We start from the raw sequence: 288,358 nt of genomic DNA on the forward strand, positions 1-288,358 counted from the left end.
TGGGGCGGAACAAGGGGAGGTGGACTCCCCCACTGTTCTGTCCCTCCCCCCAGGCTGCCTCGAGGATCCTGTTTCCCAGGTGGTTGCCATGCCTACAGAACAAGTCTGACCACAGCACTCAGCTTAGACCTTGCAGTTTGTGTGCCCCTCAGTGAAAGCCAAAGTCCTAAATGTTGGGTGTGGACTGTGTTCTCTCCGGCCTCCTGCTGTTCTGCACTTGCCCTAAATGCACTTCCCCCAGCAATCACTGTGGTTAAGTCGGGTTCTTGCCCTGCCCCTTTCTCGCTTCTTGGGGATGAACTGCTCTACACACCCACTGTTCATATGCTAAGCTTCCTCAAGCAGGAAGGCCCAGGACACTGAGTGGGTGACTATCCCAGGGGGTGTAGCGGGGCAGGGCCCAGAAAGCTCTGGCCTCCCTTTACTCCGTCCCTCCCCTTTGCTAACCCCTCAGGACCCACGCTGACTCCTGGGGCATTCTTAGGGCTTTTGCTGCCATCAGTTTGTCACCAGGCCTGATCCGGAGTCCTCCAGCCCTGCACATAGCAGTCGCCGTTTCCCATCCAGTCTGCTTGCTCAGCCCACCTCGTCTCTCCAGCCAACCCTCAGCTGTAATGGCTGCACAGCTGCACCCTCCCTCAGCTCCCGGCACCCACGATCCATTCTCTACACAGTAACCAAAGGAGACTTGTGAAGACAGTTCCGAAGAAGCCCTGAGTGAAATCCTGTCCGGGATGCGCGCCGCTCTCCTGACACGCTAGCAGCCTGTGGAGTGTGGTGCTGTGGCCCTGCCTTCTGCACCCCCTCGGACTCCTAGAGATCATTAATCAAAAGCCCCTGGACCCCGCCCCTACCCCAACCCATCACTTCCTTGTCCCATCACCTTTGCCTTCTCCTCCCAACCTACCTTCTTTCTGTTTAGTCTCACCTCTTCCTGAGCAATACCTGTGAAATGATGTTTCATGTGCTAATTATAAGTTTTCTAATACAAGTTAAAATAACATTTTAATAAGTGATTGTTCATCTATCACCTAAAATCATACCTTTTCCACAATGGGCCGCGTGGCATGTGGTATCACAGCGCCAGCCCTCACCAGTCAGACCCATGTTCCTTCTGGGAACAGAGTTGGTCTTGTTCTCCTGATCATCCCACCAAGGGCCTGGCACGTGCTTGAGAAATAGTTGTCAAGCCATTTGAACCATACATTGATTTAAACCAATCTACCAAAAGACACTGGAAGGCAAAAAGCAGGCCATTCAGGAGGTACCAGAGTCCCTGCCCAGAACTCCTGAAATCTTCCTCCGCCCTCCTGAGACCATGCCCCAAAGCTGCCATCTGGGCTGAGCACTAGGGAGACTTGCCTTCACCATGGGCTTGGGTGTTCACTCCTGCCCGTCAGTGATGGTGACAGCTCCCTGGGTGATAACTCCCTGGGAAAGGCCTGGGGGCCCTCATGATCTCCCCGATGAAACCTCTGAAGTCTGGCACCAGGCGTGGTCACACGCCCACACACAGCGACGACTAGGGAGCCCAGCTTTATCCCAAGGTCTCTGGGCAGACACCTCAAAGGCCCCACCTCCAGCCTCAATCCTCACAGCTTCCAGCCCCAACCTGTTGCACCTTCAGCGTAGCCAACCAGACTCACCTCCCCACTGAAGAGAAGGATCTGCTCTGTACCTGGTACTACTGGAGCCCAGACCAGGCCTTTTCCACATCTGCCCATTTCATCTTCATGACCTGGGAGGTGTCACATCTGCAAGCTATTCCAGATGAAGGCACTGGCTCAGAGAGGGAAAGTCCCTGAGCCCAGCCACACAGCTGGCCAGCAGCCCAGCCCGAGCTTCACAATCCAGTTCCTCTAAAGTCCCAGGTTCTACCATCCCATCTGGGCCCCCAGAGGGTAGGCAGAGGCTAGAGCTCACCAGCCTTCTTCCCTGGAGCTTGACTTGAGGCTCCCACTCACCCCAGTGGCTGTTCCTGCTCCTGGTCCTCAGGACCCTGCCTCTTAGGATGCAGGGATTCTCCAGACTTATGGCTAAGGCCACCCCTGGCTAGTCTCTGGGTCCTGGCTCACTCTAGGATGTTACCCAACCCCCCCCCCCCCTTTCTTTCCGTCTCCTGCCTTTTCAAGATTTTCTTCCTCTTGGTTTTTCTCATCAGCAGAGAAGAGCCTCTAATTATAAAAACAATGCGAGCAGCTTCCCAGAGTCCTCGCCTCCCCTCCCTTTATAGAGACCCTCTGTCTCACCCCTTCCTCCTCATCCCGCCTCACACCATCTGTCCCTTCTAGAGCATGGGATGCCCACAGCCACTGGCTCCCTCTCACGCCCTCTCTAGTTCACGGCCCACACCCTCCACTGAGCCCTGCTCCTCCACTACCAGCTCATTCTTGTCTTGACAGCTAGTGTTGAGGTACCGGCCCTAACCTCAGTCTTCTCCCCTTCTCTCTTATGATTCCTACGTGGAGGTCAAGAGTAAATGCCTACCAGCCAGAGTGGGTGTGGAGGGGGGTGCAAATACATACATATGTGTGACTTACAAAGGGGTTATATCCTGATACACCCGCTGTAAATTGAAAATAGCGTTAAGTTAAAAATGCATTCAAGGGCCTCCCCGGTGGCGCAGCGGTTGAGCGCTGGGTTGCGAAGCTGCCCGCGGCCTCTGCGGCGCCAGTTCGATCCCCGGCTGCTCCCCGGCCACCAGAGGAGGATCCCACATGGCGCGCAGACCTCTCCTGCCACCCGCTGCTCCCCTCAGCAGTGTACTTCGGTCCTTCTGCCTGCTCTGCTCCCCACTCTGGCTCTGGTGAATTCTCTCACCCTCCCGCGCTTCTGACTGTACCCAGTGCATGTATAAACAAAACAAACAAACAAATGTAATAAATAAATAAATAAACATGCCTCTATTTAAAAAAAAAAAAAAAATGCATTCAATACACCTCATCTACTGGGCGTCGTCACCTTGCCCGGCCTACCATAACTTGCTCAGAATGCTCGCGTTAGCCTACGATTAGGCAAACTCATCTAACACAAAACCTGTTTTATAACTGAGCTTTAAGTATCTTCAACACAGGTAAGGTAACACAAGCCACAATATCCAAACACGCTGGCAACACGGTACCCTGGAGAGTGTTGCTGCTTTACCTGTGTGACTGCGTGGCCGACGGGGCAGCTCAAGCCTTACCCTGTCACCATCGTGTTGTCCGGCCGACAGCGCTGCACATCCTTGTGAGCCACATGTGACAAGCCTGGAAAAGATCAAAATTCAAAGTATGATTTCTACTGAATGCTTGTAACTTTCAAAGCCTCATTAGTCAAAAAACTAGGTTGAACAACCGTAAGCCGGAGACCACCTAGATACATACATTCACTCGCTGTATTTTTTACTCCAATAAAGAAATTGTAGCACAAAATCCACAAATAACAATAAAATATGCAAATACTCTTTACTGTAAATTCCACATGGTCCACCGATTCTCACCGAAGACCTTCACTAGTTTTGCTTGAAATACTGCACCCACAGCCAGCCTATGAAAGCAAAGCAACAGAAACACATTGGGGTTTCATTTGTCCATGAATGACTTCTCTGCTGGATCAGGTAACAGCTGTAAGACGATTTTCTCAATTTTTGGTGCAAAGATGAAACACTTTTGGTCCTCCCTGGTGGCGCAGCGGTTGAGCGCTGGGTTGTGAAGCCTCTCGCAGCCTCTGCAGCGCCGGTTCGGTCCCCAGCTGCTCCCCGGCCACCAGAGGAGGGTCCCGCATGGCGCGCAGACCTCTCCTGCTGCCCGCTGCTCCCCTCAGCAGTGTACTTCGGTCCTTCTGCCTGCTCTGCTCCCCGCTCTAGCTCTGGTGAATTCTCTCACCCTCCCACGCTTCTGACTGTACCCAGTGCATGTATAAATAATAAATAAATCTTAAAAAAAAAAAAAAGATGAAACACTTTTAAGTTTTATAAGCATGAGCACTTTCTTCATCCCCTTCTTAAGACTAAACAAGACAATAAATTAAGTCTTAATTTATGGCATTTTCCAATTTCTTCTGTGGAAATCCTCCCACCACATCAATTTGCAGCCACCAGCACGTCCTGAAGGTGCGGGCGGGCAGCAGGGCAGGAGCCGGCGAGGAAACGTTTCCCCCACCCGATGTGGCTGATGTGGGTGAAATCAAGAGCACAGATGACAGTTAAATGCCAACTAAGAAAGGATGAGTTTCGAGTATTACATTTTAAGCTTTTTAGTTTTGTTGTTTTTTTTTTTTTTGCTTCAATTTTTTCTAATAAGTATCACAGGTACAACTTAAACCACCATGATATCCCTTTCTCAAACACATTTCTCTTCAGGCAGATAATTATTTGTTGAATAAATGAATAGTGAAAAAGTATGCTTGCAATAATATCTACCCAAGTTTGCAACTTTGCAACAAAACTCCCATCCTCTACTTTCCTAAACACTAAACCGAACACACCCTGCAGATATGTGTGAAGTCATGGGAGATGGAAGCACTAATCTACCCAGCATGCTGGTGAACGTCACTGGAAGATACATCCCCTCATGCTACTCCAATGTAGAGGAGACAGCCCCTATTCTAAGTCTGTCAAAACCCTTTCCCTGTAGCTTTGCCTTTCCAGAAAGTCAGAGAAATGAGCAACAGCACGCGGCCGGCCTCTTGATCTCAAAGCATCTGAGAAGCACACGTTGCTGTGCGCAGCGACAGCTCACTCCTGCCCACTGCTCAGTGGTTTTCCAGAGTGAGGCTGTGCCAGTTTCTTTCCATCCCCCAGGTTGAAGGACACTGGCATTGTTTCTACTTGTTTTGAACATATAAAACTGATATAAACATTTATTATATGTTTCTGTGTGAACCCAGATTTTTGTTAATCTCCGGTAAATAGCTAGGAGTGAGGTTGCTCTATTACAGGGTTAAATATATGTGACTTTATAGGAATCTAGAACGATGCTGCTGTGGCTTCGTCATTCTGTCATTCCCAGCAGCAGGACAGAAGTCCCGTCTCGCTCTGCGTTCTCATCAATACATGGTATCACCAGGTTTTTAGTTTACGTTTTAACATTTTTTCAGTTACTTGAATTGGTGTCTAGTGGTGCCTTCTATGGTTTTACTTTGCTTTTTCTAACAACTCATGATATGGAGTATCTTTTCACATCCTTGTCTGTCCTCTATCTCTTTGTATTTTCAAATATTTTGCCTACTTTTTAGATTAGGTTATTTTCTTATTGATGAGTTTTGAGGATTCTTTATATATTCTGGATATAAAGCCTTTGTCAGATATGTGACTTCCACCCCCATATGTGGGTTTTTAGCTTCCTAACAATTTCAGTTCCAGAACAAGTCTTTAATTTTGATAAAGTCTAACTCATCAATTTTTTTACTTTATAAATTGTGTCTAGTTTTGCATCTAAGAACTTTGTCTAGACTCAAGATCATAAATATTTTTCTTCTGCTTTCTTCGAGAAGTACTGTAATTTTTCTGTTAGCTCTATGGTTGGCTTTGAATTAAATTTTGTATAAGATGTCAGGAATAGGTCAAGGTTCATTTTTTAAAATATGGCTTTCGACTGGTTGCAGCACTAATTACTTTCTCCACTGCGGTGTCTTTGCACCTTTGTCAAAAATCAATTAACTATATTTGTGAGGGTGTTTCTCAGCTCCCTATTGATCCATGAGTCTATCCTCTGGCTGATGCCACACTGTCTTGATTAGCATGCTGTGGGGTAAGTCTATCAGCTCCTGCGACACCTCCAACTTTCTTCTTTTTCAAGATTTTAGCCATTTCATTTCCATATAAACTCTCAAAACAAACCTTACTGGCTAAAAAAATCCCAGCTGGGGGGCCTCCCCGGTGGCGCAGCGGTTGAGCGCTGGGTTGAGAAGCTGCCCGCAGCCTCTGCAGCGCCGGTTCGATCCCCGGCTGCTCCCCGGCCACCGGAGGAGAATCCCACATGGCGCGCAGACCTCTCCTGCCGCCCGCTGCTCCCCTCAGCAGTGTACTTCGGTCCTTCTGCCTGCTCTGCTCCCCGCTCTGGCTCTGGTGAATTCTCTCACCCTCCCGCGCTTCTGACTGTACCCAGTGCTTGTGTAAATAAATCTTTAAAAAGAAAAGAAAAGAAAAATTACCGCAAATTAAAAAAAAAAAAAAATCCCAGCTGGGATTCCACTGAATTTGTAAGTTGAATTCGGGGGGTGGGACTGGCATATTAACAGTATTGAGTCTTCCAGCCCATGAACTGAGTCCCTTCATTTGTACAGATCTTTTTGACTTCTGTAATCATTTTATAGTCTTCAGCATAAAAATCCTGCATATATTTTGTTAAATTTACACACATTTCATCTGTTGCGATGGTATTGTAAATGCTACTGTTTTTTAAATTTTTCAGCTATTCATTGCCAGTATATACAAATATAACTGAATTTTATACAATGACCTTATGTCTCAAGACCCTGCTAAATTCATGTTAGTTCTAGATTTTTTGGTACATTCCATGGGATTTTCTACATTGACAATCATGTCACCTATGAATACAGACAGTTTTATTTTTTCAATCTGTGTGCCTTTTATTTCATTTTCTTGACTTTTTTACTTCACTGCTCAGGACTTCAGGTACACTATTAAAACAGGGGAGGGGACAGTAAGCATTCTTGCCTGGCCCTCAATCTTAGGGAGGAACAGTCGGTCTTTGATCATTAAGTTTGATGTTTGTTGTATGAGGTTTTTTTTTTTTTTAAGATTTATTTATTTATACAAGCACTGGGTACAGTCAGAAGTGCGGGAGGGTGAGAGAATTCACCAGAGCCAGAGCAGGGAGCAGAGCAGGCAGAAGGACCGAAGTACACTGCTGAGGGGAGCAGCGGGCGGCAGGAGTGGTCTGCACGCCATGTGGGACCCTCGCCGGTGGCCGGGGATCGAACCGGCGCTGCAGAGGCTGCAGGCAGCTTTGCAGCCCAGCGCTCAACCACTGCGCCACCAGGGGAGGCCCTGTTGTATGAGTTTTGTTGACAATATTTTTTAAGGAACCGGTCCGATATTTCTTCTAAGTTGTCAAATGAATGGACTTAGAGTTGTTTGTGGCCACTTATTATCCTTTTAATGCTTGTAGGGTCTATACTAATATCCCTTCTTTAATTCCTGATGTTGGTCTCATTTGTGTTTTCTTCTTTTAAATAACCATATTTTCATTCCAGTGATTTTCTCTAGCTTTTCTTTTTCTCTTCTTACTTTCTTTGGATTTAATTTGCTCTTTCATTAGTGGGTTTTTTAAAAAAATAATCTTTGCTTTATTAATGCTATTTAATTCTAAGTTTAAATAATTTGATTTTTAATAATGGCTTCGCTGACCAACCAACTCTCCAAGTTTCTAAAACCCACCCACATGGCTGCACGTGGCTCTGAGCCAGCTCTGCACACACCACATCCAAATGTCTCTTTTCATATGACCCCTCCCCTATATGCCACACTGTCTCCAGCTCCCTATTCAACATCACCACTTGGATGTCCAATTGTGGTCTCAATGGAAACATGTCCAAAACAATACCTACCACAAAGTCTCAATCTGCTCGGACAAACTGACAGTGCTATTGCTCACTGCTTCCATATGTCGTGTGCCCAAGTCCCAAGTGTGGCATCATCCTTAATTCTTCTTCCTCTTTAATGAAGGAAGGAGGAAGCACCAGGTTCAAGCACCAACTTGCACCAGATTCCACACCAGACCCCACCCTCACTCCCATGTCCCCTGGTCTCACCATAATAACAAGAGGGATCCTGTAAAATGTCAATGACATTGGGTCTTTCCTCATCCCTAACTCTCCAATGCTTCCGTCACAATGTACTCCCACATGTTACTCCCACAGCCAAGATGTGTCCTCCCCTAGTTGCTGCTGTTTCTTCTTCCCACTGACTCCTATTTCTCTTCAATCACCCCAGCCATCTTGCTGCCCCAAGACCTTTGCCTCTGTTATTCCCTGGTGTCTCCTCAGACCGCACGTGGCTCACTGCCTCACTTCGGTCTAGTCACACTCCAGCTCATCAGAGGGGCCCTCTCCAACAACCTTTATCTCCTATCATGGTTTGTTCTCCTTTATAGCTGTTAGCCTTTACTGTCCAGCATCACATTAAATACTTATTTGGGATGTCAGCCCTTCCCTGCCGCTGTTCTATTTACCACTTCATGACCTAGAACAGTGTCTGCCTCTTAGAACCAGATCAGATGTCTTTTGTGAATGAATCAGTGCGGGAGTGAGCAGCAGCTAGGGTTCTGCCTAGAACCCAACCGTAGGTTCCAGCTCCATCAGGATGAGGACATGCTCCTTAGCAAGGCTAACAAGGCACTGGAGAATATAATCTCCTGGACCCTTGTAGCCATACCTGGACCTCCACCACTTCCTTCAGCTATACTGAACTTGGAGTTTCCGCAAACGAACCCCCACCCCCGCCATCTTCCTGGGACTGAAACCCTCTCCCCATTTCACCTGGTTTATTTTTCAAGCATCCTTCAGGTATCTACTTGGCTAGCACTGGCTCCAGGAGGACTTCCCTGACTTCAGAGACCTCTCCTATCATACACCATCCATCTTGCTTACAGACTATGAGCTGTAAGTTACAGGGCCTTGCTTACTACTCAGAACTCCAGGGCCTAACACAGACTAACTGCTCAATAAAAGCAGTGAATGAATATGTCAATTAGTAAGACCAAGCCTGCCGAAGGATGGGAGGGGACCCAGGTCAGGGGATTTAGAGAAGGCCCAGCCAAGGAACAAGGGTCCAACAACCAGCCAGGGTGCTACAGGAGCCTACAAGGCCTACGGAGCCTGTCACAGTGCTCAGGCTAGGCCACCAGGCCACCGGCCCAACTAAGTGACAGGGGTGAGAGAAGAATGCAGCATGCAGGTCCTGACAGGAGTAAGTCACATCACCCCAAGTTCTATGGTTCTGGTCCGGCGTTACCATGTCTTGCCTAATGTTGAGCCCAGGTCACATTCCTTGGCCTCGGTTCCCAGGATGGCCCCCAAAGGGCAGCCGAGAAGACCTCCTTCTACACCTGCAGACAGTAATCAGTGATGAATCGAGAGGTGGAGCCAGAACCTGTAAACAGGCAGTGCAAGCCCAAGCCCTGGACCTCACTGTGGCTTTTCTTTTCCTCCAGTGCCCAGCATCAGAGCTCCGGGGCGGGGATCTCCCTGGCGGCCTAGGGGTTAAGTCTAAGCGCTATCACCGCTACGGCTTGAGTTTGATCTCTAGCCAGGGAGCTACCCACATGGCGCAGCAGACCTCTCCTGACTTGCCTGCTGCTCCCCTCAGCAGTGCATTTCAGTCTGCCTGTTCTGCTCCCCACTCTGTCTCTGGTGAATCTTTTCACCCCCGCACCTATGGCCTGAACCCCAGTTCTTATATGCAAAAATTAAAAAAAAAAGGGGGGGGGGCAGGACAAACCCAGACGAGGCCAGTGAGGAGAGAGACTGCATAGCAAACTTCATCCTCTGCAGTGCATTTGTTTGTGTGCATGCACGTAGAATGGGGAAAGGGGGGGAGGCAGTATTTTCACCTGGCCTGTGGCCTGGCTCCCCTCACAGTAGTCCCAGATGCTTTTTCCTCAGCCCCAGAGCCTATGGCTCAAAGTCCCCTTTCTATTTTACAGAGATACTATTCTGTATGGCACACCTGAGGGTAGAAGAGATACTTCTTCTTCCTGGGTTCCTCAGGCCTCTGGAAGTGGCACTCCTTCCACAAGGACCTCTTCCCATATCCTTGATCAGATCCTGTTAGTTACAGAGGCCTCAAGGGCTCTGGAGATCTCCAGTCAGACCCTACCCCAGGGGCCAGCTCTCATACAGTGTGTGCACCTGCCTCAGTGCCCAGGAAGAGGCCCAGACCAGACTGCATCTAACACCATGCCCTCCTCCCTCCCAGCATGAGCCAGGGCAACCCCATCCCCTCACACCTCCCCTTGCCTTGTCACATCCACATGCAGAGTGTGACGCCATGTTGAAAGTGACTGCTGACCTTGGCCTAAGCCAGAACCCCCCACACCTCCCTTCTGCACCCTGCCCTGCGCTGCTGTCTCCCCTGGTCTTTACCACTGCCTTTCAAGTTAAACACTCCCCTTCTGAGACCCACACTCCAGCTTTCCATACGTGGTCAGTCAGCAAATTCCAGTTCTGCCACCTACAAACTGTATGACCTCAGGCAGATCATTTAACCTCTCTGAACCAAAATTTCCTCATCTGTCCAATGTTCTGCAAGGCAGTTGAGATGTTTTTGAGGCAGTGAGGAGGTAGATGCCCAACACTTGGTGGCCTTCGCTTCTGAGCCCTGGGGTTCCCTCCCCTGATCCAACAGGCTCCTGACCTCCCAGGAGGACTCTGCTGGCTCTCTACCCAGCTTCATGTGCTGTAGCCTGAGGTGGGCAGGAAAGGGTCTAAGGCTGAGCAAAGGGAAGGAATCACCCACTTGCTCCATGTCTCTCTGGGTCTCAGTTACCCCTAATCTCAGGGACGCTGAGATTTCTCCATGCAAGGACAGGCTGCGGTGATTTCTACATGGGGGCTGGGAGGGGCTCCCGAGCAGCAGGAGGGAGCCTCTGGTGCATTGGAAAGGCTGAAAAACAAGCTCACCAGAATCCAAATCAGGAAAGCCCAGAGCCCGGGTTGCCGTGGCAACCTGCATCAGGTTCCCAGCCTGGCGCTCAGCCTCTCCAGGGTGGGGGCCAGGACTTGTCAGGCTCAGCTGCTCCCGCCTCCAAGGCCTCTCCCGTCTCAGCCTGTCTTGCAGACACAGGACCAGGGGCACAGAGCGGCATCTCTGGTCAGGTGGGCCAGGCAGGCCTGAGCGCCCATTAGCAGTTTTAGTGAGATAACGCTCTCCCTGAAGCCGACACTCAGGGCCTGCAGGGTACAGCAACATTTCCCCAGTGTCCTTCGACCCAGGTCCCAACCAGGGCCAGCAGTTGCCTGCATGTGGAGGTGCCCTCAGGCTCCTGCCAGTGCCAATGGCCTCAAAGTTATGACTTGAGCTCAGAGCAGGGTGGGTAGTGAGCCGATCCCAGACCTCCCCTCAGAGCCAGCTATGGTAGGGACAAGCACAGTTCCAGGAGCCACAGGTCCAGGCGCTGGTGTAGATCCCCTTTTGACTTTCCAAGGTCACGGTTACTATGTGAGAAGTGTGGAGCCTGAGGCAGGGTTTTCCTGGACCCAGACCCTTCCCCTCGCTCCTGTTACATGCCTGTCCTGACCTTCCAGCATGTTAGCAGGTGCTCTCAGGATCTTTCACCCAACAAGCTACCCAAGTACCTTGGGGGCTCCCAGACATAGTCTCCCAACCACAGGGCTGTGCCCAGTCTGCACAGACACACGGTAGATAGACAATGGCCTTTATGCCTCCATTTAATGCCAAGCCAGCACTACCTAGGTGATGCCCATGCCCCACTAGGGAAGTCCTCGTTCCTGCTTGGTGTCCCTAAGCCCACCCAAGCAGGCACCCCTCAGCCTCACTAGCAGCATCCCAGTCCAGGCCGGGTGGCGGGGGGAGAACCTCATCTCAGTTCCTTCATCAAGCTGTTGATGGAGTTCAGCAGTTCCCGGAAGTAGCCCTCATCCTCTCCATCTTGGAGCTCCAGGGCGGCCAGCGCCTGGTACTCAGCCTGCAGACTGGCCAGCATCCTGGTCAGCTGGGGTTCCTGCTGGTAGCGGTCACGACAGGTGACCAGAAGGGCGCCCAGCGTCTGCAGCACCTTTTCTCGAGCATCATGCTCAGGCAGGGCCAGGAGGTGGGCAGTGATCTCACACCAGCCCTGTTCCCGCAGGCCCGGCAGGAGGTGCACCTGGCGATACTGCTGCAGCTTCTCTGGGGATGTGTCCCGGGTCAACTCGGCCTCCTCCTCGGCAAACATCTGCCGTCCACACAGCCAGGCACCAGCGGTGGGAAGGGAGAGAGAACACACAGAGGCGTCAGCTCCCAAGGAACAGGGCTGACCAATGAGCCCACATCTGCTCCCCTCATCCCCTTGGGCTCACGACCATTCATGGGAGAAGGCCAGCTGGACTCATTCTGGTGCCTGTCACGTAAATCGGTACAGCAGCCATTTAACCAACTCCAGTTACCTGACGCACCTCTGGTCTCAGCTTCACCCTGACTGCCCAGAAGAGGTTAGGGCCCTGATCATAAGCCTCTGCAGCCTATGTACCCTGGGTGAGTCTCTAATAAATTCTGCTGGAAAAGGCCGAGAGGGCAGGTACCTCAGACCTGGCACAGCAGCAAGCAGGGCTGACACCACTCAATACTGTCAGGAGCCAGCGGGCAGATCAAGCCTGTGGTGGCACGAGAGGCTGTGGGCGCCCAACCACAGGCATCATTCCCAGCTCTGCAGAGGCGAGAATCAGACACAGGTCCCACACTCCATACTCTCCCTGAGAATCCTGAGGCTTGGCTGCTACCTCCTTACACGAACAATGCCCTCAAGGCTTGTGGTGCCCCAGCTGCAAGCATACATACCTTCCCACAGGAACCTCTGGACCTGACACTAATTTGGCAGTTCTTCACTCTTTCTGTTGAACCACAAGAACAGAGAATTCCTGAAGCACAGGGGATGGCTGATGTCTATCCTAAAGCTCTTGAGCTCAAACTCCTCCACTGCCCTCCCTTGCTGAAGGAGGAAAGCTGTCTCTGTACTGTTAGCAGAGAGATGCCAGTGGCTCCCCGATCTTCATAGTACCCCAAAGCCTCAAAAGTGGCTCCTAGAGCCAGCTGCCCAGGGCAGTCTTGGTGAGTGTGCCTCCTGGTAACTCTGGCAATGAGCCGTTGTCACAGTGCCTGCCAGGGCTGGGGCGGCAGAGACACTGGACACCAGAAGAAGATCAGTTTCCCCTGGGAAATGCCAAGCCAGGCTTGCTGCCCCTTTCCCATGATGTCAACTGTGCCCAGGCCTTATTAATTGGATGTGAGCACCACATACCTGCCTGCTGATCTGAGAAACTAGGTTTCTGCAGCTTGGAGAAGAGTGGGGGAGGATAGACAGAGGAAAGAGACAGAGAGTGGGGGTGAACAGAGAGCGGTGGGGAGAAAAAGAAAAAGAGGGGACAGGTAGAGAGATAAAGAGAATGAGACAGCTGGTACCTGTACACAAAAGCACACAGCTGACTGCAAAGTGGCAAAAGACAACTCTGACCCCCAACCCAAAGCCTGGGCGGGGTGGGGAAGAGGGTCTGGGTCTCTCAGCCTCTAACATCCCCCACACCCCTCCCCACCTCACCCGCAGGCAAGCACGCAGCGTTGCCCAGCTCTGCTCCACCAATCTGCAGTCAGCTGTTCAGGGAGCGTGTGGCCGAGGCAGGCAGCTGAGAGGCCCTGCCAATGCTCTGCAGCAGCTGAATTAAGAATCCAGGCCTGGCTGGCTTCACTCCCCTTAATTAAGACACTTTTCAGGCTCAGAAAGACTGAAGTGGGCCCAGCACCAAGCCTCCTCCCAGGCAGCAGGCAACTAGAGTCCCTGGGGCCCCTGAGGGCAGTCACTCTGAGCCCTGCCCAAAGACAAAGCTCCCCAAGGAGACACCCCAGGTTTCTGGAATCTTATGATTCAGTGTCATTCTGCTTCCGGTCTCCTGGCTCCCAAGATGCCTCCAGGGTGCAGCTGCTCCATCCTACCTAGTCCTCAACACACCTTAAGCTTCTGACCTGTTACTCACAAAGGGCTGTCCTGGTTATTTCCACCCTCCCACCATGCCGACCCCTCTGCGGGCACATTGCCCAGACGGCTCCCAGCGCGCCTTCCCTGCCAGTCCTCAGGTTACAGCCTAGCTGTCACTCCTCACAGGGTATCTTCTCTGATAGCTCAGAAATCCTGGGTTCAGGGCCCAAGGAAGCGCTCCCACAGCATCACTGCCTAGCACAGGGCTGGCTCATGTGCCGAGTGCTCACAGACATGAGATGGAGGGAAGAGAGCAGGCAGGGGTGCGGGCCTGTGCCAGAGCTGGAGGCCAGCACAAAGCACAGTGAGGGGGAGGCCTGTGCACTCACCTTCTCTGTGACCAGGTCATAAAGCAGGGTGACCACACGCACGGCCAGCACCTCTGTGCCCTTCTCGTGTACCAGACTCCTTAGGACCTGCAGCCCCCCCAGCTTCAGAAATTGCTGCTGGGCATAGGGAAAGTGTCGTAGCAGGGAGCACAGTGCAAACAGGACCTGGCGAGTCACAGATTCACATAGGTGATGATGAGGGGCTACACAGCTGGCCCTGCACCACGACCAAGGAAAGACAGACAGCGATGCCCCACCTACCCCTCTGCTCCCCTTTCAGGCACTATACCTGAAGCCCAGGTCTGGAGAGTCAGAGATGTCAGGCACCTTTAACATTAACTAGTAGATAAATGGAGGCCCAGGGTAGGATGCACTGTAGGAGCTAAACCCAGACTTCCAGAACTCTTGGCTTGCTACCATGCTGCTTTAGTTGAGTGGGACCTCTCCCCCTGTGCCACCCAGCAAGGATGACTCATGTCCCCAAAGTGACATACGCAGGCTGGAAAGGGTCGCTCTCCTTTCAGACTACACAGGGGTGCTGGGGCTGGGCAGGAAGAGCCAGCAAACAAACCTTCTTCTTTGCCGTGAGAGGTTGCTCCGTAGCCAGGATGACCAGCAGCTTCTGCAGTGCTCCCCCCTCGATGGCCTCCACCTGGACCTTAGGGTTGCTGTGGGGAGAAACAAAAGAAAGCATGGCTTTGTACCTGCCACCAACTCAGAGGCGTTCCCTTGTGCCCAGGGGTTCTGGGTGGCTAGGGAGCTGACACCACCCCAGTCATTCTGGGAGAAACAAGGCGCACAAGGGGAGGCCCCACTCCAGACAAGCCAGAACAGAGCTGGGGAGCAGGTACCAGCCCGCGTGGAAACACCTTGGACAAGGGTCGATAGTGTAGAGGACAAAGCTAAGGACTCCCAGGTCAGTCTCCCACTCCCCAAAGGCCAACAAGTTGGGGTGATCAGGAAAGGAAATCATCTCCACCATTCGAAGATCCTACTTGAAGTCCTCTCCTGGAGAAAGCCTTTCCTACACCCCCAAGCCCGTGCTGAGTGCTCCTCCTTTCCCGACCCCACACCCGTCACACACTAGAGTACGCCGCTCCTCGGGGGGCCGTTCTTCCCCTCGCCTGGGGAGGCACACAGACAGCCCGCTGCGCCAGGCAGGAGGAAGGCAGGGGGAACAAGATCCAGGGAGCCTCTGAATCCCTGAGAAGATCCTAAACTAGCCCCAACGCAGCTGCCACCCCATCAACTCTCCACTCTATTTGAACAGCTACCGTGGTTTTCCTCTGTCCCTGTGTTCTCTGCACTCAGCACAAAACCCACCACGCCCTCGGGTCCCGGCCGACAGGGAATGAAAGAACGAACAACGAACATGTCTACCTCCGTGCCCACGCTATCCAGCCGACGGGCGACAGTCACACCCCAGAGCTGTCCCGGGACCTCTCTCCCCGCTCTGGGCAGGAAAGAGCAACGAGATTCACTCGCTGAATGTACAGGCCCCCTGGCTCCATCTTTTCCCAGATGGAGGGCCTCAGGCAGGGAACATGGCTTTCTAAGATCAACCTAGTAATCAATTAAAGAGCGAGTGCCAAACACAGGGATCTGTAATTAGGCCCGTCAGGAAGGTCAAGGTTCCCTCACCAGCTCACTCACACCGCCTCAGAGAAGAAAGACAGCAGGAACAGAAAAAGCTGAAAGCAAGCAGCAAGGGGAGGGACGAGGCCAGAAGTCAGCGGCCTCACGGATCAGCAGAGTCCACGACGATGACCAAATCTCTGCCTGACTTCAGCTGCCTCATCTTATCCGGGTCTCCTGCTCCCTGGACCACAAAGGCCTGTTTCCTTCTAACCTCAATGCTGGAAGGGGACCTGCATGGGAAGCAAAGGCACATCAGAGGGAGGAAGTTCTTGGTGGGGAGGAACCCAGAGATAGGGGGAAGCAGGTGGCAAGCGAGCACGCTGCTGCTGGTGGGAGCGGCCGAGCACACACATACAAGCTGGCTGCCTGCAATGGTGATGGTCCAGCCCTCTGCTCCTACTGTGCATGCTTCAAGGTTCAAGCAGGCTTACACACGCTGAGTCGGGGTTTCCTGCTGTAAAATGGGATCTGCATCAACCTGCATCTTCTCAGCCAGAAGGGAAGTGCAAGCAACGTGGCAGTCCCTCTGCAACCCCAGCGCCTGCTGAGCAGGCTGGAGACTAGCTGGAGCCCACTTAGGTCTCTGGGGAAGGGAGGCCGACAGCTTCTCTTCAGACAGGGGGGTGGGTGCCTATGCAGGGGGCCTGGGAGCTCAGTCTCTCCCCTGCCCCCTGCTCCCTCCCAACTTGAGAAAGGCAGCTGCTTCATCAAAGCGTGAGCTAATTAGGGCTGTCTCTGCCATCATGTGCCTGAGGAACGCTCACCCGCGACAGGCAGGGTCTAAGAAAAGACGACCATGCTGAAAAATTCACACAAACATCAAATGCTGCCTCCCAAAGAAGGGGGGCTGCGAGACCCGACACCTCAGCAAACTCAGGGAGCACCAAGGAGCCCCATCCGCAGGGTCCTGCAGAGAGATGGAGACAAGGCCTCACAAAGACAGTGCTTGAGACTGTCCTTGTCTACTGATCTGCTGAGCCAATCACCCACCAACCCTAGAAGGCAAGGCCAGGCTCAGCATACAGGGGCCACCCACAGTGATGGGCCTGAGCTGGCCAAGAACCCAACTGCCCGGCACCTCCCAGGGTTACAGCCCTGTCACCAACACCAGTATTGGTGGGGAAATAGGGTGGCAGTATGCCAAAGACTCAAACCCCTAAGGAACCAGAGCACAAATAAGCAAACTATTAGGGTCACAGGGAAGGGCACACACTGTGTAGGCAAATCCTGGGATCCCCAGAGAAAGAACCAGCTTATTGGGAGTGAAGATGACAAAAGTCACTAAGCTTCCCTGGTACCTCTTGCACAAGGGAGCCCCAATGTGAGTTAGAGAAAGTCAGACAACACTCTTCTAAGAAGGATCTAGAGGCAAGCCACTGCCAGGCAGCTACTAAAAAAACAAATAAACAAACAAACAAAAACACACAACCCTGTGTGCAAGAGAGACCTTGGAGAAGCTCAGTGGGCTCTCTGCACGCAACACCTAACATGGCAGGATCCATAAACAGGAAAGAGTCTATACTACCTGATTCGACTTTCCAGTTTAAGGGTGAACCAATGACTGTGTAACCTTTGGCCAGATCAGGTGGCGCAGAACCTGCGATCTGTGGGGGGTTCAAAGAAAGGACAGGAAAGCCAGGAGAGGCTGGGAATACAGGTGAGGAAGATGGCCTGGGGACAGGGGAAAGGGCAGGTGCTTGGAGGCCAGCATGAGCGTGTGCAGACAGGGAAGAAGACCAGTGGAAGGCTGCCTGGGAGAGTCATGGAAAATGAGGCTGAGAGGAACAGCTGACACTGACACCAGGGCAGGAAGACAGCAGGTCACAGCCAAGGAGTGACAATGCAGGACCTACCCAGCACTAGGCAAATGTGGCGTTAGAAACAAGTCCCTGCAGGGCTCAGAAACACCAGAGAGGGCCAGGAACAAGGCCTGTGTCAGCATAATAACCCTGGCAATAGGCAGTAAGCAAAAGGCATAGCCCAGGGCCAGTTGGTTCTGGCTATGTGGTGTGTGCCTGTATCTGCCTGTATCCTCTCCTGCCCTGACATCCTTTTCCTTCCCTGGAAGCAATGCCGCCTCTCCTACCCCATGTAGTCCTGGTGGGGCAGGGCCCAACCCCCCAGGTCACAGGAGATGGCTATGGCCCAACGCTGGCACATAGCCCCCACCCCTCCCCAGAGCGTCAGTGGATCAACTGACGCCGAGCAGTCAGAGCCCTTCCGTCATCTGCACTGGTGTCAGGACATAGTAAAGTTCTTTTTCCCACAAGGTAGGCTGCTATAGCCAGGAACACCTACAGCCACAGCAGCAGCAGAAACTCACCCCATCCCTAAGGAGAGGCATTTAGAGGACACAAAAGAGCTCAAACAGGCAAACTAAGAGAGAGAAAGCGAAAGTCTGAGCCATCTGTAACTTACAGAAATCACTTCCACAAGGCAGTGAAAGCCACTCCTTCGTCTGCAGCAGATACCTGAAGGATCTGGTGAGTAGGGCAGGACTGTGGGCCAAGTATGGGCCTGTGGCAGAGGGCAGCCTCAGCAGCTTGGGACTCATTCTCTGACTAGTGTTTTTTCCTGACCAGTTTAAACGAGGACACTCATACTAACTCTGGGCCCCAGACCAGGCTTTGGGGGCCATGTGAACACTTCCGGGGTTCCACACAATACCCTCTAAAGTGATCCTTTCAGGGATGCCCAGTCAGGGCCGAGAAAACACAGCCACACAGCAGAGGAAGAGCAGGAGACAAGGTACACATTTGCAAATAGCAATCAGTCCATCCAGACGGGTATTTTTTGAGCCATCTGCCCCAGAGAAGTAGAAACCAGCATGCTCTTAGAACATTTCTCCCCCTTAAGTAGCTTAGCCTTGAGCTCAAAGTGCTCACTGTTGTGTGTTTTAAGGGAGGAAATGCCTGAAATAGCTCAGAGTGAGGGGTAGGGGATCCAGAGGTACAAGGGCCACAGCCTGGGGAATACTTGGTGAGAATCCTGGGAATAATGATTGATGACCTCACTTTAGTTTCCTCACTTGGGAAGCACAGCTAAAACTAGCTCCTGTTATAAACACATAACTAAAGAGTGCCAAAATGCTAGCCAGTGCATTGGGATGGAGAGACTAAAATGACCGCCACTCAAGAGGTCAGATGGCATCCCAAGAACACAGCTTGACTGATCCCAGAGGTCTCACCTCCTCCTGCCTGCAGATTAAGCCCAAGCCTGGGGGTAGGGATGGAGGTGGGGTGGAGTCAGTCTTGGCTGGAATGTGGGTGTCCTGACAGTGTGGGATTTGAACTGGTTAAAAGGGCAGTGACCTGGCATGTCACTCAGTGACTTCAATGGCACTGGTGTACTCAAAGTCAACAGAAGGATATTAAGGATGCAGGCTAGTCTCTGACGAGATAAATGAAAATAAACCTTGTTCAGGGCTAAGCCGGCTGGACTGAATAAATACCATTAGCACTTGGATTACTGGGATGTTCACAATCAGCAGGCAAGTCAGCTGTCTGTGTGCTGAGGGACAGCAGCAGCTGCTACTCTGTAAATCTTATGGCACTGGGAGCGTGGGGGCAGGATTTTGCAAAAATGGAAGTGACTGCATTTGCAGAAACCAAAGACTTTTGAGTCAGGGTGACAGCAATATGGGCCATCTGCCAAGGGTCAGAGGTCATATCTTAGTTAACCAAAGCCAAGAAAGTGGGGGATTGGGGAGTAGTGGGGAGGTGGTGGAGCTGATCTCAGGATGCCCAGTCAGGTCCCACCAGGCACCTATGAGAATGCTGCCTTCAACCATCTAGGAGCTGTCCATCTCCAGTCTAAGCATGCAGGGCTGGTTATAAACTTTTTAAGCACCAGTGCAAAGTTGAACTGAGGGGGTCTTTGTTCAAATTCTATTAGGAATTTCAAGACAGCACAGGCAGAACATTAAACCAAGCACAGACCCTTTAAAGAGGGGTGCTATGCAATTGTACAGGTAGCAGCTCACAAAGCTGCTGGGCCCAGGGTGTGTGCAAGAATCAGAAAACAGAAACTGAGGTCAGAGGTGAATCAGAACAAGGACTAATAAAGACTCTGAATCACTGAAAAGGAGAAAAACTGGGCAAGGCAGAGTTCTGGCATGGGAAATAAGGATTAGGTTGACCGGTTAGATAAGGGTTGAGGAAACAACACTAAGGTGAAGCCCCTGAAGCAGAGCCTGTGTCATCTAGAGTCCCTGACATTAGGCTTGTCCACAGGACACAGAATAGAGGTATGAGTTCTTTCATGAATCCTCACAATATTTTAATTAGTATAATTATTGTTTCTTTTCATTGTTTTAAAAAGGAGGCAAAACTGCCTTTGTTTTGAAAAGCTCCCTGAGAAGATGTTGTGCAGGTGGGGCACATCCCAAGGGCTCACGTATTTAGACGTACTCTTTTACTCTCTTATGATCCTTCCTGACGAAGTTGTGAAAACTCACTAACTTGCCTAAAGAAAGAAATTCCTTCTCTGGGTGTCTCACCTGATCTGTGACCTTGATCATCTGTGAAATAACAGTTTGCAAGGTATGTAATCCTGAAATAGGACAATTAGTCACCTAAATAAAAACAGAATAACTTCACCAAAAAAAAAAAAATCCACAATTTCACATACAACTCTTCCACAGCAAAGTGAAGCCCCCAGGAGGAAAGTATCTGGCCTGTAAAATGAGCCTCATATCTCTAAGTGTGGAGGAACCACACTAGACCCATCCAGAAGTTCCCTGGACATGGGGAAAGATAGGAGTATCAGCTAACACTTTCATATACAGTTCCTGACCAGAAGCCAGTCATAAAAGCAAATGGGGAAAATAGACACCCATAACTCACCACAGCAGTAATGCTCACGGAGTATCTAGCCCTCACAATGGCATCTTTAGGCTCTCTTTTCAGACACTCAGAGAGACACACACACAGACACACACACACACACACACACCCCACCACCCCCCAAACTCTGGAGAGATAAGGGGACCTAAGCAGGAAGAAACTTACTGAGGGATAGCTGGTAGTTCTACATCACAACCACCTGCGGCATATTTTTTTTTTTTTATGAACTCATTTCAGACTGGCATTTAAAAATATATGAAAAGTAACAAATAAAAATAATGCGCAGAAAAGTTGCAAAATAAAGGACTCCCTTTGAGATTTGCCATTAACATTTAACCATATTTGCTCTTTTTTTGTTTTGTTTTTATTTATTTTTTTTTATGTTTTAAAATTGACTTTTATTTATTTTTTCTTGTTTTTTTTTTTATAAATTTTATTGTTATATTCCCCATACAATTGCAGCCCCCCATTCTGACCCCAATCCCTCCCCTCCCGCCCCCGCCCCCCTAAAAGTGTCTCTGGTTCATAGTTTTCTGTTGATTTTGATTTTCACTTTCTTATAGTTATTCATTTTCCTGGTCCCTTATTTAAGTTTTCTAGATTCCTGCTATGAGTGAGACCATCCGGTATTTTTCTTTTTCTTTTTGGCTTATTTCGCTGAGCATGATCCCTTCCAGCGCCATCCATGTTGCAGCAAATTGCATGTGTTTATCTTTTTTGAATGCTGAGTAATATTCCATGGTATATATGTACTACATCTTCTTGATCCAGTCATCTATTTTTGGGCATTTGGGTTGTTTCCAAAGCTTAGCTATTGTAAACAGTGCTGCTATAAACATAGGGGTGCAGGTGTTCTTTGGAATTGATGTTTCTGTGTCCTTTGGGTAAATACCTAGGAGTGGAATTGCTGGATCATATGGAAGCTCTATGTTTAGTAGGTCCAGAAATCTCCACACAGCTTTCCACAGTGGTTGGACCAGTTTGCACTCCCACCAACAGTGCAGAAGAGTTCCTTTTTCTCCACACCCTCGCCAACATTTGTTGTTGCTAGTTTTTTTAATATGTGCCATTCTCACTGCTGTAAGATGGTATCTCATGTTAGTTTTGATTTGCATTTCCCTGATGACAAGTGATGTTGAACATTTTTTCATATGCCTGTTGGCCATTTGCATTTCCTCTTCAGAGAAGTTTCTTTTAAGCTCTTCTGCCCATTTTTTGACTGGATTCTTTTCTTTGTTGTTGTTGAGTCTCATCAGCTCTTTGCAGATTTTTGTGATCAGTCCTTTATCATTAGTGTTGGGTGCAAAAATGTTCTCCCAGTTGGTGGGGTTTCTCTTTGTTTTTGTTATTGTCTCTTTTGCTGTGCAAAAGCTCTTTAATTTGATGTAGTCCCAGCTGTTTATCTTTGCCTTCACTATCACTGCTTTGGGTGATGTGTCTGTAAAGAGGTCTTTGATGTGCAAATCACGTAGTGTTTCGCCTATATTTCCTTCTATATATTTTATGGTTTCAGGTCTTATGTCTAGTTCTTTAATCCATTTTGAGTTGATTTTTGTGTATGGTGTGAGGTGGTGGTCAAGCTTCATTCTTTTGCATGTAGCGACCCAGTTTTCCCAGCACCATTTATTGAACAAATTTTCTTTGCTCCAATGCATATTCTTTGCTCCTTTGTCAAAGATTAGTTGACCATAAATCTGTGGGTTTATTTCTGGATTTTCTATTCGATTCCATTGGTCTGTATGTCTGTTCTTGTTCCAATACCATGCAGTTTTGATGATTATGGCTTTGTAGTATAGTTTGAAGTCTGGGAGTCTGATGCCTCCATTCCCTTCTTTTTTTTTCAGGAGAGCTTTGGCTATTCGGGGTTTTTTGTGATTCCATATGAATTTCATCAATAATTGTTCTATTTCTTTGAAGAATGACATTGAAATTTTGATTGGAATAGCATTGAATCTGTATATTGCTTTTGGAAGGATGGCCATTTTAATAATGTTTATTCTTCCAATCCATGAGCAGGGGATGTCTCTCCATTTCTTTGTGTCTTCTTCTATTTCTTTTAACAGTGTTTTATAGTTTTCTTTGTATAGGTCCTTTACCTCTTTTGTTAGATTTATTCCCAAATATTTGATTTTTTTTGTTTCAATAACAAAAGGGATGGTCTTTTTGATTTCTTCTTCTTCAGATTTATTGTTTGTGTATAGGAAGGCTACTGACTTTTGCGTGTTGATTTTGTATCCTGCCACTTTACTGAACTGATTGATGAGTTGAATTAGCTTTTCTGTGGAGTTTTTGGGGTTCTCTATGTATAATATCATATCGTCTACAAATAATGATAGTTTGACTTCTTCTTTTCCTATTTGGATTCCTTGGATGTCTTTCTCTTGTCTTATTGCCCTGGCTAGGACTTCCAGTATTATATTGAAAAGCAATGGTGAGAGTGGACATCCTTGTCTTGTTCCAGATCTTAATGGAATTGCTTTCAGCTTTTCACCATTGAGAATGATACTGGCTGTTGGCTTGTCATAGATGGCCTTTATGATGTTGAGGTATGTTCCTTGTATCCCAAGAATTTCAAGGGCTTTTATCATGAATGGGTGTTGCACTTTGTCGAAAGCTTTCTCAGCATCTATTGATATTATCATATGGTTTTTATATTTCTTTTTGTTGATGTGTTGGATAACGTTGATTGATTTTCGGATGTTAAACCATCCTTGTGCCCCTGGAATGAATCCAACTTGGTCGTGGTGAATTATCTTATGGATACATTGTTGGATTCTGATAGCTAAAATTTTATTGAGGATTTTTGCATCAGTGTTCATTAGGGAGATTGGCCTGTAGTTTTCCTTTTTTGTGTTGTCCTTGTTCGGTTTTGGTATTAGTGTAATGTTGGCTTCATAAAACGTGTTTGGTATTGTCCCTTCCTTCTCAATTTTTTGGAAGAGTTTGTGAAGGATAGGCACTAATTCGTCTCTGAATGTTTGGTAGAATTCATTTGTAAATCCATCAGGTCCTGGGCTTTTGTTTTTGGGGAGGTTTTTGATTACCATTTCAATTTCGCTAATTGTAATTGGTCTGTTTAGGTGTTCTATTTCTTCTTTATCTAGCTTTGGGTGATTGTAGAGTTGTAGGAATTTGTCCATCTCCTCTAGATTGTTAAACTTGTTTCCATATAACTGTTCATAGTAGTTACTGATTATTCTTTTGATTTCTGCTGTGTCCGTTGTGATTTCTCCTCTTTCATTGATGATCCTGTTTATTTGTGCTTTCTCCCTTTTTTCCTTTGTGAGCCTGGCTAGGGGTTTGTCTATTTTATTGATTTTTTCAAAGAACCAGCTCTTGGTTTCATTGATCTTTTGGATTGTTTTTTTAGTTTCAATTTCATTTATTTCTGCTTTGGTTTTTATTATTTCTTTTCTTCTACTGGTTTTGGGGTTTTTTTGTTGTTCTTTTTCTAGATCTTTGAGCTTCAAGATTAGGTTGTTTCTTTGCGTTCTTTCTTGTTTCTTGATGTGAGCTTCTATTGCTATATATTTTCCTCTTATTACTGCTTTTGCTGCATCCCATACATTTAGGATATTGGTGTCCTCCTTGTCGTTCAATTCAAAAAATTTTTTAATTTCTTCTTTGATCTCCTCATTAGTCCAATGGTCTTCCAGTAGTGTGGTTTTTAATCTCCATGAGGTAGGAAAGTTCCTTGCCTTCTTTTTATGATTTATTTCTAGTTTGATGCCTTCATGGTCAGAAAAGATGGTTGATATGATTTCAATCTTGGTGTATCTGTTGATGTTTGTCTTGTGCCCCAGTATGTGATCGATCCTGGAGAATGATCCGTGTGCGCTTGAGAAAAATGTGTACTCCGTTTTTTTGGGGTTTAGTGTTCTATAGATGTCTGTTAAGCCCAATTGCTCTAGGTCTTTATTTAGAGCTTTGGTTTCTTTACTTATTTTTTGTCTTGTTGATCTATCCATTGTTGATAGTGGTGTGTTCAAGTCTCCCACTACGTATGTGTTTTCTCTGATGTCTGTTTTCAGAGAGGACAACAGTTTTCTGATATATTTTGGTGCTCCTTCGTTTGGTGAGTATATGTTAATGAGTGTTATTTCTTCTTGAAGTATTGTCCCCTTGATCATAATGTAGTGACCATTGGGGTCTCTTTTTATCTTTTTGAGTTTGAAATCTGTTTTATCTGATATAAGTATAGCTGTTCCTGCTTTCTTTTTTGGTCCATTTGCTTGTAGGATTGTTTTCCATCCTTTAACTTTGAGCCTATTTTTATCTTTTGTAGCTAAATGTGTTTCCTGGAGACAGCAAAAGGTTGGGTTTTGTTTCTTAATCCAGGCTGCAACTCTGTGTCTTTTTATTGAAGAGTTTAGTCCATTTACATTTAGAGTTAATATTGATATGTTAACATCTGTATTTGCCATTGTGTTTGTCTTTCCTTTGATTTATTTATTCTTTTAATAACTTTTTTTTTTTTTTGGCCTTCTTTCATTGTTATTCGTCGCTCTGAGGTTCTGGCTTTAGGACTCCTTGTAGTATTTTTTGGAGTGGGGGTTTAGTTGCAATGAAATTCCGGAGTTTCTGTTTGTCTGGGAAGGTCCATATTCTTTCTTCAAAGAGGAAGGAGAGCTTTGCGGGATAGAGTATTCTTGGTTGGCATCTGTTTTCTTGGAGTCTGTTGACTATGTCCCTCCACTCTCTCCTTGCCCGTAGTGTTTCTTCGGAGAAGTCTGATGTCAGCCTGATTGGCTTTCCTTTGAATGTTATCTGTTTCTTCCCTCTTGCCAGCTTCATTATTTTTTCCTTGTCCTGGATTCTTGGGAGCTTTACTATTATGTGTCTTGCTGTATTTTTTCTTTCGTCGTGGAAGTTTGGTGTTCTTCTTGCTTCTTGTATATCAATTTTCAGCTCCTTCACATTTGGGAAGTTCTCTTCAATTATCTCTTTGAATATTTTCTCTGTTCCTACATCTCTCTCCTCTCCTTCTGGTATTCCTATAACTCTTATATTTCCTTTCCTCATGGAGTCAGATAGTTCCCGAAGTCTTTCTTCGTTCTTTTTCCTTCGTACTTCTCTTTCCTTTTCTGTTTTGGTTCTTTTTATTTCTGTGTCTTCAAGATTACTTATTCGTTCTTCCATTTCATCTATTCTGCTTTCATTGCTTTTCCCAGAATTCTTTAGTTCTTCCATTAATTCTTTGATCTCCTGCATTTCTTTTACTTCCCTCTTTAGGGACTCAATTTCTTTCTTCTGACCATTGTTTTCCCTCTCTAGGGACTCAATTGCATTCTTCTGATCGTTGATTATTTTTCCCTTATCATTGTTTTCCTTTATGACTTCTGTCAGTTTTTTAATCATGGCAATTTTAAATTCTCTTTCTGGAAGGCTCAGAAATTCTTCCAAGTTATTGTTGCAATCTGGGGGCTGGCTTTCTTTTTGTGGTGTGCTTTTTCTCTGGAGAGTTGCTAGGTTGCGTGTGGTTCTTCTCCTCCCTACTGTCTGTTTTCTAATTTGCCGTATGCGTTGGGACACTGTGTTGTTGGGACTGGCCGGCATCTTGGGTGGGCTTCTCTGTTCCCCTCTGGTTCTTCCAGGAGTCATCTGTCAGTTTCGAGCAGCCTTTACTGGAGAAAGGTCCCTGTTCTAAAATGCCGATGTGGGGACACACTCCCCTGTGCGCCTGGTCTGCCCCGGCGGTGGGTTCCTGCTCCCCTCTGGGCTTGGACTGCAGGCCAGAGGGGGTCTGGCGTGGGCGAACTTCCCCCGCTCACCTCTGGCTCCTGAGGAAGCCTTCTGCAGGTAGTCTTTACTGAAGAAATGTCCCTCTTCTAAAATGGTGATGTGGGACACACTCCCTGCGCTTCTGGTCTCAGGCACACTCTTCTGCGCGCCTGGTCTGCCCCGGCCGTGGGTGCTCGCTCTCCCTGTGGGCTCAGACTACTTGTTCGGAAGGGGCCCGGTGTGGGCTAACTCCCCAGCTGGCCACTAGCTCCTTCAGTAGCCTGTGCTGGGGTCAAGTCGCTAGGTGGCGCCAGAGATCTCTCCTAGAGCCCTTGGGGAGCTGATTTTCCACCCCGTGGGACAGGGAGCAGAGCGGGGATGGTAGGGTACACCTCAACGGCTTTGGGGTGCTGTGTCTGCCTTGTGCCCCACCGTCGTGGGGAACCCACGCCCCTAATTTCGTGCCCCGGGTCTCAGTTCCAAAGCCCTCAGTTCCAGGACGCGGGCTGTAGCCCAGATCAGTGGCGCGGGAATGGCGCCTTTTGAATCCCGCTCCCCTGCCTGGGCGCCTTGTTCCTGCTCACTCAGGGAGGGCCTCCGCCGTCTCCCCGCAAGCCTAGGTCGCAGGCGCGGGGACCTGGGCAGCTGCAATCCGAGCGCCGCTTTCGCGCAAGCTTACCGGGCGGCCGGGGCTGTGTGCTGGTGCTGGTCTCCTCCTGGGGGGCGGGGCTCTCTTTAATGGCGCCTGGAGCTCACCTCCGCGGCGGATCCTGCAGGGTTCACCTCAGCTCCCGTTCACGGGGTGTGGTGGCTGAAATAGTTCCTTTCCACTCACAGTCTCACTTGCTGCGTCCGTTTTTCTTGTTGGGCGTTTTGGTTTGTTGTTTCCCTCCTCTCTGCCGGTCGGAGAGTGCCACCTCTGTGGGCGGGGGAGGGGAGAAGGGTTCTGCGCTTCCCTCCCTTCTCGTCCTCTTTTATGGCAACTTTCTTCTTTGGGCAGTTTGCTGGAGTCGTCCGTTTATCTTCCGTGTCCCAGTTCTCACTGGGACCTGCCGCTTTTCCTCCCTATTAACTTTTTTTAATGGGAGATCTTACTCGCAGCGTCTCCTCGCCGCCATGTTGCTCCGCCCCCCCCCATATTTGCTCTTTTTTTCCTACATATATTTCATTTTCTGAAACATCTGAAAGTAAGATGCTAATGTGGTACTCCTATACCACAAAGTATGTGTTTTGTGAGCACATAACCACAGTACAATATCAAAATTAGAAAATTAACGATACATAATCCATACGTAATGATCCATAGATAAAACATGATCCAACTGTCTCAAAAATATCCTTCTTATAAAAATAATTTTGGTCCAATATAGGACTTACACAATGCATCCAGTAGTATCTCTCTTTTGTCTCATCACATCTGACCCTTCCATAGCCTGTCCTTGTATTTCATGCCTTTGAGAGTTTTGAAGAGCACAGGACAGCTATACAATGTCTCGCAGTCTGAATTTGCTGAGTTTTCCATGATTAGACTGAGGTTATACATGCTGACAGGAATGCCACACAATGCAGTCTTCCCCAGTGCATTGTATCAAGTTATGATGTGAGGCCCTGAACATGGTCATTTTGATTATTGCTTCACCATAAAGATACTACCTCTCCCTTCAAAGTTAATATTTTGTGGGCTGACACAGAAATATGAAAACAGCCTGTCCCTTAATTTCACCCACTAGTTTTGGCATTGACTGATAATTCTTATAAAACTAGCTATTACTATGATGTTTGGCAGATCATGATATAAGATCATCACTGTGTTCAGCAGACCAGGGCATTGCTCTATCTTAGGGACACATAGCAACCCCCAGGTAAGCCTCCCTGACTCCAGGTCCAGCCACCAGTTTTTTGGGAGCAGACAGAGGCCTGAGTTGCCACCTTGCAGGCCCTAGCTACTCACCATGGGGCCTGGGCCTCACCAGGAAGTGCATCCCACTCAGCACTCAGCCACATAGAGTCTCCAACTATATCAGGAATCTTCAGGAATCCTCTGCCCTCCTAGCCACCAGAAACATGCCCTGAGCCACCATTCCTGGGCAAGGTGAGGTCCCAGCAACTCAGCCTCTTGATCCAGCATTGCCTAGCCCTCCCAGCCATGAAAACAAGGCCCAGAAGAGCTTTGACCGAGGCTCTAGCACTACCCCAGATCCTAAAGATCCAAGTAAATGCCAAGAACAGTGGGGGAGATGGATTCATACACAATAAAAGCCCCAACTACATCGAAGCAAACCCAAAACAAACAATGGGGAGAAGGAAAAATACAAATGGCCAAGCCAGCCACCAAGGGAACAATATACCACAAAGAGAAAATCAAATTCCAAAACCCAACAACTCTGACATTAAATAATTTTTATTCCTGAATTTTGAAGAATTCAAAATTGCCGTAATTAAGAAAGTCAAAGAACTTAAACAACACAAACAAAACTCAGAAAAAAACAAATCTGAGGTATATGAGAAGACACAGAAAAAGAAAAGAATGTTATGGGAAACATAATCAACAAACAGGAGATCAAAATTGAAACTTAAAAAAATAAAGGAACTATAAAATGTAAAAAAGATCAATAGAAGAGATAAAAAAAATTCTGGAAAAAGCCATGGAAAGAGAATAGACCTAGTGGAAGAACAACTCCATAATCTTGAAGATAAAGATATGAAAAGAATCAAGAATGAGAGCCTCCCCTGGTGGCACAGCGGTTGAGTGCTGGGCTGCGAAGCTGCCCGCAGCCTCTACAGCGCCGGTTGGATCCCCAGCTGCCGGCAAGGGTCCCACATGGCACACAGACCTCTCCTGCTGCCCACTGCTCCCCTCAGCAGTGTATTTCGTCAGTCTGCCTGTTCTGCTCCCCGCTCTGGCTCTGGTGAATTCTCTCACCCTCCCGTGACTCTGACTGTATCCAGTACTTATATAAATAAATAAATAAATCTTAAAAAAAAAAGGAATCAAGAATGAAAAGGAAAGAAAGATAGAAAGGAAAAAGAATGAAAAATCACTTTAAAAATTGTTTGTCACCATGAGGAAAGGAAATATAAGAGTAATAGGAATCTCAGAAGGAGAAGAGAGAGACGAGGGAAATGAAAAGTTATTCAAGGAAGTAACTGAAGAAAACTTCCCAAACTTGAAGAAGGAAATGAAAATATACATACAGGAAGCTAGAAGGATGCAAAACTATCATAATGAAAGGAAAACTAGAGCAATACACAGATTAGTAAAGCTTCCAAGACAAAGGGAAAATAATGAAAATGGTGAGGGGGAAGAAACAAATAACTATAAAGGAAAAACAATTAGACTAATATCAGACACCTCTGAAGAAACATTACAGTTAAGAAGAGAATGGAGAGACATATTCAAAAAACTCCAAGACAAAAAATAAAAGCAAAGAACACTTTATCCTGTAAAACTCTCCTTCCTTTATAAAGAAAAAAATAAGGACCTTCTCAGACAAACAATATGTTCAGAAATTCACGACTAATCCCCCACACCAAGAAACATTACAAGAAGCCATACAATCTGAAGCCAACACAAAGATCTGAAAAAGGAATTGAACAGAATCACAAAACAATGAACAAAATGACAGTAACAGACTTCCAGGTTCATCTTAAACATTAGTGGACTAAACTCACAAATAAAAAGACACAGAATAGTACATTGAATTAGAAAACAGCTGTTTTTCTGCTGTGTTTTCTGCTGCCTCCAAGAAATACACCTAAATTCTAAAGATAAACACAGATTCAAAGTAAAGGGTTGGAAAACAATTCTATGAGCAAATGTTAACCAAAAGAAGGCAGGGGCAGCCATACTTATATCAGATAAAATAGACTTCAAGCTGAAAATGGTAACATGAAACACATTGGGTTGCTGGAAAAATGATGATGTAATTTTGCTTAAAAAACAGAAAAAATATGTCATGACTTTCCCAACCACCCAATAGATGGACACGATGTAATGATCAAGGGGTAATACACCAGGAAGACATAACACTCATCAATATATACACACCAAATGACAGAGCAGCAAAATACTTTAGACAATTACTATCATCTCTGAAAACAGACACTGGAAAAATACATGTGGTAGGACACTTCAACACCCCATTCTCACCAGTGGACAGATTAATGAGACAGGAAATAAACAAGGACACAATAGACCTAAACAAAGATCCAAACCACATGGGCCCAATAGATATCTACAGGACACTGCACCTCCACCCCCCCCCCAAAAAAAAACCCAAATACACATTTTTCTCCAGTGCACAAGGATCATTCTCCGTGATCAACCACACACTGGGTCATAAGATAAACATCAACAAGTATATGAGGGTCAAAATCATACCAAGTATCTTTTCAGACAACACAGGTATCAAACTAGAAATCAACCATAAAAAAAAGGAGATCCCCCAAAATGTGGAGACTGAACAACATGCTTTTGAAAGACCACTGGGTTAATGAGGAAAACAAAGAAGAAAAAACACCTTGAGACAAATGATAATGAGGACACAAGGAAAGCAATATTGAGAGGAAAGTATATAATAATCAAGAAACAAGAAAGCACCTAAAGAAACAATGTAATTTCCCATCTCAAGGAACAAGAAAAAGAAGAAAAAAAAAAACAAAAACCCAAAAGCCAGCAGAAAAGAAGGAAATAATAAAAGTTAAAGCAGAAGTAAATGAAATAGAAATAAAAAAGACAGACCAAAAGACTAATGTAACCAAGGGCCTCCCCGGTGGCGCAGCGGTTGAGCGCTGGGTTGCGAAGCTGCCTGCAGCCTCTGCAGCCGGTTCGATCCCCGGCTGCTCCCCGGCCACCGGAGGAGGGTCCCACATGGCGAGCAGACCTCTCCTGCCGCCCGCTGCTCCCCTCAGCAGTGTACTTCGGTCCTTCTGCCTGCTCTGCTCCCCGCTCTGGTGAATTCTCTCACCCTCCCGCGCTTCTGACTGTACCCAGTGCATGTATAAACCAAACAAACAAACAAACAAATAATAAATAAATAAATAAATAAGACATGCCTCTAGGGAAAAAAAAAAAAAAAAGACTAATGTAACCAAAAGCTGGTTCTCTGAAAAACTAAACAACATGCACAAACTTCTAGCTAGGATCACAAAGAAAAAGAGGGAGAAAACGGGATCATAAATGAAAAAGAGAAATTACAACAGACATAACAGAAATTCAGAGGATAATTAGAGATTATTACTATGAACATTGATATGCAAACAAGTTCAACAATCTAGATGAGATTGACAAATTCTTAGAATTATACACTCACCCAAGGCTGAATAAAAAAAAAAACAGAAAACTTGAACAAACCAATTACAAGCAACAAAATTGAAACAGTAATCAAAACCCTCTAAAAAAACCAAAAGCCCACAACCAGATGGTTTCACAAGTGAGTTCTACCAAACATTCAAAGACAAACTAATGCCTATCCTGCAAACGCTTTCAAAAAAAGGAGAAAGAATACATTTTATGAGGCCAACATCTAATACTAAAATCAAATGAAGACAACACACAAAAAAGAAAACTACAGACAAATCTCCCTAATGAACACAGATGCTAAAATCATCAATAAAACCTTAGCTAATTGTATCCAACAAGGCATCAAAAGGATAATACAACTATGAAGTCAGATTTATCCCAGGGACACAAGGATGGTTCAACATCCAAAAATTAATATAATTCACCACATCAACAAAAAGAAAAAGAAAAACCATATGATCATATCAGTAGATGCTAAAAAAGCAGGTGACAAAGTTTAACATCCATTTATGATGAAAGCCCTCGAAAAAGCTGGACTAAAAGGAACATAACATAATAAGCCACATATGACAAACCCACAGCTAACATCATTCTCAATGGTAAAAAAGCTGAAAGCCTTCCCACTAAGATGTGAAAAAAGACAAAGATGTCCACTCTCACCAGTGCTTTTCAATATAATACTGGAAGCCCAGCAAGAGCAATTAGGTAAAAGAAAGTCATAAAAGCAATCCAAGTTGGGAAAGAGGAAGTAAAATTATCAGTATTTGCAGTTGATATAATAGAAAACCCTAAAAAAATCCATGAAAAACTAAAACAATAAATCAGTTTAGTAAAGTAGCAGGTTACAAAATCAACACACAAAAATCAGTAGCCTTCTTATATACAATCAGTCTGAAGACGAAGAAATTAGGAAAACCATCCTGTTTACAACTGTACCAAAAAAAAAAAAAAATACATACCTGGGAATAAACCTAACAAAGGAGGGGAAAGACTTATACAGGGAAGACTACAAAACAATGTTAGAAGAAATAGAAGACACAAAAGTCCCGAATAGCCAAAGCTCCCCTCACTAAAATGTGAAAGAACACAATCCCAGGTATCACAATCCCAGACTTCAAACTATATTACAAGCTATATCACAAAATAATAAAAACAGCATGCCACTGGAACAAAAACAGACACAGAGACTGACAGAATCAAATTGAAAGTCCAGAAATAAAACCATAGAGATAAAGTCAACTAACCTATGACAAAGGAGCAAGGAACATACACTTAACAGTATCTTCAATAAATGGTGCTGGGAAAACTGGACTGCCACATGCAAAAGAATGAAACTAAACTACTATCTCACACAAAATGTGTATAGTAAATTACTATATGCAAAAAATCAACTCAAAATAGATAAAAGACCTGGATATAAGATCCGAAACCATAAAAAATATAGAAGAAAATACAGGCAAAACACTCCATGACATAAACCTCAGAAACATCTTTGAGGACTCATTCCAGAAGCAAGGAAAATAAAGATGAACAGCTGGGATTTTATCAAAATAAAAAGCTCCGTAGAGCAAATAGACAGTAACCAACATGAAGAAACTTCCTACTCAATGGGAGAAAATACAAAAATACATGCATATGATCCAACTGATACGGGACAGATATCAAAGATCCACAAACAGCTTACATAACTCAACAAAAAGCAAACAATCCAATCAACAAATAGGCAGGAGAGCTAAAAAAGACACTTCCCCAAAGAAGAAATGTAAATGGCCAATAAGTATATGAAAAAAGGTTCAGTATCACTTATAATCAAATAAATACAAATCAAAACCACAATGAAAAAGGAACCCTCTTACACAGAATGTTAACAGGTCCAGCCACCTTAGAAAGCTAAGGGGAGGTTCCTCAAAATACTGAAAATGGATCTCCCAAATGATCCAGATGCAGGGGTTAAAATCTCAGTGCTAATAAGCTATCACCAGCCACTCTGGCATGAGTTCAATACTTGGCCAGGGAGCTAACCCACATGCCACAGCAGATTTCTCCTGTCTCGCCTGCTGCTCCCCTCAGCAGTGTATTTCACTAGATTCACCTGTTCTGCTCCCCACTCTGTCTCTGGTGAATCCTCTCACCCCCTGCACCTCTAGCCTACACCCCAGTTCTTCTATGCATAAATAAATCAAAATAAATGCTCACAGATGAATGGATCAATAAGATGTAGTATATTCACACAATGGAATACTACTCAGTAATCAAAAAAAGATAAACTCATGCCATTTGTGGCAACATGGATGAAGCTGGAAGTGATTACACTAAATGAAACAAGTCAGAAGGAAAAAGATAAGTACTGGATGGTTTCACTTAAATGTGGATTACAGAAAATCTGAATAAAGGATTAGGAAAAAGACAAAACTTGCAAGCTGACTATAGAGCTGAGGAATACAGCAGAGGAGGCAGAGGGGTCAAAACAGGGGAGGGAAGAACACAAGGGACTGTGGTGATGGATCGTGGCTGCTACAATGATGGGAGAACTATAATGACTACACTTGAGGGAAGAAATCAAATACTGTGCAAAAATGAACAACAATGTAAGACAATAAATTTATTTTAAAAACTCCATCATTATAAATAAATCTTAAAAAAAAAAAAACTCCATCATTGCCTCTATATTTCTATGTATTCAGGCACTCTGCCTGAAATAAAAAGCATTTCTTCCTTATTCACTCATTCACTCTCCCATTCATTCATTTATATCAAGATATATTCTTAATTTATGGGTTATAATCCATTTATCATTATTTATTTTGATACTTAAATTATTCATGATTTAGTCACTGTTCTTTTCATCTGGCTTCTGTGTCTCGTTTGACATGTTTCCATCACTCTTTGAACATTTCCTTACTTTCTGGCACAGTATGTTCTCACATAAGATTCTGTACTATTCCTGCAACAGCCGTTTCTCCAATAAGCACTTAGGGCACTTTTTGAAAATCTGAAAAGATTCTACTAACTCTTAACCTACACACATTGAAACATAATCTCACAAATGGAGCTCAAAACCTGTTTTTTTCATAAATGCTGCACATGATTCTTATCAGTAGGCATGGCACTTGGGATTACTAGATGCAATTATCAATCTTTAATCCAGCATACCTCTCTGATAACTGGGTACTCACTATTTGAAAACTACAGTATAAGGAGTTCACCATCACATGAGGCATCTTTCTAGTAGGATTTTTTTTTTAAAGATTTATTTATTTATCCATACAAGTACAGTCAGAAGCGCGGGAGGGTGACAGAATTCACCAGAGCCAGAGCGGGTAGCAGAGCAGGCAGAAGGACCGAAGTACACTGCTGAGGGGAGCAGCAGGCGGCAGGAGAGGTCTGCGAGCCATGTGGGACCCTCCTCTGGTGGCCGGGGAGCAGTCAGGGATCGAACCGGCGCTGCAGAGGCTGCGGGCAGCTTCGCAACCCAGCGCTCAACCACTGCGCCACCGGGGAGGCCCCGGTTTTTTGTTGTTTTTTTTTTTTTTTTTGACTCTTTCAATTGTTTTCAACTCTGCCTCAATGTCTTCTGATATTGAGCTGAAATCTGCTGTCACTAAGTTCATAATCACTCTACTTAGACCCCCTCAAAATAGAGAGGGTTACCTGACCCTGCCCTGACAAGCCAAGCCTTCTAAAGCTCAGGAGCAGACAACCCTCCAGAGAAAGTTCTCCTCTTACAATCTAGCATCATGGGATTCTACAGTCATTCCCTGTATGACTCCTGAAATCCTCTGCCTTCTAAGCTACAGTGTTCTATGGAAACTGCTCCATGTACCCACAAATCTCTACAAAGGTGGCACCAAATCTTCCTGCAGGACTCCGGCCTAGGCTCAATGGGAACATTAGGAAAGTGGTTACAGAACTGACTCACCCTGAGTCTGCACAAGTCAAATCCCTAAAGATTGTTCACTCGATCCACTGATGAGCCAAGGGTTATCCAACATGGTCCTGATCCAAGTACGGAGCTTCATAATTATTCTTATTAAAGAAAAAATATGAAGTATCAGCAAGCAAAATGCAAGTTATAAATGGTCTGGACAATATGACACTATATATTTCTGGGTGGTAAGATTTATTTTTTAAAAATAATCCACATGGGTTAAAAAAATTCAATGTAATAACACAATTTAAAATGTTACTTCAGTACCTGGGCCCTTCATTCCCGCCTGTCCACTATTCTTTTCGATCTTCATTCTTCATGTGTCCAACATGTCAGCCATCCCTTTCTGATCTGTGCCATCTTCCCCATTTCTTTACATGAGAATGTGAGTGTAGGTTGCACAGAACAGAGATTGGCATAAACACTTTGACACTCACTATAGTAAAGCCTCCAATGACACTGAACCATTTATAAATATTTATTACGATTGATTGTTTTGAGTAGTTACAAATCCATATGGCTTTATCATTATTTTTCCATCTGACCCATGAAATTATGATATTCTACCAAATGCTTTCCTAAAATGCAGACTCCTTCTGTGTTTGTACAATTAGTCTCATCCCCCTGGCTGGCAACTCTTTCTGAAAAAAGGAAATTAGAATTGGGAGGGATCATGGGTGTGTTCACTTTTAACAAGACATCAAATGATATGAGATTGATGTATTTTTCTATGGGAGAAAGAAAGAAAGGAAAGGAGGAGGGAAGGAGTTGTAAGAGGAACCCTCTGGCTCCTGGTAAGAGATGCAGTGAAGCTTGTGCCTGGCTCTGCCCTGGGGTCCACCTCAGCAGCTGGGTGCAGCAAGAGCGGCTGGCCTGCTGAAACCCTGCGCCCATGTCCATGCCCAGCATAAGACTGCAGATCTGGCACAGGGCGGGTAACCTGTCAGTGGTGCATGGTTTTCTTTTTTGTTTTTTTTTCCCTTTGTCTCCCCTTCTTCTGGGGAATGGGTTTTAAAACCTGTATGGTTTTGGAAATGGAATCAGGCTGAGCTTGCACGAATGCTAATCAAGTCTTAGAAAGGGTGCTGGTTTTGTAAATGGACCAATCATGTTTGAATAAGCAGGCATCCTGAAGGGGATATAAGCAAGGGCTTCCGACAGTTCCACACACAATTGCCCAGACTCTTGTCTCAGAAGAGCTTTGATACAACCCTTCAAAACCTTCACGTTAAGGTCACAGACCTGAGGCTCCTTGAGACCCTTCAGTTGACCTCTGACTCTCATCCAACATACTCATTCAGACCTTTACATCTGATCTCTGCTTCGAACTGCTGCCAGACCACAGCCTCTGCCTTTGGCCCTGCCTCTGACATCACCTGCTGACTGGCACCACTGGTCTGTGCCCAGTGCCTCTGAAAGAGCTATACACTGGTGCCTGGTCCTCTGGCACCACCTTTAAATGAGCTGACTGCCACTAGCCTGTGCCCCACATCTCTAAAAACTGTAATACTGGTGACTGACATATCACCACCTGCTGACCAGTGCTGAGTGGCATTGCTGACATGTGATTATACCGCTGACCTGTGTCTGGCCATCTGTAAGAGCTGTCCACCACTTCTGATCCTCTGTCACCACCACCTAATGGCAACCCCTGCTTCCAGTACTGCCCATCCTGGTCTTTGAATTGCTGCCACACAACTGCGGTGCTGCCTCAGCAGCACCACCTGTGACTACCTCCATCTGGCACTGTGACTTGGATGCTGTTCACCACTCATCAGAGTGGCATCAACTCCAGGCTCTCATCGAAGGGATACCATCTTGCACGAGCAGCTTCTGGTTTGAACAACTAGACACTGTGGTCAGTATCTGGAGTAGGACAGCCAGCAATCTGTGACCTTAGAAACTCTTTCCTTTTTCCCAATTTCCCTCTGCTAGTAAACCCTGTTGTTGTTGCACTCCGTGCTGGAGTTGTGTCTTGCAGTTCTAAACACAAGGGTGAGGACCCACAAACCATGACATACCCCAGGTTTCCATGGTTTAGGGAAGAAAGGCAAAGAGGGAGGAATTAAACTAGTTTGGCAAGACAGGTTTTTACAAAACACACATTAGCTCCAAGAAATTATTATGTCTCTGTAAAAACTGCTCATAAATCACATCTCAAAAACTTGCCCGCTATTTTGAAAAAAGTTACCCTCTCAATCCCTATAATGACATAAAGATCAACATAAACACGAGTCTCATAATTATGTTCATAAATTTTCATTTGATATTTCAGATGTCAACTAATCTGGAGAAGCCAGTGGTTCTTTCTCTCCTCCCTCATGTTCTTGGGTTCAAGATTTTTTTTTTTTTTAATACAAGAACTGGGGTACAGGCCAGAGATGCAGAGGGTGAGAGGATTCACCAGAGACAGAGCAGGGAACGGGACAGGCAGACAGACAGACTGAAGTACGCTGCTGAGGGGAGCAGCGGGCGAGACAGGAGAGGTCTGTCCCGCCATGTGGGTTTCTCCCTAGCCAGCCAGCAATCGAACTCATGCTGCAGTGGCTGCAGATTGCTTCTTCATAGGTTGCGTCTTAACCCCTGCACCACCAGGGAGGCCCGGGTTCAAGATGTTCTTAACCATGTTTGTTTTACTTTTTCTGGTAGGAAGGCCCGTCCCCTCCCACCTTTTTTTTTTCTAGGAAGGCCATTCTTAATAGACAGAGGCAACGCAGAAATATAAGAGAGGACAGAGATGCCCCCTCTGACATATGATTAACAAAATCATTTAAAGGAAGCAGGTGGTCTCCCCCTTCCTGCTATTCCCCTCACCCTGGGCACTACTTGCTCAATTGGGTGATTTTATTCTTAGCATCCAGGTCTCACCCACCTAGCATTCCTGATAGTGTTCTCAGAAGTTCACACCTTTCCTCTGTATTTGTTCTTGACTAATGGCCTCTTCATTTCTTAGACAAAGCCTCACCTCTAACTCTTCCCTACACAGCCATGTTGTTTTCTTTAGATGTGCCACTTCTTGTTCCCTATAGTAAACAGTTGTGACCCCAGTCAACACATTTATTTCTCAGACTATGAGTCATTCTTCCTTTCGACCTTCTTACCCCAACATTCTACCTCCCTTTTCCTAGACCATCTAAAATGCCTTCCCCCAAATTCAGGGTTCTACATTTCCCTTGGCTTCTCCAATTATGTTCCTGACATTTTCACTTCAGCAGCTAAATCCTCCCATTGCTCAGAATACGTCTGGGAGGCCCTTTTCCCTATGGCTTCCTTCAACTTTTGAGAGATAAAACTGTTAGGAAAGTAGACTAAGAATTAGAGTAAATCAAGATTTATCAGCATCTTGTTTTGGGGGGAAGGAGATTTCTAGCTATTCGGATATCGTAAAGACCCACTGAACCACACCTGCGAGCTTCTGCACCAGCTTTACCATCTCAATTCAGAAAGCCTCTTCTACACTAAGGAAAAATAGCTGATATCTTATCCCACAGATAGTTTGTTTCTTGATGGGCTAACTAATGATCTGGACTTTTCTTTCACCAAAAAGCCCAAACTCCGTCATTAAACTGGTGAATAACTGCTCAGGAGTCAAGTTCAAGTCCTAATTCCAGAAGTTTTAAGCTGTGTGAGTGGGGTAAGTTACTAAACCTGTTTGAATCTCAGTTTCATCTGTAAAATGGGGATGAATAATAGTAATGTTTATGTCATGGGATTGTTTTAAGAATGAATATGATAATATATAAAGAGATCAGTACAATTCCTGGTAAATACCAACTAACGAAATAATACCTGTTTTATCATAATATACTACTTAATGGAAATTACAATTTTTATGTTTCTGCTAAGACATAGCGCCTGTTTTCAGGCTGCTCAGAAGCAGAAGGGGCTACCTGTAGTGGAGGGGACAAAGAAGAACATACCACCTCCCACTGAGTGGCTCTGGATTCTCAATCTCAGTTTCTCAGGTTAGACAGACAAAGAAAGTAGAGAAGAATTCATAGGGGAGAAATGTAATTAACAAGCTAGAGGGAGAGATGAGAAGGAAGGATCAAAGAAGCTAATTAGAACTGGCTAAAGGGAGACCACAGATGGAAAAGAAAGGCTAAAGAGAAATTATCTGTGGTCTATAATTCTTCAAATAATATCTCCCAATAATTGTCTCAGGCAGTCTGAGGGAGACAAGCTAGGATTAACAAAGTTAAGCAGAAGACAATTTAGGCTAAAACATATGGGAGATTTTTCACTCTGTGAGAGTTATCAAGTCTATTAGAGAACAGAGAACGAGTGTCACGTTAGGTCATCTCTCCCAGCTGGTGGTATAACCATCCCCCTAGGTGCTGGGGGCTAAGAGGGAGCAGAGCAGGCAATCTCCACAAGTAAAACACCTCAAAGGAAATCACTTAACCTATGCCTGTGCCATGCTACAGGCAATGCACCTTCACAACAGGCCCTGTGCAGCTCAAGAGGGAACTTCCTTACTCCCCAGATGTTGCTCTCAAGAGTTCTGTGATGTGTGTCTGGAAATCAATCCCCTTTCTCTCCAACCTCCTACCATCAATCAAAGCCAATGGAATCAAGCAGGGCCTATTTTGCTTTTGTCACACAACAGCAGAAATGTTTATGAATGAGCCATCTCTTAACAGTGAAAGAAAAGGCAACAATCGTGGGATGGTCTATAGCTGAAAATGACAACATTGAAAGGCTTCGTTTACAGGATTTGGAAGTCGTATAGACTACAAATCTTTCTGCTGTGCAACATACATAACAAGTCCCCAAAAATATCCTTTGTTTGCTGAGGTTTTGCTCAGATATTTAAGGTTTCTGACAGTTTAAATATGGTGAACAATATGGTGAACCATCCAAATATTTTGCATCATTGGTATTTGGAAAGATCTTTATGAACAATTAGTTCTAGCTCTGAGTGCAGCACCCAGGTTCCTAGTGTTACATGGAACTGGATAAGCATGGCCTCCACTTCATGTGGCCAGTCGGTCTTACAGCTTAAGCAAGCAGTTTTTTTTTTTTTTTTTTTCCCCAGCCACATCTCTCATATTGTAACAGAGGAGAAAAACTGTGGACTGGGTCTGCTAACTCCCCAGGCCACACTCAGTGCATTTAACTTAAGGAGGACACATATCTTCCCCCAGGAAGGAACAAAACCTTACCTGAGGGCCTTAGACCTGAATCACTGGATTCAGGGCCTAAAAGGAAAGTGAAGGCTTCCCACTGTTTGGAGATCTTTAAGAATTGGAGGAAAGGCCCAATTACTCACAGCTTCTGGAGACAGAATGATGGATGGCTTTGTTTGCAAGCATGCTATTTGTCTGAGGCTCTTTGTCCAGTCAGCTGGTCGACAAATCCTGATTGGACCCAGAGTGCACAGGGTCCTCAGCTAAGCCATCTTGGGGCCAGAGCAAAGAATGAAAATAGTTCCTGCTCCTATTAGACAAAATTAGCAGCCAACAGAGACATGCAGAGAGGCACTCTATTAGACTAGTCACTGGGCAAGGAGGGATTCTGAATGCAGTGTTAGGTGTCATCTGAAAAATGGAGAGCTTGAACAGGAAGGTGCGACCTTGGCAAGACCAATAGTTATTAAAGAGGAGGAGAAAGGCTAAGCCTGCGTGTATTACCCAACTAAGTCAGATAAAAATCTACCTTTTTTTTTAAAATCAAAGCAAATGTTAAGAATCACCTTCCACAGACCTTTTAAACTCTTTTTCTAATAAATCATTAAAATGCCTTCTGCTGGAATCATTCTAATACCAATGACAAAGTTATACTCATAAAGTAGTTAATGTCAAAATGTAAATGGTCTAAGATTCACAATTGTTGCTGAATCAAACACAAAATCTCTATGGTCTGAATAGCAAGGGCAACAAAAGGCTTGACAATTTAGTGCTTGCTAAAATAAAGCCTGTCTGGCTGAATTTTAGATTGCAACTTAGAGAAACAACATTAAACCAGTTCAAGTGAGAACTGACATGTGCACAGCAGTTTTCAGCTGCCTACAAGTGGGGCCAGGACACAGTCCAGAATGTGATTTGCATACACCAAAGCAGAGAATGGATGTGGCCCAGGACCAGGGCTCAGGGGTGGAGTCTAAGGCAAGCAGAAGCCCAGATTAAAAAATCCCTGGGATGCTGAGCCCAGGCTTCCAGCGGGGCTAGAGATCAGCACTGTGGAAGAGGGTCAAGTCCACTTAATGTTTTCCTGCAGGAGGGATGGGGGATCCAGACAGTCACATGCTAGGCAGGGCCTTCTCCCTGGAAAGTAAGTGTTTTGCAATCCCTGTTTTTCTGGTTGTGCTTATCAGATGCCTCCATGAAGCCACAATGGGAATCCTGTTCCAGTAAATCTGAGACAGGCCTGATGGCCCTCGAGGACTCAACTCTGGTCTAAGAAATAGTCCTAGATTTGTGGGGTAATGAGTAAAACCTCTGTCTAAATCCTCTTTAAAAAAAAAAAAATGCTTAAAACTTCACTGGGATTTAATTCTTTGAATCTTAAAGATAATTCTGTCTTTCAGGGTCCCCTATTAAAATGCTATTGCCCCTAGGTTGGGAGGACCAGTCATATATGTAAGAAGGGTGACCACATAATTTATTGTCCAAACTGGGACTCTTAGGAGTAAATTGAGGCCCTATTCATTGCTGCACTGGGACAAGAGGCATAACTGGAACACATGGCTATAGTCTATAGAGTTTTGTTAGGTTCTATGAGATATAACTGAATATAGCACTTTCACAATTCTAGACACCAGATGCTGAGCAGAGGAATCAAGAATCCTGGGCAAAGGCCTAAGCTAGGAAGACAGGGGAAGAAAGTGGCAAGGAGTGGGTGGGTGACAGCCCCCCAGAAGGAAATGTGGCAGAGTGCAAGGAGGCAGCTTAATGGTGGTAAAGACCAAGGGCTCCAGAACCAGAGAGACCGTGCTTAAATCTTATACTCCCTTTCTACCTTACCTTAATCAGTCTGTTCTTTGCCCAACCTTTCTCATCTGCAAAATGAAGAGTACTTCATAAAGTCGTGGGAGGATTAAATGAGATACTGAATGTAACAGTGCCTGGCACATAATGTTCAATAATTTCAATATTATTAGCATTATCAGGCCCAGGCTTTTATTTAAAACCCCAGTTCTTCTATAAATGCCCTTAAGTCAGAAGGTGGAGAAGAGGCATGAAAAGAGAAAAACAGCTTAGCTACTCCTCCCTCCAATCTAACCCTGAAGGGTCACTCCAAGCTGAGTGCTGGAGGGCTTTCATTGCAGCACCTCACAAAGGGTGCACCAGATAACCTGGGTTGCCTTGCTCTCCTGGTGGTGCTGTTCATGATCTTGAACCTCAAACACTGCCCAGTCAATCAGCTGCAGCTCTATCTTCAACTCCTGGCGACAAATGCCATCCATCTGGCTTCCTCAGTGTGAACCACAGGTGGGGAAAAGTGTTCTTCCAGAGTGACTTAGGCCAGCCTTGATAGCCCAGAATAATGCAGCCTAGTGAGTAGTGGCTGATACATTTTCCTGGGTCTTTTGTGACAACAGTAATGCAAAAATAAAGTTACTTCATCATAGTAAGAGAATGGATTCTAGAGTGCCATCATTTAATAGCTCCTAAGAGCTTTTCAAATGTTAAGTAGTGTAACTCTATGACAACTCTATGAGGTAGATACTATTATTAACCCCATTTGCTAAGCAAGGTCGCAGAAAGTTAGGTAATTTTTCTCAAGGTCACATATGTAATAAGTGGCAAAGACTTGAAAGTTCTAGCATAGGCATTAAGGACCCTGTATTCCACTGGGGCTACATTATAAACAACTAGCTGAATGGCCAGGAAAGAGTCCTTAAAGCTTATCTAAACTTTACTGCTATTGTATTGTCAAGAAGCTGTGCTACTTAACCATAAGAGCACCTGTGAGTATCAAATGATATAGGGAAGTGACATCACTATAAAAATGTTTAAAAAGTAAGATGTCATGGTTAATGTCTGTCATTGTTTAGTTGTGAAGAGTTAGAGCCAGAAAGGAGAAGAGGGAGTCTCGCCCCTGTTCTCCCCTCCCCAGCTGGGAGGGGAGACACTCTGGCTGAGGGAGAGGAATTGCACTAAAGCAATGGTTTTCAAGGTGTGGTACCAGCATCGCCTAAGGACAAGTTTGAACTAAAAACTCCAGGGCCCCAAACCAGACATACTGAATCAGTAACTTGAGTGGAGAGGCCTGGTAATCTGTATTTTATCAAGCTCTCCAGGTGCTTCTGAGGCATGCTGAAGTTTGAGAACTGCTAGGCTAGAGTGTCCCTGAACAGATGGCAGGCTGCGTTGTCTCTAGCCTTGGCCAGGAAAGGCCTGCTTCAGGGGCCTGAGGCAGAGCCCAGGTTTTTGCAAGAAGCTCTAGGCTCTGAGGGTCACTGCCAAGAAGATGAAAAGCTCTCAATAAAACCCAGACCTACATGGCCACACTGATCAAAATACAATAAAGAAGAAAGTGAGAAATCTGACAAAAGGAAAACGCAGCTTCGATGGGGGACAAAATACAACAATCTTCTGTGGGAGATGAGAAGCATAAAAGGGATGTTAGATGTTCAAAGAACCAAATGTCGAAACGACAAAAAAAAAAAAAAAAAAAAACCAGAATAAAGACAAAGTGTGGACATCAATGCCACACAGGCCTCAGTCTAATGATGGCAGTAGCAGGAAACAGCAGCCCCCCCCCCCAAGACTAAAGCCTGCTCTCCCCCACCGCCAACAAGATAGTCTATATAAATAGTCTTGAGGAAAAAAATACCAGCAATTAGTCATTGAATCTTGCTTGCTGGAATGAGGAAAAGCTTGTGAAAAGTCACCAGAGGCTCTGGTGGGAAAAGCTCAACTAAGAAAGCCATGCAGACTGAGGGTGGGAGCGAGATCATTAAGGGAGACGGCCTGTGGGGTGTTCCTGGCAGTCTTTGAAGCCTGCCAAGGCTTAACCTGGAAGTGAAAACGGAGGGCCCAGACACAAGGCTATAATGAGCTCCAGCCTGGGCCCACATCCAAGTCAGGAGGCCTTTAATGTAGGCTTGGGCCAGAGGCAAGGTGGAAGTGGTAGTGGTGGTAAGGGTGGCAGGGAGGAGAAAGATAGGGCAGGGGAAAGGGGTTGAGGGCCCCTAGACTAGAGCAGCAGACCTTGCCAAGAGCTGGGGGGGCGGGGCATGAGGGACTGGTGGGGGATAGAGAGGCTGTAGCATACAGAGCCACTAGTCACAGGGCCTCCACCACAGGTCCTTATCAGGGTCACACCCAGGTCCTCCCCGGCCCCCAGGAGTATATGCTTTGGAAGCACTAACAGTAGCACTTGCTGCTTCCATTCAGGAATCAGGTGAAAATGACCCCATGTCAAAAGTGGACCTCCCCTCCCCCAATGTCTTTGTCAACTCAGATGTGCTCTGGTCTACTTTGCCAGCCCTCCCCCACCCCAGCCCCATCTTTATCTTGCCAGTTCCTACCCTGCCGAGTCTCACTCCAAGTATTCCTCAGAAAATCCTTAGCTGACAACCGGTCCTGATAAGGACACCTTCACGTATTCTGGTCCCCCTGTCATTCTACTGATGAAGAGAATTGGTCAGAGTCTGTTTCCCTCCAGGACACGAAATGTGCCCTGTTACCTGCTCCCCTGTAACCTCACTCTCTAGATGGTCTAGTCCAATGCCAGATACTCAATTAGCAGAACTGCCTGCAGGGCCAAGGCTAGCTCCCTGTGGCTCCCCTGTTGGAACTCAGGAGCCCTAGATAGCCTAGTCCCGTAACTAGGTGTGTGGGTGGGGTGGACATATGACCTGCCTCCTTTCTGAGCACCTTCCCTCTCCAGGAGCTCCTGCAGGGCAAACCTCACTCAATGATCTAAATTTTGCCTTCTCTTGCCTCCCCTTCTAGTCTGATTCACTTACCCAGCTCCATGTGGGGACACTACACACATCCCCTGCTGCTTGAGAAAAGGAATACAACAAAGGCTTTCAATGACCCCAAGGGTGAGCCTCCAGGGAGTAGCTGCATTTGCCCACGAGGGAAGTAATAGATGTATTAAAAAATAAGAAATAAATTCCCAATGATATTAATGGACTTTTAGGCAGCATAAGAAGAAAAATAAGATTTAGGGGCTAAGGACCTCTACATGGTTCCAGAAGTCAACCTCTAGCTGCTAACTTCTTCCTTGGCTATATCTAAGATCAGCTCTGACTCAATCCTAGTTTTAGGCATCACTTGCCACCCAAGCCTGGGCAGTAACAGACAAGTCCACAGGTGGCCACTGTCATCTCCTTTCAGTCTGACCTTGCTGTGCTGCCCTCCTTGACAACTGCCCTCTGGCTAGAAACCCGAAACTCAAGGCTAGAATTTCTGCTTTCTTTTCTGGCACTCTAACACCAATCCAACTTTCTAGACCTATGTCAGGCTAGCGAGGCATGAGAAATGGATCCTAGGCCATTTTCCTCCTTCTGCAATAATCCAAGCTCCAGCAACCTCTGCTCTTTCGAAAAGCCACTCACAATCAGCTCTGTCTGGGAGACCTCAGTGACAGATATGCTGGGGATCTCGTGAGGAGGTGGCACAGAGCCACACACAGGAGCATGAATACTGGAAGAGGGCAAGGTCAAGTTGACAAAATATCATACAATGAAAAAGAACTGCAAGAACTGCAGTGGCATAATGTAGCATAACAGATGGATAATTAGATTTATTCTAAGAGCTGTAAAAGTAATTAAATAAAAATATGGAACAATGAATCTGCCACAGAGAGACACCTAACAGCCTCATGAGGGCCCTGCAGCTGGCACAAACAGCCTGGGAAAGAAGCAGTGGGCAAGGAACCTTTAACATTGCCCTGATGTTTCAGGCACAATAAACGGAGCACCAGCTCATGCTGGGCACCAGGAAACAGCTCCGTATCAGAGGGATAATCAGACCTGAGGCTGCAAACAGTGTTGTGCCACGAGGTCCCTGTCTATATCTGGAGGACAGTGGCCTGGGGTATACCAATAAACTCCCCACCACTGGCATGGCTGGCATGAAAGACTGTATTTATCTCTGCAGAAACAGGAGGTAAAAAATGCATGCATGGAAAATAAGATTCACTGACTCCAACAGGCAGGCTGGGATACCCAGGTGCAGGCCTCCCTCTTCTCCCAAAGGCTGGTGGCAGACGGTGAGGGTGTAAGTTACCCACACAAGAAACATGAAGCAGCACCCAATGTGTGTGATGCACAGAGTAGGATCAGGGTTCCACCAAGGAAGCAGCTTCCCTGGACATAACATCAGCTACTTGGAAGTAAACAGTTCAGCTGAAAATTATTTTGCATTTGTCAGTTCTCTAATTTTGTGGGGCCGAAACTGAATTCATACTCATCTAAAGGAAAAAGAAAGAATGAGGACAAAATTTAAAGCACAGCTGGATCCAGAGGCTCAAGCAAAGTGCCAGGGCCCTCTCTTAGGCTGCATCTCTTGGCTTTGTTTCCTTCTCTAGATGATGAGGCTGCTCTCTCCAGGCAGTTATATTAAGTGATGGCCACTGACAGGTCCCAAATACACCAACCCCAGCATAAAGAGCTTCTCCCTCCCAAATGGTATGGAATCCCAGGGCAGGCATTGGCCTCGCTTGTGTCCCATGACCTCCCCGCAGGGAGAAGGAGGCCTAGGAATGATTGGCTGAGGTCACATGACCTCTCCTAACTGGAAAGGAATAGGCAGGGCACAAAAATTAACAGCCTCAGCTAACCACATGGTTCTAATGAAGAGAAGGTATTGTTTTCCAAAGGAGGAGGACAGAAGAATGAGTTGAGAGACGTAAATCAGGAGTCTTCACAGCTTGCCACACTGATGATGCTGGACAGTTGGCTCTTTGGGAGACATTTGAGAGCCAAGCCAGGCATTAACAGTCTAGCTGGGGCTCTGCTTACAGAGATACAGTTTGACCCTACTTTGAATGTTCCAGAGGTCCTGTTGCTTGTCCCTTTAACACCCACCCCATAGACCTGTCCAAGCACTGAACCATATGGACACCAAACAGTCCCATCATTAGTAAGGCCACACAGTGAAAGTATTAAAAAAACCCAAGCAGCCAACTCCTTGGAAGCTTTCCAAACCCACTCCTTGGGAATGGTCCTATGGCCACAGGGCCAACCACAGAGAATAAACTCTCCACAGCCTAGACTCCTCTGAGAAGGAGCAAGAGATGGGGATGAGGCTCAAGCCCAGAGTCACTCCCATTCACACCAAAGGTATTTTAGGAACAGAAAATCTACTACATCCCCACTGCCACAGCGGCCACCACTCTGCTCGGCACCTAGCACCAAGGGCTGGCAGAGCAGGGCTTTACCCCCTAACCTGGCTTGAAAAAGAGAGGAAGCTCACCTCCAGGACCCATTGCATCCTCCTCTGACTCCCTCATCAAGCTGCAGTCAACAGCTTCAGCTGTCTTTGCCCAATTAATCAGAACACTTTTTCTTTTCAAGGGACTCTAGGTACCCAGACTTCCCTCAGGCTGCACAAATCATACTCTTCCTCCAAAAGCTGAGCAAAAGTTCTGTCAGGAGCCTGGAAAGAACTGAGACATAGTCAGGCCTCTTTGTTCCAAGGCCAGCTGGAGATGGGGAATTGTGGGGTCCTCAGTAGTGAGACCCATCAGAGGTATCTCTAGGCTTCAGCTCCCAAATTCTGCATATTCTGAAGTGGTTTTGTCAACTTCACCATTGACCTGGGACCTGCACTAAGCACAGCTGGTGGCCTACATGTGGCCACCAAGTTCCCGCTGCCCTAAGGTCATCTCTAAAAATGCATAAAAATGAAGTTTGGCTCCCATGTGGAGCAGCTAAATGCTCTGGCTATGCCTGGTACTCTGCAGCCATGTTTGATGGTCTGGTTCAGCACAGCCCTGCTGGGCCCAGATGTAAGAACTTCTAGCCAGCCTGAAAAGCAGCTTGCCCACTGATGGGCCCTCTGGCCTAGAGCTCTTTGAGCTGCCTCTGCTCCTGCTCCACACACACCACAATTTATTGCTGCTGTTTAGACCTCCAGAGACAAGAAAGCTCCTGCCTCCCACTATGCCTCTGCTCTTCCTGAGCACGTGCTGGAACCAATCACCATCCAAAGCCTGGCATGAACCTCAGTAACTATGAACTCCAAGCTGAGCTCAAACAACTTTTCTTGAGCTACAAAGAAAATGAAAGTTTTTTTTTTTTTTTAATCCAGAGAAACAGTTCAAAAAGCAACTACTCCTTTTTTCTCCTTTAAAACTACCGAACTTGGACAAACCACATACATCGAAATAGTATCTAAATCAAGAGTTTAATCCTCCTCCCCAGAGGCACACAGGAGACTATGCTGATAACTTCAGGATAACTCTGGGACCAGCAAATTCAGGGTACGGTTCCAGGGTCCTCGGGGAGAAGGAGTAAGAGCAGTAGGGACAACAGTTAAGGTACTTTTAACAAGGGGCAGACAAGCCCTTTCTTAGGTCCCAAGGGGACAATATGATGGTTAAGAGCCTGGGCCATGGTATTCATAACAAGGCCTCATGGGCCACCTGGCTGAAGAGATCTGGACAAACCTGAGTGCACACCAAAACTGAAGCCAATTAAAGGTTATGTACCATGAGGGTTCAAAGGGTTTGGCACCATAAAATCTAACTAACTTCTCTTACATGTCTTACTTTTATTATATTTTTCATTAGAAAATAATGTAAGCTCATGTTTTAAAATTCAAACAATATAGAAAGTGTAAGATAAATAGGAAAAGTCTCTCAAGCTCATTCCTCATACTCTCAGAGGTAGGAGCGGATGTTTATTTATTTTAAAAATACACATATATCTACCCATAAATCTTCATTTACTTTTAATATGAATGGGTCATTATTAGTCATGCTATTTTCAATATAGAGGTCCTACTTTACAAAAAAGAATAGTACCCTGATGCCAAACAGAGCAGCAAATAGAAAGTAACAGGGATGTTCAATTACATTTTAAAAGAATCCAGAGGTTTTTTTTAACATTCCAGAGTCAAATTGAAATCCAAAGAGTTCCTCAGGGAAGCCTGACTGACACTTGGCTCCAACAAGGCCTCTCTCTCTGGTCCCGGGGAGAGAGAAGGCAGCCTTTGTAAACCATTACTCCCTAGCGCTCCTGCCCTGCAGCTGGCAGTTTCCCCTCCCCTGAAAGTCATTCCAGGGCTCTCACCCTTCACCCTCATGCCTGTCATCACATCTATCCTTTCCCCTAGGGCTTTGCTCTATAGTCTCCATGATCTTCTGAAACATCACCACTGGCAGGGCTGAGCAACCGGGAACAACAGGAGATGACCTCACAGCCTTTATATTCCAATGCCAGCTCCCAATTACTTGTACTGTTGAATAATTGAAAGACTAGAATAATCCACTCAGCTGATCTGGAAGCTAGCCAGGCATACAGATTATCTCAGAGTGAATTATGCACACTAGGGATAATTGGGAGTTGCCCAAACTTCTATTTGTGGTCCAGGCATCACATGGAAGAACATTCAAGATGGAAAGTATGAATGCTAGAAGAGGGAAGATGATCTTGCTCCCAGGCCTACATTCCCTTTGATAAGGATCACAAGGTTGACATTAGCAGAACTTTCGGTCAGAGCTCTTGCATATTTCCTTACCATGTGCTGTGCTCTGTGCAAAACTTGCTTGATTATTTATCTATGTAAATTTATCTTCAGATATGATGACATTTAATCTCACAGTGAGTATGTGAAGCACCACTGTCCTCCATTTCTCAGCTGAGGAAACTGAGGCTTAGGTTGCTTGTGTAACGTGCGCAAGAACATACAGTGTCAAGCTGTCTGTCTACGCAGAGCCCAACCTCTCTTGCCACCAAATTCCCACCTCTCCCACTCTGTAAGGGAGATTCTTTCTTATATAACACATGAAAACTGTGAGGAATAAAAAGAATCCCATTTTAATACCATCTCCCCTTATCTTGAAACAACTGGATTTCAAGGTGCCAAAGATGGCCCTCTACCCTGAAAGAAATACAGGAAGATGCTGGTCAAACGGTCCATTCACTTCAAGAAATAGAGTCTGGATGCACAGTTATTGGGAGACTTGTAAGAGAGTAGAATCTTCTATCACTCACTTCATTTCTGTCATCACAATCAAAGACTCAAAAGTGAAGCTGTCCTCCCCTAATATTCTTCCACTTCAGCCAAAAGGCAGTTTTTGAGCTGCACAGTTCAGCATAGCGAGTTTAGAGCTTGGGGGAGGGGTGCAGGCTCTGCAAGCTACAGTGAGCACTGTCCACCTTGTACCTACCAGGCGAGTGGGTCAGGCACTGGGTGTTTCAGGGTCCCCCCTACTGTGCCTAGGACAGGGCCCCTGGATGTTAGGTATGACAGCCAATCTCCAAAAGGGCTACCAATGATCCTTGCCTTCCAGTATATATGTAGTTCCCTCCACAATGAATTATGGCTGATGTGCATGACCAAAAGAATACAGAGAAAGTAATGTTGTTGACTTCTGAGGCTATGTCTTAAAAAGAACTAAAGCTCTGCCTTGCTCTCTTATGTTGCTCCCACTGGAGGGAATCAAGAGGATGCCTTAGTAGCCTGTGGAGAGGCACTGAGGTCTCTCACCAGCAGTCAGCACCAAGTCTTCAGGCATGTGACTTGAAAGCAAGCCTGCAGCCTGCCCTGTCCCAGCCTCATCTTAAATTACACTTCCAGCTTCCTGACCCACAGAAACCGTGAGAAATGATAATGATCACTTTTGTTTTAACCCACTAAGTTTGTAAGTAATCTGTTAAACAGCAATTAAAACCCTAAGAAATATCTAGAAGAAGAAAAGGAGAGGTATTTCACAGCATTCTGTTTCCTGCAAGAGACACATCAATGGAAGAACTGGGGCATGGTGTCAGGAAGACAGGCCACCAAAAGCCCTGACTAAGCTCCTGAGGTCCAGAATACTCTGCAAGAGAAGACAATGACCTGAACGGCCTAGACATTCAAGCTCGCCAGTCAAGAAAATGCCTGAAGAAAATACTCACCATGCCCACCCCCCTGCTGCCAGAAGGAAGACAGTTAGCAGCAGAGGAAGCTCCCAGCACTGCATGCTGACTGGGTGCCCGTGGCATGCACGGTGTGCTCTTCTTACTTTATCTCCCTTACTCTTCACAATAATCCTCTGGGGATGAACGTTATGGGCACTCAATAAATATTTTTTGCTTGAGTGAATAAACCATCAGGCAGTTCTCTGCACCTCAATGACATCCTTTGGATGTAATTTCAACTTTCTATAGTACATATTACTTTAATGTTTGGAAAGTATACCCTGAGCATGTATTTTGCTTTTAGAGTCAGAGGAAACAATACATATGAAATTTTAAAAATATATCTGCAGAATAAGTAAAACTCTAATATCTTTCGCTACAGAAGTACACCTTTGTCCTGATCTGACTCTTTAAGACACTTTGGGTGAAAAAGAGAAAATAATAAAAGCAGTTAACATTTTCTGAGCACTATTTTGCCAGGCTTTACATGTATTAACACAAGGCTTCTAAGTGCTTTATGATTATTATCACATTATCATTCCCATTCACCGATAAGGAAGAGAGGACTGCCCAAGACTAGATAGCTAATGAGTAGTGAGGTTCACGTTCAAGGCCAGGCCATATAGCCCTTATCTTATGTTCTAATTCGCCATATCACAGTCTCTCAAGAGCTACTACCCAGAGTCATAAAAAGTTTATTTCAGCCAGGCCACTGGATTGTGAGACTTCAACAGAGCACCCTGAGTGGCTTTCCCTCCAGATTGGCCTCAAGCTCTGGGATAGAAGTGGGTATACCACTGCTAGCTGGCGGGGGTAGAACTGCCTGAATTCTTATGGCCAGGTTACTAAAGTCAGAGCCAGTCCCAGCAACGTCAAATCATGCTGACGCTATGATCCTGAGCCTGGAAAGCCACCACCTCAGAATGAAAGCAGCTACATCCATATAAAGACATGGATTCACGTCCTAATCTGGAGAACAATAATTGTCCAGGTGATCCTGAAGGGCAATATGGACATCAGAGCTACCATCCAGAATCCTAATGAGAAGGGACGCCTTGAACAAGACACCAAGAATTCCCTATAATAAGATGACAAGATAGGAGGCTCTACCTTTTCAAAATATCAAGAGTCATTTCCACAATGTAAGAGAGGAATCGTTCAACAACTGTAAATCAGAGCTTGCTACTCCCATAATTAAAAGCTACCAGTGGCTTCCCATTAGTCGCAGAGTAAAATCCCAATGTATCTTACTTTGATCTCTTGGTGTTCTATCAACTTCCCCAGCCTCACTGCTTCTCAGTCTCTCTCTGGCTCACCCCACTTGAGCACCAGAGACTTTCTGGCAGTTTCAGCAACTGGCCAAGCCAGTCTCTGCCTTGGGGCCCTTGCACTGGCTATTTCCTCTGCCTGGAAAACTCTCAGCCTACTGTGTTCACGACTGACTCCATCCTGACATTTGAGTTGAGGCACAATAACATCTCTACAAACACCTCTGTAGCTTACCCATCTAAAAAATCCCTACATCTTCCCATTTTATTTTCTTCATAACATTTTATCACTGATTTTTAAAAACAGCTTTGAGAGGTAATTCACATACCATACAATCTCACCATTTAAAGCTGATAATCCAATGGCTTTTAGCATATCCAAGGAGTTGTGCAAGCATCACCATAATCAATTTTAAAACGTCATCACTCACTCTCCCCAAAACATCCCATAACTTTGTCATCACTCCCTATTATTCCCCAACCTCTCCGATTCCCTGGATTAGGAAACCACCAAATTATTTTCTAGCTCTACAAATTTGCTTAGTTTGGACACTTCATTATATGAAATGTACAGAATCATACAACATGTGGTCCTTTGTGATTTTTTTTCACTTAGCATGCTTTAAAGATTCATGAACGTGTAGCATGTGTCAGTACTTCATTTCTTTTTATTGCTGAATAATATTCCACTGAATGGATAAACCACACTGTATTTATCCATTTAATAGTTGGTGAACATCTGGTTTGTTCCTGTTTTTTGACTATGATGAATAATGATGCTATACACATTCATGTGTAAATTTTTATGTGGACACAGGTTTTCATTTGTCTCGGGTATACCTTGGACTGAAATTGCTGGGTTATATGATAACTCTATGTAATCATTTGAGAAACTGACAGACTCTTTTCCAAAGCAGCTGGATCATTTTATAGTTCCACTAGTGAAGTATGAGGGTTCCAATTTGTCCACACTCTCACCAGTCCTAGTTATTATCTTTTTTATAATAGTCACCCTAGTGAGTGTCCACTCTTTCTCACTGTGCTTTTGATTTGCATTTCCCTGGTAGCTAATGATGCTAACTATCTTTTCATGTGAGTGTTTGTCTTTGGAAAGTTATCTATTCACATTCTCTGCCTAATTTTTTACTGGGTGGTCTTTTTTTATTATGGAATTGATGACTTCTTTATGTTTTTTAGATGGAAGCACTTTACAGATATGATTTGCAAACTTTTCCTCCATTCTGTGGTTTGTCTTTTTACTTTCTTAATAGTATCCTTTGAAGCACAAAGTTTAAATTTTGATAATTTATAAATGATTTTTTTAAATTTCTGAATTAAAGGTAAACTATATAAGAAGCAAAACCTATCTGTCCTGTTCACTGCTATATCCCCAGTACAGCAGTATACTCAATACATACTTTTTAATAAATGAGTTTTAAGGCCAGATGAGTGATTAGGACAGCTTTCTTGCCAGGAGATGGGTGAATAAAATGACATTTGTAATCATTTCAGGCCTAGAGAAGCTATTAGGAGGAAGAGAATGCACCTTCTGCTGGAGAATAGGGAAAGAACATCAAGGAGTGCTTGACACATCCCTGAGAAGTGTCCATCTTCAATGATAAGTTCTCTCACTTAAATGCGTAGGTAGTTGTCCTATCTTTCCAGTCACTCAAAAGCATCAAACACAGAACAATGGCTCAGGATTGGGGAATGCCCATAGAGAGGGGCACAGTCATAAAGGGGAAATTCTTTCTAGAGAGCTCAGCTCAGCACAACATCGCTGAGGCTGGCCAGCTTCAGGGCCTTCTGTTGTTCAGAAGAGCTAGTACTTGTGCGTCAGTGTAATCGATAAGCAGAGGTTTCACTGGGGGAAAAAGCAGTGAAAGCTGGTTCCCTACTCCTCTCATGTAGCCTGTGCCAAGAACCGAAAACAAATCTGAAGAGCTGGAAGTCCAAGCCAGGGTACTAATCAAAGCACCTCAGGGATCCTGGATGCAACTCCCAAGGAAAGGCATTTCACCTACCAGGCAGACAGGTGGAGGTATGGTATTGGACTTCAAGATTGGCTGAGTTCTGAAAAAAGTAAAGATCTCAGTCAAACAGGGAAGGTGCAGAAATAACATCACAGACAAGCAAGAGAATGGAACAGAGGTGTGAAAACTTGTCAGTTAGTGTATCAAAGAAAGGGGTCCAAAGATAAGGGCTCCTGCCCTTCCACTGCTTGCCTTCCACTATATCACCTCTTGTGACAGGAGAGGCAGGAGGGGCAGAACGAGCAGGAGAGGCACGTGTGCGTGCACATACACATACATATGTGGAGTTGCCTCTGGGAGTGTAAATAAATATTCATGAACAGTTCAGAGTGTGAAAAACAAGGAAAGAAGATGACAAATGGTGCCAATTAGAAAGAAAGGGTGATATCTATTTTTAAAGTGGCTGACTAAACAATAAGGATTGCTTGCTGAAAATAATGTGCTTGACCCGCTCCTAGGGAGGGGTCCCTTCTCCTGTGCTTGGTGACAACAGGTGAACTCTCCTCTCAGTGTGCTGGGTCCAAAACTCCCATGGAAGCCTCATGTTTGCATCAGTCAGCCACCCGGGATGTCTGTCTCCAGCAGAAAAATTTCTTCTGAGAATCACTCTGGACCCAAGGCCACAATCTGACATGTGGACTCACACTCAGTGATTCCAAAAGAAGCCCTTGAGGAGGGGTCAAGTGAGTGGAGAACTCTGCTGGGTAAGTCAACTACAAAGGCAACAGAACTCAATTGATGCAACAAGAAGGGAAGAAATCCCAAACTACGTTCTCAGGGAGCATTTACCAAGGGTCATTTCATGGGACTGATAAGTCACCAAAATCAAGTTTCCTATAACCCACTCCTGCCTGACACATATCCCAGTTTTCCTCGTGGACTGGAACTACCTGCGCGTGGTGAAAGAGAAGCAAATGATATGTCTGATTATCACTCATGGGCAGAGAAAACAATAGGAACCCAGATACCTAGCTGGCTATATCTCCCCCTCTCCTGGCCCTTTCACCTTCTTCCCCTTTCTCTCCCTGTCTCTTTCTCTGCTGTCTGTTTTTCTCAGCATTTACTATGTGACATGGAGCTTCACTTTCAAGTCACACTGCCTGGGTTCATGTCTTAGCTCTAACACAGTCTAGAAGGTATTAGAAGTAGTACTTGACCTCCCTAAGCCTCAATTTCTTCAGGTATAAAATGGAAATAATAATTTCATTTACACAGATTCAATGAGAAAATGTATGGAAACATCTTAGCTCACAGTCTGAATATTGTAGATACACTGGCTATTTCTAAACACTCTTTATGCCTAGAGTCTAAACATTCTGAAGTCAATAAATATGCCAAATGCATCTTTCTATCCTCTTAGAACACAACACAGTTGAATTTCAGTAAATATCTGTGAAAGAAGCTGGCCTCTCTGAGCCCATTTGCCACGGGCAACAGCAAGCTCAGCCGCCAAATGCATGTGTCCAGTTCACGGATTCTGCTGTGCTCATTACTTCCTGGTTAATCCGCCCACCCACCAGTGAGGTGTACAGAGAGGGCAGCATCTGCCCTTCCTATCATTAGGAAAAGGTGAGAATAAATGTGAAAACAAACAGGCGTGGGCAGTGTTTGCAGAGCCTCAGAGTGATGCCCTATCGATTTTCAAGTGTCACTATTTATAACAACAACAACTGGCAGAGATACAGCATTTTTCTTCCAAGACTATCAAAGCATTTACAGGGATAATCTCATCTCTCTCCATGACCCCCAGGAGGTATAGGAGAATATTTCTCACTTCCAGGTAAGTGTATAGAGAGGTCAAGGACTTTGGTCAAGGTTACTATGGAAGTCAGTGGGACCCTGAGGCTCCTGGCCTCTCAGTCCCTCTATATCCCTGGATGCCATCTCTTCATCCTGTAAGAAATCCTCAGCATGCTTCTTTTGGGCTGTTTAGCAAAACAGTTACCTCTTCACAACACATCTATAGGAGGAAGTACCATCAGCCACTATTTCCAAAGGCAGCCCTTGGTGCTAAGCTCTCAGCCATGACCGCTACCTAGCTTAATCCACCACCACCCCTTCCATCCTGTCATCAAGAATCACAATGAGGGCCTCCCCTGGTGGTGCAGCGGTTGAGCTCTGGGCTGCAAAGCTGCCTGCAGCCTCTGCAGCGCCAGTTCAATCCCCGGCCACCAGCGAGGGTCCCACATGGCGCGCAGACCTCTCCTGCCGTGCCTGCTGCTCCCCTCAGCAGTGTACTACGGTCCGTCTGCCTATGCTGTTCCCCGTTCTGGCTCAGGTGAATTCTCTCACCCTCCCGCGCTTCTGACTGTACCCAGTGCTTGTATAAATAAATAAATAAAATCTTAAAAAAGAATCACAATGAGACTGGAGAATCCCACAGAGAGAAGAGCTGGGCAAGGAGCCATCCTTTCACACTCCATGGCACACAGAGGAACTATGTGTCCATGCAGGTATCTATCCTACCACCACCAACCCCATCTTTTTTTTTTTTAATTTAAATTTTATTTTTATATTCCCCATACAATTACAACCCCCTTATTTTGACCCCAAGCCCTCCTTTCCCCGACCCCCACCCCCATAGAGTGTCTCTTGTTCATAGTTGTTTGTTGATTTTGATATTTTCTTTCTTATAGTTACTCTTTTTCCTGGTCCCTTATTTAAGTTTTCTAGATTCCTGCTATGAGTGAGACCATCTGGCATTTTTCTTTTTCTTCTGGCTTATTTCACTGAGCATGATCCCTTCCAGCGCCATCCATGTTGCTGCAAATTGCATGTGTTTATCTTTTTTGAATGCTGAATAATATTCCATGGTGTATATGCACCACATCTTCTTGATCCAGTCATCTATTTTTGGGCATTTGGGTTGTTTCCAAAGCTTAGCTGTTGTAAATAGTGCTGCTATAAACATAGGGGTGCAGGTGCTCTTTGGAATTGATGTTTCTGTGTCCTTTGGGTAAATACCTAGGAGTGGAATTGCTGGATCATATGGAAGCTCTATGTTTAGTAGGTCAAGAAATCTCCACACAGCTCTCCATAGTGGTTGGACCAGTTTGCACTCCCACCAACAGTACAGGAGAGTTCCTTTTTCTCCACAACCTCGCCAACATTTGTTGTTGCTAGTTTTTTTAATATGTGCCATTCTCACTGGTGTAAGATGGTATCTCATGGTAGTTTTGATTTGCATTTCCCTGATTACAAGTGATGTTGAACATTTTTTCATATGCCTGTAGGCCATTTGCATTTCCTCTTCAGAGAAGTTTCTTTTTAGCTCTTCTGCCCATTTTTTGACTGGATTATTTTTTTTGTTTATGTTGAGTCTCATCAGCTCTTTGTAGATTTTGTGATCAGTCCTTTACCATTAGTGTTGTGTGCAAAAATGTTCTCCCAGTTGGTGGGGTTTCTCTTTGTTTTTGTTATTGTCTCTTTTGCTGTGCAGAAGCTCTTTAATTTGATGTAGTCCCAGCTGTTGATCTTTGCCTTCATTATCACTGCTTTGGGTGATGTGTCTGTAAAGATGTCTTTGAAGTGCATATCATGTAGTGTTTCGCCTATATTTCCTTCTATGTATTTTATGGTTTCAGGTCTTATGTCTAGTTCTTTAATCCATTTTGAGTTGGTTTTTGTGCATGGTGTTAGGTAGTAGTCAAGCTTCATTACCAACCCCATCTTAATGGGACCCCCGTGTTCCAGTCCTTCCTAACAGAGCTTGTCTATTTGCCCACCAATGATAGAGGATGTCACAATAGAAAGCGCTGGGCTCAAGAGAAGAAGGATGGGAGGGCTGGCAGGAACTGTGAACAATGTTTATGTCCAGCAGAAAAAGACAGTCTATGTGAGTCAGAAGCCTCATTGGCATCCCACCTCCCAGGGAAGGTCATAACCACCCTTGGACCAGAGCTTCCTCTGCTATCAAGTTCATTCAGCCCTGATATACAACCTTGCCCACAGCACTGGGTACTGGACAGATAGGTGGAATGGCATATTCACAAATAGCATGTCATCCTGGAAGCTCAAGAGCACCCTGTGGCTTCAGGCTATGTTGAGGGGCTAGCAAAGGTGTCTAGAATTTTCCCCTTCCCCAGAAGATGTGTTCCAATCAGTTTAGAGAAATGAAGGCTAAAGAAAACACTGCAGTGTTTCTCCTCTACCTTATATAACCAGCAGGGTTAAGTATCTAGCATGTCCTCTTGTCACTGAATAGAGCAGCTGCATTTCAAGGACTCCAGAAGAAATATCACTCTAGGAAGATGGGAGCTCAGAGCTAGGCTCAAGAACACAAAGGAGGAGCAACTTAGACTCTGAATGCTAAGAATTACCCCAGGCAAGACTGACCCCAGGAAAGACTGACACTGTACCCATAATCTCTCTCTTTCCCATACGTGTTTGAAGCCTTTTAGCGCCAGGGGATAAGGCATGGTCCCCCTGAGTAGGGTTGCCATCCACTCCACCTCCCATGCCAACATCTCGTGTGGGCATAAGAGCAGGAAGGAAAATCTGCTGAGGACTGCTTGCTCTAGGGTCCAGGCTAGGATGGGGCAAAGGGCCTGGCAGAGGCGGAGCTGGACAAGGAAAGATGACTCTGATTAGAACAAAGGCTGTATGAGACATAGGGAATCAGACACTGCTCTGTTGCTATTCTTCACACAGGGGACACCAACAAAATAGGCAAATTAAACTCCTTTATGCCTGACACAATGGCAGCAGTGGAAGCTACAGCCGGAGCAGCTAGCAGGACTGAGGTAATGGCAGGACATGGCAGTGGGAAAATTGGGAGATATGAAGCAGGACTCAGTTCTTAGTTCCACAGTGGTCCTGGCGTGTGGCGTGGGCCGTGGTGTCCCCTTTTCTGATGTGGGACCAAGAAATCTCACTTCCTTCCCTTGGGAATAGGCTCTTTTAAGTAAATCCAATTTAGAGAATGCCAGAGTTGAGAAGTGTCATCAGGGAAGAATTTTTTTCATCCCTTTCTGAGGTGTTTTGCTGTACTTGCTTCTATCTAGGGATGAGTGAGATCCCTTGATTCCCTCTGACCTGCCTGGTTAGCAATTCAACAGGAAGACACCTCCCACAGCAAAATGAAAGTAGACATCAAGTCATTTTCCTTCTGGCTGGCTCCCATGTAAATGAGCTGCCTGCAGCCTGACTCACAAGAGTTCAAAATGGAAAAATGAAAAGATTTAAAAAAAAAAAAAAAAAAAGCACAGTTGGAAGGTAAGGCCAAGGGGCTTGACTATCAGATGGGACTTTCAGGGGCTTAAATCCAGCATGCTGCCAGATACTTGGCACAGGCACCAGCATCAAGAATAGAACTCAGGAAGGAAAGGGACAGTGGTATACTCTCCACATATCTAGTCCTTTCATTCTTACAAAGAGGGACGTAAAGTCTCATAGAAGTAAAATGATTACTCTAATACCACTGAGCTGGCTGTCAACCTGAAACAGTGATCTCTGACTGCAGACTTCTGAGGTCAGGATTAGATGAGAATAATTCTCAGGATCAGGACCGCCTGCCTCACATGCTAGCCCATGGCTAGAGCAGGTAGTGACCGAGAGCTAGGAGAGAACATGGGCTTTTCCCCTCTCAGCCTCTGGCCCAGAAGAACAGCCTGCCCATAACGGCAACCACAAGCTCTCTGGCTCCAAACATAATGTCTGCACTAACAAGCCCCTTGGCAAGGCACAGGGGCAACCACTGTCCTGACGGGCTTGGTGATTAATATCCCATACAACATCAGGCCTTCTCTCTTCCCACTCTCTGGGCTGCAGGGTCCCCACAGGCAGCAGCTGCCCTAGGTGACCATTTGATCCAAACATTAAAAAAGAACATATCCATTTATTCACTGTGGAGAAGAGGCAGTCATTTCAAACCTATATATTATGCATCTCCATTGGAAAGAAAAAAGAGCCAAATTAAATTAAATCTTTCTCTGAAAGATTTCTGTCCAAAAAGACAGTTGAACCTAGTTCCCATCCTCAAGCAGTTCTTGCCCCCCACCCACTTCCTTCCCCTTTCACCTTCTGCCTGGACAGCTCAGGTGTGTCTTAGAGTTTCAGTGATTCAGACTAATGATAACACACCCTCAGAAAAAAATCACGGACTCTGATTTAGGAGGCAACTTGCACAAATACCTGCAATCTAGTTCTAATCTTGTTTGTTTCCATTCCAATTATCCTGCATCAATAGTTAAAAAATGGGAACGGTCTGATGAACACATCCAATCCATTTTAATAGAGGATAAATCTGGGTTATTGTGACCCCTTCCTCTCCCAGGCTCAGGACAGCACCAGCCGTCTCAAGGCACTGATTGGGCCAAATCAGCTTTAACTCCATTCAACTCTTCAAGGATTCAATTAATCATAAAGCCAATTCCATTCTGGGCTCCATCTGTCTTGCCTCCTTCGGGGACTAATAATCACTCACTGTGTGTTTTTACACACTAGTTGAACTGAAATTAAGACTGATTTCATCATGGAGCACTCAAGAATAAAATGCATTTCTTGGAGGAAAATTTCAGAGCTATTTAATGTTCAGTTTGGGCAAAGATATATCAAATAAACAAAAGAACATTCTTAAAAACTTCAAAGCTCTTGACATTGTAAAATAATTCCTGCCACCCAAATCCTCAGAGGGCAGTTCCTTAGGAAAACTAGAAACTCTCAGTGTTGGATCATACAACATTCAATTTGTCCTTGGGCATAAGAAAGTTTGGGTGCCAAAAATAAAAAAATGTAAAGGGAAAAAAATGGAGTCAATTTGATATTTTATTCTTTCATGCATTATTTAAAAAAAAATCTAATTAGTCATCCATCCTGGACTAGTGTACTTAATTTACAACTTAGAATCATTTCCATTTTGGATTACCTATCCATGGGGAGGGGACAGTATGGGCATCATATTCTTTTGATTGTTGAGGATCTCTAGATGTCTTAAGCTGGCCCTGAAGAAACCAAGCCCTTACATCCCTTGAAAAGGCAAGATATGTGGCTTTAGTCTTTTGTAAATAGTGTGGCTCTCCCAGAAGCGTTAAAGTAACTGCCCTGGCAAAGACTCAAGATGGAGTTCTCTCATCCACCCACACACTTTCCCACCCACCCTCTGGGGATCATCTCTTTACCAGGAATATGAGGGCCACAGCCTAACCAGTCAGCCACCTTGGTCTGGAGGCAGTCCCAATTTGTTAGCATGTTTCAGTGGGGAAAATGCAAATAGTCAAGCTTTTTTAACTTTCCACAGTTGCAAAGACAAAGCATCTGGGTATCTCTAGAGACCAAAGTGCCTAGCACAGTCCACACTGCCTGGTTGTTACACCATGATCCTAATACAATGGAGAGAAGGCCCAGTGTGTTGCTTCTTTATTGCCTTCCTTAACAGGTTTTTAACTAAAATTTTGAACAGCACAAAATCCCAATCATAACTAATGATACAGTCATTTCAAACATCATCAAAGATGCTTTGTGAGTCATACTGGCTCTAAAAAGCCATCAGTAATCACTTCTTAGACACAATAGTCAAATACATCCTTCATCCAAACAATAAATGTTGCCTAGTAATAAGTCTAATTTATCGAAGCACATAATCAACGCACACATTTTCCCAAAAGTTTCCACCTCACTCATTCTATGTTTATTAAAAACAGAAGCCATCGCCTAAAAAGAAGCTCTTTATATACTGATAAAGAATAATGTTGAAGATGTTAAATGGAAAAAGCATATTGTAGAGCCATGTATATATAGCAACACGCCTTTGGGTAAAAACACTATATGGGTATATTTGCTTAAATATGCATAAGTAGCTCTAGAATAAACTGGAGACACTGGGTTCCCTTGAGAAAGGGACACTGAGTAGCACACAAACAGGGTAAGAGGACATTTTCACTGTGCCCTTTTGTGTCTCTTGAATTTCAATCCATGTGAATTCTACCAAATCAGAGTTCAAGACATAAAATTTAAGTTACTTCATAGATACACCTGGACATTTACCAAAGTAGCATAGGGAAGTATGATCATGTTCCAAGGAGGAAACAAATGTCTTATTTTCTCAGCCAGGTACTATTTAGTGAACCTTCCAGTACAGACTCCAAGAACAAAGAGTCAAGAGAGATGAGGGACCCCAAATGGTCACCATGAATATCTAAAGATGGGCTGTGGCAACAAAGGGGGGAGAGGAGGTGGGCAGGCTCGACAACTCTGTATTAAGATACCGAATACCCCATGAAGAGCTATCTAGTTTGATAAGCCTCCAACAGCTTCTTGCCTTTGCAAAATGGAAAACAGTAGACCACTTGAGGCACAGTGAGTTATAGGGCTGGAGAGGGGTATATATCTGAATCTTGCAGGAACACTTTGTTTCAGATCCTGAGAATTTTCTCACTGGGCAAAAAATGCTACCTGGAGGCCCTAACTTAGCCTGAAAAAGCAGAGCTTCTGACTCATCTTATTCTGGTTGCCAGCTGGCTCTGTGACCTTGAACAAATCACTTCAAAAGAGTCAATGAGTGGGATTGGAGGATCCTTCATTCAGTCACTGATCACTGTCCATAGATATTTGGGAAGCACATCTGTGCAACAGGAACTTCATGTTAAATGCCACAGATATGAATCAGGACTGCCTATTCCTGTCTGCTCTTCCTGAAAAACTCCCAAGAGGTTTATTCCTGGGTCCACTGTCTGTTTGGCCTTCGTTTCTCTTTGAATTTTGTCACCTACCCCAAAGTGGACATACACTTACCCAAAACAGTTTTCCGCCATGACAATGAGGGTTATGAAAAGGCACATGCTCACAGTGAAGATACTAGAGCGATCACTCTGAACAAAGTCCCCTCAGGTTGCACCCAGAAATCCTAGTCTAATGCCCCACAGATATACTACAGGTGCAGCTTCTAGCTGCAACTCTCTGCCATGAGAGTATGAGGACCTAAATGAACTAACCACAAAAAGAAACTTGGGGAGGATTCCTGGGAATTGGGCAGCTGGGTTGCATTTTATTTTTAATAGACTTTGTTTTTTCAAAAGAGCCTTCCCAGTTTTTCTGCAAAGGGAAGCCTACAGTACCCTGTGCTTGCCAATGAGAGAAAACAGGACGCCTCTGAGACAGTCTACATTCTAGCATGTTGGCCAGATGCTTTGGATGAGGCTGGGGCACCAGGGCCCAGCTATAATCCTTTCCCGGCAGCCTGGCCGAAGTGGCAGAAGAACCAAAGCAAACTGATTAAATGCAGTATAAAGGCTGGGAGAAAATGAGATAGAAATAAATTAACTTTAAACCTCAAGGTTGTATACGCAAATGAAATGCAGTGGGGGTTGGGTGGCAGCCTGGAAAGTCAGTCTTTAAGATTTCCCAGAAACAAAGGGATTATGGATTGTCCAATACAAGGAAATCCTTCTGTTCCTCAGCCACATGACAGCCTTGTGCCCAGTGCTGTTCATTAAACACTTTGTACACATTCCAAGATATCAGGATACAGCCTGATAAAGTCCTGAAAAAGTCCAGAAACTCCAGTCTCCTACCCAGGTAGCAAAGGCTGCTGAACATGGCTGTCATTAGTAGGGGACAGGGATTTGATATTTCCTGCTCTCTTTCAGTTATTGACCTCCCTCCATCCTTTATGGAGGCAGAACAAAGGCCAGGAGAGAAATCTTCTAACTAAACAAAATTCAATAACCAAAACACTCAGAAGTGCTTGACTGGAAAAAGAAATGAAAGGAAGCACACAATGGGCGAGAAGGTTCCCCATCAAAGACCTTGTGACTTAAACCTCATAGAGAAACCACTCAGAAGGGCCTTGATTATTCTGGAAAAAAAAAAAAAATGAACCAGAGCAGCAGGGTTCAAACATGCTTGCCTCAGTCTGACCAAGCCTATTTCTGGAAAGGTCGATCAGAACTGTTCTTAGTGTTCAGTTTGTTGCCAAGGACAGAAGTGTGTGGAATGAAATTTCCAAAGAGACACAATCCAGTCAGGGCCCACTGAATACCTCCTAATGTACAATCAGATTGTGGAAGGAATGAAAGAAACAGAACAGACTTTTATCAAGTCATATACTAACAACCACTTGTATCATATATAACCCCTAATGCTTCCTCACCTTATTTCCTGCTGCCTCAAAATAGCAAGTAAAGAGCTTATGTGATAGAGAAGAAAAGACTAGGATTCCCAGTCAACACCCTTAGAGGGATGGTCCTTTCTACAGGACATGTTAACTCTTTAAAACTATAGAATGAACAAAGACATTGACACCAAGGTTCTGGGTTTGAAGTGCAGCCCTCAGAGTTCGTAAGATTGTAGAACAGAGAAGACAATGACTCACCTTGCCCCCACATACACAACAAAACAGTACAGGAAGATAAAGGAGCCTGAAAAAGACCTGAGAATTGGAGGATCAGGCTTTCACAGGAAAGCATCCCCAGAGAGGAGGAAAAATTGTAACAATTTCACCTGGAACATCATAGGGGCAGTACAGAGCAGAGAGGGCAAAACAGTTACATTATGTAACCCTTTTTTTCCTTCGTTTTTCACTGAAAAGTTCCATGGCTATATTGGGCACCTTAGTACTTGGGGATTATCTATAAAGAAATCCAGAAAAAAATTCAGATGAACTATTAGTAATAACTCAAATTTGTAAAATCATCTACCAGCAACAATAAATTAGAAAATGAAGCTTTAAAAAATGATCTTATTTACAATAGCAAATACTGTAAGGCACTTAGGATAACAAAAGAGATTCAATACCTATATGGGATAAGTTGTGAAGCTTTATTAAAAGACATATAAACATCTAGTTGGAAAGATGTATGTACTAATGCGAATACATTATAAATATTTAATTCCTACACATTAATCTATACATTTATATCACTCTAACTGAAATATCAAGTCTGTTAACCCTCACAAAGTATGTCTCAAATCCATATGAGAAAGGGTAAAATAATATCCAAAGCAATTTTAAAGAAAAAAGAGGATCTGTTTTACCTGATATTTATAAAAGCTTTAGTAATTGAAATTAGAAGAGACTGGCACAATAGAAAAAGAGAACAATGAATCAGAGTACAAACCTGGTCAAACAAAGGAAGTGGTTATATGGTAGCACCATTATAATCCACTGGGGAAAAGACAGACTACTTAATAGAAGATGCCAGACAACTAGTTTCCTGCATAGCAAAAACTAAAATACATAAATGATATTAAATTTATATATTGCAGCATAAAAAATTAAACTAAAATCTAAGTGTCAAACCTTTATATACTTAGAAGATAATATAGGAAAATATTTTTAATACCCTAAAGATAGTTTCTTAAAACATCAAGAGTACAAACTATAAACAAATAGATTAATAATGATTTTAATTTTATGAAACACTTTACAGTATCTATGACAAGAGGCAACATAAGCAATGTTAAATTGTAACAAAATGACCAGCAACATACCAAAAGACATGTATCCAGATTAAAAATAATATATATGGTAAAATATATTATTTATGTATCTTAGTTACAAATATATATAAATTTTAAGGATACTTAATAAGCAATAATCAAAAGACTCAATGGAAAAATGGGCCAAAGATAATTTTTGTGTGCTTTGTGATATTTTGATTGTGACCTCATGATCATTTGAATGTTCTTCTTTGTGCAGGCCTGGTTTTTTTTGTTGTTGTTGTTAAGATTTTATTTATTTATTTATACAAGCACTGGGTACAGTCAGAAGCGTGGGAGGGTGAGAGAATTTACCAGAGCCAGAGCGGGGAACAGAACAGGCAGACTGACGAAATACACTGCCGAGGGAAGCAGCAGGAAAGGTCTGTGCGCCATGTGGGACCCTCACCAGTGGCTGGGGATCGAACCGGTGCTGCAGAGGCTGCGGGCAGCTTCACAGCCCAGAGCTCAACTGCTGCGCCACCAGGGGAGCCCTGATTTTAAGGTGTGTTCCTTCAAAGACGATTATATATATTTCTACCAGTAAGCTAGAAAATCTGCCATTATGACTGTTTCAGAAAAATTTTGTCTTATGTAATTTTTCATCTACAGATTAAAGTAGGAAGAACGGTGCACAGACACATCACTGGCCTGTCCTGTTTCATCTCTACTTGCACCTTACCCTGAGTGCTTTACCCAAGATCCTCATAGTCTTTGAGAGCTTCCTTGCTTTCAAGGCAAAATATACTGCATGTATTTTACTCTTGATTTGAAATCAGACATTTCTCCAAGAAACCACAGTTCTTTTTGATGCAAATGTTATTACAAGGGGAAATGGTACTTAGAAAACAAAATCTGGAAGTCAGAGTTGGTCATTACCATTGTGTTTATCTCTTTCTTGATCTTTCCAGTGGACAGAACTAAAAATACATTTTTAAATATAAAATGAATCATAAGGTCCTACTAATACTTCCAGTTCAACATCAAGACTAAAGAGGGATTTTATCCAATCTGTAACTTGACATTAGTATCTCCCTTTGCAGGCTGAAAATCCTGGTTCTTAGAGAAATCAACAGTTATTCATTTGCGTTATCCCATAATACTTACAAAAGACTAAGAACACCATCACCACCAGTTCATCAACAATATGACTTCTGAAAAGTTTTGAAGGTTTTTTGTTTTGGGGATCGATCCAAACAGGGATGTACAGCCAAATTATTGGGTTGTAAAATTGCATGAGACAGTTTCTCACTGTGTGATTATGCCAATTCTATAAACAATTACATCCTACTGTTTCCCTTTGCTCTCAATTTTTATGGATCTTTATATTACATTATAATTGAATTTTTTAATTATGTAAAATATTTGCCATAATTGTGAAGTTCCACTTCTATAGTAACCTTTATTCTTCACTTTTAAAAACTATAACCACATACATATAATTAATAGCAGTTATTCAAACTTTACCTGGAATATATAATAACTGAAATAGTATATGTTATACAAAAGTATGTCAATCTTCTCGACAATGTATAGTGCTACACAGAAAAAAAATCACACAATTCACTCAATCAGTTCTCTACTGATGGACATTTGGGCTATTGCCTGTCCTGTTATTATAAATAGTGCTGCAGTGAATAACCCTCAGCAGACATATGTCTTGCCATACTTTTACCAATGTGGCTTAGAGGTAAAAATTCTGGAAGTAGCAATACTATTTCAAAGGGTAAATTATAGATGTACTTTTGCGAAATATTGTCAAATTTCCCACTGTAAAGACTGTACTACTCTAGAGTTTCACTACCAATATTTGAGAGCCTGTTTCCCCACAACCTCACAGTAGAACACAGTAGAATACACTATCAATTTTGGGACTTCTGCCAATCTGATAGCTGAGAAATAGTAGTTCAGCATAGGTTTAATTGGCCTCTCTCTTATGAGTGAGGTTGAACATTTGTCATATGGTTAACACATCTACATTTCTTTTTGCAAACTGTATATCTAGCCCATTTTTCTATAAGGTTATATCAGTATGTTCAGTCTTTATTTCTAAGTGCTCTTTTATAACTACATTAGGGAATATTAATGATACATCTGTGATAAAAGTTATAAACCTTTTTTTTCCAGTTTATTATCTATTGTGACCATTTCAGACTAAATTTTCAGCTTTGAGATTTTTAGGCCACAAATAGCAATGTGATTGTCAACCCAAATGCACTCTAGAGCTGGCTTGGACAAAGAATTTTCTGGGCATTTTTTCCCCTTCCATTCGAAGCCAAATTGCCTTAATATCTCCTGTGAAGTCTATGATTTTCATTTTTCTACTTCTCCCTTTCATGGGCTATGTCTTGTCTCCTGCCCCCAACTTACAAAGTGGTGAGAGTAAAAACTCTCACCACTAAGGAGTGGCATGTGTTCTCAGGACAGCTGTTAAGTTTCAATGCTCCCTATCTCGTTGTATTTGTGCTTTCCACTGTATTTGTCTTTAGAACTCCTCTCACTTTCTTTCAGGGCTATCAAATAAGGAATATGATGTTACTGATGTCCCCTTTAATTATGCAGAGCAGTGCCCCTTTCATGGCTTAATTATCTAGAAAGTGTTTTTTTTTTTTTTTTAAGATTTATTTATACAAGAACGGGGTACAGGCCCGATGTGCGGGAGGGTGAGAGGACCCACCAGAGACAAAGTGGGGCAGAACAGGCAGCCTGACGAAATACACTGCTGAGGGGAGGAAGGGAGCAGTGGGCATGACAGGAGAGGTCTGCCGCGCCATGTGGGACCCTCGCAGGCCGGCTGGGATCGAACCGGCGTGCTGCAGAGGCTGCGGACAGCTTCACAGCACTGCGCTCAACTGCCTGCGCCGCCAGGGGAGGCCCTAGCAAATGTTTAAATATTTAGTTCAAAATCTTCAGGTATTCTGAACCAAGAATGCTGCTTGGGAAATGTAAACCACCATTTGCTCATATACAAAGTCTCACAGTTCTGTTTTCTTTTGTTAACTTATTGTTATAATTTAATTGCAAGTATAATACATCTCATTGGAAGGAAAATCAAACAAAATGGAGAAAATAAATCTCTCCTGCTCTTAATCGCTTCATTCTTCCTGCCAATTTTCAGTAATTGCCATTTTTTGTGAGAGACTATTTAGTTTATACCATGAAATACTCTAAGCAGCCATATAAAAGTTACCCTCTAGAAGTGTTTGAGCACCATAAACTTGGGTGCCAGTTTCTACTCTCAAGCAGCTTTCAATTTTATTGGGGAAACAAAAGGGAAAACTGGCATACAGAAAGAACTAGATATATTAAAGGGTCAGTTTAGGAGTCCTCACAACAAACACTAATAAAATTGAAAGAAGATTCTGAGTTGGAGTGATGCAGGGAAGAAATTAACAAGGAGGTAGTCAATAAGGAAAAAAATCTGAAGGCACTCACATAAAATGGAGAAGGCAGGGACACATCACAAAGACAGATTTAAAAAAAAATGCTGAAGGGCCTCCCCGGTGGCGCAGCTGTTGAGCGCTGGGTTGCAAAGCTGCCCGCAGTCTCTGCAGCGCCAGTTCGATCCCCGGCTGCTCCCAGGCCACCGGAGGAGGGTCCCACATGGCGCACAGACCTCTCCTGCCGCCCGCTGCTCCCCTCAGCAGTGTACTTTGGTCCTTCTACCTGTTCTGCTCCCTGCTCTGGCTCTAGTGAATTCTCTCACCCTCCCGCGCTTCTGACTGTACCCAGTGCTTGTATAAATAAATAAATAAATCTTAAAAAAAAAAAAAAAATGCTGAAGGGGCAAATTCATTAAAGCACAATGATACCTCCTTTCCCAGAATGAAGTCTTAGATTCTGCAGTGCTGGGATGGAGAAGGGCAGGGGTATGGGGAGGGGCCACATCAAGCATATTGCTCATTTTCCAATTGTCATCAATTGCCACTTCAAAAAGAAATCAGTCTTTGAATGAAGCTTTACGAGTTACAGTTATCCAATTGCCTGGGTCAAATGTGGTTAATACAATAATCAATTTATCAGATATGAAATGGTTTGAGCACTTCCCCTGATACTACTGAAGTGTGAAAAAATTAGTTTCTAGAGTCAAGAGGTCAGAAGTAGCCCTACGGGTCACATTAAAACTTTTATTCAAATGCTATATCTCCAACACCTGACCTCATCCAAACTCTAACATATATTTTCTGGGCCTTCAGCCAGGGGGCTACATACTCATTTCCATGACCTCAGATTTGAAAGGGTAAAGGTGTGATATATGAATCATTCACTAGTACATCATTAATAATAAAGACAGCATTCTCTACCCACTCAACTCCCATGTACTAACTAGAAAAACATTTCATTTCCTAAGCATCAGTTAATTCTTTTATTTCTTCATCTATCCACTCAATAATTATTTCCTAGCACCCAATACTAGTGTTGTGCTGTATATAAGGCAGACAGAAGACTAAGATAGAAAATGAATCTTCTACTAGTAAACAGGTAACAAAGTATACAATTACAAATTGAGATGAGTGCTATGGAGAAGCAAGAAGAATTTAAAAGATGCAAAAAGATTGGGGGAATTTTATTAATATGAGTATGTTAAGTTGCAAGAAACAAAATAATGACTGATACTGGTTTTTAAAAAACAAAGACATTATCTCTCACAACAAAAGTGTAGAAGTAGATGGTTCCAAATTCAGTAGAGTGGATAAATTACATTAAAAGACCCACTTCCTTTCTGCCTCTTCCCTTCATTAAATATTAAATAAATTCCCTTTATTTCCCTTTTCCTCCCAGCATATTGCTTTTTTGTACCTGTGCTTCTCACCACATGGTCCAATGCAATAGCTGTAACTCTCACATAATCAAGGCACAGAGAAGTGGGCAGAGTTTTCTTACTACCTTTCTACAAGAGAATAAACTGCTTCCCAGAAGCCTTCCCAGAAAACACCTATTTATGTCTCATTGGCCAGAACTGGCTCACATGCCCATTTCTAAATCAATGTACATCCACAGAGAATGAAATTTTTATGCTTGGTTTAGACTATTCATGGCTCATCTCCTTACACTACAAGAGGGAATTCCCTTTCTGAACATGTTGCTTCCCTCACAATATCAAGATTCTTTAAAAGAAATAGAAAGTATGAAACAGTTATTTAGCAGACAACAATAATGGAAATAAAAATCCATGGAACTCATTCACAAACTGAATTGGGAGGAAAAAAGACTCAAATATCACTCAAAAGTTTCAAGCTTGGGTAAGTACGACAATCATACTGCCAAAAATAGATTAAAAAAATAACGTGGGAGGAAAAACCTCATTTATGAGAGACAAAAACGAATTCCACTTTCTTCTTGAGTTTGAGGTATAATCAGACAGTCTGACATATGTGGTGGATGTGACCTGAGGAAAGCCTGGGCTTAAACACAGAGGTGGAGTAACCCATAATAAGGTAGGAGTTAAAATCGTGGAACAGATAGGGCCAATGGTGGAGAAAATGGAGAAGGGAAACTGGGTGAAAAACCATAATTAGGAGATAATAAAGAGATGATGCTTCCATAAAGAAAAGGGAGCAGGACCCCGGTGGCGCAGCGGTTGAGCGCTGGGTTGCGAAGCTGCCCGTGGCCTCTGCGACGCCGGTTCGATCCCCAGCTGCTCCCCGGCCACCGGAGGAGGGTCCCACATGGCGCGCAGACCTCTCCTGCCGCCCGCTGCTCCCCTCAGCAGTGTACTTCGGTCCTTCTGCCTGCTCTGCTCCCCGCTCTGGCTCTGGTGAATTCTCTCACCCTCCCGCGCTTCTGACTGTACCCAGTGCATGTATAAACAAAAAACAAACAAACAAATAAAAACATGCCTCTATAAAAAAAAAAATTAAAAAAAAAAAGAAAAAAAAAAAAGAAAAGAAAAGGAGCAGGAGGGATTTCAGATATTCAAGAACACACTGACTAAAATCATGTGGCAGACAAGTAGTAGTATTTCCAAAGGAAAGTAGTGGTTAACATTGTTGACTGCTACAGAGATGTCAATGATTACAAACACTCTTGAAAAATTCCAGGGATGGTAAGAACATCAGGTTCATGTGTACTTACTTGTATTCCTTTTGTCTTACAAGAAGTTTGGAAGAGAGGGCCTCCCTGGCGGCGCAAGGAGTTAAAACGCAAACCTATGAAGCTATCCGCAGCCACTGCAGCACGAGTTTGATCCCCGGCCAGGGAACTACCCACATGGCGCAGCAGACCTCTCCTGACTTGCCCACTGCTCCCCTCAGCAGTGTATTTCAATTGATCAGCCTGTTCTGTTCCCCACTCTGTATCTGGTAAATCCTCTCACTCTTCCCCTGCCCCCCCCACCCGACACCTCTGACCTATACCCTGGTTCTTGTATGCATAAATAAACCTTTTTTTTTTTAAAAGAGGTTTAGAAGAGAAAGAAAATATGTATAGCAGGTAGAAGGTAATGACAAGTTGGTAGATGGTACCGGAGTCAGTGGATAGGTTAATGTGAGAATATTTCCAGATTAAGAAGAAGCAACCTTGAGAGAGGAGGGTGGGCAGCACTGACAATGATGGGGAAAACAGGAGGGATGTGCACAAGGCTGGAGGTCACAGTAAAGATAAAAAGCATGTTCAACGGAAGAGATGAAGCCATGAAAGATCATGAAGGTGATCAAAGAATATGAGCTACTGGCAAAAATGGGAAATGAGTTTTGAGAAATCTAGAGATATCCAGTAGATGACAGAAATCTGTTGACCTTTTATTGAGTTGTTTAAGTTGTGACTTAATACCCAACAAGCTCACGTTATTCATCAGTAAAGAGAGGAGAGAAGATGCAGGTAAGTAAGAAATCCACTGAGGATGGCAGGGAAGAAATCTAGGACTTGGAGGCCAACAGATGAATATGAGACCCGGTATTATGACAATGGCCATATGGTTAAAATGGATTGGTGAGACCGCAATCAGAAGAGTACAAGTGGGGAAGCAAGAGAGCCAATAAAGCATGGAATAAGTGGGTGCCGGGGAAGGGGTGGGGGGAGATACTCATTTTAAAAACACAATTAACTACCCAAAAATATGCCAAGGAGGGTTCAAGGAAGATGCCAAGGATAGAGAAGGTGGAACAGAATTCTATTCTAGGGATCCATCATTAATAAAACATAATCATATTATGAATGATGGCACATGTACATTTCTATACTGAACATGGACAGTTTAAATCAAAGTACTACATACAATGAGCACTTACAAATCTAAGTAATTGCAAAATAATTCACATATATGCAGATAGGAATGTGACTTAATAAAAAGATGACTACAGGTCACCAAAAGTGACTGACATAGGGGCATGAGAACAGCAAAAGAAAGTGCTCCTTGGGGTACACATGTCAGTTTCTTGATAGTTTAATTCTTGACAGTTGAAAGAAAGCCTTCACCTTTCCCCAGACCCAAAAGCAGGGAGTCAGCTTGCTGAGAAATAATACCAAAATCAGATTACATAAGGCTCTAATCCCTGAATTTCTCATTGCCTTCCTGAGACTTCTCTTATACAAAAACACAAATCACTTGTCTGGGACTCCAGATATTCCTACCAGGTCAGACTGCAGACAAACATACACGCATGCCATTGTGAGATGAAATCAGGTCACAGAGAGGCCACCGAAAACAAGTGACTTGCAGAAGAGAAGAGGATTTAAAAAAAAAAAAAAAAAACAAGGATCAGGAATCAGGACAGGGGTGGGAAGAACACAAGGGACTATAGTGATGGTGCATGGGGGAATTGGTGGGAATTTCATGGGGAAATAATACATTGTACAAAAATGAAGGCTGATGTAATAAAAATATATATAAAAAAACAAAGGAAAAAAACAACAACAAAGAAACCATGAAAAGATAAAGCTGCCAAAGACATCAGCACCCCTATCTCCACATATCTTCTTAGGCAACAAATGCCAGAAAGTCAGTGTGTGTGGTTCATAAATAAGGATAATATTTTAAGTAAGGCAACAAACTATTACAGTGGCCATGTAACATTTACTGGCCATGTCAACTACATTTAAATCAACTCTCTTCTTGATTTTTGAATAACTGCTTCATGTTTAACAAGAGGGAAGTGCTTCATCCATACAAATGTGGAGGGTTTATTAAACAATTAACCCAGGTAAGCAAATAAACACACTCATGAAGCAGCAGGATTAGCACCAAAAGACATTTGGTAGAACATAAGCACCTCAACAGAAGTGAAAAGAAGGAAGATAAAGATTTGTACTATTGGGAACAATGGAAGATTTTCCTCATAGGAAAAACTCCTAGTAAAAAATACCCATGATGAGCTTGATGAATTTACACCACCTTGTCACTAACAGGTGCTTTATAAACATTTTCACAGGACTCATTGTATATTATGTTACTTCACACTTGACCTTGTGAAATGCAGAGAACACCTATTATTGTTCCTATTTAAGAAATGAAAAAAGGCTTAGAAAGGTGTAATTATGTATCCATAAGAAAACAACCAGGAAATGGTGGAGAGCAGATCTGGACATAGACCTCTGATGCGGCCTGAACTGACTGAGCACTATCCTTGTCCATCAACAGCTAGAAGGAATGGCATCTAAATAACACCCCCAAGGGCTAGGACTCCAAGATCCAATGTGCTTACTGTGCCTTGAATGCCCTCGAGGAAAAGCAAGCTCCTTCAATCACTCTGTCTGTGTGTGTGCGCGCATGTTTGTGCACGTAGGTATGTTACGTGAACACACACCAGTGTGCTGCCAGCAAATAAGGAGCTACAGAACCAATACTTACATCAAAATAAAATATTACTAAAACAATAAAACTTGCCTCTCTGCATAGAAATATTCTTGATTTGCATCATGTTTCTCTTTGCATAAAACACTGACATTTTCATGATGTTCTGGAACCTGCTGCTTGCTTCTAAAAGCACTGGTGCCATACCATGCTGTCACTGTAACTGCCCTCTAGTGAGCCATCAAAAGCCCAGCTAGGACTATTTGAATACAGCAGTTTGCCTGCCACCACAATACTAAATTGCAATATTTTATATTTATCTCTATTTAAATTTTAGTGATGCTGCATAAATGTTTAACATGGTCTTACATTAATACAATCAGGGAAAAGTCTTAATAACACCCATATTGGCATAATCTCTGGGTGAATTATGGTTTGCTAAGCAGGTTCAAAGCTTATGAAATACATCTTAAGTCACTTAGCCCCCTTCAACTAGTATGTGACAACAAATGTTACACAGTTTACCTGAAGAAATGTTTCTAGAAGCAATAGCAAAGGACATATAGGCTACTATGTTCATATTCAAAGTGGAATAAAATACTTGGGATTATGGGAAATATTTCCAAAAATAGCCTGGGAACTAATAGCATTTGATTTAGTTCTTAGGGGTTATTTTTTGTTTTTTTGTTTTGCATAGAAGAACTGGGATGCAAGTCAAAGGCACGGGGGTGGGGTGGGGTAAGAAGTTTCACCAGACACAAAGTGGGGAGCAGAACAGGCAGATTTACTGAAATACACTGCTAAGGGGAGAAGCAGGCAAGACAGGAGTGGTCTGCTGCACCATACGTGGGTTAGCTCCCTGGCCGGGATCAAATTCAGGCCACTGCGGTGATAGTGCTGAAATGTAACCCCTAGGCCACTAGTGAGGCCCCTGATTTATTTCTTAGTTTTATGGCTTGAGAAACAAAAAGTGAACCTCAGTAAGTTCTCCAGTCTCTGAAGCTTTATGAGGATAAGACACTGGATTTCTCCAGAGCTGAAATCAGAGCTACCCATGGCAAACTCACAGGTTCTCCACCTTGGACACACAGGCTGAGATTTCCCTGGGCTTCCAGGGAGACTCTTGCTCTGACAGATGGAACCCAGGAAGGTCTGGAGAGCCTGTAAGCCGCAGTCTTGACTGTCAACAGCACAATCACAGGACACCCAGGACTTAGAGATCAAGGTAGGTCAATGATAAGGGGAATAAAGGCCTGCAGTTTTCTCAGCATCTACCCATGCAACAACTCTTCCAGTCTTCCCAGCTCTCCCCTCAATTTAATAAAAAAGATGCTGAAGCATTTCAGAATGACAGGGCACCAGCCAGACACTAATTAAAAGGTGAGAATGGATGCAAGGCAATGGCAAACTTTTTAAAACAAAGTTTCGGTGTGTCAGGATGGTGGCAGTCTAAGGCCCCTGACTCTAAACAAAATTTCCAGCGGTAAAGATGCTGAGAATAGTCTTTCTCCTGCAATATTACCATCCCTGAAACCAAGCATGGCTACCCGTAAGAGCCACTGCCCACACCCTTACTGTAAGAATCTGAATGCTGGATCCTAATGCAGCGACATGAATTGTCCTAGGGACAGATTTTTAGAAATTGGGAAACTATAGGTCCAATGGACCACCTGCAGAATAAAGATATGTTGTGTGTTTTTTTCTATGAGTATAATGATGAGGTGCTCACATATCTTTCTGCATTCACTCTTTAAAGATGCCCCCTCCTCAGTTCCTCTTGCCTTATCAGTCTTCTAGCCACATTAACTGAAATTCTTAACAATTCCCAATCCAGAGAGTACAAGAACCTGACAGCATGTCAACTGATTCAAGACAGCTAAGGGAAGACAAGTTACCCTCAAGATCAGATTCATCATTCCTTCATCACCAGAGGTAGTTTTAAAGCCCAAAAGATCAACACTTGTAGTTGTACTTTCAACTACTGATGGTTAGCCTAACTTTTCATGAGTTTAAATAGAGAATATGACTTAACATATTATTAAATGTATGTGTGCATACACACACACACACACACATATATTAAAAAAAAAAGATGTGGGTCAACAGAGTCACACGTAGATGACAACATGGCTGTAAATTTTATGTACAGGGTAGAATCAAATTCTAACTCTTGTTTCATTAGGAGTATACTGAAATATGGATAGGAATGTGTGTGATAAGGATGTGCATGAGTTCAGATGTAAAATTCTTCCAGGCCAATCAGGTCAAGAGTAAAACTAGATTTTACCAAATGATCCTGGGCCAGTGGGGCATCCCTCCTTCCTACTCCTACTCACCTGGAAAAGGCAGCCCCCAACACAAAGGCAGCATACTCCTTCACCAGGGGCTCTGTGCTGTTCAGCCCATTGATCACCACCTGAAGACCACCGAAGGAAAGCAGGTCCTGCGCATTATCCATCTGCAACAAGAGCAGTGCTTAGTGCAGCCCAGCCATCAAAGGAAAAAAAACTTTTATAGTCTTTCTTTGGTGACTACTCAAAAGCAATAGGAAGCACAATTGCAACGTAAAAAATCAATGGTGGCCTTCATGACTACCAGGACAGGGTTGAAAAAACAAACTGAATTTTTAAATAATCTTAAATTTGACAACTCCCGATTCACCTAACAATTTATGAACATCTGCTTGGAAACTGATGGAAATGGCACCTAGTTGTTGCTTCTGCCAACCATATCCTGGAAAATTCTAATACCAGAGGGCCTCCCTGGTGGCGCAAGGGGTTAAGCACCGCCCTATGAAGCAATCCACAGCCTCTGCAGCACGAGTTCGATCCCCGGCCAGCCAGAGAGCAGCCCACATGGCATAGATCACCTCTCCTGACTCGCCCGCTGCTCCCCTCAGCAGTGTATTTCACTCGATCTGCCTGTTCTGTTCCTTACTCTGTCTCTGGTGAATCCTCTTACCTCCCGCATCTCTGGCCTGTACCCCAGCTTTTGTATGCATAAATAAATAAATCTTTTAAAAAAACTTCTAATACCGTAACAAGCCACAAAGCTTATTCCTGATGTTCAGGTTGTTAACACAAATACCCGGTGTCAACAGCACCATGCTTTTTGTTCATGTCCAGCTCCAGTCAGCAAAGGGACAATGGATGCAGCAGATACTGTGGAGGGGAACTCATTTTTAATTACAAGTCAGAGATTATAAAAGGAACTCTGTTGCATGGAGAGGGAAGCTGGAAGAGTGTTAGGAGAGGAGTAACAATAGCACCCCTTCTCTCTTTCTCACTTCATAAGGTCTAACTGAATCTTTGGACATTCATGACAAAATTTGCACAAAAGTTTCTTTCTCAAAGACTTTAATCTAGGCCAATGCTACTGGTTAGCAGCTATAATTTGACAGTACAGAACATTTCCATCATCTCATAAAGTTCTATCAGACAGTCCTAGCCTAGTCAGGTCCAAAGTCCCAAGTTCAGAATCCCTCTTTCATTCCACTCATTCCCCAATGAGAATCTCATTCCCAAGCGTCATTGCTACCCTAGAACAAGACAACTTAGTCCAGGGCCCTTTTTCCCCTATGTAGTAACTAAGTCTCTCTAGAAAATTTCTTTGTTGCCACAAAGGTTGGCAGAAAACTCAGGAAGCTTCAGTCCAACAACATGATTGCTACCTCCTACTTCTTCCATATGACAGAGCCCTTTCCTGCCTGTGTCCTCCGAACTGGATGAGGGCTCAAACAGAGAAAGTAACTTTGAAGGATAGCTGTGTTTGACTCTGACAATATTTTAGGTGAACCTAGCCTGTTTTTTTTTTTTTAACACTTGGAAGATCATTCTTTTTTTTTAAAGATTTATTTATTTATTTATTTATACAAGCACTGGGTACAGTCAGAAGCGTGGAAGGGTGAGAGAATTCACCAGAGCCAGAGCAGGGAGCAGAGCAGGCAGAAGGACCGAAGTACACTGCTGAGGGGAGCAGCGGGCGGCAGGAGAGGTCTGCGCGCCATGAGGGACCCTCCTCTGGTGGCCGGGGAGCAGCAGGGGATCAAACCAGCGCTGCAGAGGCTGCGGGGCTGCTTTGCAACCCAGCACTCAACAGCGGCACCACAGGGGAGGCCCTGGAAGATCATTCTTACACATTTTTATATAATCACTACAAGAGTTGGCATAGTGGTTTTGTTTTGTTTTTTTTATCTGTCCACTATTGTAGGTCTATCTACAAATGATTGTAGAACAGCACTGAGCATATAGTTAGGAGTTTAATAAATAATCTTTAAACCAACAAATGAATCTTATTTTTTAAAATGTTACTGAAATAAACCCCACAGTGAGTAAAAAAAGGCAGTCTGGGTTTTTGTGCTAACAGAATAGATAGACCTGAAAAGGTGGCCAGACCAGGGCTGTCATGTATGGAATCTGCTCCAGCCTGGAATTTTTTTCTGCCTTGGTATGTCCTTCAAAAGAAGAATGATTTGTAGCTAACAACCCAAAAAAATGCAGAGCTGGGTGCTTTGCAGACGAAGTACAAAGAAAGCTTATACTGGGCCTTCCTCACATACTATCGATTTTATAATCCAGGAATTCACTACCTCTCCTTTGATCCTTCTTTCTCCAGGCTTACTGGATACGAAAACTGTTCATGTGCTTGGACAGACACTTATCAAAGCTGATATGATTTCCTAGCAGGGCAAGTACCAGTCTGACAATACCAAAACAACACAGCCCAGATTCACAGAGGTTCTATACTCAATCCGGTTTATCTTTATTACTGACATAGTAAGTCAGGGTGTTACAAATGCTGACATTTAGATATGCACCTCAGCCTCTTCAAGATGTTTTCTCATTTGTTATTCACTGGAGATGAGCAAGAAGAGAGTCATTGTGCCCACTGCACACCTGGAAGATCAAGCTCCAAAAGGTGAGGCCTGCCTGAAATCACACAGAAGTATGACCAGGGCCCAGATCTGCAGCTCCCCCTCTGGGTCTGGGGCCATAACTTTTCCCAGGCTGCCCACAGAATGGGGTAGAACAGGCAGAGGAGTTCCAGGTAGAGGAAAAGAGCAGGAAGAAGAGGACAGAAGGGAACTGTGCCAGCACTTAGATGAAAAGAGAGCATCACAGTACTGACAAGACAATGAGAAAACAGGAAATAGAGAAAGGGAGAAATGATTGTAAATAGTTGAGGAATCATGTTAGGAAAGGCAGACAGACAGCTCCAGGGTGGATGGGGCAGACAGAGGCAGGTCCTCATAAATAATTCACAAAGTCTTACCCACACGCAGCTTTGCTTTTTCACAAATCCCATTTAATAATTCAAATGTGGCTGTGAGGAATCCTTGGGCAGATCCAGTTTGGGTCCTTGAAGCCCATGGCTTCTCAAAACTGCCAATCAGTGGGTCTAGAATAGGAATGGACTGGTAACATTCCTGGCAAAAAAAAAGTCCTATCTTCCTCAAAGTTAGTACACATTGCCCTAAATCCCCACAGCAACTGGAACTTGAGGCTAAGCTGTGTCTTTTTTTTTTTTAGTTTATTTATGCATCAAGAACTGGGGGTGTAGGCAAGAGATGTGGGGGGGTGAGGGGATTCATCAGAGACAGAGTGGGGAGCAGAACAGGCAGATCTACTGAAATACACTGCTGAGGGGAGCAGTAGGTAAGACAGGAGAGGTCTGCTGTGCCATGTGGGTTAGCTCCCTGACTGGGGATTGAACTCAGGCCACAGAGGCTGATGATAGCTTGAAAGCTCTGAGACTTTAACCCCTGCACCACCAGGAAGGCCCCCTAAGCTGTGTCTTTTTTAATATTGTTGTGAAATCACAATGAAGCCTGCCACTTGGCAGCGTGACATACCAGCCCAAAGCAAGGCCCTATATTTTCAATTAAGGGGCCAATGACCAGGAATATTCATGAGTCTTCCATTAACAGGGCAAGCTTGACCTCTGTCAGGAGACTGGTTCCTGGACTGACTCCAGGCTGAGATTGGTGATGTCCCAGAAATCGCCCTATCTAGTCAAAGGAGAATGGGATGTCACCAGGTGACTCATAGATTTTTAGGGGGGGGGGAAATCTTGCTGGGGTGCTATCAGTACCTGTGCACTCATTCCCTCGCAGGTATATGATAAACTCTCAAGACATTGTGGCCTTTTATGCTACAAGTAAAGGAAGAGCCTACAGAAACCTGACACCTAAAGATCTACCCACACTAAGACGGGAAAAAATAAAAGCTGTCAAGATCAGAATAGGACTTAGTTGGCCAGTAACCTCTAAGATCCTTAATCCTTTAAATATTTGTAATGAAAAAACTGTTGGAATTTTTTTTGTTGTCCCAGAAAGATGGGAAAAAGAGAACAAGAACCCAGGTCTATTCTGTCTCAAAGAGGCTTAGAAACCTAATATTTGAGGTCTGAGAAAGAATTATGAGCAGAGAGAAAACATAAAGAGGCCACCCCATCATTCCTGCAGATACAGTACATACTCATCTCTTTCACCACAAAGGCTGGCAAAATCCTAAAGAAAAAAAGAATGTCTTTTAGCCAAGTTTATAAAGAACAAGGACAGTGTCATGCGTGGGAGGATGCTGAAGATCTGTCTTGATGAGACTCTCAAACAAGGCTTTGATTACACAGACTTCCTGGGTCACCATCGCCCTAGGCTGGATTACTGCAATAGCTTCCTCTCTGCTTTCCCTACTTCTACTCATGCCCCTGCCTTTAATGTTCCACACAGCAGCCAGAGGAATCCTTTAAAATTAAGTCAGATCATTTCATTCTTCTGCTCAACTTCCTTCAATAACATCCAATTTCATTCTTTTCATGGCCTACAGGGCCCCTTCCATGATCTTCCTCCCAAACTCTAAGTTTCATGTACTCAATTCTCTCAGCTCCAGAAGCACTAAACTTGTGGTTCCTCAAACACACTAGACACACTCTTCCACTTCTGGGTTTCAGCACTTGCTGTTTCTCCTGTCTGAGATGCTCTTTCCCACCACTGTCAATCCTTAGCCTGTTCTATTTTTCATTTTTCCATAATATTTGTCACCTTTAAACAGCTCATTTGTAATTTACTTATTAGCTATGTTTATTGTCTAGCTACCTCCACTAGAAAATAAGCTCTGATTTTACTCATAGATGTATCTTAAGTGCCTGGCATAGCACCTGGGACTTAGCAGACACCCAATCAATTTATGTATTGAATAAATGAATGGTTTCACCGGTTCCTTTTTCTTAGATCCACCTATTTCCTTTGAATATCATTCACATGATTGATATTAGTATTCTGTGAAATAGAGTAGAGGTCAAAAGGTTAACAGGACTGTTTAAGGTCAAATTCTAGTTCTACATTCACTAGCTGGGCGACCGCAGGCAGTCACCTGCTCTCTCTGTGCCTTGTTTTTCACAGTACTAATGTAAGATTAGTAGTAGTGCCTTCTTGGAAGGCAGTTGTGGAGGTCACAAATAAATGTGTACAAAGTACCTGAACATGAGCCTAGTATATGATAACACTCAACAAATATTATCTATCATAATTATGACATAAGTCTGATCAGTCATTTCCATGTTTCAAACTCTCTAGTAGTTGTTAGGATCAAGGATAAAATCATGAAGAACATGCCGTTACCAAACTCTCTGACTACCTAACCTTTCTACTTCATCTATGACAACTCACCCCCAGTCACTGTGCTCCAGTCACTCTCATCTTTTGAAGTCCTTAGTCTCACCAAGTTCTCTGCCTCAGAATCTGCTTGGAATGCTTTAATCCAAAGCTTGGCAAACTTTTTCTGAAGGGTCTAGTAGTAAATATTTTAGGCTTCTTGAGCCATATGCTTCTATCATAACTACTCAACTCTGTCATTGTAGAATGAAAACAAACAGAACATAAACAAATTGATATGGCTGTCCTAATATAACTTTATTTACAAAAGCAGGTAGTGGGTCAGATTTTGTCTACAGGCCATAATTTGTCATTCCCTGCTCTAATCTTCTCTCTTTGCCTAGCCAATCCCTAATCATCCTTTAACAAAACTCAGTCCAAAAGTCACATCCTCAGAGAAGTCTTCCCCAATGCCACTGACTAGGCTAAGTTCCTGTTACACTCTCCTACATTACTCTATGAGCCCTGATCACAATCTTAAATTTTCTCATTATTATATCATTAATTTATTCATTGTTCATTAATCTCTTCCAGACCATAAACTACACAGAACAGTGACCCTATCTATTTTACCTCTGCTGTAACCTCAGTATTGAAAAAATAAGGAGGTAGCACTCCAAATAAAAAAGAGGTTGGCTCTGGTCTCTACAAATATATTTCATTACTATAGACATTACCCTAGATTTAAAATACTGTGTGCCCTCGGAAAAAATTAAAGATGCTAAAGTAATTTTCTTAGGACTAAAGGCAGAGGGATTTATATTTGGAGCTATTTGTTAAAAGCCAGGCTTATGGACAAAGAAATACAATACCTGATGGACATAATATTCAAGATCAAAGAGTGCTGCAATCTTTTCTTCCAGGCTGGAGCTGGAACTATTGAACTTGTTGATCAGCCGCACCATGATCTGCATATCAGTCTCAATGACAACATTCAGCTCTGCAAAATCCTTCTTCAGCTCCTCAATGGGACGGAATAGCCTTTTAACCTTGGCCTGCCGTGCCTAAGGAAAGCAGCAAAAATATAATTAAATCAATTGAACACATTACCTCGAGAGTCCCATGGTCTGCATGGATGCTCACCCTCAAGACACTGTTGCTCCAGGACTCAAAATTTTCTTTAGTTTGTGCTTTCAAAAATCCTGAAACCTTCTAAGAAGCCCAGATAAGCAAGTCCTCAGAATCTCTGCTCCAAAAATACACTCAAGATTTCCCAGGGTTCGCTTATTCTAGTCCAATGCTCAGGAAGAATGGAAAATCTTCTTGTTTCAATCACTGATATCTGGTGAAATGAGCTCGTCTTCAAGCCCTAACTTCACACGGAAAGACTAAGGTCTAGGGGGGAATAATGCATGCATGCCCTGGTTCTGGGTCTTCTACAGTTACGGAGTATCTTGGTTTTGCACTGATCATTCTAGCAACATTTTAGGGAAACCTGGAAGTAGGAGACTGAGGGTAAAGAGTTGTCAGAGTGGGAGCAATTTGCTGATGAAAACTGAATCACCATCATTATTGTCAGTCTAACTACAGGTGTACAATTTGTTCAAGTGGCTAGATTACTGTATGTTCTACACTCAAGTTTCATACAACTTTCTCTCAATCCCTCCCCACCCAACACATAAGGATTTTTAAAATGAAATTACGATGGAGGTGAATAAAAGACTTTAATTAGTTATTTTAAACATATGACACTCCCTGTTTTCTTTCCAATTTTAGAAGACAGTGCTTATAAAGACAATCTGAAAGATCACAGTGGTTTGTGTTACTATCTGCCAAGGAAAAATTAAAAGGCAGAGATATTTATAAAATGCAAGATGACGAGCAGCTGTCAGCTCAAAATTGACTATCTATTACCTACGGGTTTTCTCCCCTGTTACAAGTACTCCATCGAAACATCAGCCAAAGAAATGAATCAGCCTCTCTTTAAAAAGACCAGGCTCCTAGAAGAGCAATCACATCTATGGGAAGCCATGTCCTGTTTCTTTGGGCTAAAAACAACAATGAAATACACTTCCTACACCCAGCTAGAAGACTGACTGTGGATGGCTGCCCAAGGCCAGGCAAAGAGGTCTGTGAACACTAAGTCACTGCTTAGAGCTGTGGAATGATAGGCAAGCAGGGTAAAAAAACTAATCACCTCTGCCTCACAAAAATGATGTGAGCCTGGCCCTCAAGAAGGTCTTAATAATATTTTTTTCAATTTTGCAATAATTAAAAACTTACAGGAAGTTACAAAAATAGTACAAAGAGTATCATGTGACCTTCATTCAGCTTCCCCCAATGGTAACATCTTGCCTATGAAATTTATCAGAACCAAGAAAATGGCATAGGTAGTACAATAGTGTTAACAGACTACTGAACTTACATAGATTTCACCAGCTTTTACATGTACTCATCTGTATCCATGTATCATTCTATACAATTTTATTCAATATACAGATTTATGTAACCATCAGAGCCATTAAGCTAAAGCACTGTTCCATCACCACCAAACAACTCCACTTTGCAACCCCTTTATAGCTACGCCTCATCCTTCTATCTCCCTCTCACTCCTACTGATCTGTTCTCCAGCTCTATTATTTTGGCATTTGGAGAATGTTATATTGATTGAACTATACAATTTGTAACTTTTTGAGATTTAGGTTTTTTACTGAGCACAATGCTCTTCAGATCCTTTCAAGTGACTGCACATATCAATAGTTCCTGATATATATACACTGAATAATATTCCTCTGTATAGTTTAACCATTCCCCTATTAAAGAACATTTGAGTTATTCCCAAGTTTTGGCCACTAGGAATAAAACAGCATGAACATTTGTATACAGGTTTTTATATAAACATAAATTCTTATTTCTCTGGGATAAATGCCCCAACAGGGTAACCGGTAGGACATAGGATAAGTGTACGTTTGGTTGTATGAGAAACTGCCAAACTGTTTTCTAGAATGCTGTACCATTGTATACTCCCACCAAAAGCATATGAAATACCCCATTTCTCCACATCCTCACTTGTATTTAGTATTATGACCATTTTAATGTTTGCTACCTAACAAATGTAGTGACATCTTGTTGTAGATTTAATTTATAGCTCTTTAATAGCTAATGACATTAAACACCTTTTCATGGGTTTATCTGCAGTTCATATGTCCTCTTTGGTGAAATGCAGATTTGTGTCCATCGCCCATTTTTCCAAATAGATTGTTGATGTTTACTGTTGAGGTTTGAGAGCATTTTTTTTTTGGGGGGGGGGGGAGTTGGTTTTTTTTGAGGTTTGAGAGTTCTTTATATTTGCTAGATAGAAATCTTTTGTCAGGGCCTCCCTGGTGGCGCAGTGGTTGAGCGCTGGGTTGCGAAGCTGCCCGCGGCCTCTGCGGTGCCGGTTCGATCCCCGGCTGCTCCCCGGCCACCAGAGGAGGGTCCCACATGGTGTGCAGACCTCTCCTGCCACCCGCTGCTCCCCTCAGCAGTGTACTTCGGTCCTTCTGCCTGCTCTGCTCCCCGCTCTGGCTCTGGTGAATTCTCTCACCCTCCCACGCTTCTGACTGTACCCAGTGCATGTATAAACAAACAAACAAATAAATAAATAAATAAAACATGCCTCTATAAAAAAAAAAAAAAAAAGAAAGAAAGAAATCTTTTGTCAGATATAGACAGTCCTTGCTTTACAGATCTGACACAGCCTAATTTCAAATACCACAGTTTAAGTAACACCAGTCTCCCAAGACAACTCAAATTTCAGTTGTCAGGACATATTAACTGTAATTGCATAAAGTACCAACTTTGCTGTCAGCTGTTAAGTCTACAAATCACTACATAAATAACAAATGCCCGTCATCATCAGTAACTGATCACATCACTTCTTTCAATGTCGGTCAGCTATTGGTCATTGTGCATCTGTTATTCAGTTCATACAGTGATATCAAGGTGTAGTTTTGTGATTTTTTTGTCCCCATTGACAAACCCATGTAACATTTCATTAAAATGGATAATCTAAAAAGATAATTACCCAACAAAGATAAAAGTGCAGCAAAGAAACAAAAAGTGGTTGTAACTCTGGCAATGAAATTCATATTGAACATATATGGAGTTGCTGATAATTTTTGATTCTGCTATCAAACATGACTTCAAAAACTGAAGAAAGGGGTAGTACATTCTTTTATCCCCTTTGATTTCATTTTGTTCTTTCTTCCATCATCAATTTCCATATTTTTCTCTGTCATTATTTCCTTTCCATTTGGACAACATTCTTTAGTCATTCTTCTATGTAGGTCTGCTAGTGACAAATTCTTCTAATTTTCTTTTGTGTGAGAATGTCTTGATTTCCTCCTTACTCCTAAAGTATATTTTCATTGCGATAGAATTCTGAGGAGACTATTTCTTTGTCAGCACTTGAAAATGTTGTTCCACATACTTTTGCTCTCTGTGGTGTCAAACGGAAAGTCCACTGTCAATCATTGTTCCCTACAGATAATGCACTGTTTCTGTCTAACTGCATTCAAGATTTTCCTGTTTTCAGATATCTGATTGTAATATGTTGATGTGTTGATTTCTTTGGATTAATTCTATATGCAGTACATTTGCTTTCATGAATCTGTTGGGTTTATGCCTTTGACCAAATTTGGGGATTTTTCCACCTTTATCTCTTTATTTTTTCAGCCCCATATTCTTTCTCCTCTCCTGAGACTCAATGATACAAGCATTAGATCTTCTGTTATAGTTGTACAGGTTCCCCGAGTCTCTTTAATTTTTAAATCTATTTTATTTAGATTAATTTTTGTCTTTAAGCTCACTAATTCTTTTCTCTCATCTGTATTCTGACATAGAGTTTGCCCGTTGCTTTTTATTTTTTCAATGGTTGTATTTTTTAGTCCTAAAGCTCCATTTGGTAGTTTTTATATCTCCTATTTTTTTGCTGAGGTTTTCAGTTATTTTAAGTGTTATTAATTGCTCACCAGAACATTTTTATGATAGCTGCTTTAAAACCCTTGTTAATAATTCCAACTGAGTCATCTCACAGTTGACATCTACTGTCTTTCCCAATTCAAGTTGTAATTTTTTGGTTCTTGTTTTGCTGAGTGAATTTTTTTATTGTACCTAGTTATTTTGTGTATTAAAGAATAAGTGACTCTGAATCCTACATTGCACTTCCCTTTTTAGTAGGCAGTCAGACTGTTTAGGTCTAATGTACTCGGTTCTAGCATTTTTGTGTGGCCGTGACTCCAATGACACTTTAGTTTTCAGAGTCTTTGTAGTGTTATTTTGATATATTTTCTTTGTTTTTTTAAGATTACCCAGAGGCTAATCTAAAAATCTGGGCATATTCCAGCAGAGAGCAGTTCTCAGATTCCCTCCTTTTTCTTTGCTGATACTACTTCAACAAGAGAAACAGTCTGCCTTCTCTTTCTAACACCATATGGGTGGTAGAAAAACAGACTATACAATTGGTCTTTGCTGCTACTAAACCAGCAGAAGAAGTAGAGAAAAGTCTCCCACCATTGAGCAGAGGGTAGAAATTCAGGCTCTCTGTTCAGCTCCTGCTGACACCATCATGGTCAAGGTACATTAGCTGTATGTTCAAAAGAGGACAAGGACCCGGGCCTCTCTATCCTTTAAGAACACATTGGTGTCTAATCAAAGTGTAAGTGAGGATTTCAGAATTTTATTCTCTATTCTCCTCACTCACATCTGTGATAATGGAAAGTATGGGCATCTTTGCTTTGTGTTGCAGTTTACCCAAACATAGAATAGGAAATTCAGTCCTAACCGAAGGATGACAGATATGCTCCAGGTATTTTCTTTTAATGGTTTATAATGGGCCACTTATTTGGCATCAATTGCTGTTTAAATTATTTTACAACAATACTGCTATTATTATCCCATGTTTATTGCAAAAGTTTCAGGAAAAAGTGATTCCCTTCAAGGCCATTTAGCAGATATATACTAACCCCTAGAAAGACTATCACAAACCTTGTCTTCCTTTGAGCTGTCCATCTCTGCCCCCTCCTTGAATTTTGCCAGTGCACTCTTGAGATCCTGAGATGTGTAGGTATTGGTGTTGATGTCTAGCCTGTTCAAAAAGAAGTTGAGAGTCAGGAGGGAAATACCATCTTCCCCAAAAAATAAACACCCCCTGCCCAGGTGACCGGCACTTCAAGGCAAGCAAAACAAGGCCAGTTCGAGCCCAAACACCACTATTCTATCTTTCTTCTAGATACCCAAAAGCCCAATAAGGTGACCTTCTTATCTGAAGCATGAGGAGGAAAGACATAGCTATAAATAAGACACTTCATGAAAAAGGAGGAAATGGATGGGTCACACAGAGGCTGACCAGGATTACACAGGTAGAAACAAGCCTGGAAAATCTGTGCAATGTTGCTCTCTCAGCATGTGCCACAGCAGAACCTGCTGAAAGACATTGGGCACATGCACATAACATGTGCTGTATTCATATTCTTCTAGGAAAGGGACCAGCAGGGAACTGAGCTTCCCAAGCATGTCCCTGACTTGACAAGCCAGCCTGGCTTCACAAAAACAGTTTATAAACCTTCACATCTGTATGACCAATCCCTGGTCAGAGAAGATGAAGGAAACTTGACAAAGTTCCCTTTGATGTGTCAACTTGACAAAGACATGAGTTTGAGATACCAAGGATTAGAATCAAGGCCAGCTACCTTTCACAGATAGCCTCCAAGAAAAGGGAGGAAAGAAACCCAACATGGATGTTATCTCAGGAACCTAGCAAAGACTATAGAGTGATATTTTCCAGAAACTTCCCAAATAGTCCATGCTATTCCTCCTGACTGGAGAGAAAGCATTCATGGGGGTAGTGGGGATGGTAAAAGCCACTAGCATTCATTTTGGTTCAATGAAATGAGTAAGAGGAAGAATTTTTATTCTTATTCAGTATGAAAAATTGTGATATAGACAAAGAGAAGTGTGGACTGTGGACTGCATCTGACAAGAGTGTCCAGCTGCAGGTGGGTAAAGGATTACCTAAGAGATATCAGAGGTGGGTTGAGGGAGGGGATATTCAATTGCCCTGCTCCAGGTGAGATGAGCACATAAGAAAGTCTCATAGCCCAAGATCCTAGCAGACCTTGGCTCTCATGAAAGGGATATGCTCGCAGAGCTTTGCTTATTCAGTCTTTGATTTAACCTACAGACCCTTGAGGGCCCTGAGAAAAAAGCACTTGTCTTCTTTAAACTTCAGTCTCAAATGAATTAATAACTAATCACTCCCATTTATTGGGCACTTAACCCTGATTTGGGCACTGTGTTAATCCCTTAAAAGTATCATTTCATTCAAATCATAACAAGCCTAAAAAGTAGAAGAATCCTTCTCAACACAGCATTATCCACTGCCAACTGCATGGGGATGCCATGGCCCTCCACTTCCTCCTAACAGGGAATGCTAAGGACAGATATTTCTTGACTTATGATGGAGTTATAGCCCCATCTTAAGCTGAAAAAAATTCATCTAAGTAAAAATCCATTCATTGCACCTAATCTACCAAACATCATGGCTCAGCCTTACCTACCTTAAATGTGCTCATAAACTTACATCAGCCTACAGTTGGGCAAAGCCATCTAACACAAAGCCTATTTCATAATAAAGTGCTTAATATTGCATGTAATTTAGTAAATATGTGCTGAAAGCGAAAAATAGATATAGTGGGATATAAAAACACAAAGCACAGTATCAAAAAAAAAAAAAAAGCTAGTAATACAGCACACTGTAGAGAACCAATTGTGCACCCTTGTGCTAGCATGGCTGACTGGGAGTTGGGGCTAGTTGATCTTACCCTGCATCATAAAAGTATCATACCATGTATCACCAGGCCAGGAAAAGTCAAAATTCTAAACTCTAAGTATGGTTTTTATTGAATACGTGTTGCTTTCACACTATCATAAAATTAAAATATCTTAAGTCAAACCATGATAAGTCAGGAACCATTTCTATTTAGGGCATAGTGTAAACAGATTATCTACTTCCTCTTCTAAGACTTGGTCAGCACTAACCCCAATATGTGTTACTATCTATTTACTGTCATAAGTCCCATTCTCCCAGGTCATCCATCATTGCCCACTCTCAGACCCAACTACACACACACACACACACACACGCAGATGTGTGCACCTGCACACACTCACACAAACCATCTTCAGTTGGTATTCTCAATTGATTCTTCACTGACAAAATTAGACATCACCAAGAATCCCCTTGTCCTGCCATCACCAGCTCTATAAACCAACCTTCACCTCAGGAGATGACAGTATCCTTTTCCCTAGTTAAACTAATACTCCATATCCTACTTGCCTTTCAAAAGCTTTAATACTCATAATTTTATCACTCCCACCCTGCCTGCATCATTAATTTCTCCCTTTGATCAAATTAAAACCATTACCACACCAATACTCCTTTAACCTCATGGTTTCTATTTATTATGCCTCTTCTCTGCTCCCATTCAGACTAACACTTTATGAATACACTGTCTTCACTATCTATTCTTACCTTCTGACTGCTATTTACAAGGCTGTTTGCTCTAATCTGGATTCTGTTCTCACAACTCTTCTAAAACTGCTCTTCAGTCAATAATAATTGATGGCCAATTTCAACGGACTTTTCACTCACGTCATGTTCCTCTACCTGTAGCATTTACCCTGTTTACTCTCCCTCCTTGGAGGTGCTGGCACTGATGCCCACCTGTCCAAAGCTTTCCTGGACTCTTGTTAGCACACCCTCCTGGTTCTTTCCTGTCCTCACTCCTTCTTGTTCTCTTTTGCTGGTTCCTCATTTCCTACCTTAATTCTATATGTTATAACGCCTAAGAATTAATCCTAGACAATCTTCTCTAATGCTACTCTCCCCACTGCTTCCTTTTAAATATCTATGTAGCAATGATGGCCAGGTTTACATCTTCATCCCAGACTTCTCCCCTGAGTACCAAATAGATTCTCGTACAACTCCATCTTATTGCATCCAAAGCATAGGTATTGATTATTCTCTCCATAAATTTGTCCCATTGCCAATCTTTTCTATTTCAATAAATAGCACCTTCAAGTACATCCAACAGGACTAGTGGATAGGCTGCTAGGGATTAGGCTTAATGGACTATCTCCATCTTTCAGAATCTCTTAAATCTGTGGGATCACCAACTTCTTTGACAATCTGATGGAAAGCTGTGGGTCTTATCCCCCCAAATAAGCAGATAGGTAAATTACGGTAACAATTCTGGATATAAGCGCTGCCCATTAGCACGGGTTCCCATTCCAGTACTAAAGAGTCAGGAAAACACTGTGAAGAAGAAATGGAAGAGCATAAGATAAGGTACAACCCAGGAGGAGGAAAGGAAGTCACCAGCAAAGGCAGCCAGAGGCTCACTGAGCTCATCACCCCGAACCCCCATACTACCTTGTCATTACCTTTGAGTTTCTGTTCACACAGGTTTGCCATTGAGTATGGATGTGGAGAAGGAAGAGGACATGTCCAGCAAGGCCTGGAAGCCATTCTAAGGCAGAGGCTCAGAAATACCCCAAAGGAGACAAGTGAAAAAGCAAGAGTGGGGACAAATATTTCTCTTATGTCTTCCACAGACCACATGGAGGGCCCTGCTATCTATTCTAAAAAGACAAAATAATAATTTCTTTGACCAATGATCTACTATCAAGTATTAGAAAAATAACTTCTTATAGTATATAAACCAAATTACAAAATTCCAAATTAATGAAGTTCCTACTTCAATATTCTTAGGAAAAAAAAAAAAAACCCACAGGCTTTTATCTAGAAAATAAGACTTGGTTCTGATGAGAAAAAAAGACAAAGTATTTTGAGACAATGAAATATGTGTGTATGTGTGTGTTGTAGCAGGTGGATGGGCTGGCAGGTGCTACAAAATGAGATGTGACTCTTTCTTAGATGGTTGTGAGAAAGAAATCATTATATGATCTGGACCATGTAGGTACATCTGGAGAAATGGGGTAAGATAAAGTTTCCCTCCCAATTTGGGGTGACAGTAAGGAGACCAAGTATCTTTCTATCTTTTGTCTTATCAATAACAATACAAGGCTTGAGCAATGAAAACTGCTCATATCTGAACATGTTCCTTCTGTCAAGTAAACGACAGGTAAGAACTGGGTCATTTTCTGACTCATATCCAACTGCAATATATTATTAAAATAAAAAAAATCAAAGTATTAAGTAATTTTAGTACAAAGTACAAAGTAACACTAACTCCACTCAATCCATAATTGATTCCCAATACTAACAAGTATTAAAACAGGGGCAGCAACTGTAAGAATAATGTAATATTTTAGGCTTTGCAGGGCTTATGGCTATAGTCCCAACTGCCACTGTAGCAAGAAAGCAGCTACAGACAATATACAGATGAATAAGGATGGCTATATTGCAATGAAACTTTATTTATGGAGACCACAGGCACATGAAAGTGTGCTTCCGACTCGCCATTTTAGAATAGGGATCTTTGCTTCAACAAAGACTGCTCGAAACTGGGAGAGGGCTGGCTCCACAGCCTAAGGTGGGCTGGGAAGCCCCCTCATGCCAGGCCCCATCTGGCCAGCAGTCGGAACCCTGACGGGGATCTGGCAGCTACCACCAGGGCAGACCATGGGCGCAGAAAATGCGCTTCCAACTCGCCGTTTTAGAATAGGGACCTTTGCATCAACCAAGACCGCATGGAACTGGGAGAGGGCTGCCCCTGCAGCCAGAGGTGAGCTGAAGGCCCTCAAAAGCCAGGCCCCGACTGGCAGGGAGTTGGAGCCCAGAGGGGGATCCAGCAATTTGGAGCCCAGGGAGCAATCCAGCCACCTCTCCTCGAGAGCAGTCTGTGGGACTTCAAGACACACCTTTGGAATCAAACAAATACAGAAGGAGGAGATATTCTGTGACAGCGACCACTAACATATTCATAGTTCCACTGCCCTACTGGACTTCTGGTCTAACAGTATTTGACTTGATTGGACCACCAGATTCTGATATCTCAGAAAGAGCACACCAAAAAGATGCTGGCCAGTACCAGCAACACAGTGTCCCAACACATAGGATAAGTTAGAAAGCAAGCAGCAGGGAGAAGAAAAACTACAAGCAACCAAGCAAGTCCTCAGGGAAAAGACACACCACAAAAAGAAAATCACCCACCAGATTGCAACAACAGTGACTTGGAAGAACTTCTGAGCCTTCCAGAAAGAGAATTTAATATTGCCATGATTAAAAAACTGACAGAAGTCATTAAGGAAAACAACAATAAGGGAAAAATAATCAATGATCAGAAGAACGAAATTGAGTCCCTAAAGAGGGAAGTGAAAGAAATACAGGAGATCAAAGGATTAATGGAGGAGCTAAAGAACTCTGGGAAAAGCAGTGATAGCAGAATAGATGAAATGGAAGAAGGAATAAGTACGCTCGAAGACAGAAATAAAAAGAACCAAAACAGAAAAGGAAAGAGAAGTATGAATGAAGAAGAATGAAGAAAGACTTTGGGAACTATCTGACTCCATGAGGAAAGGAAATATAAAAGTTATAGGAATCCCAGAAGGAGAGCAGAGAGACATAGAAACAGAGAAAATATTCAAGGAAATGACTGAAGAGATCATCCCAGACATAAAGAAGGAGCTGAAAATAGACATACAAGAAGCAAGAAGAACACCAAATTTCCATGATGAACGGAAAAATACAGCAAGACACATAATAGTAAAGCTCCCAAGAATCCAAGACAAGGAAAAAATAATGAAGATGACAAGAGAGAAGAAACAGATAACCTACAGAGGAAAACCAACCAGGCTGACATCAGACTTCTCCGAAGAAACACTACAGGCAAGGAGAGAGTGGAGGGACATAGTCAACAGACTCCATGACAACAAATGCCAACCAAGAATAATCTATCCCGCAAAGCTTTCCTTCCTCTATGAAGAAAGAATAAGGACCTTCCCAGACAAACAAACTCCAGAGTTTCATTACAACTAAACCCCCACTCCAAAAAATACAAGGAGTCCTAAAGCCAGAAACAACTGAGGGATGAATAAGAATGAAACAAGACAAATAAATAAATAAACAAATAAATAAAACAAAACTAGAGAAAGGACAAAAAAATGGCAAATACAGACGCTAACATATCAATATTAACCCTAAATGTAAACGGACTAAACTCTTCAATAAAAAGACACAGAGTTGCAGGCTGGATTAAGAAGCAAAATCCAACCTTTGGCTGTCTCCAGGAAACTCACTTAACTACAAAAGATAAAAATAGACTGAAAGTAAAAGGATGGAAAACAATCCTACAAGCAAATGGACCAAAAAAGAAGGTAGGAACAGCTATACTTATATCAGATAAAACAGATTTTCAAACTCAAAAAAAATAAAAAGAGACCCAGATGGTCACTACATTATGATCAAGGGGACAATACTTCAAGAAGAAACAACACTCATTAACATTAACATATACTCACCAAATGAAGGGGCACCAAAATACATCAGACAACTATTATCATCTCTGAAAACAGACATCAGAGAAAACACATATGTTGTAGGAGACTTCAACACACCACTATCAACAATGGATAGATCAACGAGACAAAAAATAACTAAGGACACTAAAGCTCTAAATAAAGATCTAGAGCTCATGGGCTTAACAGACATCTATAGAACATTAAACCCAAAAAAATCTGAGTATACATTTTTCTCAAGTGCACATGGATCATTCTCCAGGATCGATCACATACTGGGACATAAGACAAACATCAACAGATACACCAAGATTAAAATCATACCAACCATCTTCTCTGATCATGAAGGCATCAAACTAGAAATAAACCATAAAAGAAGGCAAGGAACTCTCCTACCTCATGGAGATTGAAACCCACAGTACAGGAAGACCAATGGACTAATGAGGAGATCAAAGAAGAAATTAAAAAATACTTTGAGATGAACAACAAGGAGGACACCAATTTCCTAAATGTATGGGATGCAGCAAAAACAATAATAAGAGGAAAATATATAGCAATACAGGCTCACATCAAGAAACAAGAAAGAACTCAAAGAAACAACCTAATCTCAAAGCTCAAAGAACTAGAAAAAGCACAAGGAAAAAACCCCAAAACCAGGAGAAGAAAAGAAATAATACAAATCAAAGCAGAAATAAATGAAATAGAAACTAAAAAAACAATCCAAAAGATCAACAAAACGAAAAGGTGGTTCTTTGAAAAAATAAATAAAATACACAAACCCTTAGCCAGGCTCACAAAGGAAAAATGGGAGAAATCACAAATAAATAGGATCACAAATGAAAGAGGAGAAATCACAACAGACACAGCAAAAATCAAAAGAATAACCAGAAACTACTATGAATAGCTATATGGAAACAAGCTCAACTATCTAGAAGAGATGAACAAATCCCTACAACTCTACAATTACCCAAAGCTAGATAAAGACATAGAACACCTTAAGAGATCAATTAGAAGCAGCGAAATTGAAATGGTAATCAAAACCCTTCCCAAAAACAAAAGCCCAGGACCTGATGGATTTACAAATGAATTCTACCAAACATTCAGAAGCAAATTAGTGTTTATCCTTCACAAACTCTTTCAAAAAACTGAGAAGGAAGGGATAATACCAACAATGTTCTATGAAGCCAACATTACACTAACACCAAAACCAAACAAGGACAACACACACACACACAAAAAAAAAAAACCTATAGGCCAATCTCTCCAATGAACATTGATGCAAAAATCATCAGTAAAATTTTAGCTATTAGAATCCAACAATGTATCCATAAAATAATTCACCATGACCAAGTAGGATTTATTCAGGGACACAAGGATGATTCAGCATCCGAAAATCAATCAATGTAATCCAATACAACAAAAAGAAATATAAAAACCATATGATAATATCAATAGATGCTGAGAAAGCTTTCGACAAAGTACAGCACCCATGTATGATTAGGCCCTTGAAATTCTTGGGATACAAGGAACATACCTCAACATCATAAAGGCCATCTATGACAAACCCACAGCCAATATCATTCTCAATGGCGAAAAGCTGAAAGCATTTCCATTAAGATCTGGAACAAGACAAGGATGTCCACTCTCACCAGTGCTTTTCAATATAATACTGGACGTCCTAGCTAGAGCAATAAGACAAGAGAAAGACATACAAGGAATCCAAATAGGAAAGGAAGAAGTCAAGCTATCAATATTTGCAGATGATATGATAATATACAGAGAACCCCAAAAACGCCACAGAAAAGCTAATTAAACTAATCAATCGGTTTAGTAAAGGGGCAAGATACAAAAATAACACGCAAAAATCAGTAGCCTTCCTATACACAAACAATAAATCTGAAGAAGAAGAAATCAAGAAAACCATCCCTTTTATTATTGAAACAAAAAAATCAAATACTTGGGAATAAACCTAACAAAAGAGGTAAAGGACCTATACAAAGAAAACTATAAAACACTGTTAAAAGAAATAGAAGACACAAAGAAATGGAAAGACATCCCCTGATCATGGATTGGAAGAACTAACGTTATCAAAATGGCCATCCTACCAAAAGCAATTTACAGATTCAGTGCTATTCCAATAAAAATTTCAATGACACATTCTTCAAAGAAATAGAACAATTATTGATGAAATTCATATGGAGCCACCAAAAACCCCGAATAGCCAAAGCCCTGCTGAAAAAAAAAAAAAGAAGGGAGGTATCACACTCCCAGATTTCAAACTATACTACAAAGCCGTAAGAATCAGAACTGCATGCTATTGGAACAAGAACAGACACACGAACAATGGGCCCAAATAGAAAATCCAGAAATAAACCCACAGATTTACGGTCAACTAATCTTTGACAAAGGAGCAAAGACTATGCAATGGAGCAAAGAAAGTTTGTTCAATAAATGGTGCTGGGAAAACTGGGTCGCTACATGCAAAAGAATGAAGCTTGACTACTACCTCACACCATGCACAAAAACCAACTCAAAATGGATTAAAGAACTAGACTTAAGATCTGAAACCATAAAATACATAAAAGGAAATATAGGCGAAACACTACATGACATGCACATCTTTACAGAAACATCACCCAAAGCAGTGACAGTGAAGGCAAAGATCAACAGCTGGGACTACATCAAATTAAAACACTTCTGCACAGCAAAAGAGACAATAACCAAAACAAAGAGAAACCCCACCAACTGGGAAAAAATTTTTGGGCATAATACTAATGATAAAGGACTGATCACAAAAATCTACAAACAGCTGATGAGACTCAACAAAAACAAATAATCCAGTCAAAAAATGAGCAGAAGAGCTAAAAAGAAACTTTCCAAAGAGGCAATGCAAGTGGCCAACAGGCATATGAAAAAAATGGTCAACATCACTTGCAATCAGGGAAAAGCAAATCAAAACGACAATGAGATACCATCTCACACCAGTGAGAATGGCACATATTTAAAAAACTAACAACAATAAATGTTGGTGAAGATGTGGAGAAAAAGGAGCTCTCCTGCACTGCTGGGTGGGAGTGCAAACTGGTCCAACCACTATGGAAAGCTATGTGGCGATTCCTCAACCTACTAAAGATAGAGCTTCCATATGATCTAGCAATTCCACTCCTAGGTATTTACCCAAATGACACAGAAACATTAATTCAAAAGGGCACCTGCACTCCTATGATTATAGCAGCACTATTTACAATAACTAAGCTATGGAAACAACCCAAATGCCCAAAGATAGATGACTGGATCAAGAAGATGTGGTATATATACACAATGGAATATTACTTAGCAATCAAAAAAGATAAACTCATGCAATTTGCAGCAACATGGATGGAGCTGGAAGGGATCATGCTCAGCGAAATAAACCAGAAAGAAAAAGAAAAATACCAATGGTCTCACTCATAGCAGGAATTTAGAAAACCTAAATAAGGGACCAGGAAAAAGACTAACTATAATAAAGAAAAAAATCAAAATCAACAAGCAACTATAAACCAGAGACACACTACAGGGGGCAAGGAGGAGAGGAATGATTAGGGTCAAAATAAGGGAGTGCAATTGCATGGGGAATATAACCAAAATGAAAATGCATACATTGTGCAAAAATGAAAATTGATGTTAAGAATTATATAAAATAAAATATTAAAAAAACTTAATGGGCACTGAAATTTTATTTTCATGTAATTTTCAAAAGTCATGAAATATTATTTTTTGCTTTGTTTCCAACCATTAAAAAAAAGTTAACTTTTGTAGGTCATTCAAAAACAGGCAGCAGTCCCAGGATGACCCACAGACCCTAATTTGTTGGTGCCTGTGTTAGAAACTTTGTGGCTGGTATTTATACTGACCATTCAAACTGCACAACTCTAACAGACCCTGCAAACTCACACCTCAAACTCCTCCTTCATGCAGGCAATAGCAGAAATATTTGTAATTCAAAGCAAAGGACAGAAATATAGGGACTATAAATTGTCCAAAATCAAATAAACTGAACTGGTCATTAAAAAAATAAGGCAACCTCTAACCAATGAAGGACTTTTACACTAGAATAAATATGGACTAACAAGAGGAAAAGTTACTCTGAATTAAAGACTTTAAAATGCAATTTTATTGTTCACTAAGGAAGTATTACTGCAAAGCAGAAGGCCTAACAGGCCTGTTTTAATGAATAGATGACTCATCTGTAATCAGTGCATTAATTGTTGGGATTCAAATGGGTGCTCTTAAAGTACTGGGGAAAAGAGCTTCATTTTTAAAGCAGGTTAAGCATCCCCCCTACAGCCTTTTTTTAAAGTATCAGTTTGCTTTGCAAACTATTTCTTTCCAAAGACTACAGAAGTAAACTTCCATAAAACCCTGACAGATTTATTACAAATTCTAGGCTATTCACTTTCAAATTTTTTAAAAAGGCATGTGAATTGGGATAAGAAACACTACACTGTCATTATTTTAGAATTAAAAAATATTAAAGCTGTCACTTAGCCTCCTGGTCCCCAGGGTTGATACTGTACCTTCTTCCTTTTCTTGAGCCTTTCAAATTGTTTTGGAACTTGTCTTCATATTGGAGTTTCACTTCTCTTGCCCCAGTCTGGAGATTTAGCCGCACATGAGATCCTGCAGGGACAGCCTGACCTAAAGCAGAGAAGACAGAGGTGTAAGGTATAAGAGATAAGATCAAGGTATACACTCATGAGGTATAAGGTCCTCCTTGGGACACTACAATAGAATGGTTGGTAACAAGTCAACAGAACTTATTAGTTCATGAAGGCCAGTTCATGAAGTCTGCTGTGTTCAGTTACCTGAATCCATCCCTCTCTCTTACACACTCACCACTCACGTATACTCCATTTCTAAATCATATCAAATAAGGGAATGGGAGAAGGTATACAAAGGTACATGCACTTCATTCTAGAGTCCAGAGTTCCTTAGTTCGAAGCTGCATATTTAAGTTCTTTTGTTTAAATTAAGCTACAATAAACCTTTTGGTGTGTGCAGATGAATGGTGACTATCTACTCACCCTTCAGGACATGATCACATTACTGCCTCCACTATGACACTTTTCCATCCCCTCCCCTGAAATCCACAGAACTCCAAATTGTTATTCCAGTAAGTTTATACTCTAAAACCCTTAGCTAGTTAATCAAACTCTTTCTATGAGGCTCTACCCTCTCTCAGTACAGGTGCTGTATCACCTCTTTCTTGTTACCCCAGTCATATGCCATCCCTTAACATATAAAATTTGTGGCATTTAACATTTATGAGATGGGACCAGGAAAAAGGAAGAGGCTGGAAGGCAGGAAAACATAGCAAATGAAGGAAGCAGGGAATCAGAACCAGAGAGAAACCAAAACCTATTCCTAGCTAACTCAGAAGAGCTGATCACATGCTACAATGGAATGTTACATTCATTCATTCATGCAATTGATATTTACTAAGCAACTACTATATACAAGGCCAGTGTGGTATGTACTAGGAATACAAAGAGGAATACTCATGGCAACGGGGATAGAGAATTTCAGGAAAGAGCTCTTCAGGAGATTGATAATTTAAAGCAGAGAAGCTGCTCTGACATCTCAACTCTGACTCTGCTTTCTCCTGCCAGAGGATGGCAACACCTTGCTGATACTGAGGAGCTTGATTCAAGAACCAAGAAAGGATGACAATCTGAAAAAAAAAAAAAATTCCTTTTAGGGTAGCACACAGCACAAGTGCTTTCAGACAATCAGACAAATCTCGAGCATGAAACAGTAATTACGGTGTAAGAACTCAGATTTTCTCAATTGTGGAAGGACCATTGTGAATTCCACCTTCCACCAACCACTGTACCTCCACCAGAGAATCAAGCTGCCAGGGGAAGTCCATGCCAAGACATGCCATTCTATTCCTGCCAGCCCGCTTTGACAGGGCGTTTCTGTATCTGGCTAAAAAAATAAATGAGAAGTGGGCCTCCCCAGTGGCGCAGCGGTTGAGCGCTGGGTTCTGGGGCTGCCCGAAGCCTCTGCGATGTCGGTTCGATCCCCGGCTGCTCCCCGGCCACCGGAGGAGGGTCCCGCATGGCGCACAGACCTCTCCTGCCGCCTGCTGCTCCCCTCAGCAGTGTACTTCGGTCCTTCTGCCTGCTCTGCTCCCCACTCTGGTGAATTCTCCCACCCTCCCGTGCTTCTGACTGTGCCCAGTGCTTGTATAAATAAATAAATACTTATAAATAAATAAACACAAATGTTTCAGGCTCCAAATTTTAAAAAATAAATAAATAAATAAATGAGAAGTACACCAGAGTGTATGTGCATAATGATCCACTTTCTAGCCCCAAGCTCATTCCAAATGCTCCTATGATTTAAAAATATATATATATGTCCAGAGCAGAGTGAGGAAACCTTGGGGGTGGGGAGCAGTTCCTGAATAAGATTGAGGGTTAAATGAGGCAGAAAACTGAAGAACCTGATTGAGAAGAAAGGGAGTCCTAAATAGATGAGCCTGGCATGGGTAGGATCAGACACAGAAACTGACAGGCTGCTGCTGGAGAAGCAAAGTCAGAAGGACTAGATGGGTTGTGGAGGTTGTTAGCTTAGCGCATCATCAGAAGCCCAAGATGGAATAAGAAAAGAGAGCTGGTGACTGAGAAATTTGATTTTGGGAGGAAATGAGGCCAAATATTGGCAAGAATGACAAAGAACTAGCAACATCTATTCCTATGATCATGAAGCAAAGAGGTAAGTTTTTTAGCAGAAATTTTATATCTAACCGTATGAATCAGGGGAAAGGCTGTTTTACCTGGAGAAATAATAATAACAAAACAATACAGTAGCTTCTTGGCTGAATGCTAAGAGCTGGTCATCCTTGATATTTTCCTCTACATGGCTGGCCCATACCCAATCTGTCTCTAAAAGCTTTTGATTTCCACTGTTACATTTCTCCTGAATTCATACTCTTCCCTCTCTCCTCCTCAACACGGCTCTTGTCTGAACCATCACCATCTCTCTCTGGACAGTGCCACAACCTTCCAAACTGGCCTCCTCATCTATTCTTATCCACCAGTTCAACTGTTCTTTACAATGAATTCCCCGCTCCCCCAAATATAAATCTGACTATGTCATTCCTCGTGCTTCAAACCTTTTAATGGCTTCATATTGTGATTAGAATCAAAATGAAAATCCTCACACTGGCCAATGAGGCTCATTAGAATTTAGACCCTGTTTATCTCTTCAGTGTTGTCCATTCTTCAATCCCATGCTCTAAACCACACTGGCATTTTCCACTCCATGAAAGAACTGTGTGCCTTCCTACCAAAAAGTCATTCCACCTGCTATTCCCCTTGCCCAGAATGTTCTTTCCAACCTCAGCCTCCCTCTCCACATCCTTCCAATCCTAACTAAGGGTTACTTCTGCTAATTCCTCACTTGAGATCTGGTTGCCCATAAAGGTTTTTACAACACCAAAAACCTTTTCTTTACAGCACTTACAATAATTAGTAAGTATATTTTAATATTCTTACTTTTCTGGCTAACAATAATGCTAGCTTATCCCCAAGATCTATCACATGACTTATCATAGAGTAAATGCCCAACAATTATTTGCTAAGTGAAAATAAAATTGAAATAAAATCCGAATTGATCTAGAGAGGTGTAGAAAGGCCAACAAGGATATTTATTAGAGCAAGCAGATTCATAATTAGCAGTCATGTTACTATCTATCTTTAGAAGTAATACTACTACTAGCAATAATAATAGTATCTTGACCAAAGTTAAGACTTCATAACTTTCAGAACACAACAGGTTGTACCATGCTAAGCTAGCCAAGGAAGAGACTGGGATCGTTTGTGAATCAACTTATTTTATTTGGGGAAAATTCCAAAATTACTCCCTTCACATAAGCCACCACAGGGTGCAAGAGCAACCACAATAGCATTAACTTAAAATACAGGTTACGCTCATTTAAAATACACGAAACCACCATGGCAGGAGCAGCAGCAGAGGCAGCAGAAAATACAGTATTTCAAAGGTTTCCACCCCATTGGAAAAAGGCCAAGTTAGAGTGTGTGCTCTGACCTGCATCCTTCTAAGGCTTCTGTGAGGAGGAGAAGGAACCAAAACATTGTGGAAGAATAGAGCAGAGGCAAAAAAACCAAAGACACAAGCAGGTGAAGAGTTATAAATTAGGGGAAGGGCAAGGAGACAGGCAGAAAATGAGACAGAGATCCAGAAAGGCAAACAGCACTGTGAAGCCTATAGTGTTTGTTTCCTTACCATTAGTTCCCTGAGGACAGTCTCCAGCCTGAGGAAACTCTGTCCATATTAAGTATAAATCCTGTTCAAATTAGTCAAGGCCACTTCATACTTGAGTTTTGACTGCCACTGGGTCTCTCTGTCACTGACTTCAATTACAGACCAAGTCCTAGGAAACAACTTCTACTTTTCCCAGGATGGAAATAATCTGTGGTAGATTGTTTTATTTTGACCAATTTTCTTCCCTCCTGCCTGTATCTACAGCCTTTGCTGCTTATTGCTGCCTGTTGCTGCTGCTGCTACCACCACTACTGCTGCTGGAGGAGGGTATTTGCCCACCCCTTGAACTTGGCTTAAGATGTGCTCTGACTAGTAGGAATTTAGCAAACGTGCCACAGAGATTCAAAATGTGCTTGCATGTTTTGCTCATCTCCTGGAATTCTGCCATTATCATGAGAAGTACGCTAGTCTTGTGGTCCAAAAAGAATGAGACACCCATGGAACTGGACCCAAAGTGCAGATTGGTACAGAGCCCAGCCATGGTAAGCCAAGTCTGGCTGATCTACAGACATGTGAGTGCGATAAAATACGAGACTATTTTTAACTTTTTACTACTTTTAACTTTGAGCTACCTTTAAATTTACATAAAAGTTACAAGAAAACTACCGAGAAAGATTCTACATGTCCCTCACACAGACTTTCCCAATCCTTCATAGTCATAGGCAATTATTAGAACTGGGAAATTAACAATACCATTAACCAAAGATCCTTTCCAAACCCAACCAGTGTTTCAACTAATGTCCTTTTATGTTCCATATGGCCATGGGTTGTTATTTCTCCCTAGTCTCCTGTAGTCTGCAAAGTTCTACAGTTTTCCCTTATCTCTCATGACCCTGATACCCTCCAAGAATACTGATTATTCCTTAGTCCTTCAGGACTGCCTGGTGTCTTTCATGTTTAAACTGAGGTGAGGAAGCCTTGAGATAAGCACCACAGAAATGATCTGTGTTCTCATTTAGTTTGTGATGTTACTATAGCTTACCACTGGTGTTATCAGCCTTGATCTCCTAAGGAAAGTAATCGCTACTGAACTTTTCACATTGTAGTAAACAAAAATCATGGAAAACTACCAACCTAGGGAAAAGAGTTTGAGTTTCTCAAAAAGATAGTTACCAGATGAACCCACCAATTCTGTACCTAGCTGTATACCCAAAAGAACTAAAACATATGTTCACACAATAACTTGTTCATGAATATTCATTGTAGCATTAGTTTTAATAATCAAACTGAACAATCTAAATGTCCATTCACTGATGAAAGAATAAGCAAAGTGTGGTATATTCACACACTGGAATACTAAGCCATTAAAAGGAATTAAATACTGATATATATAACATGAATGAACCTTGAATACACTACACTAAGTAAAAGAAGACAGAAACAGAAGGTCACATACCATATGGTTCCTTTTTATGTGAAATATCCAAATAGGCAAATCAAAAGACACAGTAGACTAATGGTTGTCAGGAGCTGAGGGAAGGGAGGATTGTGGAATGACTACTAGTGGATATGGGGTTTCATTTGGGTAGTGATAAATATGTTCTGGAATTAAACAGTGGTGATGGTTGTACAATATTGTGCATATACTAAAAACAAGTGAATAGTTTTAAAAATAATCATGGGGGAATACTTTGAGATTATACAAATCCTTTTTCTCCTCAAACCTTCACTCACCATTAGGAGAATCAGTTCCCAACAAACAGCACAGTGATGAGAGTCGAATGGCAACTTTCTAATTCCCTCTTTCCTTACATTTCTATTAATTGAAAACTCACTTCAAGGAAAAGCTATCACTCCTCCATCAATTTAATTATTCACCAGTATGTACTCATGAATATTTTATTCTATGAGTTATATCCAATATTATCATTATTTATTTTGTGGTTCAAATCATTTCAGTATCATGGCCTCCCCAGTGGCACAGTGAGTTGAGCGCAACACTGTGAAGCTGTCCACAGACTCTGCAGTGTGGGTTTGATCCCGGCCAGTGGGTAAGAATCCCAAATGGTGCAGCGGACCTCTCCTGTCGCGCCCACTGCTCCCCTCAGCAGTGTATTTCTGTCGGCTGCCTGTTCTGCTCCCTGCTCTGTCTCTGGTGAATCCTCTCATCACCCTCCCATGCCTCTGGCCTGTACCCCAGCTCTTGTATAAAAATAAATAAATCTTGAAAAAAAAATTGTTTCAGTATCAGCAAGTAAGAGTGCTTTCAGTTGGTGCTTCAGTTCCTTTGACAAGTCCCTTCCTCCATGATTTCCTTTTTTCAAATATTTCCTTACTTTCTGGCCCTATAATGTATTCCAAGTTCATCTTGCATTTTCCTTCCCTCAGCCTTGGAATCAACCATTATTCATATTGAAGAAAACCAAGATTTGGGTGCTAGGTATGTTCGTTACTATCAGAACTATCAGGGTGTCATTGTTGCTAGGGAGGAGATAAGAACTTCACATATCTGTATACATATACATATATACACATCTTTATTTGTATCTTGTCTGTATAGCTACTAAAAACTACAAGTTTATACTAACATCTCAGACTCTAATGTAATACCACAGGGCATACTTGTCATCGCCCTTTCCTTATTTATACTGATAACTTCTTTCTCCAACAGTGAGAAACCTAACTCTTAATATCTGCAATATACTTATTGCTCTATTCCAAAATACATATTAAGTAGCTTCAGAATTGCTAACCCAGGGGCCTCCCTGGTGGCACAAGGGGTTAAGCACAGCACTGTGAAGCTATCAGTGGCCTCTGCAGCATGAGTTCGACCCCTGGCTGGCCAGGAAGCTACCCACATGGTGCAGCAGTCCTCTCCTGTCTCACCCACTGCTCCCGTCAACAGTGTATTTCAGTCAGTCTGCCTGTTCTGTTTCCCACTTTGTCTCTGGTGAATCTTCTCACCCCCCCCCCCCCGCACCTCTGGCCTGTACTCCAGTTCTTGTAAGCATAAAAAAATAAATCTTTTTAAAAAACTGCTAACCCATACCCCTCTGAGTAATAAATAAGGCTACAGCATTTATGTTTCGTTCTTTTGTCTTCAGTTTTACAATATTCACTCAAGTTATGTTTCACAAAGTAATTAGGTTAGTTTTCTTCCCTACCCCCTCCAGTATGATTATGTTATTAATTTGTACTGCTTGGTTCATTTTGTGGCTCCTACTCCTCCACACCCTGGTTGGTTTGTTTATCTGAAGGGTATGTGAACTATTACTAAGGTTCTAACAGAGCTATACAAAAAGAAATTACTGTTGTTTTAAGCCTGTTTTGAGTTGGTTTGTTTACTGTGGCAATTTATTCCAGTGGTTTGAAAACAAGTAAAAGTGTCCAATGTAAAGAGCCATTCTTTTTTCTGGAATTATATAGTTTCTCTCTTTTTAGTGTTAAAATGTCCTTCTATAAAATGGGATAATGATGATGATGGATGACCATGAATTGTTTCTATATTAAACTAACTCAGCAAAGTAAAAAAATGGCCTTTGGTCCTCCAAATTTTCTGTTAGTTTTTCTGGTCCACAAAGCACCATAGTCTGGAAACCACCCATCTATTCTGCCAACCTTCTCTTGGACATTTGAAAATTATTCCCACGGTACACTTTAAATGAGTGGATTTTATGGTATATACGTTTTATTTCAATAAAGGTGTTTCAAAATTTCATTTCTTTGGGTAAAGAAGTACCTTCTTCTTTTGATTCCCAGAACAGCAATTAGTCTACCAGATGCAACTTAATGTGACAGCAAGTATCTAGGGATCAGGATACAGAGTTAAGCTCCACACCTAAATACAATCCCAGAAAGACAGGTCAGGTCTGGGTGGGGAAAGGAGAAAATGGGCCTAGAAAGCCTGAGGCCAAGAAGCAAGTGAGCAGCTCAAGAGGAACCCTAGTTGAAGGGTAGGTAAAGAATAGTGGTCTAGAAGATAAGAGCCAATTTAAGAGAGGCAGGCAGGTTAGAGATATGAGTGAGGAAGGTCATATGTAACATAACAGGGAGTGGTAAGAGCTCAGAAAAATGTCCCCTCTAAAAGCATTCAAAATTTAAAATATAAAAGCCAGACAAATTATATCTACAAATGAAATTCAGTCCACAATCACTATGAGACTGCTTGGAAAAGACAAGTTTCAGCTAACAACAAATTTTGCCTGACTAAGTCTTTGTCTCAACTCATTCCAGTAACCAGCAATGAGAAACTTGTCCCTCCTGAATGCACACAGTGACAGGGACCTTCTCAGATAGTAGCTGCAGGGGTAGTGTGCAGGCTGGCTGCCCTGCTTCAGCAGAGATGGGGCCAAGTGAGATGCATTCAGGGTCCTCTTTTTTGCATTGACATCAGATGCGTTGGTATTTATATGGCTTTAGGAGGGGTGAGAGGTCTCCCATGTAGGCTCCTGCCTGGAAACCTCCCCCTCCAAAGACTTCTAGCCTCTTTCAGGTCAAACCTAGATGTAACAGCAGAAAATTAAGAGCTGACCTAGCATGGCTCACTAAGATGAGAGTTGGTTAAATCACCATGAGCCCTGGAACTCTGCTACCCACTCAGCTACGACTTTGAGAGCTGGGTGAATTTAACCAAATTCCTTTATTTTTCTAAATCTTTATGCCCTTGTGTGTCAAAAGATAAGAATCTATGGTGCTCACTTTCCCTAACATGTTAGAGACTGTTATGAAGAACAAGTGAAAAAACAACTGTTTCAATGCCCATAGAAAGTTAAAAGTGCTCCAGGAAACAAAGACCCAAAATGACAAATGTCAACCAGGATGTAACAAAGACATTTTATTTCTCAAGTCCTGTAGGTATGTGCTAACAAGAGCAAAAACTCCTATTAACAGACCTTCTGAAGAGCAGGGACCAATTACTTGTGCCCACAGCTCAAGCCCAGCTCTAGGCACACAGCAGGACTCCAGAAAGAGCAGCACAAATGCTTGCCCCCTATTCTAGACCCCCCAGATCAGAAGGACTAGGAGGAGAATGGAACATGAAGCAAAGCCACTTGGGGTTTCCAAGTTTCTACCCAGGACTGGTCAGAGCTGACACGTCACAGGCCTGGTTGCCATGACTACCACAGCCCTCTCCTCCTCCTTTTTTATTCAAAACCCCCCAAACAAGTCCTGGCAAGATCCCTGCATCACACAAATGAACATCCACCCTGTCTATAAGGCAGGACTTGAACTGAACCAGTGACAAAAAAATGTGCACAAACCTCTTCAGGGTGCTGAACCCTGAACCGATACTTAATGTTGTTATTTTTTAAAGGGAAACACAAATGGAAACCTTTAAAAAAAAAAAAAAAAAACCAGCAAAGCATGTAGTGAACCAGTCTGGGTTGTAGTTATATTTATGCATTTTATAAAAGGACTGAACAATGACAAAATGAGAAAAGATAAAAATACCTCCAAACTGATTTTTCACTTTGAATCACAGAACCTAGAATCTGGGCAGAGCCTCAGAAGAGCTCTCTGGCATGGCTTCTAATTAAGGGCAGAAATCCCTATCTGTACTACAAGTCCCTTAGAAGGAAACTCCAGAGTTTCCTTCAGGGAATAGCTACTGTGATAGCTCCTACCTACACCCACACTCCCAAATTACCCTCTAAACTCTCATCTGCTAACCAATGTCTCTTCTCCAGTCCTCAAGGAAGACAACACTGGTCACAAGCTTCTATACACATAATTCACAGAGCCGTGCATTTTAAGGACGAGAACTAGTAATGCTGCTTAGAAGATGTCCTGTGTTACATCTGGAGAGGTTCTCTGAACAGCCATCAGGACAAAGACTCATATCTAGACACAGTGAGTCTCTTTCCACAACTGGCTGGTCAAGGAGCCAAGGTACTCCTAGAAAAGAGCTTACTATGTACCTAATGAGGTCCACTTGCTGTGCTGGCCACTGGTAAGGCTATCACATGGATAAGAGCAATTCCTGCAATTGAAGAGTATGAAGTCAGTGAGGGAGAGGGCCTAAAACATTTAGAGTTCCAAGTTCAGAAGCAGACATATTCAGGGGGCAATGAGTAGCTCCATTTGAAGCATTTGGAACTCAGTATATAAAATGGGGAGATACCCCTGGTGGCGTAGTGGTTGAACACTGGGCTGCGAAGCTGCCCACAGCCTCTGCAGCACCAGTTTGATCCCAGGCTGCCAGCGAGGGTCCCACTTGGCGCGCAGACCTCTCCTGCCGTGCCCTCTGCTCCCCTCAGCAGTGTATTTCATCGGTTTGCCTGTTCTGTTCCCCGCTCTAGCTCTGGTGAATTCTCTCACCCTCCCGTGCTTCTGCCTGTACCCAGTGCTTGTATAACTAAATTAATTTAAAAAAAAAAAAGTTCTCTGGAATTATATAGAAATGGAATCATAAACTCACACTTTTAAAAAAAATGGGGAGATAAAAAACAGGGAGATCAGTTAGAAAGTTATTGTATCTGTCCTAACCAGTCATAACCAAGCCTGAACAGGGGAATAGGTAGGGGATGGGAAGAATGATACAGTAGTATGTGGTCATACTTTTTTGGTCAGAAAAACTAGGCATCCTGTCATGGCCCTCAGTGTCCTCCTCCTGCCAGTCTGGGGACCTGTCAGAGTCCAAAGCCAGTGATAAAATAAAGGAGAATCAGGCAGAGGAACAGAAGGGTTACTTTCACCCACAGACCCATGATGGGGGTCCTGTGCCTGTTTTCTAGCCTGTCCATCACCTCTTTTCCCCTTCAATGTCTACCTTCAAAGTCCCAAGTTCCTCTTCAGCTGAGAAGATCCAGAAAGTGAGGCTACTAGGTACAGCACAGTGCTTTCATCAGAGCACTTGGCTTCTGCATCTCTGCTGGGAATCTGGTTTTCAATAACCCTGTTGACTGCAGTCATCTACTGGTTTCTGCCATTTCTCACTCTCTTTTTTTATAATAAATTTTATTTTTATATTCCCCATACAATTGCAACCCCCCCATTCTGACCCCAATCCCTCCCCTCCCGCCCCTCACCCCCCAAAAAGTGTCTCTGGTTCATAGTTTTTTGTTGATTTTGATTTTCACTTTCTTATAGTAATTCATTTTCCTGGTCCCTTATTTAAGTTTTCTAGATTCCTGCTATGAGTGAGACCATCCGGTATTTTTCTTTTTCTTTTTGGCTTATTTTGCTGAGCATGATTCCTTCCAGTGCCATCCATGTTGCTGCAAATTGCATGTGTTTATCTTTTTTGAACGCTGAGTAATATTCCATGGTATATATGTACCACATCTTCTTGATCCAGTCATCTATTTTTGGGCATTTGGGTTGTTTCCAAAGCTTAGCTATTGTAAACAGTGCTGCTATAAACATAGATGTGCAGATGCTCTTTGGAATTGATGTTTCTGTGTCCTTTGGGTAAATACCTAGGAGTGGAATTGCTGGATCATATTGGAAGCTCTATGTTTAGTAGGTCAAGAAATCTCCACACAGCTCTCCATAGTGGTTGGACCAGTTTGCACTTCCACCAACAGTGCAGAAGAGTTCCTTTTTCTCCACACCCTCGCCAACATTTGTTGTTGCTAGTTTTTTTAATCTGTGCCATTCTCACTGGTGTAAGATGGTATCTCATGGTAGTTTTGATTTGCATTTCCCTGATTACAAGTGATGTTGAACATTTTTTCATATGCCTGTTGGCCATTTGCATTTCCTCTTCAGAGAAGTTACTTTTTAGCTCTTCTGCCCATTTTTTGACTGGGTTATTATCTTTGTTGTTGTTGAGTCTCATCAGCTCTTTGCAGATTTTTGTGATCAGTCCTTTATCATTAGTGTTGGGTGCAAAAATGTTCTCCCAGTCGGTGGGGTTTCTCTTTGTTTTTGTTATTGTCTCTTTTGCTGTGCAGAAGCTCTTTAATTTGATGTAGTCCCAGCTGTTTATCTTTGCCTTCACTATCACTGCTTTGGGTGATGTATCTGTAAAGATGTCTTTGATGTGCAAATCCCGTAGTGTTTCGCCTATATTTCCTTCTATGTATTTTATGGTTTCAGGTCTTATGTCTAGTTCTTTAATCCATTTTGAGTTGATTTTTGTGTATGGTGTGAGGTAGTGGTCAAGCTTCATTCTTTTGCATGTAGCAACCCAGTTTTCCCAGCACCATTTATTGAACAAACTTTCTTTGCTCCAATGCATAGTCTTTGCTCCTTTGTCAAAGATTCGTTGACCATAAATCTGTGGGTTTATTTCTGGATTTTCTATTCGATTCCATTGGTCTGTGTGTCTGTTCTTGTTCCAATACCATGCAGTTTTGATGATTATGGCTTTGTAGTAGAGTTTGAAGTCTGGGAGTGTGATGCCTCCATTCCCTTCTTTCTTTTTCAGGAGAGCTTTGGCAATTCGGGGTTTTTTGTGATTCCATATGAATTTCATCAATAATTGTTCTATTTCTTTGAAGAATGACATTGAAATTTTGATTGGAATAGCATTGAATCTGTATATTGCTTTTGGTAGGATGGCCATTTTAATAATGTTTATTCTTCCAATCCATGAGCAGGGGACGTCTCTCCATTTCTTTGTGTCTTCTTCTATTTCTTTTAACAGTGTTTTATAGTTTTCTTTGTATAGGTCCTTTACCTCTTTTGTTAGATTTATTCCCACATATTTGATTTTTTTTGTTTCAATAATAAAAGGGATGGTTTTTTTTATTTCTTCTTCTTCTTCAGATTTATTGTTTGTGTATAGGAAGGCTACTGACTTTTGTGTGTTGATTTTGTATCCTGCCACTTTACTGAACTGATTGATGAGTTGAATTAGTTTTTCTGTGGAGTTTTTGGGGTTCTCTATGTATATTATCATATCATCTGCAAATAGTGATAGTTTGACTTCTTCTTTTCCTATTTGGATTCCTTGGGTGTCTTTCTCTTGTCTTATTGCTCTGGCTAGGACTTCCAGTATTATATTGAAAAGCAGTGGTGAGTCTCACTCTCTTTTTTTAAAGATTTATTTGCTTATGCATACAAGAGCTGGAGTACAGGCCAGAGGCGTGGGGGGTGAAAGGATTCACCAAAGACAGAGTGGAGACAGAACAGGCAGACTGACTAAAATACACTGCTGAGGGGAGCAGCAGGTGAGTCAGGTGAGGTCTGCTGTGCCATGTGGGTTCCTCCCTGGCTGGGGGATCGAACCCGTGCTGCAGTGGCTGCGAATAACTTCATAGGTGCATCTTAACCCCTTGTGCCACCCGGGAGGCCCCATTTCTCTTTCTTTTTAAGATGTACTTCCCACCCACCACCTACTCGCTCATCCCTACAAAATTCTGAATATAATCAGATTTCAATCTATTTTCAATTGTGCATGTACATATGTGTAAGTGTTGGGGTGAGGAGACTGAGAAAAGGCTCAAGAAAATTAGAAGAGGAAGGGAATCACCAAGAGAATTTCAGGTCAGGCAGCTGTCAATAAACTGCAGCACAGCTCCACTTCCAGCTCTAAATCCACACAGGAATTATTGTATAAAATAAAACTATATTTTAAAAAAGTCTCATCATAATTGAATTAATCATTAAATACTGGCAATAAACCACTTAATAACGAGAGGGTGCAAATTGGGAATGAAGGAGTTAAATGTGTCCTTTTCTCAGGGGTCAGGGGTCTTAGCTCCGCCACTGCTCATTTTCTAGAGAAGACTCTTGAGGATTTCAGAATAACTGTATTTCCCACCCAGGCACAATTTCATTAGCAGCTCATTAGCAAGAGTGGCAACCATTTCTGACTCTTGTTTTTCATAATATTTATTGGTTAATTGACACTTTGAATACAGGTTGACTGGGAACCAAATGAAAGTGCTAAAACCACTCATTAGTGAAATTTAAAACATAAAGATTGTATTCTAAACATAGTCTTTGTTCTCAGTTATTTTCCTCAAACAGAAGTCATAATTTAATAAGGGGGGTTAAAAAGAAAAGTGCCAAGATAATTTTGTTTTAATATTTTTTTTATTTATTTGTTTGTTTGTTTGTTTGTTTTGTTTTGTTTATACATGCACTGGGTACAGTCAGAAGCGCGGGAGGGTGAGAGAATTCACCAGAGCCAGAGCCAGAGAGGGGAGCAGAGCAGGCAGAAGGACCGAAGTACACTGCTGAGGGGAGCAGCTGGCGGCAGGAGAGGTCTGCACGCCATGTGGGACCCTCCTCCGGTGGCCGGGGAGCAGCCGGGGATCGAACCGGCGCCGCAGAGGCCGTGGGCAGCTTCGCAACCCAGCGCTCAACCACTGCGCCACCAGGGAGGCCCTATTGTGTTTTAATATTTAATCCTCCCCCCACCCCACCCCATCAGTCCCCAGGGATGCTGACATTGTAATAGGCTCTACTTGTTCTTTTACAGCACCTGTTACCTCCATGGCCAAACATGGTTCTAAAAATGATTTCAAAACAGATTCAGCTAATTTTGACCTCTACAATTTTTCCAGCATCTGCTGCAAAGTTCCTCAGCTTGGATGCTGCCTGCAGGGGAAAGAATTGGGAAGTCCATAGGCATGACTAGAGCAAAATCGCTAAAGCAGAATTTCTCTCGAGCTCAGCTCTAAGGTATGGAACTCTTGAGTCTCTATTTTTGATAGCAGTCGTGTCAGGAACCAAATGCAAATCAGAATGGGAAAAGAGGCAGATGGAACAACAATGTAGAGAAGTCAGTCAAGAACACAACTGACTCCATCATCCTGCCATTTCCTCTCCCACCCTCATCCCCAGTTGTTGGGGGGAGGGAGGAAGGCCCCTAAGAAAAGGACACATTTAACTCCTTCATTCCCAATTTGCACCTCCCCATTATTAAGTGGTTTATTGCCAGTATCTTTCTATTAGAAGAAAGATGACACCTAATCTTTAACTGTAGGAATTTGAACAATAAAACAAGGTCAGTCTACTGGGCAGTCTTTCAGTTATCAAAACGTACTGACAATTTCAATTTGTTGCCACTTGGCTTCAACTTTTAGATCATCAGCTGTAAGATACCTAAGTAGTGCTGGGCTTTGTTCACCTGCTTTACTAACCTCACCTGAAAGAGCTACAGCCTCTAGCATCTGGGGGACCAGGGCAGCTGTCCAGTCCAGCGTGAAGGGCATAGGCTAAGTTCCAGGTCCAGTTCCACCACTTAATAGCTCTAAGACCTCAGGAAAATAAACTTTGTGATCCAAGTACAGAATGGTGCCCACTTCACAGAGTTCACAGAATTCACTGTGAGAATTAAGATATAATGCACACAGAGTACTTAGGGTTGACAATAATGGTGTTTTTCTGGATCTTGCCTCTCTGACTTCTTCAGTTTTCTCAGCCATAAGAGACAGAGTGAGTGTTACTAGTCTTTCAGTACAGACCTGACTGAGTTGCATAGCGGAGAGGAAAGTAAATGATTTTTATAGAATTTTCAAGTCAGTCTATGTGGTTAATCCTGCAGACAGTTCAACAACAGTAAAGGCTTCAGGGCATCCAAATTGACCCAGGGCAGCAAGAAAGTCAGTTAATCCAGGTCTGAAGTCAGTTATAACCTTCTTTGGCTGAGGCCACCAGGAAGCCAAGCAAACCCATTTAAGATGTGTTGTCCACCCCTCTCCTCTAGAACTCAAAAAAGTTGCATCTAATAGTCTAATTTAGGCAAATGTGGGGAGGATTTAAATGAGAACAACCAGCCAGCAACAAGGGAGAAGGGCTTCGGGTTTCCTGATAAACTTTACTCAATCACAGCCTTAAGTCAGTTTCGCAACAATGCACCAGAAAGGTTATAAATGCAGTTGCCTGCTCTGGCTCCCTGCTCCTCAGGGGACCCAGCTGGCAGGTACCCATTCAAGCATGGGCAAGAAGGCCTGGATGTTCCGGGCCGCTGAGCACAAGTTTAGCGTGCCAGCAAACCTTCTGATGTGTAAGCTTCCAACAAGCAGCATGTTCCATACCTCCACTCACAGTCAAACAGCTGGTGCTGCCCCAGCTGCGCCATCTCCCAATGGTCTCAATCCTGAGCACCTCGTGTGAACAGCAACTCTCACTTGGTTATATATACACTATCCCCACTGCACACTCTCAGGTATCCTACTGGGATTCAGACAGTGTTTGCAAGTTCTGGTCTTGGTGTTCACTTCCACTTATGGGACGATTCAGTGCCAGTTGGGTACTTCAAGTCTGAATCCCTTTTGAGAGAAGTCACCCCCCCAAAAAAAAAAAGAGCTGTCTTCAAGATACCTTCTTTCCATCTCCTCCCATTTCAAAGTTATAAAAGACAAGGCAAATTTCTCAGAGTGCCAGGGGTGCCAGCATCTTGAGCTAAAGGAACCTTAGAAGAAAGATCATGAGGGGCCACCCCGGTAGTGCACAGGGTTGAGCACAGCACTGTGAAGCTGTCCGCAGACTCTACAGCGCAGGTTCGATTCCTGGCCAGCCAGGGAGATTGCCACATGGCATGGCAGACCTCTCCTGTCGTGCCCGCTGCTCCCCTCAGCAGTGTATTTCGGTCAGTCTGTCTGTACTGCTCCCCGCTCTGTCTCTGGTAAATCCTCTCACCCTCCTGTGCCTCTGGCCTGTACCCCAGCTCTTGTATAAAAATAAATAAATCTTTGGGAAAAAAAAAAAAGATCATGAGACCTAATCTTTACTAAAAAGAGAAATGGTTCCTTCATGTGCCATTTTTCCTGCTATTGTAGCCAGGCAAAGCATCCCCAAGGACAAGTCTGTTAGCACTCTTCTTAAAAGCCTTCAGTGATTCTCTGCTGCCCTTCAAAGTACCAACAACCCTGCTGCTGTTCAAGGCCCACCTAGTCAAAAAAGGTCCCTACCTTATCAGGCAGCTCTTGATATCCTGTCATCTACAAGTACACCATGCTCCAACCAAACTCACCCCATGCATCTCTACTGTAAAGGAGCTCACTGGTGTGGCGAGATAAACAAATCCATAAAAATATGATACATGTCAAAATTTCCCCAATAGGGCCTCCCCGGTGGCGCAGCGGTTGAGCACTGGGTTGCGAAGCTGCCCGCAGCCTCTGCAGCACCGGTTCGATCCCCAGCCACCGGGCGAGGGTCCCACATGGCATACAGACCTCTCCTGCCGGCCACTGCTCCCCTCAACAGTGCACTTCGGTCCTTCTGCCTGTTCTGCTCCCTGCTCTGGCTCTGGTGAATTCTCTCACCCTCCTGCGCTTCTGACTGTGCCCAGTGCTTGTATAAATAAATAAATAAATCTTTAAAAAAAAATTCCCCAATAGGTTACGTTCCTCTTTAAGTCAAGATAGCTTTACATTCCTTACATTGCTAAACAGAGTGTTTGGTATACAGTAATTGTCCACTGTGTGTACATTCCAAAACAAAGATAAGTGAGCTTTACAGGAAGAAAAGCAAACATTTACCTCTTTCTGAAATGTGGGGCAGAAGGATGTATTGTTGCAAAGACAGTCTTTAACTAGGGATCAGGGGAAAATAAAACTTAATAAATGCAATACATATTTTTAATGTGTTTTAATTCTACAGTATCACCCACTATCCCACAAGGAAAAAGAGAGAGTGGTACAAAGACTTAAGAATTACACAGACAGAAAACAGAGAGCAAGACATCAAAACAGAAAGGGAGAGAAGAGCAGTTTAATTTTTAACTGATAGTAACCACACACATCAAACTTCACTGAGGACCTCAGAGTATTACCATCTTTGATCACTAGCATTGGTGGATGAATTACTGCTCATACCTCCACAACTGCTCTTTATTAAACTTTCAAGTGTTCCTAAATCCGCCAAGCATAACTAACAGAGACATGGTGGTTGGGAGGCAAAAACAAAAACAATGTCAATTGAGACCAACTGGTAACGATTCTGAAATTATATGTGAAATATTTAAGTATACAATTACATTGTTCTGAGAAGGTTCATAGCTTTTACCAGTTTCTTAGAGTGGCCTGTAAATCACTCTTCAAACACACATCTAAACATGCATACCTTGGAGAGCCTTCAGGCCAATAATGGCACAACCGCACAGCTGCGGGCATGCAAATTACATTGTAGATAAGGAAATAAATTAGTGCAATGCTTATGGGCACCTGGTAACACCTACTCAAACTGTAACTGTTCATTCCATTTGACCTAGCAGATTCCACTTCTAGGAATTTATCCAATAGAGACATTCACAGAGATACCCAGAACGTTTACTACAACATTTTAATAACTGTAAACAATGAGAAACAATATAAGTGTCCATCAGTAGGGTATCTGTGCATAATACAGCAAATCCCTTCATGGAATACAGTCTTCAATAAAGGAGATTTATACTGATATAAAAATATGATCAAGACTAAGCAAAAAGAACAAGTGGCAAACATATGATTTCATCTCTTTTTTTAAAGAGCATATATGTTAATGTGGCAGAAGCATAGTTTTTAATCTATCTAAATCCCTACCCACTCAAAAAAGACTAAGTGATTAGATAGTAAAACCAAAACCTTATGCAACATTTATATCAAAAGTAAGAAAAGGTATCTATGGATCCCTAAACATAAGCAGGGAAAACAAGCTAAGTAAATGACGTTATCTACAAAGTATCAGTCTTTATGCTGGAGGACACAGGAAGCAACAAGGTGTCTGACAGACTTGAGAAAGTAAAATCCCAAAGTAGGCAACATGTATTCACTAAAAACACAGTTACAAATGGAAGAATAGCAGTTGAACCTAGAAGGAAGCTTTCCACAGTCCAACAGTGGTCAAGTGTAAGAGCCCTGTGGTTAAGTTCTCAAAGGGCTAGAGGAGTCCACTTCCATACCCACCAAACTCTCAAAATGATCAACCAGTGTTCCCTGTCAGGACAAGACTCCCCAGTGAGAAGACTCATCTGGAAGTAGGACCAAAACTGAACAGACCTGGAACAAAAACATAGGATGGAGAAGGTCCAAATAAAAGTGGGAGAAGGAAACAGAGCCAGGAAACCATATAAAGCAGACTGCCATGTTTTTTAATACTGCATGAGAACAAAAGAGGGAGTGCGCTATGAATTTAGAAAAGGTAATTAAAGCCATGCTTCTTTCTGCAAGTTCAAGAAATCTAATTTCACATGAAAATAATCAACAAAAGTACTGAAGTCAATCCTATAAAATAAAATTATTTTAAGAAAAAAAAGAATTAAGAAGAACAGCCCCACAGATAATGAAAGCAAGCCAGGAAGACATGACCACAGAGAATAACTGTAATTTCCTATTTCAAAATGAGAAAAAACATTTTTTAATGATATAAGATATTCAAAAACAAAAATAAGAAATGAAGCATCAGAACTCAAGGAAGAATAAGAACTAAAAGAACAATAACCACAATAGAAAAAGTCTTAAGAAAAGAGATGATGAAAGGAGGAAAATATGAAAAACCTAAAGGAAATAATAATGAAACATTTCTCAGAAACTGCTGAACAATGAAGAATGATGACAAACCAACATTAGATAAATAGGAAAGCCCAAACAAGGGAAAAAGAACAAATGCCAAAACTATAAGTTTCCTAAAATTAAAAAAAAAAAATTATATATACAGAAAGAACATACTGTATACCCATTAATATTGACCAAAATATCCAATAATGATGTATATACTATAAAAACTATTGACTCTTAAGGGAAAAGATCATTTGGGCACTAAAGGGAAAATAGCAAATGAGTTATAAAGAAAAATAGATTGTCAACAGTGTTTTTGACAGCAAAGCCTACTGCCAGAAGATAAATATTTAAGATCCTCAAAGCAAACAGGAGGCAAGGATTTTATATCTGCGAAAGTGACTTTTGGGTATAAAGACCACAGACAAACTTAACAACACATAAGAACTCGGAGACTATTGTTTCAACGAGCCCCTCCTGAAGAATCTCCTAGAAAATAGATTTCAGACAAAAAAAAAAAAAAAAAAAAAAAAACTAAAGACAGCATCATTAAGAACTGATCAAATATATGGGCCTCCCCTGGTGGCGCAGCGGTTGAGCACTGGGTTGCGAAGCTGCCCGCAGCCTCTGCAGCGCCAGTTCAATCCCTGGCCCTCGGGGAGGGCCCCACACAGCATGATAGACCTCTCCTGCTGTGCCCGCTGCTCCCCTCAGCAGTGTATTTTGTCACTCTGCCTGTTCTGCTCCCTGCTCTGGCTCTGGTGAATTCTCTCACCCTCCCGTGTTTCTGACTGTACCCTGTGCTTGTATAAATAAATAAATCTTTAAAAAAAAAAAAAGAACTGATCAAATATATAGTTATTTATAGACTATAAAACTAAATGATGATTAAAAGGGAAAAAGTAAATAATGGCTATAAGATCCGACAATTTAGACATAGCTATTTAAGAACTTGGGTAACAAACACATATAGTTTTCAATAGTAGTAGTACCAGGGGTAGTAGCTTTACCATCCTCAAACTGTTATATGACACAGAGAAAATGAGTAATTATTAGATATCCTAATTGTATACTCCCCTCTGTCCTAGAACCAGGGTTATTAGTGCAAAAGAAATGAGAAATAGACAGAATAAAAAGGAAACAGGATATAAAAATCCTGAATATGAACAGCCATTTTAAAGGCCGAGGTACGTTATCACATATATTTCCCAGCACTTGTCAGCAGTAAAGACCTAGAAACAATGATCAAAACAGAAGCAATGAGCAACCCCAATGGCCAGAATGCAGTCTTATCATTTCTTATCACAAAAAATAAGGGCCTCCTAAAGTAACAGCTGAGTCTAGTCCTGAGCAGGAAATAAACAAGATTACCCTAGAAATATCTTGTCACACCAGATAACAAGAAAGTTGTCAATAATTATACTAGAGTAACATCAAATGAGCTTACTTGGAAACTTAAAACTGATCAAAAGTGGGACAATTTTTCTGTTTCAGTAAAAGCAATAATTGCAATGGATTAAAACCTACCAAATATGCTTGAATCCAGGAGTTCACAAAAGGAAGAATATTTTAATTTCTTTTCCACCTTAAAAGGATGACTGGCAAGCAACTCATTATCTTGAAAATAAGAAATAAGAACGAAACAACCCAATCAAAAAATGGGCAGAAAAGCTAAATAGGCACTTCTCCAAAGAAGACATGCAGATAGCCAATAGGCACATGAAAAAATGTTCATCATCACTAATCATCAGAAAAATGCAAATCAAAACCACAATGAGATACCACCTCACACCTTTTGAGGATAGCTAATTAAAAAAAAAAAAAAAAAAACACGGAAACAAATGCTGATGCAGGTATGGAAATAAAGGAACCCTCGGACACTGTAGGAATGAAGACTGGTCCAGCCTTGGAAGCACTGTGGAGATTTCTCAAAGGACTAAAAATGGATCTGCTATATGACCAAGCAATGCCACTCCTAGGAATCTACCCAAAGAATACAAAAACAACTGACTCAAAAGGAAACCAGCACTCCTACATTTACTGTAGCAATATTTACAATAGCCAAGATATGAAACAATGTAAATGCCCCAAAACAGATGAATGGATCAAGAAGATGGAATATTACTCAGAGATCAAAGAAGATAGACTCATGCCATTTGTAGCAATATTGATGGAGCTGGAAGGGATTAGCTAATCAAGACAAGCCAGAAGGAGAAAGGTGAATACTGAATGGTTTCACTTATATGTAGAATATAGAGAAACCAAACAAAGGGTGAGACAAAGACAAACTTTAAAAGCAAACCTTGAAAGCTGACTGCAGATCTGAGGCATCCAGGAGGGTGGGATGAAGAGTAAGGGGATATGGAGGGGTAGAAACTGGGAGAGGTAGAGGGTGCACACAGGGTGCTTTGGTGTGGTGGGAGAGCAATGGTGGCCACACCTGAAAGTGGGGAAATGCCATACTGTCAAAAAAAATCAAAAAAGATGTAAAATAATGGTACTTCATTAAAAAAATAAAGAAAATAATAAAAAAAACAAGACTCTATCCAGTCTTTTTTTTTTTTTAAATGATCTGTACCACTAAGTAACCAAACAACACGTAAGCGGAAATGACTCTTTGTAAAAATAATTTAGCTAACAGATAAAAAGGATGTGATAGATAGATTTGACTATCACTGTCTTGTAACCTCATAAAACAGGCAATCAGATATTACATACTTCTTAATTTAAAACCAAACACAAAACTATTTATAGTCTAGCCATAAGGGTAGAACCTGCACCCAATTGAGCCTCAGTTTGAGCTGACAATCTATAATAAACACTGAGGTCTTAGGAACCTGCAGAATACATCATGAGTATGAAATCACTAAGCTTTAATCTGGAAAATGGTCTGAGTTTTTCAACAGACAAATTATATGGAAAAGAGATGAGGAAATAAAATAGATTCTAAGAAACTTAGAATTTTTGAAATAGGAAACACTAAAGAATATGGGATACACATTTGAATAATATACAATTTTAAAATGCAAAGATTCCATTAATGTCGAAGTCAGGGTAACAGTTACACTTGGTGGGAGGGAGATGTAGTTGGGATGGGGCATAGTAGGCACTTCTGAGGTGCCTGATAAAGTTCTATTTCTTGACTTGAGTAGGAATTAAAGAATAATCACTTTATAATATTTCATGAAGCTATACATTTTTGTTTCATTTTCTGTATCTCTAGTTTTATAATGAAAATAGTTTAATAAAGAATATACATTCAGGGCCTCCCCGGTGGCACAGCGGTTGAGCGCTGGGTTGCGAAGCTGCCCGTGGCCTCTGCGACGCCGGTTCGATCCCCGGCTGCTCCCTGGCCACCGGAGGAGGGTCCTGCATGGCGCGCAGACCTCTCCTGCCGTCTGCTGCTCCCCTCAGCAGTGTACTTCGGTCCTTCTGCCTGCTCTGCTTCCCGCTCTGGCTCTGGTGAATTCTCTCACCCTCCCACTCTTCTGACTGTACCCAGTGCATGTATAAACAAAAAACAAAAACAAACAAACAAATAAATAAAACATGCCTCTATAAAAAAAAAATATATATATATACATTCATATGTTATCTTTGATAAAGAAACTCAGCTTAGAAATTTTATTTCCCATGTCATACAGTTCTGTAATTATGACCTTTTAATAACAAGCATGTATTACTTTTACTTCTATTTAACAAAAAGGGTAAGGGGGAGTAAGCTGAAAAGCAACCAACCATTTGGTGCCTCTTACAACGGATGACTTCATTTGGCCTCTTTTGAAATACACGGTTGTAACTGGGATCTAGATTATATATTTACAACACACATACACATTCAAAAAAGAGAAATAATCATTCAATATCATATATTCATAATCAACATATATTATGCAGATACACTATAACAGACATGATCAAATTTACACTGCATATTTGCAAAGAAGTACCTAACAGGCACTTTGCTAGGGTTATGGCTTTCCAGGAGAGAAGTTCAGAAAGCTGGGAATAGGAGACTTGCTCCAACACAAACTGGCAAGATGCTGGGTTCAAACTCAGTGCGTTTATTCTCAAACATCCTTGAGCCTTTCTCCAATCAGCCAATCTGCCCCCCAAGGCTTAAGCAGGGAAGCCAAAGATCAGCAGACGACGGACACTTCAGGAGGACCTGTACTCACACTGGCAGCGGTGGGTAAGGTGGAAGCGGAGAAAATTAGAGTTTCAAAAACAGGAAGAGCCTTTCTTTGTTCTCTCTTGCCTTCAGAGCTAAGCATCCCTATACTACGAATTGAATGTTTGTGTCTCCCTCCCCCAAAACTCATATATTGAAGTCTAATTCCTAATATGATGGCATCTGGAGGTGGGACCTTCAGGTGGTGACTAGGTCACAAGAGTAGAACCCTCATAAAGGACTAAAGCCCTATAAAAGGGAAATAGAGAGCTCCCTCATCCCTTCTGCCAACACAGGCCACAGTGAGAAGACCCACTAATAAACCAGGAAATGAACTGAGCAAATACCAAACCCTCTGGTATCTTGATGGACTTCAGAGTCTCCAGAATTGTGAGAAATAAATTTGTTGTTTGTAATCCACCAAAACCATATAATCTTGTTTTAGAAACCAAAAAGGACTAAGATAATGCTAAATGTCCATAATGACTAAAAAAGTACAAATCGCAACCAGTTTGTCAGCATTATAAACAGAAACCTCTGAAAAGGCCGTGCCCTCACCAAACTAAACAGGGCTCAGTGCAAGACTTTTTAAAAATTTCCATCCCCTTTAAACTTCATTTTTCCTGGGCCTCCCTAGTGTTAAAGACACTGTGCTATCAAGCTATCGCCAGCCACTGCAGCATAAGTTCGATCCCCGGCCAGGGAGCTGAGCCACATGGCGCAGCAGACCTCTCCTGTCTCACCTGCTGCTCCCCTCAGCAGTGTATTTCAGTGAATCTGCCTGTTCTGCTCCCCACTCAGTCTCTGGTGAATCCTCTCACCCATCCAGCACCTCTGGCCTATACCCCAGTTCTTGTATGCATAAATAAATTTAATCTTTACAAAAATTAAATATTTTTCCTTTTCCACATAATATGTCTCAAGACAAGAACATCAATCTAATCTAAACATCAATCTAAAAGCAATACTTCAAGAAGTTTTAAAGTGTGTGGTAGCCACAGAAAGGGATGAAAATGTTATGTGTGCTTAGTTTTTATGCCCACTCCTACTGACCATGCAAAATTTAAACTAGTTCTCTAAAAACTAAGTACTCTTGGACGCCCCAAGCCATCCCCACCACTTCTCCTGCCTCTGCAGACCTCAATTACAGAGTGCATTACAGGGAATAAAATATGATCATAAGATAATGCTATATAAACACTAGTGCATTTATGTAGAATAAATGTCAAGGTAAAACAGGAATATTTATTTTCCATGAGGGAAATGGCTCTCTCTTGTGTCAATGCCCCAATATGCTGAATTGATTGTAGTTTCTACAAATCACTAAAATATTTCACAATCATCATTTCAGATGACTATGTTGTCATAATAGCAGAACCTATTATTGACCTTTCACACGGTCCAGTTTTCAGACATCCAGACTGCACAATCTCTTTCTTTAAAGGTTCTCGTTTCCCAGGACAGAGGCATAGCGGGGCATGGACAAGAGGCAAGTTGTGATTCCCAACAGAACATGCCATAGCAGACACACCCATTCGCTTGGCCTCCTGTCATTCCAGAGAAGCTAGACCCCAGATCTTTCCAAGGACCCTAATGTCCTGTCATTCAGTCCTTTCTGAAAGTTGCTTAAAGTGACATAAAGGAAGCTGTTAATTTACAGTCCAGTTCTTTTAATCTTGGTCAGCCAGATTTCTACAGACATCAGTTTATTTCACTTCATAATATATTAGACAAAACAACAGTATTGGAGTCAGCTCCAAGGCAGCAACTCACTCTCAGGGGTTCTGCTGACATTTATAAACTGATCCTATTTCTCTCTTGTGTTTTATGTTATCAGCTAAACCTGTCAACTTAAATTATTGCCTTATAACCAAATCAGAGTTATCTATTACTCTGGTATGTGTACATTTCTGAAGCTTTGCACCTATATCAAGTTTTGCAAGGGTAGAAAACAAGACCATAAATAAACAAATGGAAAACAGAATATGTTACCATTACTTTAGCAACAGAAGCTAAAAGTTAAATGCCTTACATGGAAAGCCACTAAAATGGCTGAATATATAGACCTTGCATACAGCAAAAGCTTGATACCAATACAGTCATTTGCACATTACCCCATCCTACAATCATTCTCTGGGCTCTGGTACCTCAGTGCACCTCTGTTTAAGAAAGTAAATTATTATTCCCAGGGTCTGTGACAGGTGGGTGGACGTTTGAAAAACTGGGGACATGATGTCAAATAGATCAGATTTACATCCACCCCATTATTTCACCAGCACAATGACTAAGAAACCAATTTCCCTTCAAGTGGTATGGTTAATGGTTACTCTTATCCAAAGACCACTGTGACCCAAACTGTGCAATAAAATATCCTCAAGAAATAAAAATGTTATTCATCTCTCAGGGCTAAGTTTGGCTCTTTAACCATCCCTTCCCTCACAATCTAAAAACAGGTTTTTCCCAATTTTTTTCTGCAATTTCATGTTACTAAATATATGCTACCGTTACGAACAAACCAACCACAGAATTCCTTTTTTCATTCCACGATATAGTCACATGCCACATAATCACATTTCCATTGCCCACAGACAGCAATGACAAGTCATCCCAGAACTCCAATTGCCTTGCGATGACGTAGCACACACTGCCAGTAAATTACAGGAGTAAAAAGAAGTCATGGATGACCCAGTTCCTCTTCCAAGATGCACTCCTGAATTCCAAGATGCCTTCCTATCCTAATCTTCTATGCTTGGAGAATAACATACTCCAAGTGTATGACGTTCACCCAACAACAAAATTACCTAACAACGCATTTTTCAGAACATAATCCCCATCAAGCAATGAATGACTGCACTTCAAAACGTAAGATGTGTAAAATCATGACATATATTTCAATTACCCTAAATTTCTATTATCTGATACCAAGATGTCCTCATTTTTTCACTTTTAGATACTTTATATATCTGATCATGGGCATCAATTAAATGTTTTCCATGACTTTCGATTAAAGTTCACAGTAGCGAAGACAGTGATTATAATTTGAATTTCTGTACCATTCCCAGTATGACAGCATACCCCCAGAGAGAATGCTGCTGATTGCAGGCTCAATGGAATGGAGGGGACACTTTGTGTTCTACAGAGATGCTGAGGCTTAGAAAAAAAATTATCACATGAGAGAACAGTCATCAAGTGGGACTGGTGTTTCTCTCATCAGCTTTCATAACTGAAATTCTAACAGGCCCAATTCCAGGAAAAGATCAGAGTCCCAATCTACAACAAAACTCCATCCAAACTGTTCTCATCTAGATTATGATTCAACCTTTTTCATTCTCTATAGGAATTTATTGACCTCACTTAGCTTTTCCTAACACCATATCCCTTAAGCCCAGAAACTGAGTCCTGACCACATTATCAAGGGAACTTTTGCCAAAGCCTTTTCTCTGAATAAACCTGCAATTATCCTGAAAAGACAGAGCAGTAGTGCTATGTGCTACGCAGGGGAACCAGAACAGTCATGTATGTGCTGGGATTTGAGAGCAATCAAAGAAAACAGAGGCCTTCCTGATGGTGCAAGGGGTCAAGACTCAGCATTATGAAGCTACTTGCAGCTACTGAAGCACAAGTTCGATCCTCAGCCAAGAAGGCGACCCATGTGGCAAAGGAGACTCTCCTGTCTGATCTATTGCTCCCCTCAGCAGTGTATTTCAGTCAGTCTGCTTATTCTACTCCCCTCTCTGTCTCTGGTGAATCCTCTAAACCCCCCCCCAATCTCTGGCCTGTACCCCAGTTCTTGTATGCATAAATAAATAAATAAATATATATATATATATATATATATAAAGACACTTCAATCCCAGTACCCACTCCCTTCACTCCCCAAAACTCTACTAGTTAAATTGCACTGTTAGAAAGTCATGTCTTTGGGCCTCCCTGGTGGTGCAGAGGGTTGAGCGCCGCACTGTGAAGCTGTCTGCAGCCTCTGCAGCATGGGTTTGGTCCCAGCCAGCCAGCCGGTGAGAATCCCACATGGCACGGCTGACCTCTCCTGTCTCGCCCGCTGCTCCCCTCAGCAGTGTATTTCGTCAGTCTGCCTGTTCTGTTCCCTGTTCTGTCTCTGGTGAATCTTCGCACCCTCCCGTGCATCTGGCCTGTACCCCGGTTCTTGTATAAATAAATAAATCTTTTAAAAATTTTTTGAAAAAAAAAAGAAAGTCATGTTTTTGGGTCAAATATTCAGCTTATTGCAGGTGAAATCACAAAATTTAGTACACATTAGGAGGAGGGGATGGCTGGGTGGGAGAAGTGGTATATATGTGTGTTTTTTTCCCATTGTCCTCATTCCCTCTAACATACCCCAAAAACCCTAAAGCACTGAACAAGTAGACACATATCTAGCTCAGGGATTTCGAAAGATTTTGTATGGGCCCAAGGCTACTTATACAATGAGGCTATATGTAAAATCTCACATTCACATTTCTGGGTACACACAAACAATATTTGGTTACTTACCATACACTCTCTTGTCTCTAATAGTTGACTAACCTGACCTTGTCTGAAAAAATTACAAAAAATTACAGTGGATATAATTGTAATTGACAAAAAAAATCCTGCCAATCTATATTGAGGTTTCTAGGGAATAAAAAAAAAAAAATCTTCACTTCTGGAATCAACTTAATTCTCCTGGAGCCCTATGGACTTGATTTTTACAATACAGGTCCTCAAGAAGCATCCTCTCACCTGAGCCTCCAGATTTCACCAGATCTGCCTCCTCTGTGCTTCTCTGCTGGAGAGATTCACAGCAGCAAGAGAAGGCATAACCCAAACTGAAGCAGCCATCTGATCAGGTACAGTTTCTCTGCTGAGAAGCTTAGCATCACAAACTGTATGCCAACAACTCATTATTCACAGTGCATGCAAAACCACAACCACATGGCAAACATACAATGCACAAATAAAATGTTGGGTAAGAAGTAATGGACAATCTGAGATCCAGGGCTTTAAGCTGGCAATGCCTGCAATTTTCACTTCTTAATTTTAAATTAGTGCAGCAGCAAAATATTGATCACCATGCAGCTATTTAAGAGACAGTGTAGGAGAGGAGGCTCTATTTCCCCATCAGCAATCAACTAAGGTAGACTAGCATCAGCCATCCACTTTTTGTCCCAGTGCTGTCTGATAAAACATTCCATATTGACAGAAATAGTCTACATCTGTGCTATCCATTACAGTAGCCCCTGGTCACACATGGTTATTGAGCACTTGAAAGGTGACTAATGAAACTAAGTAATTAATTTTTAAATTTTATTTAATTTTAATTAATCTAAATGTAAATGGTCACAAATGGCTAGGGACTACCACATTAAACAACACAGAAGCAGAGTTTCATTTCACAAGTGGCACATCCCCAGAGCGCTGTGAGGGACCAGTCAAATAAATAGTGGATAGAAAAGGGCTCAAATTTGAGAGGCACAAAAGGTAACCCAAAAACATACTGGAATCCTGTGGCGTTGTAGCAGAGGACCCTCAAGAGGACTCCAATCTGGTTTACAACACTGAGTACCTCCTGCCAGTTCTAATTCAAGAGACTCTGAGCCAAGGAGTAAACAAGAGCAGTGGCTCTCCAGAGGAATCAGATAGGAGACCAGGGATCCATTAGTACCACCTCTCTTCTGAGGACAGGAATTATGGGTAATTCTCCTCTCTCCAAAGCTAATTGTTACAATAGATACTTACTCCCTGAAATAAAAACGCTCAAGGGCCATCTCTATAATTGAAAGGAAGGCTGAGTATAATTGAATGCAAACATAAATAGTGGATAAAACAAGTACAGAATACACTTCCTCCTAAATAATCCAGATAACCCATTCAGAGATGGAGAGGGATGCAGTGGAAAATATACTAATGAGGGGCAAAAGGATAATGGTGGTGGCAAGAAGAATTAATGGAAAATTAAACTCTACTGAAAAGCTTCTTAAGAGACTGAAATCAAAAGGTTCACCAAAGAAAATCTCTTCATAATCACTTTATTCATAAACAGCCTGTGGTTTCTGAAGTCTGATGAAGTCTGATGAGGAGTCATCTCCATTACAAAATATACACTGATTATACTACCATTTTCCTATGCCAACTTCAAAGTCTTCAGAAAATAAAGAAAAAAGGGGACAGGAAAATCTGAGATGTCTACTTTCTCTCCAGAGCCACAAGTAACATCTCTCAGCAAGTTTTCCTAGGCTTATATTTACACTTTGGATCTCAAACAAACAAACAAAAAAATTCTTACATAACTGAAGGCTACCATCTTCAGTGGGAGGTCAATGCATGTTATTGCACTTGGCAATAGGTTGTGAATGATATATTTGTCTCCAAATAAAGTTACACAAAAACACAAAACTTTCTGGATACAGATTTTACCATCCATTGGACACATTAATGAAAACAGTTAAACAATGGAGGCCTCCTGGTGGCACAGGGGTTAAGAACCCAACCCATGAAGCTCAAAGCTCATGGCAGCCACTGCAGCACGAGTTCGATCCCCGGTGGAGCTACTCACATGGTGCAGCAGACCTCTGCTCTCCTCAGCAGTGTATTTCAGTCGATCTGCCTATTCTGTTCCCTATTCTGTCTCTGATGAATCCCCTCACCACCCCAAAAAAACTCAGGCCTGTACCCATTCTTATACCCCATCTTAAAAAAAAGAAAATAGTTAAACAATGTATTAGGCTTTTATTAAAAAGTCAACATATATCCATTCATTTTCTCATTGCCACAACACATACACTGTGAACACAAACTGGTTGTACCAGATAAAAAGCTGTGGGCTAAGGTTGCTAGTTGGATTATGCCAAATCCTAGTCAGAGTTTTTGACCTTAATCTGACTCCCATTTTGTAACTGCCTAGAGCCAACCCAACAGAAAAGATACTTGAGGAAGGCAATCTAAAAAAGGGGTCCTTTCTCCAGCCTACAATGGGTATTCTATATCATTCCTAGATAAAACAAAAAATGCTCACTAGATATGCCCCCTAGAAGACAAACTTTTTTGTTTGTTGAATGCTGTTTTCTTGTATGCCCTCAGATTGTGTTCAGGGCCTATATAAGAAACAGACTAAAAAAGATTATTTCTGAAAAAATCTTAAAGACATTATGCAGAAGATGGTTTAATGTCTATAATAAAAATGCCTTTAGATCAGTTCTTACTTGTACCAGGAAAAAGTTTCTTTCTCAACAGACAACCAATATAATTATTGGCTATTTTATTAGATGATAAATACATGATTCATATTTCTCTTTTTCTCTTGGCTGCCAAGATGTTCAGAATTACATTTAATATTTAGATGCTGTAATCCAAGTAGTCAAGGTGGTTACTATATTTGTTTCCCCCAATCCCACTCCCAAAGAGTTTAAATTAATTTTAATCACTATTTAAGCACTTTTTACACACACACACTTTCCTAAGAGCTACTTGAAGTCCTTTTAATTAGTGGGGAGCCTTATAAAAATACTACCACACTATGAGCACAGCATTAACCACTGTTATCTCAATACAGTGTCACTGACACAGTTCACTGATAAATTTCTGTCCTAAGACAAATATTCAAGAGAGCCTGAGCAAAATGAGTGTAGGCAGGCAGCGGGAAAGGAGGCAAGCAACAGGACACATCATCATCCCTCAGGAATAACATGGCTAGGGGAATGCCCGCTCAGAAAGTAGTAGATTGGGATTACAATATAAATTCTAGACAGGGCAAATATTACCTTTCTCAGATAAGAAAACACATGACAAAGAGCTCAATTAACCTGCCCCAGACCCTGGCTTTCTCCACTGTATCACACTGCTATGCCATGAACCACTGCTGTGAAGATAAACCTAGATGGGGAGGGTGGGCACACCTATTAAAAAAAGAATACCCCCCCCCACCCAAATCATTGTCACTGCAGACTAGTTAACATGATTTCTAACCTTTAAGGGTCTAAGGAGGATAGGGACAGGAAAGAGGAAACTACCAGTTACCAATTACCTATTAGAGCTAGGTACTAGAATAAATGCTATACATATCTTATTTCCTTTTCACCACAATCAACTAGTCCAACACAACAAATATTCACTAAACATCAAATTACCAGCTATTTTGGATCCTGGACCTATAATGGTTCCTTCCTGAAGTAACAGACTGGTGGCAGAACTGGGTCTCCAATCCAGGTCTGTCTGACTTCAAAAACTTCTTCCACCACCTGACACTTTCTCTGTCTCTGACCCAGGATGAGGATATGCTGAGCCTGACAGCACTTCAGAAACAACTAAATCCTGTCAACACCTCTACTGCCTACCCCCCAAAAAGCCAATGGAGGCCAAACAAAAAAGTCTGACTTAATGCCCTTTGACATAAAGACCAAAGTTCAACAGAGCTATTGGTGAGCTGGTAGAATAACTGATTCCCTAGGAGCTGAACAGCTCAATCCCTTTAGCCAAAAACTCTTCCATCATTTCCTCCTGCCATTCTTAGCAGGCCTGGCACTAGTGCACACTTCAATTACTGAACTGAATTTATCTAATGTTAGGTTAAATGTTAGTATCCATTCCTTGCTATGCAGGAATGGATTCCTCTGGGGATCAGTGGGAACACAGATTAGATTTCCAACCACATCTTTATCAATCATGCTCATCAGGATCCTAGTCAGAAAGCTGGTAATAAATTAAAGGTCAATTGACCAGCCCCATCAGGCAAAGAGCTCCTGCTAAGTAAAAATCAGAGCCTTTACTGCCTCCCAAACCACAAGAACACTAAGGACGAGGATTCCCAGACAATGTAGTATGGCAACCCAGTTGAATAGACACTGATAAAGTATTCACTGAGTATAGGCACTGAGTCAGGCTGACAGGGGTTCAAGGATTCAAACAACAGACACCAACTACTTCTGCACCAACTACAACGAGGGGTATGTAAGGCAAACCCATAAATTATTATGAGACTTCATGTGAGTTATGTGAGAGGCTGGGGGGAGAGAGGATATGAGTATGAATACCTGCCACTGGGAGAAAGTAGAGAGAAGAAAATGCAAATGAACCTTTAAGGTTGGGGACAACTTTCTGTCCACCTTTTTCTTGCTTCAGGTTTTATGTTTTCTGATTACTACAGAAATATATATTCTATTTTAAAAATCAAATTTACAAGCATATATAATCATCCTATAATTCCTATAATCATCACTTCTCTTCAAGAGTAATCATTAACATGGCACGGTTTTCCAACTTTTTATCTCATACATTCATAAGCATTTATTACTAATAATTTTCTCCAAAATGGAAACCACACACACACACATATATAGTTGTACAACATTTCCTTTTGTCATCTAGCAGTATGACTTCAGTATCATTCCGTTTCAGCATATGTACACTACCTCATTTCTCAAGTCTCACAGCATCCCACTGCAATGGATATATGTCACTACTATTTTAACTGGTAGAAATTATGCAGGATAGGAGGCGTGGCAAAGAAGCAACAGAGAAATGGAAAAGAAGCTTCACAACAAAAGGCAAGAACACAAGCAGGGAAGAAGGAAAGTCCAGGGCACAACTAGTATCAAAAAATGAGGTGAGTGTATATAGAATAATAGTAGGAGACAAAAGGTAAAGAAAGAGGTTGTAGGGTCTCACAGTGTCGGTTGGGAAGTTGGCCCTTAACTCTCTAGGTAGTAGGGAAGTATTTCAGTTTCTTTGGGAAAATAATGTGCTAGTAAAATCATGTTATGTTATAAAACAGTGGCTTAGACAGACTGAAGCAGTAACTTAAGACAGTGGCTGGAGTGAGAGACACCTAAAATTGGGGAAATTAGGCAAGGAATCATAATTCACTAAGAAGTTGAGGGATACCAGTAAGAGGGAGCAGTGGGAATGAAAACAAGTGATGGGACATGGTAAACTAGGTGGGGGTTAGGGGACGAGAATAAGGGAAAAGAAGCAGCCAAAATTTCAAGGTGAGGTAAGAGGGAGAATGATGATACCACGATTAAACAGGAAGAATGAATTCTGGATGAAATTATCATGAATTTTGTTTAAATGAGTGTGTAGCACCAATGGAACAGGTGGATATGTATTACAAACAGCTGAAAATACTAAATGGGAGATCAGGGGGTGAGGCTTAGGCTGAAACACAGGCTTAGGAGTCATCTGCATGGCAATGAGGGTTGAAGGCAGAAATCTGAGGCAGAAAGAAGAAAATGGATTATTTATGAAAGCCTTGATAAACAGCTACATCTGAAAAGTAGGAGGAAGAAAAGGAATCAGGAAAGAGGTAAGAAATGACTCCAGTGAAATAACAGATGCAGAAACAATTTGCCAATTTATCTACATAAATGAATTATTAAAATAATAATAAATTAATATATGTACAGACTTTCTTCCTTCCCCTCTCTTCCAACTCCAATTCCCAGGCCTAGCAATGAGGCAGCACCAGCCCATAGCCATCTCTTCACTCCTAAATCCTAACAGTCCATGTCTTTCCCTATATGACAAAAAAGAAGTGGGAACCAAGGGAACTGACAACAAGTGTCTTGGAAATGACAGGCACCATGAGGTCCATGTTGTGTGGGGAAAAGTAAGATTATAAGGACACTGAGAGACTCCAAGAACCAAGATAGGACTGAAGGGCCATCAACTTGGCTCCCTGAGGTGAAACAATAGGCTTATGGGAATTGGGGAGCAGGGGATGGACCAGAGTGAGGGACAGTCAGATAATTTTAAGTCCTGGAGGAAGAGAGAATTTTAAGAGTGAGTGGAAATGTAAGACAATGGAAGAGAGCTGCCAGAAATAGGGGAAGGCAACAGAAGTGGATATGAACCCTGAAGTTTCTCAAGACACACAAGGAACTGGACTAAAGAGAAAACCCTTCCCTTCTATACTAAGCTCTCAAACAATGGAAATGGGGAAATCCTCTTCAAGGAAAAGGTTACAGACTATCACCTCTGTGCCCCATGAGTCTCCCTCCAGCAACATCCAGCCACCCATCCACTTCCAGGCACCCACTCTCTTCCTACACGCCAGCTGAGATAACAGGCATCCATGTCTACCACAACTTGGGACCTCCCTACTGCACCACTGTACCTCTGTCTATTCTTTACCATCTCCATGTTGAGTGATTATTAAGCCTGCCAAGCAGCTCTCTAGAGCTCAGACTCCTCTGAAAAGATGACACAGAATTCTGACCCTCTGCTTCCTGCCGCTGCTCTGCCTATAATGGTTCTTTCATTCACCTGTAGAGCAAACATTTGCTGACTGCTGACTAGGTGCCCTTTCCTTTTGTCATTTCTCCAACAAAGAATAGTGAAGTGAAAAACATGGAACATTTTCAAAATCCAAACCACTCCTTGTAAGTTGATTGGCTGAGAATAAAGCCTTTCTAATAAGTTGAGATTTCACTCCCCATGGGAACACAAATGCCAGCTCATTCTACCTAAGAACCAGAGTGTAACTGCTGGTATCAGTCCACCAGCCCATCCAGCTCCTGTTCATCAGTTCAGTCTCCTGAACAATTTCCTGGACAATAACAGAAAGGGTTGTCCTGAAGAAATCTGTCTCCAGGCTGTTCTAGCTGGGCTTTCTGTGACGGGTAAGTCCAGATGCCCCTCCAAGGGAAGACTTGCTTCAGTTAGTAGGCACCCTGACTGCAGTGTCAGCTCCTTTAGGGTCTGTCTCACCTGCAGAGAACTACTTTGGTCAAATGATAACCTTCTGTAGACACATGTAATAGGCAATTATGCCAGGCACAGTAACCCTAACCATTTGGGATTAATGTGGGATAATCAAAAGGACTATATCCCAGGAACTCCCCTCTGGGATGGCCACAGCATCACCGGTTTGACTTCTTTCTCTCTCAAGCTCTGCTTCCTCCCTCTTCCTTCAAAGAGTTGATCCCTAATAAATATACCACACTCCAGCCTCAATGCAGTGTTTGCTTCATGAGAACATAACCTACAATTCTTACCAAAAACTTTTCAAACTTGTGCATCTGCTGTAAGTTCTGTTTGTGGTCAGACTCCAAGCTCTGGGAATGGAAGTTCTGACTCCCCACTCTCAGAGGAGGCCTGTGTTTCCACATCATAGTATACACAGACGTTATCAGATGGGGTGTCCCTAACTTCTCTCACTTCTAAATGGATGGAATTTACCTTTTCAGGAACCTTAGCGCTTACCTACTATCTGCTAAATCTTCCACCTGTTCCTTTGTCCCTTGTACCATTAACATTTATACATAGTCTCTAGTTTGAGGTGGATGAACTTTGAAAACATTGTGCTAAGTCAAAGAAACCAGACATAAAAAGTCATCTATTGTATGACTCCATTTGTATGAAATATTCAGAACAGGTAAACCCATAAAGATAGAAAAGAGCTTGGTGGTTGCCAAAGGCTAGGAACAGGGGAAATAGAGAGTAACTGTTTAATGGGTATGGGGTTGCCCTTTAGGGTGATGAAATGTTTTTGGAACTAGAGATGGTGATTGTGACTATATATTAAATGTCACTGAACTACTCACTTTTAAATGGTTAACTTTATATTACATGAATTTCATCTCAATTTTTTAAAAAGATGGAGAAAAGAAAAACCTCCCTACACTCCTTCTAGGTACTACCTTTTCTCATTTCATTCCCTTATGTTGAGAAATTTCTCAAGGATTATCTACACTTGCATATATAGCAGGTCCTTGAACAACATGGGTTTGAACTGGCCCAAGTCCACCCATACGTGGTTTTTGCCCTATCTGTGGGTTTCACATTCATAAATCCAACCAACCACAGATGGACGAAAGACCATACGGAATTCCAGCTGCACAGGAGTGTCAGCACCCCTAACTTCCACATTGTTTGTGGGTCAACGGTACCTCCTTACCTCCCATTCATTCTTCAGCCCATTCCATTCTACTCCCACCCAGTGACAACCACTAATGCTTCTTATACCTCATGTCAAGAGACTTCATGGCAGCACCTGACACAGGAGACCAGTATCTCGGGCTTAAATTACTCTGCTCTGTCTGTCTTGAGATTCCACAACTCTGATTCCTTTGTACCTATGGAGTCTTTCCTCCAGATTTTTTTGCCAGCTTACCCTTCCATTAAGCATTGAAATTTCTCAGGAGTCAGTCCTTAGCTCTCTTCTGGGACCGGCCTCTCTCTCTCCGCTCTCCTCTCTCTCCCTTTCTCTCTCTCTCTCACAAATGTATAGAAATAAAACTAGAAGAATCTAATGGATAATAAAATATAGTGCAAAGCCTATAAAATTAAACCGGCTTGGTAACTGGCACATGAGCAGACAGAATTAGCAATGGGATAGGAAAGAAAATTCAAATATAGACCCAACTGCATATGGAAATTTAGTACCCAGTAAGGATAGCATCTCAAATCTGTGGGGAAAAGACAGACTTTTTAATAATTGTCGTTGTGATAATTTAACAGACATATGGAAAAAGAAAATTAATTCCATTCCTTATAGCTACATATCAAGATAATTCCAAACAAATCAAATATTTAAATGTGAAAATTTAAACTATATAAGTACCAAGAGAAAACAGAGGGGAATTCTTATTATAACCTGGGAATATTCAATAACTTTTCTAATTATGATTCAAAATCCAGAAGCAGTAACAAAATATCAATATAAGTATACAAAAATAAAATAAGCTATAAAAATTTTAAATAGATTGGAAATATTGTAAGAGAATGACAAACCGGAAAAAAATTTGTGACTTACTTATTATAAACAAAGTGCTAATATCCTTAATATATAAAGCACTTTTAAAAATGAAGAAAAAACCAGTAGGAGGTAGAAAAAGTAACAGGAGATATGAACAGGCTGCTCACAGTTCACGGCCTCCCCTGGTGGCGCAGCAGTTGAGCTCTGGGCTACGAAGCTGCCCACAGCCTCTACATCGCCAATTCGATCCCCGGCCGCAGGCGAGGGTCCCACATGGTGCGCAGACCTCTCCTGCCGCCCGCTGCTCCCCTCAGCAGTGTATTTCGTCAGTCTGCCTGTTCTGTTCCACACTCTGGCTCTGGTGAATTCTCTCACCCTCCCGCGCTTCTGACTGTACCTAGTGCTTGTATAAATAAATAAATAAAAATCTTAAAAAAAAAAAAAAAAAAAAAGCAGGCCTCCCCTGGTGGCGCAGCGGTTGAGCGCTGGGTTGCCAGGCTGCCCGCAGCCTCTGCGGCACCAGTTTGATCCCCGGCCACAGGCGAGGGTCCCACATGGTGCGACAGGCCTCTCCTGCTGCCTGCTGTTCCCCTCAGCAGTGTATTTCTTCATCAGTCTGCCTGTTCTGTTCCCCGCTCTGACTCTGGTGAATTCTCTCGCCCTCCCACGCTTCTGACTGTGCCCAGTGCTTGTATAAATAGATAAATAAATCTTAAAAAAAAAAAAAAGCTCAACTTTGCTCAAATATGACAAAGATAAAATGAAATATGACAAAGATAAAATGAAACAATAGTAAGAAACCATGTGTTAATTTATCAGATTATCTAAAGTATATCTGCAGGTAAGACTATAGGGAAAGGGGCACTTACATCTACTGCTGATGGAAATGCAAAATGATACAACCCATATGGAGGGGAATTTAACAGCATTTAATAAAATTATAATCGCATTTTACCCTTTGGCCAAAAGTCCTCTAGGAATTAATTCCAAAAGCATATTAGCAACAATATAAATGAGTAGAAAAGTGAACTCTTCCCCATAGCTTCCAAACAGAAACATAGCGTGACTGACACCCTATGAGTTCAGCCTTGGGTCCCTAAGCAGAACACCCCATAACTAGTGCCTGGACTTCTGTCCAACACACCCTGTGAGGTAAGTCACTAACCTTGTGACAAATTGTTAGATGGCTAGAATCTGCAATATAGTCCTACAGGTGTGAGAAAGGGCTAAGACCCAATGAAGGGAATAAGTCATTTGTAGGAGACCTCAGGTCATCTAGTTCACTTGTAGCAGCAGGTGGGCAGAAACAGAGACTTAAAAAGTTAAGGTTCTTGAGGCAAGCTTTCTCCTAGTCAGATCATCCAGTGAGGGTGGGAATGTAGAAGGTGAAGAAGGTGGTCAAGGCAGAGAGGCCACTGGCAGGCTATATTGCTAATGAAGAGCATAGGATCACTGAGACTCAGATTTACACTCAAGCATCTTTAAGTACTTTGCTTTCTTTTCCTTTCCTCCTTTTTTCTTCTTCTTTCCTGAATACTCAAACTGACTTTAAACTGCATGGCCTTAAAAAAAAAAAAATTTCAACAAAAATGTAGCCCGTTATTTGGTACAAATTTCTCCTTTGTAAGTTTTCCTTTTATTTAAGTCTATTTCTGCAGATAATTGAACCCAACTGTGATATTTGAATAGTTTTAAGAAAGGATATTATGTTTTCCTTGCAAAGGGAGGGGACCCTTGCCCTCTTCCTTAAGACAGGCAAAATGGAAGGGGATGCAAGATGCTCCACTGATGCTCTGCTTATTTGTCTCCAAAAGGAAACTAGTCCCAGGCCCAGGCCCAATTCCTGTGCTTAGCAAGTCTTTGTTGAGAGCGCACCACAGGTGTGTTGGGCACCACACCAAAAACAGAAAGTAAAACCAGAGCATCTTTGGGCTGAAAACAAGGGGAAATCGGAAAACAACAGGAGGTAGAGAGTGCAAGACACAAGGGAAATATCCTGTATCCTACAGTTTTGTTGCTCCAGAAGACTTTATTCAGGCCTCACATCAGTGTGACTCCATTCTTTGGGAAGTGTGTTCTATCGAGGTTTTAAAATACATTATGAGGCAAATCAAGTTCCAACACAGGAAAAAACAGATGCTACTAAACAGGCACTGCCCACAATCCTCCAGTGCTCAGTTGGATCCGTCTCTTTTCCAACATTCCCCCAGTTCTTACACCTGAAAAGGTGCTGACAGTACAATTCTCCACCCAATACTGCCTCCATAAAATCCACATAGCAGTTTCTGGCACAGGCATGGAGTTGTGTAAGAGACTGATGTTCCAGGGAGATCCTCAGCACTCTGTTTCCATCCCTTGCCCGTAGCACTGCTATCCTCCACACATTATCCTAAGGTATTTTTTAAATACATACTTTTAACTATGCATCAGAGAGTGTTAACTATGCCATGTATATTTTTTTCTTCAGTTTGTCCTAAATGTAATCCTCTTGAAGTCAAGCACTATTGTCGGGTTCTACTGACCAGGATCTGCTGGGCCAGTCCATATTACCACTATCTTTACCCTTTAAGTTTTCAGTAGTTGGCACAGAGGAGTTCAACACATATTCGTGATTAAATGAGCTTTCCTTCAGCAGTTTTACTTTTCCAGATTAAAGAATCCCAGGTTTCCTTTATTGTCTTCACATCTATATACACTACATCTGTCATACTTAACCAGCCAGCCTGGATTATGAATTTAAACACTGAGAGTGGGAGGGGCCTCTCTCATAAATAAGCCCTCACCCTCAGGACAAACCATTTCTGACAGGAAAATAGCAAATGATGACATCTACCTGCCGTTCCTGCTGGCGGGTGAGCACAGTGGTAGAGCACAATTTACTTCTGACATAACTCTCATTTCCAAGAGAGTTAAAGTAGAAAAGAAACAACAGGAGTCATTTGTCCCATTGAAATGGGAAACCACAAGAAATCTCAGAAGAGAAAAGGAAGGCCCAAACACAAAACCTTTGTGTTGCTAAATGACAAAAGAGTAATGTAGAAAAATTCATTCTTTCATTCACTAACAAATGTTTATTGAACACCTGCTAAGGAGCTAAGCACAGTTGTGGGCCTTGAAGATCCAGATGTGAGTGAGACAGATCAAAATCTCTATTCTCTCAGAGTTTAGAGTATAGTTTGGAATCAGATAATAAACAACAAAAGTGAAATGTACAATATTACATAACAAGTGTTAGAGCAAAATAATGTAGGAAAATATGAAAAAAATGTCAAGTGAAAAAACTTTCTGAGATGGTGTCTTGAAAAGGCCTTGTTTGAGAAGGTCACCCTTTTTCTGGTTGTTTCTGGAGTAATTTTAGATTTACAGAAAACTTACAATGATAATACAGAAATAATACAGGATAATACAGAAATTCCTGTAAGTCCTGTAAATCTCTTGCCTAGTTTCAGTTCCCCTAACGTTATCTTAAATTACTGTGATATATTTGTCAATATTAAGAAACCAACATTTGTATACTGTTAACTAAATTCCAGAATATTCACGTTTCACCAGTTTTTCCATTAATATCCTCTTTCTGTTCCACCAAACAATTCAGAATACCACATTACATTTAGATGCCATGTCTCCTCTGGTCTAGATCACCTCTTGGTCTTTTGTTATTTATCACAACCATGACAAGCTGAGGAGTTCTGATCAGGTATTGGATCTCTCAATTTGGGTATGTCTGATGTTTTTCTAAAGATAAGATTGGAGTTATTGGTTTTGAGGAATACACAGAGGTGAAGAGTCCTTGTTCTCACATCATATCAGAGGTAACTCATAACCACATGGCAGCTCCAGTGATGTTATCCTTGGTCAAAGGTAACACTAGGTTTCTGCAGTGAAAAGTTACTATTTTTCCCTTTCTATAAGCCATTCTTTAGAAGTGAATCACTAAGTCCAGCCCACACACAAAAGATTAAAACCACCTTCTGAAGGAGATTTATCTTTTATCTCCCGTTCATTCATTCAACCATTCATTCAATAACATGTCTATATGAGTTCAGATTCATGTATATTTATCTTATACTTCAGGTTATAATCTAATTCTAAATACTTATTTTGTTGCTTTACTCATTCCAGCTTTTGCCACTGAAAGAGAAGGTCACGTCTGAGTAAAGAACTAAGGGAGCTGGCCACAAACCTGCCTGGGAAAAGGGCACTCTATGTCTCAAGATGTGATAGGCCCAGTGTGTTTGGGGAACAAAGGAGACAAGGTGACTGGTGGAGCGGGAGTAAGAGTGAGACCACTCGCAGATGAAATGACAGAAGAAGTGGTGAGCCACTACACAGGGTTGCAGGACATGGAAAAGACTCTGATTGTTACTTCATATGAAAAGGAAAGTCAAAGAATATTTTTGATCCTTGCTGTTGTGTTGAGAACTGACTACAGGCAATACAGGAGGAAGATGGAGGCCATTAGCAGCCTACTACAATAGTCCAGGTGAGAGATAATGGTAGCCACAGCAGTCATGAGAAGTGGTCAAATTCTGGATATATTTTTTGGGTTATATTTTGAAGACATAGGTGTTAGGATTTACTATCAAATAGAATGTGGCAAAAAAAACTGAGTCGAGAATGGCTATGAGGATTTTGGCCTGAGTAACTAAAAGGATAGAGCTGGCATTAACTGAGGTGGGGAAGGTTACAGTTGCTCAGGTTTTGACAAGTTTGAGATGCCTATTAAATACCCACATAGTGGTATCCAGTGAGCAGATGGCTAAATGGGTCTGGAGTTCAGAGAAGTATAGGCTGGAGATTTAAAAAACCTTGGAGTCAACAGCATATAGAAGTATAAAGCCATTAAACTAGATGATCACCAAGTATATAGAGAGAAGAACAGAGGTCCAAGAACTGAACCTGGGGGCACTCTGGTGCTGAGAGAAACAAAGGTCTTTTCAACCACTATTTAATTAGAGATAATTTAGCAAGTTTTCTTTCCATCAACTATGTCCCTCATTCTGCTCTGAAGCCCACAGCTCTCAGGTATCAATATGTATCCCTTCACCCTCACCGATTTGCTCCTGTGCTGCTATACAAGGGTCTCCATCTTAAGACACTCATCATGGCCACCATCCCTTTGCAAGCTCCTTCACCTTTCTAGAAAACCCTTCTCATTTTACCTCATCAAATGTCAACTTTTTCAGGCCCAACTAGCTTACTATCTTCTTCCTGAGCTTTAAGTACTCTGACTCACAATGATATTACTCTCCAAAGAACTTCTAGCACTCCCATGACTGCCACCCTTGAACCTCTATAACACCTGCCTCTATACGATCAGATGTTTATCATTTATTGACTTGTGTGGCTAATTAAATTTACCTACCTAGCTTGCAGCCATACATACTGCAGTTTCCTTTAAGTAGCAGAAGCGCATCTCCGCCTTTTCTGCTCCCCAACAATAGCCTGGCACAAGTTACTACTATATAGTAAGTGTTATCCAATAAGTTGGCAAGCTCCTTGAGAGACCCTGCATTGTTTCTCTCCCCACACCCCCCGCCCCCAGGGCTGAGCTGCACACAAGTGGTCAGGCACTTACTATCTGCTTACCATCAAAGAAATTGATGACAAAGCCCCTGGGAATTCTATAGTCTTGGCACAAAACAACAAAAAATGTGTGCTCAGAACTTGCTGCCCTGTCTCCCCTAAAGTCAGCTATTTGCTGGTCAGGGAAGACATATCCAAGGACATACAAAGGAAGTCCCAGGACTCCAGTGTGTGGTATAGAACAGAGGTGAGAGATACTCAAAATGTTATTTAACCAACCTAAACAAAAAGTTATCCCAGGGCCTCCCTGGTGGCGCAAGGGGTTGAGCACAGCACTGTAAAGCTATCCTGCAGCCTCTGCAGCATGAGTTCGATCCCCGGCCAACCAGGGAGCTAACCCACATGGGCAGCAGACCTCTCCTGTCTTGCCAGCTGCTCCCCTCAGCAGTGTATTTCAGTCAATCCAACTGTTCTGTTCCCCGCTCTATCTCTGGTGAATCCTCTCACCTGCCCCCACACCGCTGGCCTGTACCCCAGTTCTTGTATGCATAAATAAGTAAATCTTTTTTTTTGTGGGACCCTCGCCGGCAGGCGGGGAACAAACCGGTACTGCAGAGGCTGCGGGCAGCCTCGCAGCCCAGCGCTCAACCTCTGTGCCATCAGGGGAGGCCCCATAAATAAGTAAACCTTAAAAAAAAAAAAAAGTTATCCCAGCTGACATGCTGGCAAAAGACTCGGAAGGGATAAGTATTTCTGTTTAGTGAATCTTGTCTCAGAACATAGCACATAAAAATATATACAAGGATATTCACTGTAGAATAATTTATTACAATGAAAAATTGGAAACCACCTCAAAGTACAACAGTAATAATCAATTAAGCATAATTTGGCACAGCAATACAATTGAATATATAAGACCAGCACCTGACAAATGTTCATTCTGTGCCTGACGATGTACTGGAGGCACCAGCTCTCAAAGCTGTGCGAAACTGAGCTCTCATAATCTAAAGAGAAAGCATGGCCTGAAAATACTATATATAGAATGAAAGCACATTTATGAAAACAACTGGAATAACATAAGCCATAATGTTATCTTTACATTTGGACATTGGGATTTGGGTGGTTTTGTTGTTATTGTTTCTCTTAGAGCTTTTCTATGTTTTCTAAATTTTCTGCTTTGAAAACATACTTTGTCAGCAGGCAAAAAAAAAAAGCCATTTTAAAAACAAACATGTAAGAGCCAAAAAATCTCAACTCCCTAAGCATCTGACTGCTAGAAGGCTTCTACTTTCTATATAAAATGTAAATATCTGAAGATCGAATGTTCCCCTCAGCCCCATCCACACACCCAAGACAGAGAGAAAACTAGTATAACTGTAAGAAAGACCTTCCTGAAGATCATGTTCTGTTGGCTTCTTGCCCTGGAGTTATCAGCATCCTTTAAGACATATAATTAGATGCTCTGTAAACATGAAAGGGAAGGCGCAAGCGTGGTGAACTTAGAAGGCACAGATGACACTGATGCAATGATATCACCCAACCCCGGCCGTCTTTCCTCTCCTGTCTCTAGGCCTTGTACACACCAACTGTTGTGGGGGAGAGGATGTCCTGAACGATCTCCACAAATTCAGGTTTTATGGACTCCACCCTCACCCCAGTCCAGAGATCAAAAGACAAATCCCATAATATCATCACCACCGAAGGGAGGGTTGCAGGGAACTGAGGGTGGATTCAAGTAGCCAGGCTCCATTTAACCAGAGACATGTAGGAGGGTTGTTGGTTTTTCACCGGCCCTCAGTGTACTATTGGGGGTCCCAGCTCAGCACAACTGGTAAGACGCATTCACCAATATAGATCTCTCTTTCTCCTGGGTTATTCCTCTTCATTTCCCCTTTTTGTAAATAAACACTTTATTAACCTTTTTGTGTGTGTGCTTGCAGCTGAGTCTCATTATAAGTCCCTTTAAGCTCAGGTGAGGACCCACACTCAGGCCAAACATGAGTTGCGCTGTAACACAACCAAGCAGCTTGCAGAACAAACTGCTGACTCTGTGCACCACAGCATTCATCTTTTGCTTTTTTCTTTCCTTTCTTCCTCTTCTTAAAAGGTGATCCTGCCTTTCAGCAAGTACAATGCACCACCACAATGAACCAGCCTTCCAGTCTGCAGAGAATCATTGAGAGAACGAATTTGAATAATAAAAGCCAGAACAAGGCAATCCCTTGGAGAGAGACTGAGTGTAGTACCTTCAATTTAGAACCTCATTTCAGTGGCTAATGCAGTCGTTGGAGACATTAGCCTAATTTTTGCCAGGAGAGTCCAGCAAGCAATACAGCGGTACTAAACATGGGCACAGAGGGCCCTGCTCATCTCAAAGACAGAGTGCGGAGAATGAAATTAGCGGCACTGCACTTCTGTGCAAAGGAGAGCAAATCCCCACTCCTTCCCCCCATTTATCACCAACCATATTTAAAATGAAAAAACACAGGAATGTGTATGAGAGTCAGCACTAAGAGGAAGTTCAAGGGAAGCCAAGACCTGTGAAGAGGTCTCCATAGGGCATTTAGAGACTACAGGAAAATTAATTTGAAAGGCCATCCAATAATTGCAGTCCTACAACAGATATTGTCAGTACTATGCCCTATATCCTGTATGCCTAAGAACGCTCCAGAGCTGCCAGCAGGTCCATTTGCTGAGGTCAAAAATAAGGAGGAAATTCCATAAAGGTCAGACTGAAGAGAGAGGTTTAGTTCTAGACACATTTACATAGACTCGGGGTAGGGAGAGGGAGCTTCCTGTTGGCTGGATGAAAAAGAAGTCATACCTGGTCTGGCCCACACTTGCCCTAAGTCTCCCCCTCTGTGGTAGGTCTCCTTGCTGCTCAGGACCCTTTGCTTTCCCACAGCTGTGTGACTATGTGGAGGTGCAGCAGTGTCAAAGATAGCAATAACGTCGCCATGAGCAGACTCCACGGGGCGCACCACTCTCCTAGACCATGCAAACAGTGGACCCAGCGTGGGTCTCTCCGGCTGAGGATAGCATCTCCTTTCTCTTGTTCTAACCCGTTAGAACAACAACAACCCGTTAGGCCAGCAACTCTCTCTGAACCTACAGGTTCTAGTTTGTCTCTGGTTCCCAAAAGTTCCATTTTGCCCTCCATTCTGATATCTTAGGGTGTCTGTTTTGTTTTTTTACTTTTCTTGGGATAGGTGAGAGGACAACAAAGTTTAACCAAATCTTCGTAGCCAAGAATTTTCTAAAACCCAATGCTTCTGTTTCTGCTCTGCCAGGGCAAAGGAAAGCCCAGCATCACCCTTCTCAACAGCATCATGGCCTCACCATCACCAGTCTGGTGGCTTCAATGACTTTAACACTGTAATGACAGACGCAGATACCTATACACAGAGACCTGCAAGTGGGGATGGGGGTGAGGGACTTAGACCGCCAATCTTGTTCAAATGAATTCTTTCCAGGTAGGCTCTGGTGCTGAAGGTCAAGGCACTCTGCTCTGCTCTCACTGTAGTTAACACAGTGGTAGGCACATAGCAGTACTGACCCAAATACCTCAGGGCATGAACTCTTTCCACGGGTCTCTCCGTGACGTAGCTGGAGTGTGAGACATTGACCCCTGTACTTCACAGATACTGAAGGAGAGCACTACAGGAGAAGCAGGGGTTATGTGGAAGGAAAAGCAGAACAGATGAGAAGCTGGACATCCCAGACTCCACCCCAGACAAATACACAATAGGGAGAACAGTGCAGGGATAGGGAGGCAAGACTTGCTCTCCACACACACGGCCTGCCTGGCAAGATTTATGGGTGGCAGGAATCCTAGATCTGTAGGCGAGGATTGAGTCATGCTATGAATCTTTTTCTAAGCAACATGTGCAAAAACTCCTCCATCTCAGGAAGAAAAGGGGTGGGGGGCGCAATATGAGGGGAAGGTGGTGGTCTGCAATTGGAAGTACAGACTTAATTCAAATTCTTCAGCAGCCTCCTCAGATTACAAAGGCTCTATTCTGGAAGAAGACAGGGAGGCCAAGAAGGCTAGACTGTGGCTTTGGATAGAGTCAAAATACCACTGCCGCAAAACTTTTATCATCACAGTGTTGATAATTTCCCTGTAAGAAGCAAGTTTTCCTATAACTATAAATCAACCCCTCACTACAATTTTAGAAATCTATCTCCCCAAAATAATCCACTATTACCAAAAATTCTAAATCCTAGACACTAGAATTTGAGCTCCAGTATAATTAGGGGAGATTCTGAACAGTGTCCTGAGGCAGACCATGAAAGAGCAGGGTAGAAAGGAGTTATATACACTTGGAAGGCTCGTTTAGGGAATAGTCTTTGCGTATTGCATGCAGTCCCAGGAGTGCAGACACTCCCTCCTTGGAGCTGGCTCAGAGGCAGGCTTCAAGCTACCACATTGGCAGATGGCTGCGCCGGTAGCAATTGTGCATGCTCCAATGGCTGGCTCCTCCAGTAGAACCCTGACCATAGGTTTATGCTCCCACGAGCAGTGGGGAGCACCAGCAGACATTATCCCCAAAGAAGAGTGCCATCCCCTAGGGAAGGTAAACATTTCCATCAGAAGGCAGAAGCCAATACAAGGCAGTTTCTCTCTGTTTAGGGAAAAGGAGCCACAAACATAAAGTTGCTCATTCAAAAGAGACAGATGATATCCAAAAGTCAAGCAGTGCCAAGCAGCCTGTAAAGTGTTTGCACATCCATCAGCGCAAGTGGCTGTGTGGGGGAGGGGACAGTAGGAGTGTGGCGAGCCAATTCAGGGTGCAAGACTCCGGCCGCAAGACCACTTGTTATTTGATTGAACCCAGGAACGTGAAAGCTTAAAGCCTGTCACTGGGGTTCCAATCTGAGCAAAAACACAGCATAAGGTTTGACATGGAGCAGAGTCTCAGTCCTCCAGCCAAGGGGCTCTCTGTCCTCCCAACATACACTCAAGGTGTGTCCACTTCAAGTCTTTGCATCCACAAGCCTTCAAAGGTGGCTTATTGTTCACTCTCATGCCAAGTTTCCCTTCCACCACCATCCTTTACCTTTTTTTTTGTCACATGTGACTAAAAGGGAAATGACAGTTCACTGGTCCTGTGCTTAAAATAACCTATAGAGAAATACGGTTTATGAACTCCTCCATAATGCAATGCATAATTCAAAGACCAGCCATTTGTCACACTCTTGAGTAATTCACATGCATCCCAAGGGTCTGACAGTAAAATTTGTAAATTGATAGCAAAAAGCAGCACACCTTAGCCACTGAGTTAAAATACAAAGAACATTTTTTAGCATTGATTTTTTTTTAAGTTAGAAAATACGGATTTGGGAACAGTAAATACTTGTGAGGAAGTTGTGTACTCAAATGGAAGATGATACTTTTCAGACCCCCCTGACAGCTGACTTCAATGTAAAAATAAAAACTCCAAGATTCTCCCAATGACAATAATGGCTTTCTTCTACAAACCTTCTATTAGCATGACAGAGATGACCACATCAGTCATAAGAAAAGTATGTGGCTCATTGGTGCCCAAGAAGAGCAGCAAGCAAAGTACTTGTTTTGTGCAAGAGCAAAGCACTTAAAACAGGAAGGAATAAATTGTTACATAGCTGGTTTTGAATTTATTTTCCTATCTTATGGATGATCAAACAGTGAACGTGGACATAGGGGTAGGCATCAGTCCACAGACACTGCCATTGTAATTGGTATATATATAGGGGGATACAACAGGCAGAATTTCATTTATAGTCCAAGAAACAGAAACCAGTAAATGTCTGATAACTAAGCCCTGCAGAGTCCTGAAGCCAAACAAGTGGCCTCTCCAGTCGCTGTGTGGCACTGCTGCAGGATCAGATCAGGGATATGTGTCTGTGTTGTTATCAGACCAATTATTTGCCTAGAGCAGATGTGCAGGGATTAAAGGGACAGGTGTGTGGGGCCCTCCACAAGAGCCTCCTTCTGACACAGGAGAGAGACTGAGTCAGCCATGATCTGCTGCACATGGTTCACCATTGCTGCTACCTAACAGGTCACCTGGACATTTACTTATTTCAAATTTTTATTTTGAAATAAATTGAGACATTAAAAATAGTTACCCATATCCCCTTCACTCATCTTCCCCTAATATTAACATCTTATATAACCACAGAACAATGACCAAAACTAAGAAACTAACACTAATACAACAGTAGCAACTGAACTATAGACTTCAGATTTCATCAGTTTATCCTCTAATTGAGGATATCATAATGCATTAAGTTGTCATGTCTTCCTAGTTCTTCTAATCTTTGAGAGCTCCTTAGTTTTTCTTTGTTTTTCCAGATTTGGACATAACTAAGGCATACTAGTTAATTATTTTTTAAATTGTAACTCAATTTGGGTCTGTCTGATGTCCAGTCATTTTTACTACAACAGAAATAAAAGCAACATGAACTGAGCTGTTACTAGGCACCTGGCTGCCACTATAGTAAACACTTCACGAGCTTACCTTATTTACGACTATAAACGACCATGAAACTGGTATTATTACTAGACCTATTTTACAGATGGTATTTCATTACAGGTATTTCATTAAACCTTAGTGGAATTAAGGAATTTTCCCAAGGCTACGCAGCTATAAAGGGCAGAACAGAGGTGTGAACCCAGGTAGACAGAGTCCACAATACTCTGCCTGCTATATTCAAGCACTGCCAACAACCAGGTGCCAAAATAGTGTGGACTCTGCCCTCCAGCAGTTCCTTCTCTGATGGAACTGTTGCCTTGAAGAAAGGGTAATCTAGACATTTTTCCCCAAAAGAGACAACTACTCTGCTTTCTAAGTTCTGCCCACACAACCAGAAATTTCTTTCTATTGACAAGAAGGAACTTCCTGGCCTAAAGACAAAAAAGAGGCCTATCTTCTCCTAAGACCTCACCCTGATGAGTACCAGTCTGAGGGGAAACATATCCGCAGTTGAGAACTCATTCAAAGTTTACGGAGACAGCCTCCCTGGTGGCGCAAGGGGTTAAGACACATCCTATGAATCTGTCCGCAGCCACTGCAGTATGAGTTCGATCCCCAGCCAGGAAGCTACCCACATGGCGCAGCAGACCTCTCCTGACTCGCCCGCTGCTCCTCTCAGCAGTGTATTTCGGTCAGTCAGTCTGCCTGTTCTGCTTTCCACTCTGTCTCTGGTGAATCCTCTCACCCTTCATATCTCTGGCCTGTACCCCGCATCTTGTATGCATAAATAAAAAAATCTTTAAAACACAAAAAAATGTTTATGGAGACACTGCAGTCACAGGATGAAAAAGAAAAAAAAATCTTTATGATTACTTCTTTTCCATGTGATGCCCAGAAATGTCCACTGATGGGTAATACAAGCTGACACCTCCTCTTTAGAATTAGGCTCTACGGAAAACTTGAGGCACATCCCATTCATGTAGCACAGGTAATACGTGTCAAGGGACAGGGCTGTGGAAGAAGAGCTGGGAAGATCTCCAGCTGCACTCCAGGATTTGTTTTTAATGCTTACGACTTCAAATCACTCAGTTCCACAAACTTGATTTTTCCCAAATCCCCTCTCTGGCAATGCTAATGTGCTTCTCCACTTGTTCTGACTGATCAACAAAATATGAGGAAGGACTGGGTTGGAAGTTACTTCTTTGATTTTGGCAGAATTGAGAAAATATTCCCCAGCTACACACACCCCTATCTATCCACCCCTGCCACATGCTACCCAGCTGCAGGTAGAGGTTAAGACAGCATGGGAGCAAAGGAGAAAGAATGGGCAAGCAACAAGGAAAAGATGAAGGGAGAAAGACTGAGAGCATAAAAAGTGAAGTGGGGGAAAGAGAAAAAAAGTAAGTTGTTCAATCTGAGTCACAATGGAACCAAGACTTTCACTGACATGCATTTAGCAGGGTTAGAGCATGTCAACAAATTCCAGAAAAGACATCTTTCCTTTGTCTTCTCTTCTCCCGTCTTCCTTTCAAACCTTGAAATGTACCCTCCATCTCCATCACTAAGATGGACTCCTGTAAATCAAACATTTCATTTGACTGTCCCTATTACTGCCAATTTTGTGCAAGAAAGAGTACCGCCCTTTGAAATCTACCATTCTCTACCTAACTCCAAGGTATCCTCAGCTAGCTATTTTGATCAATGGTCTTTAGGGAACAATTTCTCCAGGTTCTCCATCTGCAAATCTAAGAACGTGGATATCTAAAACTGCTAATAGCCTTCACACTGTATGCAGGGTAGCTTACTCCACTGTGTTTAAGGATACTTGGCCCTTTTCCTAAATTCTAACCTGGGAAACAAAAATGTGAAACTTTGAATAATTTCGCATCCTCTTGAATACTCCCCCCATGCCCACCATGTCAATGGCCTCCAAAATATCTCATATTTTATTCCCACAGAGGTCTCAATACTTCTGCTTTCAAGCAATAATCCTGCTGCTTCTATTTTCAGAAGAAATAAAGGAAATTCTGGGAAACCCAATGAAATCTAAGGTCCCTGCACTGACAGGTTCAAAAGAGAACCAAGAGAAGATGTAACCACTCTTTAGCGGAGGACCTTGTGATCTCCCTCAAACAACGTACACAAAGCAGCGAGCACAAGGGTTTCTCTCAGCCGCGTTAGTTTTCCTCCTTTCCCCAACAGCTATCCTAGAATCCCTGGGTCCTATGATACTAGAAAATCTCATCCTCTGTCCAAAGCCTGATTTGGCAAGACCTGATGACAGAATGGAGATTAAAAAGATGATGAGCCTGGGAAATTCAAGTCTTGGAAATCAGAAAGCCGGGAAAAATTGGAGATATACAGGAGCAAATTGAGGAAGCTTCTGTTAGGTGTGTTCAGGGTTCTGAGCTAAGCTGAGGATAATGAAAGAGAAGGACTCTACAGGGTACTTGAAGAATGAAGAGGTCAGGAGGAACCAGTGAAGAAGGTGCATAGGCAATCAAGAGGTCAGAATTAAGCATTGCCCAGCATCAGGAAGGGCCCAAGTGGCATATGACAGGCTCATCATATTCACAAGGCCACGACTTTCTATCTCTACCTACACAACTTTGCCTCAATGATCTCCTCTCTGGGATTTTAAATCTCTGTCAGCACTGGTTCATTTCCCTTCTCTCCATTCAGCTTCAATGACCCTATGTCGGGGGAGTCTTTCCTTCAGGCTCCTCCTCCGTGTCCTCACAGAGCTGTTTTTCCATCCAGGGGTCCTCCTACGCCAGAAACCCAGGCAGGCAAGTCTTTGTCAATGTCCACTATGGTTATCTCTATCACCAAAGACAGCAACCACAGTATTACAACATAAGTTTTTTTTTTTAATGACTATCTCTGAAATGATCATTTTATAATAATTTACTTCCTCCACTTATTTTCAAACCCCTCAAACCCAGGAGTTTATACCATCATGTCCCCATTTCTGTGAAAAAACTAAGCACGAGTGGACTCAACGACACAGTCATAACCTACACTTACACTTTCACATCTTTAGACTTACTGCATTCTCAGTTCTTATCTCTTACCTGCCCACTTTCTCCCTATCTCTGACAGAGGGGGAAGCTGCCCACCATTCCTTTATTCCCCTACACATTTCTGCCTCTCCGGCCAGGTAGATAAGCTCTTACTTTTAGGTCCTGTTTTTGCCATTCCCCTCCACCCGGGCTTCCTTACCTGTCTACTTCTCTACCTGGTGAAATACTAACTCCCTGAAAGTTCCCAATCAATTCCCATCTAGTGCTGTGAGAAAACTAAGAATGCAACACATTCTAGAGAAGAGTCTCTTATCCCAAGCCTGCTTAGTTCCAACCTTGGAGATGGCCTGAATAATCTCAGCCAGCTGGATGAGGCCAATATTGAAGAAAAGGGCAAGTCAGAGTGATAGCCAAGCCTTGGGCCTGAGGGTTGGGACTGGTTTTGGCAGCTAGTTTTTTATTTTCCTCACTCCGGTGTAAGTTTTTTTGTTTCAGCCACTTTGGACACCCCTGTCCTTGTGAGCAGAGACCATGCCACTCTGTTATGTACTCTTTATTAAACCTCTGAGAGAACAGGTGGAGAGAGGCAGAAGAAGGGGAGGATAAGGACCCAGGATGAGCAATAAACATACAAACCTATTACAAAGTGGACAGTCAACAGCTGCTCTCCATAAACACCCAAGTCCACATATTGCAAACCAGAGTCTGGCCTTCCCCCTTCAGGTAACGGAGGCCAAAGCCTGGGCAGAGATGCTCTGGTTCCAGCACCAAGCTCAGCCAGACAGTCTCAAAGTGGTCTCAGTCACTGCCAGGGAAGGCACAATGCCATGGCCTCCCTGCCCTGGCCTCCACCTGTCCCCAGGGAGGTGTGGGATTTGGCTGTAGAGGGGCAGTGGCCCCTCTTCATTCTAGAGCAGAGATATGGGCTCCACAAAGGGGAAATGAGTTCTCCCTGAAATAATATCTAAACTGCTCTCACGGGCCTTCTGAGGCTTTCATGTATTCCAGCACACCATCTTTTTCTCTCTCTCCCAGTACAGGGTAATATGGGGCCCCAGAAATTGCTCCTACAAGCCTCAAGAGGTCTGGGATCCTGCTGTGTCCCAAGCAGTTCTCCTGACAAACTCTTATTACCAAGGGGCAAAGGAGATGCTCAGAGTGGGGAATGCTTAAGGAAGGCGGGGGGGGGGGGGAGATGGCACAAATGCGGGAGATAGGCAGAAGTATAGGTAGAGAGAGGAACAAAAGAAGCCCTCAGGGAATCCCCAAAGATTTGCAAGGTTTCAAAGAGGAGGAAGAAGACACTCTGCAGAAGGAAGTAGCATCAAAGGTAAGCCCTGCTGAATACCTCATTTTGAAAAGTAGCTAGAGACAAAACTTGTATTTAACAGAGGAGACAGACTACCCCAACACCACCACAAAAACCATGCCGCTTGCTCTATCTAGTCCCTGCCCCATCTTTCCAGCACTGAACCTGGGGGAAAGATCAACCAACAAATGCCCCTAGCTAAGCCACCCCGCTCAGGTATTTTCTTCCTGGTGGCAGCCAGGAGCTCCCATTGCCCCACTCTGATGAGCCAAGGAGCATAGGCACAAACTGTCCTTAACCAACACTCCCACATTTGCCCAACACTCATGGGCCTTGAGGTGCGTATTTTCTGTGTGTGAAGAATGGAAGAGAAGCTAATCATATATACTCTTTGGCCATCCTGGGGAATGAGATGACCTGTAAGGAAAAGCCCATGAGGAGAGGGGAGGAAGGGAAAATCCTCTGCCTCCCAACCACAGAACTGAGGAGGTGGGGGCAGGCACTGGGAGCTTTGTCTTCCAATACCAGTTCTACTGAAGCCTGTGGTATAATAAAAAATATATTTGGTCTTAATCCCCAGCTCCAGGCACACAGAGCACCTAAAAACCCTTAGAGTTTCCTGAGCCAAAGGACTCTTTTGCTATTCCTGAGTTTATATTAATGGGATGGCTCTTGGTGGAAGGCTTTTGAGTAACATGAGGATTGGGGCTAGTCACCAGCAAGCCCAATCCCTGATTAGAGTTTGAACTTTTAGTCCAATCCCCTAACCTCCAGGGAGGGGAGGGAGGCTGGTGATTGAGTTCAATCTCTGTTGCTGATGATTTAATTAAATGTGCCTCTCTACTACACGAAAGCCCCTTAACAAAGTTCAGAGAGCTTCTGGGCTGGTGAATACCTCAAAGTGCTGGGAGGGCATGGAAGCTCTACTCACCCTATCCCTAAACACCTAGCCCTACACATCTCTTCCATTTGGCTGTTTCTGAGTTATTTCCTTTATGATAAACCAATAAACTTAAGTAAACTGTTTTTCCTGAGTTTTGTAAGCTAAATTATCAACCTGAAGAGGGGGCTGTGGGAATCCCCAGGGCATAGATGGTTAGTTAGAAGTATGAGTGGCCTGGGACTCATGACTGAACTCTGAAGTAGAAGCAGTGGGACTCAGCCCTTTAATTTATGGGACCTGACTACCTGGAGCCAGGCAGACAGTGTCAGAATTGCACTGAACTGTGGAACACCAACTTGGTATCCAAGGATTGGGAATCACACAGCCCCTTCCAAGCTGCAAGGAGTCGAAGGCCTCCCGGTGATAATCTCGCAGAGTCACCCAGGCCAGAGCCAGGTGCTCCTTCAGACAGATGTCCAAGGTCTACAGGAAATCAGACTCCTCTCTTAAATACTTGAAACAGAGTAGTTGGTCTACTATAAATGAGGTTTTTAAAATTCAATTCCCTCCTATTGCTCGTGCAGATCTGAAATGATCTGACCAGATGGCGGGTGCTCTGTAATTCTTGGATTGCTCTCATCAGTTGTTGATGATTTGGATATTTTTTCTTTTCCTTTTTTTTAACCCTCTCACATGAATGTGTTCCTGCACAAGCTTCCTGTGAGCTCCCATCAAGTCGGCTCTTTTTGCTAATGTCAATATTTCAGAGGTTCTCACAGCAGCCTGAAAGTCAGCTGAGGTCAATAAGAAGCCCCAGGTTTGAGGTTCCTGAGCCCATTGTGGGGCCAACATGCAGCTCAAGCTAATGAGCAGGAATGGGGGCCCTCTGCCCAGGCTGCCTCATCCCTTCCACTTCCCTTTCAGGGGCCAGGGAGGAAGCAAAGGTTTTGTTGGTTTTTGTTGCTGTTTTCAAATGATAATTATAGCCACTTATTGAATATTTCCTATGTGCGAGGCCCTGTGTATAACATTTTATAGATGTTAATTTTATATCAGTCTCACACCATCTCTGTGAAGTAGGTATTGTCATTCCTATTTTCCAATGAGTAAAACAAAGCTTCAGAGATTCTAAGCATCCTGGCCAAAGCCACACAGAAAGAAGAGAACTGAAGGTAGTATTGGAGGTTCAGCATCCTAAAATCTGTGTTACTGATTCCACAGTTATAGAGAAGAGGCCCTAATCTTCCCAGACCATTCTCTGTGCCCACATTTAAAGCACAAGACACTTCCACCAGGATATTCCAAACATTTGGTGGCTTCTTCTGTTTCTGCTTCCTCTATTAGGCCATAAGCTTCTGGACAGCAGTGGTCATGTCCCAGACAAACTAGGTATGAATTCTGATTCTATCACGAATTGGTCATTTGGCTAAGTCACTTCTTTCACACTCAGTTTTGTATATAAAAATGAGGGTCGTTACAGTCCCTGCATTCAAAGGATAACTGGCACAGTTGATGCTCGGTAAATGTAAGATTATCTGCATCTCCAGCTAGCAGTACAGTGCTGGAGACAAAACAAGATCTCAGAAAATGCCTGGGGGGGGGGGGGGGCAGAAGTCCACTAGAAAATACCAAGGAGCTGTGACTGGCTTTCTATAATAAACACATAGGCACCAAGTCCTGGGGTATAGGGGTCCTCAGCCACATGACAAATTGTTGAGTTCCATGCCCAGAACCCATAGGAACCTGCCAACAAACAGCTTTCCTCTGCTTGCTTGTGAACAGCTGATGCTGAATCCACACTCAAATGCTTGCTGTGCCTCCGTAAGGTGAGACAGATCCCAAAATAAACCAGAAGAAAGAGAGACAGGAAAATCACTTCCAGGAACAAGCAGCTCACAGTGAGGATGCTGACAGTAATAACAGAGAGAGGCAGACTTTGGGACAGCGGCCTGCAGATACTCCAGGGCTAAGTGGCTGGCACCCAATTCTCACCAGGCCTGGTGGGAAGTTCCACGAGGTCATGGGCTTATCCCCTGGTGTCCCTGGAAGGCTGGAAATCTGCCTTCCAATGAACCCAGATCTTGTACCCCAGTATATCCTTGGAGGCCTGAGGGGACAGAAGGTACTAAACTGGGATCAATAACCGTCAACACAAGGTAGTCATTTTGCCATATTCTTCAAAGTTCCTGAAAGAAAGACCATCATCTTTCTGAGCTACATCCCTGACTCTCAGGTAGAAACGCTGGGCTAAACTCTTCTGCTCCCTCATCAAAATCTCTGTAGAGGGTGACCATATAAGTCTCTCCTTCACAGTGCAAGTTCCTTTTCCCATCGAATGCCAGAGAACAGGAAGGCTAAAACAGTGATGATCCTCCTTGGCAGCCAATTCCATAATTGAGTTTAAGGAGTGGCACACAAATGGAGACTCTGCTGCTTAAAATCAGAACTGCTATGTACTGAGTGACATCCCCAAGTCGAGGATCCTCACCACACCTCTAGAGAGTAGGCAGGGCAGGACATTTCTCATTCCCCCCATGTCACCAATTTCCCCTACTTCCACATTACCAACGGTGAAACTGAAAGGCAGAAGAATTTAGTGACTTGCCCCAAAAAATGTGGACCCAGGACTGGCTATGTCTAAAGTCTATCCCCTTTATCACTAAATTACACTCCTCTCCCCACCCCCTGCCCACCCCCTATTTATCAACCCATCAAAAAGTTCCCAGAACTGGTTACACCACTTTTAACATTTAAGGAGCTGTTCTGAAAGCTTACAGGCAGCATTTAGAACATGGTGAATTAAATATTATACTCTGAAGTCAAGAGCCAGATACCCACACAAACCACTGAGAGATCGAATTCCCACCAATAGACATACATACAAAACTATCTCAACATACACACAGAACACCTCAGTCATGTACCGAGGCCTAGCAGAGACCTGCTGCAATGATCTGATTCCCCAGTGCCAAGCTCTGAATCATCCCACATCAGATCCCAAGGCCACAACAAGCCTCACACCTAATCTTCCCTCACCTGTCAAACTTGGGCAACGTGTAGACAAAAAATATTCTTGGGTAGTTTTTAGGAGACGCAGATATGACTGGAACCACAGTGGCTTTGGACCCTGAGGTGCAGGATCTGAGCGTCAATGCTCAATCCCTATATAACAGACTTTGGGGCAACTTCAAGAAGTTTGGAGCAGAAAATATTTCAAGAAATTCTTGAGAAATTGGAAGGCAAAGGTTAATGTCAGTGAGGCATCCAGTTAAATGTAAAAAAACAGTGCTCCATTCTAATTCTCCAGGAGGCACTCAGAGTTCTACACCTACTCTTGTCACATGAGTTCTGGTTTTCCCCCAACTCAAAGACACAGAAAAGGGCTCTTATGCTTAGCCATTAACAGAGGGCTTGGCAAGGACCTCCGGTCAGACTTGTAGGACTGTTCTGAAATGTGGACTAGACCTCTGATGGTGCTACAGGAACAGATAGGGTTGAAGCATGGGCATAGGACATCAATCGCCATTTGGGCCAGGCTTTTGCATGGTTAAAACTGGTACAAGCACTTTTACCTCATAAAACCAGCATAATATCCATCTTCTACTCCCTACCCCAAAGGGCTCCTCTAATTTTAGTCCTCAGGGATCAGGGGACTTTAGTTCCCTGAAATCAAAGATCTCAGAGACGCTGGAGGAGGGAAGCCAGAGGTTGGATCTGCTGAACCCAGTACCTCTGTTCCTAAAAGCTCCCTCTACCCAACTTTATTACTCATAGGTGATGTGCTTGGTGCTTCATCACTCTTTGGTGGCAGCAACTACCAGTAGGCAAGTCCAGCAGGAGTGCTATTACTACTAGAATGTTGGCTGGCACAGCAAACACTGCCTCTTCCAGCACAGCAGCACTGGGGCAGTAAGAACACGGTGATGAGTATCAATCAGCAAGGAGCTCATGAAACAATATCCTGGCAGCTGCCAGGGTTTACCATTCACCTAGCCATGGGGCAGAATACAAAGAGCCTACTTCTGAGAACAGGCCTGAATGTCACTATAGAGGGGCTCCAGTCAAGACAGCTGGGAGTAGAAGGACAAGTGGGAGGAAGCTGGGTTCAGGCTCTGGAGGAATGACTTAGGATAAGAGGTGAATCACATAGGTCAAGTTATCCAACACCTCCTAGCATCAATGTTTCCATCTGAAAATAAAGATAGTAACGGTTCCTATTATTGTGAAGCATGAACAAGACTATACACAAGAAGCACTGAACAGAATACCTGATTATGACAAACACTCCACAATTGCTGGCTATTTTCATTATTATTTTAAGCTCTGAGTCCAAGCTTATAAAAGGGTTAGAAATTTGTCCTTCTGAGAATGACCCATTTAAAAACCAGGCCAGAACCAGCCCATTTCTTGGCACAGGTTCCTTTAGCAACAGAACACTTCTGCCCCACACTGATGCTCAGGACTCTCCTGTGAACAATATTTCAGCTGCACTGAGCCGAGCAGCAGAGCCCAAAATAGCACTTGCAGAGCAAGGCACATGTCATTACCTCTCCTGTGCTTCAGAAGTGCAAGGGAAGAAAGTTTTCAATCACTTGCTCAGAAAGCTCGGCCACCCACCACCTCCCTTCCTTCCAGGGCACTCAGATGCCACAATCTCTGTTCTCCTGGAAAATGAAGGCCCCTGAGACTGACAGCAGCAGTCACCACTCCGATAGACCACACTTTTCCCTCTGGTGGGCCAGAGAGTGGCTGCTCCTATAAAGCAGGCCTGTGGGGACAAAGGACACATGCAGTTTCAATTCAGAGTGTGTTCACGGAGACGGGCTGGACTCTGTACCTGGTCGAAGGACCTGCCACTCGTGGGTGGGGTGAAGCACCTCCAGGACCTCAGATTCCAGCTCCTCCTCCTTGGTGGTTTCCTTTCTCTCCGTGTCTTTGGTGCTGCTCTTCTCTGGGCTTGTCAGTGCGAACCCCTTCAGAGAAAAGAAAACGGCATGACCCACCACATTCAGACACCAGGCAGAAAGAAAATGGCCTGAGGTTTTTCATTTCTCCTCCATACCCCACTCCCCTTCCCAGCCACGTTTGGACCTTTCACAAGGTTAGCTACAGACCCAGCACAAGTGAGGTGACACAGTTAATTGAACACAGCATGTTGTTGCGTGTATATGGGCCTTATGTATGTGCATAAGGAAAAATTTTCCATATTCAAGGTGATTAAGGGAACATACAGAAAAGAGGGATTGGTAAAGGAGACAAGAAGAGCTTTTTTTACTTGCTACTTTACTGTACTGTTTGATGTGTAAAATTGCTACCTATTACTCCTGCAATTAAAAACATAAAGATATGTATCAAAGAAAAAACATACATATGAACTGGAGAGAAAGGCTCAAATGACCAATAAAGATGTACAAAAGCTGGCGGTTGAGGTTCAGCCGATTCCTAGACAGCCCAGCAGGGCACAGTGAGGGCCCTGGCAGTGCCCCAGGTGCCTACAGGGCATAAATGACCTCTTGGGACACTGCAATCCAGAGGGGTTGCAAATGGGAAGGTGAGCTGTCCAGCTGAGCTGAGGGAGGAAGGTTCCTAAAACCTGTTTCTTGGATTAATGAGATGGTGTCTGTGGAGCAGTTTGAGCTCAGGAGACAGAGATGCAAGAAAAATACAAAGTATTATTCATCTTGCTCCTTCCCAACCTCCCATCTTCCCATCCCATTTTTAAACCTGTTCTTGCATAAAAGCAGTAAAGCTTCAGGAAATTGGAACCAGAGGGCTCCAGAACTCTGGGAAATTACATTTGGGAGCGTAAGGAGGAACTCACACTAGCACACTGGGAGGCAATTTGAGCCCTCCCACCTCCCTACCATCGTTTTCCCTCCACATCTTCCCCTAATAATAGTAAGTATATTTTGTGGGTTCCTCCTATGAACTCAAATCTGTGCTAGGTATGTTACATAGTTCTCTCTTCCGTCTCCTAACCACCCCAGCCCTGCAAAGGAGGTAACTATGCATCTCTTTCAAGCAGTGCCCCAGCTCTAGATAAACACCCCACCTGCCTGGTTCCCTCAGGGTCTGATCTTTAATTAGTTGCAAAAAGAAAGGTTATGATGTCAAGGTATTGATGATGACATGGTATTGATGATGACAATATAAAGCCCCTCCAAAGATCTTTACATTTTAATAGGAAATAAAGGCATGAAATTCAGACAGCAGAATTTCAAGTCTTGTTAGGACCAGTAAGGAAAACACCTTAGGCAAGAAAAGGTCCTCAAATCACGTAACAACAATGAGAAGCACAGCACAGTGTTACCAGAACCCAAAGCTTGAATACAGTTTCTTGCAACTCCGGGAAAGTTATTTAACTTTCTAAATCTCAGTTTCCACACTCGTAAAGTGAAAATAATAACATGTAGCTCACACATTAGATGAAGTACTACCCTGAGTATGACAGCTGCTACGCATTTTTCTTGTAAAGGCAATGACAGGTTGGATGGGTCTGTGCTGTGACATCCAACACTGACTACACAAAATGGCATTGTTCAGGTAAGTCGGGTTTGGGATTGTGTTCACCAGTGCAGCCTGGCCTGTTAAACTCTTCTGAAACCTTCAGCTTAAAATTTGCACTCATCTGAGCTCAAAAGAAAATCAGGAACAGAAGACTAAACATGCTTGTGTGAGTAAAGACAGACTGTCAGGTGGCATTCCATAGCCTGAGGGCATGGGTATCCAACTTTTAACAGCCAAGTTTCCAGAGACAGGCACTGGGTCCATCTCTTTCACCACTACACTCCCATGACTAGCACAGGGGCTTTGTTTGAAATCACTGAACAAAGGAAAGAAGGAACACCTCCCTCCTACAGGCAGCCATGTGTCGCAGGCAAGAATGCCTGGGACTGAGGCAAGCCCAAAGTAGCCAAGACCACCAGAAGCCAGACACCAGACCACTAAGTCTTTGTGGCTCTGGCACCCAGCCTCTGGTCAGCCTCTGCCAGAAGCACCACACAGTGTGTGGTAGGACGAGGAGAATGTTAATTTCCCCTCAGAGGTGAATGAGTCAAATGCCCCCAGGGATCAGGGAGGGATGGCTGTAAAGAAGCCTCTCTGACAAGGTGTAAAACAACAGGACCTGAAGGGACTGTGGACCTCCAGCCTTGACAAAGGAACGCAGCTGCTATTCAGCAGGCCCACCACTGCCATGAGGCATTCAACTTGAAGAGAAACAGAAATCTGGATTTTTATGTCACATTTTCTTATTTTTAGAACAGTAAGAGAGCCAAACTAAATATCTCTAAGCTTTAAATCCCAATTCTGGCTTTAGTGTACTACTGGCCAGTAACTTCTGGCAGGTGTAGTCATAAGTGAGCAACCCAATTCTCATCATCAAGGGAAGCAGAAAGAGGCAAAGGGAATGGGGATGATGGATGAGAATATGGCAGAAAGACTTTCAAAATCTGGGTAGGGCTAGTTAGTGTTCATTTTAACAACTGCGGGCCAGGAAAGTCTCTTTTTCTAGATTTCTTTAACACAGTTAACTGAGTACTTTCAAGAAGAAGGATTCGAGTAAGATTGATGAACCTCTAAGCCACATGCTTCAAGCTCTCAGAAGAATAAACACTAAACACTTTTGCAACAGTCCTTTCACTGCTCAAAATGTTTTTTGAGCTTATTCTTGGTCTATCATTTCTGAACCAGGTTTTAAGCTGTATACACATAGACACACACACAATTTGCCATTATTTTACAGTACATTTCGGTTTTCAGTGAGTGTGATAAAAATTGATGCTCCCCTATCTGATTAGCTCACCTTGTTCACCAAATCTGACAGTCAACTGTCTACACAAGTCACATCTGGCAAGCACTGAGGGAAATCAGTCACATGATCAAGCTAGTCAGTCAGTTCAAAAGTGTAACTCCAGAAAAGGTTTTGAAGAAAAGCAGCATTACAGGGATGAGATTATAATGATGACAGCAGTAATCATTTATTGACATTTGCCAGATGCCCAGCACTGGGCTAAAATGCCCTCCATGCCTCACAATTCATCCAAGTTTCATCTGTGAACACCTACTTTTATTCCCATTTTCCAGCTGAAAATCGTACTGCTGATAAAAGCAGAGCAGAGATTTAAGTCCAGGTCTGCCTGGCTCCAAAGTCCAAGCATAGACCCTGACTCACTTCTGAGTTTCTGTTCTTAGACATGGGTCCCAACTGTTGTGCCCTGGATGCTGAGGGAAAGAAATGAGGGCAGTAAGAATACCATAGCACATCTGCCAGCATAGCCCCTTCCCAAGGGAAGGTTTTTGTAGAATAGGTGAGAAAACAAAGTCCCAGAGAAACAACCACCTTCTCTCTGCCAGGGCAGTGTCCTGAATAAGAGAGGAAGACCAAGAGCGAACAAAGACAGGCCAGGCCGTGGTCAGCTCTGAAGTAAATCCCAAACTCTGGTGCCCTCTCAGCTGACTTCTCAGGGTTCTCTTCATGATGAATCCTCAGTACACTCTTCTCTTTGCCACCACCAATCCAAACACCAATTTCTTCTCAACTGACTGTCAAGAATTCCCACCTAAGGTGTTAGCTGACAACGGCTTACCACGACAACCGCTTACCACGTCACACTTCCTTGCATACGTATATGAATAAGAGAGTCTTAAAGACCAAAGCCTTCAAGATCCAAGAGAATGAATGAATCTCTAATGGTAAATTGCTAGATACTGTGACAGAGACAGGCTGCGGTGCAACATTTTGGGACAGCCTACCAGACAGTCCCAAATTAAAGTGAGAAATAGCCATTCCCTTACTGAAAATAAAAGCTGACTTTTATTGACCATCCATTGACCATACTGTGCCAGTGCCAAGTCTGGGTACTTTATATCAATAGTCACATTTAATCGACACTAAAATCTTCAGAGGAAGGTACCAATCCTGTTTTACAAATAAGGAAATACAAGTCCAATTTCCAAAGTAGATGGCTAAAGGGTGTTTGCCAAGTGCTCCTTCCATTGGGTTCCACTCGTTTCCTCACCGTTCACCATGATCATTCACTTTTTGAAGAACTCCAGCATACCTCAAAACCACATCCCTTCAGCATTCACTGCTCCTAAGATGTGATATCCCAGGGAGGTGTTATAGCATTAGCCAGAAGGGAGAACATACAATGATACACCCAGCCGACCCCTCCTGGATGACCACTAATCTGCACAAAGGCTCATGGGGAAGACAATTCCAGGTCACCAGGAGCACTTGCCTGGACACCAGGCTCTGAAGAAAAGGATCATAATCACCCCTTCCTCTCTCCCTGCCCATTTTCACTTCTGTGAAGGTGGCTGGCTGCATAATTTGGATTTTAAATGCTATCGGGGCAGCAATTTCTATAGTATGAGAGAAAAAGATGCTTCAACTCCTACTTGTGTTCAGCACATGATGAAAGATTATGACAAATGGATACGGCTTAAGAACAGACATAAGGATAAAAGCAGTTTCTGTTGATGAAAGTCAGTATTAACATTTTTCTGAGACTAGACTCAATAGAGCTAATATAAATGGACCAGAATAATTATGGTTCTGAAAGCGCGTCTGTTTGGTTGGATTATTATCCAAAAAGGACTTATTAACACACGGTCCTTAAGTAAATTCATCAGCACATGTTTATTAATTGTACATCTGCCAAATCTCATTATGAGGAGCACCCAGGTTCTTATGAGTTGCAGGTATGAGGGGACACAACCCTGATCCCTTGAGACATTTGGGTGCTTTTCTGAGCCAGGTTATGTCAGAAACAGACTCATTCTTATGCTGTGGCCAGGCCCCACAACTCAAGGGTCACTGGGATCCCATTCTCATTGTTCTTGAAGAGGAAGCCAAAGGAAAAAAAAGGTACAAACAAGATCTTAGCAGAGAACACTAAAAACTCGAAAGAATTTGTGACTCTTAACTGAACATTCTCTCCTGCTCACAAAGTAGAGAGAAAACAAATGACTTCAGAGAGAAGGTGGAAGCTTGCCATGAGCCAGAGGTGAATCTCAGCAGAGCTGGATTGTTATTAAATTCATCACAATTGTCATTTGCACTTCAAGGGCCTCCCAGGCCAAAGCCTCTAGCACTTTACCCAACATTTAGTGGGAGTCCCTGTGGTTAGGAAGGTGGCTAGAGAGCCATTAATAGAGCCGACAGTCAGGGCTTCTCAAGGGAGGGGAAAGAGAGGGCACTGGGTCAAGGACAGGCAGGTACTGGAGGAAGCCAAGAAACAGGGTTCAACGTCATGCAGCCAGACCTAGATCATGGCCTTCTCGGGCATTCTCTTCCTGCCTGTGGCAAAGACAGAAATCCTGAGCAATAAGGTACAGGTTAATAAAGAAAGGACAAGGAAAAAAAAGAAAAAAAAGGAGGAAAGAGAATACAGAGATATGGGCAGAGTGAGCAAACACCAAGAAGAGGGGAGCCGAGGAAGAAGCACCCTTACTTGAAACTGGTGCTCACGACAGCACCCAGCTCCTGGGAAGAACCCTGACTTTCCCAGTTCTGCCACAAACTAGCTGCATGATTCTGGCCAAATTACTCTCTGAACCTTAGCATCTCTCTGAACCTTAGCATCTACTCCTTCTCTAAATGAGAATAATAATTATAGTTGTCTGCTTCATAGAGATGCTGGGGAGATTAAGAATATATAGAAAGCCCCTAACCCCATGGGCTCTTGTATCAAAATCTCAAAGATTTTGTGATTTTTGTTGTCATTTGGAGCAGGAGGCCCTTGAAGTGCAAATGACAATTGTGATGAATAATAACAATCCACTTAATCAATGGTACACAGTAAAGTTATTATCATCATCATATTTTCCCAAAGGCAAACTGTGCCATGACCTTTAAACAGAGGCCAGGGGACTCAGGGATGGGGAATAAGAATATATACTCTGTAATCCAATGCTGGTCATATTCCTACTGGAACAATAAAACCTCACCCACTCCCACAGCAGCCCTCGTGACATGAAGGCTTTTCTATGACCCCAATAGGGATCCCTTTACTTGTGATAAGACACTTACCAGGTCCTGATGACTAAGGCAGAAGGTGAAGCAGCAAGCCATCAGCAGCCCAAACAGCATACACAGAGGTGCCATCCCAGATAGGGGCAAGGCATGGGAAGGCATATTCAGAGACCTGAGGAATGTAAACATAGGAAACAGAAGGTCAAGAAAAAATTGGTGCCTGACCTTCCAGCACGGTGGCTCCCATGATATCACTTGTTCAGTGGATGAATACCGATATCACAGGTGCCATACCACAGGGCAGATCAATGTGAAGTAAACCTTCGCTTCCCATAGGGAGTCCTGTCACAAAAGGGGAGCTATGCCTTAGCTGGAACTGCATAGGCAATGACAAGTCTTGCATGAGCTACTATATCCTGCTTCCGTCCTTCCTCATTAACAACTTGTTATTAGGTTGCATAGAGTGGTTTTAACTATGGAGAAGAGAAAAGGAAACTAACTGATCTGTATATGGACAGAGATGGGCCCAAATCTGAAAAAGCCTTTATAACCATTCACTTCTCAACCATAACCACTTTTAACACTTGGTAACAGATGCCATCAGCATCCCCCCAAACCACTAACAGTCAATATTCCCAAACCACAAAACCTTTCACATTTCTTTTCACATAGTCAAACCAAAGTGCAGGTAGGTGTCAAAATTAAAATGACTGACAATGAATATCCCTCAGTCATGGAATGAAGATTTAATATTGTTAAAATGACAATACTACCCAAAGCAATATGCACATTCAATGCAATCCCTATCAAAATCTCAAAGATCTTGTGTTTTGTTGTTGCTGTTTTTTTTTTTAAAGATTTATTTATTTATACAAGAACCGGGGTACAGGCCAGATGTGCAGGAGGGTGAGAGGATTCACCACAGACACAGTGGGGAACAGAACAGGCAGACTGACGAAATACACTGCTGAGGGGAGCAGCGGGCGAGACAGGAGAGGTCTGCTGCACCATGTGGGATTCTGCAGCGTGGGTTCAATTCCCCGCCAGCCAGGGAGAAACCCACATGGCGCAGCAGACCTCTCCTGTCTCGCCTGCTGCTCCCCCCCAGCAGTATACTTTGGGCCAGTCTGCCTGTTCTGCTCCCCACTCTGTCTCTGGTGAATCCTCTCACCCTCCCGCACTTCTGGCCTGTACCCCAGCTATTGCATAAATAAAAAATAAATCTTAAAAAAAAAAAAACACTATCCTATGATCCAGCAATTCCACTCCTAGGAATCTACCCAAAGAACACAAAAATACTAATTCAAAAGGAAACCTGCACCAGTGTTTACTGAAGCACTGTTTATAATAGTTAAGATTCAGAAACCCAAATGCCCATGAACAGATGAATGGATCAAGAAGATGTGGTATATACATACAGTGGAATACTCAGTAATTAAGAAAAGATAAACTCATGCCATTGTGCACTATGAATGGAGCTGGAAGGGATTACATTAAGTGAAATAACTCAAGGAAAAAGATGAGTATCAAATGGTTTCACTTATACATGGAATATAGAGAAATCAAACAAAGGGTCAAGACAAAACTTGCAAGCTAACTATAGATCTGAGGCATACAGCAGTGGAGGGAGAGAGGGCAAAACAGGGGAAGGAGGAGCACAAGGGACAGTGGAGATGGATCACGGGTTCTGTGGTGATAGAACTATGGTGACTATACCTGAAGGAAGAAATCAAAACTGTACAAAAATAAACAACTGTGTAAGAAAATAAATAAATTATTAAAAATTTAATTATAAAAAGGAAATAAAATAGAAACACAGAAATAATCACATATATGATCAAGTGATATTCAACAAGGGTGCCAAGGCCTTTCAATGGGAAAGAGCAGCTCTAAAAAAAAGTGCTGGGAAATCAGATATCCATATTGCAAAAGAAAGAAGTGGGTGTTTCCTTTATACCGTATACAAAATAACTCAAAAATGGGTTAGAACTAAATTTAAGAGCAAGAACACTTAGGATTCACATGTCCAGAAGGCCAGACTGTGGGTCTCTCTTTTCTGTGGCAGCAGAACAGTGTGTGCCCTGCCAGAGTCATGGCAGGACAGATAGTTAGAAAGTTTCTTCCCCTCTTTGACCAGTATTAGTTGAAAAGAGCTCAGCTGAAACGATAACCAAAGGAGGCACTATGCTTCCAGAAAAATCTCAAGGAAAAGTATTGCAAGCGGGCCTCCCCGGTGGCACAGCGGTTGAGCGCTGGGTTGCGAAGCTGCCCGCGGCCTCTGCAGCGCCAGTTCGATCCCCGGCTGCTCCCCGGCCACCGGAGGAGGGTCCCGCATGGCGCGCAGACCTCTCCTGCCGCCCGCTGCTCCCCCTCAGCAGTGTACTTTGGTCCTTCTGCCTGCTCAGCTCTCCGCTCTGGCTCTGGTGAATTCTCTCACCCTCCCGCGCTTCTGACTGTACCCAGTGCATGTATAAACAAAACAAACAAATAAAGAAAGAAATAAAACATGCCTCTATTAAAAAAAAAAAGAAAAGTATTGCAAGCAACAGTAGTAGCTGCTGGATTTGAGCTCTAAGAGAAACAGTGGAGAGAGTCGATCAGGTAGAGTGACAGCTGGAGGTCTAGTTCTTCTGGAATAAGGAAGCGCCAAAGTAATTCTAGACAAGGATTATTTGAGAGACAGTGACATTCTTAGAAAGTATGTAGACTGAAATCACGATTGAAATGGGATCATGTGAAGCTGCCCATTCCACCGAAATTCTGAAATCTTTCATCATGCAAATAATTTCTGTATCTCTTTATAATAAACTAAAATAAAGCTATGCCAACTTTGTGTGTGGCGGGGGGGGGAGAACACTTAGAAGAGAGCATAAGGGAATTTTCATGACCTTGGATGAGATACCATTTAACATCTATCAGAATGACTATATATACGTGTGTGTGTGTATAAAAAATAGAAAATAACAAATGCTGACAAGGAAATGGAGAAATTGGAGCCATTGTACATAACCTGTGGGAATGTACAATGGTGCAGCTGCTGTGGGACATGGTTTGGCAGTTCCTCAAAAAGCTAAACATAGAATTACCATATGATTCAGCAATTTCACTCCTAGGTATATATTCTACCCAACATCTGAAAACAGTTACTTACTCCCACATGCATGTACATAGCAGCATCATTCATTGTGTATATTCATATAACACCTTATTCACAGTATCCAAATGGTGGAAATATGCCAGGTATGAATCAACAAATAAGTGGATTCTTTTTAATGTTGTTATAGATACAATGGAACATTATTCAGCCATAAAAAGAATGAAATTCTGATACATGGTTCAACATGAATAAAACTAGAAGACATTGTATCATATCAAATGAAATAAGCTAGACACAACAGTAGAGATATTGTGTGATTCTACTTAAATGAAATATCTAAACAGGTAAATTCAGAGGGACGGAAAGTAGATTAAAGGCTACCAAGGGCTGGGAGAGGAGAAAAATAAAATTATTGCTTAATGGGTATAGGGCTTCTGTTTGGAGTGCTGGAAAAATGGTGGCCAGTAAACTGAAATGAAGTCAACAAAAGTTAATCCAAAGTGATAAATGATCTAGGTTAAAAAAGCATAAAGAAAAAAAAAAAAACAATGCCTTAGAAAAACTCAAGACATGGGAAAGGAGAAGGCGAGAGTACAAAAGCAGGCAGGAGGAGAAGACAATGGACTACAGTGGAGGACTATGGGTGCTCTGGTGGTGGAAAATTATGGTGACCACACCAGAGGGGAGAAATCCCATACTGTGGAAAAATGAACAATAATGTTTGGGGGGGGGGGAAATAAATTAAAAAGAAAAACTCAGAACAAGTCAGTATTAGCCCCACCCCCTTATAAAATGTTTGCATGTTGATCATTCCATTCCAATTCACCTCCTTACTCAACTTACTCAATAGAGGTTTACTGAATGAGTAGTAGGGAACATCTCTGAAGAATACAGCAGTCACCTTTTTCAGTCCTCTTTCCTACCACGCTCCTCCCTATTCTGTCTCAAACTGATCCTGTGACATGACCGCAATGGGGTTCCAAAGCCTGCCTGAACCCATTCTCAGAAGCCATCACCCTTCTGCCCGGTCCACACCTTCTCGGGGGCAGATGGAGACTTTCCCTGAGGACATCTGGAGCCATGAAGGAAAACAGCCCTGCTGGACCGGCACTGTGCTAAAAAAGCACAGCCAAATGGAAAAGCTAAGGCTCGGGGACTAAAAATAGCTGCTTACACTCACCCAGCAGCAAAAGTCTTTGCTTTCTGCCAGTTTCTCCCCTCTTTTTTCATCGACAAAATGGAACGGCTGAGTGCCACATGAGCGCCCCCAGCAACCTGGCTCCCTGGTACACTAATCACACTGAAAGATGAGTGAGTTCACAGGATGGCACTAGAATCTAAACAGGTGCCTGGCCATGCCTGGGTGTGAAAGAGGGAGAGAAGCCAGGCTGGGTGCATATGAACAAGGGGCAAGAGGTTACCACATCAGGGTTGAGAAGACTGAAAAGGCCCAGGGAGATCCCAAGAGAACACAGTCCTAGAACTTACAACAATGCCCCATACCCTGCACAACCCTGAAGCCTTAACTGTGGGGGGAAAAGGGAATTACAAGTGGAAGTGCATTATAAGCATTATCAGGACAATATACAATAAGAGAACACTAAGATCATCCCAAAAGCCACAGGTTTAACCTTCCCCAACATGTTCATGTTCATAAACGCACATGTTCACACACCAAGTTAGAGACACCCTTCTTACAGTCAGGGATCTACACTGGAACGGGAGCTGGGGGAAAGATGAGGAGGAAGAGATAAACGAGAATGAAGAAGTCAAGGGCAAACAAGGCAAATGAACAGCAGCAGGAAGCCCAGAAGGGACTGAGGAAGAGGAGGCAGGAGGCAGCTGATGCACAAGCAGTAGCTTCTCTACCTCCTGGAATGGGAAGGGGTGGAAGGAAGAGAAAAATGGCAGCTCCCCCAGGGCTCTGAGCTGCCTCCATCTCCTGTGCACACACTAACACCCTCAGAAGTATTTTCTGTCAATACTAAGGACGTGCAATTGATTCACAAATGGATCTTTCATCTCCCCCAATGATTCCACATGGACTGCACACCTGACCTATTTATTGTCTCCATACGTACTTCCATGAAAGAGAGAAAGGTGACAGAGGAAAAAGGAGAGAGGAAAGGGTGGAGAGACAGATAAAAAAGAGAGAGAACAAGAGAGAGGAGGGTAGAGGTGGGGTGGTGAGAAGCTGGGAAGAAACCTAGAAGAATGGTAAACAGTTTCCCAAGCTTTGCAGAGGCACCCAAAGAGGAAGCACAAGGTCTGCAGCATGCATACATGGGTAATGGTGTATGACCTCTAAAGGTCTGGCCTGCAGTCAGACACCTGCTCTTGGTCCTTATTGAAGAAATAACAGATATAGTTTGTCTTGGTCTTTAGGCTGAAGCTGAGGAAGAGGGGAAATGAAGGAAAAGGGAAGACTCACACAGTTATGTTCTGCCCCAGGATGGCCCACAATCCCAAGCAGAGAGCTAGGCAGCTGCAAAAGAAAACCTCAGATCCTGATAAGTAAAGCCAAAGACACAGCATTCCATCAAGGCATGACTTGGCACATTTGGCATGAGGATAATGCTTCCCAATCCACTTACCGCCCATGAACCCTGGATTCGCCTAGTCACTTGCCCCTGCACACCCTGCACAACAAGCCGCCCCATCATCCTTGGCTCTCAACAGAGAAAGGCCTACATCTTTACAAGTATTGTCTTCTTATGACTTAAAACACCATCACTCATTCTGGGAGAGGGGATTGTATGTCAATGTTCTACCAGTGGCTCGTTCCTTAAGTACCCGTGGGCTTCAGTACAAAAGAGAATAATAAAGTACTTGAGATGCCCATTTTTCTAACAAAGCTGACCATCTGTAGTGTGTACCTTTGTTTAAATAGAAGTTGCTCTCAGCAATCTACATTGCCAGCTTACTACAGCTCAGAGCAGATGCAAGTGGCACAGGTTGGGGGAGGCTCTGGAATACACTAGTGCTTGCCTCCCTGATGCCTCATGCCCTCCTCTCAGTCCCAACAGGACGAGACCCTATGGAAACAAGATATCCTCCAGTGACTTTTGTCTTCTCTCAAGGCAGGAAACACAGGAATGGGATGAGCATTGTAGAAAGGCAACAGAGAAAGGAGGAGTGTTTCTGCTGGGTCTCTGGAAGCTTCTAACATGGCTGGCAGACCCCACTGACAATGGTTGCTCTCCAGTCTCAGGAAGAGCACAGGGGAGAAGTGGAAATGTTACAAGTATCCTTGCAGGCAGCACCACCTGAGCAGCATGACCAGAAGGCAGTTGGAGTTCCATCGTATAAAGTGTTTATGTTCTTAACCTACAGTGTATCTCCATGTACACGTTTTCCCAAGTGAAAATGTAAGTATCCCTACTTGCATTTATAAGGAGGAATTTGACGCAAAGGAATAAAAGCAGTGAGTAAGAAGTGCAGTTCACATATTTAGAGTCAGATAGGTATAAGGTCAATTCTCAGCTCTGCCAATTCCTAACGATATGATTTTGTATACGATTTCACTGGGACTCAGTTCCTTCACCTATAAAATGGATGTAAAAAGAGTTCTTATTCCAAAGAGTATTAGGAAGGAATAAATAAAACTGCAGGGAAAGTGCTTGCTATAGCACCTGGGCCTAGCTACCACACCATCGCTGGAGTTGGTATGACAATATGCCCCTGAACCCATAGGCAATCAAGGCCAGGCCAGGCATCCTGGAACCTCTCTCTAGAATTCCCCCCTCCTCAGTATCTGCACACCCTCTAGCTGACCCCACACTTGCAAGTTTATAACTGTTGAGTCTATCTGCTCCAAGGAGGTTAAAGAAACATGTTGAAGTACTCCCAAAGCTCAAAATGATAGGTCCAAGTTTTCTGCTGCACCCCAAGGCAGACACAACCCACTAGTGCTATTCCCAGGACACTTGCATCCAGACAGCCACTATCATGTATACCGGACAGCTCCAAGAACAGCTTTAAAACAATCTTCTGCTTTATTATCCGAAGGTGAGAGGATGAACTCTTCACCATAGCCACATATTCATTACTATGTATGGGCTGCACCAACTCATACAAACATACAGTCACTCACCTCTACACAAACAGAAGCTCACTGCCTAATTTGAACAGACAAATATAAGGCTGAAGAAACAAAGCAAAGAGGACACTGGAAGGACATCCCTGACAAGGAACAACAATGTGCAAAGGCTTAGGAAACGAAATGAATTTTTAAAGAATTATTTGAAGGACAAGAGAAATAAGTTTGGGATAATCAGGCAAATAGACTTTTTCCTCCTACGCCATAAACTAAACAGAAAGTAAGGAGGCAGACAGCAATTAAATAGAAAGAGCCTTTGAATAGCCAAAGAAATGAGGCTTCTAACCCCAGTCCAAATCCTCACCGGCTAGAAGGCTGGACTTGGAACATCTTTAAGCCACCAACCATTTGTGTAATGTAACAGTATCTGCTCCAAATATTGAAGTCATGTCTAGGGTCAAGCAAATGGGGACTGTTCTTAACAAGTTCAAGGCACCCACAAGGAATGTGATTATAGACAATTGAAGGCTGTACACAATGGACCCAAGCCTCTTTCTGACTAGCAAGTTACAAAGGCAAAATCTACTGGAGCAGCATGCAAGGAAGAGCCCCAGGAGAGGCCTTTCCAGTGGCAATAGAGGTACAGGTGCTAGCCCAACCTGAGTGCACCTGGAACCAATAAGGGTGCCACAGACCCAACTGGGAGTAGAGCAAAGGCAACATGGCATAGGATGATCCCTTTTCAATACTCTTGACTCCAAAATGAGGAAAGCATGACCAATTCCATCCCTTCCCTAATAGGGAAGAGAAAAACATCTTCAAGCATATTACTAAAACACTGCAATCTCAGAGACAAAAGATAATAAGGCTCCATCTGAAGGAAATCACTGACATGCAGAGTGACGAAAATAAAAGGGAACTCAGCCTGGCCCATACCAGACCTTCTCAGACACAGCTTTCAAAGAATCTGAATGCCGAAAGGGAGCTTAAGACTCAGTTTTCATTTGGACTGCTGAAAATTCAGAAGACATGACAGATAGAGATTCTATATCATCTATATATAGATACAGATTCTATATCTACAAATAGAATAAGCAGCGTTCAATGCCGTTAGGCAGAGTTTGTCACTGGATCTGACAACCTCAAACCTGTTGAAGACATTAGTAAGGAGGGCTAAAGGAAGGCAATAATCTGGCCCCATTGACACAGAGATGATAACCAAAGCACAAGAACATAGGATCTGTCTTAGGGAGAAAGCTAAGAGAAAGAAACAATGGACCAAGAATAAACTTCAGGGCTGACGGTTAGGAAAAGAATGAGGAAAAAGCAAGGGAACCAGGAGAGAAACAAGAATAAAGCAGAATTACACAGATCAATAGTGGAGAGATTTCTGAGAAAATCAAGTTGTAGGCAACAGTGTCAAGAGATCAGGCAGTCTGAGGATAAGAAAATCCACTGGATTTAGCAATGAGGCAGCCAGAGGACCCTTCAAAAGAGAGGACAGAAGTGAAGAAATAGAGGCATGAGGACAGAACACTTTGAAAGGTGGGACAGGTCCAATGAAGTTTGGACATTTGGGACCACTTCACTAAATGAAATTTTTTCAAGTTTTCATTCGTGTCTTAATGATAAGAGAGGAAAAAGGGCCTCCCCGGTGGCGCAGCGGTTGTGCGCTGGGTTGCGAAGCTGCCCGCGGCCTCTGCGGCACCGGTTCGATCCCCGGCTGCTCCCCAGCCACAGGAGGAGGGTCCCACATGGCGCGCAGACCTCTCCTGCCACACGCTGCTCCCCTCAGCAATGTGCTTCGGTCCTTCTGCCTGCTCTGCTCCCCGCTCTGGCTCTGGTGAATTCTCTCACCCTCCCGCGCTTCTGACTGTGCCCAGTGCTTGTATAAACAAAACAAACAAACAAATAAATAAATCATAAATAAAAATACATGCCTCTTTAAAAAAAAAAAAAAGAGAGGAAAAAAGTGACACCAGCCATATAATATGTTGCTACTATGGTGCAGAGTAGAGCTAACCCCAGCACACATAGCCTTGGGACAGTGATGACACAGTCACACCAGCAGAGCAAGGGGGGAGCGGCAAACCCTCCAAGAACAAACGTCCATCACACATTAATTCCACCTTCTCTCAGCCATCCCTCAGATTGTTCAGAAGCTTTAACGCTTACAAGTTGTAGAACTGTAATAACCTTAAGTGCCACACTTGGAATGAGAGATGGGAGAAATACCCCAGTGACACCCCTCTCCCCAATATTCAAATGCAATTATCTGGGTATCCCAGAGTCAATATTTATAGAGCACTTTCAATGTTCCAAGCAAAGTTCCTACTCATTTATTCTTCACAACAACCCCTCTGATGAAGATCTAATACACTACTCATTTTACCTATAAAGGGACTGAAATTCAGAGATAAAATAACTTGGCCAGAGTTCATGCAGTCAGAAAAGGTTGGTATCAGCACTCAAAAGCCAGTTTGGCCCAGAATCCGTACTGTTTCCACAGACCATGCTGTCTTTCCAGTGGCCTGTGAAGTCAGTCACAGAAACTGAATTCAGGATTTCATCTTTTCTTCAATAGCATAAACAAAAAAAGCACATATTTTGGGTCAAGAGAAAAATTTTAAGTGAGCCTACTGGGGCCCTCTTGTGGAGAGACCATAACCATCTTGATCACTTCTACCACGTCCAAGTTTCTACACATCACACACACACACACACACACACACGTGCACGCGCATTACTGCATAGTGCACAGTCCACATCATTCAAGAGGAACACTCGACTCGAACTGCAACCAGGTCACTTGGTGGTTTGACCGATTAACCCTCTCATTAGTCAAGCTTCCCTGCTGTATAGGAGCAAAAAGCATCCTTGCTCCCCTCACAGAGCCTAGCACCAAACGCTCCCTTCATACCCAACTATCTGGCAAGAACTCAGCAGAGAGGCAGAGGGATAGGATGAGCTACACTGGGTAAAAGTTGGCCAAGATGATATCTAAACTCATTACCAATAGTCAATGATTGTAACGTCCCATTCCCCATTCAGAACTACACAGAGCAGGATCGTTTCTACATTGCAAATGAAGACCCCAAATGGAACCCAAAAAGCCTCTGGCTAAACACACCAGCAACTAACCAGGTGAATTAGAGAGCTAATTCACGTGCTCAGTATAGGGTCACTTTCCACTGGACCCTAGACTGCAAGCTCTGAGCAGGAAGTAGACGAGAGGACCTGCTCTATATACCTGCTCCCTGATGCCGCCTGATGTCCTGACAGGGATCAGCCTGTGTCTGAGGAGAACAACCAAAGATACCAAAAGAGCTCTACTCTATTTCATTTTAGCTCCAGCACAATGAAAAGAATGTAAACTCTGGTTTTCAACCCAGGTCTCCAGAACAAATTGTGAGACTTTGGGCTAACTGCTCCATTTCTCCAAATTCAATCTCTCCACAGTAACTATTTTGTAGGATGGTTGTTAGTATCAAATGAGATGTTATGAAGCATCCACACAGCACATGACACAAAGAAAGGTCTCAAGAACATTATAGCTGTAACAACTATTGGTAGAGAACTGCCTTCTGTTCTGACAACCAAGTCTCTCCTTGGAGCCCAACTGCCCTGAATAGGTGTGCCTGCACACCTGAACTACACACTTGGTGGCCACAGAGGCATTTCCACTGAAACCTTTAAGCAATACTGGCTGGTTCTGCATCAGTGCACAATGAAGAGTTGACTGAGAACAGCCACTTCAGAGCTCATTTTCCTGGTGACTCAAGCTTGTCTCTAAATTCCTGCTGCTCTCTCCTAACTCTGATGGGGAATAAGGAGGGAAAAAGAAGCAAGGAAATTCCACAGATCTATACTGCTGGGATGCCCAAGAAGGTGAGCTGGCATACAAAGATTAAGACTCCCAGAGTCTATTTCTTTCTTCCTGTTTTAAAAACTAGATTGTATGATGGTGGGCACGATGGGTTTTCTCTATAGCCTGCTCCCAAAGAACATCAAGGACTTTAAAACATTCATTCACACACCATATTCTGGGGCTGAGGAGGGATCAGAGTTCATCTTTTCTTTCCCCTACTGTCTCCAACCTTCCGGAGATCAGAGCCTCTTAATGGGACTACAACAGGCAGAAAGGTATGACTTCCACTATATAGCTCCAGAGTATCTGTAAATTAGTAAGCACAGCAGCCCTAATTCTGAGCCAGTCTCTCTGGCACTTTGGACTATACACATTGAGCATTTGTGCCCCAGAAAGAGATGCCACATGAAGATATTTAACATTAGCCGAGGTTCCCTGAGCAACTGGGCACCATACTATGGAACAAAAGCTACATGTAAGACACCATCACTGCCTAGGGTAGCTGATGTCCCATTCACAGTCAGTAGACTATGAATAGCACGACTTTCCACAACTGAGTCTTGGACGGTACATCTATTAAAAAGAAAGCCCTCCCTGAAATATGCCAGAAGAAAATGGATACTGATCCGGGCAACATGAGTCACAAATTACAATTTTGCAATGATGATTTGGGCAACTATAAGGGTGCTCCTTAAACTAACTGAGCTCCAAGAAAACTGCATTTACTTAAGAAACACTTAGTGGCAGCATGAGGAGGGGTCAGGAAGCACAGAATTCACTACTGCCACGTTGGCACTGATTATGTCTTCCAGGTAAATCAGCAACTGAAACATATTTTATTTTTAACACGCCTGAGAGTCCAGGACTATTTATAATCCCAGATCCTTAAAAACTTGAAAGGAGGATGAATTTTTAAATGTACACATTTACATACGTGGGCAGAAACACAAAAATCAGATGCCTCTCAACACAGCTCAGGGAATCATAACTCAAGGCTTTCACAATCCCACCTAACGCCCAGAGAAAATCCAGGCGCCTTCTCTGAGAGATGGTGGGAGGCTGGGTAGGTAGCCAAGAAACAAAGAAACCTAAACTCAGCACTTGGCAGGACAATTAAGAAGCAGAGGATTTTAAATGCATTGTTTCTGACTCTAAATATGTCTACATTTATTACCAATTTGGGATCAGAAACCACATTTAGTACTGCCGTGACCACGCACTAAAAATATTAAGCAGAGCATTGCCTAGGAAACAGCAGTCCTCCCTGCTGCGGCAGCTCCATTTCAGAGCTGACTCTGCCGTGGTCCCAGGGCTCCCCATCCTGGGCTTTGCTGAGAGCCCATTTACCAGCAGAACTGCCACTGTTCTTCCAAGGCCTCCCTTGCATTTTAGAAGGCAATGACAGAAGCCAAGACTAGGAAATACACAACTTCTTCATCCTTTCCAAGGCTGTGTTAGGTGGTCAATGCAATTTTATTTCACAAGACTAAAATAACTAGAACCCTCTGACGAGGGATTCCTTGAGTAGGAACAATAGTTTACCTAACCCACTGCTGTATCCTCATTACCAACCACTGCCCCGACGCTCAAAAAAAAAAATCTGTTGAATGGATAAAATGAATAATCTCAAAAAGGGGTCCTGCAGAGCAGCAAAATAGAAAATGCGGCCTTAAAATTGGTGAAAAGATGGATGTGGTAATGCATAAAAAAACATTAAATATTGCCAAGTTGAAGCAAAACACAAAAGCACATGTATATGAATTGCTACTTTGAAAAAACTGTGTGATGGCCACCTCTATGACCAGAGGTGGTTAGACTTATGGAAAATCATGTTCAATGCAACTTTTCTTCCTGAAGTATTAGATATATGAGAGAACATTCTTTTCAATACAGAACTGACTGAAGTGTCATCTGATCAAGTCAGCTGATTTAATTTGGCCATTGGGAGATTCAGAGGCTTTGTTCTTATTCAGGAAGCACATGAACAGACCATAGCTCCACCAGACCAAAGAAAGAGAGCAAAAGGAATAAGCTGCAGTCTTAAAGGCCAACTTATGAACACAGCTCTGTTTGCCAGGGCGCCTTACATTTTACATCATCAGTATTTCAGACTCCCTAACATAGGGAACCAAGATGGAGGTGTTCAGACAACATAGGGAAAAGGTGACCTGGCCCATCTGCAAGGCCAGAGTTCTAAATAGGTACCTCCATGCTGAACATCCCAGAACCTATTAGCCAGAGTGCCTGTTAAGAACTTTCCCAAATCCTTCTAAAACTCTTCCAAAAACAGAAGAAAAGAGAACACTTCCTAACTCCTTCTAAGAAGACAGAATTATACTGATACCAAAGCAAGACAAGAAGACAATAAAGGAAAATAAAGACCAATATCCCTCATACATTCAAAAATCCTGAATAAAATATTTGCAAACCAAAGGGAGAAGCATAGTAAAAGGATTGTACAACATTATCAAGTGCAGTCTCTCCCAGGAATACAAGAATGGGTCAACACATGAAAACAATCCACATAACACATTGACAGAATGAAGAAAAAAAAAGAAAATCTCATGATCATTTCAATTGATGATAAAGGACATCTAAAAAATCCAAAAGACTTTCATGATAAAAACTTAAAAAAAAAAACAGAAATAGAAGACTTTTCAACATAATAAAAGTCATATGTGAAGAACCCACAGTTAACATCTTACTCAATGGTGAAAGACTAAATGGTTTTCCCCTAGGTTTTCCCCTAAGATCGTAACAACAACAAAAAATGCATCTTTTGCCACTTATATTCAACATCATACTGGAATTTTTAGCCAGAACAATTAGGCAAAAATAACAAAAAGGCATCCATATTGGAAAGAAAGAACAAAACCACCTCTGTTAGCATATGGCATGGTCTTATATGTAAAAAAAATCCTATAAAATATACCCCATATAGTGAAGCTAATAAATTGCAGGGTACAAAAGTAACAGTCAAAAATGAGTTCTATTTCTGCATACTGGAAATAAACAAATCATAAATAGAAATTAAGAAAGCAATTTCATTTAAAACAGCATCAAGTGTGGAGAAAAAGGAACTCTCCTGCACTGCTGGTGGGAGTGCAAACTGGTCCAACCACTATGGAAAGCTGTGTGGAGATTCCTCAACCTACTAAAGATAGAGCTTCCATATGATCCAGCAATTCCACCCCTAGGCATTTACCCAAAGGACACAGAAACATTAATTCCAAAGAGCACCTGCACCCCTATGTTTATAGCAGCACTACTTACAATAGCTAAGCTTTGGAAACAACCCAAATGCCCAAAAATAGATGACTGGATCAAGAAGATGTGGTACATATACACCATGGAATATTACTCAGCATTCAAAAAAGATAAACACACGCAATATGCAGCAACATGGATGGAGCTGGAAGGGATCATGCTCAGCGAAATAAGCCAGAAAGAAAAAGAAAAATACCAGATGGTATCTCACATAGCAGGAATCTAGAAAACCTAAGTAAGGGACCAGGAAAAAGAATAACTATAAGAAAGAAAAAATCAAAATCAACAAACAACTATGAACGAGAGACACACTATGGGGGGGAGGGGGACGGGGAAAGGGAGATTGGGGTCAAAATAAGGGAGTTGCAATTGTATGAGGAATATAAAATTAAATTTTAAAATAATAAAAATAAAAAAAGAAGGGTCCCATATGGCACGCAGACCTATCCTGCCACTCGCAGCTCCCCTCAGCAGTGTACTTCGGTCCTTCTAACTGCTCTGCTCCCAGCTCTGGCTCTGGTGAATTCTCTCACCCTCCCGCACTTCTGACTGTACCCAGTGCTTGTATAAATAAATAAAAATAAATCTTTAAAAAGATAAATAAATAAATAAAATTAAAAAGGGGGTGTGACTCTATTCCTCTGAATTATAAAAAAAATAAATAAGGGGGTTGCAATTGTATGGGAAATATAAAAATAAAATTTAAAAAAATAGCGTGGAACAGCTATACTTATATCAGATAAAAACAGATTTCAAACTCAAAAAGGTAAAAAGAGACCCCAGTGGTCACGACATTATGATCAAGGGGACAATACTTCAAGGACAAATAACACTCATTAACATATACTCACCAAACGAAGGAGCACCAAAATATATCAGACAACTATTGTCATCTTTGAAAACAGACATCAGAGAAAACACATACGTAGTAGGAGACTTCAACACACCACTATCAACAATGGATAGATCAACGAGACAAAAAATAAGTAAAGACACTAAAGCTCTCAATAAGGATCTAGAGCGCTTGGGCTTAACAGACATCTATAGAACACTAAACCCAAAAAAATCTGAGTACACATTTTTCTCAAGCGCACACGGATCATTCTCCAAGATCGATCACATACTGGGACACAAGACAAACATCAACAGATACACCAAGATTGAAATCGTACCAAGCATCTTTTCTGACCATGAAGGCATCAAACTAGAAATAAACCATAAAGAGAAGGCAAGGAACTCTCCTACCTCATGGAGATTGAAACCCACACTACTGGAAGACCACTGGAGTAATGAGATCAAAGAAGAAATTAAAAAATTCTTTGAATTGAATGACAAGGAGGACACCAATTTCCTAAATGTATGGGATGCAGCAAAAGCAGTAATAAGAGGAAAATAAATAGCAATAGAGGCTCACATCAAGAAACAGGAAAGAACTCAAAGAAACAACCTCATCTCCAAGCTCAAAGAACTAGAAAATGAACAACAAAAAAACCCAAAACCAATAGAAGAAAAGAAATAATAAGAACCAAAGCAGAAATAAATGAAATTGAAACTAAAAAGAAATCCAAAAGATCAATGAAACCAAGAGCTGGTTCTTCAAAAAAATAAATAAAATAGACAAACCCCTAGCCAGGCTCACAAAGGAAAAAAGGGAGAAAGCACAAATAAACAGGATCACAAATGAAAGAGGAGAAATCACAATGGACACAGCAGAAATCAAAAGAATAATCAGAAACTACTATGAACAGTTATATGGAAACAAGTTCAACAATCTAGAGGAGATGGACAAATTCCTACAACTCTACAATCACCCAAAGCTAGATAAAGAAGAAATAGAACACCTAAACAGACCAATTACAAGCAGCAAAATTGAAATGGTAATCAAAAACCTTCCCTAAAACAAAAGCCCAATACCTGATGGATTTACAAATGAATTCTACCAAACGTTCAGAAACGAATTAGTGCCTATCCTTCACAAACTCTTCCAAAAAATTGAGAAGAAAGGGATAATATAAAACACGTTCTATGAAGCCAACATTACGCTAATACCAAAACCGAACAAGGACAACACAAAAAAAGAAACCTACAGGCCAATGTCGCTAATGAACACTGATGCAAAAATCCTCAATAAAATTTTAGCTATCAGAATCTAACAATGTATCCATAAGATAATTCACCACGACCAAGTAGGATTCATTCCAGGGACACAAGGATGTTTCAACATCGGAAAATCAATCAACGTTATCCAAAACATCAACAAAAAGAAATATAAAAACCATATGATAGTATCAATAGATGCTGAGAGAGCTTTCGACAAAGTGCAACACCCATTCATGATAAAAGCCCTTGAAATTCTTGGGATACAAGGAACATATCTCAACATCATAAAGGCCACATATGACAAGCCCACAGCCAGTATCATTCTCAATGGTGAAAAGCTGAAAGCATTTCCATTAAGATCTGGACCAAAGCAAGGATGGCCACTCTCACCACTGCTTTTCAATATAATACTGGAAGTCCTAGCCAGAGCAATAAGACAAGAGAAAGACATACAAGGAATCCAAATTGGAAAAGAAGAAGTCAAACTATCACTATTTGCAGATGATATGCTAATATACATAGAGAACCCCAAAAACTCCACAGAAAAACTAATTCAACTAATCAGTTCAGTAAAGTGGCAGGATACAAAATCAACACGCAAAAATCAGTAGGCTTCCTATACACAAATAATAAATCTGAAGAAGAAATCAAAAAAACCATCCCTTTTATTATCGAAACAAAAAAAATCAAATACTTGGGAATAAATCTGACAAAAGAGGTAAAGGACCTATACAAAGAAAACTATAAAACATTGTTAAAAGATATAGAAGAGGGCCTCCCCGGTGGCGCAGCGGTTGAGCGCTGGGTTACAAAGCTGCGCTCAGCCTCTGCAGCACCAGTTCGATCCCCGGCTGCTCCCCGGCCACAGGAGGAGGGTCCCACATGGCGCACAGACCTCTCCTGCACACGCTGCTCCACTCAGCAGTGTACTTCAGTCCTTCTGCCTGCTCTGCTCCCCGCTCTGGCTCTGGTGAATTCTCTCACCCTCCCGCGCTTCTGACTGTACCCAGTGCATGTATAAACAAAACAAACAATCAAATAAATAAATAAAGCATGCCTCTAAAAAACAAAAATAAACAAACAAATAAATAAATAAATAGAAGACACAAAGAAATGGAAAGACATCCCCTACTCATGGATTGGAAGAATAAACATTATTAAAATGGCCATCCTACCAAAAGCAATATACAGATTCAATGCTATTCCAATAAAAATTTCAATGTCATTCTTCAAAGAAATAGAACAAATTATTGATGAAATTCATATGGAGCCACCAAAAACCCTGAATAGCCAAAGCTCTGCTGAAAAAAAGGGAAGGGAATGGAGGCATCACACACCCAGGCTTCAAACTATACTACAAAGCCATAATCATCAAAACTGCATGGTATAGGAACAAGAACAGATACACAGACCAATGGAATCAAATCGAAAATTCAGAAATAAACCCACAGATTTATGGTCAACTAATCTTTTGACAAAGGAGCAAAGATTATGCATTGGAGCAAAGAAAGTCTGTTCAATAAATGGTGCTGGGAAAATTGGGTCGCTACATGCAAAAGAATGAAACTTGACTACTACCTCACACCATGCACAAAAACCAACTCAAAATGGATTAAAGAACTAGACATAAGACCTGAAACCATAAAACACATAGAAGGAAATATAGACGAAACACTACATGATGTGCACATCAAAGACATCTTTACAGACACATCACCCAAAGCAGTGATAGTGAAGGCAAAGATCAACAGCTAGGACTACATCAAATTAAAGAGCTTCTGCACAGCAAAAGAGACAATAACAAAAACAAAGAGAAACCCCACCGACTGGGAGAAAATTTTTGCACACAACACTAATGATAAAGGACTGATCACAAAAAATCTACAAAGAGCTGATGAGACTCAACATAAACAAAGAAAATAATCCAGTCAAAAAATGGGCAGAAGAGCTAAAAAGAAATTTCTCTGAAGAGGAAATGCAAATGGCCAACAGGCATATGAAAAAATGTTCAACATCACTTGTAATCAGGGAAATGCAAATCAAAACTACCATGAGATACCATCTTACACCAGTGAGAATGGCACAGATTAAAAAAACTAGCAACAACAAATGTTGGTGAAGTTGTGGAGAAAAAGGAACTCTCCTGCACTGCTGGTGGGAGTGCAAACTGGTCCAACCACTATGGAGAGCTGTGTGGAAATTTCTTGACCTACTAAAGATAGAGCTTCCATATGATCCAGCAATTCCACCCCTAGGTATTTACCCAAAGGACACAGAAACATCAATTCCAAAGAGCACCTGCACCCCTATGTTTATAGCAGCACTACTTACAATAGCTAAGCTTTGGAAACAACCCAAATGCCCAAAAATAGATGACTGGATCAAGAAGATGTGGTACATATATACCATGGAATATTACTCAGCATTCAAAAAAGATAAACACATGCCATTTGCAGCAACATGGATGGCGCTGGAAGGGATCATGCTCAGCAAAATAAGCCAAAAAGAAAAAGAAAAATACCAGATGGTCTCTCTCATAGCAGGAATCTAGAAAACTTAAATAAGGGACCAGGAAAAAGAGTAACTATAAGAAAGAAAATCTCAAAATCAACAAACAACTATGCACCAGAGACATTCTATGGGGGGTGCGGGGTGGGGAAAGGAGGGATTGGGGTCAAAATAAGGGGGTTGTAATTGTATGGGGAATATAAAATTTAAATTAAAAAAATAATTTTCTTACAAAAAAAAATAGCATCAAGGCCTCCCTGGTGGTGCAAGGGGTTAAGACGCAGCACTATGAAGGTATCTGCAGCCAATGCAGCACCAGTTCAATCCCCAGCCAGCAAGAGAGCTACCCACATGGCGCAGCCTTCTGTCTCGCCCGCTGTTCCCCTCAGCAGTGTCTTTCAGTCAATCCATCTGTTCTGTTCCCCACTCTGTCTCTGGTGAAGCCTCTCACCCCACTCACCTCTGGCCTATACCCCAATTCTTGTATACATAAATATTTAGAAAAAATAAAACAAAAAAGCATCAAACTCTACTTTCTGTACTGCTTTTTGTACTGCTTCCTCTCCCTGAACTACACTCTCATTTCTCCACATCTCTAACTCCTTTCATCTTTCTAAATTTGACCAACTCAAATGTAACCTGCTTGAAGACATATCTATCACCTTTACAATAATTAATCTTCTGTTAATTCAATTGAGTCTGTTTTATTTAACACCATTAATTCACAAAATACTTTCTAAGAGGTTGTCCTCTCAAGGCACCATCTTATGTTCTGTGGGATTCGTAAAGTTAAGAAAACACCTATCCGCCACAATTAGAATAGCAAATACGGCATATACAAAATAATCATAATTTAAAGAATTCCAAACAAAATGAAACAGTACCAAAAAGAACAAAACCTTAGGAATAAATTTAACCAAGGAGGCAAAAGACTTGTAAACTGACAACTATAAAACATTGCTAAAAGAAATAAAAGAGCGTGCCTCCCTGCTGCTGAAGGTAGTTGAACACCGCACTGTGAAGCTGTTCGCAGCCTCGCGCGGATTCGATCCTGGCTGGCCGGGGAGAATCCCACATGGCGCAGCAGACCTCCCCTCAGCAGTGTGTTTCGTCAGCTGCCTGTTCTGTTCTCTGCTCTGTCTCTGGTGAATTGTCTCAGCCTTCCGCGCATCTGGCCTGTACCCCAGCTCTTGTATAAATAAAATAAAATCCTTAAAACATGTAAAATAAAAAGATAGGAATAAAAAGACATTCTGAGTTCACGAGATGACTTAATATTAAAATGACAATACCACTCAAAACAATATACAGATTCAGTACAATCCCTGCCAAAATCCCAATGGTGTTTTCCACAGAACTGGAAAAACCCACATAAAATCCACATGGAATTTTCAAGGAACCCTAAATACCCGAAACAATTTTGAAAATGAAGACCAAAGTTGGGTCATTTACACAACCCACATTCAAAACTTTCCATAAACATAGTAATCAAAACAGCATGATAAATAACATGATCGAGATAAGCATATCTACACACTCACACACAGTCAATTGATTTTTAACAAGTGTGCCATTGACTAAATATAGATCAAGACCTAAATTTAAGAGCTAAAACTATAAAATCCTTAGAAAAAAACATACTATTTTCAAGATCTTAGGTTTGTTAATAGTTTTTTTTTTTTTTTTACCAAAGATTTATTTATGCATACAAGAACTGGGGTACAGGCCAGAGGTGCAGGGAGTGAGAGGATTCACCAGAGAGAATGGGGAACAGAACAGGCAGATCGACGGAACTACACTGCTGAGGGGAGCAGTGGGCGAGTCAGGAGAGGTCTGCTGTGCCATGTGGGTAGCTCCCTGGCCGGGGATCAAACTCATGCTTCAATGGCTGTGGATGTCCCATAGGTTGTGTCTTAATCCCTTGCGCCACCAGGGGTTTCTTAGTTATGACAATACTTAATATGTCATATTAACTATTATGGTAATAGTTTCTTAATTATGACAGCAAAGACACAGGCAATGAAAGAAAACAAATAAACTGGATTTCATAAAAATTTAAAACTTTCGTGCTTCAAAGGACACTAGCCAGAGAGTAAAAGGACAACCCCCAAAATGTATGATAATATTTTCAAATCACATTATTGTGTAAGGGTTTTATTATTCAGAATATATAGCTAATTTCTACAACTGAACAACAAAAAAATAAGCAACCCAAATTAAATATGGGGAAGAAACTTTAGTAGACATTTCTCCAAAGCAGATACACAAGAGCTTGTAAGCACACGAGATGATGCTCGGTATCATCAGTCACTAAGGAAATGCAAATCAAAGCCACAATGAGATACTATTTGACATCTATTAGTATGACTTTTTTTAAAAAATGAAAACAACAAATATTGGCAAGGATATCGAGAAATTGGTATGTTGCCAGTGGCAATGTAAAACAGTACAGGCACTGTAGAAAAGTTCAGGAGTTCTTCAAAAAGCTAAACATAAAATTATATGACCCAGCCATTCCACTCCTAGGTATATTCCCAAAAGATCTGAAGATAATGACTGAGATACTTGCATGTGATTGTTCATAAAAGTCACAAGTATCCATCAATAGATGAAACTGATATGTTTGAAATAGTGTTTAAGTCATGCATTGCTTAAGGATGTTTCAGTCACTCACACACACATATACAATAGTGGTTCCAACAGTTCACACCATGCATGTATAGTAGGCTATACCGTCTAGATTTGTGTAATCACACTCTATGACATTCGCACAATAATCACATTGCCTAAGGAAGCATGTCTCAGAACATAACCCCATTGTGCAGCAATCATGAGCGCACATACAAGAGAAAAGTAGTCAGTAAAAGGAATGAAGTCTGGATGATGTTATAAGATGGGTGAACCTTGAAACTATTATGCTTAGTGAAATAAGTCATACACAAAGGGACAAACATTCTATAATGCTGTTATATAAAAGATCTGAAATAGGCAAATTCAAATGAAAGTAGATTATAGATCACTGGGGCAGGAGTAATGTGAAGTTTTTGCTTAATGGATTTATTCTGTTTAGAGTCATGAAAGTGTTTTAGAAATAGATATTAGTAATGGTAGCACAACACTTGGATAAAATTAATGCCACTGAACTGAACATCTAAAAATGGTTGAAATGGCAATTTTTTTTTAATTTTATGCTATACAGAAACACATGCACACATGCACAACCACATTAAAAAATAAAAGAATGCTCATGAGTTGGCAATTGCTAAAACTAGCTAGTAGACACATTACATTGGTCTGTCATAAAAATTTAAGAAACAAAAAATTACAAGTTCTGTAGTTTTAGTGGTAGAGAAATACCCTTACATTTCTAGGCAACTAAGAGGTTTTATCACAAACAGGTGATAAATTTTATCAAGTGTGTTTTGTATATCTAATAAGAGGATTATAGGGACTCCCTGGTGGCGCAAGGGGTTAAGATGCAACCTATGAAGCTATCAGCAGCCTCTGCAGCAGGAGTTCCATCCCCGACCAGCCAGGGAAGAACCCACATGGCGCAGCAGACCTCTCCTGACTCGCCCGCTGCTCCCCTCAGCAGTGTACTTCGGTCAATCTGCCTGTTCTGTTCCCCACTCTGTCTCTGGTGAATCCTCTCACCCCCCACACCTCTGGCCTGTACCCCAACTCTTATATAAATAAATAAATATATATAGTTTTCCCTTTAACTTTTTTAAATTTTATTTTATATATTTTTACATCATCTATCATTTTTGCACAATGTATGCATTTTCATCTTGGTTATAGTCCCCATACAATTCCCACTCCCCTTATTTTGACCCTAATCCCTCCTCATCCCACCCCTCCTTCCCTTTAACTTTTAATGTGGGAAATTTATGTGCAGACTTTCTTATTGTGAAACCATCCTTGCATTGTTGGGATAAGCTTAGTTTGGTAAGAAGATCATTTTTACATCATGCTCGGTTTGATTTGTTGGTCTTCCATGTTCTCCTTTAATTCTCTGTGCAACTATCATAAGACGCACCAAACTATTGTAAATATAAACACCCTGAGGGTAAGGACACCCTCTTCATTCATTATTCCATCCGGAGCTAGGGCAGGGTCTAGGACACAGCAAGCACTGAATACAAGTATGGTTGATAAGCAAGGGAATAAATAACTAGAAATATGAACAGGTTGGCAGAGGAATACTTTTATCCTGAAAATGACACTCCCCCTGGCAGGTGTGCAGCCCAGTTTGTTTTTAAGGCAGAGAGACCTTCACAGGGCTCAACAACCACTCCATAGAAGTGTCTATAGGCAACTCAGCATGTCTGCAGCTCCTTAAGCTGAACCCTACTCCTAGACTTTCATTTCTCCAATTCCTCTCATTATGTGAACAACATTCCAAAATTCAGTGGCTGCCTTCCCCCAGCAGGATGCAGTCCTCATATCAAAGCGCTCCCCAAAGATTAGATCCTGTGCTGGGGTTGAGAGGAAATATGGCATTAGTCTCCAACTTAAAATGTTCCTCCCAACCTGTTTATTCCCAACAATCAAAATGGCCTCATCCCAACTCTGATTAGCACAAGAGCCTATACCATTAACAATTCACTGCATCAGCAGTATAGAGGACAGCAATCAGCAAGGGAATTATTTCGGCAGCTGTAAATCATGTGTTCTCTCATCCCCTCCTCCTCCAAGTCTGTGTTGAACTGTGCCCCATGCCTCCACACTGAACTTGAGTTTGTCAAGTTTCCATGTCAACTGCAGTAACCAAACAAGTTCAAGCAGCATTATTAAAAAGCACTAATTAGGGCCTCCCCGGTGGCGCAGCTGGCTGAGCATAGCACTGTGAAGCTGTCCACAGTGTTTACAGTGCGGGTTCGATTCCTGGCTGGCCAGGGAGATTCCCACGTGGCACGGCAGACCTTTCCTCTCTTGCCCGCTAGTCCCCTCAGCAGTGCTTTCAGTCTGTCTGCTTGTGTGACTCCCCACTCTGTCTCTGATGAATTCTCTCACCCTCCCACGCCTCTGGCCTGTATCCCAGCTATTGTATAAATAAAAAATAAATCTTTTAAAAAAAAAAAGGCACTAAAGATTAACTGATATTTAAATAACTGTTTAATGTCAACAAAATCACACTTTAACTTTAAACGTTCCCTAGTCTATTAATTGCTTAATTAAATTCCTTAACATCCTTGGACACTGGCACACAGCATCCTGCCCCGGGGAGCCGTTCCCAGGCCCTGGCCTTGGCAGGCCATGGAAAGGGAGGAGCCCATATCCCTGGGGGAGGTGCCAGGAGCTCTCTGGTTTTCGTCAACAATGTCCTAATGAGGTGGTTTCTCTTCACAACTCTGCTGACCTCCACAGGACAGCAAGAACATGACAAACATTCTAAGCATGGAAAACTGCCAAGCAGGCTACAATTTATTTTTAAGTGTTTTAAACACACACACACACACACACATACACACACACACCCAAAAGAGATACTTTTCCCATCTGGTATCTGTCCTTCTTATGAGTTGGTATACCAGTAGACATTCAAGCCTATGTACAAAAGGGATACAACAGGATTTGTGACAGCAGGTAGGGTCAGAGGACTCTGGAAGATGCCACCAACCAAATCCCAGCCTGCCAGAGTCATCAGCCTGCAACTGACAGGGGCATACAGCTCAGCCAACAGTAGCATAACAGACTGGAGCTTGCAGAGGGACTTTGGGTTCCAGTGAGTGAACTTGTGATGGGGATGCCAGAAGGACCCCAGGAAGTCTCTCCTGCCACAGCAGGCTCCATAGGGACAGCTTGCCAGCTAGTCGCTTCACAATTCAGTTTTGTTGGAAGGGGATTACACATCAGCTACCTGCCCAGGTAAATAGATCCAAGAAACAGTCTCACAGTCAGCTTCCAGGAAGAGCAAACTCAGCCAAGGATCAATAAGCATTTGAAGCCTACACTTTGGACAGCAGATGCTCTGAACCCAATGCCGCTGGGCCACAAGCAACATGTTATTATGGAGCATCAGGGGCATGAGGGATGCCAAGTGGCCCTCCCTTGCCTCAGCCTCACTACAGGAAACCCGTTCTTTCTAGTTTTCTTACAAAACTACCACTCACTTCTTGGTTGGCCTTACTCTTTGTCTCTGTCACACGCAGTACCTTCCATATACTTTCTTCTGTTTTGCCTAAAGGGCCTGCCCTTCCACAAAGTCAGGAAGGCACATCTTTCCAATTATTCCATTCTACCTTTCACTGTTCAGGGATACATCTTGTAGCAGCTTTCCACAGCCACTGCAACCCCTAGTAATGCCAACAGAAAACACTGTAGAAGAAGCTTGGTTAATGTTACAGACTCCCATTCAGAAAGCCAAACATTCCCATAAACAACTAGGTATAAGCCCTGGCTTCAGAGAAGCCAGATGTTTGGGCTGTAGTTCACAGAAACGTGGAGAGCATCCAGAAAAACAGAACAGCACTACACCCACGCAGCCTAGACGTGCTGCTCACTTACTATCTGTGGTATCACACCCACACCAAAGCCACTTCAACCCCAGATGAGCATTTAACAGTCATGTCAATCCAGAAAAATTTGTTCTTAAAGACCTTGTTCACTCCTCCATATAAGAGCTACCAAAGAAAGCAGAAGTTTGTGTATTATGAAAGGATGAAGGAACCCTGTGTGCTAGGGAACATAGTATCCTGTTGCCACAACCTCCAGCTGACAAATTATTCATATTTATTAAGACCTGTTGCACTGCAGACATATACCAGGTGATGGAGATACAAAGACTAATAATAAAGGGGTCCTGTTCTCCGGGAACTTCGAGACAGACGATGGAAATGGATAAGTAAATCAGAAATTATAGTAAATACTGTATGTTTAAAGAGTTCAAAGAGCCCTGACAGAAATGGCTCTGAGCCAGAAGAGAGTAGATATTTCCATCAGGAGATGAAGGTCAGGGAAGACTTCCTGGAAGAAGTAAGCTTTAAAGACTGGGGAATAAAGGAAAAAAAAGGAATCAGCCAAACAGATGACAAGAAAGGCACCCCAAGCGAATGTAAGCAAGCTTTTTGAAGGCATACAGGTATGAAACTAAGAACATGCATTTATTTCAACAAGGCTGGAGCAAAGAACTTATGGGGAATAGCATCATGATATACAAGAATCCTCCTGCCAGACAGGTCAGATGGGTTTCAAACACATAACTCACTGCTGTCTTATCTCTAACCTCTGGAACCCTCTCCTTTTCAGAGCTGCCCATAATAAAAAAGAGGATCACTGTTGTTTGTAAACTCTACTTTGAACTCACTTTTTTGCTCTGTAGTTCAGTGGTTTGTTAGTACTTGCAAATTCTCAACATCTACTACCTGAAAGAAACAGGCAAACAGAATCTTGAATTGGTCTTTGGTAAAAAACACCTTGTTCACTCTTCCATGTGAGAGCAACCAAAAAAAGCAAAAATTTGTGCACTATGAAAAGATGACACCACAGTAGTCTAAAGCCCCAGTGGATAACATGAATAGGAAAGCAGCCTGCAATTCTAGGCAGTCTTAGTGCCACCTCTCCCTAAAGGATATGTCTGCTCTGCTCTCTTATGTTTCACATTCAACAAATACAAAGCTAAGCTCATGCTTTTCCCCACACACTCCTGATGTTCCTCCACAGTTTTAGCTCTACTGCACAAGCCAAAAAACCCAGGAGCTCCCCTCATCACTTCCCTCTACTTTTCCCCCGTTCCCCTCAATCCCTCCCCATCCATCATCAATGACTTAATTTTATCTAGTAGCCATCTACCTTCCTGCTCACCTGCCCAAATTGTGAGTGTGTGTGCACGCACACACACAGTCTTTCTTTCTTTCTCTGCCTCGGTCTCTCTCTCTCTCTCTCTCTCTCTCTCTCTCTCTCTCTCTCTCTCTCTCTCTCTCTCTCTCTCTCCACCCATTAAATCATAATAACAAGCAGATATGTGGACTGGGAGGAAGGTTTGGTGCCTTGCATGAGTTCTCCAGAGATGCCAGTGCACTGAGGGCCTACAACCCAAAGAAACACTTACAATTATGGGAATCAACTCCCAGGCAGGGCAAACTTGGTGCCCCAAAGCCCCACTTCTCACAGCACAGAGACAGTGAGCTGAGGAATCTTCATCTCCATTCACTCTGCCAACTTATCTCACCATTGGAGAGATTTCCTTCCACCAAAGCAGATGAAAGGCAGCAATTTTCAGGAGGAGGATGTTGGTGCTGAAACTTTTATTTGGTTTCTCAAATTAAAGGACAAAGAGATACTAAAAAAGAAAAATTTGGCCATGCCTCCCAGCTTCAACTCAATGGAAACTTCCTTTCGCCCCATTTCCTGCCACTGGCCCTCACACCAGCCCATAAGGAATAAAGGCATGTGGAATGAATGAACAAACAGATGAAGAAGCGAACAAATAGCAAGTTTGAGGAGCTGGAAGAGAGGGCAACCAGAAAGAAAAAAGGCCAGGCTCAAAACCACCCTTTTATCCCTTCAAACATCTCCAAGCACCTCCTACATACGATGTACCTTGTTTTGAGAAAACACAGGCATGCGCCAACTATGAAAGAGAAGAATGGCGAGCGAAAGACAGTCTCCTTCATCTCCCTGGAACGGTGTATTTCCAAACACTACTTTAACAGCAGCTCCTGTTGTCCTGACGGTAAAGCCATGCCTATAGGCACACATGCAAATAGAAACTCCACTTTTTATTGTATCCAGTACTTTGGAACCTTGGGGTTTCTTTTCTAAGGAAAACCTGTCATTCATCTCCTTGATTAAAAATTGATTTAATTTGGCTTTCACTAGGTAGGTACAAGGGGAAAACACACAGATTTCACAGAGATAACTCGCCCAGCAACAGGACTGTGATGAGCTCTGGCACAGTTGGGGCCCAACCCACCACCAGTGAAAGAAAATTGAAAAGCTCACAATGTGGAGCTTAAGCTCCAGCCAAAAGGAATTATCTTCCCACAAGCGTCTCTGTCGGATTTTTGGATAATGCAAAAAAAAAAAAAAAAAAAAAAAAAAAAAACCTTTCAAAAGGAAAGGAAAGGAAACCCCAAGGATATTTAACATATAACTTAGAATTTCTATATTTTTCAAATTCCCTTACAGGGAGAAAAGGCAAAGAGGTCTTTATTTCTCAATCCTACTTTTCAAAACTTTTCCCATTGATTTGACAATGTCATAAAATTTTTCAATTTGCAGAGAGCACAGAGCAGAGGAAGATGCAGTGGCTGAGGAATTTTAAGCTGCTATAAAGGGGCTCTGAGATGAGAGTGGGAAGAGCAGCAGAAGGGGTGGGAGCTACAGTCCTGAACACACGCTCAGCAACCAGCCTTGGGCTTTGGGTTTGAGATAAAACACCAGGGACTTGGGCGCGCACAGACCACACGCCCCATACACTGCGTTCCCCTGCATCTGACAGCCACTGAGGGCAAATGGGTAGACTTCACTGCAGTGTCAGAGGTTCTTGGGGCAAAAGATCAGCAAAGCACAAGCACACATCCTGATTAAGTGTTACGTGACTATCCTATAGCTAGAACTGAATTTGATCCTACCCTCCCCTGCTTAAAACCATTCTGCAGTTTTCCAGGGGCCTCAGGATAAAGACCAAATTTTATAACCAGACCTTCCACCACCTCCCATCCATTCTAAATCAATGTCTCCAGCTTTATCTCTTTCCTCTCCTTGTCCACAGTAGGCATTATAGAACCAGTTTTCCAATGCCCTAAGATAACTTGTCTCCCAGCTCTGGGTCTTTGTCCATGATTGTTTTGAACTCTGTTTTCCCTCCCTCCTCTTATCTGGCAAATTCCAAGGTTTCCTAAAGGTTTCCTACTCATCCTAAAAGATACTTCCTCAAGGAAGCCTTTGTTAACCCCATCACTAGGCCAGATGAGGTGCTGCCACAGTACCTACACTTACCTGATTGTAGCATTTATTATAATGCCCTATATAGTGCTTCTTTTCCACTGCCAGACATATTCCCATCAACAAACATCATAAAAATAAAATGACAATTGGAGAATATGAAAAAGACACCACCACTAAGCATCAGGTGGTCAGGGACCATGTCCATTCAGTCCAGCTAGTTCAACATTTGACACAGAAAAAATGTTTAGTAGATTTTTCATTTAGATGATTTAGACTCTGTGTCCTGTCACTTAGCAGTTCTGTTCTGATTCATCTCTCAACCCAGTCATGTACTGATACCCACTCCCTTCCCGCACTGTCCCATCCCAACCCCTCAAGTTTCATTTCTTAATGGATGATTTTCCCTGGGCCTTAACCTCAAGCATGTTCACTAGACATCCGTGCAACACCTGCTATGTGACAAACACCGTCTTAAGTAACCAAGATACAAAGATGACCAAATTTCTTACCTTCTAAGAGAAGAAAACGCATATAAACAAGTACTTGTCATATGGTATAACCAGTGTCATAATGGAAAGATATATGGGGTATGGGTGGTTCAGAGAAGAATTAAGCCATTCTTCCCAGGCTAACTGGGAAGCTAACTTTATGCCCAGCTAACTTCTCTTTGTCCTGCATCATTCTCACAGACAGAAATCATCCCAGGGCACTTTCCCTGGGTGTGAAGACCATATCAGACCTTTCTAAGTTGGGTTCCCATTCTGTTCCAATTAATTCAAATTCTTTCTGGCTTTTGCATGCATACTTTCTTCAGTTCTTTTACCAGGCATCTTACTAACATACATCCCTGCTTCTGCCCTGTCCTAAGCCAACTTACCTAAACTGTTTTTCCAGCTCCTCCCTCAGCTGTCATGGGTGATCATTTGACATATATGAGACATCTGCACTTACACAGAACATTCATAAGAGTCCCTGTCTTAAAAAAAAAGGGAACATTGGGAACATTGTAAGATATGTGGAATAAATCCCAACTAAATATTTAAAAAAGAAAAAAAGAGTCCCTGTCTACAATGAAAAAAGGACTTATGAAGCCAAAACATCATAAAAAATTTAAATTTAAATGCAAAACAAACCATTCTCAACATAGCCTTCCTCCTCCACTGCTTCCTCTTCCAGATCCAAATGCTAAAGTAAGCATCACGGCCTTCAACAGGACGTTCCTGATTCTGTTGTATGTAAAGGGAGATTTCAGCACTCTTTATCCACTAGACCCCTGACACCGACCCCCTGGTCTGGTCCTTCAGTTCTTAATAGTCAAGTCACTCTGTCCAGCTCCATATCCCCTTCATCAGCAAGTACTGATCAACTCTGTGAGGCAAGAACCAAGTTTTCCAGTGTCACAAACAATGTCTTGTATGTAACACATGTTCAATTATTGTCTATGACTGAATCTCCGATAAGAAAATGGGGTGAGCCTCTTCTGACCCTTGTCCAGGAATATCCAGTATTAAAAAAAAAAATACTCCGCAATGCAGCGGGGGTCAAAAGCTTCTTATTCATCTAAGCAGAGACCAGGGGAGATGCTGACCCCAGGTAGGACGCTGCTGACATAGTCCTCCCATCAGTGTGCCAAGGGAGGCAGAGAAACCAGTTTTGTAAAACACCCTTTTAATCAAGTGACTTGTCTCCAGGTTAGTGTAGATTTAGGGGAATATTTTCTCAAGAAACCAGTTATAAATGGAGGGGAAGAAAAGAACTGAAATTAATGCACATAGTAATTATCTCCCAAAGTTGCAAATCAGAACAATTCCTCACTTGAAGACAAGTATGGAAAAACAAGATTAAAATGCTTCAGGGATGTGTTCATGAAACAGCAGGTAATAAAACAGATAAAATGTATTTACAGTATCTCGCTGGGGACACAGTACCTTTTGGCTAATAGCTATCAGATACTAAATACCACTGTAAAAATAATACTCTTTCATGCTTCATTATAGAGTTACAATTATCTATGGAAAAGCAGCAACACAGCATACTGTCTCAAAGGGTAATTGGGCATAATTCCAGAGTCCAAGTGTCTCCCTAAGTATCTGGACACAGCGAGTATAAGCCAAGTCATAGTCCCTGTGTTAGTCAGCTAGGATTGCCCTAACAAAACACCACAGACTGGTGGCTTCAACAACAGACATTTATTTTCTCATAGTTCTGGAGGCAAGAAGTCCAAGATCAAAGTTCTGGCTGATGTGGTTTCTAGTTAGAATACTCTCCCTGGCTTATGCACAGCAGACTTCTTTCTATGTCCTCACATGGCCTTTCTTCAGTTCATGGGTGCAGAAAAAAATAAGAGAGAAAGAGCTCTTCAGTGTTTCTTTTTATAAGGATACTAATCCTAATCAAATCAGGGCCTCCACCCTTATATGACCTCATTTAACCTTAATTACTTCCAAATTACTTCCTTACTCCAAATACTGGCACACTAGGGGTTAGGGCTTCAACAAATGAATTTGGAAGGAAGACATTCAGTCCATTACACGCCGAAAGGGTGAGACGTGATACCCAAACCAGTCCATGCACTAAGAAAGGAAAATGGAGGACCCGGTAAAAGGGGCTATACCTTGGGGGGCATACCAGCTGATCTCTTAAATCTACACACACACACAATATTTTCTAGGTCCTCAACTACATATATGGCACGGTGCCAAGGTCTTGGCATGCAAGGTTTTATTTCTGCCTCATCTAATGATATTACCATTGTTATTTTATAGATGAGGAAACAAACATTCATTGGTGAAAATCACTTATCAAACTCAAGCCAGTGGATTAGATAGAATAATAGCCCTCCAAAGACCAAATGCCTAGAACCTGTAAATGTTACCTAATGGGAAATTAAAGGTTTTTCAAGATGTGATGATTGGCTAAGAATCTTAAAATGATCATCCTGGATTATCTGCATAGGCCAAAAATATAATCACAATGATCTCATAAGAAAGAGTCAGAGGGAGTCTTGACACAGGCACATACGGTGATACATCGTGAAAACTAAGAGTGGTGCAAACACAAGCCAAGACATTCCAGCAGCCACCATAAACTTAAAGAAGCAAGGAACAGATTCTGCCCTAAACCTCTGAGAGCATGTGGCCCTGCCAGGACCTTGGTTTCTGCCCAGTTAATGACTTCAGACACCTGGTCTCTAGAACTAAAAGAATGAAACTGTTGTTTTAAGCTACCAAGTTTGTATTAATTTGTTATAGCAGTCACACAGGTCTAATACACCCAGCTAGTAGTGGCAAAGTCAGGATTTTAACCTGGGTCATTGTGCACTCTTGAGTACTATGCCTTTCTCCTTTACTGTATATGACATTCACAAGTCAGACATGTGCAGGTGAAATAATGGCCAGGACTTGAAATAATGGCCACTGGCAACTCCACTGCAGCAGCATATCCAGAAAAGTCTCTTCTTTCCCCACAACACAGAAAGAGTTATCAAAGGCCAAACCAATATTTTACTGTTCTAATTATCAGGTACAGAGAGAAACAGTCTAGAATCTAACATTTGGATGAGAAAGCAAACCAAACTGTTTAACAAAGGTTTTCATCTATTTGTTTGCACTTGACTGTTTGAAACATAACGGAGGCTCCTAAAACCTCTGCTACTTTGCTTCATCCAGTTCATATTTCCTTTTCCAACATGAACACACGTGGCAGAAGTTACTTCCCCTCCACCCCCTGTTCACTACTTGAATTCCCAGGGACACAAAGAGAAGGAGTGAGCCATCTCACCCCTTTCTTGAATCTTCTAGGAAGAATGATGGTATGAGCAAGCAGGCACACAGGTGCCTAGAGTAAACCAATCTTAAAATTAACACACTGCAAGGGCAAAGGTACGGCATCCCAAAATGCATTTTCTGAACCTATTCTGACAACTGCATCTAAGTTTTAATTACTTATAACACTTCAAAATGCAGGTAGAGAAACAGCAATAAGTTTTATGAAAATAATAATGTCTTGGTAATGGCAAACGTTGTGATTGCTTTGGTTACTAACTCTTTGCAGAGAAGCCAGCAATAAGCCTGGGGCTTGGGGGAGAACAATCAGCTTGGTGATTAGCAAAAGCAAGCCTTGGGATTTACTGATGTAGTAAAACAAAAGGTAATTCATTGAAGTATCTAAGAGTTTTCCTACTTTTCTTTTTGCTAGATGATTTTTTCTCTCACACGGCACCAATGAAGCTTCAAAGCTCTTCTAGCAACTTCTTACCTTCGTTTACCTTCACTGTGATTTTCCATCAGTATCTCAAAATAACCCTTATAGTTAACATTTAGAGACTATTTACTCACCAGACACTGAGCTCATAACAACCCTGAGGAAGCTAAGACTCAGGAGGGTTATTTTCCCAAGGTCACATCACTAATCAGTGGCAGAGCTAGAATCAGAAAGCAGATCTGACTCCAAAGCCCAGTCTCTTAACTCCTATATCAAACTGCCTACCTCCCAAATTAATTGGGGGCCTTACTACTGTCACCTATAGACGACCTTAAGGAGACAAATACACATACCTTGGAAATGACCTCTGACTACTCAGAAAGACTGACCAAACTGCTCTTAGAACCACTTAGAAAATTTCTTTCATTCCGCATTTCTTAGAGAATGATCTGGGAAATACAGTCAGTTTCAAAGAGCCCTTGGAGAAATGCAAATGGTTGAGAAACTAAAGCAAGTTCACCCTTCCCCCAGATGAACCAAAACTCCTGGATTTAGCAGTACCTGAAGGCAGCCCACCTCTTCTCTCTCTGCCTGACTAAATCTCAGCAGGCTGTCACCATCAAGATCCTCATTCTACCATCAGGGGTAGAAAAGAGAGTCCTTAAGTCTTGGGGGGAGAGGGGTGTGAATGCAAAAACTGAAGGAATATAGAAGAAAACAAAACTGAATCTCCTATATCATATATCAGCAGGTCCTGATTTTTTAGGCTTCTTATTAAAATATTCTGGCTCCAAATTAGTTTTCTTTGCTTAGTCCTAATTATTGCCTTAGCTCTCTTTAAATGGTCCCCTAAAGATGGTGAAAAAATGCAACTGAAAGGTCATCTTGTTCCATGGGAACTGCAGGGAGACACCTTGACACCTTGCTCTGAAATGCTATTCTGTAACTTCATGAGATAATATCCCAGAATTAATCATGATAAAGAGTTCTCTATTTCCCCAGGCAACAGGGCTCACAGGGACTAGGCAGGCAAGGAGAAAGAATAATGGCTCCAGAATAGCAAAAGCCCTCATCTAGCAAATGGAGTCTCCAGTTTTGCCCAAATCACCAGGCATTCCAAAGCTTCATGTCACTCAAGGTGACATTGTCCACTCTGGTGGGGGAGGGACCAACAAAATGCTGGGGTTGAGCTGCCAAGACAGGAAATGGAGAAAAAAATGTAAACCATAAATCAGGGCCAGAAGCCCTGCTGCTTCTCCTGCTAACAGCGGGCAAGGAAGGACTGAATCAACTTTCTAGAAAGGTAAGACCATGAAAGGGGATGTTAAAATAAATTGAGAGAGAGAAAGGGAAAAGATCAGAGGAGAGGAGAGTCTTACTGCACGAGGTTTGCAATTTGTCTGCTTTCAGAGCTGAAGCTGAGTATCAGGTTTTTTAAGGTTTATTTTAAGAGCTTTGAGACCTTATGGAGGGGGGAAAAAAACCTCACTTATCCTCCTTTTTCAAAGTCTCTTGAATTTTGCTGTAATGGAGGGCATTTGCATCAAACAGAATGAATTCCTCTTAAAGAAGTGTCCATTCTTTGGAAGATGAAATGTGCTCATGGGTATACATGTGTTTGTAAGAGAAGAGAGACTTGGACTGCTATAGAAACAGCTATTATTCTATCAGCTGCAGATGGAATAAGGTGAAGAATATGGGGGCAGGGGAGGGGTGGAGGCCCAATACTTCAAATCCCTGTGAATACAAATATTGGCAATTCATATTTAATAAGTTCTCACTCAGGATTTAATGAAAAAAATTCATGCAAATAAAAAAAGAGAGAGATGCAAGTTTGTCGTTTACTTTCTAGCTGGGGGTGGGGGTGGGGCTCAAATAAATAGATAGCCTGACTAAGCATCGCAGAAACTGAGGTTCACCCCTGAAGGTTAGAAGCATCTCCAATTTGGGAACAGCACAGCTGATTCACCTATAAATGACATGGAATTGTGGATGACAGTGAAAAACAGGTGAGGGAGTATAACAGTACATTTTACGTACCCCAAACACACACACACACACACACACCATTTTATAGCTGAGGGGGAGGAGAGGGAAAAAGGAAAGAGGTTGGGCCTGGAGGAGATACAGTCTTATAACCATGGCCAGTTGAAAGCTATGAAAGACTCTGAAAGAAAACACTCCTTTGAACAAGAATTGCAGAAATAACACGAGGGCCAAGATATAGAGCAAGTGAGAAAAGATGAAAGGAATAGAGATCAACACTTAGCCCAGAAAAGACTGAAGAGAGGGAAATGAGAGAAGTGAGAAGAGACTTAATAAAGATTTCTGAGCCCAAAGAAAGGTGCCTAAGAGAACCACTCTCTGGTCTACCAAAAATCACATCCCGGTACTGGAATCTTCAAATACCTGCCTTGCTGGGTTATAGCCAAAATTTTTGCATTGAAAGGGGAAGGGGGAAGGAGGTTTTACTAAAAGTAGACTTCTATATAAATTTAAACATAAATTAAAAACTACCACCAGAGACAGGATGGTCACTAACTATATAGCAAGTTAGGGCACTCACATTAAAGTAAAAGCAAGAGTGACCAAATACCTGAGTTAGCCACAGGCAGCTCTTTAAAAGAGAGAGCTGACAAGGAGGTCTAGTAGACCTCATTCGAGAGCTTCATAAATAATGACAAGTCAATACTATCTAAGATAAGAAAACCGAGTGCTTAGAGAAGAGGAGAAAGAGAGCCTTGGAAATGAGTGGCAGGGCTGTACCTCTCAAAAAACAAGAAAAGAAGCCTATCTCTGCATGCTCTTCCCTCTCAAGACACCCTCTCCTGCTTAGACCCATGCCTGGGATTTTATCCTGGACCAGGTCTTTGAGGACTAATGACATTTAGAATCCAAACATTTACAAAGTTACAGGAGTCCCACTTTCTCCTTATTCCAGAGACATTGGGGCATTTCCCTCACAAAGCAAAGAAAAAGGATTCTGTAGGCCTCACCAGGTGGGCACCGCAGCATTGAGCATCCCCACTCCACCTCCCACAGGCCCTGCAGCTCCCTAGGTTACTGACCATCTGTAAGGGCAGCAGTGCAGGGCCTCACTAATACCACTAATATTTGCCATAAAAAACCAGGACACAGCCAAAAAGATGCATTGTCCCCTCCAATCTCTCTACGTCAAACTGTGCTACTCACTCACACTCTGTGAATTCATTTCTATCTGGCCATTGTCAGTTTGTCAATTTTTGCCTAATGCCCTTTACTGAGAACTTCGGTTTATACTGCAAAAACTGTCCATAGTAAATCAGAGAGATAAATTTACCACATCCTGGTGAGCTTTTATGTTTTATTCCAAGCAATTGCTTGTTTCGTTATAACAGAAAACTTAAAAATCAATGCCCAATGCACATCAGCCACAACTCCCCTTTTCAGTAACAAAATGCCAGGAAGAAAGAGTCACATAAAACAAAGCTGGGAAAAAAACAACTTCTCAAAAAATTCCAATTAAGTAAGGGGACAGGGGTGAGGGACACTTACTAAGCAATGAACAAAAGAAGTCATTTATTGATTACATTTATTTACAGAACAAAGCAGTATGAATGTACACAAGTGAATAATAACAAAAGCCACCCTAATTCACACACTCATACATTCAATGAAACTTTGATCATCTACTCTATGCTAGACACTATTCCTACCGCGGGGATTACAGCTATGAACATGACAGGCGTGGTCCCTGTTCTCACAGCACTCACCTGGTGAAGGGAAAACAAAGTAAAGAAGCAGCAAAGAAACAAGGAAAATGTTAGATGACTATGTTACCGTGACATGAGTAGTAACTTCCTAAGAAAGGAAGGACTTTTTTCCTCAGTAGCAGCAGAACTCAGATCTGAGGCACAAGGAGTCAATCAGCCAGTGTGAGAACACTCCAGGCAGAGAGCATACAGCTCGAGCCAAGGTCCTCTGTATGACAAGCAGAAAGGAGGTGACTGTAGCCAGAACACTGAGGGCAAGGGGGAGAGTGCAGGAAATGCAGCTGCCAATGAAGGTGCATGGGGATCTATTCATGAAAGGTCTGTAGCTAGGGTAGGGGCTTGGACATTCCTGCAGGTATGACAGGAGACCGGAGACCTGATGCACGAGTCAAGTGCTCCTTAAGAACTTACTGAGGGAAGTTAATAACTGACTTCAAGATGCAGGCTGATTTTTTTTTAATTGTGGTCACAGGAGTTTAAAATAGTTTAATTTCCCGAGAGAAATGATTGCTTTCTACATCTATCAGTTATTGAATGTATACTTTGTGCAGGGTATTATGGGGTGTGTGTGTACAATGTAATCTCACCCAACAATATGAGTAGATATTATCTTTTCCATTTTAAAGATGAGGACACCAAAGCTCAGAAAGGAAGGAAATGGGGCCTCCCTGGTGGCACAAGGGTTAAGACACTGCCTGTGAAGGCTGTCCGCAGCCTCTGCAGCAGGAGTTCGATCCCCGGCCAGGGAGCTACCCACATGGAGCAGCAGACCTCTCCTATCTCGCCCGCTGCTCCCCTCAGCAGTGTATTTCAGTCAGTCTGCCTGTTCTGTTCCCCACTCTATCTCTGGTGAACCCTCTCAACCCCACACCTCTGGCCTGTACCCCAGCTCTTGTATGTATAAATAATTTTTTTTTAAATACTCTCGCTAACAAGTCAAATCCAATTTCACTGCCCCATGATCTTAATCAGCCCTTCTTAGCACCTATGGTCCCATGTAGTGGCTACTCTCCCTGGTGACTTCTCCCCTTGGTGGGATTTAAATTCTTTGAAGACATTATAATCCTCACCATTCACTGATCACCAACCATATCACAACCACATCTCATTTCATCCTAACTATCCCGACAGGTAGGTATCAGTACATCCTCAGTCACATGAGGAAACTGAGTCATGGAAATACCAGAACAAGGTAAAAGACTAACAATTAGCAAAAGTGGAATTCCATTTCTTCCTGCAGTACACCCAGCTAAATGGTTAGTAAATGAAGGATCAGACATATAAACTCTTCATGGCAACCTCGTCCCCAAGAGTGCAGAAGAAAGCATGCACACAAGGCCGGGGCTGACCCTCGTAGACCCAGCTCTAGACATTCATAAGCTCCAATTCCGAGACCTCCCCTACCAAAGAAATCAAATGAATCAAAATAACCTTGCCCAATACTATTCCAAAACAAAAGTTACCCCCCAGACTATTGGGGAGTATTTTATTTCAATAACTTGGTACCAAACCAACCTTTACAAAAAATGCTGCCCAGCTTTTTTTCATGGTCTCTTTTATGTGACCCATCTTACTTGTATTTTAACAGCAACAACAGAGTATTTTAAAGGCCAAACAAGAGGACCCAAGGATGTTCACAACCAGAAATGGAGGCTCATAAGACAGCAAAAAGAGAAGGCTGCTCCAGATGGTGCAGCCCTAGCAGGAAGTAGGGCTACCTCATGGAGAGCTAGCACACCCTCAAAAGGCAGAAGCAGAAAGGAAATAGGGAGTACTGAATGCTGGGGGCCAAGGAAGAAGTAGCCCAGAGGAAGAGAAAGTCACCAAGTGGACATCTGATGTAGATTCCATCTAGGAGACTCTCTAGGGGGTCTTCTCATTTTGCTGAAGGATGGCCACACAGGAGGAGACAAACAGCAGAAAAGGAAACTACAAGACAGTACCTTAAGGCCAGGATCTTATCTTCATACCTGTCTTTCCCCAGCATGGAACTCAGCACATAGAGACCTGTAAATACTCAGCAACAAAAAAAGCTAGCCAGATTAACCACTTTTTATTCAGTATTTACCATGTGAAGGAATGTAAGCACTTTTCATATATCCTCACTGATACTTCACAATATCCCTGTAAGGTAGCTGTATTAAAAAAAAAAAAAAACCTATCAGAAAAGTGAGGTAACTTATCCCCACTCTCATAGATAGTAAGAGGTGAAGCCAAGATTCTAAATAATGCCCAAGTCCACGGGCCATGCATGCCCTTAACTACTGAGCAGCATGGCCTCCCAGCTAAGTACAGGCACTGCAGGCAAGATCAGAGTAGGGATGAAAGGGTTCTCAGAAGTCTAGGGTCCGGAACCTCTGACCACACACTCAACATTTGGTCTGAAAGTGTGACTCGTGACCCAGGCTTCTTTACACCATGGGCGCCTCTTGTGCCTCAATCTCCCTGGCTACACAGTGAGAAGAACTACAGCTCATTTCCCACCCTCCAGATTTTGTCTGGTGCCAAGAGAGAACATTTCATATCTACAGCAACCAGAGCCGAATGTCACACAAACTGCAGGTGCTGGCTTTGCTAACTTGGCACATCACATCTCAGGGAGCTGCCCATGTCAGTGGCTTAAATGGTCCAAGGTGAAAGGAGTAGCCCTCACCCAGCAGTGACAGGCAACAGAGGGATCGTGAGACCAGAGGTTGCAAAGGCTTCTGTAGCTGTCAGATGTTAACAACCAACAAGCCTGAGACCTCCAGGTCTATTTCTGAAAAGGTGGAAAGATGCCAAATGTCAGTACCTTCAGTCACCATGTCTGCTGAATGGTCAGGTAGCCCCAAAAACATACTGTGGGAACAAAGACCTGACTCAGGAAATAAGCAACACTTCAGGAGTTGGTCTCAATATTACCATTAAGCTGGCTAAAGAAAAACAAGCAACCCATTACAGCAATGTTCCTTGTCTGATGGTCTTTTCTCATCAAAATCCATCCACTGTACTTGCTGAGAGGATGACAAGTCACACTGCTAATCCAATAAGCTAGTCACCACAACCACCACTAACAACCCTCCAAAGGCTTCCCCCACTCCAGGTAAACACAAAACACCTTGCCATGGCGGTCCTTGCCAGTTTCTCTCACGTGAGGAACTGAGACTACATCTCAGGGCTTACCACAGCATCTCTGATATAACAGATGTTCCATACATGTTTGTTGACTGAAATAACAAAATTCAGAGAGAAGGGAAATGAATTACATTCCTTCACAGGGTAAATACTGAATAAAAAGTGGTTAATCTGTCCAAATTAATGGTTCTGCTTAGAGATGCCTTGTGACCTTAAGCAAAACTATGCTTTCCTCTTCCCCCAGCCTTTTTCCCACATTTCTTATAGAAGTTACCTTCTATGTCCTGCCATTCTTCAGGGAGGTGGTAGTCATAGCAATAAGCTGGCCTACAGCCAAAAATAGTCTAAAAAGATATCACCTTGTCTGAGTGCTCCAGGATTCCAAAATAAAAGTCCACCAAAAAGGCCCAGGCAGACAGAAATACAAAAACCTATGCCCAGTAATAAGAATGAACCAAACAATTAGCAGCCTCTGCAAGTGCTCCCCAGAGGCAGACAATGCCCCCAAGGGAACCATCCAAGTAAAATGGGAAGGAATGCAAGGTTACAGTGGGCTGAAGCAGAAAACAGGTGTACTATTCCCTGAAGGGATTTAAACCCTACCTTAACTCCTTGGATTAAGCAGAAATGTACCCCAACATTCAATATCAAAGTCTCTCCTGATAAGGCAGCTTCAGAAGAGGTCTACAGATGGAAGCAACATCAGCACCTTAAGAAGCTCACAGAAAGTTCTAATCAAGGCCAAAATTCCCTGCCGAAACAGAAAGATCTTGTCCCTGACAACTTACTGTACAGGGCAGGCAGGATGGAGTTGGGAGAGCAGAAGCACTTACTGAACACTGCTTAGTAGCAGACACATAGTGATAGGTACTTCAAAGACAGTGCTGTTAGAGAAATGGATAAGCACATGACGCAGACAGGTAAGGCTGGCATGGTTAAATAACTAGTCCAACAGCTACTAGATGGAAAGGTCAAGAGTAAATCCAAGTCTACCTGATTCCAAAACTCTTTCTCCTACCCCAGTGCTTTCTTTGTGCATCATCTATGAGCACAGTCCTGCTCCTCACCCTTTCACCACTACCTTCCCAACCAGGAGGGGGATGCAGAGGCAAGCTCTCTACATGAGCAGACTGTCTTCCACAAGCACAGACCACCACAATCGACATGTTCCTAACTGAGACATGCCACCACATTCTAGGTAAAGAGCATAGTTTGCTGCAGGGAGGGGAGTTCATCAACTATAGCTACCGGGATTATGCAGGATTTCCTAAAAATGCCAAATGGGCCCACCGGGACGAAGTCTCTGCCCTTCCTAGAACCCACGGCTGCCAAGTGATGGGATGGTAATGCTGCACCCAATGCACCTTCAAAAACAAATAGTGTGTGCTCCACCACACCATGCAAAAGACAGTACCTGCAGGGCAGACAACCCCAACTAAAGTCTCTATAGCTCCTCTAGCTGTTCAGAGAGGGTAGCAATTCCATACCTGAATCATCTGCATCCACACAGCATTTCCTGCAAGGTTAAGCACTGGTTCATTGTGCTGTAGTTCAAGGTTAACCCTTCCCCCTGCACTCATTTCAGGATCTGCCTCTTATCAAAAGCAATGCCAGCTGATTATTATAATGATAACTATTATGCCATTATAATAACATTATTGCACTTTTTTCCTGCACTTGACATCTGTTGGCTGATAGGTTTAACTGGTACATAAGCAATAATTACAGTGTTCTCTTCTTTCCAACCAACTCTCTAGTGTGACTCTTAAAGTTAAATCCAACTGCAGCAAACACCCGGTCTCAGCAGCAATGGGAAGCATGGCTCTCCTGGGCTCAACCACCATCCTTTCAGTGGTCACAGAGCCAGAAACAGAGGCCCAACTAGACCCCTAAGTGTTGACACACCTCTGCTCCTGGGAAGGCAACGGATTTTGGGGAACCACTGACCAGCAAGCAATTTATTCTTGAAAACTCCAACTGGGCTGGAGGAGTCATACACAGGCCTCAGTGTAAGAGAGGAACAAGCTGTATCAAATCACAATGCCATACACCACAGCAAGAGAAAGAGAGAAAATACATTTCTCCACTGGGAGTTCTCAAATAAATGCTTCCCAGAGAGCCATTCTGCCTGCTTCCCAACATACACTTCTTGGCAACTGCCAGTAAAATCGGCAACAGTGAGAAAAGGGGGGAGCTGAGGGCCCCATTTTGAAGCTGAGAAATTCAACCAGACTGCTGGGCCTCCTTTATGCAGGGCCCACTAGGGGCCAGGATGCAGTCTCCAGTTCAAAGAGGAGAATCAAGTCTGACCTCCTGTCTGTCAAAGCCCCTGAATCTACAAGTCGCACTATTTATAATAAACAAGGCAGAGAAAGACGTGAGCTTCTATGACTGCAGAATATCAATATGCCTGCATTACATATTAGCCTTGTTAAAGTAAAGGCAACCCATAGGGCAGTTACATAAAAAAGCACACATGATAAAATAAACCCCACCAGGAGACCCGGCCTGGCCTGCTTTCTTCTCTACCCTGTAATACATAGGGCTTTTTTTTTTTTTTTTTAAGGCGGAGAGGGGGCGGAAGGTTATTTGAATTTAAATTACCAGTGAACACTATAATCTGTGTGCAAAGAGAAAAGGAACATTCAAGAGTGCCAAGCACAGGCTCTTGGGACATGTGAGGCCGAGGCAGTAGTAGCCTGCGGGGTTTTCTCCTTCAGCTTCAGCACACTGCTCTCATCGCCTAGGAGCAGGCAAGCCAGCAGGCAAGGCCCCGACAGCACAAAGGGACTCTGTCCTCTAGGTCTAGGGAGAAGATTGCCCTCTCAGAAGGATATCAGTGTGAAGCAACAAAGAATATACAAGACCAGTCATCCACAGAAGGAGCCTACCTCAGCGGCACTGGAAGAGGTGTTGCTAAGGACAGGGACCTCATCTGTCTCATGACCACTATATTTCCATGGCAGGCAGTACCGGACACACAGTGGGTACCTGCCAATTTAGCGGGGAACCAGAAAGACGCCTTATGTTGGAACAGACTGACAAGAGTTAGGCTCTGTTCCCACTGTAACCTGTTGTTTTAAAAAAAAAAAAAAAAAAAAGGGGGGGTTAGGCTATGCTCTGCAAAGGATACATAAAAGGGAACCTAGAAAATGGGTTCTCCAGTATATTCCTGGTGCCCTAACAGACTGGCAAGTGTATTTTGACCAGACTATAGATACAGACCTATACAGATAACGCTGAGGAAAGGAGAAGGGAATATAGGAACAAAACAGTTACACGTTTCCCCTACTATGCAAAATAGAACATCCCCATGATTTGGCAGGTTATTTTTAAGAATTGGGAATGCTATTACCATTAATTAATAAAGAAAATTTTCCCAGACCCAAAAAACAACCTACCAAATAGGAATGTTCTGCTTTCAGACAATAGGGTAAGGGTTTGGGGAGGTGGACCTGAACCTACTGTTCATATGGTTTAATCTGGGTGTAATTCTGTAAACCTCATACAGATTTAAGAAGTAACATAAAAGGTAAAAAGTTAGGGATTTCTGCTTGGCCCTTAGAAGTAACTGAGCCTTCCCTCCATGGTGCTTACAGGGAGCTTCCAGAGACCTTCCCTACCCATGTCATCAGAGCGGCAGAGTACAGAGGGCAAGATAATTTTCAGTGTTGTATTCTCAAAACACTAGTGATGAGGATCAGCCAGGTTTCCAGTGGAAGTAAATACTCTGAACCTCGAGCAAAGCTAAGTAATACTGAAACACACTGTCTCACAGGGGGTTCTGCCTATTCTGCCTCCCACACGAAGGCTTTCATCAGTTAAAAGTTGTTTTCAATGCTCAGAGAAGCCAATTCACCCAGGTGCGCAACAGCTGCCGGGGAGACCTGTGGGAAGGGGCCACCCGGCAAAGGCAGGTTGTGCATGGTGAGGAGGGTCTCCCCAGAGGGCCCGACATGCCAAGCCATATGTTCTCAGGATATTAATCCAAACCCATCTCGCGCACTTTACAATGTTTACTCTCCCTGGGATGTGGAGCATTAAATTATATCCAAGGACTACACAAGTCCTTCCAATTCTATTCCACACTTACTTCTTTGCTAAAAAGATTTGTAACCTGGAAACAAAGCCTTCAGCCTAATAGCAGCAAAGAATAGGAAACCAAACTGTTAATGCAAGATTCCCCGAAAGATATCTCTCCAATGGAGACTTACTTCACCCCATCTAAACTGGAGAAGCCTATTAGTGATCCCTTTATCCAGAGAAGACAGGCCTACCCATCTGAGAGGAAGGCTTGAACCAAAAGAGGTAACATCACAGCTCCAATCCTGTCCCAAGTGAACAGCTCTGGAAACTCAAGAGAATTCCCAAGAGAGAAGACTGCCTCACTACCACAAGAACTAAGAGGGGCCTCCTTGGTGGCACAAGGGGTTAAGCACCGCACTATGAAGCAATCCGCAGCCTCTGCAGCATGAGTTCAATCCCCGGCCGGCGAGGGAGCAACCCACATGGCACAGCAGACCTTTCCTGTCTCCCCCGCTGCTCCTCTCAGCAGTGTATTTCAGTCAGTCTGCTTGTTCTGTTCCCCGCTCTGTCTCTGGTGAATTCTCTCACCTCCCCACATCTCTGGCCTGTGCCCACCTCTTGTATGCATAAATAAATAAGTCTTTAAAAAAAAAAAAAAAAACTAAGAGAAAGGGTCATGGGTATGAAGTAAAGCTACCTGAGTTAGTTATCGCTCTCCCCAATTAGCTCTAGGACCCTAAGAAAAACATTTAGACACTCCAAACTTCAATTTCAGCTCTGAAAATTGTAGGGATCAAATAATGTGTATTTGAAAGCCTTTTAAAAACAGCAAAGTGTTGGGCCTCCCCGGTGGCACAGCGGTTGAGCACTGGGTTGCGAAGCTGCCCGCGGCCTCGGCGGCGCCGGTTCGATCCCCGGCTGCTCCCCGGCCACCGGAGGAGGGTCCCACATGGTGCGCAGACCTCTCCTGCCGCCCGCTGCTCCCCTCAGCAGTGTACTTCGGTCCTTCTGCCTGCTCTGCTCCCCGCTCTGGCTCTGGTGAATTCTCTCACTCTCCCGCACTTCTGACTGTACCCAGTGCATGTATAAACAAAACAAGCAAGCAAATAAATAAATAAATAAAAACATGCCTCTATAAAAAAAAATAAAATAAAATAAAATAAAAACAGCAAAGTGTTGAACATACTTTAGGCTTGACTGTTACTCTAAAGACCCCCGGGTTAAAGACCCCCGGGTGAGAAACCTTAAGATACTTCTGAAAAGTCCAGAGATGAGGTTGCCCAAGATGCAATCTACAATGACTGGGTCCAAGCATTTGCAAAGAAACCCACACTTCAGGAATAATGTGAAGACAGAGTAGAATCTGAAGAGATTACAGTAGGCTGCACTCAGGTACAATTAAAAAACAGTAATTAATGCACATGGTTCAAATTCCAAACAGCAGACAAAGTATAGAGTGAAAAGTACATTTCCCTCCTGCCCTATTCTGCAGTCATCCAGAGACAACCACTCTTTTCAGTTCTCATGTATTCTTTCAGTGATGTTCCACATCAGCTAGTTTCTGCCTCTGATGGAGATATTTCTAGTACAGCACGCTCAGAGCCAGGACATAACAGGATACAAGCAAGCATAGCCAAGGACACTAAGGTACCATGAAAAGAACGGGAGTCAGAGGATTAGAAAGCCCCTTGCAAAAGGTTCCATGGAAGTACAGAATTCCTCCTGGCCATTCTACTACTTTGCCCTTTTCCCCTGACCAGATTTAGGCAATGATTTTTTTTTTTTTAAGATTGATTTATTTATGCATACAAGAGCTGGGGTACAGGCCAGAGGTGTGGGGGCGGGGGTGAGAGGATTCACCAGAGACAGCGTGGGGAACAGAACAGGCAGATAGACCGAAGTACACTGCTGAGGGGAGCAGCGGGCAAGATAAGAGAGGTCTACTGCGCATATGGGTTCTTCCCTGGCTGGCCGGGGAGAGAACTCTTGCTGCAGAGGCTGCAGAAGCTTCATAGGTTGCATCTTAACCCCTTGCACCACCAGGGAGGCCCATAGGCAATGATTTTGTGCAATGTTTTCCTCTCAGTTGTATTTGTTCACCCAAAGCTTCTTCTCAAAGAGGGCATTAACCAGAATTATCTCTAGACCCTCACACTGTGCCACCCTGACCACTAAATCCTTAGTAGTACACAGAAGCTAGACCAACCATCAAACCTGCCTCAGTGGAATCTGTGCAAAAAGGAAAAAAAATCACAGAAGTCCAGGTAACTAGCCTTGTAGGGACAGAACAGGAGAGATGAAGCTCAGACCATAGAGGACACTCTCAACCAGAGCTCCCTCTCACCTAAACTCCAGCTTAAGCTCAAAGATCACAAATGGATAGCCTATAGGGCAAATCTGGACCACAGATGTGCTTTGATAGTTTCTAAGACGGTCACATAAAGCCTGGATTTCTGGCTTCTCATGTAGTATGAAATGATGAGGCCACTAGAGCCACATCTAACTATGATAATGATAGGGTGAGTGGCAGCTGCCCCCATGCAGTTTGGCTCACCATTGTGTTACTTTACACGGACTGTTCTCTACCTGACCTTGAAAATATCTGAGTTGGAAATCCCTGGCCAATGACTGACAGAGGAGACTGATGAACTGGTAGGCACATCAATTGACTAACAGCAAGACTCCTGAATTCACAAGCATTTATTAAGTATCATCTACGTGCCAGTAACTGTGCTGGGGGCTGTGTACACAGAGTATTGAGGAGTGTAAAATCCACCCTAGAGGAATTTCTAACCCTGCTGGCAAGACTTCCTCCAGAGAATCAGACTGTATTACACATACAAAGGACTTTAGGAATTGAACATGCCAAACTCATGAACATGCTGGGAATCGAAGAATGCTTCAGGGAAGAATTGAGATTTGAACAAGATTGTTGCTGTTCCTCAGACTTTCCCATACTCAGTCAATGAATCCAAGTTACATACAGCATTATGTAGGAGACAGAAAATACAATCCATGTCTTTGAGAAGCTCTTATAGAGGCAAAGCAACTAACCAGGATAAAGTATGCTAAAATCTATAATCAAAGTGTTGCTATGGGGACCAAATGAGGATGTATCAGGCAAGGCTTTCTGAAGAAGGCAGCTCTGCAGCATCAGGTAGGAAACTATGGAGGTGTACTGGGCAAAAGAATTGGCAGAGACACAAACATGTGTAGGGGACCACATGGACCAGTTTTATCAAGAGCAAAAGGCACATGTGGGTAATGATAGAGGATATTAATTAAAGTGGTGGGACAGGGAGATACCATCCCAGGCTTGAACACCAGCAGTCAGTGGGTGCCTCAGAGGGGTTCTAAGTATGAATATTCTCTTATCAGCACTGTATTTAGGAAGACCCCCAAGAGGCAGTGGTACATAATGTCATGGAGAGATGTGAAGAAGATAGGAAGTGGAACCAGTTATAATTCAGGAGTCAACTACAGGAAACTGGGAGCCATAAAACTGGGCGCAAAAGATACTGCAGATGCTTGCCCCCAAAATTTAAGACAATGGCATTTCTCTTAAAATGTTAAATTTTTGAGCCTCCCTGGTGGTGCAGGAGTTCAAGTCTCAGCATTATCAAGCTATCGCCAGCCACTGTGGCATGAGTTAGATCCCCAGCCAGGAAGGTGACCCACATGGCGCAGCAGTTATCTCCTGTCTCACCCACTGTTCCCCTCAGGAGTATATTTCAGTAGATCCTCCTGTTCTGCTCTCCCCTGTCTCTGGTGAATTCTCTCACCCCCCCGCAGCTCTGGCCTACACCCCAGTTCTTGTATGCATAAATAAAATAAAATGTTAAATTCTTTTATAACCAATTCACACCAATCTCCCCTCAAAATAAAGGGGTTTTGTCCTATTTGTTTCACTCAAAGCATAGGCAACAGTTACAGTGTTCAAGTTAACCCCCCCCCCCCAAAGCTTTCTTTTTTGACTCACTTAAAGATTAACAGAATGGAAGGTAGTAGCTTCCGGAGTTTTTTCCCCACGCCCATTCTCATTGCTACACTGAACCAGTTGTAAATCTCAAAGGGAAAGAGTGTCAACTTGAGCACAAAATCCAGGTTACTGTACCTGACTGTGCCTCCCTGACCTAGCACAAGGACTAGAAAATGGGCATACAAATCAGATGAAGGCCGTGGCAGAGGTCAAAGTTCCTTAATGAGCTAACTGTTTCGTGTCTGGCTGAAGAGCACCAAGAGTCAGGAACACACTGATAAAGGGCCTGAGGCAGGCCCTGGACCAGTCAGCCCTGCTCCATTAAAATTCCATGTCAGACCACTGCCCAAAAGAACAGGGTATGCCAGTGCCAGCAGTCAGTTAGAGAACACCTCAGAAAGGTGAGGACTGAGATGAATAAGAGTGTAGAGGAGCTGCAAAGTTCCTTGTTATTCAGGACACTTAGTAATTCAGCATAAGTTAGCTGTGACCATTACAATGAATAATCAACCAACCCACAACAAAGACAGACTCTATGATGGTTAAGATGAAACTCGCTTGGTCAGTCTAACTTACCCTCTAGCCAACGCTTGGGTCACAAACTAGAAACTGCAGCTGTTTTCAGTACTAGTGATAATCCAGAGCACTTATGCCGGAGGAAGCGATTTTCCTATATATTCTCTCCTCTAATATACTGGTGGCCCTAAAAAAGATATGCGGTCCATTTCACTTCTCTGGAGCTCTATTTTATCTTTGGTAAAATAAAAGCCCATCGAATACAAAAGTAGCTACTACTATTCCCATTCAACAGATCATGAAGTGAAGGTTTATAGAAAATAACTCGTTCACAAAGCTAGTAAGCAGAGAACAGAGTATAAAACCAAGGAGCTGACTCCAAAATCTTTTTAAACTATTCTGATATACGGTTCATTCCTTCAATCTCTCTCTTCCTCTCTTTTTGAAAGAGACGTATTAAAGGTTTTTGCTTGGGCCATCAGATAAGGTTCACTGGTACATTGGCCCCATTCTTTACAGACACACAGCAATCTGGCCAGAGCACTATTTATTGTTTCTGAAACAGGGGGCTGTTTAAATCTCTTTCCTCTGGGGTAAGAACAAGAGGAAACACACTACAGCATGAATGAGAAAAATCAGCACAATAGCCAAAACCCTCCACAGTGAGGATTACAAAGTAACAGACAAGAGAGTCGGTAGAGAAGGGCCCTCTCTGGATTTTTAACCGTAATAGCATCTCACAAAGCTTTCAGTAATTCCAACAACTCCTAGGACTACCCTCTGTGAGCCCTCTGGCTTAAGTCTCAGCTCTGCTAATATACTGGTGGCCCTAAAAAAAAGATATGTGGGGCCTCCCCAATGGTACAGCAGTTGAGCGCTGGGCTGAGAAGCTGCCCGCAGCCTCTGCAGAGCCAGTTCGATCCCCGGCCACGGGCGAGGGTCCCACATGGTGCGCAGACCTCTCCTGCTGCCCACTGCTCCCCTCAGCAGTGTACTGTCAGTCTGCCTGTTCTGCTCCCTGCTCTGGCTCTGGTGAATTCTCTCACCCTCCCGCGCTTCTGACTACCCAGTGCTTGTATAAATAAATTTTATTTATACAATTTTATCTTTGGTAAAATTTGAAGCTCAATTTTATCTTTGGTAAAATAAACGCCCATTGAATGCAAAACTGAAGCATTGGGTAGTGACAGAACTAGAAGGGTATCTCCTGACTCTTCGTTCAACCAAGAAACTATGAACAGTCATATCTTGGATTGAACCAGACACGACCCTGTGTCTATGTAGTTTTCCTACGAGGAAACTAACAGGAAAGACCCCTGTAATGATCTCTTTCAGCCCCAAAACGTCATTGACTTTAGATGTTAGTAACAGGACCCATAGATGGAGACTTTGGTTCCTGAATACAAACATCCCATTCCCATGAGTATTAGATGGGGAGGGTCACAAAAATTAACCTGAAATACCTTGCTTAGGTGGTCCCTTGAGCTTCCAATATCTACTACCCACCAGATTCAAAGCATGACCAATCAGTGTTGTCTGTATTGACTGTCCTATTTTATATTACTTACGCAGAACTGATATCTGCTAGTTTTCTGGAGTTTAGTCAAATGGCTGCTGCCTTCCTTGGGAAACTCACCGAAATGAGAGGCATAAGCCTGAAATTATTTCAGGGGTAGAGAAACGTCCATTTAAAAATGCACTGGCAAGGCCTCCCTGGTGGTGCAAGGGATTAAGATGCAACCTATGAAGCTATTCGCAGCCACTGCAACATAAATTCGATCCCCGGCCAGGGAACTACCCACATGGCGCAGCAGACTTCTCCTGACTCGCCCACTGCTCCCCTCAGCAGTGTATTTCAGTAGATCTGCCTGTTCTGCTCCCCAGTCTGTCTCTGGTGAATCCTCTCACCACCCACCCCCCCACACCTCTGGCCTGTACCCCAGTTCTTGTATGCATAAATAAATAAATCTTTTGAAAAATGCAATGGCACCCTTGCACAGCTTGGGCCACCCTGTCCAGGGTTCAGGGCCAGTACCTGGGGAATGACCAGGGGTCGGCAAGCTAAGACATGCACTCTGCTCCAGCTGGCCCCATTGCTCTCTGGAGGCCTGACACTTGCAGCATTCCAAAATGGCTAAGAAGTTGGACAAAGGCAGTCAAACACTACACCCTGGAAGAGGTCCAGAAGTACAACCACAGGAGGAGTACCTGGTTGATCCTGTACCACAAAATATATGATTTGACCAAATTTTTGAAGGAGCCTTTTGGTGGGGAGGAAGTCTCAAGGAAACAACTTGGAGGTGATGCTACTGAAAACTCTGCTGCACCTCCCCCTGCAGTGACCTTTAGGGCTAACCTTCCCTAGGTCCGGCTGGGGCTGGGCAACCAGCGCGCAGGGGGAGAACAGCAAAACCCTACCTGCTGCACCTCCCCCCGCAGTGATCTTTAGGAATGGCTTTCGCCACGGTCCCTAGATCCGGCTGGGCAACCAGCGCGTGGGGGGAGAACAGCCTGAAGCAGAGAAAGTTCAGCGGGAGTTCCCTGAAAAAGCAGAAGCTTATCAAACGATAACGACCACCAAGAACCACTACCAGAATGCTAAAAATCTTATCCCTCTTCCTAGAACTACAAACTTTAATCCCTTATTTGTCTTTCTAAACTTCCTTCTTTCTTCTATAATGGTCATTGCTTGTTATGTAGATCACCTCCCTGATAGTGATAGACTGAGCCCATGAGCAAGCTAATTTCCTTGATATTCATTCCTGTGCTTTTGGAAAACATATATATACTGGTCACAAACTTAAAGAAAATTACACTCAGATTTTCACTCTTGAAGTGTGTCTGTTTGTCATTTCTTTCGCCGACTCCCTGACCACCCTGCACGCTTCTCTCAACCCTGAGGTGGCCTCATCGTCTACTGCTGTGCTGGTCTGCGGCATCTGAGGATGTCAGGCACTCTATAAACACCAAAGAATCATACAAGACATTTATCATTGGAGAGTTTCACTCAGATGACAGCTGAAATATAGCCATACCTTCAGAAAGTCTGATATTACTGTTCATTCTAATTGAGCTGGTGGACCAACTGGGTGATCCTATCCATCTCCATGGTCCACATCACTTCTATTTTTTTTTTTTAAGATTTATTTATTTATCCAGGCACTGGGTACAGTCAGAAGTGGGGGAGGGTGAGAGAATTCACCAGAGCAGGGAGCAGAGCAGGCAGAAGGACCAAGGTACACTGCTGAGGGGAGCAGCGGGCGGCAGGAGAGGTCTGCGCGCCATGCAGGACCCTCATCCGGTGGCCGGGGAGCAGCCGGGGATTGAATCCGCATGTATTTTTTTTTTCTTTTGTGATTTTAATTGATTCATTGGTATTCTCTTTCTTTTTTTTAACTTTCTTGTAAGCACCAAATTTTAATCTTTAAGTCAATTTTTGGGAAAAGAAACACCAACAAGAACTTCCCTCCAGAATAAAAACAATGATGTCCATTCCTCCAAACAAGCAAATTGAAAGGCTACCAAACAAACGAACGAACAAAAAAAAAAAAAGAGGCCCACACAGAAAAAAAAAGTAACAAAAATCACATTCTAGGGTTTCAGTGCATTTAGCAGCTTTCGATGTGGTGTCTAATCATCCTTCAGCTGACTTTCAAAAAATAACACCCTAGCTCATCAAAATATACATTTTCCATTCGCTTTTTTTAAATTAAAAATAATAATTAAAAAAAGAAAACTGGGGGCCTCCCCGGTGGCGCAGCGGTTGAGCGCTGGGTTGCGAAGCTGCCCGCAGCCTCTGCGGCGCCGGTTCGATCCCCGGCTGCTCCCCGGCCACCTGAGGAGGGTCCCACATGGCGCGCAGACCTCTCCTGCCGCCCGCTGCTCCCCTCAGCAGTGTACTTCGTCAGTCTGCCTGTTCTATTCCCCACTCTGGCTCTGGTGAATTCTCTCACCCTCCCGCGCTTCTGACTGTACCCAGTGCATGTATTAACAAAACAAAGAAACAAACAAACATAAATAAAACATGCCTCTATAAAAAAAATAAATAAATAAATAAAAAATAAATAAAAAAAGAAAACTGGAAGGAATTCACAATCAATTGCCTGACTTGTTTCGATGTCATGTATAGCGTGTGAAGGTCAGGAGGACCATCTGCAGCACGCGTGATCAGAGCGAGCCGACCTTCAAGGTTTAGCCTTCTTCCAAACAGTGTAGAAAACCCACAATTCCAAGTATGAAGGGACACAGACGGTTTCCTTTGAGAATTCCACAGGACAATACAGGTGTCCGAGCTGTTCTTCATAGAGCGACAGGGCTTCAGTCAAATTGACACAATTCCCCTGTGTAAAATATTTCCCATCCTGTTTCAGTACTTTCATTGAGAGGTCAAGAATCAGTCTGAGAAATTCCCATGTGGAATCTTCTTCTGGAGATGTGGAGATCGAAACAGCAGTCAAATCATTAATCACATAGTCAAACTCCCTCCCTTCTTTGGCGTACCTCTTCAGTACTGGAATACAGTCTTCTATTAGAACCTGATAGCAGTCTCCTTTAAGATTGTCTAAGACGTCGCCACACGTTTTTCGCATGTATTTCTTACATCCATCAATCACCATTTGGTCAATCTCTACCATCGTGACCATCTTTGGTTTCAGTTTGACTATTTCACATAATATGCCCCCATCTCCACCTCCCAGAATCAGAACGTCTTTGCCAGTGTAATCTTCTTTGCCACCGCCCATGATGGCCCGTGTATACGCCAAATCACTCTCTGCCAAATTGACATCCCCACTAAGGATGAGAATATTCCCAAATTGCTTCGAGTGCAGGATTTTGATGTTCTGATATGGCGAGTCTTCATCATATACCACTTCGTCTATGTCATACTCAACCAGGCGGCCATCAGCAGTGGGCCAGTATCTGTCTATAGCCCCTCCACGAACTATGGGTGGCAATCGCTTCACTTGGCCAGCAATGTCCTGACTCAGTTCTTTCATTCTTTCTTCTACTCTGTTCAAAAGACTTTCAACTTCTTCTTTGCCTTGTGCGTCACCCTCGTAGCTCTGAAGGTCCAGCAACACCAATCCATGTGGGTATATTCTCAAGTTGGCAAAGCTGCCATTTTTGTTTATGTAGGTTGCTAAGTAGCCATGGTCCTGCCAGGTGGATTGAACCGGTGCCGCGGAGGCTTCGGGCAGCTTTGCAACCCAGTGCTCAACCGCTGCGCCACCGGGGAGCCCCCCACATCACTTCTATTGATACACAGTGGAAGATCAGCACCTGCTACAAGCCAATGAATGCAAAGACTGCTCTGAACTGGGAGCAAGGAAGCCAGTGTGAAACTGCTTCAACTGATAGGAACTTTACTGGAAAAAGACTTTTTTTTTTTTTTTTTTTATAAATTTTATTGTTATATTCCCCATACAACTGCAGCCCCACCATTCTGACCCCAATCCCTCCCCTCCCACCCCCGCCCCCCTAAAAGTGTCTCTGGTTCATAGTTTTTTGTTGATTTTGATTTTCACTTTCTTATAGTTATTCATTTTCCTGGTCCCTTATTTAAGTTTTCTAGATTCCTGCTATGAGTGAGACCATCCGGTATTTTTCTTTTTCTTTTTGGCTTATTTCGCTGAGCATGATCCCTCTGGAAAAAGACTTTTAATATGCTTTTCCTGAAAAGTAATTTTAATGTTTCCCCCTTTCTAGTATATTAGAAACCAAAAGTATTCTTTCTACTTCCCAACTTTCCAGTGTGCCCTTTTAGTAATCAATTTTATTTTGATGTTCTATCACTACTTAATTTACTTATTGTAGGATGACCTTTCAAAAATATACCTGGCCTTGGGGCCTCCCCGGTGGCGCAGCGGTTGAGCGCTGGGTTGCGAAGCCTCTGCGGCCTCTGCGGCGCCGGTTCGATCCCCGGCTGCTCCCCAGCCACCGCAGGAGGGTCCCACATGGCACGCAGACCTCTCCTGCTGCCCGCTGCTCCCCTCAGCAGTGTACTTCGGTCCTTCTGCCTGCTCTGGATCTGGTGAATTCTCTCACCCTCCCGCGCTTCTGACTGTACCCAGTGCATGTATAAACACACAAAATAAAAAAATAAATAAATAAAAATTCATGCCTCTTTAAAAAAAAAAATCAATTTAAAAAAAAAAAAATATATACCTGGCCTTAATGCAAAAAAAAAAAAAAAAGCCAGCATGGGCATCAGTCTTCCTCACCAGGCCTTTGGGGATTTGGGGAGCATTCTCAGATTCTTCTTCCAGTATTTACAACTCCTCCCCCTCACAACAGAGGGAAGTGGCCAGATGTGGATAGGGTCACAGACTGCTGTGATGTTCCTCTTCCTGTGATGATAAATGACAATTAAAGGGCACAATCAAGAACTCCATCAGTCAAGACACAGCCAGCAACAAGATCTCAGAAACACATCCCTTCCCATTTCTCTGCAGCTACAACATGCGACATGGGTTAAACATCAGACACTAAGCAAAGGTTCCAACTCCCAGGAACACCTGAGCGAACACTATGTTCAGCTATGAAAAAGGAAAGCCAAAGAGACACTGCGAAGCAGGTGATAAACTGACTACCTCATAAGCACAAGGCTTGGAAGAAAATGAAAATAAACTCAATTCTAGCCTCTTTGGAGAAGTCCAGGTAAAAAACATCCCTCCCACCCCCACCTCCATTCCATTGCTTCTCCAGCAACTCTCTTAACTGCACTAGGCTTTCAACCATACACTGTGGAATAATTTCAGTAAGGGTCAATTTCTGCTGTGAATTACTAGAAATATCAATAAGCAAAACAGAAATGTTATTCTTACTAATCCTCGTGCTCACAAACATAACAGTGAAGGAGTCGACTGGGCCGACTACAACCCTTTGGTTATATTGTTTGCAGCAGGCTCAGTGATCAGAAGCAGCTTGGCTAGTTGACAAATGGAACTAGCAAGGACAAATTCACAGCTCTGACCCTCCTAAAGACCCACTAGCTCAAATCTTCCGCGAAGAGACTTTGCAAGAAGCCCAAACAGGAGAGGTTAACTAGGGCACTAAGGCATACCCACCGAGGAAAAAGTCTGAGCTGGGCATTCAACTAGGTGTCAGGTCCAACAGAAGATGTTGGCTATTCTCTTTTTTCCCCCCACATCTTCTGCTGCGCCTGGCACCTAGTTCAATGGTTAAAGGTCCTCGAATAACTGCAGGCTCATAGGGTAGGGGAGAGCACAGTACAACAGAAAAACCTGGAGACTCAGAACTGTATTTAAACTCTGGTTGTACCAAACATTTTGACCTTGGTCAAATCAGTGAACCTCACTGAACCTCAATTTCTTCATCTGTAAAGTGGACATAATACCAACTATTTTATAAGACTGATGTGAGGACTGGATGAGATGTTCTCATGTTTTGTTTTGTTTTGTTTCCAGTCCCGTTTGTTATTTTTTTTGTCCTGTTCATTTTTTTTTTATTTTTATATTCCCCATAAAATTGCAACCCCCTGATTGTTCTCATGTTTTTACTAGTTTATTGTTTGAGGCATTGAAAAAGCTTGTGATAATGACGTGCTAGATAGAAAAACAAGTCTTGATATAAGACCATATATTCTCTTTTAGGGAATAAATTTCACCCCAACATGGTGAAAATAGGTAGGTATTATGACAGTTTGTGGCCCTCCAGAGGGTCACAGTACAAAAACAGGTGCAAGGTATGTCTGTAGTATTAAAACTTCATTGGGGGGAGGGGTGGAGGAATTAGGAAAATTATGTCTCAAATTAGGAAAAACATGCCTCCAAAAGGTGATAAGAAACCATGGCCACCATTCAGTAGCTGTCAGGAAGATGGCACTTGATGAGCAGCAGTGGCTTTGGCAAACACAAGAACAAAATAGATGTGGGAATGACTCTTCGAAAACTGGGCACAAGTTTGTGTCATTGTGTCATTTCTTATGGCAATAACCTCCCTGTAAGAACTGAGAGCACTTTGAAAACAGCAGTTCTTGAGGCCTCACTGGTGGCACAGGGGTTAAAGTCTCAGCACTACCAAGCTATCGCCAGCCACTGTGACATGAGTTTGATCCCTGGCCAGGGAGCTAACCCATATTGCACAGCAGACCTCTCCTGTCTCACCCGCTGCTCCCCTCAGCAGTGTATTTCAGCAGATCCTCCTATTTTGCTCCCCACTCTGTGGCTGGTGAATCCGCTCACCCCTCCCCACACCTCTGGCTTACACCCCAGTTCTTGTATGCATAAAAATAAATCTAAAAAAAAAAAAAAAACAGTTTTCATGTAATCTGGGAGAGGAGTTTGAAGAAACTACAGTTGATGGCAAAAAAAAACCTCAAACTGTCTCCAACTTAACAAATGTCCGATTGGTTCAACATCAAGAAAGGGATGGGGAAGCAAGCACAATAACAAGAAGATGGGAAGGTGAAACGCATAACGAATAATGTCACCTGTACTTGGGTCTATGAAAAAGTAGAACAAACACTCCATCATCATTTCAGACAGGCATTAGCTGCCAGCGTTTATGAGCTCAGTTCAGTGAACAAACCTCCACACTGCCTTTTCTGCTCATTAGTGTACTCAATTATCTTTATCGAATATTCTACACGCAACTATGTCAGAGTCTTGGTTTCATTAGGCTCATCTCTTTGATTACTACATAAATGTGCTTGTACTATTTTTGAAAAAGTGATAATGAACAAAGGTTGGGAAATACTTGATTAAGTGTCCAATGGGCTAGTCCAGTCTCCATAAAGACAGGATAGTCATTATTTGCCTAATAATCTAGGTAGGCTGACCAACTTCTCCCAGCAAGCAGTGGAGTTCCCTCATCTGGGTACTGAATGTCCCATGTCTGGGAAATCCCTGAGTCCTGGGCAAATCAGGACTGTTGTTCACCATCTCACAGGCAAAATCAACAAAGGCACTCAGCCTACAAATGAGGTGACACCAGGAAAACAGTGGTCATCATAAAGGATTCATAGCAGTTCAGCAGCACTGCTGAGACAAGACTGGAACTTGCCACTGGCTCAGCCCTAGGCTCAGAGTTCTATGCCCCATAACCTTCACCAAGCAGTTATTCATGCATTGACTACGTCACTTCCTTCTTGTTAAGAACTGAAGGTTTGGGGCCTCCCTGGTGGCGCAGCGGTTGAGCGCTGGGTTGCGAAGCTGCCCGCGGCCTCTGCGGCGCCGGTTCGATCCCCGGCTGCTCCCCGGCCACCAGAGGCGGGTCCCACATGGCGCGCAGACCTCTCCTGCCGCCCGCTGCTCCCCTCAGCAGTGTACTTCGGTCCTTCTGCCTGCTCTGCTCCCCGCTCTGGCTCTGGTGAATTCTCTCACCCTCCCACGCTTCTGACTGTACCCAGTGCATGTATAAACAAAACGAACAAACAAACAAACAAATAAATAAATAAATAAAAAACATGCCTCTATAAAAAAAAAAAAAAAAAAGAACTGAAGGTTTGTGTGCGCACATCCCACCCCCACCCTTGCCCTTAGTACTTATGCTTGAGCACTAATTCCCAATATGACCAAATTTAGAGGTGGGTCTTTGGGAGATAGCGTTAGATTAGTTCATGTGGGTGGAGTCCCCATGATGAGATGACTGTCCTTATAAAGGGATGAAAAGATCAGGGTACTCTCCCACCATGCTGAGGACACAGAGAGAAGCAGTGATCTGTAAGTCAGAAGGAGGGCCCTCATCAAGACTGGCACACTGACCTCACACTTCTAGGCTCTAGTACTGTGAGAAATGTTTGGCATTTGAGCCACCAGTCTATGGTATTGTTAAAATGACTCTAACTGACTAAATCACCTCTCAACACCTCAAACACCAAAACCAAGGGCAGTATTAAGAGAATGAGGGCAGACGTAGCCAGCACAGTCACACCCTTGTCTAAGAGATGCCTGGTGGAACCAGAAGGAACTACAAGTCTGGGTTAAACAGTTGTTACTGCTGGAGTCTTACTATCTTCCAAGAAAGAAAACTGCACAAGTGAGGATGTGATGTGTAAACTACACAAGTCAGAAAAATTCTAAGGGGTTCATCACATCTCTCCTAAGCAGCATGAATCTTTTACAAGGTTTTTGTCCCAAAGACAAACTCGATTATTGTTGGAGGTAGGAATCAGGTTACCCAAAGCCCTACCTGAATGACAACAGTCTATTTTCCTCCTCCCCTATCAGCAGCAAAACCCTTGATGTACATAAATGAAGAAAGGGGCAGGATATTCCCTCTTTAGACCACATATAATTAAAATGAGAAGCTCTATGCTATGGAAGACTAATGCGTGCAGCTTAAGGCTGACTCAGAGAAGGATAAAGTATTCCTCCTCACTCAGAAAGAGAAAAGATTAGCTCCACAAGGACAGGTCTCCAAATTGACACCAAATCCAGGAGTTAGAGATGCCTGTGCTACAGAGCGTGATCTAAGCACCAGCTGAGGCCCCTGAGAAAAATCCCCAGAAATACACAACCAAGGGACTGGCATTGTAAAAATGTTCAGATAAACTCTTCTGAAAAGAGGCTTACTCCAAGAGACTGTCAGACAGCCTCTGCAGCACAGCTTCACTTAGGAAAGGGTAGAAAATGAATGAAGAAAAGGACAGGAAGCAGGATGAGAAGGTCAGAGCATGAATCCACAAACATAATGAAAAAAGAATTGGAAGACATCCACCTATTTGGGAAAAAGGACACTTGACTTTAAGACTGTCATTTTTAAAAAACATTCTCATTAATATCAAATTTTCATTCTAAGAGGGTGAAATGCATTCTATATATAAGACCTTTCGCGTATTTATTTTTTTGTTTAAGACTTATTTTTTATACAAGAGCTGGGGTACAGGCCAGAGGCGCAGGAGGGTGAGAGGATTCACCAGAAACAGAGCAGAGAACAGAACAGGCAGATGGACCAAAATACACTGTTAAGGGGAGCAGCGGGCGCAACAGGAGAGGTCTGCCACGCCATGTGGGAATCGCCCTGGCTGGCCGAGAATTGAACCCGTACTACATTGGCAGCAGACAGCTTCACAGAGCTGCACTCAACCCGCTGCACCACCGGGGAGGCCTCCTTTCGTGCATTTAACCACTGTTGAAAGAATTATTCCCATTTTTATGCAGTGGAAAACCAAACCTGAGAAATAACTTGTCCAAGGTCTTACAGCTAAAAAGTGATAGACTCAGAATCAAAACTCATGTTCACCATACACCAAAAATCTATTAGGTTTACTTCAAAAGAACTGTTGACTCACCTGAAGACAAGTTAAATGATAAGGTTGCTTAACCATGTCATTTGGGGGATATAAAAGAAAAGAAATAAAATATGGCATCCTGTATTAATTAGTCTGATCTCTCACATGGTTCAAAAATGTCACTACAATTTCAGAAGTAGATTTTTCAATACTGCTTTGGGTAATGGCCACATCACTTAAGAGATGTCACCCTCAAGCCCCACCACCCACACTTACACATATCACTCCAAATGAGAACTACGCACAAGGAAAGATTAAGTTCCCAAACCTTTATGTTGAAACCCACTTACTTTTCAGTTTCACATAGTTAGCATTTTTTCCCTCCCAATGAAACATACAGAGGCTCAAAGTTAGACTGCTGAGAATAGCCAGCCTTCAAAGACAGGAAGGAAGGAGAGAAAGCAAAATCACAGGCAACTTTTCATTCCTGTGCTATCAAACCCCTTATTAATATATTCCTCATTCCCACCATTTGTAAAATTGGGTCAGTCTTTTATGTAGCCAGTTTCAACACAATGGCACACATGTTAATCAGCAGATTAAATTCTCTAAACAGGTCCTCTCCTCCCCGCCCCCCCCCAAAAAAAACTTAAATCTAGTGTGACAACATCTTAAAAATCTAAAGGGGGAGGTTCTGAGAAGAAACCTCAGACCAAATCCTGACCCCTATGATACAAACATCAATCCTAATATCCTCATCCTCTTGCTCCCATCGAAATCTATCCAATCCCCAAATCTGGCTATACTTTTATCAGAAATGGAAAAAGCTGGAGTGGGTGAATGATAATAAGACACAAATACAAAACATCTTTCACATTGTCAAAACAAACACTGTTAGTGTTTACAAAATTACATCAATTTTTTCTCAGCAAACAGGGAGGACGCCTTCTCCAGCTGCCTACCTAGTCTGGGTTACTCTAACCCCCTGAATTCCCCAAAGCAGTTTGCAGTTTTGTCTTATTGAGGTGGGAAAGGCAGCTGGGCTTGAATTGAAGCCAAATATTTGAAAATATTTATTAGAAATATTTAGTGGTTGTTTTTTGTTTTTGTTTTTAAGGCTTCAAATAGACCTCTTATGCCTATAGCGCAAAGGAAGCCTCCACTGGCCTCTCAGGCGTTGGGCATTTTCCTGACTCCTAAACTTTTCCACCTGGACTCCCATTCCAGGGTTCCTAAATCAACCGGTTTCTTTCTTCTAAACAGAGGACTCGCGACCACCTGAATCAAAATCACCTGAGGACTCTGTGGGCCAAGCTCGGGGATATGCACAATCTGTAATTTTAGGTAACCTGAGTCACACCAAACTCTGTAACGGCCACTTGAAAGGCAAGTCTTCCATCTACCAGGACAAAAGAAAACACAACATACGAAAGGAAATACGACGGCGTTCGGGCACAATTCCATATGGTGAAGAGACACAGGTCTCAGTCAAAAACCAGAAATGTGAACACTGGAGTGGTTGGGCAAATGTTCAAACTGAGACCGGGAGAAGGAAACAGGGAAGGAAACTGTAACAGATGACGAGCTGAAAGTCAGTCTCAGACTCACAGTCTCATCTCCTGGCATTTAAGATGAATTACTGGCAACATTTTGAGTGGGCAAGGCAAGGAAGTTCCCTTGGGCTGAGACGCCAGGGCTGTGAAGCCCAGGACCCACTTGGATGTCGCCTTCTGTAGACATAAGGGAAGGGGGAGCCCCGAAACGGTACGGTGAAGGCTCCGGGCCGCTAGCGGGAGAAGGCCCGGGCAGCGGCCTGAGCGCCCCCGCCCCGCCAAGCTCCAAGACTAGCCGCCCCTACCTTCGGCTTCCCGCCAGACAGCCGAGGGGCAGACACAAGCCCCACAATTCCAGGCGGCCGCAGAAGCAACCAACTCCCCGTGCGCAGACGCGGCGGCGACCGTCAGAACCTGTGTGCGCGCGGCTATTACGTCACTCACTGCCTCGCCCAATTGCCGCCTGCCAGAATGGCGGGAGCCCGCCTCACTCCCGAGCGGCACGAGCCGGTGGCCCCGCGTCTCCCGTCTCTGTTAAGCCCCGCCCCCAGCGAATCCCTTCGCAAACTTTCTGGAACTTTTTTCGCCTGTATCACTCCGCCGTGATGAGACGCGTATAAAACAAATGCCGTCTGCCCTTGCTTTGGTTAGAAGTTTATGATTTCCCCCATCCTAATGCCTTTCTAGCGGAAGAATCCTCAGAAAGACGCCCAAGGGTTAGGGGCAGTGAAAATAAGTTAAGCTTTTGTGATTCAGTTTGTGATAAAGTCCAGCGTCTCAAACAATAAATAGTCCTTTGAAAGTGCACGAGGAACAGGCCACCTGCAAGTCATCTACATGATATACTTGCATGTTGTATGACCTTTTGACAAGGAACCGTTATTTTTTAAATAAAAGTCACCTGTGGGGGCCTCCCCGGTGACGCAGCGGTTGAGCGCTGGGTTGCGAAGCTGCCCACAGCCTCTGCAGCGCGGGTTCGATCCCCGGCTGCTCCCCGGCCACCGGAGGAGGGTCCCACATGGCGCGCAGACCTCTCCTGCCGCCCGCTGCTCCCCTCAGCAGTGTACTTCGGTCCTTCTGCCTGCTCTGCTCCCCGCTCTGGCTCTGGTGAATTCTCTCACCCTCCCGCGCTTCTGACTATACCTAGTGCTTGTATAAATAAATAAACAAATCCTAAAAAAAAAAAAGTCACCTGAGGCTCAGCTTTACCATGCCAGGTGCTACACATACATTATATTTTGCTTCTCATAACTTACTAAGATCGAAACTGTTCCTTTTTATAGACTGGGAAGCTGAGGCTCAAAGAGGTAACAGGAATTATTCAAAGCCATTGCAATGCAACCAACCCATTCCAGGTAGGTTTATTAATGGTTCTAGCAGCCACATGCTCTTCGCCATTGTTTGTTGTCGCTGTACTTCTCAGTACACCCCACTGCACTCCTCCATCCTCGACACCACACCGCACTGCGCTGCGCCACCCTTATAAACCAGTCTCTCAGCCCAGGTGTACCCACCTACACATGCCCACACCCTACTCCAGGTGCCCGCCATCAGGCATGCATTCAGGACCGCAGGGTTCCGTCTTCTATCCTAATGATGGGAGGGCAGAAAAGCCTGATACTTCCTAGACTTGCGTGCTCAAGTCCTGTACTCTCACCCTCATGCCTGCTAGACATGACCATTGGCTAGAGCTGCTTAACTTGACCAGTAAATGGGATACTCAGAGCCCAAAGGAAGCACCCACTGATCTCAGGTGTTGGGCATTTCCTAATTCCTAAACTTTCCAGGCACAGTAATTCCTGATTGTCCAGGAAGGAAGAAAAGGATAATCCAATCAAATGCCCTCCCTAAAACAGCATGTATTCCCCAGGAGCAAACAACCAACTTAACTCTGGAGTTCCTTTCCTTTTTCATGTGCACCCAGCAGTAATTTACCTTTGTGAATGTTTACTTCAAGCAAGTGGGAAATTGACTTCGTAGTCACTCAGCAAAACCTTGCCTACCCTAACCTGGGTGAAAGTGTTAGGGGGAAATGATGTCCTGAGCTAATCCCATACAGGCTTTGTGGACTCCACCCCCACTCCAGACTAAAGCCATCAAGACATTGGGAAAGACAAATCCCATCACCACCAAAGGGAGGGTGGCTGGGACCTGAGGGTGGAGTTGGGCAGCAGCCAGGTTGGATATAAAAAAAACACGTGGGCCTTGGCCTGGCTTGCTATCACTCGCCTCCTGGCTTCATGGCTCCTGGCTTGCAGCCAGCTCTCAGAGGGCCATTTGGGATTCCTGATCGGCGGATTGGGTAGGACTCATTTAAAACTTTGTCTCCCACTTTTCTCCCTGAGCTGTACATTTCCTCATTTCCCCTTCCCTTGTAAATAAACCTTTTATTAACCTTCCGCGTGTGCCTGCAGTAGAGCATTGATAAGTCCTTTTAAGCGCGCGGGTGAGGACCCACAGTCAGGCACCCCGGTTTGTATCTGGGTTGCTCTACAACAAAAGAACAAGCCCTGGGGCAGTACTTGGGTGCGTTCTTCCAGTTGGTAAGTAAGGTCTTGTAGGGTAAAGAAAATATCAGGCTTTTCTGCCCTTCCGCCATCAGGATAGATGATGGATCCTTGTCCTGAATGCATGCCTGATGGCGGGCACCTGGAATAGGGTGTGGGCATAGGTAGATGGGATTCAGCTGAGCTAAGACTGTGCTTTTAAGGGTGGCGTCACAGGGGGACGCGAGCAGCACCAGTAGCAGCAGTAGAAGCTGAAGCCGAAGCCTAAAGAGAACCGAGAAGCAGCAGGATGAACGCTAGAGCCCAGATAGAGTGAAGACTTGCTGGGGGCTGGGAGGCTGGCAGGCCTCCCAGCCCCCTAGCCAGCACCCCTGCCTGCCATATGCCTGGTGAACCCCAAATAAAAAAACCTGCAAAACTACTGAGGACTCTGGCTCCTCCTTTACCCAGTCTGCATGGGATCAGAAAACCTGCACTGTGCCCAGTCCGGCCCTCTACAGGTCTACATAGGGTATTTCCCTGGGGACAGATAGGAAAGGACAGGGAACAGATCACTTTTCCCATGAGACACCCAGGAGACTAAAGTAGCTGGTCCCAGTAATAATTCTAGCTTATCTCAGGGGCTAGTACCATAGGACAGATAATAAATGTTCAACAAGTATTGCATCAGTGATACAGAATGAACATATAAATTACAATTAAGCATGTCACAAGTTATAAAGATACTAATAAATCACTATAAGAGTAAGGTGCTTAAAAATAGAATAAGTTCTGGGCCTCCCTGGTGGTGTAGGGGTTAAGTCTCAATGCTATAGCCACTATGCCCTGATTTAGCCAGAGAACTAACCCACATATGGCACAGCAGACCTCCCCAGTCCTGCCTGCTGTTCCCCTTAGCAGGATATTTCAGTAGATCCTCCTGTTCTGCTCCCCACTCTGTCTCTGGTGAATCCTCTCACACACTCCCTGCACCTCTCTGGCCTACACCCCAGGTCTTGTATGCATAAATAAATAAAAATAAATCTTTTAAAAAATAGAGTAAGTTCAAATCCTAGAATGAATAAATGCATGGGCCAAGAGTCCACCTGGACACAGAAAATGTCAGCACTCACAGAAGCCTGGCTTTCTTCTTGGAACAGATATAACCAGCTCAAATGTATGGGAAAAGGAAGTTCTGCCTCCTTATTCCCCAAACCTCGAAAAGCCCTGTGGGAGACTCATCTTCCCAGGGGGACTAGCTCTGAACTCAAATCTCCTGAGTTGCTAAAACCAGTGTGCAGGACCACACCTGAGCAGATAGCCTCTATTTTCATGGCCCGTAAATAAGGGCCATTGTAAAGGTTCAGAAGTTTAAAGTCTGGGGATCAGAGTAGATAGTGAGATCACTGTACTCTCTTCTCTTTGTCCCCCGATATAACTCTTGGATTTCAGCAGATATAAGTTTTAAGTTTTCTTTTACATATGAAAACAACAAGCAAAAAGCCATCTCACCCTTGCAGCTCTAATGCAGAAGTTCCAAGTTCCCCCCTACTACTCCCCAGAAGAGCAAAAGCTTGGAAGGGTAGAGAGCCTGAGGAATCACCTTCAACCTGGCCACCAGCAATCAAAGGAAACCAGGGCACCCACCACCAGAGTGGTTTGGCTGAGATTTAAATAATCAATCTGACCCTTCAACAAGCAAATGTGCTAAGCAGATCATTTCTCCTCAGGTGGCCTTTCTTAATCAATCTCCCAAAAGCCTGATACCCTGTTATATATTCGCATTCCCAGCATCAGAAACTGGCTCCCTGTTCTCTGTGGATAATTCTAAAATGTAGAGTGTGTGAGAAAGAGCCTTAGCTCTCTATCATACCACCATATTATCCTGCTTCCTCTTCTCTGCCCCTCTCTGCCCATCCCCTGTGCATACACCAAATATTTTAAATCCTTCAACCAGGAATCCCTTCTGGACTCTAGATATTTTATTCGCTTGTACTTGAATATTAAACTACATAGATGCTAACTATTTGCCATAAGTGCATAAGACCAAAAAAAAGTTTTTTCTCCTACTGCAGGGAAACCCAAACTCTGAACCACAAAAATGTCTTTACACAAAGAAGTCTTATCATATGAGATGGCCTTCAAGGGAGTCAGCAGGGTTTATAAGCCCTCCCCACAAAAAAAAATAATGGTTTCCCAGTGATCAGGGGTACCATGATTACACAAGGAGAGAAGGAAGTAAGGAGATGCAGGAGGTAAAGGGAGTGGGGGGTTTTATATACCCAGGTCCCAGGAGGTTTTGGGCAGTGTGGGCTCATGAGTTACAATGTTTATCTTCTTCAACAGAAAGTGTTCCTTTGTGGATAGCAGCCATTCAGATGCTTGCCCTAGTGTTATCAACCTAGGAGCAACACAAAAGAATTTTGTTAGAGATGTAACAATATTAACTCTCAAGGTTCCTGGGAATACATTTGGAGAATAAATCACAAGGTGGGAGTAAGGGAGAAGGAAGAACAAAGGATACTTGGTTTTACTTTTCTAACAAAAACGTTTAAACTACCAGTTAGGGAGGGAGAAGGAGTGGTTCCCCTACATATGGAGATAACAGAGAAATAGTTTCAGAGGGCTCTTCCCCTCAAAGACTGGAAGAGCTTAGGGTCAGAAGAGTGACATCGAAATGTAAAAGGGGGTGGAACACAAACAGTCCAATTAGGGCCATTAAACAAAAATGTTAACAATGAGCTGTGAAAATCAGCCCTATGAGTTCACACTGCTGTCTTTCTTTCCAGATCCCTTACGTGAGTAAAATTGCATTCACCATGTTTGTTCCAGACAGCCCTGTGAGGTAGATGGGAAAGATTTTATCCCTATTTTACAGATAAAACAAAAACTCTTCTCTGAACTCTTTAAAGTCGTGCTGTCCAGTACAGTAGCTAATTGTTAGATGTAATATTACATTTGATTTTTTAATTAAGATTAAAATTTTAAACTTAGTTACTAAGCTAAAACTTAGTCATACTTGTCACATTTCAAGTGCTCAATAGCTTGGAAGTGCTCAATTAGCTTGTGGCTACTGTCTGCCAACCTGAACAGTGCAGATAGGAGAGTATTTTCATCACTGCATAAAGATTTGTTGGACAGCAGTGCATGTGAAAGATCTGTTGGATGGCAGTACAATGGCAGGAGCATGAAGCCAGAGCTCTCAGAGTCCCCAGAAAAGCTAAGTTGAGCTGCCAACATGGGAGAAGCAGGAAGCTGAGGGGTACTATAGAGGATACCCAGAGGAGTTGTTCATCTGAACCAGGGTCCTCCACCTCCTGTGGTGCACTCAGATAGAGTGGGTTACAGTAGACAGGGCAAGGTGGACACCAGATCACTACCTTGGCTTTGGGCACGCAACATGTGCAGGTATCAGCAGTTTCCTTGGTGTCAATTAATAATTCTGGGTCTTCTGAACCATAAAAATATATAGAAGAAAACAGAGGCAAAACATTCCATGACATACACCTCCTAAACATCTTTGAGGACTCATCTCCAGAAGCAATGAAAGGAAAAGATAAACAGCTTGACTACATCAAACTAAAAACCTTCTGTACAGCAAAAGAGACAGTAACAAAAACAAAGAAACACCCAACTGATTGGGAGAAAATATTTGCAACCTACACAACTGATAAGGGACTGATTTCAGAGATCTACAAAGAGCTCACACAACTCAACAAAAACAAAGCAAACAACCCAGTCAAAAAATGGACAGAAGAGCTAAAAAGACAGTTCTCCAAAGAGGAAATGCAAATGGCCAACAGGTATATGAAAAAATGATCAACAACAAATATAATCAGGGAAATAAAAATCAAAACCACAATGAGATAGCACCTCACACCAATGAGAATGGCCTATATTTATTTATTTTTTTTAATAGAGGCATGTTTTATTTGTTTGTTTGTTTGTTTTTGTTTATACATGCACTGGGTACAGTCAGAAGCGCAAGAGGGTGAGAGAATTCACCAGAGCCAGAGCAGGGAGCACAGCAGGCAGAAGTGTTGTAGAGCAACCCCGATACAAAACGGGGTGCCTGACTGTGGGTCCTCACCCGCGTGCTTAAAAGGACTTATCAATGCTCTACTGCAGGCACACGTGAAAGGTTAATAAAAGGTTTATTTACAAGGGAAGGGGAAATGAGGAAATATACAGCTCTGGGAGAAAAGCGGGAGACAAAGTTTTAAATGAGTCCTACCCGATCCGCCGATCTGGAACCCCAAAATGGCGCTCTGAGAGCTGGCCGCCAGCCAGGAGCGGTGAAGCCGGGAGGCGAGCGATCGCGAGCCAGAGAGAGTCCTAGGCCCACGTGTTTGGTTTTTTTATATCCAACCTGGCTGCCCAACTCCACCCTCAGGTCCCAGCCACCCTCCCTTGGTGGTGATGGGATTTGTCTTTCCCAGAGTCTTGATGGCTTTAGTCTGGAGTGGGGGTGGAGTCCACAAAGCCTGTATGGGATTAACTCAGGACATCACTTCCCCCTAACAATTCTCCCCTTTCACTTTTTGCCACCATTTCCATGGTGATGAAGATCAAACATATGGATGCTGGGATACAGTCTCAGATGAAAGTTTTCCAGGGTTCCAGTCTGAAAGAAAACGAATCCCTCCAGGTATTGTCCATTGTGGAAAGCAAAAGTCCTCCATTCCTGGAAAAACAGTTCATCAGTCCCAGCCGAAAGAAAACATCTGGAGGCATTAGCCAGAACAAGACAGCAGATATGTCAAGATCACAGGAAAAAAAATGTTAAAATGGTTCAACTTATGCAAAAATGAATTCTCTCAACCTTGATCCCAAACTTTAACAGCATAGCAAAAGTTTGCAATTAAGTCTACTTTTAAACCATTTTGCCTATTTTTGCATAAAATCACAGGGCAGAATAACTAAGCAGCAATTTTAGCTGGCTTTGTTGAAATACTCCATATAGGATCAGAGCGAACCATTGGCATTTGGTCGATGTAGGCTTCAGGTACAAAGTTAGTCTCATCAGACTCCACCTGGGCTTTCCTCTTCTCGAGGGTACCAGGGCATTTTCGTTGGCCGGGTTGTCCAGTCCTGCCAATGGAGGCAAGCTTCCTCACCTTCTTTGGAGGTCTCTGGAACCCTACAAACAAGGCAAACAGGTTCTCCTCTTCTTGGTTCAGCTCTGTTTCAACTTTCTGGAAGAACTCCACACAAAGCCACACAATGAAACTTATGTCCAATTTTTTTCAGTTTAAACAAAATCCCTATGGAAGTTATACAAAAACAGACTCTGAGATAAGTAGTAAAAGATTACTACCACTATTTTTATGCTGTGTTGGTATCAAGGGGAGAGAAAATGCAAATACAAGTTAGCTTTGTTGGAAAAAAAAAATTACAACCTTGCTGCAGATCCTGGTCACCAAAACAAGAAAACTTTGTGGATTTAGAGCAAAATGCAAAAAAAATCATCAGTATTATTATGTCAAGGAAAACTTAGTAAATATGAGGCGTATGTCCAAGTCTATTCAGTCCTTAGTAGAAAAGTTTTACTCTCAACAGTTCCATCAATAGGAATCTGTTGAGACCTTTTCTCCCTATATTTTCAGAAACAATTTCTGTAGATGTGAAACAATTGAATTATATAATATTACAAGGTGACAATCACCATTGACAATTTACATACATACCAGATACTACTGTTAACATTTTGTACATACCAAAGTTTTACCATTTTACCAAGTGACAATGCTTCCCTTCCAGTTTTACTTCATTAGGTAAAATCCAAATAGAAAAAAATTCATGTAATGCCTTTCCCAGGAGGAAAGGGAGAAACTTTGTGGAGTGTCTCAGGAGCTCTACTGAGGTTCCACAAAATTTCCTTGCATCAGCCAAATGACAGGCTACCAAATTTGTACTTGAATTTAGATTTCTGGGAAGCTTTGCCATAAATATCAGAAAAATAACAGAAACAACAATGTTCAATCTCTATGAAGGCACCGGCTTAGTTCAGTAGCACAATGTTGACAATCAAACCATAACCTTTAGTTTTTTTCTCATAACTGGAGACTCTCTTTTTTTTTTTTTTTTCAACGTCTATGGGCACCATGTATACCAATTAGTCAATCACTTGAGGTCAAGACAAGGACACAAGGAAAGGACATACAGACATACAACATATAGACACAAAGAGCTCATTAGTTACCATTTATCACGCGTGGGATATCTCATGCAACTGCAGTTTCACTCATTGGCCAAAGTAACAAAAAGAAAGCAGAGAAAAAAATCTCAAAGGTAAAAAAAAAGCAGAAAGTTAAAAAAATAACAAAATCAAAATCAAGATTGAAAACCTTTCTGTGTAAAAAAAAAAATAGTGGCACCATATGCATGATCCTAGATGTTATTTCACGTCTCCTAAACTTTGAAAAGAAGAAGATTGGTTAGAGCATGTTAGTTTTCTCAGGGTTTCTTCAGGAAAAAAAAAATGAGTCCTTGGGTATCCTGTAACAATAACTGGAAAAGAAGTCAGTAACATTCAAGTTTTTGTCTGTTTCTTAAACAAATACCTCAAGTCCTCAATGGGTTCACAAGACCAGTGGGACTTCGTCTCTGGGTCAGTTCCTCCTGGGGCTTTCTTAACTCTGGAATGATGTACCCAGGGTTTTATGCCTGCAAGTTTCAGAGAAGTATGTGTGCTCAACAAGACATCATAGGGACCAGTCCATTTTTCTGACAGCTGGTTTTGAGCATCCCCGCTCTGCCAAGTCTTCAGTAAGACCTGATCTCCAGGTTTGAAGGGATGCAATGGTTGATCAGGAGGCATAGAGATCCTTGAGGTTGCAAAGTTATGAATCACTGCCAGAACCTCCTGGATGTGTTTCACATATTGCGTGATCCGGCAATCTTGTGTTATTTCCGGACTGGCTTTCAGAACTGAGGCCTGAAAAGGTCTTCCAAACACAATCTCAAAGGGGCTTAATTGTAGCCCACTTCTAGGTGCCACTCTTATGCGGAGGAGGGCAAGGGATAGTACCTGGTCCCAACGAAGTTGTGTTTCTTGGCACAGTTTTGCCAAGGTTTTCTTCAAGGTGTGGTTCATCTTTTCTGTTTGCCCGGAAGACTGCGGTCTCCAAGCAGCATGCAATTTCCAGTTTATCTGTAACGCACTGCTTACTGCATGGGTGACGTCAGAGACAAATGCCGGCCCATTATCACTCTGGATAGAGTCCGGCAACCCAAAGCGAGGAATTATCTCTTTCAGTAGCTGTTTGGCAACCTCGGAAGCTTTTTCCGTCTTTGTGGGAAATGCTTCCACCCATCCCGAGAACGTGTCGACAAAAACCAAGAGATATTTGAAATTGCCTGTTGTTCTAGGCATTTGTGTGAAGTCCACCTGCCAGTCCTCAAAAGGACACTTGCCCCGATATTGAACCCCAATGGCTTTAGGGTGGGAGTTAGTCTTGGGGTTATTCCTGGCACATAATTCACAACCTCTGCTGATCCGTTGTGCTATTTTGTGTAAATATGGGCCCTTCAAATATGGGCGCACTGTTTCTAATAAGGCATCTCTCCCATAGTGAGATCCCTCGTGAAGATGTTTTAGCACCGGATATACCAGGGCCTCCGGGAGGAGTATCATCCCATGAGAGTTTACTCTCCAAGTAGAGCTGGGATCAAACTCAGTAAATCCCCATGCACGAGCTCTCTCCTCATCCCGCTCGGTGTATTCAGGAGCATACTGAGTCAGGTCCACAAGAGGGATGAGTGCACCCTGGAGGGCAGAATGGGCAGAACGGGCAGCGGCCTTAGCCACCCGATCGGCTGCCCTGTTGCCCTTTGCCATGTCAGACCCACCCTTTTGGTGGCCAGGACAATGCATCACGGCAACAGCTGATGGTAAAGCTACTGCCTTTAACAGGGCCAGGATTTCTAATGGATGTTTGACATCCTTGTTACTGGCAGTAAGAAGTCCCCGCTCCTTCCAAATGGCCCCATGCATGTGGAGAATCATAAAAGAGTACTTGGAGTCGGTAAATATATTGACTCTTTTACCTTTCGAGAGTTCCAATGCACGGGTCAGGGCTATTAATTCAGCTTTTTGCGCTGATGTACCTGCCGGAAGAGCCTTGGCCTCCACGGTGTTCTGGAGTGTCACCACTGCATATCCAGCACATCGACGGCCTTGGTCCATGAAGCTGCTGCCATCTGTAAATAGCTCCCACTCTGGGTCTGGCAGAGGCTGGTCAGTTAGATCTGGTCGGCTGGCATACACTGTGTCTATGGTTTCTAAACAATTGTGGATTAAAGTGTCATCCTCAGGTCCATCTGCATTGCTTGGAAGCAGTGTGGCGGGATTCAGGGAGTTAGAAACCTGCAGCTTCACATTAGGATTGTCTAACAGAGCTGCTTGATATTTTCCCATTCGCCCGGCAGTCAACCAAAGTCCACCCTTCTGCTCCAGCAATGTCAAGACCTGATGTGGCACACACACAGTGATGGGCTGACCCAATGTAAACTTCTCTGCCTCATGTAGGAGGTCACAAGTGGCAGCCACAGCACGCAAACATGGAGGCCATCCCTTAGTGGTGTGGTCCAATTGTTTGGACAGATATGCAACGGGCTGCATTTCTGGTCCCAACAATTGGATTAGTACTCCAAGGCCAACACCCTGTCTCTCATGTACATAAAGTTTGAATGGCTTCCTAAGATCTGGAAGCCCTAATGCTGGTGCTGAAATCAACTTTACTTTTATTTCTTCAAAGGCCTTTTGACATTCTGAGGTCCAAGACAAAGGTTCAGAGTCCAGGCCTTTGAGAGCATCGTACAAGGGTTTTGCTATTAATCCAAAGTTAGGAATCCAAATCCTGCAAAACCCAGCCATACCCAAAAATCCACGCAACTGTCGCCGGTTGCTGGGGACTTTAAGGGCTGAAATTACTTGTTTCCTTTCTGTCATCAAGCTCCGTCTGCCTTTCCTAATTTCAAACCCCAAATACGTCACCGTTTGTTTACAGATCTGTGCCTTTTGGGGTGACACCTTATAGCCACATTCTGCCAGGTGGTTCAGTACCACTATGGTATTTTCCAGACAAGATTTGTAGTCTGGACTTGCAATCAATAAATCATCTACGTATTGCAACAAGACGCCCTGGTTTAATTGAACCTTCCTGAGATCCCTGGCCAGTATTTCCCCAAAAATAGTTGGGGAGTTCTTAAACCCCTGTGGAAGCACAGTCCAGCAATACTGGAGAGTGCTCTTGGACTTAGGGTCTTGCCACTCGAAGGCAAAAAGCGGTTGATCCTGGACATCTATTGGGATACAGAAAAAGGCATTCTTCAGGTCTAATACCGAAAACCACCCAAAATCACCAGGTATGGCAGTTAATAAGGTGTAGGGATTAGGCACAGTGGGATGTAAATCCCGAACAATGTCATTAATGGCCCTTAAGTCTTGGACAAAACGGTACTCGCCTGTATGGGGTTTCTTCACTGGCAGAATCGGAGTGTTATACGGTGAGCGACAGGGCCGAATGAGTCCAGATTGAAGGAACCTTTTCAATACTGGCTCAATTCCCCTCAAGGCTTCCTCCTTTAAGGGGTATTGCTTCCTCCTCGGGGTTCTACTCCCCTCTATCACTTCTATCTTTACAGGCTCAGCATTTTTCGCACGTCCTGGGGTTCCATCAGCCCATACCCATTTACTTACTCTTTCAACAATTTCTGGAGGTAAAATTTCACCTTTCGGTGGAACATCTTGAGTAAGCAACATCTGGAACCGCAGAGCATGCTCTGGAGGCACCTGTAGGTGAAGCCTCTGATGTTTTGGTGAGAATATAATTCGTGCGTTGAGCTTACTTAAAAGGTCACGACCAAGGAGAGGGATTGGACACTCTTCCATGTATAGGAAGCTGTGCTGGAGCTGTGTGGTGCCTAGCCGGCACTCCAAAGGTTGCAGGAAGGGTGTCTGTTGTGACTTCCCTGTAACCCCAATGACTGCTGCAGTCTTTTTGCTCATTTTAGTTAATTTCGAATTCAAAACTGAGTATGTTGCTCCAGTGTCCACCAAGAAATCAATCAGACGATCCCCCACAGCGAGGGTTACCCGGGGCTCTGAGGGGGTTATTCTAATGGGCTTCTCTAGATCTAGTGGAGCCCCCGGGCACCCCTATTCTGCATCTGAACTTTCTCCATGAACTATCATTTGTCTCCTTTCCTCTGCACTCGACTCTAGATTCCTTCTACTCTGTCTGTATTCCCTCCTATCTTCACCTGAGGCTCTACCCTGTGCTGTCATTTGTCTCCTGTCTTCTGTACTGGGCTCTCGATTCCTTCTCTGTCTGTATTCCCTGTCATCATCTGAGCCTCCACTCTGTGCTAACATTTGTCTTCTTTCCTCTCTCCTTGGTTCCTGGTTCTGTGTGCTCCTTCTATATTCCCTCCTGGAACCCCTACGTGAATCATCATGTCTTGGGGTTCTCTGTCTTCTATCCTGCCTTCTATAATTATTGCGTCTGCCGCTTCCCTGTAACCTGGGACAACTGTACTTCCAATGTCCCTCTTCCCTACAGAAAGCACACTGATTTCTTCCTAGGAGTTCACGTCTCTGTCCATTATTGTTTCCCTGAAACCCTGTTCTGTGTTCTCTTTGTAAAAAAACAGTCGCAGGTTTCGGTCTCCTGTGCTCTCTATTATTATAAACCCTGAATGCCAGGTCCACTACCTGGGACGGACTCATCTCAGTGACGCCGTCCACCTTAGCTAACTTTTTCTTTATGTCTGGGGCACTATGGGTAATGAAAGCCGTAGTGATCAGACGAGCATTTTCTGGGGCATCTGGGTTTATGTCCGTGTGGTTAGTGTAAGTTTGAATAATCCTCTCAAGGAACTCTGACGGATCCTCATTAGCTCCTTGCTCGAGTTCCAATATTTTGTTAAAGTTTTTTTGTTTGGGGATCCCCTGCTTCAGTCCTACCAATAAGCATTTTTTATAGAGATCCAACATCGCCGTTCCTCCATTGTTAGGGTCCCATCCAGGATCTCTCTCTGGGACAACAACCTCCGGCTCTGGGGACTGCCTATCCTGTTGGTGGAGACGGTCAGCCTCCTCCCTGGCTTTCCTGAATACCATCCTCTGCTCATCCAGCGTTAATAAAGTATGCAGCATGGACTGTATATCTGCCCAGTTAGGGCGGTGGGAGACAAAGATAGAGGCAAACAAGTTCGCCATCCTCTGAGGAGCCTGCCGGTACGAGGGAACAGAGCTCCTCCAATTTAGGAGGTCCGCAGTACTGAACGGATGGTGCGACCAAAAGTACCCAGCAGGTCTCCCATGTTCATTTAAGCCACCCATTGGCATCTGGCGAAGGGGAAACTGCCCTGCCTCAGGTTGATCCTTCCTGCCAAAATGGGTGCCGAGTCTAGTGTGGGGAGGGGACGCCATTTTAGTGTCCTCCCCAGAGGGCAGTGGAGGCTGTGCAGCCTCAGGGGTCTGTACGGGAGGGGCTTTGTCACGTGGAAGAGGATTTTGTCCTCGTGTATTTAAAGTATTTAAAATATGATGCTCCTCCTCTTCTAACTCTGCTCGCTGGCTGTCCTCATGGAAAGGGGAAGGTCTATCCTTTCTCTGCACCATTAGCCTAGCCTTCGCCTCCGCCATATCTAATTTATGGAGGGCGGCCTGCATCTGGTCCTGCATACCTTTAAAAGCTGACTCAAAAGTCCGATTTTGTTGTTGCACTTGAGACAGCATGCTTTGATAAGCTGACTCAAAAACGTTACGATTTTCATCCCTTATACTCTTAATAGTTAAATCAAAAACCTGATTTAGTTGTTGTATGGCCACGTTAAAAGCCTGAATTTGTTGTTGCACATTCTCAGTATGTGAAGTAGAACTTCTACCTCTCACAGAAACAAGAATGTAGCAAACTGCGCTTACACATATTACCAAAAAACCACCCAGAAGCACAGTCTGTAAAGGGATGGCTTGTAAACCACCCATGTATGTATACAATAGTAAAATCACGTGCCATACACCAGGCTTCATCAAATTATTTATATTAATGAAACTGGTGGTGATATTTAATGGAAGAAGGCTGCTCAAATTCAAGGCCGGAAGGAAACTGAAAGAACTCAGGCTAGGGATGAAACTGTATAGGCTCATGGTTGAGGCCATATTTGAGTCAAAACACACCCACAAGGGCTGTACGCACAGGGAAAAAAAAAAACAGACTTTTCAGGACTAGAGACAAATATTATACTGCTAGTCCTGCAGAACTAGTGCGCTTATGGTGACCAACGCAAGGAATGTTACTTTGGGCTGGTCAACCGCGGGTGTAACTTGGAAACCACGCTGGGCGCCAAACTGTTGTAGAGCAACCCCGATACAAAACGGGGTGCCTGACTGTGGGTCCTCACCCGCGCGCTTAAAAGGACTTATCAATGCTCTACTGCAGGCACACGTGAAAGGTTAATAAAAGGTTTATTTACAAGGGAAGGGGAAATGAGGAAATATACAGCTCTGGGAGAAAAGCGGGAGACAAAGTTTTAAATGAGTCCTACCCGATCCGCCGATCTGGAACCCCAAAATGGCGCTCTGAGAGCTGGCCGCCAGCCAGGAGCGGTGAAGCCGGGAGGCGAGCGATCGCGAGCCAGAGAGAGTCCTAGGCCCACGTGTTTGGTTTTTTTATATCCAACCTGGCTGCCCAACTCCACCCTCAGGTCCCAGCCACCCTCCCTTGGTGGTGATGGGATTTGTCTTTCCCAGAGTCTTGATGGCTTTAGTCTGGAGTGGGGGTGGAGTCCACAAAGCCTGTATGGGATTAACTCAGGACATCACTTCCCCCTAACAGAAGGACCAAAGTACACTGCTGAGGGGAGCAGCGGGTGGCAGGAGAGGTCTGCACGCCATGTGGGACCCTCCTCCGGTGGCCGGGGAGCAGCCGGGGATCGAACCCGCACTGCAGAGGCTGCGGGCAGCTTCGCAACCCAGCACTCAACCGCGATGGCCTATATTTAAAAAAAAAAAATGGCAACAACAAATGCTGGCAAGGATGTGAGGAAAAAGGAACCCTCTTACACTGGTGGTAGAATGCAAAATGATCCAGCCACTATGGAAAGCTGTGTGGAGGACCCTCAAACTAGTTAAAATGGAGCTACCATATGACCCAGCAATTCCACTCCTAGGAATCTACCCAAATGACACAAAAACATTAATTTGAAAGGAAACTTGCACTCCCATATTTATTGCAGTACTGTTTACAATAGCTAAGGTATGGAAACAACCTAAATGCCCAAAAACAGATGACTGGGTCAAGAAGATGGTGTAGGGCCTCCCTGGTGGCGCAGGCGGTTGAGCACAGTGCTGTGAAGCTGTCCACAGCCTCTGCAGTCCCGGTTTGATCCCCTCCGGCCTCAGAGCAACCCACATGGAGAAGCAGACCTCTCCTGTCTCGCCCGCTGCTCCCCTCAGCAGTGTATTTCAGTAGATCTGCCTGTTCTGTTCCCCACTCTGTCTCTGGTGAATCCTCTCACCCTCCCACGCATCTGGCCTGTACCCCGGTTCTTGTATAAATAAAATAAATCTTTAAAAAAAAAGATGGTGTATATATAATACTATTCATCAATCAAAAAAGATAAACTCATGTCATCTGCGGCAATATGGATGGAGCTGGAAGGGATTATGCTCAGTGAAATGTTGAAGGAAAAAGAAAAATATTGGATGGCTTCACTTACAGAAGGCATATAGGGGAATCAAAGAAGGGATCAGGAAAAAAAAAAAGAAGACAAACCTACAGGAAAACTATAAATTAGAGACATTGAGCATGGGATAGGGGAAGAAGGAATAAAACAGGAGCAGGAAGAGCACAAGAGACTATGGTGATGGTTCATGGGTGACTTGGTGGTAGAAATTTTATGGGGACTACACCTGAGAGGAGAACTCAAACATTGTACACTCTATGGGGGATGGGGGCGGGAAGGGGAGGAATTGAGGTCAAAATAAGGGGGTTGCAATTGTATGGGGAATATAAAAATAAAATTTATTTTTTAAAAAATGATGTAATATATAAATAATTATACATGAATAATTATTTATTATAATTATATATTAATAATTTTATTATATTATAATTCTATCATATTAACAATTTTATATTAATATATTTATATTACTTAGTTTAATTAATTAAAATTATATATTAATTATTAATATATTGTATATTTCTATATTAATGATTAATATATATAATTTTTTAAGATTTATTTATTTATTCATACAAGCAGTGGGTACAGTCAGAAGAGCGAGAGGGTGACAGAATTCACCAGAGCCAGAGTGGGGAATAGAACAGGCAGACTGACGAAGTACACTGCTGAGGGGAGCAGCAGGCGGCAGGAGAGGTCTGCGCACCATGTGGGACCCTCGCCTGGCGGCCGGGGATCGAACCGGCACTGCAGAGGCTGCGGGCAGCTTCGCAATCCAGCACTCAACCACTGCGCCACCAGGGAGGCCCACTATATATATAATTTTTATATAATGATTTTTTTTAATAATTCTGGGTCTCTCAAGGACCCCATTATTTGTTCTTTGCTCTGCCTGACTCATTTCTAAAGTTCTCAGTAGCAGAAAAAGGAACATTGAAAAACAATACTTCCAGGGCCTTCCTGGTGGCACAAGGGGTTAAGGGCACCATTGTGAAGCTGTCCATAGCCACTGCAGCATGAGTTCAATTCCCGGCCAGCCAGGGAGCTACCCACATGGCACAGCAGACCTCTCCTGTCTTGCCCGCTGCTCCCCTCAGCAGTGTACTTTGGTCAGTCTGCCTGTTCTGCTCCCCGCTCTGTCTCTGGTGAATCCTCTTATCACCCACACCTCTGCCTGTACCCCAGTTCTTGTATGCATAAATAAATTAATCTTAAAGAAAAAAAAAAAAAGAAAAAATACTTTCAGCAAGTGAGAAAGGATTGTGGAGCCTCTGGATAGCCACCTCCCACGTGCCAGAAGTCCTCAGCAACTCCAGGAGGCTTTGGCCAGAAAAAGGTAAGTAAATTTCAGTTGTATTTGCTCTCAACTAAACAGGCCTCTTGTCCAAAGGAAAAGCACTCAAAAGAGAGGTTGAAGACAAACAAGATTTCAAAGGGTTCTCACAGAGAACCAGAGCAAAACCCAAAGACCTATGGTTCTCTCTCCAGAAATGCCTTTAACCGTGCACCTACTCACACCCACAGGGACATCTGACACAAATGTACAGCCCACAGGTACCCACAAAGGCACAGGACCACAGGAACACACTCTAGGCAGACACACAACACACTACTGGGCAGCTACAGCCTTGTTCTGCTTGTGCAGCTGAATAACAAAGCATCCCAAAACAATCACTTATTAGCATTTTGGGCAGGGATGGACAGGGAAAAATCCGCCCCATGCACTGTCAGCTAGAGTTACTCAACTAAGGCAAGATACTCACACCCAAGTCTGGCAGTTGATGCTGTTGGTTGGGACCTCACTTAGCTCTGTCGGCTGGGACGCTGATAAATAACCTCTCACAGTAGCTATTTGGTCTCCTTATAACTTGGTAACTAGGTTCCAAGAATAAGCTTCCCAAGAGGACAAAGTCTAAAAGTGGATGGTATTTTTATGATCTATCCTCAGAAGGCACATTGCACCATTTCTGCCATCCTCTGCAGGTTAAGAGAGTCATAAAGGTCTGTTCACGTTTAAGGAGAGGGGAAAAGAGCCCACCTCTTGATGGGAGGAGTGTCAATATCATATTATAAAGAGAAAAAGTGGAAGGGGATCTATCACATCATGGCTGGCACCTCTGGAAAACTCATTTGGCCGAGAGCCCCACACCCTGGCACAAGCAGCCACTTGTGCACGCAGCTGACATACCCAGATTTGTACACACAGTACAGACACATTTAGAAATGCAGATGAAACATTCTGTATACATAAACATTGTCACACAATAATATGCACACTGCCATAGATAAATTACTCACATAATTAGACCTTCTAGTGAAACTTGCATACATATTTCCTTGAAAACCAGAGACCCTAAGAAGCCCAGACTGCAGACAGATGGAGTACAACCCAGATCCTATTCCCCACCACATGACTTGTCTCAGGCCATTAGATCATTCAACCTAGTAACTTTGTGTAGGGTAAATGAAGATTGGTAGCGCTTTTATGCCACTGGCCTCTGTGGCTATCACCTGCGGCTTTGATTGTGCTAACGCAGGAGGCTTGGGGCACACATGCCTGATTGTGAACACCTGGAGTATGGTGTGGGCATGCATAAGTGTGCACACATGAGCCTGGAAGCTGAGGCTATAAGGGCGGCATCACTCAGAGATTGGCTACAGCAGGACGGCTATGAGAGGACAAGTGAGTACAGAGACACAGGAACACCAGAGAAAGCCCAAAGAGTAGAGATTCACTGGGGGATGGGAGGCCTGCCAGCCTCTTGGCCCCCCAGCCTCCCAGCCTTGCCAGCCTGTGGGCTTGCCCCGCAACACTTGGTGTAGATATATTATTAAAGCCTGCAAAAGCCACTGATGGTTCCAGGTCTCTCCTTTACCCAACTGCCTGTATCGGCAGAGAACCTACCCCGTGCCATGCTGGCGCTACACATTGTCAAAAGAGATCCCAGATTTGGGATTGTGGAGCAATGTAAGTTTAAGCGTTGGATTAGGACAAACCCAGTCCTGACTGCTTCACCAACTAAGCAAGTGGCTTCACCTTAGTCAACCTTAAAGTGTGTTTCCTAATCTGTAAAATGGAGATAAATCAGTGCTCATCTTAACAATTGTTATGGAGATTAAGTGAGATAATACATGGAAAGAATTCAGCCCAGTGCCTGGCACAGTTAGTGTCAAAAAGACCTGAGCTATTAGTACTATTCATTTGTATGCCTGCTGGCTACCGACAGCATGTGAGAGGCTGGGCAAAGTTAAATCACACACGATACACTTGTGGGTACTTACAAACTCACACAGGGACTCCTGCTTTATATCCCTACTTAACATTCTAAATAATTAGCCCAATCCTGGGCCTACACACGCTACACACACATTATATATCAGGACCAGGCCATCTAGAAGCTTTTATGAGAAGGTTGGAAGAAGTATTACTCAAACAGATAAACCCTTTCTTCAGTCAAACATGAGAAACACAGGCTATGAAAGGTAAGGGAGTGTCTCTGTGTCAGAGGGTTTTGGGAAGGCTCCTTTGGGGAAAGGAATACTGCATTCTTTTTTTTTTTTTTTTTTAAGATTTATTTTATTTTATTTATTTATTTATACAAGTACTGGGTACAGTCAGAAGCGTGGGAGGGTGAGAGAATTCACCAGAGCCAGAGCGGGGAGCAGAGCAGGCAGAAGGACCGAAGTCCACTGCTGAGGGGAGCAGCGGGCGGCAGGAGAGGTCTGCGCGCCATGTGGGACCCTCCTCTGGTGGCCGGGGAGCAGCCGGGGATCGAACCGGCGCTGCAGAGGCTGTAGGCAGCTTCGCAACCCAGCACTCAACCGCTGCGCCACCGGGGAGGCCCAGGAATACTGCATTCTTTGAGCAGGGTGACGATGACAAGTTGAATGTGGTTTTTCTCTGCAGCGTCTTTATTACTCCATATGCTGGCACACACAACAGGCCAGCTCAAGCAGCAAGGAGCTGGCCACATGCAACTAATCATTCTTATTTGTTTAGCTACTGTGGCTTCCCATTTCCCCATGGTCTCCGCAGAGACGCCCAGGGTGGGAGGCATTGGCACCAAGATCATTATGGAATTATGAGACCCACTGAATGATCATTGGAGTCACTGTGGGGAAATAAATCTTCCCTGGCTGGAACTGGATTGCGTAGCCACTGGAACGACTTCATTCTCCTAATGCTGCTGTGCGGGAACTCACAGGGGTAGGAGGAGTAAGGTTGAAAAGTCCTTCTCTAGGGCATGGAATCAAGGGGTTCTGACCTTGTCCACTTCTTAACCCTGGGCAAAAATAACAATAATTGCAACTAACAGTAAACCGAACTTTACAATTTATAAAGCTTTCTGACATTTGTTCAGCTATTTAATTCTCACAGGAATTCTGTGATGCATATGGTATTGTTCCTCATCAAAAAGGTATCTGAAGTTCAGATACTCTGAGAAGATGAGCACAGCACACAGCCCATGGTATTCCCCAAGTGGAATATGTGGAATGGCTTTGATAGAGCTCCAGACCTGTATTTCCATATTACAAATAGGTCAGATTCTACCTACCAGTGTGTCCCTTGGTTACAAATTTATTAAGGTCACGTACCAGGTGTATGCTAGGCGCTGAGGATGTAATGGAGAGTAAGGACTTAGTCCTGAAGTAGATTAAGGATCCCACTCCTGTCATTGAGGGTGGGGTTTATGTTCCCTCACTTTGAATCTAGGCTGGCTCTGATGGCTTTGACTCAAAGAGTAGAGCAACAGTGACACTATCCAGTGATAAGCCTAGCCCTCGAGAGTTTTAATTTTGGTCTTTGGGAGCCCTAAGACTCTGTAATAAGTCACCCTAAAGATACATATGGAAAGGGAGAGGGGTCCAGCTGAGCCCAACTTTTCAGTCATTCTGCCATGATACCAGATGTGTGAGTGAAGCCTTCTTGGAGCCAGCATCCTGCTGAGTGCTGCTGAGTGGTCCCAGTCAATGTCACATAGAACAGAAGAATCATCTAGTCAAACCCTTTATGAATTCCTGATGCTCAAATTCATGAGATTTAACAAAATGGTTGTTGTTTCAATCCACAGGTCGCCAAACTTTTCCTATAAAAGGCCAAAAGTAAATATTTTAGCCTTTGTGGGCCACCCACTATTTCTAGCATACATTATTCTTGTCTTGGGGTTCCTTTTTACAACCTATTAAAAATACTTTCATTTATTTTTTTTAAAGTTACTCTTGTAACTTTTTTTTAAAAGATTTATTTAAGTATACAAGAACTGGGGTACAGGCCAGAGGTATAGGGAGTGAGAGGCAGATTGACTGAAATATACTGCTGAGGGGAGCAGCAGACAAGTCAGGAGAAGCCTGCCACTCCATGTGGGTTGCTCCCTGGCCAGGGATTGAACTTGTGCTGCAATGGCTGCGGATAGCTTCATAGGTTGCGTCTTAACCCCTTCCGCCACCAGGGAGGCCCCCATTAAAAATACTTTTAAAAGAACATTCTTAGTGGGCCTCCCCGGTGGTGCAGCGGTTGAGCGCTGGGTTGAGAAGCTGCCTGCAGCTTCTGCAGAGCCGGTTCGATCCCCAGCCACCGGAGAGGGTCCCACATGGTGCGCAAACCTCTCCTGCTGCCCGCTGCTCCCCTCAGCAGTGTACTTCGTCAATCTACCTTCTGCTCTCCCCTCTGGCTCTGGTGAATTCTCTCACCCTCCCATGCTTCTGACTGTACCCAGTGCTTGTATAAATAAATAAATAAATCTTTTAAAAAAAAAAAAAGAACATTCTTAGTTTTCCAGCTATACACAAATAGGCTGTGGGTTGGATATGGCACATAGACCCAACTTTACCAATGTCTGTTTTAAGGTTTGGGGTATTTTCTCACCTAGCAATAGCTAACCAGAACAGTCCTTTCCTTCATGAAGCTAAAAGATTGCAAGTAGATAGACATAAAACAAAAAAATAATAAGTAATCAAATTACTACACAGGCCCCAGGTACCACAGGACTCAACATCACTGAGGGCCGTAGGAAAGGTTTCCCAAAAAATGCTATATTTAGGCTGAGACTTGAAAGATAACTAGAAGTATGCAGGTGAAAAGAAGAAAGGAAGAGTATAATGGCCCAGTCATTTTGGCTCATTGTGGGAACACTCTGAGGAGCAATACTAGTTCCAGAGATCTCTCCTGGATAGGCCAAGAGCTTGTATCACATTTTGACTTCTTTCGCTGCCCAATCTTCTGTACTTACCTTCTTCCTTCCATAGGTGCTGTTCCCATATAGACATCTTGAACCCTAAACTGTCTCAGGGTCTACCTCTGGAGAACAAAAGCATGATGCTTGTTAAAACAAGGAGTTTTACTGACTCGTGAATTGGAAAGTCCTCGAGTAGAGTCCTGAGTTTCCAGCAGAGGTAGATTCAGAGCTCTAACTTGAGTGACCAACATGGGACTCAGGACTTTCAGTGCTAAATCCAGGAAAGTGCCAGGCAAGCTGGGCAATTAGTCACTCTTGCTCCACGTCTTGATGTCTCTTCATTTCTGCTCTGGTTTCAGGCCCTGCACATAGGACAACAGGTCAGTAGCTCCAGACCCTGTATTCTCTCAAGTTGGCATCCTACAAGAAGGGAACTATTTACTCCCCTCATAACTCCAAAGGCTTAAATTAAGTCTTACTGACTCTCATTGGTCTGCTTGACTGATGTGTCTATTTTTTCAGTTTAGATTTTTTTAATTGAGACATAACTCACATACTCATTTTAAAGCATGTGATTCAGTGGTTTTTCATATATTCACATTGTTGAACAATCATCACCAATATCTTATTCCAAAATATTTTCATCACCTCAAAGAAAAACCCCATACCTATTAGCAATTGTTTTCCATATCCCCTTCCTCCTGTCCCTAGTAACTGCTCATGTACTTTTTGCTCTATAGATTTGCCTATTCTGCAGTTCATATAAATGCAATCATTATGATACATAGCATTTTGTGCCTATCTCCTTTCAATTAGCATAATATTTTCAAGGCTTATTCATGTTGTAACAAGAATCAGTACTCCGTTCCTTTATCATGGCTGAGCAATATTACTGCTGTATGATTATATCAACTTTTTTTTTTTTAAAGATTTATTTATGTATACAATCACTGGGTACAGTCAGAAACGCAGGAGTGTGAGAGAATTCACCAGAGCCAGAGTGGGGAACAGAACAGGCAGACTGATGAAGTACACTGCTGAGGGGAGCAGTGGGCAGCAGGAGAGGTCTGCGCACCATGTGGGACCCTCGCCATCGACCCGGGATCGAACCGGCGCTGCAAAGGCTGCAGGCAGCTTCTCAGCCCAGCGCTCAACCGCTGCACCACCAGGGGAAGCCCGATATCAACTTTTTTTTTAAAGATTTATTTATTTATACAAGCACTGGAGTATAGGCCAGAGGTGCGGGAGGGTGAGAGAATTCACCAGAGACAGAGCAGGGAGCAGAACAGGCAGAAGGACCAAAGTACACTGCTGAGGGGAGCAGCGGACCAGACAGGAGAGGTCTGCCTCGCCATGTGGGAATCTCCCCAGCTGGCCAGGAATTGAACTGGTGCTGCAGAGGCTGCAGACAGCTTCATAGCGCTGCACTCAACCCACTGCACCATTGGGGAGGCCCTCAACACTTTATCTGTTCATCAGATGATGGACATTTAGGTTGTTCCCATTTTTTTATTGTTATTAATAATGCTATGGTGCAGGGCCTCCATGGTGGCACAGACGGTTGAGCGCAGTGCTGTGAAGCCGTCCACAGCCTCTGCAGTGCGGATTCGATCCTGGCCAGCCGGGAAGATGGGCGCAGCAGACCTCTCCTGTCTCACACACTGCTCTCCTCAGCAGTGTATTTCAGCCTGTCTGCCTGTTCTGTTCCCCGCTCTGTCTCTGGTGAATCATCTTACCCTCCTCCACATCGGGCCTGTACCCCAGTTCTTGTATGCATGAATAAATAAATCTTTTTTAAAAATAATGCTATTGGGCCTCCCCTGGTGGCGCAGTGGTTGAGCGCTGGGTTGCGAGGCTGCCTGCAGCCTCTGCAGCACCAGTTCGATCCCTGACCACTGGTGAGGGTCCCACCTAAAAAAAAAAAAAAATTTAAATTAAATTAAAAATAATGCTATTGTGAAATTCCTGTACAGATTTTTGAACATCTATTTTTAATTCTTTTTATTTACCTATAAGTAAAATTGCTGGGCATAAGGTAACTTTATGCATGTCTCCATTTTTTTCCTAAGATTGATTTATTTATGCATACAAGAACTGGGGTATAGGCCAGAGGTGCCGGGGGTGAGAAGATCCACCCGAGACAGAGTGGGGAGCAGAACAGGCAGATCTACTGAAATACACTGCTGAGGGGGGCAGCAGACACATCAGGAGAGGTCTGCTACGCCATGTGGGTAGCTCCCTGGCTGGCCAGGATCGAACTCATGCTGCAGAGGCTTCAGATAGCTTCACAGTGCTGTGTTTAACCCCCTTGCACCAACAGGGAAGCCCCAAGTCTCTTTTTTTAAATGATTTTTTAATTGTGGCCTGGAGGCTGGAATGGTCTGATTGGTTTAAACCTAAGTCACATGCTCTATTCTTGGTACTGGGATCAGTTTTATTGGAACGACATGGACCAGAAGGAAATGAGGTAGTTATCAGGTGAAGAGTAAATGGACTTTAGGTAAGAAAGCCACAGATAACCACTACAAATAACTACATTTAGTAAATGGTTACTATAAGCGAGGCACTGTAGTAAATATGTGCATTATCTCATTTAACCCTTACAGCAACCTCGTAAGGATTCTATTATTCCAGTTTTACATCTAAGGAAACTGAGCCTCAGAACATTTGATTTAGTTGCCCAAATTTATATAGCTGGGAGGTGGAAATTTGAACCCAGGTCCAATTGCAAAGCCAAGTGTCAGAAGAAAAAGAAAAATAGATTTTGAGTTATGTTAAAACATATCTGTAGAGGCTTTTTTTTTATTTTATTTTTATATTCCCCATACAATTACAACCCCCTTATTTTGACCCCAATCCCTCCTTTCCCCGCCCCCCAACCCCCATAGAGTGTCTCTGGTTCATAGTTGTTTGTTGATTTTGATATTTTCTTTCTTATAGTTATTCGAGGCTTTTTAAAAAAAATCTCATTGGCCCCTATTTTTATAATCATTGGAGAAGAGTCTGTGTAACCAAAAATTTTCTTTCACATCAAGGACATGGAAGAGCAGGTTTCTATAATGAAAAAATCGCAGTTGACATTTATTTTCTTTAGACTTTCAAGTAAGCTTCCAATTTTGTTAGATACCGCATCATTGGCATTGAGATTAAGCAGCTATATTTCTCAGAAATTCCCCATGCTTCTTGCAACCAGCCATCTCTTTCTAAAAGGTCTAGCAGAAATTCAGCTAAATACTTCTTCTCATGAGATTAGGAAATGCAGAACTCCAGATATGATTTACAAGAACTCTTATCATAAACTATTCTTGTGATCTTCCCGATGAGAACCTGAGACCAGGAATTTCTGACTCCCCATCTCTACTCAGCCTAGAGCCTGAATGGTGTGATACGGGTGGGGCAAAAAATGTGAAGTAGCCGAAGAGTTTGAGGGAATAAGGATTTGCATTTTGTTGCCTCCTATCCTCTGCCAATTCTAAAAGGTCAGCCTTTGGCATATCACAGCAGCATAACTTCATATTAAGCTGCATACTGTATTAAGCTTCATACTAAACTGCAGGCTTACAGCTCCACACTGACTCCTCCTTGAGAGACCATGTCCCACCCCCTCCTCTCTAAGACACACATCCCCACCAAAGAAACTTGCATCCTAAACCCTTGAAAGATTTACTGCCAGTAACACAGACAAATTAGTGAATACCCCAACAGTTGATTCCAAAGACAGGATGCTCATTTGCATGAGGAGTTGCATGTCATTTGCATTATATTTGCAATTCATTTGCATATCATGTCTACCCTGTCAAAATGTACATAAATCTTTTATACTTTCACTTTTTTATTTTCTAAAAAGCACTATGCCTCCACATCCTGCCCAGACTGTCTGGTAAAATTACTAGTTGAGTTTTCCCAGCTTGATTATGAAGAGCCCTGCATGCCATGCTGAGATATTAACCTGCAGAGAATTGCCAAGGCTGTCAGAACCCTCTTTGAGATACTCCATTCATTTGTTTCTTCAACAAAACTTTATTGAATACCTACAATGTGCCACACACTGTTCTAGGTATTGAGCCTATATCTGTGAACATCGGGAACAATAATTACAGCACTAAAAGGTAAATGCAGTGTGGAATGTAGGCTGGAAGGGTTGGAAAGGGCTCAGGGCCAGTGGCTGAAACATCAGAGAGAGGATTCAATCGTCTGGGTATGACTCAGATGTGGGACAGTCCCCACTACCAGCCTCATCAACCTCTGGTCCCTTCATTGATGTCCATGTGAAATTGAGTCACACCACATACATGGTGGTTTCAGAAGTTTTCAATAAATATTTTTGCTATCACAGGGATGGGCCACAGCACACATGGTTTCACTTGAAAATTCAGCCCCAGACATGTCTATCCAAATTCTCTCATGTAATGAAAAGTGAAGGTGCTTCTCTTTCATCGTCACTTTCAGTTGACTCTGATCTCTCTCTTCCTGATCATTTAAACTCTGGGACTCCAGATTAATCATCTCTTATTATTGTGGAGTAATTCATATCCGATTCCAAAATCCCAGCACCTGTCCTATGAGAGGTTATAAATAACTTTTTAGGGCCTCCCCGGTGGTGCAGCGATTGAGCACTGGGTTGCGAAGCTGCCGGCAGCCGCTGCAGTGCCGGTTCTATCCCCGGCCACCAGGTGAGTGTCCCACATGGCGCACCTACCTCTCCTGCCGCCCGCTGCTCCCCTGAGCAGTATACTTCGTCACTCTGTCTGTTCTTCTCTCTGCTCTGGCTCTGGTGAATTCTCTCACCCTCCTGCACCTCTGACTGTACCCAGTGCTTGTATAAATAAATTAAAAAAAAAAAAAAAGAAAACAGAAACCAATTTTTTAAAAATAAATAACTTTTTAAAAATCTGTCCTTAGGAAAAGTTAATAAAGACTTTATTAAGAGCAATGGTTTTTTTTTTAAGATTTATTTTATTTGTTTATTTATTTATACAAGTACTGGGTACAGTCAGAAGTGCGGGAGGGTGAGAGAATTCACCAGAGCCAGAGCGGGGAACAGAACGGGCAGAAGAACCGAAGTACACTGCTGAGGGGAGCAGCAGGCGGCAGGAGAGGTCTACGCACCATGTGGGACCCTCCTCCCATGGCCGGGGAGCAGCCGGGATTGAACCAGTGCTGCAGAGGCTGCGGGCAGCTTTGCAACCCAGCGTTCAACAGCTGCGCCACCAGGGAGACCCAAGAGCAATGGTTCTTTAATGAGACCTGGTAGAAGGAGAATCAGAACTCCCATGGGGAAAGGAAGTCTATGGTCAAATACAAAGTTTTAGAGGACGGGCCATAGCAGCTCTCATTAGGTCTTGGTCACATGGTTAGGATAGATTACTTGGTTCAGATGCTCAGAGGTACCCAGACAGGGTGTAGTTAAAAACAAAAGGTAACACCAACCTATAAAGAGAAGAACGGTGGTATTGGGTAGTGCAAGGTGTCCAAGGAGAAATGATAAGAGAGAAAGAGAAAGAAAACAAAAGGAAATTTTCAAGAAACAGGGAGCTGGCAATGTAAAACCTCACAGGGATCAAATACAAGGAAAACTGGAGAGAAGTTCACTGCAGTTAACAATTAAGGTAACCAGGCCTCCCTGGTGGCACAAGGGGTTAAGATGCAGCACTATAAAGCTATTCACCGCCACTGCAGCACAAGTTCAATCCCTGGCCAGAGAGCTACCCACATGGCACAGTAGACCTCTCCTGACTCGCCCACTGCACCCCTCAGCAGTGTATTTCAGTGGATCTGCCTCTTCTGCTCCCCACTCTGGTGAATCCTCTCACCTGCCCGTGCATCTCTGGCCTGCACCCCAGCTCTATGCATAAATAAATAGATCTTTAAAAAAAAAAACAATTAAGGTAACATTCTAAAACAGTCGTTTTAGTGAGTTCTTGTGGGAGATGTTGTTGCTTAAACAGAAGCCATTTACCTATTGTAGGGGCAGGAATGGACACAGTGCAGGTTTTCTATGATCCCATGCAGACGGGGTAAAGGAAGAAAGAGTCCTGGAGACCTTGGTGGCTTTTGCTGGCTTTTATTGGGATTCAGCAGGCATACGGCAGGCAGGGGGGCTGGGGGGCCGGGAGGCTGGCAGGCTTCCCAGGCCCCAGCAAGTCTTCACTCTATCTGGGCTCTCTGGCGTTCTCTCTGCTTCTCTGCTGCTTCTTTCTCGGCTTCTGCTTCTGCTTCTTGCTTGCGTTCTCGTGATGCTGCCCTTAAAAAAACCAGTCTCAGCCCAAGTGAATCCCATCTACCTTTGCCTATACCCTATTCCAGGTGCCCGCCATCAGGCATGCATTCAGGACCACAGGGTTCCATCATCTATCCTAATGGTGGGAGGGCAGAAAAGCCTGATGCTTTTACTTTACCCTACACCTATCCTTCTTTTTCACTGCAAAGGACTACCTCCACTACAGGGGCTAACAATGCCAGATATTTTCTCAAAACCTGTTCCCAACCCCTGTAAACCTATAGGTAGATAAGTGATGATGGCACCTGGGCAGATGTCTGGAAGCTTCTAGAAAAGATATTCCTACTCAATACAATAGATGTTTTCAACCTTTTACTTCCTGCCTTGGTGGTTACCATGAGCTCAAGCCCTTCAGAGCTGTGGCAACCACCTTAGGACTACGAGGGAACAAAACCAAGAAACAAATACCCTGAGGATGGCAAATGTGAAAAACCTGGATCCTTGATGCAATTGCTGAGTGGCTAAATTAACCAAATCTGAAATTATTTATCTCTGGATTTATGTTGTTATGTTAGATGAATAATTGCCCTTACTCCTTAAATCATAGTCAACTATTAATCAGTTACCACCACGACACATGTTGAACACGGAAACCAGAATTAAATTAACTGAGGAAGAAACAGAAAATAACATAGTAAAGATTCTAAATGTTACCCAGTGATTTTCAAAAGACAATGTTACATTAAAATTACATGAAATACAGTTTTCCAGTTTTTATTCTTGGAATATCCTGATTCAATAAGTCCAGCACTGAGCCTAGCAATCTTCCTTTTTAAGTAAGGGCCCAAACAAGTGCACAATTTTGGAAAATTATTAACACTTTCTTATAAAGTTAAATGTACACCTACTCTATAACCTGCAATTCTACTCCTAGATACACACCCAAATAAAAGAAAGATTTATGTTCACAGAAAAACATGTGGGAGAATATCCATAGCAACTTTGTTCATAATAACTAAAACTGGAAACAAACTCAAACGTTCATACAGGAGAATAAAAGAAATTAGGGACTGGAGGTGATTTATAAAGATTACCGAAGATCATTGAAGGCCTGACCAGACCAAATCAGCCACTGGAATCAGTGAGCATGGTTCTGTGGTTTTTGTTGAGGAGGCAGGAACAGAGAAAATGAACCTTGTCTAATATACTTCTGGGAATTAAAGAGGGAGGGACAAAGTGACTCCAAGGAGGCAAAGGAAGGCAAGGTAGTAGTGAACATGAGGGTTAAGTGACTATCTTTGTCTGAGAGTGTTTTTGAAACACCCCTGTCCAGAACTTACCTAATCCTGCTCCCTTTAGCTCTGCCTCTGTGTGTTTCATGTCTCCTCTTCACTGGATTAAAAGGTAAGCACACCAGCCAGTCCCCTTTGCACACTAGGACAGAGGCTTAAAGGACAGAAAGTAGAAGTCAAAGTCCGTGCAGAGGGACGCTCAGCATCAACTCCAGTGAAAAGCAGATGTGGCCCTGAGATGTTCAGGCCACCTGGCAGTCCCCCAAAAAAGCAGAGACTAATCCCAAATTTGTGTGATCACCAGGGAGGATGACCTTACTCTTAGTGAGGCTGAGGAGCAGTCGTGTATGGGATATGATAACTGGTGGTCTGAAAAATTAATTGGGCTGCTCCAGATTGGAGATAAAAGGAAAAGTCTGTCCAAGCAGGTATCAAACTAATTTAGCAGGAGGCTGGATGCTGATTTGCATATATCAACATCTTTTTCCTTTCCCTCCCCCCTCAATGGATGCTGGTTTCAAGTCATTCCCTAGGGAGGCACATCAGACAAGTACAGCCTCACAGGATGAGAAAGAGGTTTTCTAAGGAGAGAAGTCCAGAAAAGGAGGGTGGTGGTGCCTCTGGAATCACAGCCCTAATTTCTGTTCCTCTCAGTTCCTGCAGGCTTGATGGAAGGAAAGGAAAATAAAGCAATACTATCAAAGGTCTACTTCATGTCCAGGTCTATGCTAAGGTTTTACATTAATCTTCCCAGCAACCCTGAAGTCCCAGAGCATACCCAAGTAAGGAAAGTAGATTTTGAGGGAGGGAAGTGTCACACAGGTAAGGTCACTAGGCCCCCAGTGTAGGTCAGTCTGAAACAAACTCTGAACCCTTTCAACTGTAATGAGGTGAGTTGAGTGATGTCTTCTGTGGGTGTCAAAGATCAATCTACCCTGTGGCCAGTGTAGACACTCACTGTCAGGAGAGGGATCAATTTCCCTAATTCCCAGTGCACCTGTGGCATACAGAGCAACAACTAAGATTGCCACCCATCAACAATAATACAGAAGCACAGCAATGAGAGCCACCGCTGCTTGAGATCTCACTAAGTGCTAAGCACCATTTTAAGTGCTTTATAGGTATTATCTAACATTTATCTTCACAATTACCCTATGAGGCAGCCAACAATGATCCTTTCACCCACCCATGGAATATCTAAAAAATTGATCACATACTAGCCCAGAGAGCACATCTCATCAGATGTATAAAAAAAAAAAAATCAATAGATCACTTTATCTAATCAAAATAGGCTTTAACAAAAGAAAAGTAGCCCAGCCTCCATGCATTTGGAAACACTTCCCAGACTCCTGAGATCAAAAAAAAAAAAAAAGCCAATGGAGATACATAGAAATGAAAATTAGCTGTGGAAGGCAGATAATGTAGTACTTACAGGGAAAGTACAGATTTAAATGCTTATCTAAGAAAAGCAAAAGTGAAAAAAAGCATCTGACTCAAGAAATTAACAAATTTCAGACTAATACAAAAAAATAGGAGAGAGAAACCATAAGACAGAGGCAAAAAGTAATGAATTAGAAAATAAAGATACTACAGAAGATAAAGAAAACTTTCTTGATAGGCTCAATCAAGAAAAAGAGAAAGAGGGCCTCCCTGGTGGTACAAGGGGTTAAGACACAACCTATGAAGCTGTCCACAGCCTGTGCAGCACAAGTTCGATCCTCAGCCATGGAGCTACCTACACAGCACAGCAGACTTCTCCTGTCTTGCCCACTGCTCCCCTCAGCAGTATATTTCAGTCAATCTGCCTGTTCTATCCCCCATTCTGTCTCTGGTGAATCCTCTCACCTCCCACCCCACATACACACACACATCTCTGACTTATACCCCAGTTCTTGTGTGCATAAATAAATAAATCTTAAAAAAAAAATTAGGCCCTACCTGGTGGCACAAGGGGTTAAGACACAGCCTGTGAAGCAGTCTGCAGCCTCTGCAGCGTAAGTTCGATGGCCGGCTGGCCAGAGAGCAACCCACAAGACGCAGCAGACCTCTCCTGGCTCGCCCCCTGCTCCCCTCAGCAGTGTACCTCGGTCCTTCTGCCTGTTCTGTTGCCTGCTCTGTCTCTGGTGAGTCTTCTCACCCCCCACACCTCTGGCCTATACCCCTGTTTTTGTATGCATAAATAAATAAATAAATAAATAAATAAATAAATCTTGGGCCTCCCCTCGTGGTGCAGGCAGTTGCTGTGAAGCTGTCCGCAGTCTCTGCAGCGCCGGTTCAATCCCAGCCAGCCTGCAAGAATCCCACACGGCACAGCAAACCTCTCCTGTCGTGCCCACTGCTCCCCTCAGCAGTGTATTTCTTCAGTCTACGTGTTCTGTTCCCCACTCTGTCTCTGCTGAATCCTTTCACCCTCCCGCACATCTGGCCTGTACCCCGGTTCTTATATAAATAAATAAATCTTTTTTAAAAAATTCTTTTTTTTTTTTAACAGAGGCATGTTTTATTTGTTTGTTTGTTTGTTTGTTTGGGGAGGCCCAAAAATTTTTAATTAACCGGGGAGGCCCAAAAATTTTTAATTAACTGGGGAGGCCCAAAAATTTTTAATTTTTTTAATTAAGAATTTTTAAAGGGCCTCCCGGTGGCGCAGCGGTTGAGCGCTGGGTTGCGAAGCTGCCCGCAGCCTCTGCAGCGCGGGTTCGATCCCCGGCTGCTCCCCGGCCACCGGCGGAGGGTCCCACATGGTGCGCAGACCTCTCCTGCCGCCCACTGCTCCCCTCAGCAGTGTACTTCGGTCCTTCTGCCTGCTCTGCTCCCCGCTCTGGCTCTGGTGAGTTCTCTCACCCTCCCGCGCTTCTGACTGTACCCAGTGCTTGTATAAACAAAACAAACAAACAAACAAATAAATAAATAAATAAACATGCCTCTATAAAAAAAATTAAAAATTTTAAATAAATAAGTAAATAAATAAATCTTAAAAAAAAAGAAACCTGATTTAAAAAAAAATAAAAATTAGACAGTTAAAAAAAAAGAGAGAGAAGGAGAAAAGCCTCCCTGGTGGCGCAAGGGGTTAAGTCTCAGCACTATGAAGCTATCAGTAGCCACTGCAGCATGAGTTCAATCCCTAGCCAAGAAGGTGACCCGCATGGCACAGCAGACTTCTCCTGTCTCACCCGCTGCTCCCCTCGGCAGCATATTTCAGTAGATCCTCCTGTTCTGCTCCTCATTCTGTCTCTAGTGAGTCATACACCGCCCACCCCACATCCTTGGCCTACACCCCAGCTCTTGTATGCATAAATAAAAATAAATCTTTAAAACAAAAGAAAAAGAGAAAGAACAAACGAACAATATCAGAAGAGTATTAAAGGGGACATCTCTGCAAATACAACAGAAAATTTAGTCATAAAGGAATATGGTAAAGAACTTTAGATCAGCCAATTTAAAAATTTTGATGAAATGGATCATTTCCATTAAGATGGAAAAACAGTCCTATAAAGAAAATATTATGATTATTTATTTTCCACAGAGGAGGAAACAAGGAACAGAGAGGAATTTGTTCAGATTCCCATACTAGTGTGAGATGGAGAGTCAAATTGAAGGCCCAGACAGTAGACCTATAATTCATCCTTCTCTCCCTCCCTCCTTCCCATGTTTACTGACTACCGGTAGGCACCACTTATTGTACAAAGGATTATAGAAATAAGAGGCAAAGTTCTTGCTCTTGGGAAGAAAAGGAGGGACCAGGAATAGGGGGAGTCCAGGAGGCACCTAGGAAGCAAAAATTAAGAATGCACCCTCATTCACACAAATCTCCCCAGATTTTGTGCCCTAGACATGGCCCTGGTAATTAGCATAACTGGCAACTGCAAAATTACATGCATTCAACAACTTGAAACAGTAAAGAATTCTGTATGTGGATGTAAAAAAAAAAGGGCATTGCAGGCAGGGGTCTAGTAGGAGCAAAGGACAGAGCAGAGCAGCAGCATGATCCCTGGTGAGAACTACAGGCAGTCTGGTTATTTCTGAGGCATACAAATCAGCACAAGGGAGAGAAGGGCAGAGGGGAGGTTAGAAAGACGGCTGATGCCCAGGTCATCATAGGTGTTTTATATCATGCTAGGGAGTTTAAATTTTAAGGGTTTAAGCAGAGGAATGACACAGGCACAGTTGTATTTTAGAATGATCCCTCTGGCAGGAATGTGAATGGGGTGGGGGTGGGAACAAGGCTGAAGGCAGAGAGATGAGTTATAAGGCTATAGCAGCATGTAGGTAAGAGATGAAGAGCATCTTCACTAGGGCAATAGCAACTGAAATGAACAGGGAATAGATTTAAGAAATATTTGAGAGGTAAAATTGGCAGAACTTAGCAGTGTATTGAATGTGAGAGAAGAAAATGTGAAAGGAATTAAGAATGAGGTCCCTCACCACCCAGTTTCTATTAGAAATAATTGGAGGGCATGCTGGTAACACTAATTTCCATCATTTCTCAATTCATTCATACACCCAATAATTTATTCATCTGTCTCATCATTCAGTCATTCATTCATTTTTTTATTCATACATCCCTATGTCCATCCATCTATACATCTGTCCTTCAATCAAATTCTTATGACTGTCAAAACACCATGAAGAATGCATGTATAAAAAGGCATAATAGTTGGCCTTATTAATTTATTCACTCATTCACTAAACTTTTATTGATATCCTCCTGTGTGTCAGACACTTCTCTCGATAATGGAGATACAGCACTGAGCAAGCAGATAAGATCCTATTTAAGAACCTAATATTCTATTGGGAGACACTGATAGAATGCAAAGAAATAATATAATTTCAGGGAGTGAAATTTCTCTGTAATAAAAGAAATCAGAGGTCCTTAGAGAGATGGCCGATTCTAGGACTTGGGTCAGGAAATATACAATATGAGCCTCGAGCATCTGCAGTGCCAGAAAGAAAAGAAGAGCTTAAACAAAAACCCAATGATGGAGGATATCAGAGGAGGCAACTGAAAGAAATTCCAGTAATCAAAAATTGCTACAGTTTGAGCAACAAAATAAAATATTATTAAATTACAACGCAAAGTATAAAATAAGTATTCATTAATCCATACTAATATAAGCAAATTAACTGAAAAAATAAATGGAGGAAAGACAAGCCTTTTGTGCAGATTTTCAAATAATTTATGTGGATACCCTGCCTTCAAGAAGATGGAGCATAACTCCCCTCTACTTAAGTGTGGGTTGCACACACTGACTTTTTTTTAAAGATTTATTTATTTATGCATACAAGAACTGGGTACAGGGCCTCCCCGGTGGTGCAGCAGTTGAGCGCTAGGCTGCGAAGCTGCCCACAGCCTCTGAAGCACCAGTTCGATCCCTGGCCACCTGCGAGGGTCCCACATGGCGCTCAGATCTCTCCTGATGCCCACTGCTCCCCACAGCAGTGTACCCGTCAGTCTGCCTGCTCTGCTCTCCCCTCTGGCTCTGGTGAATTCTCTCACACTCCTGCGCTTCTGACTGTACCCAGTGCTTGTATAAATAAATAAATAAATCTTTAAAAAAAAAAAAAAGGAACTGGGGTACAGGCCAGAGGTGTGCAGGATGAGAGGATTTGCCAGAGACAGAGTGGGGAGCAGAACAGGCAAATCTACTGAAATACACTGCTGAGGGGATTAGTGGGAGAGACAGGAGAGGTCTGCTGCACCATGTGGGTTATCTCCCTGGCTGGGGATCGAACTGGTGCTGCAGTGGCTGCAGATAGCTTCATAGTGCTGCGAAATAACCCCTTGTGCCACCAGGGAGGCCCACACATAATGACTTAATTCCAAAGAACACAGTGTGGAAAGGATGTGTGTTGACAGTGGAGATACCTGGCAAAAGTAAGCTCACCGGGTGACCAAGGTTAATATCAACAAGAATAAATCACATTGATACGATATAATGAGAATGGTACTTTACTTTTTATAGTTTTCTCACCCAAAACACAGAACCCTAATCACAAGAAAAATCCAGACAAATGTCTCCACTGAGGGACATTCTACAAAATCCTAACTACTACTGTCTAGAAGTGTCAAGGTCATCAAAAACAAGGAGTCTGAGGGCCTCCCTGGTGGCGCAGCGGTTGAGCGCTGGGTTGCGAAGCTGCCCGCAGCCTCTGCAGCGCCGGTTCCATCCCCGGCCACTGCAGGAGCAATCCCGCATGGCGCGCAGACCTCTCCTGCCGAGCCGCCCGCTGCTCCCCTCAGCAGTGTACTTCCATCCTACTGCCTGCTGTGCTCCCCGCTCTGACTCTGGTGAATTCTCTCACCCTCCCGTGCTTCTGACTGTACCCAGTGCTTGTATAAATAAATAAATCTTTTTAAAAAACAAAACAAAACAAGGAGTCTGAAAAACTGTGTCACAGGTCAAAAGGAATCCTGCAAGATCTGACAACTAAATGGCATGTGGTGTCCTAGAACAGAAAAAAGACATTAGGCCAAAAGTGTATAAGTCTGAATAAAACACAACTTCAACTAAGAATATATCAATATTAGGGGCCTCTCCGGTGGCGCAGTGGTTGAGCACTGGGTTGCGAAGCTGCCCGCGGCCTCTGCAGTGCCGGTTCAATCCCCGGCTGCTCCCCGGCCATCAGAGGAGGATCCCACATGGCGCGCAGACCTCTCCTGCCGCCCACTGCTCCCCTCAGCAGTGTACTTCGGTCCTTCTGCCTGCTCTGCTCCCTGCTCTGGCTCTGGTGAATTCTCTCACCTTCCCGCGCTTCTGACTGTACCCAGTACTTGTATGTATGTATCAATCAAACAATCAATAAATAAATCTTTAAAAAAAATATATCAATATTAGCTCAATCGTTTTGACAAATGTAAAATGTCTAAAATAAGACGTTGATAGAGGAGGAGAAAATGGGTGTGCCATATATGAGAACTCTACTGCCTTTGCAACTTTTTTATAAATCTAAAACTATTCTAAAATTTAAAAATAATTTTTGAAAGAATGTTTTGAAGAAAAATAAAACAGAAAAGGATAACAAGTGACAGAAGTATTTAAAGCTTGATGCTAGAGAAAATCACCAAAGTAAGTGTGGAGAGAAAATGGATCTCTGGGGCCTTGAACATCTAAAGTGCATGAAGATAAAGGAAACAGCTGTTAGGAAAACCATGAAAGCATTAGTGCCAAGGAGCCAAGGGAAGAAAATACTTCCAAAGGAAGGGTATGAACAGCTAGGTCAATGCTGCTGAGACATAGAATAAATGACAACTGAAAATTGATTTATGGATTTGGCAAGCGCCTTCAAGTTATTCTTATCCAAGAGAGAAGCTAGGAAAAGTGAGGAAGAAAAGGAACTACCTGTCTTACCCTGGAAAAAAGGTTGGAATATAACCCTTAACCAGGTGGTGGAGGTGGGGATGTAATTCTCCAGAGTGTCAATATCTAATACTTGTGTTTTGGGCCAAAACCCAAAAGAGGCAATTACTAAATCTTCAGATTAGAAGGCTCATCACTAAACACAAAAATCTTCCCTTGTCTTCAAAGAAACTACACCTAAATTTGCAAAGAAAATGATCATCCGGGGCCACTGCTCCTATCAGCAATGTATTCCAGAGGATCCGCCTGTTCTGCTCCCCACTCTGTCTCTGGTGACTCTTCTCACCCTCCCACGCCTCTGGCCTGTACTCCAGCTCTTGTACAAATAAAATAAATATTTAAAAAAAAATGGGAAAGCAGACTGAAGGGACCATCCTGGGATTCTATTTCTTCATTCATCGAGTATTTTTGGCACCCCTACTTCCAGTGAGCCACGGAGTCTATAAGGCTCTATAAGAAAAGCAGAGAACAAAGAAATAAAACCCTCTGCCCTGAGGAGCGAGAGTCTCCAGGGTCCAGCACTTTGCTCTCACTGCTCCTCTTTCTTCCAAGCCCAGAGGTCCCAAGAGCTTTAGAGCAGAACTGGGAGATGCATCCATCACCCCTCTCCCACACCCCCTGCCCTAGTAGAAGATATAAAACTCTCCATTTCAGAGCAAAGTACAGAGATCAGCCCCATAGGCAGAGGGTGAATTTTCCCCAGGGTCAATCCCAGGCTGGGAGCAGAAGTCTCACATCTGGAGTGTCATTAGTTTGCATGTCACTGCAATTATCACGTTGGCTCTAGACAAAGCCAAGTCACAATTGAGGACAGGATTTTCAATCATGACTTTCCAGAGTCTCATTAGGTAATTGATGCTGATCACATTGCTTAATGGGGACCCATAAAATGCTTCCTATTTATATTACAATGGGCAGAGAAAAGGTTCAACTAACCAGATAATTGAGAGATGATATGAGGGACTAGGGCGAAAGGGTGGGAAAAGGCAGGGAAACCTGCTGAAGATTCCCTCCCTCTGGCTTTAAGCTTTTTTTGGTGATAATTGTTGACTGGATTCAAAAGAGACAGTACCCTGGCCTTCACAAAGCCCAAAGCTGCTCTTCCAGGAGCCAGGGACTGAGATAAGAATTGTCATTTAATAGGATTTTCTACAGCAGGCTAAATTGTGTGCTAAATGAGCAATTTCAATCATCCCTTTCCCTTCCACTAGGAGAGAGTTAAGTTCACATCTCCAGTCTGTACTCCCACCTCCCATATTCTCACTCCCCCACCAGCACTTAGCAAGAAAAATGGTCTGGTTGAGATACAGAAAGAGCAGGTTTAGTAAAATGCTTTGGACCCAGCTGAGTTCACCAGATCATGAGGCTATAAGGAAGTTGCAGCCTCAGTCTCCACCCTGCACACCCCCAGCACCCTTAGAGACTTATGCACACCTTCCATAGGCCATTCTCTCCAGAACAGAGGCCTGAGGGCAGGTCAACTTCCCTGATACCAAGAATCGGTTGTAAGACTTCCTACTGCAGAAAGAGGGGTGGGGAAGAGATACATTTCTTTCTATTATTGAAACATGGATTTTCTCAATAGGAAAATCCTGTTCTATTGATTGCATCTCTCATTCAATCCCACAAATCAAGGCTTCTAAGTCATTTTCTTAACTTCCAGGTATTTGGAAGAGATTCTAAGGAAAAGGAATAATCTTGGGAAAGAAGAAGCCATACCATCTATTGACATATGCACTGAAAGTGGGTTAACAAAGATGTGTCTGGTGAGAAAGTATTCAGTGGTTCCAAGATTCTGCCTTTTGAGTGACCTGGAACTCCCCCACCCCCAAATCTGGATTCATTTCTGTTGCACCATATGGATGACTGCTCCTCTTCCTTTATTCTCGTTCCTCTGCTCCTCCTCCTCCTTCTATGCCTACTCTCTTTCGCTCTCTCCTTCCTTCCCTCTCTTCTTTCCTCCTATTGCCTTTTGCACTGGAATTGATAGATGAATGGTAGATGCCCTGATTGAGAGCATGGGCTTTTTCCTCAAATTGATCTACCGGTTCAATACAATCCCTATCAAAATCCCAACTGGCTCCTTTGTAGAAAGTGACAAGCGGATCCTAAAAATCATATGGAAATGCCAGAGACCCAGAATAGCACAAAAATCTTGAAAAAGGAGAACAAAATTGGAGTATTCACACTTTCTAATTTCAGAGCCTACTACAAATCTATAATAATCAAGACAGTGTGGTACGTGACATAAAGATAGGATCCACATGTAGATCAATGGAATACACTTAAGACTCCAGAATAAACACTCCCATTTATAGTCAGTTGATTTTTGACAAGAACGTTGGGATAATTCAGTGGTGAAAGAACTGTCTTTTCAACAACTGATGCGGGGACAACTGAATGTTTACAGATTAAATAAACTTGGACCTTCCTCATATATAAAAAGGAACTCAGAATGGATTATAGGCTTAAACATAAGAGTTAAACTCCCAGAAGAAGATGTCTAAAGGCAAAGCCTTTTTAAATATGACAACAAAAGTATTAAGGACAGAAAAGAAAAAAAGGTAAGTAGGTCTTCAATAAATTAAAAGTTTTTGCACTTCAAAGGATACCATCAAGAAAGTGAGAAGACAACCCACAGACTAGGAAAAATAGTTGCAGGTCATATATTTGATAAAGGACTTAAATCTAGAATATATAAAGAATTCTTACAACTCAATAATAAAAAGACAACCCAATTTGAAGGTAGGCAAAGGATCAGAAGAGACATTTCACTAAAGAAGACATGAAAATGGCCAATAAGCACATAAAAAGATTTCAACATCATTAGTCATCACAGAAATAGAAAATAAATCCACAATGAGATATTATTTCATACCACTAGGATGGCTATAATAAAAAAGAGAGAGCTAATGACAAGTGTTGGACAGGATGTGGAAAAATTGGGGCCCTCATATACTGCTAGTGGCATTGTAAAATGGTTCAGCTGCTTTGGAAAACAGTCAGGCAGTTGCTCAAAAGGTTGAACATAGAGTTGCCATATAGCCCAGCAACTCCACTCCTAGATATACACCCAAGGGAAATGGAAACAGGTGTTACCACAAAAATTTGTTCATGAATGTTCACAGCAATGTAATTCATAACGGCCATAAAGTGAAAGCAATCCAAATCCCCATCAACCAAAAAAAGGATAAAAACAATGTGGTTTTGTTTATCATTGTACTCCATTACAATCCATATACAATGGAATATTATTATCCCATCCCATTATGTGAGAGGAATATTATTCAGCAATGAAAAGATGGGAAGTGCTGATAAATGCTACTACACAAATGACATGTGAGAACATCCTGTTAAGTGAAAGAACTAGTCACAAAAGACTACATAGTATAGATTCCATTGTATGAAATGTCCACACTAGGCAAATTTATAGAAACAGAAAGTTGACTAGTGGTTGCCTAGGGCCAGGGGTGTTGGAAGGGAAATAGAGAATGACTACAAATAGCTACAAGGATTCCTTTTGGTGTGATGATAGAGGTGATGGCTGCCCAACTCTGCACTAAAAACCACTGAATTGTGCACTTTAAATAATTGTATAGTATGAAAATTATATCTCAATAAAGACAAAACATGTGAAGAAGGGCCTCCCCGGTGGCGCAGCGGTTGAGCGCTGGGTTGTGAAGCTGCCTGCAGCCTCTGCAGAGCCGGTTCGATCCCCGGCTGCTCCCCTGCCACCGGAGAAGGGTCCCGCATGGCGCGCAGACCTCTCCTGCCGCCTGCTGCTCCCCTCAGCAGTGTACTTCGGTCTTTCTGCCTGCTCTGCTCCCCGCTCTGGCTCTGGTGAATTCTCTCACCCTACCACATTTCTGACTGTACCCAGTGCTTGTATAAATACATAAATAAATAAATAAATAAATAGATAGATAGATAGATAGATAGATAGATAGATAGATAGATAGATAGATAGATAGATAAATCTTTTTAAAAAATGTGAAGAAAAGCAATAGGCAACTCAAAAATTAAGTATTCATACCAGTGAAAACAGCACATATTAAAAAAAAAAGCTGTAACAACAAATGCTGGCAAGGCATAGAGAAAAAGGAACTCTCCTACACTGGTGGGAGTGCAAACTGGTCCAACCACTATTGGAAAGTTGTGTGGAGGTTCTTCAAATTACTAAAAATGGAGCTACCATATCACCCAGCAATTACACTCCTAGGAATCTACACAAAGGACATAAAAACATTAATTTGAAAGGAAACCTGCTTTACTATGTTTATTGCAGCACTATTTACAAAAGCTAAAATATGGAAACAACCTAAATGCCCAAAAACAGATGACTGGATCAAGAAGATGTGATAGATACATACATACATACATACATACATACATACAAACATACACACACACACTGGAATACTATTCAGCAGACAAAAAGGATAAACTCATGCCATTTGCAGCAACAGGGGTGGAACTGGAGGTGATTAGGCTCAGTGAAATAAGTCAGAAGGAAAAAGAAAAATATCAGATGGTCTCACTTATAGGAGGAATATAGGGGAACCAAATAAGGGATCAGGAAAAAAAAAAAAGACAAAACTAGCAGGCAACTATAAACTGGAGACATTCAGCAGGGGAGGGAGAAGGAGAGGGATTAAAACGGTGGGAAGAGCACAAGAGACTATGGTGATGGTTCACGGTTAACTTGGTGGGGACTACACATGAGAGCAGAAAGCAAACTTTACAAAAATGAATAATGATATAAAATATATAGAGAGAAATAAAATAATAGTAATAATAAATTAAGTAAAAATTTTGTATGAAATAGTTATAACTAGTAGGCTGATTATTTTATTTTTAAAATAATAATAAAAAGATTCTTAAACAAAAAAATCAGAGTGCTTTGCTGACAAATCTCAGTTCTGCTATCCGCTGACTGTGACCTTGGAGAAGTTCCTTCACTCTATTGTGTACACTTTTCTCATTTGTAAGATGGCCATTAGGTCATTATGAGATGAAATAAATTATGTGTGAAGACATGGCAGAGTAGGTGCTCAGTAAATGGAAACTGTAAAGATGCATGATCATGGTAATTAGAGAGGTAGAAAAAAACAGTATTTGTGAACCAAGGCCACACCCAGACATTGATGCTAACCTTTGGCTGGGTTCTAGGGACATAAAGAAGTCTAGATACTGAGGAGCTGAAAGGTTCCGTGATCAGGTATTTCTGAGGGCTGGGATATAATGGGGGATGGGAGTAGGGAGGGTGGAATCCCAACCAAATGAACCAAGTGCTGCATGGAAGTCATGGACAGATTGATCAGGAGTAACCTGAAGGACATGTTTTAAAGGGCAGGAGACTAGGACTTGGCCAGGTAGACAAGGAACCCTTGTCCTGTCCCCCACTTTGGATGACCAAAAGAATGTGAGGCAACCCCTGGGGAGAAAACTGGATAGTCACCCCAGCACAGGCAGATGTCCAAGTCAAAAGAGTAATTGTGGACTGAGTGGTGGCCAGGACGGACAGTGAAGATGGCACAAAAGTGGAGGGTGGGATGCCTCCCTGGCTTTGCAGTAGGGGAGATAAGCATAAGAAGCACCTCCTTTCTCCCTTTTTTCCTAACTCTCCTCAGCCCCTAAGCCTCTGGATCTCCTTCTCCCTCCTACCAACCCTCTTTTGGGGAACAGCCCGATGCTCTGTGGGCAGAGTGTGACGCCTCCATCACTCCTCCCTCTCCGTGACTCATTCCTGAGACTGGGGGTGGCAGGAAGTGCCAGGGCCCCAGAACTGCAGCCCCATCCGGATTCTGGCAGTTTAGAGACATCCTATCTTCTTCCCTCCTCCCCCCACCTCCGCCACCTCCCCCACTTCCAGTTCTGACTCCTAACATTTCTACGTAAGAAATACCCACCTCCCCCCAACCTCTTCTTGCCTTTCCATTGCCTCCTCCAGTCCCTCATCTCCAGCCCCCAAGGGCTGCTGGGTTGAAATGGCCTAATCCCAAGGGACACAGGCACACCCAGATCTAGGATTTACACAGGGGGAGGTGAGCGGGTCAGTCTGAGACCTGTGAGGGGCAGGGCTTTGAGGGACAGGGACCATCTCATTTGCAGAAAGCATTCTGAGAAATGCATAAAACAACAAAATTATTTTCCTACGTGCTAAGTGCTTCACCAGTTTTGTCTCATTTATTTCTTGCAACTCTATAAGGCAGATACTCTGATCACTGCCATTTTGCAAATATGAAAAGTAAAGGAGAACTAATTTGGGAAGTAGTAAACTGGGGCTCAAACCCAGGACTCATATTTTGGACTCTCAACCATGAGATGCTTCAGCCCTTTTTGGGAAGAGAAAGCAGGGTAGGCTCTTTGAGTACAAACTCTGGGCAAGCTAGGGTGGCACTTGCAGGCTTAAAGCTCTCTATACAGCTGCCCTGAGCCTGGTAAGGGCTATGACCTTTGACCTGTGACCTCTGTCTCCCTTCTGTTTCCCATGGTTCTTAAGGACCTGCCCAACTCTTGACTCCTGAGAGGTGGGAATGTGGAGAGCTAATCAGAGGATACCCACACCCCTAAAGAACTTATTTTCCTATTATGTATGTCTAGTACAAGCAAACATCAGCGTGATGTGGGGTACCCAGAGGCTACTTAGGAAAAGGGAAAAGAAGAAACATTGCTTATAGGGGCAGGTTGGCAGAAAAAGGCAACAGACATCCAAACATGGGGTCATCCCAGGCTTGCAGACAGAGCAGTCATCTGTCATACCAAAGAGGCAGAGATGGCCCACATGACAATAGAAATGATACTATCCTTGAATTATGTAGCACTTCATAATTTCTCACGTACTTCACAAACATTTGATCCTCCAGATGACCTCCTAGGATACAAGGAGGCAGAAAGCATCTTTTATAAGCTGTCACCACCCATCAAGTTTTCTCCCAGAGAGAGGAAGACAGGAGGCAGGCAAGGCAGTGAGTTAACCAAACCCAAGCCCTGATGAGTAATTGATAGTTTTTATGGTGACTTTATCCTCAGGCTCCTCAGATAACTTATTTCCATTGGATTACCACATTTACATAACAGTACAGGGTGAGAGACCCTGATAAATCTTTTCCACAAGGGGATGAATACAGTGGAAATGTACTTTGTTGACAGGGATTTGTTTTACTACACTACTGCCCTTCAGTTTAGGGAGGAAAGAGGAGGCTACTGCTTTATGAAGGGAGGGAGGTGTGGAAAGGAGGGGAAAGCGAGGGAGGAAGACTAGAGAGCTGGAAAGAGAATGAATGAGAGGACGAGATGGGGAGAAAGGGAAGACTTTAGAACAGCATGAGAGAGGAAGAAAACTCTCCCAGTGGTCAAGGGGTTAGTGGTCAAATGGATGGAATAAATCTGCACAAAAGGTGGGCCAGCTGCTGGGAACAGCTTCTCAGTCTTGGTTTCTCTGTTGGTAAAATGGAATGAATATCAGACTCATTGGGTGAGTATCAGACTCTCGCCTTGGTAGCTGCCCAGGAGAGGCTGGGAGTATATGGAAGTTCTGTTGTAGAGCAACCCCGATACAAAACGGGGTGCCTGACTGTGGGTCCTCACCCGCGCGCTTAAAAGGACTTATCAATGCTCTACTGCAGGCGCACGTGAAAGGTTAATAAAAGGTTTATTTACAAGGGAAGGGGAAATGAGGAAATATACAGCTCTGGGAGAAAAGCGGGAGACAAAGTTTTAAATGAGTCCTACCCGATCCGCCGATCTGGAACCCCAAAATGGCGCTCTGAGAGCTGGCCGCCAGCCAGGAGCGGTGAAGCCGGGAGGCGAGCGATCGCGAGCCAGAGAGCGCCCTAGGCCCACGTGTTTGGTTTTTTATATCCAACCTGGCTGCCCAACTCCACCCTCAGGTCCCAGCCACCCTCCCCTTGGTGGTGATGGGATTTGTCTTCCCCAATGTCCTGATGGTTTTAGTCTGGAGTGGGGGTGGAGTCCACAAAGCCTGTATGGGATTAACTCAGGACATCACTTCCCCCTAACAGTTCCAGTGCACAGGGCTCCTTTGAGGTGCACTAGAGCTGGTTCCAAAGATCCCTCTGCACCTCTTCCCATCACATGTCCGTACTCTCCAACCACCTATGTCCAGAGAGCGGGTAGGCTCCAGAGACCTCAGGGCTGAACCCTAAGTATCCTGAGACCTAAAGTCTCGCAGACCCAGTGACTTGGATTTCAGTTCCTGCTCTGCCATTGGGTGGTTTTAATCTCCTAAACTCTCGGCCTTGGTTTTTCTATCGGTAAAATGGGATCTTATTCATCCATCCAACAAAGATTTATTGACTATAGGCTAAACAGTATGCAATGGTGTTGCATACACAACAGAAAACAAGACAAATAATAGTCCTTTCTTTCAAAGAGAGCACAGGGCCTCCCCAGTGGCACAGTGGGTTGAGCGCAGCGCTGTGAAGCTGTCCACAGCCTCTGCAGCGCAGGTTCGATTCCCCGCTGGTCAGGGAGATCCCACATGGTGTGGCAGACCTCTCCTGTCTCACCCGCTGTTTCCCTCAGCAGTGCTTCCAGTCAGTCTGCCTGCTCTGTACCCCACTTTGTCTCTGGTGAATCCTCTCACCCTCCCACGCCTCTGGCCTGTACCCCAACTCTTGTATAAATAAAATAAATCTTTAAAAAAAGGGGGGGCTTCTCTGGTGGCGCAGGGGGTTGGGACGCAACCTATGAAGCAGTCCGCAGCCTCTGCAGCACGAGTTCAATCCCGGCCGGCAAGGGAGCAACCCATATGGCGCAGCAGACCTCTCCTAACTCACCCACTGCTCCCCTCAGCAGTGTATTTCAGTCAGTCTGCCTGTTCTGCTCCCTGTTCTGTCTCTGGTGAGTCCTCTCACCTCCTACACCTCTGGCCCGTAGCCCAGCTTTTGTATGCATAAATAAATAAACCTTTTAAAAAATAATTAATTTTAAAAGAGAGAGAGAGAGCACAATCCAATGAAGGCAACAAAACTTCCTCCAAGAAACAGGTCCAGCCACACTAGGATAACTCACTAAGGTGCTTATCTATTGCCTTGTTCACAGCTATCTCCTTTAGCACCTTGGGTGACTCAAAAAGGGTTCTTTTTTTTTTTTTTTAAAGATTCATTTATTTATGCATACAAGATCTGGGGTACAGGCCAGAGGTGTGGGTGTGAGGACTTACCAGAGACAGAGTGGGCAACAGAATAGGGCAGATTGACTGAAATACACTGCTGAGGGGAGCAGCGGGCGAGTCAGGAGAGTCTGCTGTGCCATGTGAGAAGCTCCCTGGCCGGCTGGGATCTAACTCATGCTGCAGAGCCTGCAGACAGCTTCATGGGTTGAGTCTTAACCCCTTGCGCAACCAGGGAGGCCCCCCAAAAGGGTTCTTAATTGTTATTTGTGACGGAATGAAGGGATTGAGAAACACCACACTGTCCCTCCCAGCCCCCCCAGGGTGATGGGGACAGTGAAATGAGGGCACGTGCTGGGATGCTCTCTCTGCACAGACACAGGGGATTATTCTCTCTCTGTTGGCATTTGTTTAGTGAGGGCGATGTTCATTTTCTCCTCCTTGCTCTTCAGCTGTTGTTTTTTTTTAAACTGTCCTCAGATATTCTGCCCCTTTCTATCCTAAGATTAATTCTGCATCCTCCAATTGTTTCCCCTTTGTTTCTCTGTCTCACCTTCATTCTTGTTCTTTTTGCTTCCCTGCTTCTTTCTTTCTCTTGTCCATGCATCACCAGGGAAAGCTCATCTGACTGAGATACTATTGGTGATTTCAGGGGCCCAGCAAACATTCAGTTTTGTGTCAAAGCCTTCTCCCTGCAGAGAGCATCTGTTTCCATCTATAAATGGGCAGACCTTGCTTGCAGAAATTTTTAAACCAGTGGTGGTAGGTCTGGGGAGGGGTCCCAGGGTCTCAGAACTGATCTTCCCATAACCTCACCACATTCAGAAAAGCCTTGCCAAAACTTGACCGCAGGAGTCCCATACTCTGTGTGAATAGGCGATAGGTGGCAACAGCAGAAACTGTGTGTCAAATATGTCCTTTCGTCATTTCCTTGATCCATATATTCCTGGCATGCCCATCAGAGCCCCCTGTGCCAATTAGTGTGGTTCTTGGCCAGCTGTGTTGGAATTATTTCTTGTAGGAATCTCCAACCCACCACACTCTGAGCTCCTCAAAGTCAAGAACTCAATTTTCCTCTTCTTTGTATCTGGAAACCCAGAACATATGCTGGACCTGAAAGAAGGATACTGTCCAGATGTGCAGATATTCATTCTCTTACTATAGACACTACTGTTCCTCAAGACTATGTTATGCTTAACACTTCCTGTGTTCCAGGAACCCCAAATATGTTATCACATTTAATCCTCATAATGACCCTTGAGTTAGGGATTAAATGAGACAATAGTGTTATTTCTCACCTGGATTATGGACAGAGTCTCCTTTTAGAGAAACACTAAGTTCTTCCTCCTCTGACATCCAACTTCTGCCCGTGGCACCTGTAGTCTATTCACACAGCAACCAGCGCGATCCTTTCAAAATCATGTCACTCCTTTGTTCAAAACCCTTCAATGGCTCCCCACTTCACTCAGCATAAAGTCTAAAATCCTTACTATATCCTGCATGGCCCTACTTTATCTCCCTAACCCCAGGTCACAAACTTTACAACTTTGTGCCCTACCATTGTCCCCTTTATACTCTCAGATAAGCCACACCGGCTTCCCTACTAGTCTTCAAATATCACTGAGCACGTTTCTGCCTCAGGCCCTTTGCACTAACACTCCCCTGTGCCTATAAAGCTTTATCCTAGTATCTTCAAGGCTTGCTACCTCGTTATTTCAAGTCTTTGTTCATGTCACTTTGTCAAAAGGGCCTTCCCTGCCTCTTTTGTGGTGATTTTAAGATGTGTCCACAAATTCTTTGATATTCCTCCCTTCAAAAGGTGGAACTTACTTCCCCTCCCCCGGAATGTTAGCTTGACTTAGTGACTGCTTTCTAAAGAATTGAATATGGCAGAAATAAAAGCGTGTGACTTCTAAGACAAGATCAAAAAAGACACTGTGATTACCCTTGTCTGATCATGAGAAAACATCAGACAAACTCAAGTTTAGGGACATTCTACAAAATACCTGATAAGTACATTTCAAAATGTCAAGGTCACGAAAAACAAAGACAGGCTGAGAACCTGCTGCAGACAGAAGGAGACTAAGGAAACATGACAGCTAAATGCAACGTGTTATCAGGACTGGATCCTGGAACAGAAAAAGGGCATTGAGGGAGAGAAACTGGTGAAATCTGAATGAAGTCTGTAGTTTAGTTAATAGTAGTGTGCCAATGTTCATTTTTTAGTTTTGACAAATGTATCATAGTTATGTAAGGCATTAATGTTAGAGGGAGCTGGGTGAAGTGTATAGGGAAACACTCTGTACTCTCTTTGCAATTTGTATGTAATCAAAAATTATTCCAAAATAAAAAGTAAAAAAAAAGCCATTGTGGTTTCCTCCTCACTCTCCTTCTTGGATCACATACTACCATGTCTTGAGGAGACTCAAAGAGCCCTCTGGGAAGAGTCATGTGGTGAACAACAGAAACTTCCAATCATCAGCCATGTGGGGAAACCTTCTTGAAAGAAGATCCTCCAATCCTAGTAAAAGCTTCAGATGACTACAGCCCTGACTGACACTATGACTGCATGTCAAGAGGCCGCTTGAGCCAAAACTGCCAAGCCAGGCCCCTCCGGAGTGGCTGACCCTCAGAAACCATGAAAATCTATAAACATTTATTGTTTTTAAACCTCTAAGTTTTAGTAATTTACTGTGCAGCAGCAGATAACAAATACATCCCCCTATCTAAAATAGCTTCACTCCTTAGTCACACTCAATCCCCTCTGTGACCTTAATTTTCTTCATAGCACTTACCACCTGACATGTTACAAATCTGTTATTTACTTGTGTCTCCACACTAGGATGTGAGCTTACAGTGAATGGAAACTGTTTTATTTATGTCTCCCACCACCTAGAACTGGGCCTGAAATAGTAAATGCTCACTAAAGGATAGTTGTTGGAGTTACTGTTATTGGATAACAGGGAGTTAGATTACAATCCTCTCTCTGTTCTCATCTGGGTTAAAACAAAACAAAACAAAACCAGGCCCTCGGGTTAGGAGTGGAGGATGGGGACCAAACCACACTGGGAAGTGTGAGCAGAAATGAGTGTGACACCCTGAGTTCTGAATCTAAGTACTTGTCTGCTAAGAGAACTTCAACAAGTCTTGTCCTCACTCTGAGCCAATAAAATTTAAAACACTGGACTGAACAAGAAATCACTAAGATTTCTTTCAGTTCTTATAGACAATGATTTTAAAAGGTTGGCTGGGAGAAGGAAGCATAAAAGCTCAAATCTGGGGCCTCCGTGGTGGCGCAAGGGGTAAAGCACCACATTATGAGGCAGTCCACAGCCTCTGCAGCGCGGGTTCATTCCCTGGCCATGGAGCAACCCACATGGCGCAGCAGACCTCTCCGGACTTACCCGCTGCTCCCCTCAGCAGTGTGTCTCAGTCGGTCTGCCTGTTCTGTCCCCCATTCTGTCTCTGGTGAATCCTCTCACCCCCCACACCTCTGGCCTGTATCCCAGCTCTTGTATGAATAAATGAATAAATCTTAAAAAAAAAAAAAAGCTCAAATCTGGAGATGCAGGAAAGAAAGGGAGTAAATGATATGTTCTATTCACAGGGACGAGTTAGGCTGGAAACCCTTTCCCAAGGCTGGGTGAGATAGGCCAAGGTCCAGCTCCCCTCCTCTGCAAAGCCTTCCCAGGTTGAGTCAACCACATGAACCTCCAAGCTCCTATAGCCCTTTGCACAAGTTTTTGTAAGACATTTTCCATATCGTATTATAATGGGAACTTTTATCTTGTGGCTGGTAGCTATGTCCCTGGGTAACATTCCCAGTCTTGAAATTCCTTCCCAGGGAACCTGAATCCAAAAGGAAAGAACAGAGAAAAGAAGGGTGGACTCCCACAAACCTTCCCCTTTTCCTCCTCACCTCCAATCTTAAACTCACTACCAAGAGAAGCACGCCCATCGGTCTGCCTGCCACACTGCCTCACCTGTGTACTATGTCAAATCCCATTTGTTTGAACTGTATTTTCATTTCCCTGCTCCCTCCTTTAGTCCCTCAGGCTCCTTCTACAACTTACACACTCTGGGTCCCTTCCCATCTTCTGCTCCAGTTCTCTGAAAACTTCCCAATACTGACATGAGAACAGGTTTGAGGGGACATTTTTTTTTAAAGATTTATTTATTTATACAAGAGCTAGGGTACAGGCCAGAGGTGTAGGAGGGTGAGGGGATTCACCAGAGACAGAGCAGGGAGCAGAACAGGCAGACTGACCGAAAGCACTGCTGAGGGGAGCAGTGGGGAGACAGGAGAGGTCCACTGCGCCCTGTGGGTATCACCCTGGCTGGCCAGGAATTGAACCCACACTACACAGGCTGCAGACAGCTTCACAGTGCTGTGCTCAACCCACTGTGCCACCGCCACCAGGGAGGTCCAGAGGGGACATTTTCTCTTCAAAAATATCAGCTCGTTTCAAGGTTTGAAGAGCCTGTTATATTCTGGGGATCACAGGTGCTAGTGTCATGTTCAGCTGGAAAGTCAGGTTGGGAGCAGTGGGAGATGAGCAGGACAAGTAGGCTAGAACCCACCTTGGTGAAAGATTTTGTCCCATAGGCCTTGGAAGCCACAATAATTCTGTACAGGTTGGAACTCACACCCATTCTGACCATCCCCTCCTATCTCTTTCTGTCCCCCACAGCCTGTTCCATTTGGCTTATATCAAAATCTTAATGACAACAAAGATATATTGAGAACCTTCACTATTCACATTACATCATCTCCACCTTGCAGCACTGATAAGGTAGAGATTATTATTATGCCCACTGCACAGATGAGGAAAATAGTGCTGGGAAGTGATTTGCCCTAAGTTACAGCTGGGGAAAAAGCAGAGCCCAATTTCATTTTTTTCCCCTGATTTAAATAATTTGATTATTCTCTGCAGTAGGATGTTAAAAAGGTCCTTAAATCCTTACTTTTTCAAAATTGGCACAGGCTTTTCAGACAGTTCTCAGGTTACTTAATAGCTAAAGGGATTCGTTCAATCAGAATTATTACAATTTCTCAGGAAAAGGCAGGAACACAGTCTAATTTCTTAACTATTCATTATACTATTTGATCCCTGCTCTCTACCTCTTTCCAAATCTCTTCTTTGGGGGAAAAGTTAAGGATTGCTATAGGTTTTGAGGTATAGAGGGAGGACAGAAAACCAGATAGTTCTGGAAGTAGAATTTCCAGGTTCTGGTGAGGCCTGTCTCACCCAGCCTTGCTCACCACTCTGTGCTGGGCAGTCTCTTCCTCCTCTCCCCATCTCCTGTCTTGGTTCACCTGCTTACTACAGTTCCCACATTATCCTTCACTTCAGGTACCATTTGCCCTTGTCTTTCAGGTTTGGGGTAATACATTGGCTCTGAAAATGTCCAGATGGACCATGATGCTTTGGAAACCTTTGAGCTAATTCAGATACCTGGAGAGAATGACTGTATCTTTCCTCTTCTTTCCCCAACTCTAACAAAAGGGACCTGGCCTCATGCAGGCTTCTAAGCTCTTCAGCAAAGGTTGGCTCCTCCCTAGCCCATTTTCCCCGGTACCCTCTCACAAGCTAGATGTAACCACATGTGCTTCCCAGTATATGCCCAGGTCTTGAGACCTTTGCCCATGCATTCTCTCTCCCTGGAATGCCAGTGTCTCCTCTACTCCACATTTTTCACCAGGAAAACGAATTATTCTCAGTCTCGACTCAAATATGACTTCTATAGCCACTGAAATCCTCATCCCCAGATCATCATTTTTTGCCTGGATTACCCCCTCACTGGTCTCCAGAACACCACCCTTATCCTAAACCATCCACTTATCACACTGCTCTCAAAGTAACCTTTCTAAAATGCAAACTTGATCTTATCACATCTATTTAAAGACTCTTAAATGGTTTCCCATGCCCTCAAGGTAAGTCCTAACTCCTTAACCTAGTTTAGGAGACTCTTCTACCCCACTCCCACCCATCTCTCTTGCTTGGTATCTGTGGGCCCTGCCCACCCCCACAACTGTACTCTAGCCAAATTTCTTAACATGTGAATGCAGTTTCTTGAAACTTGCCTATTCACTTAACCCTTCAAGGTATTCCCTTGGCCTAGAAGCCTAGAACTCTCCTTCCTTCCCTTTTCACAGTTAAATTATTTTAGGCAAGTCTCAGCTTGAACTCACTTCACCATAGAACCTTCCAGAACCTGGCCCCTCCCTCAGTAAACAAGATCTCTCTGCTTCCTGTCCCCCATAGCCCAGTATTCCCTCCAGTACAGCATTTATCCTGCTTGGTACCACCTACATGTTTACTCCCATGTCGCCCACATCCACCTGGAAGCCTAATTCATTCTCTGATCATCCAGAGCTAGTAGCGGTGAGATCGCCATGAACAACTGCTGAATTGCTGAGTGAATAAATCCTTCCCTGTCTTCACAGTGCAGACTCACGCACCCATTACGCCTTCTCTAGCATCCTCACAGTTACTATTCTGGACTACAGGTGACTGCTACTCTGGGGACTCCTCTCTGTATGGCTTGGGATGGTACTTTTAATGTTTGCACTCCAGTACCATATACAGTACTCCACATTTATCCTTCCATGCATCCTCTCATTATTTTGGCCAAACATTTATTGAGCATGTACTATGTACTGCATACTGTGGGTGCAGCGATAAACAAAGATGAGGGGCCCTGCCTCAGTTCACATTCTAGTGTAATATATGGATGCCTGGTGAACAAGAACTTCAGCACTTCATAGTCCTACTGGGAGGCCCATGAGGGAGTTTCTGTCTGGAACTACAAAGCAGGGAGCAGGGAATACAGGCTGTGGGGGAGACCTCTGGACCTCCCTTTGTGCAGGCTTCCTTGGGACTAGCCATCAAGTAGAAGCAGCAGCAGCAGCAGCAGCAGCAGTGAGAAAGACAATGGAGGAAAGGAGGGCTGAATGGAAAGGATACCTAAAAACAGGAAAGTGTTGCAGCCCAGTGTCCACAACTACTTTGCCCAGGTAACTGGCTTTCTTTACTCTGGAGGGGGAAAAAAGAGACACAGAGGAAAAGACATAAATGGACAGATGACAGAGGATAAGAGAGAGAAAAGAAAAAAGGTGGAACAGAGAGGACTTAGAAGCACAAGGAGATGGAAGAATGGAGGCAAAGACTTAGTCTGCAGGATTGAGCCCTGTGTACGTTGCTGGTAGGCAGCTCTGGGGAGTAACTCCTCATTTTTGTTGCTGGGGGGAAAAAAGAGTATTCAATTTTGAGTCTTTGGGATTCCCTAGATGCTTTCCAGAACTCACTGATCCCTGAAAATTGTCTCAGATTCCATCTGGCCATTCCAGGAGACTTCTGCCAGGAACCTGCCAGCCCTCAAACCAGGATATACTCCGTGTGGACTCTCAAGAGAAAAGAACAAGCAAACGAAGAATATAGTTGCTCTGAGAACAGCAACCCTTGCTTTTCATCTTCCTTAGAAAAGATCATAGAAAAGACCTTGTGTTCACCATCTGTTTCCTAACTAGGGGCTTTAGACTTGGCTCTCTGAGATACCGTCTGATACAGTCTGACAGTATCCTAATCTGCAAGCACAGAGCAAAAACTTCCCTGAGCTGGGAGCTGGGGAGCCAAGGGCCCCACCCCAGGAGCCACCAGATGCCAAACAGGAGCCTGAGTTCTTAATAGCTCTGCTTATCCTGCCAGCAGCTTCAGCTGCTCGCTCCTGAGGCTGCGATGCCATCTGCTGCTCAGTTTAGGAAACTGGCTGATTCTGGCTACACAGTCAAAGCCCAACCCAGCCAGGCAGTTGGGCAAGAGGCCTGATGGGTCTCAGGAGAGTCATGTCTTTGTCTCTGGATAGACTTACTTCTGGGCCTCAGGACAAAGCGAATGTTCTAGTCCCATCATTCTTCTTAGATTAAGCAGAAGGCTTCTTTCACAAGAAGGCGCCCTAAGGGTTCTAGAGGGATGAGTGGGTTGTCCAGTGTCACTAAAGGCTAAATTGCCCAGAAGGATCCCAGCCTACTTTTGAAGTTCTGCAGCTTTCCTTAAAGCACTTTTTTTTTTTTTTTGCAGGTTTAACAAAGATTATTCCAAATTGTATTAATTGGGTGAATGAAATAATGAGGTCAGGCCTAGAGGAAATGGGACTTTGAAGAAAGAAGCATGTTCATGCAGAATTGAAATAAGACTTTCAGACACCCAGTGGGTTTCTGAAGCTCCTGCCTTCTCTGTTGGCCCTGTTTAGGCCTCAATCCAGGCAGGGTTAGAGAGGACACACTCTAACACCTGTCACATGTCTATTGAAGTAATGGTTAGTTCCAGGAAATCTTCTGCAATCCAGTTGTGGGAGCCAGCTACCAAGGTGATCCCCATGATCCCCATCTCCTGATAGTCACACAATCCAGTCCCCTCCCATGTAGTATCAGTGATTATCTGTGGGACCAATAGAATTGACACAAGCAGGGGCATGTGACTTCCAAGATAAGCTTATAAAAGATGTGTGGCTTTCTTTTGGTCACTTTCTCTTTTCTCTCCCTCTCATTACTGACTCTGGAGAAGTCCGTTACTGTATCCTGAAGAGCCCTAGGGAGAGGCTCATGTGCTGAGGAACTGAAACCTCTGTCAGGCCCCACTGGAGTGTATTGGAAACAGCCCCTCTAGCCTCAGGCAATACTTCAGATGACTGACAGTCTAAGCACTGCAACCTCATGAGTGACCCAGACTCAGCTCAGCTCAGCTGCTCCCAGTTTCTGACCCTCTGAAACTGAGTAAGATAAATGCTGGTTGTTTGGGAAATAATTTGTTACTCAGCAATATAATAGACCAAACATACAGTATTATTATATTATGGCTATTACGGCACATCATCAGCTGGATATCACTTCATTTCCTTCTAAGATCTGGCATCTTGGCACCACCCCCTCATTCTAACCTTATCTCTCACCATCCCATCCTCTCTCAGGTTCAGCCTCATCCTATGCCCAGTTCTGCCTCAGAACATTTGCTTTTCTCTCTGCTAAAGACCCCTCACATACACCCCTAAATCTCTTTATGGTCACTTCTTTATCTCCCTCAGTGATATTCAAATGTAACCTCTTCAGTGTAGCCTTGCTTGACCCCCTATACCCTTAAACTGCAATTCCCACATCTACCTATCCTTTTCTCTATTAAAAAAACATTCTGAACTCTTATATAATACATAAAATATTATTTACATATTTACCTTGTAATTTCTATCACTGCCACTAGAATATAAGATCCATGAAGGCAAAAATTTGCATTTTGTATATTTTGGCCATTGCTCTAACCCCAGCATCAGGCATAGCAGTAAGCATGTAGGTAGATGCACACTACATTTTTAGTTGAATGGGGGAAAAATGAATATCATAATTCACCAATTATAGTACATCTTCTAGATTCCATGCCATGTATTACATGACATATTATGTTGTCACATAAATTTATTTTATTTTTTTTAAGATTTATTTATTTATTTATACAAGCACTGGGTACAGTCAGAAGCATGGGAGGGTGAGAGAATTCACCAGAGCCAGACCAGGGAGCAGAGCAGGCAGAAGGACCGAAGCACACTGCTGAGGGGAGCAGCGGGTGGCAGGAGAGGTCTGTGCGCCATGTGGGACCCTCCTCCGGTGGCCGGGGAGCAGCCGGGGATCGAACCGGCGCTGCAGAAGCTGCAGGCAGCTTCACAACCCAGCGCTCAACCGCTGCGCCACCTGGGAGGCCTTATCACATAAATTTAAATGTATTATTCCAAGCAGTGCACAGAGAGTAGGACCATAAAAAAGAACCTGCTTTGCTGCTTGCTAAATAGCGATTTTCCTCTGAGTCATGCATGTTACTGCTCTGAGCCTCAATTGTATTCATCTATAAAATAAGGCTTGTGTAACCACTCTGCCCTATCATCAAATGATGATAAATATTATAGCAGTTGAGCGCAGCACTGTGAAGCTGTCCACAGCCTCTGCAGCGCGGGTTTGATCCCAGCCGCCGGGGAGCTACCCACATGGCCCGGCAGACCTCTCCTGTCTCGCCCGCTGCTCCCCTCAGCAGGGTATTTCAGTCAGTCTGCCTGTTCTGTTCCCTGCTGTCTCTGGTGAATCCTCTCACCCTCCCGTACATCTTGCCTGTACCCCAGTTCTTGTATGCATGAATAAATAAATCTTTTTTAAAAATTAACAAATGATATAAGTATGCTGCTGAAATCCATTCCAAAGACCACATGTACCTCTGTATGTGTGTGTGTGGAGGGGGGGGATCAAAGAGGTTTGGGAAATGTAGGTTCCTATATTCTAATCCTTTGTGGACATTCAAAATGACATTAGCATAGGAAAGGCTATGAAAATCAAGTGCTGAAGGTCTTCTCCCAACAAACCTGACTACATTTGGGGAAACCTTGGTCTCTATAGTTACACAGTATTCCTTCATTATCAGGATGGTACTGTTACTTTAGAAGGAATTCTACAGTTCTTGGAATAGATACTCCAGTGGGATGGGGGGTGAGATTCACAACAGCTGAATTGGAGACTGGGTAGGGGAGGAGGAGGAGGAGGAGAAAAGAGGGAAGGAATGTGAAAACAAGGAAGAGGAGAAGTAAGAAGAGAGAAAATAGTGGTGAAGGGAGTAAAGATAGTTAAACTCATCCCCTTGGGAAAAAAACTGCAGAACAAAGGTAACCTGAGATTTTCTGTTTGCGGGGGCGAGGCTGTGGGAGGGAAGCCAAGAGTGCTGCCCCCTAAGTCTCCCTTATTCCTTTAAGTATTGTCTCTGCCAATTTCCGCAGCTGGAGTTCAGGCTTCCTTTTCAGCTTCAAGGAACCACTGATTGAAGAGATTTCTTCTTTATCAGGGAGGATAAATCAGGTAAACCAAATCAGCATCTTCTCAATTTGGTGTACTTATTAAGTGCCTGAAATAGCAGGTGCCATTTTTCCTTTCCTTGTGAGCAATGAGCCATCTTGGCAGTCTTCATCTCCCCTGAGCACGTCTGGCCTGGAGAAAGAAGAGGAACACCAATTTCTCCAGCAGAAATTTCTGAGGCTAACTGGGGTGCAAAGAGGCTGGCATATTTAAATCTTTAGGTAGGGCCCCCTCAGTTTGGACCAAACCTTAAAAAAGGAGATGCTCTTGCTCTTTCTGGCACCTGCTCACATTTCCAGCCCTAGTAGTGAGGAAATCCTTTGTTATAGCTTATCTTGGTCTTTTTCCTACAATTTCATTTTTTGCTCTTTCTCTTATCCCAGAGGGGAATGATCTATCATAAATTTTATGTCTAGTGTATTGTATAACCAATACAGTAACAACCAATCTCTCTTGGGATATCATTTTGAATACTATTTAAGGAACTTCATTTCCCACCAATCAGAAGACTAACCTTTTTTTTCCCCCCTTTTTCTTTTTAAATAGTGAGATTCAAGGGTGCGATAGGTTAGGCACCTGTCTGATTCCTTATGTATGATATCATATCTCATCTTCACAACAACATAAAAGGCAGAAATCATAATTCCCATTTTATAGGTGAGGGAATTGAGGTCCAACAGTCCCTTACCTAAAGTCAAACAGACGATGTGGCAGAGCAAGAATCAGATCCATGCTGGTCTCCCAAATCCATGTTCCTTCTACCTAGAAGATTTGTATATATTTGGGTTATTCCCCAAACCCACAAACATGGAATTCTGGCTATTATCGCACACCCAATAGTACAGAGTAAACAGCATCAAAAGCTGCAAGTAACCCCCTCCAGGCTTTTCTGTGACCAAATCTGAACTCATGCTACCTGATGTACACTGGTCTCAACAGACTGTAAGCTCCATAATGGTAAGGATCACGTCTGTTTATGCATCACCACACCCTCTGAGTGCCTAGCACTGGGTCAGCCCCCTGCTAGACACTCAGTGTTGGCTGAATGAATGAACAAATGAAAGACAATGACAAAAGGAGACAACCATAAAGCAAGATAAAAGAAACTAAGACAAAGGCTTAAAAGGTCAACGTTCAGTTTAAAGAAGAAGCAAGGGAGAAGAGTGGGTAACCAGGAAAAGAATGCGAGACAGCAAGATAAGAAAACTCAGCACAAACAAGCAAGATAAAAATAGCCTCTCTCCACTGTCCTTTTAAAATTACTTTCTATATTTGAGCCTAATGTGACAAATGAAATCTCCTCTGTAATTTCCCATGTGTTCAGCTTAATGAATTTCCGGCAAATGGTTTCAGTATTGGAGGTCCAATTTGGACATTGTGGGGGTGGGGGTGGTGAGAAAATGAGGGGTATGGAAATAGACTAACAAATTGAGTCTAGAAATGAAGGGGTGATTGGAGGCATGTGAGGAGGGAGCTGAATCTTGGAACTTGTTCAACTCCAGGAAGGACTGGGAATTAATTGGTCTTACTCTAGCTGATGTCACCATGTTTCCCTGCAAGCCATAGAGGGAGCCCAGAATCCCAGGATGCCTTGCAACTAGTCTTTGTACCACCCTGCTTATCTTCTAAAGAGTTTTATTTGTTTACATAGAGGGCATTGTGATTTAATTTCAACCACTGGACAGAAAAAGAGACCTTGATTCTTTCAGAAGGCATACCATAAATGTCTTTATGAGGGAGTCAAGTAAGAAAGAAGTAGTATGGGAACATACATTCTACCCCTTTTCATCTATTAATACTCATTGCCCATCAAATGCTTTGCATCTCTGTATAGAGGAAGGAACTCTGAGAGGCCATTTGCCCCAGCATAAAAACTCTTTTTAATCCTTAAATTTGGCAATAACTATGCAGTCCACAATTATAACAGAATTGCGGGTCTTTCAGGTCCCTAAGTTTGCTTTTCATTGTTTTTTTTAATCACTTTATTGAGCTATTAAGTCACCTATCATACCAATTCACCCATTTAAAGTGTACAAGTCAATGTTTTTTTATTATATTCACAGATATGTGCAAGCATCACAATTTTAGAACATTTTTATCACCTCAAAAAGAAACTCCACAACTTTTAGCTATCACCGAAGTGATATCTCCCCACCAGCCATTAGACTGAAGTAATCCCTAATCTACTGTCTATAGATTTTCCTACTCTGGCTATTTATAAGAATGAAATCAGGGGCCTCCCTGGTGGCACAAGGGGTTAAGACATAACCTATGACGTTATCTGCTGCCACTGCAGCATGAGTTCACTCCCCGGCCAGGGAGCTACACACGGCGCAGCAGGCCTCTCCTGACTCGCCCACTGCTCCCCTCAGCAGTGTATCTCAGTCAATCTGCCTATTCTGCGCCCTACTCTGTCTCTGGTGAATCGTCTCACCCCCCACTACACACCCCCCCCCTGGCCTGTACCCCAGTTGTTGTATGCATAAATAAATAAATGTTTAAAAAAATGAATGAAATCAAACAATATGTGGTCTAATTTCTTCATGTAATGTTTTCAAGGTCATTCATGTTATAGCATGAATCAATGCTACATTCCTTTTTATGACAATAATATACCAACTTTGTTTATCCATTTGTCACTTAGTGGATATTTGGGTTGTTTCAAACTTTTAGCATTTATGAATAATGCTGTTATGAATACTTGTGTGTAAGTTTTTGTGAGGGCATACATTTTCATTTTCTTGAGTATATATCTAGGGGTGGAACTGCTGAGTCACAGAGTAACTCTATGTTTAATCATTTGAGGAACTGCCAAATTGTTTTCCAAAGTACTACTGAATGAGTTCTGGTACCAATGATAATGTGGCAGGGAGGGAGGTGGGGCAGGTATCCCCACATCAGGAAGCAATGCTTGCGACATCAGGAAGGCATCTAACAATTTAGCTCAATTCTGACCCCAACTATCTGGAAATAGTATCAGATTCTACAGGTTAAGGGTTCAATCCTACAAGAGTGGCCCCACTCCCACCTCCACCATTTCAGATGCCAGTTGAAAGCCCAGGTTGTTATATGTGTTTATGATGAACTGGCTATAAACAGAGGTTCTCACAATCTCCTCTTCAGGTTTGATTAATTTAGTAGAATTGCTACAGAACTCAGAGAAACATTTTACTTACTGGATTACCAGTTTGTTATAAAAAGTTATTATAAAGGATATAAGGGTCTCCCTGGTGGTGCAGGGGTTGAGCGCAGCATTGTGAACCTGTCCTCAGCCTCTGCAGTGCGGGTTCAACTCCTGGCTGGCCAGGGAGAGACCCATATGGAATGACAGACCTTTCCTGTCCTGCCCGCTGCTCTCCTCAGCAGTGTTTTCAGTCCGCCTGTCTGTTCTGCTCCCCACTCTGTCTCTAGCTGCCACCAGACCTAATGCCAAATGATACTGATAGTATTTGTCTTTCTTCCCCTCTACATGTTAAGCTTTAGGCCCCTATTGCTCTGACCTTATCTGCTGTGCCTGAACATTGTCTGGCAAATGACAGATGTTCAGTAAATGTTGACTGATTGAACAAATGATTAAATATTTTTCTACTGGTGGTTCTTGACCAGGGAGAAGAGGAAAAGAGAAATCTTAGAGGCAATGGGCATCAAGAAGGCAAACAAGAAGAGGCTAGACAGAAGAGAATAAGAAAGTCAGGCAGGTAGGTTGGGGACCTAGTGTCTCTTGGGACCTAGTGTCTCAGTTTTCCATTATGAAGTCAAACTCAAAGCTAAAGAAGCTACCTTAATTCTTTGTTTTTCACCTGTATCTTCTTCTAGAAATTTTCCTTTTTCTTTTTTGTTAGTATTCCTAGCAATTTTGTCTTTGCAAGAATAAGAAACAAAAAAGGAGAATAGTGGCTTGATAGGTAGAAAACCACATTAATCTACTCACCAAAATTAATTCAGATTTTAAAGAATTCAGCTAAGACTGATTATACAGTATTTTTTTAAATAGAAAATGAAATCCGGGCCTCCCCGGTGGCGCAGCGGTTGAGCGCTGGGTTGCGAAGCTGCCCGCAGCCTCTGCGGCGCCGGTTCGATCCCCGGCTGCTCCCGGGCCACGGGAGGAGGGTCCCACATGGCGCGCAGACCTCTCCTGCCGCCCGCTGCTCCCCTCAGCAGTGTACTTCGGTCCTTCTGCCTGCTCTGCTTCCTGCTCTGGCTCTGGTGAATTCTCTCACCCTCCCGCGCTTCTGACTGTACCCAGTGCATGTATAAACAAAACAAACCAATAAATAAATAAATAAAAATGCCTCTTTTAAAAAAAAAAAGAAAAAGAAAAAAGAAAATGAAATCCAGGGCCTCCCCAGTGGCACAACGGTTGAGCACTGGGTTGCGAAGCTGCCCAGAGCCTCTGCAGTGCCGGTTCAATCCCCGGCTCTTCCCTGGCCATCCGAGGAGGGTCCCACATGGCGTGCCCGCTGCTCCCCTCAGCAGTGTACTTCGGTCTTTCTGCCTGCTCTGCTCCCTGCTCTGACTCTGGTGAATTCTCTCACCCTCCCGTGCTTCTGAGTGTACCCAGTGCTTGCATAAATAAATAAATAAATAAATCTTTAAAAAAAAAAAAAAAAGAAAGAAAATGAAATCCAAATCTACATTTTCCTCCAAAAGATAATGAATCACCTATAACTACATTACAATATGATCTGAGAACATGACTCACTCACTGCTCATCCTTACTCTTTTTTTCTTTTTTAACATTTATTTATTTTTGTAGAAGAACTAGGATATAGGCCAGAGATGTGGGAAGTGAGAGGATTCACCAGAGACAGAGTGGGGAACAGAACAGGCAGAGCTACTGAAATACACTGCTGAGGGGAGCAGCAAACGAAACAGGAGAGATCTGCTATTCTATGTGTGGGTTAGCTCCCTGGCCGGGGATCAAACTCATGTGAGTTCTATGGTTGCAGATAGCTTGATAGTGATTAGACTTAACCCCTTGAGCCACCAGGGAGGACCAACTCAGCCTTACCCTTAATGACTAGCCATCCTTACACATAAATCCTGCCTTCTGCCTGGGCAATCTGGATCCAGTTGCCACCAGGTCATTGGTTCCTCTCTCCCTAGTATCTCCCTGGCCTCAACTGCTCTCTGTATTTTCTCTGAAAGTGCACATGCTCATATGCACAGAAACCTCATCTTTCCTTTTCATGAATCCTTAAGGGTAACTCGGCCTTCTCCATTTTGTGTGTTTGGAAGGAATGAAAACAAAATATGAGATGCCAATGCAATTTCTCCTTT

At 43.1% G+C, this 288,358-nt stretch overlaps 2 protein-coding genes across 2 annotated transcripts; both read right to left on the bottom strand.

The window, feature by feature from the left end:
• Positions 1-11,421: 11,421 nt before the first annotated feature.
• SIL1 (SIL1 nucleotide exchange factor) lies at positions 11,422-164,885 on the bottom strand (the record flags this gene model as incomplete). The annotated part of the gene is made up of 9 exons (XM_084252564.1): positions 11,422-11,900; positions 14,024-14,188; positions 14,595-14,691; positions 77,270-77,391; positions 83,397-83,588; positions 88,552-88,651; positions 99,600-99,720; positions 158,583-158,718; positions 164,781-164,885. 9 exons carry the CDS (start codon positions 164,883-164,885, stop codon positions 11,544-11,546), a joined length of 1,395 nt encoding a protein of 464 aa, XP_084108690.1. The 3' UTR covers positions 11,422-11,543.
• A 52,385-nt stretch (positions 164,886-217,270) lies between these two features.
• On the bottom strand, positions 217,271-218,323 carry LOC311182964 (spermine synthase-like; the record flags this gene model as incomplete). Its single annotated transcript, XM_084252129.1, has 1 exon — positions 217,271-218,323. A coding segment is annotated over one exon (1,053 nt), but the record flags the coding sequence as incomplete, so codon positions are not given.
• Between the last annotated feature and the right edge of the window lie 70,035 nt (positions 218,324-288,358).

This window comes from Talpa europaea, assembly GCF_964194135.1.
Source record: "Talpa europaea genome assembly, chromosome: 13".
Classification (NCBI taxonomy): domain Eukaryota; kingdom Metazoa; phylum Chordata; class Mammalia; order Eulipotyphla; family Talpidae; genus Talpa; species Talpa europaea.